The 247,750-nt window shown below is 48.0% G+C and overlaps 5 protein-coding genes across 5 annotated transcripts; 2 read left to right on the top strand and 3 right to left on the bottom strand.

The window, feature by feature from the left end:
* Window positions 1–6,033: 6,033 nt before the first annotated feature.
* LOC149331677 (uncharacterized) lies at window positions 6,034–7,896 on the bottom strand. Its single transcript, XM_089556810.1, has 2 exons — window positions 6,580–7,896; window positions 6,034–6,485 (listed from the first exon to the last, which is right to left on the bottom strand). The coding sequence occupies exons 1-2, from the start codon at window positions 7,738–7,740 to the stop codon at window positions 6,411–6,413; spliced, it is 1,236 nt and encodes a 411-aa protein (XP_089412936.1). The 5' UTR covers window positions 7,741–7,896; the 3' UTR covers window positions 6,034–6,410.
* A 55,145-nt stretch (window positions 7,897–63,041) lies between these two features.
* On the bottom strand, window positions 63,042–154,128 carry Rat1 (5'-3' exoribonuclease 2 Rat1). The gene is made up of 33 exons (XM_089556809.1): window positions 154,004–154,128; window positions 151,347–151,428; window positions 150,853–150,980; window positions 149,540–149,651; window positions 147,756–147,929; window positions 146,668–146,830; window positions 146,538–146,588; window positions 146,035–146,142; window positions 145,878–145,927; window positions 143,981–144,106; window positions 141,956–142,035; window positions 140,387–140,444; window positions 139,099–139,156; window positions 137,809–137,858; window positions 137,668–137,715; window positions 136,129–136,185; window positions 133,968–134,117; window positions 132,257–132,345; window positions 132,084–132,168; window positions 131,940–131,990; window positions 131,243–131,350; window positions 130,679–130,768; window positions 125,545–125,617; window positions 123,810–123,893; window positions 123,609–123,712; window positions 122,313–122,392; window positions 121,660–121,716; window positions 119,305–119,373; window positions 118,055–118,183; window positions 109,361–109,446; window positions 65,587–65,644; window positions 64,459–64,597; window positions 63,042–63,302 (listed from the first exon to the last, which is right to left on the bottom strand). Exons 2-33 carry the CDS (start codon window positions 151,419–151,421, stop codon window positions 63,132–63,134), a joined length of 2,961 nt encoding a protein of 986 aa, XP_089412935.1. The 5' UTR covers window positions 151,422–151,428; window positions 154,004–154,128; the 3' UTR covers window positions 63,042–63,131.
* Window positions 154,129–154,375: 247 nt separating this feature from the next.
* LOC149331675 (general transcription factor 3C polypeptide 1) lies at window positions 154,376–160,448 on the top strand. The gene has a single exon (XM_089556808.1). The coding sequence runs from the start codon at window positions 154,497–154,499 to the stop codon at window positions 160,290–160,292; it is 5,796 nt and encodes a 1,931-aa protein (XP_089412934.1). The 5' UTR covers window positions 154,376–154,496; the 3' UTR covers window positions 160,293–160,448.
* Window positions 160,449–168,127: 7,679 nt separating this feature from the next.
* On the top strand, window positions 168,128–184,906 carry LOC149331674 (dehydrogenase/reductase SDR family member 7-like). The gene is made up of 7 exons (XM_089555547.1): window positions 168,128–168,356; window positions 178,701–178,850; window positions 179,940–180,112; window positions 181,429–181,555; window positions 182,478–182,524; window positions 183,223–183,512; window positions 184,681–184,906. The coding sequence occupies exons 1-7, from the start codon at window positions 168,233–168,235 to the stop codon at window positions 184,736–184,738; spliced, it is 969 nt and encodes a 322-aa protein (XP_089411673.1). The 5' UTR covers window positions 168,128–168,232; the 3' UTR covers window positions 184,739–184,906.
* Window positions 184,907–186,357: 1,451 nt separating this feature from the next.
* On the bottom strand, window positions 186,358–235,812 carry LOC149331673 (uncharacterized). The gene is made up of 14 exons (XM_089557397.1): window positions 235,470–235,812; window positions 225,247–225,505; window positions 223,817–224,056; window positions 221,603–221,710; window positions 220,328–220,526; window positions 219,083–219,216; window positions 217,125–217,288; window positions 216,031–216,167; window positions 213,879–214,210; window positions 201,458–206,906; window positions 199,663–199,853; window positions 198,123–198,181; window positions 192,106–192,220; window positions 186,358–190,594 (listed from the first exon to the last, which is right to left on the bottom strand). The coding sequence occupies exons 1-14, from the start codon at window positions 235,677–235,679 to the stop codon at window positions 188,760–188,762; spliced, it is 9,432 nt and encodes a 3,143-aa protein (XP_089413523.1). The 5' UTR covers window positions 235,680–235,812; the 3' UTR covers window positions 186,358–188,759.
* Between the last annotated feature and the right edge of the window lie 11,938 nt (window positions 235,813–247,750).

Genomic DNA, 247,750 nt, shown 5'->3' with positions numbered 1-247,750 from the left:
GGTCAGCGTCTGGAGATGATCTTGGCTCTCGTACAAGCGATGACGAAGACGACGATGGCGGCGTCGGGTCCTCCTCAGGCGTGATGGCAGTCTCGTCAATGACGAGGTTGACTGAAGAGGCCGAGGACGTCAAGCTGCTGTCGTCACCGTCGACCTCAGCTATGTCGGCGTCCCTGCTCAAAACCGCAACGCTGGCCGCGGGCTCTAGCGCGGGCTCCGAGGGTGGCACGTTCTCAGCCTCAGATTTTTCCAGGGACACAGTAGGCTCGGCCCCTGTCTCATCAGGGACGCTCGGAGAGACTGAGGCTGACGCAGCAGGAACCTTTACTGTCTGCTCGCTTGGTGCAGCACTGGACGCATCAACAGCAGACTCCGGCTCTTCCACGCAGCGACGCTGAGACGCAGTGGAAGCACCCGTAACGGCGGCGGTGTTGGATCCGCCGGTCTCCTGGATGGCTTCAACCGCTCCCTGAGCGGCCTGCGGGGGCGCAGGGCGGGCCGCAGCCTCCGAGTACGAGGGCTTGATAGCGCACGCCACAGTAGCGTGCGGATCACCACAACGACGACATGGCAGCACGCAACCCTGGCCTTGGTGCCCAAAGACCCCACAGCGGGCGCAGAAAGGAGCCGTGCACTGTGCCCTGAAGTGCGCAGTGGACCCGCAACGCCGGCAAACGCGCTGCATGCCCTTGTAGTCGCACGTCACGCGGTGGCCCGCGACCTTGATGTAGTTGGGTACGGGTGACTGGTTTCATTTCAATCCGCACGTAGCGGGTCCCGGTGGTGACAGTGGGACGCGATCCCATGACGCCGCGACTAATGTGCAGCACCTTGCCAAAAGGGGAGAGAGCCTTGGCAAGGGCGTCACTGGGTACACGTGCGGGCAGAAAAAGAACAGTCACCTGGGTCACCTGCGGGCTCAGGGGAACGATGGCGACGCGTTCCTTGCCGATGGTGAGGCAGGAAGCTTCAACGATTTTAGCCATGGCGGCTTCACTTTTCACAGTGACTTGGTAGTTGCGTCCACCGAAGTGCTGGACGCAGTACACTTCCTCCAATCCAACTGCGGAGGCTGTCGCATCGACGACATCCTCCGGACTAGCCCCCTCAGGGACGACAACATCAAAGGCCAGAGCCTTTGTAGGTGGCTGGCTCACCATAATGAGGCGCCCGCCAGCCGAAGGACACCTTAACAAAACACGTCGAAAGGTCACACACCGGCCACCGACGCAAGCCGGCGGCCTGAACACACACCGAAGCGTCCACCAGCCAGAGAAGCTTAGAACTGGTACAGCGAGCTCAACGGGCGGCAGTGGCCAGCGGAGCCCTCAGTACCGCCTGCTTTTCTACAGCGTTAGATCGGTACAAACAGCTTCGATACTGTAGAATAGCCACAAGACATGCCAACGCTGTCTCACCGCCATGTTCTTATGGAGAACACATCCAGGCGCGCCGAGGCTTTTCGTGATTGTTGCCGTTGAAGTCTTTTATATTTTGAGAGTTTTTGTATCATGAAGTGAGCGTCAACAGTGCACTCTAGATCCGTAATTCCCTTAAACTAATTTTTCCCGAGCCCCGCTAGGAAAGGAGAAAACCTTGCAGTCCATCATGACGCGTGTTTGGTAAAAATTGGTAAATTGGTTTTTGAGGAAAGGAAATGGTGCAGTAACTGTCTCGCATATCTCGGCGGACAACCGAACCACGCCATATGGGAAGGGATAAAGAAGGGAGTGAAAGAGGAAAGGGGTGCCGTACTGGAGGGCCCGGAAAAAATTGGAGGACGCTTAAGCTTCGCCTTTAAGAGCAGAACGCTTGATTGGTCGAAATTGATCCGGAGACCTCCACTACGGCACCTCTTTCTCTCTTTCTTCTTTCTGTCCCACTTTCCTCAGTTTCCTACTGCGTGGTTCAGGTGTCCACCGAGATATGTGAGACAGATACTGCGCCATTTCCTTCCCTCAAAAACTAATTTACCAGTCTGACCCTCCTCAATGCACCTTTCCCTTTCCCTCTCGCTTTCCTCTTTTCCCTCACGGCGCGCTAGAGGTGTCCACGACGAAGTGAGACAGTTACCGCGCCTTTCCTAGAAATCTACTTCGCTCACACGTCAGGGGCCAAGCACGCGTCATGATGGACTGCTAGGTTTTCTCCTTTCCTAGTGGCGCTCGGGAAGAATTAGTTTAAAAGAATTACGGATCTAGAGTGCACTGTTCACATTCACTTCATGATAGAAAAACTCTCAAGATGGACAAGACCCCGATTGCAGCAATCATGAAAAGCCTCGGCGCGCCTGGGTATGTTGTCCATAAGAACATGGCGGTAAAAGAGCGTTGGCATGTCTTGTGGCTACTTGTACAGTGTAGTATTGTCATGCATGTGACTTGGCGTGGCTGTCGGTGTGTTTGATGCTCGGCGCATAATGGCTGTCAACGCAATAGGTTAAGTGATTCTATCTACAGCTCTACCCCCCGCCCCACCCCTCCCTAGATAACAGACAGAGAGAGAGAGAGAGAAAACTTTATTTACAGAGGAATTCGGGGCACGCCCCAGGGTCCCCGCACGACCCCACTGCACTCAAGTGTTCATGTTCCGAAGGTCCATAACACTGGCAGCACGGCCGGTGGCGATGGTCTGCACGGCTGGGTCCTCCGAGCGCAGCAGGGTCTCCCAGTCCTCCCACGTCTTGAGGTTCTCTAGGTCCCGCGGGGGAGGGTCCGCCGGGCAGAGGGAAAGGATGTGGAGGGAAGAAGCGAAGGGTTCTGGGCATAGGGCGCAAGCAGGAGTGGGGAAGGAGGGATGATAGTGGGTTAGGGTAAGAGGCGAGGGGAGAGTATGTGTTTGTAATCTGCGCCAGAGTGTTGCGTGTCTGTTATCTAGGGAGGGGTGAGGCGGGGGGTAGAGCTGGCGAGAGGCTCTGTATGCCTGGGTCAGCTCACTGAATGAGTGCATGCGATCCTTCGTGAATCCCCGATCCGAGGCCACCTGAGCCCGGTTTAAAGAACCTCGGGCTAAAAGGTTGGCGGCCTCGTTTCCGGGATTCCCGGAGTGCGCGGGCACCCATATCAGCTCCACTTGGCGGGGCGGGGGGGCATCAGGCGAGTCCAGTATGCGAAAAGCAGGGACATGAACTCGGCCTCGAGCAAAATTTAGAATCGCAGTTTTAGAATCGCTTAAAATGTACCGGGCTTCCGTGCGGGTTATAGCAAGTGCAATGGCGGCTTCCTCTGCAGCCTCTGGGGACGTGTGTGGAGGGAGAGGTAGTGTGAGGAGGGCGGATAAAGAGGAGTCCACCATGCACAGCTGCTGTCGCTTCATCACCCGTGCAGGCAGCGTCCACCCACACAGCGTCCGGCTGGGGGCCGTACGCTCGATGGAGTGCCTTCGCACGGGCTCTGCGGCGCTGCTCATTGTGGGACGGGTGCATATTCCTCGGGAGCAGCCTGAGGAGGAGCTCTCGGTGAAGGGATCGTGGGATGGCGAGGAGGGTTGGGTCGTTGGCCGGTATTTTGATTCCGAGGGTGTCCAGGATATACCGACCTGTGGAGGTGTGTGTGAGCCTGATGTATTGGGCCTGTCGGTGGGCCTCCACCAGTTCCCCGATCGTATTGTGGAGGCCCAGGCCTAGTAATCTGTCTGTGGGTGTGTTGAGGGGAAGGTAAAGTGCTACCTTGAATGCCTTGCGAATCAAAGCATCCAAAGCGTTTATGTCATGTTTGGATGGGTGTAAGCATGGGGTAGTGTACAGCACACGGCTGAGGACAAAGGCATGAATGAGGCGACATAGGTCGCGCTCCTTCATGCCTCTATGACGTCCAGAAACCCTGCGGATGAGGTGCGATATCGCGCCTACAACCTGCTTGAGTTTCTTGAGGGTGGTGGTGTTTTTGCCATCGTTCTGGATGTGCAGGCCCAATACACGGAGGGTTCCAACCTCAGGTACCGGGTCACCATTCAGTTCAATGGCAATGGGGGAGCGGGGGCAGCGGTGGTTCTTAGGCCGGATGATGAAGAGTTCGGACTTATCTGGGGAGCAAGACAGTCCGATGGTCGGTGCGTAATTTTGGGTGAGGGTGGCTGCTTCCTGTAAGGTGTTCTCTATGTCTCCGTCACTGCCGTGAGTGGTCCACAGGGTGATATCATCGGCATAGAGAGTGTGCTTCAGGTGGGGAATAGTGGCCAATTTTCGGGCGAGGGGTCTGAGGGTTATGTTAAAGAGAAAGGGGGAAAGGACGGACCCTTGAGGGGTGCCGATACTCTGAAGAGTGTAGGAGGGGGAAGACAGAGGGCCGAAGTGTATCTCAGCTGCGCGGTCAGTGAGGAATGCTTGAATGTAGGCATACGTGCGCACACCCACATTCAAAGGGGATAAAGCAGTCATGATCGCCTGATGTTCAATGCGATCAAAAGCTTTGGAGAGATCCAAAGCTAAGACTGCCTTGGTGTGACCCGGAAGAAGCGGGTCGAAAATGTCGTGTGAGAGTTGCAGCATAGCGTCCTGTGCGAATAGATGGGGGCGAAATCCTACCATGCTATGCGGGTAAAGATTGTTGTCCGCCATGTGACTTGTGAGTCTCGCTAACACAACATGCTCTAGGAACTTCCCAAGGCATGAGGTTAGCGAAATAGGGCGAAGGTTTTGAAGGGTAAGTGGTTTGTTGGGTTTAGGTATGAATATTACCTTCGCGTGGCGCCAGGACTGCGGGAGGTTACCCTCCCTCCAGCACTGGTTGAAGTATTTCGTAATGTGGGTGATCGATTGGTCATCCAGATTCCGGAGCATGGAGTTTGTGATTTGGTCTGCACCAGGTGCGGAGTTGGCGCGGAGAGTCAGGAGGGCCGCTCTGACTTCCGTCTCCGTGATGTCGGTGTCGAGTGTTGGATTTGCTTGTCCTGTGTAGTGCGGTAGAGGTATGGGGCCGCCTGGAGATGTGTACATGGTTTGAAGTGTGTCTAGAAGGGTGTCGGGATCGTCAATGTGTTCATGTGTGAGGCGTGTCACGTGGTGCTGTGTTGCTGATTTTGTGAGCGTGGGGTCAATGAGGTGTCGGAGGAGTCGCCATGCGCGTTTGCTGGACAGGTTTCCGGCGATGCCGTCACATATCTGTCCCCAGTTGGATCGGCAGAGCTCCTCAGAGTGCTGTTGGATTTGTGTCTGCAGCGCGGCCAGCCGCTTCTTAAGCGTTCTGTTGTGTTTGTTGCCTTTCCAGCGTTCTAGGATGCTGTGATAAGCCTCCCAGAGGTGGGCTAGGCGTGTGTCAAGGGTAGGTGTTTCGGTTGTAGTTTCAATGTCTCGCGTGTTGTGGTGAACGTCATGCTTGAGTGACTGCACCCATTCGTCGATGTCTGCGATGGGAGTGTCTGGGAGGGCGGTGCGTACAGCGCGAAAGGCATCCCAGTTAATGAGTTTGTGTGTTGTATTTGCGTGACGGGGTGCTTTGTACGGGACAGTGATTTGTATAATGTAATGATCACTGCCCAGTGTATGTTGTGTTCTGTTCCAGGTAACGCCGCGGATACAGCGGCTCAGCGTCAGGTCCGGACTGGTGTCCATGCTGACACTGTTGCCGATCCTCGTAGGCGTCTGAAACGTGTTGTGCACAGTGAGTTGGAGGTTCTGCAGGAGCAGCCAGAGCCTGCGACCTCGATGTGTCGTGGTTGTGTATCCCCAGTCAGTATGCTGACTGTTGAAGTCCCCACCGATGAGTAGGGGATGTTTCCCTGCTAGATGGTGTAGCTTTCGCAGAAGTGATTCTAGCGGGGCCATCGGCAGGGACGGGGGGTGGTATATGTTTGCTATAAATATAGAAGGAAGTGAATGTGTGTGATGTATAAGTTCTGTGATCACGCAGGGCGTCTCAGACGTGATGTGATGAGTTTTGTAGGTGAGGCTGCGGTGGATGAGTGTGGAGGCCCTGGGTGTGTTAGTGGTATCCGAGTGTGTAGATGTGTAGGAGGGGAGGGTTGCCCGGTGTGCAGTCTCCTGTAGAAGTAGTATGAGGGGCGTGGGTGTGATGGTGGGAAGGAGAAGTTACAGAGGCGCGCGCTTTGCCCGGAAGCCGCGGCAGTTCCAAGTTAAAATGGGTAGATAATTAGTGTTCCCCCCGCCATATTGGATGGTAGGGGGATTGAGGATGGAAGTAAGACGGGTGTCAATTGGTATGTGTGGCTCAGGATAGGTGGTTTGTGCTTGCGGATGAAGGATGGGGGAGTGGAGGGGGTTTGAAGTTGGGTGAAGCGATGGTTAAGATTATGTTCCAAGAGCTCCATCATCTTGGTAAGCATAGCGTCCATGCGCTGCTCAAGTTTTTCGGTGAGGGTGGCGGCAAGGTGATTGAATCTGGCCTCGAGGCGTGCGTCTAGCTCTTTTAGTTTGTGGTCAAATTTGGCTTCGAGTGCTGCTAATTTAGCGTCTATTTCTGAGGGTACGGGAGGGGGTGTGGCGTCTGTGGTGCGTTGTTTCTTTGCGGGAGGGGTGCTCGATGTGTCTGGGGATGATGGGGTCGAGTTAATGACAGCGGGTGCGGGTTTAGGGGGCATGGAGGGGGCGGGGGTGCTTAGGAGGGAGGAAAGGCGGCTTACCTCTTCACGCAAGGCCTTGAGCTCCTGGTCTCTCGGATCTGCCTGGGAGGACTGGGGTGGTGGGGGATGACGGGTAGCCTTGCCAGAAACGCGGTCTGCCCAGGTGAGACGCGTGGCGTTCTTGCTGCCATTCTGCCGGCTTGTAGAAGGCGACCGGGAAGTCGTCGAGCTGCGTCTGCTGGCTGTGCCTGGTTGATCGCAGCGGGAAAGCCGCGATGTATCCGGAGGAGAGAGAGCGTTCTTCGGGGACGCTAGTTTGCGGCCCCGTCCCTTGCAGTTCCCGGTGCCGGTCATATGAGGGCCGCCGCAGAGAATGCAGCTGGGGGTGCATGAGGGCACATCTTCCTTTGGGTGGGACTGCCCGCAGCGGGGGCACTTATGAGAACTTGGATGGACGCACACATCCGCCCGGTGACCTGGGACGCGGCAGTTCGTGCAGGCGTCTATATGCCCCCGGTACGGTGTGCATCTGTGGAGGGCTCCTCCATAAAGAACTGCGCGTGGGACAGGTCCAGCCCGAAAAGTTATTAAGATGGAACGCGTGGAGCCCATTCGGCGGGCGTCCACGATGAGGGCGTCTGGGTTGCCGGTGAGCAGGTCTTGCAGGAGCTCTGACGGGGTCTCATTCCAATAAGCATTGGAGATGACTCCGCGTACTGCTCCGTCCGGCGGGGCTATGTAAGGTGCTACGGCGAATTCCTTGCCTTGGTGTGTGATGGTGTTCACCCGAACCAGAGCGAGCGCGTCATCCTTTAGGGGCGTGCTTACGGTGCAGGTGTTGTTGACCGGGTGTACCCTGATTTGGGTACGCGCTGGCTCCTTAAGCTGGGACGCCGCTTGGAGGATGGCCTCTCGTAGTTGTCGGGGTGCAAGCAGGTCCAGCTGCAGCCCGGCTCGTGATCTAAAAACGATCTTGTAATCTGCAGCAGGAAGCGGTGGCTGCTGCCGCGAACGCTGCGCAGCTGTGCGCGTTGCTTGCAGGTGCACTGACTTTTCAAGGCATGGAGACTTGGGGGTACCGGTAGCAGAGGCTGCGCCCTCCTGGCGTCGGGTTGTTGAAAGGACGTCCTTGGAGCGGGCAGGCACACTAAGAATGTGCGTCCAGTCCCTTGGGTCGTAGTCGTTGGGGTTAAGAACCTCTCCCTGCACCTGCACCTCCATGATGGCGTTGGTGGCGGAAGCGTCCGTCGGAGTAGGCCTAGCTCCCAGCGGAGCGAGGCCTCGCTCAGGCAGAGAGGTCACAGAGAAGAAAGGGCCGTGGGTGCCCGAAAAATGGCGTAGGCGGGCCAAAAATTGATGGCGTGCAGCGCTCACATTCGCAGACCCGTGGGTGGTGAAATTTTGGCTGATGATGCTGGCGATTGGCGAATTCCGCTGTCTTTGTAGATAACAGACACGCAACACTCTGGCGCAGACTACAGACACACTCTCTTGGGGATGGGGGTTACGTTGAGGTTAGAGCGGAGGTTAGCAGAAAGGGGGACCCCCTCGGTAGGCTCTGTAATTGGGGTCAGGCTCAACTGGGACAATAAAGTACGACCAGCCTCTGAGCTGGATAGACGGGATAGTTGTGCCATAAAGGTAGCTTCTTTTAGCTCGCTCCTCAAAGGTGTTGTGTACACCTAGTTTGAGGAGTCGGTCGTTGGATGTGCTGGTGGGAAGACGTCGAGCCGTTCTCGTGCAACTACGTAGGAGCGCATTAACCCGGTCTCTCTCCTTCTGTTTGAGGGGTAAGTATGGAAGGGCATATGTTGTGCGGCTTATGATGTAAGCCTGGGTGAGGCGAGTCGTGTTTCGCTCGCGTAGGCCAGCCCTGCGGTTCGCTATGCGGCGAATCAGTCGAGTGGTGTGTTGAGCGTGTGTTTGAAGTGTCTTTATGACTTCTCCGTGCGCACCGTGGGAGTGGAGAACCAGTCCTAGCACGCGGATTTTGTGTACTAGTGGGATGGGATGGGTACCTAGGGCGAGGGAGATGGGTGCATTGACTGAATCGTGTTGCTTGGGCCGGTAGAGGAAAAGCTCCGATTTTGAAGGGGAGCAGGTCAGGCCACGCTCCCGTACATATGCGTCGATGGTGGTTAGTGCCAATTGTAGGTGTTCTATTTCGGCATCGCTGCAATGGTTTGCCCAGACAGTGATGTCGTCGGCGTAGAGGCTGAAATGGATGTCGGGAATTTGAGCTAGCTGTTGTGGTAGGTGAAGAAGTGCTATGTTGAATAAAATAGGGGAGAGGACGGCTCCCTGGGGCGTACCTCGTGCTCCCAGCGTGATCCCTGGTAGGCTGTGGTCGCCGAAGGTAAGCGTGGCTGTGCGGTGGCTGAGGAAGTCTCGGATGTAGTTGTACATCCTGGCGCCGACTCCCAGGGTCGTAAGGTTTTCTAGGATAGCTGAGTGTGTAACGTCATCAAATGCCTTAGTGATATCCACCCCTAGGATAGCTTTAGTGTCGGAGGTCTGTGAGTCGAGAATGTGATGTTTTAGCTGCAAGAAGACGTCCTGTGTGGAAAGCCCTGGTCGAAATCCAAACATGCTAGTGGGCATGAGATTGTTGCTTTCTAGGTATTGGCAAAGCCTGCGCTGGAGTACATGCTCCATGAGTTTGCCAAAAGAAGATGTGAGGGAGATGGGTCTGAGGTTAGAAGTAAGCAGAGGTTTGCCAGGTTTGGGTATGAAAATGACTCTCGCCTCTTTCCATTGTGGTGGGAGGGTGCCCAGTCGCCAGCACTCGTTAAAGTATTCTGTAAGTGCAGCAATGGATTGTGCGTCGAGATTCCTGAGAGCCTTGTTATGTACCCCGTCTGGGCCGGGGGCTGAGGACGTTTTAAGCGTCTGGAGTTCAGCCTGGACCTCTGCTTCTGTAATGGGTTGGTCAAGCTGGTCGTTAGGGGGGCCTGCATAATCAGGGTGGTGTGCAGGAGGGTATGTGGGGAAGTATTGATTTCGAAGGTCTTGGAGGAGGTCTGTTGGAGGTATATCTGAAGTATGTATGAGTTTGGTGAGGGCGTGTCTCTGGGCAGTCTTAGAGTGAGTGGAGTCTATTAAAGGGTCAGTCTACTCACCGAGATGAGTGTATAAATAATGGCATATTCTGGTAGTTGGCACCCTATAACATCAATAACGAGGGGTCTGCGCCCGGTTTAGGCAGGAATTTATATTTTATTTCGGCGTTAAAAGTCGCGTAAAAAAGCATGGTGGCGACCCCAAACGTTCATTTTGTTCAAGACAGTGGTAGTCTTTTTTGTAGAAGCATAAGTGAATATACTACGCACCATTTGTATGCCCCAATGTCAGAGAAACGCACGTTTTGTTCTAGTAAACTGTAGAAGGCGTACCGCTCTCTTTTTTTGTAAATCACATGAATATTTATAGTTACACGTACGCAAAACGCAGGCACATTCCCACTTTTAGTTCAGTGTATGCTAGCAGAGACGCAAAAATAAACTCAGCCTATAGTGGCGCCATCTGGTCGTCAGGACGGGAACCATTGCTGTAAACAAACCGACTCTCCACTTAAGCCTAGGAGCGGCAGAATCGTCGCTCTAATAATTAAAATAAAGCAAATTTATCTCTTATATGTTTTCTTATAGGCGAGATGAGACGAAGCGAAAGACAGGCGCCCCATTTATGGCCAGTGAACGCACTGAAAAAGGTAGCAACAACGAGAATTCAGTCCGAAGCGAGAGGTCCGGCTTCGACGGGCGCCGCCATGTTTGTCGCCGCGCGGCGGAAATCCAGATGGTTGCCAGATGAGACTACCATCTCATACAGATGTGTTCCCACATTAATAAATTCTATTTTAAAATGTTCTACCGCACTCCTTGGCACCACAGCTGGCTAAACGGTAATTTGAGTAAAGAGCTATCGGTTGCCGCAAAGAAAATATGGTCGATAAAATTCAGTAGACTGACCCTTTAAGTGCCGAAAAAGGTTCCAGGTCTGAGGCACACTCATATTGCCATCAAGCTTGTTGCAGATAGATTCCCAGTTCTGACGTGAAAGATTCGCTGCGTGTGTTTCTATCTCTTTGTTAAGGCGGGCGAGGCGACGCTTAAGTGTCCAGTTCCATCGCTGCCTTTTCCAGCGGCGCTCTAGGCCTGTTTTAGCCTCCCATAAATGTAGGAGGCGGGAGTCAATTGTGTCGCTTGGGCAGTCTTCGGGTAGAGTACAAGTTACGGATCGGACATCGCTTTTTAGCTGCTCGGTCCATGCGGTGATGTCCGTGATGGGAACGAAAGTGCGTGCTGTTCTACATGAGCGGAAAGAGTCCCACTTTGTAAGAGTGGAGCCTCTGGGAGGCCTGCGATGCACCCTGAGCGAGACAGGGAACGCAGAGTAGCAAGGGCTCGGGCCCTTCACAAACAGTATAGCGAGGACCATGAGGTGGTCTACGTGGACGCAGCGGAGTATACGACAGGCTCCCGTATGGCCCTGGCGGTAGCCGACAATAATGCAAAGCTTCTAACCTCCAGCTCAATCATTACCAATTCGACCACAGAGGCAGAAGAGGCAGCCATCGCGCTTGCTCTCATTTGTACATCTGTCACAAAAATTATCTCCGATTCCAAATCTGCAATTTTAAATTATGCGAAGGGCTACATATCCAGCACCGCTGCTCGTTTACTACGTTTCTGGCAGCCCCGGCGCCTCATCACCCTCATCTGGACGCCAGCACATGCTGGCCTCCCTGGCAACGAGGAGGCTCATTCCCTAGCCCGAGGTCTCACATTCCGGGCAGGAGTCGAGCCCCCTCTACGAGCCTCGGAGCGCCTGCTCTCCTTCCGTGATATTCTCTCGTACTACCGAGACAAACGAAGGGAATACGCACTCCCAGCTCCATCCCTCACCATAGCGCAGGCTGCACATTGGCGACAACTACAAACCCGAACTGCTCCATACCCAATACTGCTGCATGCCCGATACCCAGACCAATTCCCGTCATCATGCAAACTTTGCGGCAAACCAGGAGACTTCTTACACACCCTCCTCACATGCCCCACCTTCCCTCATCCCCCATCACCAACCGCGGCGGAGTCTTACTGGGAGTCTCTTCTGGCCAGCTCGTCCGCTCAAGACCAGCGCCGGATCATCTCCAGCGCTCACAGAAGGATTGCGCTCCAGGGGCTATCCTTCGCGTTGTAAGGGTGCCTCCTCCTCACATTGAGGAGGCATCCAAGTGCCATGTAGGGGGCTTCGCCCCCACGATTTACATCATTGGCAATAAAAGTTTCCACCACCACCACCACACTCTCTTCCCTCACCCCTTACCCTAGCCCACTATCATCCCTCCTTCCCCACTCCAGCATGCGCCCTATGCCCAGAACCCTTCGCCTCTTCCCTCCACATCCTTTCCCTCTGCCCGGCGGACCCTCCCCCGCGGGACCTGGAGAACCTCAAGACCTGGGAGGACTGGGAGACCCTGCTGCGCTCGGAGGACCCGGCCGTGCAGACCATCGCAACCGGCCGGGCTGCCAGTGTTATGGACCTTAGGAACATAAACACTTGAGTGCAGTGGGGTCGTGCGGGGACCCTGGGGCGTGCCCCGAATTCCTTGTACAATAAAGTTTTTTTTTCTCTCTCTCTCTCTCTCTATCTACACTTAGCCTCTACGCAATACCGTAAACGAACACCGATGTCTTCCCTGTGCATTTATGCCTTCACTACGGCGTGGCACCGGGCCTCCATTGAGCGGCCGTGGCACCGGCGTCCATCCAAAGCGAGACAATCAGTCCTTTCCTCGTTAAAAATTGGCAGTGGCTTAGCTCTGGTTAAGCCTGGATATACAAGCGAAAAGCTTCAGTTACGCTTGATTTGACGTCATGGCTGTCGCAGTTCGCGCACAATGCACTGGGACCATCACGATAACAGTGTAGGCAAGCGCTTTATATAGCCTTCCTTCCGCATGCGTAGTAACTGTGTTAAACACGCGGCTGCAACGAAAGGTCAAACGGTGGCGAGGAGGCGAGCGCGCAGTAGTAGCGGCGGTGAGGAGGCGGCGCACATGCGCAGTAGCGCGCGGCTGCGCCGAAAGGTCAGGCGTCGGAGTCGACGGCGGCGACGGCTGCGGTCACCTGGACCACGCGTGACGTCACTAGGTTTCACGCATGCGCAGAACTCGCCATTCGGTTTCACGTCATACGCGAAGCTCGGCTCCAACCCTTGTAGTGAAGCTTTTAGCTTCAAAATTTGTTATTAGATTTATGTTGTTATGATCATCAGGTCTTCCGGCCGCGTGTGGCTGGAATCGGCGTATGGCATAAACACAAGGCGGAAAGCCGTAGTCTCTGGCTTGAAGCTCAGACTTGAATTGGAGCAGACAAGCTTCACCTAAAGAGTGATGTGATAGCGTAATGGGCATTAATTCCCATATATCCAGGAGGTCATCCTCTACATTCATAGGTCTCTGGGAGTCCTGATACGCCTCCTGGCGTATTGGAGCAACCGTTAAGCGATGCGCCTCTGCTGTGCGATGGTAGACGCTCCCATAGGTGGGCCTTGTCCGCCCAGGCTGCTCTTCCCGAGCGATCAATAGTTTCCTTTCTTCTTTCACTTCCTCCTTTATCCCTTCCCTTACGGCGCGGTTCAGGTGTCCGCCGAGATGCGTGAGAAAGTTATTGCGCCATTTCCTGCCCTCAGAAACCAGTTTTCATTTTACTGCCACCTGCCACGGTGGGCAGTTCGTGATGACGCCGCAAGCATTGTCCTTACACATATTGGTACACGGGGCACGCCACAAAGCGCAGTGTTGTCCCCACTACTCTTTAGTCTGGAAATGCTTCATCTCCCTGCCCAACTGGCTGGAGTTGATGGTGTACGGCATGCACTGTATGCCGACGACACCATCGTTTGGGCAACAGAGGGCAACATTGGTCAACTGGAAGACCGCCTGCAAACAGCAGCTGGCATAGTGGATCGCTGTGCTGTGTACTGTTGTCTCCAGTGTTCTCAAAAATCAGAATTCGTGCGTCTCCGCCCCTCGCCAATACTTCTCTCTCTGGCTAGTGGACTCATACGCGAAGCCACTGAGATCAGAGTCCTCGGACTCCTTATTCACCAAAATCGTCGCTCTGACGCAACCCTGGCCAAGCTTCGCAAGGTTGGCGACCAAGTGGGCCGTATGGTCCCCCCCCCCCCCCCCCCCCCTGTCTCCAACAAGCGTGGGGGCCTTAGAAGTAAGAATGCGATGCGACTTGCCCATGCTTTTGTAAGTGTAGAATTCTTTATTCGACTCCAAACCTGCACTTGCGCAAGCATGATGAACTCTGCAATAGACTGCAAGCGCGTATGGCTCAAGTTCACTTGCCTCAAACCCGCCTGACGCCAGTTCACGTGACTCAAATGCACGTGGACAACACTGTATTTAGGTAGCAAGTGAGCGTAGTAGCTATTGGCTACAACGTAGAGTGGACCAGCACTGTATGCATCGAAAGACGTTCCTCAGGCTGCTCCCGCTGCAACAGGAAAAAAATTACAGGATTGCACTTACATATGTTTAAGAGCGCAAATGCGAAAGGCTTTCCCTTTGCTCTCCTTCTCCCTGCATTTATTTAATTATTATTTACATATTTAATTTTTACTTTTATATTTTACTTTTGTTGTTTTTATTTTTGTAATTTTCATTCGCTCTTATTTTTGTTTCTGTTTATTTTTTATTTATTCGCTTCACTTACAAGTTGCTTATCAAATGTTGCTTAATCAACTTTTGCACATCATTTTAATTGCCATACAACTTATGATTGACAGTTCCTGCGGCCAACTTCCGTTTACAACTTCCACACATACCACTCATGAGCCAATAAAGGCGTACGCCTTAAACACTGTAGGAGACAAGCTCCGCCTCAGGAGCAAGACACGACAGCGTGAATGGGTCATGGCCCGTATATGCCGAATTGGTCAATCACTTATTTGCATTCACAGATCCCTGGGAGTCCTCTTACCCTTCCAGGCGCAGTGGATCAGCGGTTAAGCGATGCGCCACTGCTCTGCGATGACAGGTGCTAACAACAGTGGGCCTTGCGCGGCCCAGGTTGCTCTTGCCGTGTAACCTCATACCCAACAGTTCTGAACCATAGCATTTCTGTGGGGGAATCCTATTATGAACGCAATTTTTTTTCATATAATGTAAGATTTCACTATAACAATCAATATATCCGCAGATCACACGACGGCAGTCTTGGCTTTTTGTTTTCTATTAACATTTTTGCTATCGTCAAAAGCGTTCCCGACCGGTTTTCTTTGGGAGTCAACTGTTTTATGCGATCAATGGAAACGCCGTAGTACAAAGATTTTGCGACATATCAGAAGAATGGACCATTACCTTCAATATTTCCGTAAGTATCTTATAATTTTCCAATTTTCAATATTTTTTTAGAAATTGTCGGACATGCTCACGCTTGATGATTAATTTACTTGCCGCCTGCTACGATTGGTTGCTTCTCTAGTGATTTTTCGCTAACGGCCAATGACGACGACGTCGGCTTTTGTGCAGCACGAGTTCCTTAACATTGTCGCGTTAAAAAAGAACGGCACAACTAGAGCAAAAATACGGTCTCTGCATATAAGCAAAAACAAGACTGCTATTGTGTAACATGCGGACTAGGTGGGCTTGCTCGCAAGCTTTGCCTGCGCGGTAAGACAGCCAGCGATACTACTCGTGACGAAACGTGCATGGTATGTGCAGATAGCTAGTTCAAGTGCGTGATTTTTTTACAGAAAAGGGAGAAATTTAAACATGCCACAGACGGAATCTGTATATGTGCATCTATACAAATTTTTTTACACAGTCTATAGGCTGTCTATAGACTTCTGTCAATAAATTCTATAGACTCTCCATAGACAAATCCTAGAGAACAGTCTATAGGCAATGCAAATGCAATAGTGAGTCTGTAGACAATCTTTAGATTTCTGGCCATACACTTCTACTAAACTGTTGTCTACAGACTATGAATAGACAAAAATAAATATCTATAGGAAGGCAATAGAGTCTATAAGCAGTCTATAGACTATCTATAGACCATTTTTATAAGGTGAGCATTGAGTATGACCTTTTTAATATAAAAAAGTTCCTTCTGTAAAAGCTGAACTTTTTTCAATGCTGATGTGAATGCACATCACCTTACAGAATTTATACATTTCCAGAAAAAGACTGCAGCGGTCATGCGGCGAGTAAGCTGCTAGCTAAAGAAAAGAAATTAAGTTCTGTAGTTTATACATCGCTGTAGTTAGTGGTTATCCACGGCTCGTCGGAGACGTCGAGAACAGGAGTGCGCGACAGTTTTTTGTCTCGTTGTACATGACAGTAGAGCAACACTGGAAAATCGCTGTCGTCCCTTACGTCGAAGAAAAAGAAAGCAAAGAAGGCACAAGGAAGGAAGGAAGGAAGGAAAGGGGTAAAAAAAGAAAAGAAAGTAGGAAATAAAAAATGCGCGAAAGGTAGACAGCAATAATCATAGAGAGAAAGTAGGGAAGAAAGGAAAATGGGAAATACAGAAAAAGAAAACAGGTAGGAAACAGGGAAAAAAACTACGAAAGAAAGGAAAACAAACAGGAAATTAAAGAATGAATTGAGAAAAGAAAACGTAAGAAAGGAAAAGAAAAGTCATCTTAGCACAGGAGCATATGATTGAAGATATCCTATACGTCTCCGGTATACCTACGGGGTGCACGCCCTTTTTCATCCACCCATACACGTGCTGAATGGCATTCATATGAGGGGCCACAGTACTCCATACGTGAGCTCCAAGCCAGTGCAGGGCATGCAGCTAACGCGTTCCGACAACGTGACTTTTGTTGATGCAGAAAATGCAACCGCCCTCCCTCTCGTTCTTCTCTGCATGCTGGATGAAGTCTTCAGCGTTCGAACGGCACACAAACCGAATTTTCAATCTGCAGTCAAGGGTTCGGCGGAATACCTCCCGGTAAGGGCGCATGCCAGAAAGAAGCGAAATTGAAGTTAACTGAACAAGTAAAAAGATGAAGTTCCATATAATAAGCTACTGCAGGCTACTTGGTTCATTCTTATTAAAGGTAAAATTCTACAGCGCTCAAAAAGGACGAAAGCACAGATAGGCAGTGGACAGTACGGGCGCTGGGCATCTGACAGGACGGGACAGTACAACACCCGTTCTCTCTATTGTATGTGTTCGTATTTCTTCAACGCTGTAGAAGAATACCCCACCGTGGTTATGTGCCATCGTTTCTGAGGCAACAACAACAACTTGATCAAAAATGGTTTGGGATTAAGTTTAGGGGGGTTTAGCGTCCCAAAGCAACTCAGGCTATGAGAGACGTCGTAGCGAAGGGCTCCGGAAATTTCGACTACCTGGGGTTCTTCAACGCGTACTGATATCGCACAGTACACGAGCCTCCAGAATTTCGCCCCCATCGAAATTCGACCACCGCGGCCGGGATGAAAAAGACTATTCGGAAAGGGTTGCGAAACGTAATTTCCGTCTTTTGGCTTGTTAAGTGACTGTTATTTCCCTTATACTGAATTGTAAAGTATGATCACAGACTGGCCCAGTACCGTATTTTCCGGTGTATAAGACGCGGCTTTTTTTCGAAAATCTTGCTGGTGCGTCCTATACAAGGGTGCGTCTTATATGCGAATTTTTCATCTTTTTTGCGAGTTCATCGATTACTCCGGTTCATGCTCAAGCTTTTTTCACCTAAAAAATATCACTACCAATAACGCGGTTGTAACACGGTTAATACTTCAATACCAGGACCGCCGTGCGCGACATTCTAGGTGATCTTTATCATGAAACGGCGGGATGACGACTTCCGGGATCACAAACGCGCGGCTGTTTCGGAGGCCCCAAGCAAAAGTAATGAGAAGCGCCAAAAGATGGTGACAATCGCGCTTCTCGCCATTGTGAAGACAAGCCGGCGTTCTTTTTTAGTCACCCTTTGCAACTTTTTTTGCTCCGTGTACGTAGTGCATGTTTCAGCCGAGTTGCTTCCAGAAATGGGTGAACCTTTTGATAGCGCATCTGAAGATGAAGACTTCGAAGGTTTCAAGTAGAAATAAAATGTTGTTATGGACATATGGGGAGCTGTATCATTTTTTCTTTCTTTTTTGCTAAAACGTGGACGGGTATGGCGTGAGTGTTGCCTTTTTCGATCACTTAGCGTTGCTGAAGAATTGCTCACAGGTACGGTGCATTTCGCGATAGTCGCGCAAGCGTGTTTAATTAAGCCTCACTAGCCTAAATGGGTAAACTGGGGTGCGTCTTATACACGGGTGCGTCTTATATACGAACTTTTTCAGTGACAGCTTGCATATATGGCAGGTGCGTCTTATACAAGGGTGCGTCTTATACACCGGAAAATACGGTATATAGCTTGCGCACATGGTTTCAAACGTGGAAAAATTGCATTTGGCTAGCCGGTCTGCTGTACAGACCTGAGCTTGCTGCCTCCAATCCGATTTATTCTATTTGTGTTTGTACACACAAGGCATTCCAGCTGTATCATGCCCCACGATTTTAAAAGGCATAGACATACGCGGGTTGATGACATCCTAGTCAAAATCAAGAGGAATAAATGGGCTTGGGGCAGGGCATGTGATTCGAAGGCAAGATAACCGGTGGTCCTTAAGGGTAACGAAGTGGATTCCAAGAGAAGGCAAGCGTAGCAGGGGGCGGCAGAAAGTTAGGTAAGCGGATGAGATTAAGAAGTTTGGCAGGGATACGGTGGCCACAACTCTCAAAGGACAGGGTTAATTGGAGAGACACGGGAGAGGCCTTTGCCCTGCAGTGGGCGTAGTCACGCTGATAATGATGATGATGATGATGAGACTTTTAGGAAAATAGAAAGGAGAGATTTTTTTCAACATATTGCTTTCTAGTATGCCTACTTAGGTAATCATCATTATAACCACCGGTAACCTCTAGCAAATTACAGCCAATGCCGGACAAACGTATTTCCAACTGATCTACAACCAGCCTTTTCTAAAGCCGGCCACTGTATCCCAGAAAATGTGTTCATCTCGCACCCTCCTATCTGACCCTCTTCCGCTCCCGGCTAGGTGCTTTTCCACCTGCAGTCCATTCTGATGTCGCAACAGACCAATGATCATAGGTTCTTTCTTTAACATGCATCGCATAAGGAAGTCCCTTAATCTCTAGGTTTCCACTAAAAGATATCATTAGCTGAAAAAAAACAAACTACACACGCACTTTGGCATTGGGTATATTCAAGTGCTATGCTAGGGATTCGCGATGCTCGAAACAACTCCTATATGGGACTATGTGAGTTGCTCCTATAATTCTATGGGAGTATCTGGTTCATACGTAATGCTCGATGAAGGCTATGAGTATAGCGGTCAGCTGGTCCTAAGCGATATGATTCGACAACTCAAGAATAGCGGTCGACAATTTTCAATAAACGACTTCTCGACAACTGCAGCTAATGGCAGGACGCAATGCTATGACGAGGCTTCACATGAAACTCCTTGTGATGCTATCGCACCTATGAAAACAGTAACCAGCTTCTCTTGCAGGTTGTTGACACTGCTCTATAGTGATGAAATCACTTTTCTACCTGAAATCCGTTAAAAAATCAAGTCCAGGTTGTGATACTGTACAATGCCATCAGTGCTTTCTTTAGTGGCTTTTTACCCGGCACATATATTGTGTCGGATGCAATAAAATTTGGCTGTAAGTGCCGCCTTGCCTTTTGTTTTCACACTGTCCTTGTTTTTTTTTTATTGACTTAACAGCGCTTAAGTGCTGAGCTAGTAAAGTAACTTACTCAATTTCTCACTTAATCACTCTCACTCATTCATTCTCTCAATCACTCACTCACCCTTCAATCTCTCTCTCACGCTCTCTCATTCACTAACTGATTCACTCTCACTAACTCAATCACTCTTTCATTTATCTACTGTCTCAATTGCCCTGTCATACATTCACTCACTCGCTCGCTCTCTCATTCACTGAGTCATTCAATTTCAGTCACCCACTCTCTCAAACACTCACTCACTCATTCGCTCGCTCGCTCGCTCGCTCACTCACTCACTCACTCACTCACTCACTCACTCACTCACTCACTCACTCACTCACTCACTCACTCACCCATTCGCTCGCTCGCTCACTCACTCCCTCACTCACTCACTCACTCACTCACTCACTCACTCACTCACCCATTCGCTCGCTCGCTCACTCACTCACTCACTCACTCACTCACTCACTCACTCACTCACTCACTTTCACTCTCACTCGCGTTGGTGCTCCACATTATAAACATCTGGAAAGAGCGCGTACACTTCCCGCGTGTTCGCCACCTAATCGCTGCGTGCGTATACTTCCCCGCTGATGGCAAACACCGCAGCCCGCAATTAAAAGTGGGAGCCTCGCGACGCGGACACGCGACACCTCTTCTTTGAATGCCACCGACAGGGGACGCGAATAGCTTCGGGATCGCGATATCCCGTTACCCGAGGACTTCAGAAGCCACTCGTGGTGGGCGCCCCAAGCTTCTGCTCCCACCGAATTGATATCGCCCTCTCTTCATCGGCTGACGCGTGCCGCTTTTCAAGCGCTCACTCCCTCGCTTCCCTCCTCATATAGTGCTACCCGCGTCTGGTTCCTTTGTATACGCCGGACGGAGTAGTATTGACTGTCTCACAGGGGACTGGAGGCTTCTTGTTCTCAACACCCGAAAGACGCGGGTTCGATCCCGGCCGCGACAGCGGAATTTCGATGAAGGGGAAATTCTAGAGGCCCGTGTGCTGTGCGATGTCAGTGAACGTTAAAGAACCCCAGGTGGTCGAAATTTCCGGAGCCCTTCACTACGGCGTCCTCCATAGCCCGAGTCGCTTTGGGACGTTAAACCGCAGTAAACCAGTAAACCTGTTCCCAACATATACACTATATAGCTCTGAATACTGCTTGAGGTAGAGCATAGCTAGGTTGCTTCATGAGTTCCATTGTGTCTGGAAATTGAGGAGTAAATATTGGGCGGTATGTTTTTTTTTTACCTCAAATTAGGGCGAATATCGGGTCACTCATAACAGTAAAAAGGTCCGTAATTCAGATTTCTGGGTGATATTTTGTAATAGAAAACAATTTACTATGAGGGCTCGTTGTTGTGCGGGACATACATTGTTTTGTAAGGAATATAGAAATAGCAGGATGCACTACAAACCTTCTATAAAAGCATATTTATTTGTCTTTATAATTTATTCTATTTATTACGCCGCGCACATTATAATCTACTGCGCAGCACTTCTGCATCCGTGCAACACCTATCTGCCCTTGTTTGCACACTGCAATAACATTATTTCAACGTCAATGCGATCATTTTAAACGCTGAAAAGCCCTGAAGCACGAAGTGGTTATCGTGCGTAGCGCTGGATACAATGACGCCAACAAGACGTCTGGTCAGTATCCGCGCTTCTGCCTTTCGCTTTTGAAACGTACTGTTCTAACTTGGCCTCAAATTAAGCACCGACATAAATAAAAAAGCTTTAAAAGAATTTTAAAGTGATCGCTTGATTGAAAACACCGCTCTCGATGCCCACACAAGATGTCTGCTACTTTTCTTGCGGTGTCTTAAGCTTTGTTCACACGGAAACTGTTTCCTAGAATATTTATTTTCGGGTAGAAATAGGGTTTAACCTAATTTTTATGAATTTTTCTGGAGGTACAAAAATCTAGTAGAATCGGGTTTTACGAGACAACGAAGGGCCCTAAGTATGGCCTGCGGATAATTTACTGTGCATTACAGTGTTTTTGTGATGGGCGCATTGCAAACACCTAACGCTTGGCGTCTCGCAAGCGAAAATGAATACCCAACAATGTTGGACAAAAGCATTTTTTAGCGGTAAACCGTTTATGAACGCAATATTTTTCATATACTGGAAGATTTCACTATAACAATCAATGCAACCTCAGATCACCATAGGGCAGTAATGTATTTTTCTTCTATTAACGTTCTTGCTTCCGTCAAAAACGTTCCCTATTGGTTTTCTATGGCAGTCTTAACTGCTCGATGAGATCGACGGGAACAGTTTAAAAGCAGAATTTCGCTACATATCACAAGAATGGACCATTGCCTTGAATATTTCCATAACAGTCTCTTAAAGTTTTTTAATTTCCAAAATTTTTGTCCCACAATGTTGAATATGGTTTTAGGTCGTACAACTGCTTGTTATTGCTCTGAACCGTCTTTCCTTACGTTTTCCCTTGCTTCAAGTGACAATATTTGCTTTATCCGCTTTTGCTTGACTCGACCGCCATTGCTAGTACTTTTCTGTCATTTTCACGGGATAAGTGATCAGTTATTGTGGCGGTTTACGCAGGACTTGATATAACTGAGCATGTATGTGACAGAAGCCAACAGCCACAGAAACCAAGGGGCACAGGGGATTTTTTTTAAGTTATTTATTTTGTGGTGTTGATCAATTTAGAATATTACTGAATATGTTATCGTTTAAAGATAACTGATTAGAAAAGCAGAAGAAAAAACAACCACCTGCCGCCGGTGGGATCCGAACCCACGACCTCCGAATATGTTGTTATTTCTATCGTGCAAAAAAAAACTTGCGATCGCGATCTTTCCTTCTTGCCTTCTTTCATCATAATTTTTTATCACTGGTGACAGCTTTTAGCACTCGTTTTTAGTTTCATGTATGTCATACATGTATTGCAAGTAAAGGCATTATTATTTTCATTATTAAGAAAATACGTCGTTTATCAAGAGAGCGCAGCCTCATGACTAAACGGCACTAACAGCGTGTACGGGTAGCTAGTAAGAGTAGACAACAATTACCTAAACTCCGCTCAGAAATGGACCATTTAGATGCTTTTTGGTTGTCATCGCTTCCTGCGATGGGGCGTCGCAAAGCATGGGGTAGGTTTCGTCAATTCGAAAGCCTACGTAAATTCCAACGTTTCGATGCTAATTTACATGGAAGGAACCACACCTTAAGAGCGAACACAGCAGCGGCTTGTACTTTAATGTCACTCCAATGTCGCTGTCCTTTTAATTGTGCGACTGCTGCCGCTCACTGCATAAAGGGCTTGCTAATTCTCTGCGTGCAATGATATTATTCGACGTTGACTGCATAGCGCGAGCCTGGCTTTATTAAAACTTGGGCTCACGAACCAAAACTAGGTCACCGCTGCTTGGATTAATGAACCGCCTAGCGGCTGTGAACTTCACGGTCTAGGCTCGATAGGGATGAGCGCTTATTATTTCCAATCGACAGAAAATATGTCCCTGATAGCAACCCTGATAGCAAAGACTCTGGCTGCGAACAGCATCCGAAAAAGCTTTAGACATACGCATATATCTACTCTTTCCAGCCACTCACCCCCAAACACATACAAGCTAGAACGCCAGACGCACAGCCTAAACTCCATCTCCGCGCGACTTCGGTCACCGATACACCCAATGCTCCCCACCGTCCCCATTTCCTCTCCCCTCCCGAGATCGACAATCAACGACCGTATGCACGGCTGACGTCGCCCGCCACCAGCGTCAGCTAGGGAGAGCCGTGGAAAGGAGAGCCATTGCAGCCGCCGCCGACTGTCACCAACACGCGCACCGCGGAGTCGGGATATGGGGAGAGAGCTCCATTTCCCCCGCGTGGCTCCGAACACCTCACGCGTGAAACGGGAGGCAATGGGGAGAGCGTAACCGGACACCGACCGTCGGGATAGAGAGCCCGAGACTTCTCGCATTCGTGCGCGTTTGTGTGCCTTCTGTCTGCGCCTTTTCCCCCAATATCCCTATTCCCTCTTTTTCCCTCTATCACGCTCTCCGCCAATCGGCCTTTGGTGCCTTTCTTCCCTACTCGTCAGATGGGATCCCGTCCCTTCGTTTGTTTCCCCCTGCGCCACCGACACGCGATGTGTCCGATGCACGCCCGGTAGCATCATCGTCTTCCCGCCTGTCTGGAGTGCTCCGTTCTCACCTTTCGCGCCCTCAGAGATGGCCGTCATGGCCAGAGGCTCAAGCCCAAGATTGGTGCGTGGAGGCCACTTGGTCTCTTGTTGACTCAAGTCTCAAGCTAGAACCACGGACCTTGCACGAAACTCCTGCTTTATATGAGCCGCGTCCTTTTGTTCTTACACTTCGACTATCCTTTCGGTCAACTGGTTACGTAACTCAAGCCTGTGTATTTGGTTTTAGCTTACTGACTCACCACGGCGGCGAGTGACTTTGATGCTCGGTTGCTTAACACGAGTTCGCGGGACGTATTTCGACGAGGGTGAAATTAGGCCAATTTGTTCGCTTAAAAACATTAGTCCAATACTCAGACGACCCTCCCCCCCCCCCCCCCCCCCCTCTGGAAACTACAATAGAAAACGGACATTTTATAAGCCAGAAAAGAATAAAAACTAAATGCACACTTCTTGTACGTTTTCCACCTAAAAGAAAAAAAGACCTCACTGCAGCGCATTCAAGCACACGTGCATTACAGCACATGCGCATTCTGTCTCGCAGTGTGGACACGTTGATCATGCGCTCTCCGCGGTGCGCATTGCTCTTGACGCCGCGGCGCATTGAAAGCAGTGTCTCCCGGCCGCTTCCCAAGCGGCGTCGGCGTCAACCGCCTCCTGGCCTCCCGCATTCCCTCTAAAGCCTCCGAGGAGGAGGAGGAAAGCCACGCGCACATTCCAGGCGCCCGTACAAGCGTGCGGTCGATTTTTCCCGTTTTCCCGTAGTTTCTCCCCAAAAATGAACGCGGCGTCGACGGGAGCGCAATTTCGGTTCCCACTCAAACCACTCTGCAGCGTGGGTCTCTCTTTTCACAGAGTCGCGTACAGCTCGAGATTTTATCCGAGGAATGTTTTAGTTTTTGGCGTGTGTGTTGTTATACGCTTTTCCTGCGTGTTCGGCGCAGCAAGATAAAATAAAGATAAACGATTACGTTATTGCGTTACTAGCTAAGGAAGTTTGATGCAGTACAACGCAAACTGTGCTGACGTCTAACAAAATTAACTGGCAGCCAATGGAAGAAATTTTGTCGTGCCGCAGATCCAGCTAAGATAGTGATGATTATCGCTTTTTAACCCCATTATGTTCTCTTTCTGCGGTTAAAAAGCTGCATTTTTCTGCCTTAATATGCTCAGATAGGCTCTTTCTCTAACCCATTAACTAAACTGAATACAACAGGCGTGTGTTGAATGAGAGATTTACGACAATGACACCGATCATAGCATATATATGTTAGGTCAGTAAGAAATGGGCATGTCAGGGACATAATTCTTGTCATCGTAGATTAAAACAGGACGGATAGAAATGTTATAGACCAGAAATCACTGTTTGTAACTGTTCACTGTTCAAGGACCATATCCCCCCCCCCCCACACACACACACACACACATGCAAGACAGAATCGAACGTAACCAATCTCGCACACGTTTCCTTTCTCGGTTGTAGTCTGCGGAGTTCACTGCATCTATTTACATCGAATGCACCCCACTGATCAACGGGCGTGTCGTGTTTGTACTTTGCTGAAATTAACTCGCACTAGTTTACTCAACATTTTTTTTTTTTTGCTCTCCAGCAGCAGAAGCAACACGAGGAGCAACGCTGCCAAACTCCGGACCAAGGCGGCTTCTTCTTTTCTCTTTCATAACGAAGCCCACGAGTCCCTCTTCAAGAGGAGGCGAGCTCCTCATCCGCTGTTCAACGCCACGACGGGACTTGAACCACTCCAAGCGCGCAGGGTCCGAGTCGGTGCTTGGCTCTCCACGGCCCTTAATTGGATATCCGAGACGAGATCGGATGGCAGAAGACCTCTTGCACACACAGCGCGCACACAGACAAGGCTGGGCGAGACAGACGAAAGGACGCTGGATACGCTAAGCACAACAACCATGAGAGGAGCACACAGGAGGACCATCCGGTCTGCTGCTACTGCCCATGGCTAAGAAAGAAATGAAACAGCCTACGCAACAATGGAAGGACAACATCATGGTCCACAACGAGGATGACGAGAGGGGGGTGAAAGCAATGGTCCAAGAACAACAAAGCCCCTGCATTCGCCCAGCGACAAACATCTCGAGAACAGTCCTGGAACGACCGAGCGAAATCAATCGTCCTTCTTTCTGTCTTTCTCCTTCAATATAGCTGATATCCCTGTTTGTCTGAGACACACGCCATCGTAATCACACGCTTGCTCTATTCAACGCAACGTAGAAAGAGAGAGAGAAAGAAGGAAGGAAAAGAGAAGGGAAAAAAAGTGAAAATACGCGGCTGAAAAGATGTCCGAGAGGAAAACCAACGCGGTGATTTCAAACGCAGCTGTTTCGTTTCTCGTTTTGGTGGTGGGTGGGATTGCGTCGCGCGCCGGACTGTCGGGATTCCGTGGACGGGGATCACGCTTTGTTTATGCGTATACACAATACTAAGGCGGGTATACACAGAGTATTATGAGGCGTGAACGTAAGGAAGAAAAGAAAAATGGCGGAGAAATGATTTTGTTTCGGACCCGCTTCTGTGTTTTTCCGCATCGATGAGTGGCTCGGACGATGATGACGTCGGGGCGGCGTCCGTCTGGAAAAAGAATTGGCTTGGTTGCTCGCTTTCTTTGATGTTCCATTATAATGAAGCCGAGCACAGAAACCGAGCTGTAATGAATGTAGACGTCAAAAATACTCTTGCACTGTTTTTCTCTTTTTTTTAACGCTCCAGTTCCCGCTTTTTGTTTGTTCCGACCCTTCATATACCATTAGCTTTTCGCGTCGTGTGCTATTTTTGGCCGATGCAAGATGTTTGCACTCGATGGGCATCGAACGTCCTATGGACGTCCTAAAGACATCCTGAACTTCCGCGGGACGTCCATGCGAGTTTGAATGCCGAATGAGCATAAATGTTCCTTTAAATTCTGGCTGATTTTTTTTAATTACGCGCAGCTGTTGTTCAAAGTCTGTTCATTGCTAAAGCTTCTTTCAAGGTTGTGCAGGAGTATGTTGGCCACCGTCGAAGAAATAAAACCACGCCAAACAGTTAAAGGGATCAAATATTAAATTAGAACGCAGTGTTTCTCTCTTCGCGAATTATTTTACGCTAGTCTGAACCACACATACTCATCGTTTGATATTATATGCAAAAGTAACAGGTCATCCACCGCGGTGGCTCAGTAGATACTGCGTTCGGCTGCTGCGCCCAAGGTCGAGGGGTCGAGTTCCGGTCACGGAGGCCGCGTTCAGACGGAGGTGAATTGCGAAGACGCCTATGTGCTCTTCGATGCAAGCGCATTTCGAAGAATCGCACGTGGTTGAAATTAAACCGCAGGTTTCCATTGCGGCGTCCCTCATAGTTCATGTACGCCGCTTTGGCGCATACGTGGTTACAGCAGACTTCTGATAGGGCCGAAAAAAGATGCCATAGCAGCGTTGTAGGCTACTGCATTCGAACACTTACGGTCGGAATGCAGTGCCTAAGTAAACAGCGTGTTGGAATCTATGGAAGTAAAATGATAACCTTTGCAGTGCTTAAGCGCACTTGCATGCTTTCTCTGTGCTGTTGTTTGTGCTCACTGATTAAAGAAGTGAAGCACTTAAGTTAGAAATTCGTTTACCGTACAGCTGCATTCGATATACAAAGAGATTTGAACGCCTCACCGTGGTTAAAGGCTCCAGTATGGGACGAAACACGAAGGCGAAGGGAGGATGCGCCACTCACAACTTAACTATACCAACTACAACCAACTAGCTCAAAAGCAAACCCTTTTAATCTATACCTGCATGCCTCCCTGCATTCCTATAGCTCCGCAGGGTACACCTCTCACTTTTTGTACGAAGCGTACAAAAGTATATAAGTCCAATTAAACTGCAGGAACGGCCATATCTGCCTTGACTGCTTCAAGCAATGACGTTTTTCAGCGATTAAATTAAAACTAGTCTAGAAGTTTTGCAGCACAGTTTTATTAAACCGCTACTTAATTTCTCAGACCTCGAGATCAGCCTTCACATTACGCCTGTCTATTGAAACAAAACTCACAGGGACACCTAAATCCATCATGGGTCGGGAATGCGACTGCATTAGCAGTTGTTGATGGTTTCATCGGAAGTGACGTCATTTCCGGCCAGGTGACGTTCCTTCCCTCCAGCCAATGCGAATGCTCCGTCTGGTGGCGTCACCCCCTCCAGGCAATGGCCAAATTTTCTGACCAAAGACGCATTTTGGAACCATGGGTCTCCTTATGACGGAATTCGTACGCATTTTATGTTGACTATAACAAAGACAAGTAACTCTGAAGTGATTTATCGTTGACCAACATTGGTGTTCTACTAAAGACTCACAAATGAATACAGATAGGAAGATGGCATTTGCTGAAGCAGAATATATGAAAAAATCGAAGAATACCATATATATATTTTTTTTAATTTCCGAAATGCGTCATTTCGGTTTCCTTCCGCAAGAAAGCACTCCGTCCTCCCGCTTGGGCCTCATTGTGATATTTGCGACGCACTCGATGCAAGAATGCGTCGGGGCAGCGCAACTGTGTCGCGACAAAACGCTGATAAAACCACACGCTGCAGGCCTGGTCACGGCAAATTTTAAAGAAAAAAAAATAAGAAAAAGTTATATCACGATGAAAGCATACGCGCGTCGCAATGAAAGAAAGCTACTCAGAAATGGAGAATGCTTTCTTCAGACCACCTTCTCCTATAGCATACTTCGCATACCTTAAGAATGTGTCTCCCCAATGCCCGGGCAGCGGCTACGCTCCTGTGGTGTCATATACGCTCTTTACCAATGGAGTGGAGTTACACCAGATGGACCTACGCCACTGGTTGAACATGCGAATCGTGCATGGATTGTCGCTTTTACATACCATTGAAATGTCTTTGCTCCAATAAGGCCACGATGATTGAAAGACCACAGTTATGATTTTCTATCTCAACAAGCCTATCTATCAGTGGGTTTGAGTACACAGAATAACCCTTAAATAAGTGGCATTTTACGTTCCAACGAACCACACACGTACGCTCCGTGCAACCTTCGCAAAGCTGGTAAAAATGTGTTTTGATCAGAGAGCAGCCAAAATTAAAACGCCGGAGTCACCCCTGAAAACATACCATCAGAAAGCATGCAGAAATCTGGCTTAAATACCTAGCAACTGCAACTGTTGCTGGCACAAAGTATACTGCAGCTTCGTCGTATGTGCTTCTTCAGTGGTGGTGTTCCGTGCAGGAGGGGTCGCGGAAGTTAAAGACCAGGTACAATTAAGACTCTAGCGGATGGCATTCTCTGGAATAACCTGCTAATACACAAATAAATACGAAACGATAAATAAATAATATCAGCCATTGTATATGAATCAATCAGCAAGAGAAGCCTGAAAGTGGCATAAGGCAAGAATAAAAACAGGCTTACAAGACCATTATATTATATTAATGAATCGGCAAGAGAAGCCTGAAGGTTATAGCAATGGAAAGGGGTATAAGGCAAGAGCAATAAAAAGGTTTAGAAGAATCAAGCCGGATGTTACCTATCATTGTATAACGTCGTTATCTATATTTTATTCATAGTTTTATGTATTATATACGCAATGAGCTTTATCTATTGTAATATTGTAAATTAAATATATATAATGACTTACAATGTAGACTAAATACCGCTGCCTCGATTCCTTTTACGCGACAAATGTCTCACAGGACGATGCGAATATCTCGTGTTCTGCCACTCCAGATGTCTGAAGAGAGTTTTTCTTAACCCACGTCGCATATTCTCCTCGCGACGGCCGATATGTACCACACATATAGCGAAATGTGGGGGCGTATGCGCTATGCCCAGCAACGCCACCACAGAGAGGCCAGACACGTGGGGTCCTTTCTTTTGCGGGGTGGAAAGCAAACCGTAACCGACAAAAGAAGACGGCGAAAGGGAAATAACATAAAATTGGCAATAAAAATGCCAGCCTCTCCCGCACCGGTGGTCGCGAGCTGGAAACCGCTGTGTATTAAATCCACAATGGGCTCCTGTGCACGGGGGCGGACCGGGTATGAGGTGTGGGGGGAAGGCAACCCCTGTGACTTCCAAGAAGCGTCTCGGGGATGCCCCCGTTTATTGAGCTGTCTGGGTCCAGGTCGACGTTTGAACCTGTCAGCGCGCATTATGACCCCGGCTCGCAGAATTGGGCTCGCATGGTTTCACCTCCAAGCGCGCATACAGGGTCCATGTACCGTGTAACTTGTACAAAGGGTCTCAACGTATTTACACCCGGGGGAGCAGATTTCGTCTTTCTTTTTTCCTGTTTCGTTCGGGATGGTTTGGAGTAATGCTTCCTATGCGCGTTGGTGCGTGGATCAGCCGGTTTAATTCGAGATGAACTTCTACAACTTGAAGTTCGTCCAAATTCGAAGTTTCGTTGTTGGCAAAAACCTTACCGACAATATTCGAAAGAGGCATATTCGCCGCTTCAATGCTATAGACTTCAAAAATTTTTTACAAAAATTCCTTGCAAAACATTTAGGAGCCTTTATAGACTTTCTAGACTTTTGTCCATAAATTCTGTAGACATTCTATAGACAAACCCTAAAGACTACTCTATAGCCAATACAAACCCTATAGTCATAGATTTTATAGATCTATAGATTTATGACCATACACTTTTCGTAGAATTTTGTCTATAGACAGGCACTTTGAACAGACAAAAGGAAATATCTATAGGAAGGCAATAGAGTCGATAAGAAGTCTTTAGGCAGTTTATACACCATTATGCATAGTCCGATCAGTCATTGTCGCCAGTAGGTTCATTAGCAATATTCAATGAAAAAATTAAAATGGAGAAACAAAACGCCACGGCTATAGTAAGTGTCAGCGACACACAGACTTTGTGTACCGCCTAACTTGCACAATGAGTCTATGTATTTACAGCACACGGAGCTTATTTCTTCGATCTTTGTTGTTTTGGCAACAATGGTTTCAGTTTTGAAGCAGCGCCTCCTATGCGTATTGGTTCCTCGATGTCCTGCTTTATTTTGAGAAAAACTTGGAGTCCCTAACTCTCACCGTTGCAAAGAAGCTGTCTCCACTGCTGCGGTAGTATTCATTGCTCAATCAGTCATTATAATATGTATTCTCAGTGGAAATAATAAACGAACCAGTTGCACAAGAAAAATGTGGAAAGAATCTCAAGACACTACTTGTAAACATGGCTAAATGCAATATTACAAATGACCAAGTGAGATATTTCATGCATGCTTATGCGTTCAGAGTACTGCAGCAAATATCTATAATGCTTATTTGCTCAATAGAAAGGCACCGGCGTGCAGCTTTATCACTTTGTTTCTGACGAGTGATGCTATCAGATTTATCCGGAATGCTAGTAGACGCGTGCAGCATGTCCTTTCTGTTCTAGATTGTCGTAGGTGATTCCAGTGCCATACCACGAAAGATTCTGTCACCTTTAAATTGAGTGCGGCCGTGAGAGGTGCAGATTGTGATCTTCGACGCCACCGATTGCAGTTATTGTTATCGCTGCCGCCGAGTTGCCAAATTTTTCGGGAGGGGGCAATGCAATTTACTAAAGAATTTCCTTTGGAAGCCTTTCACGGTCTTTCTGCTTGCTGAACTGCCATCACCATCGCGTGACAATGCAGAGTGTTAAAATAGAGTAGCCACCTGCGTGAGTAGAGCTTGTAGGCAATTAATGCTTTCTAAGCTTATTTCGAAATGCGCATAATCGTTCTACTTGATAGTGACTTTCCAGGAACCTGCGACCTCACTGGACACTTCAGTCACGCATCACGTACGCAATTCGTGATGCGTGACATGGGCTCTTAGCCGAAACTTGTTTATGGCCGCGAATAATATTTTGAGCGTAATTATTAAAAGTAGCTTAAAAGACTACATTCCGCAAAAGACTGCATACCACAAAAAACTAAATTAAACTACTACATTCCACAAAATATTTTAAATTGCGTTCTGCAGAAATCCCGCTTGGCGCGCCACTGGGCTTGTGCAAAATTGGGCTGCAGATTCGGAAAAAGGTAGAAAGCACTAGTTAAAATAGAATTTAAGCATCTGTAGGAATGATTTTGTTAACAAGATCGGCACTCAGACGATATCTTCCTCTATCCACACTCACATACACGGGGTGTTTCACCTAAGACTTTGCACAATACTTAAATATAGGCTTTTTGAGTTAGAAGAGCAATTTTTTCGGCATAGCATTGTCAGCGGTGAAGTACATCAGAATACAGCTAAGGCGTGCTAACTAGCAGATGAGCTAACCAATATTGAATAGTTATCTTTCTAACTATTACAATTAGGTTGCTTAATTACTGAGAGGAATATAGCACCCCTTAAGTATTATTCCTAACAGTCTTTAGAATTTCTAAAACGCGGTTACCCTCGATGCTGTGACCCAACAAATTTTGGATATTTCGACGAGTTGCGTGCACTGGAGAGGTTTCTTTGCCTGCAGGCTTCTCGAAAGCGCATTTATTTTGGCGCGATGCTGGCACAATTTGTTGCGCCAGAGCGCCGAGATTAACCGTGTTTTCGAAATTCTAAAAATTGATATGGATATTACTTGCGGCGGGCTACAAGCATCTCAATAATTAAGGAGCCTAACAGTAATAGTTCAAAAGTTGACTATTCAATATTAGTTAACCAGTCTGCTAGTCAGCACGCCTTACTGTATTCTGATGGAATTCACCGCTGACACTGCTATGCCGAAAAAATCGCTCTTCTAATTCAAAAAGCCAATTTTTAAAAAAATTGTGGAAAGTCTTAGGTGATACACCCTGTATATACAAGAACAAAATGAAAAAGGAGCACATGCGAAGCATCTTTGTGAAAAGTAGCGGCCGTTGTAATGCCCGCGCTGAGCTCTCTAGGCTTTCCGCAATATGTACTCGAGAGCTTATAGCGACCTGCCCGTCAACGCGACCTGTCACAGACGCTGAGCTGATATGACGCCCGCCAACGCCGCGATCCGACGGCTCCCGTCGAGTGGATGCAGGTGGCGAGCGGCGGGATGCCGTGTCTCCCCCTCCCCTCACCCCCTCCCTCTCTTGCTCCCACCTTCACCGTAGACAGGAGGATTTCTTCGCCCACGTAGTACATAGGAACGGCTGGAATGCGCTCGTTTCGAGAGAGCTCCGCCACTATGGCTTCTCGGCCCGTATAGACACGTGACGCTAAGTAAACCCGCGTCAACTGGAGCACTCAAGAAAGTGAGCGCTCCACAATGCATCTACCTAGCGATGTGCGACGTATGGTTCGACACCCGGGCTGCTTCAAGATGTAGACGGAGCACCAACGCCCCGGCGCAAATCGGATAACTGCACTCGAATACGCACAGAACGGCCGAAGGCCGGCTGCGCTGGAAACGCGTCGTGCGAAGCGTATGCATTCAAAAGCGTAGAGTGGTTTTTACTTTGACAGTTAAATGGGACTCGAGAATTTGAATATTTTCTTCGGGAACCGATTCATACATCTCGTTACATGGAGGATACGTTGAACCTCGTTATAACGAAGCTGAAGAGGCCCGGCGATTCCTTCCTTATAGCCGTAGCTTCGTTATAGCCCGTTCTGACCGAGCTTCCAAGAGGCATCATCATTGCTTCGTTGTATCCGTTATTTTTATATAAATCATTTCGCTATAACGAGGTTCGACTGTGTATTTAAAGTATTACAACAAAGAAAAGTATCTAAAACAAATGTTATAGCTGGGAGCGCTGCCGAGCACAGAGATCTTTGCCATAGGGCGGTGAGTTTTTGCTCACCGTACATATGTATGTTGGGTCGGCTATAGGTCGTTGTTTTTTCATTGTGGACAAAATCAAAGGCTCAGTTGTGATGGTGGTCATCATTCGCGTGGGACTGGCATAGATTTGGTTCTGTCAAGGGTGTCACGTTGGCCCAGGTGTAAGCGTACCTCAAAGACCTAAGGCGTATATCGCCGCGTGTTTATTACGCAAACCAATTCTATTGTGTCTTTCAACGGTTATTTACAGAAGAGAACAGAAGCCCAACTATGTAAAGCATCTGCCAAGCGGCGGCTGAATTTCGATTAAGGCGAAATTTCAGAGGCTCGTGTACTGTGCGGTGTCAGTGCACGTTAAAAGAACCTAAGGTGGTCGAAATTTCCAGAGCCCTTCACTACGGCGTCCCTCAGAGCCTGAGTTGCTTTGGGGGACGTTAAACCCCAATAAACCAAACCAAAAGTAACCAGGAAGTATGGTTTGCTAAACAGCACAGCCCTTACAGGTACCTCAAGACGAAATGATTTGACCAAGGGTTCTCCTAATTTTACAGCATTTAGAGCTTCAGGGGTGCCAAAGTGTTACATTATACGAGTGAAAAGCAAATCATGCATCCTGGTTACTTCTGGCAAAGACAGTACATAAACAATAAAATGTTGGAGAATTAGCATTGTTAAGCAAGAAATATTGTGCGAAAGCACAGTTTTTTGCAGGTGCACACCACCGCCACGTGCCTGCAAGCGCGATTGAGGTGTCCACTGACCAAGGGAGCCAGTTTTGCCCGTCTTCAACTTTTTCATCGTCAATGCCAATTTACGCAATGTACGCCGGCGGCCTATGCTCCAGCGTTTCTGCAGCAATATTGTCAACGTCAGGCGTATTGCTCTCGTTCAATGTCTCTGCCACGACTTCGTCCAAGCCACCGCATGCAGTGCACACATCTCTGTCACTACCGCCACATAACTCACAGCGCGAATCTTAGTTTGATAGTAGCATTAGCTGATGACGACGACGACGTGCAATGAACATCGCCAGAGTGTGTGGGAGTTTAACACGAGGCGTGTTCGGCTGCGGCGATAGCGCAGTGGCCAGCGGGAGCCGAAGCTGACAGCTCTGTGATTAACCTCTGGCTGGAAACTACACTTGTCGTGGTGATAGTCGGACTCGCGTGCTATGACGTGTGCTAGTGATAGCCGGTGGTCACTCACAAACATGCCAGCTATTAGCTAAAGTTCCTTTACACGCGTTCTGGAGGCTTTCGTCTCCGGCACTACGGTCTGCAGCAAAAGTTTACGGGAGGCGCCGTGCGTTTGGGAACCAATTTATTTCAGTGCTGCCCCGCGACCGTTTTACCTGGCAGTTCCAAGAGCGGATGAAGCATGCGCGTCCCGTCATATCTGAAGGCATTTCAGGTGACTGACTAGCCTCACTTCGCCGAAACAATTATTTTTTTTTTTGCTCCATACCTGCATACTGCAAACATTTGGCGTCAAGTGTACAGTGTGTACAAATTTCCCTACAAGTGCATGCACGTTCTACGCAACGGAGCATACTTGAGGCACCATGGAGTGCTTTGCTTCCAGGACATGTAACCCTAGCGCACCATCGCGCAGTCTCTGGAAACCAAAAGCAAAGAGTCAGCTTTTTTAGTCCTAAGCGTAAGTTAATAGGTGGGCGTAAGAGAGGCTCAAGCCCACACGGATACACACGTAGCAACCGCACGTGTTCCGGCATTTAACGTTGCTGTATATCCCCGCACAGAGACCTCGGGTGCTTTCTACAGCTGCGCACAATGCGTCCATTGTGCCAGCACCGTACGCAGTGAACCATACACCTTGAGAGGGGGGGGGGGGGGGGGGGGGGGGTTCTCTGTCGCTGCTGAAGTTCACGCTGGCAGGTCACGTGAAAAGCAAAAGGATAGAAAGGAAGGAGCCGATGCACTGCGCCGCGGAACGCAGACTCGTCCGCGCGCGCGAACACACTGGCCGATCGGACACACTGTGCTCCAACTCCTCGCCTCTTGGAAGGAACTCCTCGGGAAGTGGAAAGAGGCGACTGTCCACCCCGGTGGCAGGCTGTGTGCATTGTGGAGGAGTCGAGCCTGCCAAGAGAAGAACAAGGGGAGGCATGATGACGGTGGAGGCTCTATGCCACGGTGTGACAAAAGAACATACTACAGCTCTATTTGGCCTGAGAAGAACAGGGATGAAAGAAGGGGAGTCGTCAGAAGTTGAAGAACAGCTGCCTTTAAAAGAAACACGCAGATTAAGACATGAGGAAGACAGGCAGTTAAGACTTTTTATGTTTTAATATGTGGCTAGTGGTTACAATCGGATCCCGCGATTCTCCCTGCCCTCCATTTCCCCGTTTGCAGAAAAAAAAATATCTCGTTCTTGTTGCCGGCATGAAATGACGTCATTGTACAGCAGTTGACCACGTAACCCATTGGACCCATATTACTGTCTTCGTTACAGCTAAGTGAACATGAGACTGAACCTTCGAATACATTCTTTTTTTACACTCTGTCTCCCTAATCCCTATTACTCAGACAGCTGACCCTGGAACTCGGGTTGCATTATCTGAACGAGGCTTCAACTTTTGGTTTACAATGGTAACTAGTTAAGAGCCCCCGCCGCGGTGGCTCACTGGTTACGGCGCTCGGCTGCTGGCCCGAAAGACGCGGGTTCGATCCCGGCCGCGGCGGCCGAATTTCGATGGAGGCGAATGTCTAGAGGCCCGTGTACTGTGCGATGTCAGTTCACGTTAAAGAACCCCAGGTGGTCGAAATTTCCGGAGCCCTTCCCTACGGCGTCCCTCATTGCCTGAGTCGCTTTGGGACGTTAAACTCCCTTAAAACCATATCATAAAAAACTAGTTAAGAGACTTTTTGTCGCATTTCGTGACGCCTTCAGCTACCGTAGTGCGACGTCGTAAGAGAAAAAAAAAAACTTCGAAAAGTCGAGTATTCTTTTCTGCCTTTGTAGAGCAAACAAAGACAAAGTTGTTATGAATATGTGCCAATAAACAAAGACTTGCCTGGCTTTTACGAAGGCAGACGCCATGACTAGCAAACATTTTACTTCAATTGTTATTTTATTAATAGTAACAATAGCCACCAATAATAAACAATATTAACTTAAGAAGGTCCGTTTCTCACTAGCATCTCTATGCTAGCCGAGAATTCAGTGGTATAGAAGCAGAAAATTCAGTGCGTAGCATAAAAGCGTGTACGCGTCATGGACCAAAAATAATGCGGTTGCATAAAAAAGTAAGAAAATTCAGCGCGTTGCATGGACCATAAATACTGCGGTTGCACAAAAAAAAGTATCTACTGCGCTGTTCCACTACTGAGTTAGGTCGTATTCGGTCAATAGTGGATAAAGATTGCGTGTCTCTGTGTAGTTGCAGGTTTCTCTGTTAGTTGAAATACCTCGGAAAAAAAATCTTCCGCGTGATTTCGCATCCCACGGAATTTTTCCATGACTACACCATAATCTCACATAGGTGTACAATAACGAGAAAGAGGCATTTCTCATTCTGAATTTCTTTCGCACATCCTCCAGAACTCAACTCAAGAAGAAAAAAAAACAGAAATGGTTTGGTTTATGGGGTTTAACGTCCCAAAGCGACTGAGGCTATGAGAGACGCCGTAGTGGAGGGCTCCGGAAATTTCGACCACCTGGGGTTCTTTAACGTGCACTGACATCGCACAGTACACGCGCCTCTAGAATTTCTCCTCCAAAGAAATTCAACCGCTGCGGCCGGGATCGAACCCGCGTCTTTCGGGTCAGCAGCCGAGCACCATAACCACTGAGCCACCGCAGCGGCCTTGAAGTGATTTATCCTTTACCAACATTGGTGCTTTATCCTTTACCAACATTGGTGCTCTACTAAAGGCTCACAAACGAATACAGATAGGAAGCAGAAATAAATGACAAAATTGAAGAATACTATATGTTGTTTTTCTTAATATTCTAAATGCGTCATTTCGGTTTAATAAAATAAATAAAAATAAAAAAAATAAACCCAGAAAGCAAGCTTCGGTAAACAGCGACCCTCGGGAATGAGAACTGCTTTTAGATTCTTGGAAAATAATGCGGAAGGCAACAGTGGCGCAAAACAAACACGGGACAGGGTGAATGTTTCTTTTCAAAGCCACTGCTCATGTAAGAATATTTAACTTGACCTTTCAAAATAAGGAGACTGAAACTGCATATTAAAATTTACTCAATCACCAAACAGCAAGTTCAGAGCGAATAGAGCGATGAAGCAGAGAGATATGAGTGCCTGACCTTCTGCGCCCTTCCCAGCGCCCTCTGTGCGCAGAGCTCGCGGTTATTGCGATACAATCGCTACCCTCGTTCCCCCACCACTAGCGTTGGCTCGCGACCCGTCATTCTTGGCTTGAGGCAGCAAAACAAAGGCCCACTTGAGCCGCCATCCAAGGCGTAAAAAAAGTAGGAAAGGGAGAAGGAGAACAGGAAGTGAGGGTGTTTCCACGAGGTAATAAATATAAAAAAGTGCAAAAAGAGCTGTCCGCACTATGAAAAGAACAAAACACACAAATACAGAGGCGGCGTGACTGACAGGCCTAATATTTTCATAAGTCGACGGGGCCCAACTCCGGATGGAAAACCCGCGCTAGCTAGGCGACCGTTATGAATTTTGCTAGTTTGTTTTCGTTTTTACAGTTTTCTTTTTAAATTTATGTGTTTGTTCGTAGGTAGGGGGCGCTGCCAAGCTAAAAAAAGTCTTAAGGGTTTTAACGTAGCTAAACGGAGTAGACGTGCGAAAGCATGTGTTTAGTGTAGTTGGCTCATGGTTTTGCGTTACTGGATATTCGGCACGTCTGGCGACGATACCAGATTCAGGTTAAGCTCTGATCGAATTAAGGTGATGTGATTTCACGTCACAGGTGGAAGTTGATGAAGACGACGATGTACAATGCACAGCTTTTTGGCTTTCCTCTCTGAACTCTAGCTTATCCGCCGTCGTGGTAGTGCCATGTCACCAAGGCAACGACAAAAACAACAACAGTGCGTTGCAGTTTCACAGGAGGCGCGATCGGCTGCGGCGAACAGCGCAGTGCCCTCATGCAGTGACCAGCGAAGCAGATTTGTTCGCGCCGCCGCAGGTTCGAATACCTGTCGCGTCAATTCTTATTTTATTTCTGCATGGGATGTTGCCATGCATGGTTTCACCAAGGTTTTCTTCAAGGTCAAGCTTCACACAAACTCGGTGATCCTGTTAGGCCTCATTAAGTAGTGCTTTCGAATCAAAAGCACGTGCAGCCACTTTTCGTTCAACTCTTGCCGAGTTGAACATCTCCTAGCGGCCAATCCTCTTTCGACATGGCAACAAAAAAATTGTGCAATATATTTGGTAACGGAATTGCAGGCGTGGCGGCCACATAGCGCCACAATTGGCCCCGTATTATGGAAAGCTTTTCCTTGGCTACCTTTAGAATATGTGCTCTCATGAAATGAGTATTGTAAATGTCGCGTCAGTTCCCGAAACTTGAGGAGCTTTCAAATAGGCTGGTGTCACCAAGGTTTACGGTTATGGTCCGAAACGGCAAGCGGATTCGCATGGATGGCAACGTGCAACGTAGTAGAAGATATCTCAATTATGCGTTTTTGCACCTAAACTATCATAACCTAAACGTGTGAAAAAAAGAAAAAAATGTGGCATAGTCTAGACTCCGGGTCTTAGGGCTCTATAAATTTTCCTATCCGCCAATGTTTCTTCATTCGCGGAATTTTTCCTTTTCAGAAAATTTTTGGGTTGAAGTTTGGGTAAAATGGAATTTTTATGGAGTCGTATAGAAAACTTTAAGAACCGAAATCCATATTTTCCGAATTGACGTAGTTTTAAACCTGCTGCAGGGGAAAAAGGGCTTAATAAAATTTTTAGTCGAACTGGGGGAATTTTTGGTTACGTCATGGAACATGTGCGCTAAGTCGTCTTGAAACTATGAGCTATGGAAAAGAAACTGATAGGGGTAACCTTTACGGACGGGAAGAGAGCAGAGGGAGGTTAGGAAACAAATGAGAGTTAATGATGTCCTGTAGTAGGATGCAACTTAAAAAAAAAAAAAAACTAGCTGGTAACACTTGGCCACTGTCCGCGGAGTCCTGTATAACTCCGCTGGCCAATCACAACAGTAAATGGAATCTGATTACATTAAACAACCAGGTGTCAAATTTCTAAAGCTTATAATTTTGATTGCGAAAATACCATTGGCCTCATAGCCTCGAAAATGCGGCTGTGAAGCGTCTGAAGTTAGTCACGTGATGCGGGAAACTGCGGGAAATAAGCAATACTTTGAATGAGGGTGACCTTTGACAACCTGGATGAACAAAATAAACATTTCCGCGACTAGGTTTCGAACCCGCCCCAGTTGTCACAAGAGAAGGCTAATTGGAGATTAGTGGAAAAGCTGTTTGTACTGCAGTGGCGTAGTTGGGCTCATAATGATACTGTGTACAGACACCTTATCAGCCCATTAACTCTTAACTTGCGTTAACACTTTAGTAGCACGCAGTCAGCTGTCGCTGCTCAAGTACCAGGGATACGCACTACATGTGTTTTCCTTCAAACAGCTTTTCTATGCGCGCATGATCCATTTAATGACTTCCTAAAATTAGAGTAGCGATTCCGGGCCCTTCTTGAATGTTCATATTCATACTGTCCGAACATGTGCATACAGTATTTAGGCGTATGAAATCTGTGGAGACCAAGTTGAATTGAAATCGTATCCAAGATGTCCAGTTATGACTACAGTTAGAGCATTTCTTTTCATTTTTTTAGTGCCTGCATATTTTAGCACAACCTGCATAAGACACAACGAGGTCCAGGTCTTTATTTCCTTTCAAAATGCGGAAGCAAAAAATGCCATGACATTTCAGCTGTGGTTGTTAGAGTAAGCATGCGGGCATTACAAATTATCAGCCGCATTTTCTAAAACAAACAAAAACAAGTCAATCCAAGCCAACGGATCAATACCGCGCCAGAAATTTGCCCGTCAAAGTAATTGTTACCACGACACCGATGACGTCAGAAGCTATGTTACAATGCGAAGACAATAAACATTCTTTTTTAGCGAAATGAATGCGCGCTAATAAAGCGAGGGCCGACTCTGAACTCCAGTTTCTTTATAAGCATATTGACGAGTTATAAAATCCTTCTTATGTGGTTTTTTTCTGCTCTGAGATCTCAAGCCTTTGACCGCGAGCGCCGTAATGGTTTGCAGCGCATACCGCGGGCACAATGCTGTGAAGTAATTGCCGGTCTGCTGTTTAGTTGTTGATTCTGTGGTTAACTTATCACTTCTCCTTTAGGTTCATAATTAAAGACGTCTTCCTTCTCTGCCACGAGCACACTGGTACACGGGAGAGCTATGCGAATGTGAGTTCACACGTGTATACACATACCTCGTAGCAGCTTGCCTGTCAAGAGCACCCTTCATAATCGAGAAGCTCTTTACGTAGTTCATTAGAGCCTACGAGCTGCACTTGTTGACACGTCAAGGACTAAAGGACTGACGCAACCCTGCGTCAAGGTTAAAGTCTGTTCGGACAGAATCTATAGTCTCACTGTGCTCGTATATAACAATAACACCGACGTGGGAGAAATAAGTTCACACGCCCTTACATCCCCGGGCCTTCCATACAAACGCGTCCAGTGATGCGAGGTGGGAACTCTATTATCGCGTTCGCGTAGTGCATCTGGACCTGTCAAATTTCACGCTCAGCGAAAGTTGTAAAAGACGTGTGCACGGAGCGATGTCCTCCCGCGATCCCCGCCACGCAATGACGTTCGCGTTATGAAACTCGCAGCTCGAAGAACCGCGTCGACGTCACCGCGCGGATGTATGAAGCCGCAATGTGTTTCCGCGCGAACGCGCGCGTTTTGAAACCCCACCGTCGGTTCTTGCGGACGGGGAAAAAAAAAAAAGAAAGAAAGCTTCCTGCTGTCCTTCGGCGAAACCCTGCAAACGCTCCAGACCCGAAGTTCGCACGGCGTCCGCGATTTTTATCGTTTATTTTGTCAGCGTCATTCCCTTCTTTACGACCTGCTCATTTACCACACATGACGCTTCTTTTAATGTGATATCATTAGAATGAGCGTCATCGGGCAGGAAACGCGTCGTCGGGAGCTAAATTCGCTGATTGGCTGAAGGAAAGAGACGTCACCAGACTAGAGCATTCCCATTGGCTGGAAAGAAGTGACGTCACAAGACTAGAGCATTCCCATTGGCTGGGGGAAGTTGTGTCACCAGACTAAAACATTCCCATTGTCTGGAGGGGAGTGACGTCACCAGGCCAGAGCATTTCCATTGGCTACACTGGAAGAGCATATTGAAAGAGCATCATGACTACCATGTTTCGACTGCATGCACAAAATGGGCCAAGGAAACTTGGTTTGCAAACATTTCGCCCCAGGGAAAGTCGAGCGCCAGGCCGGAGAAAAGGTGATGCTCAATGGAATGTCGGCGGGTGCCCGAAGGCACTGAGGTTCGAAGCCCACAACTCCTGCATAAAGCGCGAATACCTGTGCAGTTGGGCTCATGGCTGAAGCGTTACGCCAGTGTTAGAGTGAATAGGATCGCGGTGTGCGATTCTGTATTTAACAAGCGATGAATATTTACAGCTATACATGGAAGAATATCAGCGTCTTCATTGTTCAGGGTACTAAGAAAACTTCCTGATGCCTTCACGCGAAGTGATCGCCTTGTTACGCGCAGTGAAGAGACCTCCCATAGCGGTGGCATGAAAAATTCGTAACGATGTTGCGGGTCTGAATACCACGCAGTCATAAATGAACGGCGTATCCGAGCGCCAGTATAAATTGCGCAACGCCTGCGTAGACGTGACTCCGCAAATATCCCCCGGCATAACTCTGAGCTGTACGAAATCCAAAAAAAAAAAAAAGGCATGCGGGCGCGCACTTAGTGTGGTGTGCGTTCTAACAGCTTCCTCACTGCTAGAAACAGATATGTTTCGTCGCACCAAACAAAGACAAGAAGATGGGGAGCGAGCCGTCGAAAGACAATCATTTTACTAAAAACACTTATACCGATGTCACACGGCATTACTCAAAGGCTTATCCAGCAAAGGCACCTCTTATCACTAAAGGAGCGGAAGCTCAGAGGAGTATGCAGAAACGCCTGTATACGGTGCAGCCCAGAGGTGAAACAGTCGTTGAGGCTTAGCACCCGCTGCTGTGCATGAGATGGCTGAAGTGAGAGGTTTAAAATTAAAGTGGGGTATTCTTACTGAAAACTGCGCAAAACAACGAAGACAGAGAACGAGAAGGCACGACACGGGCGCAGTTGGGGTATTCTATTCATTCATTGAGCTTAGACATTTTTTTTTATTCTTATTCCTTCCTTAGAAGAACTGCAACAGGCTACTCTCATCAGTAGCAGCAGGTTCTGTGTATTGCCTTGGCCACCAGGGGCACTCGGTGTTGCTGAAACAGTTTCACTGTCTTCAAATGTGAGCATTAAATATAAACCCTCGGCCAAAAATCAAAACCAGACAAACCTTCCATAAATTAATTAAAAAGTTTTCAAGCATTGTTAGCTGCATACATTTTTTTTATTTGCATTTACTTTTTGATGCTGGACGGCACTGTGATCTCAGGTTCTCAAAGACCGCGCCTTCGGGCTCCAGAGGTATCGGATGGGCGCCTTTGCCTGCAAAGCCCGTATCAACAGAGGCGCAACATTTGTGCCGTGTAGCTGCATTCCTTAAGCCTTTGAACACGAGGACATGATTCTCAGAGGCCTTTGCGGTGCCCGAGTGACAGGGGTATTATACGAGACACAACGTGCAGCTTGTAGCTGTGTTCGTGCTGTAGCCTAACCATACTTTGACGTTTTTTTTTACTTTATTATCTGAGTCGACAGATAGACACTTAGAAAGAAAGAAAAAGAAACGATGGGATCGCAAACAGGCACAAAGACAATTGCTTGGACAGAACATCGGACAAACCAAAGCGTGAGTGCCGCAGCGAGCAGAGATCATGACCGAATTAGAAGGACAACTAGGGAAAGTGAGACGGAAAAGTAAAGGACCTGAATAACCATATACAAAAAAAGGAGAAAAATATATTACATAACGTTAAAGAACACAATACTAACAAGCTATAGAACACACACACCAACAAAAGACATATTCAATAAAAGAAATACAGGGAGAATTCGTTTTGATAACGCTTTGCTGACCAACAAGAAACGCGCAAGGAAGAGCTGAGAAAAAAATACAAAAAAGAAGGCACTTCAGCGTGTGAACCAAAACACGATATGCGCCCAACAGCGACTACATCCAGACCAACGGGGACGGTTAAAAAAAAAGTAGGAGAAAAAGAAGAAAAAAATACGAGAAGAGAGAGTATTAACAAGCTATGAGCCCAACGCAGTCAAAAACACACAAGCACAATACAAGCAGGTAAAAGGAACACAGGGAAAGCATTTTGATAACGCTTAGCTGACCATCCCGAATAGGGGACGCCGGGGATCTGCCACAGCCGTGTTCGGTGTTCGGGAGTTCTCCCCTCCGCATCCCGACTTTCCGGACTCGGATGAATGCACTATTGTCGGTGTTCGCGCATGCGTGCTTGGTTCGGCGTGTACTGTCCACGTACACATAAAGTCTCCGTAATGCGGCGACAACGGCCCATTATGCGTTCACTCGTGTGAGACGGAGAGAGAGAGTGTCGGTGTGTGTATACCCCAGAGCGGCGAGCCATGAAAGCGTGTAATGTGGGTATAGTAATATGCGCCTGTACTACACTCTTGGAATGTACTGTATAGGTGCCGGCTAACAATGCGTTATGACGATGGGAACGTCGATATGCGGATGTGAAAGCAACCGGACATGGTTTCTTCCATGCCTTGCGGTCTTACTTACGAAGGCGTGAACTTTCTTTTCTTTTTTTTTTTTTTCACGCGAGCATGGACTCGCTGTAGTGGCTATGAATATCGCGTGGAAAAGTGAGAACCGAAGCTTGGAGCCGCCAGTTCATTTACTGGCTCATTCGTTTAATATTTCTTCAATTTTATAGCTGTGCTGAGGCCTAACATTAGGACTATATAGTTGTACGTAGGGAGAGTACATCACGTATTTCAAGTAAAAGAAACTAGGTAACAGGTAACTTTTGAAAATTGAAAACATAATAGGTAAACGCAGATAGTAATTAGGTAGACAACTACCATAAACATCCCATAAACTACAATCAACCATAGACCAAACGTTTAGACACAGGATTAGATATAAAAAAAAAACTATGAGCCCAGTAGTTTTAGCACGCAGATAAACCTGACCAAGAATTTCAGCCTATAGCTACGAGCCTAACAAGAGCAGCTGCCAAGCCTTCTCTTTTAGTCCGTATCGCCACATAAAATGTCTTCCCTCACGGACAATACATTTACTTGGCATACTATATATTTTTTCCAATCAATAACATTCATGCGAAGAAAAAAATAAATTCGGATGAATTAAGACCACGTGTATGGTCACATCGCCTATTAACGCTTGCACTGAATCAAGTCCTTCGAGCTTTAAGCCGACACGGGGGCCTTCACCCATTTTCCGCCCCTCTTCCTTCACTTAAAAGAGCGATCGTTAGAGCGAGCCCTGAAGACGCGTAAGCAAGCCACGAAGCGGTTGCCAACGGTTGTTCCAATTAAGCGACGCTCTCGGAAATCCGTTTAGCCCGTCGCTTACCGAACAGCTTTCCGCCAGCACGCCGTAAACTGCCCAGCTAAAAGAACCCGAAGAAAACCTCGCGTCAAGATAACGATGCCCGGAGGGCAGCTATAGGTAATGATTTGCTCCTGCATCTACCACTTAACTCCAACCACAAAAGCTGACAGACATAAACGCATGAACGTCACAACGACGAGGCTGTGAAAGCTCAAAAATGCGGCCAGGACAGGATGTTCGCGCTTCTACCAGCGATCAAACTCACCTGCCGAGAGCACGCGAGAAAGAGTCAGACTCAGGGGGCGCCATAATCGCCGCCCCGTGGCGCTCGCAGCGCGGTGGGCCTCCGAGATCCCGCTGTGCAGTTAGCAGTTCCCCGAGGCTGCATCGGGAAGGGAATAAAAGCGCCCCAAGGAGTCCTTTGTCTGGACGCTAACGGAAGAAAAAAATATAACAAAGCGCTGATGCGATTGAGATCAAGAAGAGGGGAATAGGTGGAAGGGAGGCATAAAAAGCCCTTAAAGTCGCACGCCTTTATAAACCTATTGCGACTGGGCTTAATACTTGCCTCAGCACATTTACCCTCTAACCGCTCGAGGCGCAGCGCCGCGGGATTTCCGTCAACTAAAAGTCGCTGGGTGAAAATTGCGCCTAAATGAGAACCGATGAGGATAAGGGTTGTGTATTGGTGCGTGAGGGCTAGGGGTTCAAGTCTTGACACGAAACTCTAATACATGCGCACTCAGACGAACATCGACACAAAGTATGTCTGCCAATGCGAGCACGAAATGATTGATGAACTTGCGTAGCCGCGATGTGATGGCTTGACGCCCGTTTTCGCCCGAACCGTTAACGGCAGTGACTACGGCGCCGAAGCAGTGGGTCTCAGTCAGGTTCCAGAAAAGAGGGTCTCAGTGAGCACAGGCGCTCCCAAACCTTGCACCACTGTGAACCGAAGTATGCGAGCTAAAAATAAAAAAAAGAAGAAAGGGGGGGGGGGGGGGGGGGGGTGGTCAGCCTCATGAAAGCATTCAGTAACTCTTCGTTCACTTCTAGTCGGCTACAACGATCTTTGCAGTAAATATTCATTAAGTGATAGTGGCAATGTTAACGAGGAAGTAATCAAATTAAACAATGAATAAGTACTGCATTCGCGTATCCCCACAAATTTTTGCTACTTGCGAGAAAACGGGACGCGAGGCATATCGCGAAAAGAAAGTAAAGGTGTTCCCCTTGCTAGACATAGTAGGAAAACGAAATTCAAACATGCTGCGGTCAGCGTGTGGGAAACGCTTATTTCCAAAGCTGAGCTGTGCAAATCAATCAAAACATGAAAAAAAGATAAGCATGCATGGCAAAGAGGAAATGTTTATGGGAGAATGGCATCAAGGTAACGATGCTCGGAGGGCAGCACGTAGGAAATAGTTCTAGTAGCCACCGCTTCACTCTATAGCCACAAAAGCTGAAAGACAGAACGTCCCACCAAAGTCCATGTACGTCCCAACGCACGAACCTGCCGACGAAAAAGCTGCGGAAGCTCAAAATAGACAGCATACTGTGCGCTTACCCTGGCATCATGCAGGATGTGGAGGTCCTCGGAAAGGTGCGTTATAGAGACCACCACAGGACGGTGAGGGCTCGAATTAGCCTAGACTTGAAGAGGGAACGGAAGAAACTAATGAGGCGGATTCAACGACTTAGCAATTAGATAGAGTGTACATCAATTCAGGATCTCGCTGCAGAACAGGTATTCGGCTTTAACTGAGGAAGACCCAGTTAAAGGGGCCCAGAAACACTATCTTAGTTGACTATTTTGCCTGTTGATCGCATACAGTAAGTTACAATGGTGCTATTAGTGTAGGTAATACCACGTATATTCCGTTTTTTAATATTTTAATGTCCTCCCAAAAACAAATTCATGGCTCTGATGGTGTCCCCACACAGTGGAGGGTTTCAGCAGCGGATATGACATCACCTGGCGCGAGCTTGATGATCGTACAAACAGTAAATATACTGCAAATTGCGTGAATAAAAAGAGACACATTTTGTCACCAGTCTGCGTTTTCTATTATATCAACAAAAACAACTTGTTTGTCTTAGATAAAAGCCCTGCAAAGCAAGTAAAATAAAAATACACCACCGGGGGCTCTGGCATGGAAATGACGCTGCCAGTCTCAGCAAGAACGAATTGCAGAGAGCAGGCAACCGTGGAGTGCAAACTTCCGCGACGTGCTCTTGCGCCAGGTGCCGTCATAGGGAGAGCGAAATAGGAGTGGGAAGCCCCGCCAAAATCGAGTTGAGGGCAGCGTTTTTTTTGCTTGTATTTTGAAATTTCTTCACTGAATAACTCCCGTTTCCGTGCATCGATTCCTGTAATTCTTTTTAAGTCAGCATCTGTGTGACATAAAGAATCCACCTTAAGTATAGCCGGTATCCCCCCAAGCAGTGTTTCGCAGCCCCTTTAATGTTCAAGTAATGGACAATAGTTAAGTAATTGTAAAATTAAACAGTGTGAGACAGACTGACAAAGTGGCCATCGTGTGTGTAGGTACAAGATTAATAGTGTTTCTTGGCTCAGAGGAATCAGCACTAGGTTGATCTACCGGCACTGCTTTTGATTAAACATGCAGCTTTCTTCTTGTGTAGGTCATTATGTTTCGGCTTGCGCTCCTACAACTGCTTCAGCTTCTATCTCTGCGCGTTTCCATAAGTATACCAGGCCCACGTTTTGTCCCAATACCAGCACTTACGCTTTAACTGCCTGAAACTTCCTCGTTTTTCTATAGCTGTTTTACCGAGACGCATCAGTGTGACGCCAGCTGTCAAAGATAGAAACGAGAAGAGGAAGTATCGAAGAACGTTAAAAAACAATAAAAGAAGCCGGATGCTGAGCCGACCCCGCGCTCCTACTCCGTTGCTCCCACAGCCGAACGCCGAACGGGTAAGACCTTAAACCCAGGTTTCGCAAAACGAGATCAGAGCGAGCGCTTGAGTCGAGGCAGCGCTAATGGGCTCAGGGCGGAATGGGTTGAGGCGATCAGACACGCTCCCCAGCTCTCCTTCTCCAGCAGTGGATTACACGCAAATCCCATGAAAGTTCCCAGACGTGGAGCGGCTCCAAGCGAGGCGTACGTGTACGCTGCTGTGTTCTCCAAATGTCTTTCGCGGGCACCAACATCACGTCATCACCGGCATTAAACTTCGTTTTGTTAAAGGAAAAAGAAACGGGTTTTATTCGTCTGTCGAAGCCGTATATGATGGTCCGAAGTGTGGTATTGTCATTTCAGAATTCTTTCTAACGTTTCCAGAAAACTGCGCTAGAACGTCGGTGAAAGTATGGAAAACTGTCCAGCAAGCAACGGAGGCAGCGAAGACCTTAGAAAAATAGGAAAGACCATACATGACTGATGTTTTACAATGCGAAAAATAGTGAGGCAGGAGATGTAGGGAACATACTACGTGGTGATGGTGGCCTTGGTTCTGCGATTCATCACCGCCGGATGAATCACCGCCGATTCATCACCGCCGGATGCCGGATGTGGCATTTTATAGTGCCCGCTATGAGAATTAAGCCTTACATGTGATAACAAAAACAGTTTCTCCACAGCTTCCAAACCTTTCGGTGAGGTGGCGTCTCGATACGCGATTTCTGTTCATAGCGTATACCTTGCACTTCACGCATGCTCCCATCGGTGAATTACAAGCAGGACACAATATCGTTATATTCGTCACTTTTTTTCCTGCATGTGGGCGAAAAGTGAGGGAATTTTTTTTTTTCGTCCCCTCACCACAGACCTTCACGTTCAGTAACCTTGAATAAACAGAAAAGGTGGTGGTGGTATATGAGGTTTCACATCCCAAAGAGATACACGAGTCTATGAAGACGCCATAGTGGAGGGCACCGGATTGATATAGACTGCCTGGTGTTCTTTGATGTGCGCTGACATTGCACAGCACACGGACGTTTTTGCATTTCGCCTCATTTGAACGCGGCTGCCGCGGCCGCGATTTGATCCCGCGACTGTGTTATCAGCAGCCGAACATCGAAGCTACTGCGCCACTATGGCGGGTAACAGGTAAGGTGGCATGGGCATGAACATCAGCAGCGTCATTGAAGACGGCAGGAAAAAAAGCCGTAAAAGAGTTTGCTGACTGATTTATCGATGGAGTGCTAAAGCATTCATCATTATTATCATCAGCCTGACTAAGCCCACAGCAGGGCTAAGTCCTTTCCCATGTCTCTCCAATTAACCCTGTCCATGTGGCCAGCATATCTCCGCAAACTTCTTAATCTCATTGCTCTGCCAATATGATCTCACTAATCCACTAATATCACCGCTCCACCACTGCTAAAACATTGGTGGAGCGCTATGAGGTATGTCGTAATGAAAGGCACCAGGGACACATCTAGTAGATGTAATAAAAATTCGCAATGATAAGTACTGCTCGCTCATCTTCCTTCATCAGTAGCACACGCAATGTAGTCTGCAACCATGAACTAAAACAAAGCTCCCGGTAGTTCGCCTTCCCCAACTTCCCTCGCTTTTCTCGACATGGATAGTAAGACTTCAGGCGGCACGATGCTAAGAGCGCCTAGATCCCGACCCGCTTGGCCATGTAGATTTGGATAATGCCCTTATTTCCAGCTGGCTAAACAATGAAATTTTCTGTTGCGAAATATTACGACACCAAAACCCCCCAATACTGAAGTATACTATGGTTGTGTTTTGATAACGTACTCACGTGTGGGACTCAAATGTGGAAACTAGCAAATAGATTTGAAATTAAATTCAAGACGACGCGGACAGCTGTGGAAAGGAAAATTAGAGAGGTGTTGCTAATACACCGGAAGAGGTCAGAGTTCGCCAGGGAGCAAACACGAGTTGATAACATCCTATATAGCTGAGCTGAAGAAGCGGAAAGGGCATGAACATGTAATTCGAGGAGATGATAAGTTGATAACTTATAGTACGTAAGTGCAACGGATTGGATTCCATGAGGTGGTAAACGTATCCGGGGACGACAGAGGGTCAAGGGGGATGATGTGAAGTTTGCGAGTATATGATCGCCCTGGTTGGCGCAGGAGAGGGTTAAATGAAGATCGCTGGGAGGGTCCTCCGTCCAGCAGTAAGACGTATATACGTAGTATACGTAGTTGGGTGCATGATGATGATGATGATGACGACGACAACAACGACACCAACAGTGACGGCGTCTAGACCGAGAAAATGACCCAAAAGAAGCTTATTGCTTATTGGGGTTTTACGTCCCAAAGCGACTCAGGCTATGAGGGACGCCGTAGTGGAGGGCTCCGGAAATTTCGACCACCTGGGGTTCTTTAACGTGCACTGACATCGCACAGTACACGGGCCTCTAGAATTTCACCTCCATAGAAATTCAGCCGCCGCAGCCAGGATCGAACTCGCGTCTTTCGGGTCAGCAGCCGAGCACCGTAACCACTGAGCCACGGCAGCGGGGAATAATGTAGAATTCCTACCGAACCAAGTGCCAATTTCAACGAGCAATCGTGCGGCACACCGAAGCGCCAGCTCTGGGCTGCGGTGTCCAAAAGAAGCGTAGCCCTAGAGGCCCGTGTACTGTGCGATGTCAGTGCACGTTGAAGAACCCCAGGTGGTCGACATTTCCGGAGCCCTCCGCTACGGCGTCCCTCATAGCCTGAGTCGCTTTGGGACGTTAAACTCTAATAAACCAAACCAAAAGAAGCGTAGCTTCATAAAGCCATCGCGTTCCCAAGTAGTACGTCGCCGAAGACGGTCGTTCTTTCTCCATCGAGCCGCGGTCTGAGCCTCGTTTAGGTCTTCGTCCGACAGCATAGAGGCGCGGCGCCCGCAAAAGGGACGCAATCATCGAGCGACGGCGCGCGCTCACAAAAGCGCCGATATACACGGCGTATTGCCCAAGTCACGGATGAGCGTGCCGCTCAAAGCAGCCGCCGCAGCCGGCATCGCCTCGGGCACTGCACAGGCGGCCGTTGGGCGGGGGAAAGAAAGGCTCCGTGCCTTCGTCCCGAAAACGTGATTTGGGGAAAGCTTCGATCCCTCAACGGCGGCGCCACTCTATCTCCCCCTCTCTTTCCTCCTCCCAACTGAAGTGCGTGGCGGCGCACTGTCGTGTTGCCGCCGTGTCTTTCAGGAAGCGCCGTCAGGGGTCGCCTTTATTAATTTGTCGCTCCGCTCGCCCTCCTGTTCCGACTGTTTCCCTTCCCAGTTATGCGGTATTTGAAGACGTCACGTTTCTATGTATTATCGTGTTTCTCTGCGCAGGAATAGGTATTGCAGAAAAGTCGACTGCATCAGATATTACGGTTTCAGTTAGAATTCTAGATTTTAACCGCTATATTTTAAAAACAAGCGTTGTTGCTCTGTTGAAGTACTACGGATTTTAATCGCTAGATTTCATGAACAAAAGTCAGTGTTTTGTTGAAGTACTGGTAAACACTGACATCGAGTTACAAAGAGAGGTGACAATTGGAGGCTATAGAGGGAATAAGCTCGCGTCAGACTTGCGGACAAGTAACAGGCAAACTTACGACTACCCAGAGAAGTTGCTTGTGGCCTATGCATGCGCTCGCAACCTGAGAAAGCGTACAGCATTCATGTAGCGCTTTCAGCACAGGTGAAAACATGTCCTCGTCGTGATTAGATGAAATAAGGCAAAACAAATAAGCCACCAACCGCATGTCAGTCGTCACTGCTTTGTGGCTTATCGTATATGTTCGCCAGGCACATGCACTATGTACGGTCAAGGCATCTGCGCAAGAAAATGCAATGGTTTCCGCTGGGCAGGCATAATAGTCTCGAACAGCGCAATGTACTAGTATAAAGTATACTAGGACCAGTCGAGTGATAAGCCACTCGATTAATAAGAATGCTTTACAGCGATTAGTTTTTAAAGAACGAGGCAAGTATTCAGGCTTAAAATTTTAAGCGCAATTGCTTTGTGTTGAAAGAACTAGGGTTCCCCTTTCCAGTAGAACACTGAGCACAGCTAATGCCTTCATTCTACGGCGACACGGCCTCGAAATGTTGCCACAAAACGAGCAGTCCTTCATTACTGACTAAAGGCTTGAAGTTTCGTAAAAGCGTGTACGCTCATCACCTCGACGTTCGCAGCAGAAGTTCAGCAAAATTAAGTCACCGGAAATGCAGCGAATGTCTCACGAGTTCAAAGCGATGCAGCAGAGATAACTCAAAGCTGCCCTTCAACTATAGTCCTGTCTACAATATATCGTGGTCTCCAGCATCGAATGAAACAAAGACATAGAAAACTATGTCGAATCAAAAAGGCACGACGCCTAATCAGATCAGCCAACCGCATTTTCTGCACTCCTTTTGAACCAGCCCCACACCACAGTTACGCGCTACGCAATTCCAACGATAAGCTCTACCAACCAAGCACCTTCACAATTTACCGGTCGGCTCTGCTGCATCCTCATTTGAGTGCTCTATTAACCGCGCTTTATGTTTGCTTCCCAACCACTCCCCTTCATTCCCCTTTATTCCCTCTCTCCTTCCTTCTTCCCACACGACAGGTTCCGTTATCGCCCGAGGCAGCGGTTGCGCAGTTTTCAAATCGTCCCCCCCCCCCCGGCCTTCTCCCCTTTGTGCCGTTGACTCACCGTCCTTGTCGGAGCGCTCCCCTTTAGGGAGACGCGGGGCGCCGTCCCCAACCGGGCGGTGATTTTTCCCTTCATGGGGTCACGTTCTTCAGCATCCTACGCTGCCGTTCGCCGCGCTGATGGCACGTACCACGCTTGGCTGTTCGACGCCAACAGTCGGTCGCATATTATCGCGAAAAAGCGACACGCAGTACGGAACAAGCGAATCCCTGCACCCGTCGCAGTGGCTCCGCGAATATACAGGGTGTCTCACTTAAGACTTTCCACAATTTTTAACAACAGGCTTTTTGAGCTAGCGCTTTTTTCTGCATAGCACTGACAGCGGTGTAGTACATATGAATACATCTAAGAAGTGCGAACTAGCAGGCTAGTTAACTAATATTTAATAGTTAACTTTTTAACTATTGCTGTTATGCTCCCTAATTATTGAGAGGCTTGCAGACCACTGTAAGCAATATCCATATCAGTTTTTTGAATTTCAACAATACTGTTACCCTCACCACTGCGGTCAAAAAAATTATAGCTATTTCGACGAGTTATACGTGCACTAGAGAGGTTGCTTTGCCTGCAAGCTTCTCGAAAGCTGGTATTTTAGCGCGATGTAGCCAAACTTTCTTGGGCTACAGGGCCAAGGGCAACCGAGTTTTCGAAATTATAAAAACGGATATGGATAATACTTACGGTGGTCGACACGCCTCTCAATAATTAAGGAGCGTAACTATAATAGTTCAAAAGTTAACTATTCAATGTAAGTTAACCAGCCTGCTAGTTAGCAAATCTTCTCTGCATTCTGATGTAATACAATGCTATGCCGAAAAAATCGCTCTCCTAATTCAAAAAGCCTATTTTTTAAAATTGTGTAAGTTTTAGGTGAGAATTCCTGTTAATGAACGCGAGGTAAAGGGTTCGACCCTGTCGAGGCGGCAGATTCGATTGAGATGGGATGCAAAACTGCTCGCCCACTGAGGTTTGGTGCGTTGGTATTGCTGCGTGACATTAAAATGGTCACAACCTTTATCAACCTAACCTCACTAACCTAACTTATAACACTAATCAAATTGGCCCCCTCCAAAGGTTCACAGTCCCACTATCACTCAACAGAAATCTAGAAACTCTTATTCACCGCTTACAATCGGGAACAGCCTACACGAATCCGTTTCTACATAGAACTGGGCGGGCGGATAACCCATAACGTGCATGTGATCACGAGGATGAGGATGTACCTTATCTCTAATTGGATTGCTCAGAGCATGATAGCTTTAGGATGCGACTAAAGAGGGACTTCACCGTCAACCTTGATAAAAGGTCTTTCACTCCACGAAGGGTATTACGTCCATGGACGACGCATAAGCTACAGAAACGGGCCATCATAGCTCTGAAATCTTTCAACGAGGACAGCGGCATCCTCGGGAGGTACCAGGTATTGCTTGTGTAAATTCTGCAATTGCTCGCCTCAGCTCGTGCTCTTCAGTGTTCGGGCAGTCTTTTTCATGTGTTTCTATCATGCATCTGATGTACCTGATATCATTATTGTTGTTGCTTATTGTTTATCTTTCATTTCTTGATTTGCTGTTTTTATACCGTTTACTCTGATAAAACAATGTCACTGCTTATAGGTTTCGTTTATGGGGTTTAACGTCCCGAAGCAACCCAGGCTATGAAAGACGCTGCAGTGAAGGGCTCCGGAAATTTCGACCACCTGGGGTTCTTTAACGTGCACTGACATCGTACAGTGCACGGGCCTCTAGAATTTCGCCTCCATCGAAATTCAACCGCCGGGGCCGGGATCGAAGCCGCGTCTTTCGGGTCAGCAGCCGAGCGCCGTAACCACTGAGCCACCGCGGCGGGGCTGTCACTGCTTATAGTAGATGATTAGTTTGTCATTAGGTAATATCATTACTTATAGTATATATTTTATATTTTATGTTAGCATTCCTGGCATATCCATTTTATTATTTGCATTGTGAGTTGTGTGTGTTGTAGCTTTGCACTGCTGAGCGTTATGTCGCCAGTTACAGTGCTTTTCTTCGTTTACGTGAAAAGGGGTAGCTGGCGCCAGATTCAGGAACCAACATTTCCTTTTATGCCCACATCAATAAAAAGAAGGGTACACGCTGTCGGGAATCTTTATAGTGTTTGCTTGTTCATTCTTCACAGCTGCCGACATGCCGCTTTATCGCTCTATTTGCGACGCAAGACGCCGCTATATTTGTCTCGATTCACCGCATCCAGGCGGAACCGATTCTACGTTGTTCCAGAGCGTTGTAGTAACTTTCCAACCTTTATATTCAAAGTTCGCCATCAACTTAGCATTGAGCACGGCCGAGAGCGGCGGGCGTTCGGTTCGACGACCGCCGAGCACGCTTGTTGCTACGCCGCCGCCGACTCATTCAGTTGTTTGCGGGCGCAAGACAGCTCAAATAAAGACTTTTGTTTAGAAGCCATTTTCTCTGCTTTGCTGCTCTCCGGATTGCAGTCACCACTACGTGTCAATATTTGTACCAATGACCTCGTAAAAAAAAAAAAAAAAACCCTCCAATGTGGCACGTATCCGCACCTCATTCTTTTCGACGTACAATGAAACTTGCATTAGAAATGAAAAGTACTTCAAGAAGTGTAGTTGACTGATGGAAAAGGTTGAAAAGCTCAGTACTTTTTTCAAACTTTTTTCCTTTCCGTCAAAATGCCCCGTGTCGAACTCTACACTCACGCTTGTAAGAAACACTGACCATCAAACGAAGCCAACCAGCGAAAGACAGATATTCCCGGAGCCCTCCACTACGGTGTCCCTCACAACCCACGTGTTACTTCGGCCATTAACGTCCGAAGTAACACGTGGCTTGTGAGGAACACCGTTGTGGAGGGATCCGGGAATAATTTAGACCACCTGGGGTTCCTAATATACGCTGACTTCGCAGTGCACAAATGCCTTTTTGCACTTTAACTTCATAGAAATGAGGCCATCGCTGCAGGGATTCAATCCCGCGACTTTTGGATCGGCAGCCGGTGTCCAAGGCCACTGAGCCACCTAGGCGGATAAGACTGAAATCTGGTGCAGGTCAAGCAACTCAGCCTGCATAGCTTTAGAGTGCAGAAATCCGACAAATGGGCAATTAAGGATGTACCTGACTGATGAGGAGCAACTGACCTAGGTGCGGTGCCTGAACAATAGCCACTAATCAAAAATTGACGAGCCAAGCATGACAGAAAGCGATCGCATTGTTCTTAGGAATATAGGGGTGTCAGTAAAAATGTTTCATCTCGTGAGACTGGATATTCCTTTTTCCCGTAGACAAAGTTAATCGATGGCAGCAATGCTTAACCCACTGTCTCGTATAAGCAAACCTCCACTACGTATTCTGCACGATTAGGCACCCTCAGCGCGCTATGCATTCAGGACGAGACTACGCAAAGCAGTACGGCTGGCCCCCGCGCTGGCCAGTTTGCTTTTCGCAATGGGGCTGGAGCAGAATTCGCCACGCGCGTCGTATTCTACTCAGGGCAGAGGAGGGAACAGAGCAGGTGTAATCCCACGGGCTTAGCCGACTGCATAAGTAAAGCATACATACAGGTTACCCCGCCTCCGCCCCAAAAGCTTTTCCCGCTGGATTTGCCATGCCTCCGAGACTCGAGGCGTTTTCCTCTGCGATGACGTGTAATCGGGGAACTTATACAAATGACCGCGTCACGGCTGATCCCTATAATGCCCGCCCCAATGTGTTGCCGTATTACTGGCCAGGTTTCCGCATCTAATTCCTTGCGCGTGTGCACGGGCATAAATATTGGCCGTAAAGAAGTCCAACTTTCTTTTTTTCGTCGGATTCTTCGGCTTTATACATTATTTCATCGTATGGCTCAAAAGTTGTCCGTGCGCTGATGCTGCACTTGCAAATTGTTTGGTGTTTAAAGTCCCGAAGGGTTGTATATAGGCTATCAGGGCGTCGTAGTGAAGGGCTCCGTATTAATTTAGATCAATTGGATTTAAGTCGTGCGCTGTGCCGCCGCGTTGGCTCAGTGCATGGTTATGGTGCTCGGCTGCGCGGACCCGATAGACGCGGGTTCGATCTCAGCCACGGCGGTCGCATTTCGATGGGGGCGAAATGATAGAGGCCCGTGTGCTGTGCGATGTCAGTGCACGTTAAAGAACCCCAGGTGGTCTAAATTACCCGGAACCCTCCCCTACAGCGTCGCTCATAGCCCGAGTCGCTTGGGGACGTTAAACCCAATCAACCAACCAACTATATCGTGCGCTGTCATTGTACAGCACATGCGCGTTTTTGCATTCCGGTTCTAACGAAATGCGGCGGCATTGAACCCACGACCTCCGGATCAGCAAACGAACGCCAAAACCATGCAATGAGCCTACTCGGCGGGTCAAGTTGTAAACAAACGCGATATACACGTTGATATACATATACAGCAATGTTAACCACCTAAGAAGGTAATCAAAGATTGGCTTCAGTAAACGAGTGAGGAAGGCACAAAAGTTAATAGGTCTAATTTTTACCAACCAAAGCAACCACACGCTGACACCTCGAAGGGTAAGGGTCAGCTTATGCGTACGCAGTGAGCTATCCTGAATGAAGCATATAGAGAAAAGAGAAGGAAGGGACTTCGGTGCAGTATTAAAGCGCAACAGTTTTTTAAGCATGAAATGCTTTTAGCCCCCGTTGTCGGCAGTGTGGTGACGTCACGCCGAGACCGAGATCCACTCATCCGGGCACTGAAATCCACTCATCCGGGCATTGAAATCGACTCATCCGGGCATTGAAATCGACTCATCCGGGCATTGAAATCCACTCATCCGGGCACTGAATTCCAGTCATCCGGGCACTGAATTCCAGTCATCCGGGCACTGAAATCCACTCATCCGGGCACTGAATTCCAGTCATCCGGGCTCTGAAACGAGAACATCCGGGCACCGTACGAGACTTAACGAGAATTAACGAGACTCTGTAAGCCCTCCTACGCGACCGGCATGCAAGCGCCGGTTGGTCTCCAAACGAGACAAAAAATAACTGCTGCCAGTGCCTTCTCAATGTTTATCAAGATATCAGTGGAGCTGTGGGTTTGATAATGCACGGAATTATAATTTCCGATTTCTAATAACGCGTGCAAAAAGCACATAAATGCCACGTTACACTTCGTCGTCATTCGTGATCCGGGGGAGAAGCGCTGCGTTCAAAGGGCAAGGCATCGCGCCGAACGGGTGGTGGCGTTCCTCCCTTCCTTTACGGTGCGGTTCGGGTGTCCACCGAGATGGCAGAGAATTACTGCGCCATTTCCTTTCCTCAAAAAACCTTGCGTTCAAATGGCAAGGCATCGCGCTGAACGGGTGGTGGCGTTCCTCCCTTCCTGTACGGTGCGGTTCGGGTGTCCACCGAGATGACATTAGGCCCGTAAACATTTCATGCTTACTGTACTCTCGTTTACGGGAGAGGCAGAGATTTTTTAAGCATGAAATGCTTTTAGCTCCCGTTGTCGGCAGTGTGGTGACGTCACGCCGAGACCGAGAGCCATCATCCGGGCACTGAAATCCACTCATCCGGGCACTGAATTCCAGTCATCCGGGCACTGAAATCCACTCATCCGGGCACTGAATTCCAGTCATCCGGGCACTGAAACCCACTCATCCGGGCACTGAATTCCAGTGATCCGGGCACTGAAATCCACTCATCCGGGCACTGAATTCCAGTCATCCGGGCTCTGAAACGAGAACATCCGGGCACCGTACGAGACTTAACGAGATTTAAAGAGACTCTCTAAGCCCTCCTACGCGACCGGCATGCAAGCGCCGGTTGGTCTCCAAATGAGACAAAAAATAACTGCTGCCAGTGCCTTCTCAATGTTTATCAAGACATCAGTGGAGCTGTGGGTTTGATAATGCACGGAATTATAATTTCCGATTTCTAATAACGCGTGCAAAAAGCACATAAATGCCACGTTACACTTCGTTGTCATACGTGATCCGGGGGAGAAGCGCTGCGTTCAAAGGGCAAGGCATCGCGCCGAACGGGTGGTGGCGTTCCTCCCTTCCTTTACGGTGCGGTTCGGGTGTCCACCGAGATGGCAGAGAATTACTGCGCCATTTCCTTTCCTCAAAAAACCTTGCGTTCAAATGGCAAGGCATCGCGCTGAACGGGTGGTGGCGTTCCTCCCTTCCTGTACGGTGCGGTTCGGGTGTCCACCGAGATGACATTAGGCCCGTAAACATTTCATGCTTACTCCACTCTCGGTTACGGGAGGCGCAGAGATTTTTACATGAAGTTACGACTTTGCCTGAATGAAGGCTCGGGTAATGCAGAGAGGGGCGTGCTGAGGGTGCAGACCAGAACTGCGTTGGGAGGGAAGGCTCGAAGGTGATGGGAGGCGAGAGCTCGGAAATGCAGCCTCACGCATTGGTTCATGGCGAGCTTACGTCCCAAAACAACTGAGGCTATGAGGGACGCCATAGTGGAGGGCAAGATCATTCTTCATAGGATCACACGCGCACGCACAAAAAAAAAAATTGCACACGCACACGCTACGCGTTGGGTGCGGCTGCTGGAAAGAGTCATGGCCACCAATAGCACAGAGGTGACCCTGCATTATATTCAGGCTACCTTCATATTTGCCTTCCAAGCTCACTTGGATAACTTGAATAACTCATCCTCCCACTCGGGTGCAGTGCACGCTTATAACGGCATGAGACGGTCATAATAGTTGCACATGTGGGCTACACAGTGGAGAAGCAAAGTGGCTCCACAAAAAAAAAATATAGCTGTTTCAACCCGGCCGAATGTAGAAAGACGAAGGAAAGCTGTTAAGGTAAGCACTAGCCACGCTCTTTTATATAGCTTACGGCGCGTCGCGCGATATTCTTATACCCTCCCACGCAGGCTGCTGGCGCGCCCCTACTAGAGTGTACTAGAATAGGTACCCCTACTCTCGACACCAGTCGCCATCTATCGGTGGTGGTGGAAAACATTTATTTACACATGCACTACTGGAGGTATTGCATGAGCTGACCCAGAGGGGGCTAGCCCTTACAAGTACTAGGTGGAGGTCCCTAGTTCGGGACCCCAGTGGCGTCGGCCGCCGCCCGGGCTCGCGCGACCAAGGCCCGTTGGGCCTGCAGGTCAGAGCAGCCGAGCAGGGTCGCCTCCCAGTCCTCCCGGGTTGGGTTGGGGTGAGGGGGGATAGCAGGGTTGGAGGGGCAGGCCCACACCATGTGGTAAATGTCCGAAGACTTCTCCGCACAGTGCGGACAGCTGCCCGAGAAAGAAGGGTCGAAGTGTTTGAGAGCTGCCGGGCACAGCAAAGTATTGGTATACAGGCGAAGCAGAAGCCGCTCCTCCGCCTTTGAGAGACCTTTACACGGGCGGGGATAAAGACCGTGGCCAGATTGATATAGTAAAACAATGTCTTTAAAGGAGTAAGCGGGAGTGAATTCGAGGTCCTGATCGTCGGGGTCGGAGGGGAATGTCCGGTGAGAGAGCGCGCGGGCGGCGGCGTCAGCTGCCTCATTTCCCTCAAGGCCCATGTGAGCAGGAGCCCAAACGATACGCCGGTGCGCGGGGTCCCCGGTGTAGACGCTGTTTTGGAGAATGCGGTAGGCTAGGTATGGTACCCAGCCCTGCTCGACGTTCCGACATGCCCCTCGCGAGTCGGAAATATATCGGCGCGCGCGGACCGATGGACTGCGGGTCGCGCCGGCGCCGCGCATAGAATGCGTGTTTACATGTTCGCTTCTGTCGTTGTAGTGCTTCATCATAACGTATGAGGGTGCGTGCTGTGCGTCACTACTGACATTTTTCCTCTACCAGACAGTACTGCGGCTATCTTGTGCGCAGTTACTCGTTAACGTGACATCTCCGAGTTTTTTCCCGTTCATTTGGATGTGAATAAGTGCGGCGAGGCACTGCGCGTCTGTCTCGTTGTTTGTGCCCACCATGATGATATTGATGATTAGCGCTCGTGTCCTGTCTTCACCTTTTTTGTCTCCTTTTTCGCGCTACGTTTTTCAATGATGATATTCTGCTGGCTCAGGATTCTAAACGCTGGCACCGCAGCGGCGACGTTGCTCCACCGAGCCGCTGGTGCGGCGGCGCTGCTCAGGGAAATTCTGGAATAGTATTGCAAACAGCAAGGATTTTTCCCGCGGAGTAGTCGGCCAGGTAGCGTATACGGACTGGAAACCGGCACTTCTAAGCAGATTTCTGCGCTGGCGTGTCGTTTGTTGCCGTCTTTTACGTGCGCTAGCATATATGATAAGTTTAGGCGCAGGAATGTGGATTTATTGATTTGATTCAGTGGTGTAGTAACTGGATAGGCGAGCTGCAGACTGAAGGTTGTCCCGACGAAGCGCGTGTTTTTGATCACCTCCTTGCGCTGAGCTTGCTCTAGTTCCCATTGAACACATTTCATGCCCAGGATTGTAAGCACGACCGCTACCGATTTCAGTTGCTCTTTCCGCACGCATGTCATAGGGATCAAGAGGGGGTAAAGGGTTTACCGTAGTGTCTTTCTGCTTTTGCTATCTACCTTAATCATAGGAAAATATGCGCGATTTTAATACATTCATTCACACTTAGACAAACGCCTACGCAACGCTGTCACATGCGGCGAGAGCTACCGAATAAAATGAACGCGACTCCGGACCTCACAATTCGTGAAAGCTGGATTCGCTGATAATAGAGAGTTTTAGTATAGCGTTAGCGCGATAGCGGACCTAAGGGAAATTACGTTAGCGTGCCGCAAGCAACTTATCCCCACAGACAGTTTTAGTATAGCGTTCTGAAAACGTTAAACGCCACCTGCTTAACATGGATGCGAACGGTCCTTCTAAAATGGTCGACACTGCCGCTACCTTGCCAAAATATAATATTACCGAGTTTTTTAAACAATTTATTACTGTAGTGCTTATTTTCGTCTGCAAAATGACCCCGAAATTTAAATAAAATGAAAAAACAAACGTAAAGCAGTGGCGCCATCTAGTCAAGGCTATGTTAACTACAAGCCGTTCGAGCAAGAATATTTGTCATCACTTGACGTGTAATGTCAAAAAAATATTTGAAGTTTAATATAAACTCTCTTTGCATAATTTAAGTCCATAAAACATCACGAAAAACCTCCAAATATATTTTTGTCTCGTTCCAGACGTTTTTGCTAGGTGTCTGCTGCGTTTCGGGCCGTTGCAGACGGTAGCAGTGCAGCTGGAGGTGCTATTAGGCTTGCGCGCTCCAGAATCGAGAGCGTATCTTAAAAACTGGGCTGAATTGCAGCATAAACTTTATCGTCGAAGCAAGGTAAGTCATAGCGAAAAGCAAAAACACCAGTAGTTGCCGGTAAACATGCCGACCGGAATCGCAAGAGCTGCTGAATCGGCTAAAGCGGGCGGCTGTCGCTTGATAGGACGCCGCCATGTTTCCACGCTAAGGGCGCAAATGCCGCAACGCTAAATTCTGAAAATTGCGTGCGTACGCTAACGCTATTTCCCCGTTAGCGTTCTGCGCATGCGCACTCTGGACCCGCTATTCCGCTATGCACGCAATTACGCAAAGCCCGCTATACTAAAACTCTCTAATATCTATTCAAGCTTTGATAATTTGAGCAAAAGTACGTTTTTATGCACCAGGTTGCATAAACCATGTCAAATTGTTTTTTGTTGGCGCTGGCTTACAGCGGTAATTTGTTGATAAACTGGCGCACCACGCATGCGACAAGAAAGTCCTGTTTGCGGGTGGTACTTTATGGCCGAAGGATTAAGAGTGCATTGGAATTGGAACTGCATGCTAGCCGCACACCTAATACTTGATATTGAACAAAAAGTATTTTTTGTTTTGCAGTGGAGCACCAAGACGGTAGCGACATAAGCACGAGCGCGTTCTAAGCGTCAGCACAATTCACGTGAATGTCAAACTAAATGTCATTAAAACGCATCAATGTGCTCCCTTTGATAACGTGAATACTTCCTGCAACACAGCCACGCTGCGGAAGTATGCTCGGCAATGTTTTTTTAGCGCCTGAAGCGCGGCTATATGCAGGCGCGGCCGCGGAGCTGCCGCAGCCCCGCAGTCCCCAAAGAAACGCCCGCACCGCGGCGCACCAGTCGGCGGAAAATGGCCGCGCCCAGGAGCGGCTCTGGATTCTGGTCTATAGTCGGCTCCGCATACGCAGCTGGAGCGAGGTGCAGCGAGTCACGTGATTCCATAGTTGCGAGACGAGCGAGCGCCGTCGGCTAAACGCACGCAGCCGTGGCGAGTCACGTGGCATGACGTCAGAGACGAGCCTCCGCTCCTCCTGGTTTGAAGGTCAAATTTCGGAGCCACATGACCTTCAGCTTTGCACGGGAGAAGTAGAGCTTTCGCTCCAAAACCAGACGTGAAAGAACCAGAATGCGTTAAAAGCAACCTCTTCACACTCCGGGAAATGACGACAAACAGACTGGGGGGGTTTAAGTCCACTATTAAAACGAGCATGCCGTGACGTTTTATTGATGTACACCGACGTGATCGAATGAGCATGATGCTGTGGTCACCACCACTACCAGGTCGGGTTGCGGTGGTGTCTCTGCTGCTGCTGTTGGTGCCCACCCCGCTGGCGCGGCGGAGGCATCTGCTGGTACGGGTGGTGGCGCTGGCCACCGTAGCCCTGCTGCTGCTGCTGCTGCTCACGGGGCGGCGGGGGCAGCGAGCGCGGAATGTGCGGCGACGACTGCACGCGGACAAAAAACGCACTCGGTCGTGATTCATGGGCAGTGAAACGCATGAAATGATAGCAAGCACAAAAACCCCCCCGATGAAACTACCAGAAGACAGAGCTTTACAAGAATAAAACAGTCCAGTGATTAGACACAGCTCATTTCATTGCTTTTACCCCAAAAAGTAACACGACCCATGCTACAAAAAAAAGTCAAGCAGAACTACTGAATAAAAAATTGTAGCCTCCTTCTCGTCGTCGAGGGCAAGTGAAACCATGAAATGGGACACCTCCTCTCCACTGAAAACAATGGCTTCCAGACTGGGATGCATTCCTTCGCTGATCTGAATATTTGAACAGGAGTGGTGGGGGCCTGGCACTCTTAAAGAATTTTCTTCAGTCTATACTGTCCACAGACTTTTGTCTAAGTCTATACACTTTCTACAGACAAATCCTATAGACCAGTCTATAGGCAATGCAAACTCTACACAGAGTCTATGGACACTAGACAGCTTTATGGCCATAGACTTTTAGTAGACTTTCAATAGACTATGAATAGACAAAACTAATATCTATAGGAAGGCAACAAAGTCTGTAAGAAGTCTATAGAAAGTTTATAGATAATTTTTATAAATGCAGTCGTACCACTACGTTAGTATACGAACACAAAGAATGACGGGTCTACAGCACAGACAGCAGATACTCTAAACACTTCCTTTATAAAAGCGCCAAGTCTGTTCGTTGTATACCCCAAAGCTAGGGCGCACATAAACACAACCTTGATATCTGTGCCAATTCCACGTCGGACGGCACAGCGGAGAAGGAATAGCAGTAACATCGCTGCTGCCGGTAATCCAAACACTCGCTGTCACCGAGAATCTTCAAAACTTCGCTCGTCAGTGACGATAGCGCGTGCCAACTGTACACCGATCCGACGGAAAGTTTCGGGAGAGTTCGCTTCGTGTTCGGAGTCATGTTCGCTCACAAGTTCGCCGCGATCCCCGGAGTTTGCCGCGGACGGGAGCCAAACGCTTTTCATGGTTTAAAAAATTAACAAAAATGAAAAGCGGTTATCAACACGAAATTCTCCCGTGGTAGCCTTAAAAGCGGCAGTCATCGATTCTGGCGACGGGGAGCCAACAGGGAGCGAACGCCTTGCAGGTGCTCTCACCTGTCCCCAGCCAGTGCCGGGGCCGACCCGACCGGGCCCGCCGCCATAACCTCTCTGTTGAGGCGACCAGTCACCACGTCCACCGCCGCCGCCTTGGTAGCCGTCAGAATGCTGGCGCTGGAAGCCTTCTCCGCTACGGCTGCTGCGCGGAACGCAAAGAGGGGCGAGTTGAGGGCCACGGGGAAGAATATGTGTGTTAGAGGTTTTACTGTTTGAAAAAAAAAAGAAAGAGAAGCCAGAATGTCGATGTTCGGGACTGCTCATCATGATGGAAGCACGTCATCTATAAAGTTCCCAGTCATTCTGATCCTATCGACCAGCAACGCGCGCTGGTTGCCACTGCTGCCGCCGTGAGCACACTCTGCGCCGCGAGCACATCTTCACCCATATCCACTGTTTGTAATAAGGGAGTAATTACTCATTGGCATCCACCCGAGCGCAGCCATACGGCTATAAAGGAAAGCTATACAGCTTTCTCAGAAACTTCGTAGTTAAAGAAAAATTCGTCCTGGTCCGGGGCTCGAACCCGGAACCACCGCTTCGCCGGAGCAGTCGCTCTACCAATTGAGCAAACCGGGACGGCAAGCTTATGGTAGGGCGAGAGCGAATTGGTCAATAACTCGAAGTGGGAACTGTGTTGGCCAATCCACTGTTTGGTTTAGAAGACTTCCTCAGCTTGCCGTTATGCCCGTTCTCATCCATCCACGTATCGACGACGCAGTTTCCATTAGCTGCGACGGCATAATGCCCGCTCCAGAATTCGCAGCTGTCTGCTAGCAGAGAGCTCGTGCTCGGGGCGGGCGCGTGCGAGATGCGGTGTAAGTATGCACAGCTGAATTCTCGACTCAACTATAAGACGCCACAGCGTGGACATTTGGCAAACGTCACATTTGGGTGCACATTTGGCAAACGTCAGAGACTTGAAATGCCTCTGCAGCGTCCTCTTGTACTGCATTCGAGAAACTGCCATTTAGCACCGCGAAAACTCGAGCAGGTAAGACCGAAGCGAATTTTGTCGTTTGTCTGAGAAGGATCCCCCCCCCCCCCAAAAAAAAAAAAAAACGCTGGAAAACAAGTGCGCCCAGCAAAAAAAGAAAAGGGGGGGGGGGGGGGGGGCTGAGCACTTACCTCCACAGGTGCCTGCCGCCAGGCGAAGAGTCCTGCCGGTAGCCGCCCCGACCACCACCTGAACGGCGAGAAAAGAGAGCAAAGAGAGAAAGGAGACACGTCAGCTTGATGACAATAAGTGCGATTCTTGCAACCTCGTGAAATATTTACACAGAGAAGAAGAGCATGCGTAACATTTAGAAGCCATCGACACGCGCACAGCATTTGGTCAAACGCTTAGATCCCAGGTGCCTTTGCCTCTAACAGTGATGGGAATGGCCAAAACCATTTTGTAGCAGGCCTTGTAGCAGGAAAATATTCGCTTTGTAGCAAGCGTCACTTGTTTTGTAGCAAGAGCCGGCATTTCCGAAAAAAAAAGCTTAGAAGACAAATTTATAGTTTATTTGTAACAGCATACATCAATGCAATGCAATACAGAAACACACAAAGTGTATATTGACTAGCACTGGTAATCATTACCATGGTAATTGTACCGCAAGACAAAGAAACATTGTCTTCACCAGCAACAAAGAACTGAGACCGAAGTACTCAAAATATTAAAATAAATTATGAGTGTAAACAGGAGCAGCCACTGAACTAAACCTGCTTTCGAGAAAAAAAGGAACTGACCATCTTGGATTGCAGTAAGCATGTATGACAACCCTTCGCACAAGAATCAAGAGAAATGAAAGGGAATTAGGCATGTGCTTTAAAAATACTGATATCAGATGGACAGGCCTATGTTCCTTTCTTTGAGCCCTTATTAAAGGCAGCCAGATGAGAGACACTATCATTCATTTTTTCCCTAGCTTGGCTCAATATTGCCTGGCCACTCGCAATGTCACTGAAGTTCTTCAGCTTCATGCCCCGCTCAATCAGCAATTCAGCATTTCTGAACATGTGCTGCGCTTCATCTACCTTCTGTTTCGCTTGTGCTTTAGACAAGCTGGCACTTGCTAGGCACTGGATCCGCACCTGCACGTGGCCTTTTCGACTTCTCTTGTTCGCAGGCAATGCGCTCTGCATACCGTTTCGATGCGCCTCGAACGGCCCTAATGACATTTGGACAAATTGAAAGCTGGCATGGGTCACTGTTGTACCTTCTGGCAAATGACATAATCTGGCGAATACCATTCACGCTTGCCAGACAAAGGTTCGACCTCTCATTCAAAACCCTTGTATTCTGGCTGAAGCCTCGCTCAACATCAGCGTTCCCATGCGGAAGCGAAAGAAGGGCCTTGACAAGCTTAGTTAAAAGCGGATATTTTCTCTCACCTTGAGCGCCCTTGATGATAAATATATTATGCCAGTATTTGTCAAGTGGCCCATCAGTGCCCACATTCAGCGCTTCAGAGCTTAAGAGTGTCACCTCATCAAGGAGAGATGAAACTTGGCTAGGTTGTATCACTTGAGGCGCACATTTTGCAAGATATCTGAACGATTCTGCTGAAGACTCCTGGGAGTGGGTGTTTGGGTGCAAGCACCTGAGGTGCTGAAGTGTCAAATTCTGAAGAGGAAGCCTTGTCAGAAGGTACTTTGAGCACGCTATGTAAAATGACCTAGCTCCTAGTCGAAATTCAGCTTTCTCTGAAGCAGACCAAGATTTCATAGCTTCCTCAGTATCTGCCCCAACTACTATGCTTTCCTTCCAATTCTGCGAACTTTCGACATCAATGGAAGCGAGCTCATGTCCCTGTTTCAACATGAACACCTGAGGCCTCAGAAATCTGCCCAAAATTTTCTTCAACATCATCACCATTTCATCATAAAGAACATGCAGCAAAGGTTCACTCTTTTGAAACAGCGTCAGAAATCCCACAACTAGGTCACCTGCATTCTTCACAAACAGAGCCTTTGCGTAGAAACTTTTGTCATTCAGGTTTCTGTTTAGTCTCGCCCTCATGCTACCTGCAGCACGCACTGGTTTCTGGGAGTCTAGGATGCTCTTTAGGGCAGAAAACTGCTCGACTAGTCTTTCCACGGCTGGTACAAGAGACAACCAGCGACAGTTGACATGACGCAAAAACACAGTTTCAGGCAATCCAAGAGCCTCTTGTTTTTCTTGGAGCTGGGCACTTTGCACCGAAGATGTCTTGAAAAAGTAATACACGTCACTGACTACAGTTTCAACTTCACTACCAAATGAATCAAGAGCACATGAAAACGCGTTGTGCACCTTGTGCAGCGAGCACTCTCCGATTTCCATTAAGGGGCCGTTTTCCTGGGTCAATTTTTTCTTTAAACACTTCATTACATTTGGACCATCACTGAAAAATGAAAAAAACCCTGCTCGAGGAATATTTTCAGTGGCTTCATTTACACATTTCAAAAGGATATCAGCCGTTGCCCTCCCCAAACGAAACGACTGCAGGTGCTCGACCACTACTCCTTTTTCAGCACCAGAAAAGTAGCGCACGAGAACATCAAACTGCTGGCACCGCTGTTCTGGCAGTGGTGTTTCATCTACACTGATACTGTAAAACACACCAGGACGATTCAGTTCCTCATGCACAAGTCCCTTGAAATAAGGCCCAAGCCCATCTGACACAACGTAAGACACTTTTTTCCTACTACAGGAGAAGTCTTTAGCCACCTTTGAGTCGGGAAACATCAAGCGATGAAGGGGTGTAGCCGTATCCGCCCATGAGTATGGGAGACCTTTTATCGTCAATGCCAAAACAAAAAGTGCTTCGCTAGCTGTGACACGGTCTGCATGGGTCATCGTGCCTGTCGATGAAAAATCCAACGATGCTTGAACAGCAGCTGGCCTCTTCAGCCTCCCGTCAGGGCCCCGAAGCTTGCTGGTCAGCTCCAAGTGCTTTTTACTCTGTGAATGCCGTTTCACTGCTGTGACACCATGCTGTGAGCAGTTGATTGTCTGGTTACAAATAATGCAATAAGCATTTTCTTCCCTTTTTCCTGGTCTGCACCACACCTCGAAGCAATCTCCATTGCAGTCGACATCTTTCAATATGCCAGAGTTAAATTTGCTGTTGCGTCCTGCAAACGATAAATAATAATGTTAGTTTGATGAAATAAAAAGCTGTTATGCAAGCAATATGATCCTGTAAATTAGAGAATAATTGTAGAGTGCTTAAACATATTCTAAAAAAAAAATAAAGACCCAGGAAACACTACGGTTCTTTTCCCACAACAGTCATGGTTAACAATTATACACTTCATTCAAACGTGGCAGTACAAGTTATAGAAACACGTTCCTCGATACAGAACTGAATATTAAAAATTAACTTTAACAAAATTTCAATGGAGGCAAAATTCCAGAGGGCCGTGCGATGTCAGTGCACGTTAAAGATACCTAGGTGGTCGAAATTTCCAGAGCCCTTCACTGCAGCGTCCTTAGGTTGTAGCTGTTGCACTAATAGCTGCAAAAGTAGCTTTTTCAGGGCTTTCAGAGCACCTGAGCTGCACATACCGGCAATCTTTCCTGCACTAATTTGATGAATAAACGTTAATTTGGATAAACGTTAATTTGAACACGTAAAAACAAAAGAGCAGTTTGTTATAAATCCAGAATAAGCAAAGTGCCAAAAATTTGCAGCTCACTAATTGCAAAGTATTGAAGGCTTCTGTCTAGATGTTTGGCAGAGCAAGCTCCATTCTAAAAACCGGACACGTGTAATTATAAAAGCAGTACCACTTTCGCCGACAAAGAGCGCACCTGCTTTGAGCGCGCGATCGCGCTATCATGCAGTCCTCGACCGCCGAGGAAGGGTGGAGGCTTTCTCCCACGTATCCCTTACCCGCCCGTTAATTGCTGCCCTGAAAAACGACCTTGTTTCCCCTTACTTTTTGAAAGCTTCCGCCGTAAATTCGCGAAGCCTGCCAAGCTTCGACAACAGACAGGGCCGTCAGCGCAGCGCCAAAATCGTACGAACGTAGCGGGCGCGCCAGAAGACGCTTGTTGCTTCATCGTATAGCCGGAAGGCTGCAAAATACCGCGTTCCGTGGAACTTTTTTTCATTTTCGCCTCGGAAGTTTTTTTTAATTACGGCAGCAACACGAGCACGAAGGCCAGAAGGCCCACCAACTCCGTGAGAAATGTACGGCGTCATATACGTCCGCGGTATACACTTTATTTCAGAAGCCGCTACATAAAACTCCTTAGCATGAGTTCAGTGCTCATATCCATATAACACTTTCAGCTCAAGCTGCAAAGGCACCGCTTTAAGGACGTCTTTCAATCAGCCAAGTGATGTCAGGAAAACGCATTCCGTAGGCTCCGCAGCCGGACAATCCGAAACTACCAAGCGACCTCGCATGCCGAGTGAATAAAGGAGCGCGTGAATGGCCCGGTCGCCGGCGAGTTTTATGCATTTCGTGCCGCAAGGTTGTTATGGGCAGCCCGGACGTCACTGTAGCTTTATTTCAACCACGGAATTCGTAGAACTGCGGATGGCAATATGAAATTACTGAGCGACGTTACACGGCTGCCCAGCACGCCACGTGCTCCAGGGCTTTCGAAGCTGATACTAGCGTAAGACGAACGCCACAAAACTACAAGTACTCTTTCATAAAAAGTAAACAAACCGGGAATTAACAGCACCCTCTCTTGCAGGCTCAAACTACCGCGGTTCTGCAACGTGCATCCACCGCCATTCGCTCAATTTGCTACTGTTAAGTCATGTTCAGTTTCTAAATTTGAACCCCGCCATACTGACTCATCAGCTCTTATGTCCAGAAAGACTCATTTGAATAAACTAAAAGGCGCAAAAAACGAGAAAAAGCTTACCTTTCAGTTTCGAGAGCGCCATCGTGACGCCGCCACGACGCCGCTGAAACCGCTGAAACCACGCAGTCGAGGCGAACGAGCGGCGGGAAAGTGCAAGAGCGCGCACCGACGCGCCAAGGCCTAGCCACGGCCCACTCCACCAACTACTCGCCTCCGGTGCCGGCCCACCGGAAACGCTCGGAGCTCGGACGCGGTGGAAAGCGTGACGCGTTCACGACACCCTCACTCAGTCACACTCTCCCATCAGAGACGAAGTAGACGGAGCACCATGCGGAGCACTCTAGACGAAGACTGAGAACTGGATCGTATTGGATTTTACCGGCTACTCTCAGACTTCAATGGCGGACAACAGTCGCAAGCATAGTTCCCTCACAGGGCAGTACCTGACGTTGGCGACGGCTCGTTTTGGCGCAGCTTTGGCGCAATTTTGCAAAAAGGCCCCTTTTTGGAGCAGCATGTAGCAGCTTTATCGAAATGGCGCAGATTGGCGCAATTGGCGCAGCATTCCCATCACTGCTCTAAGCCGTGCACGCAGCGGGGCTCACGTTGCGTCCGCGGAAGTCTTACAAGTTTCGGAGGTGACGATGACGTGAGCTCTTCTAATCTACGCGACACCCGGTAAGCTGGCGATGCCCAACGAACCCATATGAGCACGGCCAATTAGGAAGTGCCTTGGTCTTCATACTTTTTTACAAAACAATGAATTGTGATGGTTTGGTTTATGGGGGTTTAACGTCCCAAAGCGACTTATTATGGGTTTTAACACACCGAAGTGACACACATGGTACGAGCGACGCGGTACTGGAGGGCTCCGTATTAATTCAGATCACCCGGGGATACAAAATAAAAAACTACGTATGCACCTTTCATAAGCTGTCATCATCATCATTAGCCTGGCTACGCCCACTGCAGGGCAAAGGCCTCTCCCATGTCTCCCCGATTAACCCGGTCCTTTGCCAGCGTTTAATACTGCCGACAGCACGCGAAAGCGAAACGGCAGCCGAAGCAGGCAGAAGCCGACTGCAGAGACCGGCCATTCAAATTAAGAGCCTTCTGTTCATTCGAAAAGGCGGGTGGACACGACGTTGTTTCAGACAGACTCCGAAAATGCGGGCAGACGCGGGAAAACAAGAATACCCACGTTTCAGGGAGACAAAAAAAAAAAAGAAAGGTCCCCTGCGCTTCGTTTTCACGGCACAGCCGTAGGAAGCCGCAGATGTACTACGCGCCATGCGCAAGCACGAACCAAATCACATGAAGCGGCCGCAGACAGCCCGGCAAACATTGCGAAATCCGGGCGAAAAGCCTCAGAAACCGCCGTCGCCGCCGAGGCAAGGCTGAATTCCGGGCGTGCCCACCACGAGAGCTGGCTGGCTCATGGTGAGGCAGCGCCTTACATAGGACACTCCGGCAAAAAACAAATTAAGACAACGAAAAGACAACGAAAAGACAACGAAAAAGTGCGCCCGCGCGATGCGACGCAGTGGCTCACATCCCGCGACGCAGTGCGATGCCGATGCGGTTGCCCCAATACCGGGCGGCGACGCGGTGTGTGGGGTACACGTATAGAGTAGTATATGTGGGGGTGGAAGAGAGCCCGCTCAACTCCCGGCGAGAAAGCGCGCCTTCGAGAGGTCCGCAAACACGGCCGCGAGCTCTCTGCGAAGCAAGCCTCACCGCTGCCGCGGCCACGTACAGACGCAGTCGCGCGCACACACACAGGACCGGCGCGGCCTGAGCCGTCTGCGTGTCGAAGACTCTCGGAGACCGCGGCAGCGGAGGGAGGGGGGGGGGGGGGGGAGCAGGCAGACGGTGCTGACAGCTAGGGCGGCCCGTGCACCGACGGGAGAAGAACGAATGCCTCGGAAATGAACCATGCCACACACGGCTGCTTGGACCTCCCGTTGGCTCAGACCCACACAGTGTCAAGAATTTGACAAGCAAAAAAAAAAAAAAAAAGCGGTGACTAAATGGAAAGGAAGAAACAATGCACACTTCTTCTTTCCTAATTCAACTGGCTATCACGCGAAATTCAATTTGAAACCGATTTGAGCAAGTTATGTTTTCAATTTCATTACTACAACATCACTTTGAGCATTACGGACAACAACAGTGCCTCAGGCGTAATTCAGGAGGCCCGAGTACTGTGCGATGTCAGTGCACGTTAAAGAACCCCAGGAGGTCGAAATTTCCGGAGCCCTTCACTACGGCGTCCCTCATAGCCTCAGTCGCTTTGGGACGTTAAGCCCCAATAAACCAAACCAGTGCCGCAGCAGCAGCAGCGCCCGTCTTGCGATTTTTTTTTAACATTCCGGACCCAGAGAGACAACAGGCCGAAAAAGAGACCGACAATGGAGGGCCTCTCATGTGCACGAGCCTCTCCATATCAAACACCAAGCTCGCATGTTTTTAATAACATCAAATGTCTTCACACGCGATACACCTCTTTACACCGAGCCCCAAGACCGGCACGGTATGCACAAGTAAGCTAAAAAGGACGAGACTTGACCCGACCGCCTACGAAGCACCCCGATTTAGCGTGGGTTACGAACCACTGCTGAACTTTCCCTAACAGCAGAGCATTTTGTAAAAATGTCCGCTTACAGACTGGCACTGAAAAAAAGAAGACACAAAGAAAACTTGTTTGGCTATCCCCGGACATAAATGAATCCACCGGATGTCAACAACAGTCCGCTTGACGGGCGACCAACCGGGTATATATGTTTGCCTCTATGTTTATTTTCCGCTTCGGTTCACTGGTTCACCAGAAGTAAGCTTCGCCCTAGTTTTCTTCGCCTAATTTAAGCGGAGACGACCTAATCGCAGCACAACGGCCCATTCCTTCTCTCTCGTCTTCAAACATACTCGCCCGACACGTTCAACTAAAAGGTATCATTTCACTTTTATAATTTCTTTTTCGTGCGATGCGCCGCGCAGTTTCCGGTGACGTTGCCAGCAGCGAGACATACTCGGTACTCCGCACGAACGCTTTGGTCGGAAAAAAAAATCCTCAGCGAATAATAGCAATCGGATCGGTCGAAGGCCCGCCCGCAGGAAAAAAAAAATACAAAGAACCGCGACCAGATGTGCGCCAGCAAACCAACCAGCCAGGCGAGGGAGTACACTGTGTGGTGTTACAAGAACCACGACCGATGAAAAGCGCCAAAAAAAAATTCAAGAAATCTGTAAACAAAGCCGCCACAAGCTGAAACCTGCGTTAGGAAGCGTGCGTGCGGGAGACAGACAGAAAGGGAACTATACACTCCGTAGCAGCATCAGCAGTGGCAGCAGCCAAAGCAGAGGTGGGGACGTGAAGTGGGGATTCCAACCGCCCGTCCAAAGAGGAGAGAACCCAGAAAAGCGGCAACAGCCGCAGCCACGTACGGCTCCCGGGGTTTGTCAGCCGCTGGCCGTCCGGCGTTCCGGCCCCGAGGTTGGTTCGAAAACACTCGAGAAAACAAAAGGAGCTCGAGTGGAAGGCGCCAAGGACGGGTGCGGAGTGGAGAAGAAAGGGAAGAGACGTAGGGAAGAAAGGTGGTTGTGCCGAGCCTCTTCCCTACAACACTGTCCCTGCCTCTCTCCCCCGACTCTCCATCCCTCCTCTTCCTTTCGTCGGGAGCAGCATCCGCAGACAATGCTAATACCGTCGCCAAAGGAGAGGAGAGGAGCGCCGCGCGCGGAGCAGTGGCGAGAAATCGAATGAGGGATACGATGGGAAAAGATGGGGATGAAGGGAGCAGGTTTCGAGGCACAGCGGTGGCGGCGGTGACCGCCAGCACAGGAGGATTCAATCGGACGGCGTTCGTTGTTCGCGGCGCTGTTGGAGGAGAAAGCCGAACGGCGCTGCTAGTAGCAGCTTCTGTTCCACCCTTCTTTCCCTATACACGCAACCCACTATAGGGATACGCATAGGTCGGGCGGGGGCACTAGGGGTGACACCTTCGAGTGGCCTCCCCGAACCCACAACAGAGGGCGCTGCCGGCGAACCGCGAGTTCCGGGTTTCGGGGAAGGGTAGTGGGGGACAGGCGAAAAGTCTGCTGGTGTATATGAAATGAGGCATCGACCACAATGGTATAATAGGTCACAAAAGAGAGAGGGCAAACCCAGAGCACAGGAACCGGAGAGTATTAAAGTACAGAGACACTGGGCCTCTCAGCGGCAGGACGCTCAACCTTTGCTCTTTACCCCCCCGACAAAAAAAAAAAAAACCTTTAAGAGATGTCTTCCTGCACACAAAGAAAAAAAATTAAATGGAATAGAAAATTCCACTGTGCCTTCCTGTGCAGAGCTGCTTAGCATAATGCTTGTCAAGATTGGACGATTCAAATTCGGCGTGAAGAGTGCGGTGAAGACAGGGGAGGGATAGTGGGGTGAGGAAAGGGGGAAAATGGGCGAGCTGTACAGTACTGGTGGGGAGGCGAGTGCGGGCGGCAATGGGCCGAAATGAGAACAGCTGCGCCAGGCATGACAAAAACAAAACAACAAAAAAAGACACTGTAGTGCATCGTATACCAGCGTGAGCCCTGGCCCAATATGGCGACGAAATCGGAGAAGCACATCGCGGCATACTTTCATTACACAATGACACAAGCTGACGTAACGGCTAGACGCCGGCACAGATTAAATGAGAGCTGTGCTAATTTGCTGCACCTGAAGGCTGAGAGAGAGAGAGAAAGATAAAAGAAAAAAAAATAAGCCCAGAAGAAATTTCGCCTCTATCGAAATTCAACCGCCGCGGCCGGGATCGAACCCGCGTCTTTTGGGTCAGCATCCGAGCGCTGTAAGCACTGAGCCACTGCGGCGGCTTAAGATGATTCCAGGCTTGCATCATTCGCGCCCGAACCAGGAATAAGTAACTTAGCACGAGACAAAATTTGCCACAATATGAAATGTCCGTGCGCAATTTCGCCGCAAAGAAGCCAGCGGTTGAGACGGATGGATTCTTGAAAAGCCGTTACGATTAACCTACACGTCACGGTATGCGTACACCGACTGGAAACAAGTGGACAGGGCCGGAGACACTGGGGATCGTGACGTCATGTTTCCCTAGACAACCATCCACCGCGCATGTCCATTTGTTCCTCACGCGCGCCTGGACGACCATTGTCAGTGGACGGGGGGTTTAACGCGGCGGTTTCGGGTTACTATAACTACGACGACGCTGTTTAACCAGCCGCGAAAGTCAGCTCTTATCACTCTTAAACACATATACGCCTATAAGGGAGTAAATAAGGCAGTAAATTGTCCTCAAGTGCTCTAGAGGGCCGCTTACTCTCTTTTTACACCTTTCTGTTCGGAGTGTAGAGATATGCCTTAAAATCATAGGAGAAAAGTTACGTGCAGACAAGCTGGCACAGCCGCCGTTGAGAACACAGCGGAGAAGGCATGCAGCAACAGCGGCGCGTTCTATTTGTCTTCCTGTTCCACCAGAGACATTGAGGGAGAGGAGGGGGAATGATAGAGAGAGAGGGACGAGGATGGGGAGGAGGGGTCTCCGGCGCAGGATATCGAGTGGTCCTCGTCGCCGGGCCGCAAACCCGCCTACTTGAGGAACAATAACGGGTCGGGACCCACGCGGCGACGACGGGCGCGAAGCAAAATTGCGTCCCCGAACCGCCCGGCATCCCTCGAGTGCGAGAAAGAAGACGAAACCATGCAGAAAAAAAAAAAGCGCAGAAAAGAGAGAGAGAGAAAGAAATCGGGCGTGGGTCAAAGACGATCGAGTACCACGTACCGACCCGGAGCCGAATTAGAATAGGTCCTTATAGCATACCCCAACTATACTATACACTGACTGAACTGTGCAGCCTGAAGGGGCCACACACACACGAGAGCCCACACGGTCTGTCCAGACCCCGTGTACAGCACATACGCGCGCATACGTACGCGCGACCTTTCTTTAGCTATACTGGGACAGCGTCTCGCGCCCTCTACAGGCAACGGCTGCTGTATCGCCATGACGGCCAGTGCCAGCGGCGCGCCGTTCAACCAGAACAAAACCCGCGAAGAAAGGGGGGGGGGGGGGGTGTTAGAAAGAGGTGGGCATGCCCTGCGAATTATTATACCGAGCTCGAGTACCGTTTTGAAGTGTTTTTTTTGTTAATATGTATCGTTCTTTTTTTTTTTTTTTTTGACAGCCGCCCGCATTTTAACGCGCAAACGCGAACAGCTGCGCCGATGGTAACGGCTTTTCAACCGATCCACAGAAGAGTGTCGCGTCTATAGAGGAGAGGTAAGGAGGACAGGTCAGAGGAAGGAGTCGAGACGCTTCATTGTTAAATGCTAACGACTACAGGCTCCTAACGAGCACTCTACAAACTCCTGCGCGTATATGTAAGGTGTTGACCCGATGAGGGCAAATGTGGTCGTCGCGTTTTTGCTTATACAGGGCTATAGAAAGCGAACACGCGGACATATATGCCAAGTGAAACGAGATCGTGAATTCAAGCAGAGAAAAACACTACACTTAATGCGAATGAAATACGAAAAGGAAACATGTTTAACTAGGAGGAACAGATCCAGGAGCTACCCATCCCATAGCCGCTTTCGAATGACCTATTTCTTTCGCCTCCATCTAAAATGTGCCGTGTAACTCAGCTGCAATCAATCAATCAATCAATCAATCAATCAATCAATCAATCAATCAATCGATCAATCACAGCCATTCAGAAACAAACAGGACGGAAAAGAACGGATCTACTACACGCAGAGAACAATGCCGATGAGCATGGATATTAATCAGAGAGGCAAACAAAGTGAGCACAATCGCCTCGGAAGATGAAAACACCGGTATACGGCTGGACGTTACACAGTGGAGAAATTGACAAAGTAAGGATTTACCACATGCGCCAGCACGTAGTAGCGAGGAAGTCACATATACAGGCGTTCGATGGAATGCGAACGGAGCAATAAGCAACTTCAGCGTGCAACACACTGATTTTTCCTGATACGAGAAGCTGCGCCCCCTGTGAAGGACAGGGACAGATCTATGGACGACTTTCGGTGGGGGCGATCCCTTTTGGACCAAATTTCTAACTTTTTTTTTTTCGCCGAAATAAAGGGGCTCATCAGCATGGTTTTCCCTATGTAAAACTCATATAGTTAATGACCACACCCCTCGCCCCGCCCCCGTTAAAACACAACATGGATCCAACTGGCGAACGACCGTCACATCAACTTTCTGCTCCGTTCTCACTGCCCAGATGCCGCGAGAATGGGCGGCATCAGGCGCATTCGCGGAATGTACAAGCCGCCATGCTTGTGTCGCCAATTCCCACAAGTTCTCGACGGCAGCACTCAGCGAAGCGCGGAGGCCACGAGATCGCGTGTTCCCTTTAACAGTGGACCGTACTGTACAACTCTTCAAAACCTTATGTCAAACAGAATTAGACACGCTGCCTCCGAGAAAACCCTGCCCCCGGTACACGGGGGCCCAACCGAATGACCAACGCATAGACTTCGCGCACCGCATCAAAACGTCATCAGCGTCCCCTCTACTCCCGAGATGGCGCCACCTGCGAATTCAGTCAGTGGACTTTGGGGAAGAAGGCTAGCTACTGGGGGCAATTGGGGGGGGGGGGGGGGGGTTAGAGATCTCGCTATATGCGTGGACGCATATACGCGGCAGGAGTCCCATACCAGCAAGACACCACAGACACACGCACGCCAAAGTTACAAACACCTACGCACACACAGACTGGAAGCGCAAGAGAGGCGAGCGCGCTTGAAAGGTCCATGGAGATAGAAACGTCTCCCGCGCCGGCTCAAGGGGAGACACCTGCGCGCCCGCGTTTCTCGAATTCCTCCCATTTCTGAGCGATTCGGCCCGGGAACGATGGAAGAGCACACGCAAAAGGAGAGCAAACACGGCTTAGCGCTAAAAGGGGGATCGGAAGAGGAGCGGGAAAGAAAGGAAAGAAATAAAAAGGGGGGGGGGATAAAGTAAGGACTACGCCAAAGGAAGGCGAACGCTACCAGTAACACAGCACACACACACACATATACGACTCCAGCAGAAGCCTCTTCGGGTGCACGTGGCAGCAAAGAGTTCCACAGGGAGAGAACAGAGAAGGGGAGTTCGGTGGTCGCTTGCGAGATGAAGCCCAAGCCAGAGGCCGAGCCAAAGCCAAAGAAAAAGCCAAGCCACAGTAGATACCCCCTCAATAAACGGAAAGTATGAAGAGGAGAAAAAGAAGACGCAACACAAAAATGAAGGCGGTGGTGTAGGTTTAAGCAGTCCAGAAAAGGGAACTCACGCAGAGTGGCCAGGAGGCAACTTTGCAAAACCCCTCAGCTACCCTCTTCCCCGTTCTTTCCGCAAGCATCCGCCATCGCTTCCACCCCCGCCGAGAAATGCCACCGCTGGTCAGAGCTCTCTTTTGCCGCCCCCTCCAGCTACCCACCCTACAAAAAAAAAAAAAAAAGCCCCTGCTCCACTACCCCCGGGCTCAACCAAGTAACAAAGCGAGACAAAGACGCATCATCTTAAGCAGAGCAAATAACCGACGCCCCCTCCGCATTCTTCGCCGCCTTTAAGCCTCCTCCTAAGCGCGCGTTCGTGTGCGCGGACGACCTCCCTCCCCTTTGAAGCCAAGCTCCTTCTTAGCTGCCCCGTCTTTAAGACGCCATTATATTCGGCTCGTTTCCTTTACACAGAGGGCGTGACGCATCGCGCCAACAACACGGTCGTCACGCGTCGCGTCACGCTGCTCGAAAGCCGTATACGTGTGCGTCTGTGCGCGAACGGCTTCCGAGGCTCGCCCGCGACGTTGACCGCAGCTGTCAAACCCGAACTGCTCGCGGCGTTGATGCGTCGGACTCCCACTACGTTCCCGCTTCTGACCGGACACGCTCGCGTCTCAACATTGCACCAGTTTAGGTGGAGGCGGAAGAAGAATTTCCCGGCTCCCGCTGCAGGTTTTATACCGGGAACGTTATCAAAGGAAGACGTCAAAGAGAAGAGGCTCGATATGCGCGCACATACCTATATCCGCGGCCACCACCAGGGGGGAGAGACAGCGCAGAAAGGGAGAGGGGGGGGGGGTGTAATCGGATTGGGGGAGTCGCCGCCGCAGAATGCGGTCACACTTGCGGCGGCTGCCGCGACGCAGTTTTCTCACCTCGCTTTTGCTTTTTCCGCCCGAGTGAGACGTCAAGCACGCATGCACAGCTGAGACAGCCCATGCTAACCGCGGGCGGTATGGTCCACCCCCCTCCTCAAAACCCTCCGTTCATTCCTTGCAGTGAGTACAAAAATGCTTTACCTGCTGAGAACAGGTGGGCGTTTTCTTTCCTGTCTATGTCGCTCCTTTTCTGGGCACGCGGTTTGAAGGGGGAAAAGTCATCGTTTGTGCGCACAACATCCTCGGGATGAAATATGCACCAGTCCGTTGGCGCACACGGCAGATCAGAAGCGATCGGGCGAGATTTGACTCCGATAAGATCCGAGATTAATCTCGATACTTCCTTCACGTACACTCCCCTCACGTCAGAGGGCAGTACGTGTGCCGGCACTTTCTCCGTCGGGTGTTATCAGGTACGCCAGGCTGGCAAACAGCACGGGTTAGCCACGCCAGTCATGAACAGAATAACACGGACCACGCTTCGGCTGTCAGAGCGTTCTGACACGTCATACCTGGCGAAAATTAGTGGGCGCCTAATGCTAACGAAAACACGTTTCGCGCTTGCGCATAAAGACCGCCAACCTCAACCATTTCCGTCAGGCAGCACTAGGGATGACTTGGAACGCCGAAGCGTGACCCGCATTACTCTGTTTCCGACTGCACCTAAGTATACAAGCAGCGCGATGGAAACAAAGGCTGTGTTCGTGTTACCGCAATGGCAGCCACCGGGGTGACGAAACGCGCACAGCCCAGCACGTTTTAAAGCATTGGTCAAGACTTTTCAGGCACCATGGCTTGCTTACCAGATATATGCACTGGGGCACTTTCGGCTACCATGAAGCTCTATCAGCCTTTTCCTCTGAGGGCCTTTAAGAGTGCCGTAAATGCTTCAATACAGGGCTCAAAACAAACCGTATACGGCCTGAAGACTTTTTTACTGAAGCGGTACGCACCGCAAGTATTTTACAACGCAGCTATTAGTAGATCCTTCCCCCTGCATGCGTCGGCGTGGTAGAGCTAGGGTCCCTAGAAATACTTGCTAGTCTGCCGTCCGCGCGGAGCTCCCCACGGAACCAGTTGGCTGCGCCTCGGATGAATGCGCAGGGGGCGCTGCACGCATTCGGAACGCTGTGCCTGCAGCGGCCGCCGTGCTGTGCCTGCCGTGGCTATGGAAGTATTGCGCGCTGCTTCTTGGTGGCGAGCACGGAATGCTGTTTTTTTTTTTTTTTGCAGTACTGGTGTTTGGTGGCAAACTTGAGCCAAGACGGGCTTTAAAGCCTATTTAGCATGGTTCGGTAGTCGTCAGGATTAATGACGAATATGCCGCACTGCGTTCGGTTGCTGTTAATGCACTCGGATTTTGGAATCTTGCGAACCGAACACCATCGGGAAACTGCACCAGAAGGGGTCACTTCATTAGTTTTGTTGCCTAAGGAGCAGCCATACAGCTAGAATATGTTGGCTATTCTCGACAGCCTAATAAAGTAGCGATCAAGGATGCAGAAACTGCATTGGTCTCTTGTGCTCCACGTATACATCTGACGTACTTCAGCTCCTGTGTGATAGGAAAAAGCCACGAGAGGTTAATTTATTATATCTCGGGCTACATAGCTAGAAAAGCACTGAAAAAAAGCCAGTGTGTAGACTGTGTCAGCCTTGACGACTGAAAAAGCAGCGTCTACCGCAAATGATCAAGCTGCAGCTTTCACTGCAAACTTTCATAATGGTGCCTTGCTGTATCCCTCTGGCCCCTTGAAGAAAATGTATTAACGTCCTTGAAGACAGCTTCATCGCGCTTATTTTAGCCTTAATAAGTTGCACGATAAGAGCATTAATTGTTGACTTCGCTGATTTTTTAACATATGTACAGAGGGCGAAACGCTTGTCTAGAACATGTTCTTGGTGTGTTTCCGGTTGAACACACGATATCTAGTGATAACATTTGGTTAAAAATGGTCTGGATGTAAGCATGGGCAGTCAAACTCTTTTCATCGTCATTTTTTGCCTTCCTCATCGCAGCGGCTTTGGGAGCTGCGGAACACACAGCTGGGTCGTTTTAGACATATGTTTTGCCTTTTGTACGTTTTCTGCCTCTAGCCAGCGTGAAACATGGATGCGAAATGGCTAATGACATAATCAAATTCTGCATTCTGGTTCACCTGCGCTTCACGAAGTCAATCAATGTTCAAAGGGCTACCAAGAAGGAGCAGCTGAATCCTTTAAAGATGAGATGATGAAAGTAGGCAGTGCAAACAAAAATGTGATCAGCCTGACACTGAGTGCAAAATTGACGGAAATAAATATGTTTAACAAAGGTTTTTATTTGGTGTCATAGTAATTCTTAGGTATATTTTCCCTGACAGTACGTCTGATCTACATTACATGCGCTAATAATGCTATTTTACCAAGCACGGAATTCAAAGAAACTTCTTAGAATGCATGCTTGTGTTCATTACTTAGGTAACTCGGTTGCCTGTGCACTAAGGAATGCATGCCGCAGTTCGCCTAAAGCACGTTGCGATTTACAGGGCTTGGGTTTTCATCTTGCATGCTTTAATTGTGGCTGCATCTAGAAGTTTCCAGTGTTCAGTCTGTGTTCTAACTTCCGTCTGTGTTCTAAGTCCGTACAAGTTGAGATCAGACTACCGCGCTGTCAACAGCGCTCTGTTGCAAACACACAGTCGTGCGGTTTACAATCCCAGGGTAATGTCTTGGTGCAAGGTATTTTTATTTATTAAGTTCCTCAGAAGACGGTGTGACGATACGGCACGGTAGCAGTATTCAGAGAGGAGAATAGGGTATAAAAATGAGCGGGTTTGTTTCGCCTTCGATCAGGAGTATGCGCACGAAATTCGTTCGCAAAAAAAAAAAAAAATGGTTGCGTCGCTGCATCGTTAACTGAAGTGTGCATTGAAATACCACTACTAATCTAAAATTAAAGAAAAAAAAGAGTGTTAATCGTATGCGCAAAGTATCTGATAACGCGCAGCCAATTCGTGTCGCGAGGCGAAACGCGCGCGTCTACTGCAGACGCCGTGGCCGGCACGGCACACCGGTTGCTCGCAGCGCCACAGCGCCAATCATCCAGCAGCAGCCCCCGCCGCAGCCGGCGGACGCCAGACTAGCAAGTCTTTCTAGGGACCCTAGTAGAGCGGCCGGTCACGTGGTGACGCAGTGACTAGTTTCATGGCGGCGGTCATGACGTCACCCGAGCAAACGCTCCGCGTGAACCGGCGCCGAGACGCCAACGCAAACGGAGCCGCCCGGCACAGGGCCCCGGCAGCCGACCACGTGACCTCCACGCCGTGACGTCACCAGAAGCACGCCTCTTAAACCATTCGACCAGGAGCAATCACAAATTCCAAAAGCGCACAACAGCTCCGCTGCATAGACGTGTTCCGGTTTCCGCGTTTCAGTTTTCATTTCATTCGACGCCGACGATACACGCCTGCCTTTCTAAACTGCAGATTAGAAGACGACGACGTCCCATCTAAGCACCCTACCGCGGCTGCAGTTCTTTCCCGGCGGGAACCCCCGACCCCATCCCGAGAAGTCTCCACCCTTCACCATCGAAGAACAAAACATGCATGGCCGCAGACCGATTCTGTTAACAGGAGAGAGTTAACAAGCGCAAGCGCAAAACGAGCCCGTAGTACGCGACGTATAGTTCAGTCCTCTCGTTCTGGCCACGCCATACAGGGCGCGCCTGCAGGGGAAAGCCACGGAGACGCAGGTGTTCACGCCTGTCGACACACGCCTACGCGAGCCAGCGTCTATACGCGCAAGCAGCGGCGACGTAGTAGTACACCTCACCGCGCCGCCGCTCATTCCGTGTGTGTTCACAGCGAGCTGGCTGTCGACGTCCACGCGGCCGTCTCGCGCTGTCCCCCGCCGAGACGGGCAAATAGTGGCCGAGACAAAAGCGACGGGACGGCGGCCCCTCCGGAGTCCGCGATGAAACGACGCGCGGTGGGTCGATCGAAATGCGCTCGCCGGCTGCAGTCGCTCCTCGGTTCCATGAAGAGGGGAAAGACGGAGTCAGGTCCAGGCGCGATGGACGGAGCAAGCCTACGCTCCTCGGCGCTGTCGACCCCGCCTTTATTTGCGACCGACGATTAAAGAAAAAAAAAACAAACAAAAGATCGTAGAGCAAGGAAAGCCGGTCTACACTTCGCTGCAGCCTCCAAGCCGCCCTACCAAACACAGCAAACGCTCGGTACAGTTAAAGCACTACACCCTGCTTATGCGGATGAAAGTTCTGCCGTCGCCCCGTCTGTCGCTGTGTCTCGTCAACTAAGCGCTAGAAAGAATGTCCCTCCACGCAGATAGATATAGCAGGAGTCTGTCTACAGCTCCCACCTTACCAGTACAGGCCAGTTTCTTTTTTTCGCCCGTTCGCTAGTTTCTTCATTCGTTCATCAGTTGGCGGATGTTATAAGCAGGAGTGACATTACTGGATGGCATGCGGACAATTAGGATGCTGCACGTAGCAATAACGCAGCTACTGTCGCAGGTCCACTCCCCATTCATTCATCACTCACCCTGCCACGACCACAAAATGTGTTGAATCGCATGAAAACAATTATCCGAAAGCCGCAACAACGACAACGAACGCCCTTTCACTTGTGAACCAAGTACAGAACAAAAAAGTCCTTCAATCCGAAAATGAGAAAGTACAGAATATGTGCGCACACTTCTGTTCCTATATGCATCACACTCTGTAAACACGAATACGCCAATATGAGAGTAAAAAGGCAGTAACGGAGTGAGCTACAAGACAGCTTACCCCTCTTTACTCCTTTCTGTTTGGAGTGAATACTTGTACTACACCGACGCTTTGCGTTCGAACATTTATCTTGGGCTACGAGAGAATAGCGCAAGACAAAATCATCACCAGCTATTTAAAGAAGGCATTTTTTTTTCTCCCCACATTCCATTCGGCTCTCGGACTAATCTGCACTGTGCTCAGCTCGTAAGACGGCTCGGGGTCACATATACGTCTGCCAGGACCCGAACCGGCATAGATCTAGCGCTCCGGCAACCGCACAACGTTTAAATTCCCCCACCGGGACAATCCTGCGACTGGCGTACACCACGCTTTCATAAACGAACGGTAACCCCGACCGAAGAAACGGTCCTTTAAAAAAAAAAGAAATTAAATGCGGAAACAGCAGAAGAACAAAAAAAATGAAGGCAGAAATAAGGAAGTAAAGTGAGAGGGGGTTGGTTCGGTTTTATGGGGGTTTAGCGTCCCAAAGAGGCTCAGGTTATGGGGTACGCCGTAGTGAAAGGTCCCGGTAATTTCGACCCCCTGGGGTTCTTTGACGTGCACTGACATCGCACCGTAGACGGGCCTCTAGAATTGTGCCTCCATCGAAATTCGACCGCCGGGGCCGGGATCGAACCCGCAGTACCACAACCACCGAGGCACCTATAGAGAGAGAGTGAGGAAGTAATGAAACAAGGAAATACCACAAGAAAGCGAAAATCCCGATAAGACACAACAACAACAACAACAAAAAGAATCAACAGAGAACGGCCCTCGTGACCGGGCAGCGGTCAGCGAAGGGGGTCGGGAGCAAGCGAAGCGAAAGGGTTTCTTCCCCAAGCAGGCGCCAAGAGGAAGAGGCTGGCTGCCACGCCAGCGCGGCTTGCGTTGCGTGCAGTCAGGGCCACGCGACGTCCATTTGTCATCCATTTGTCACCGCTAGGCGTACGTGCGCACTGACCGACGTACTTCCACCGACGACGCTACTATACACCCACCATCCCCTTTCGTGCTGCACGGATTCCACGATGGGCTCGTTCATCTACAAACCAAAACAGGGGGGACTTACGGGCGGACCTCCACGGCTATTACTGCTAGTACGCAACATTACGCACGACGCATTACGCAAAGGAAGATGAAGGCCACCTACAGACGGCCGTTGAGACAACGCGGAGGACCCTGCACAATTCGGCAGTAGACCGGATGCGTCGTGACACAGCGTCCCGGCGTATGCAATGTTTTTGTACATTTTTTTTTTCGGGGAGGGGGGGGGGGGGGGGGGGCGTTGACTGTTTTCGCCGCCACATCGTTAAGGCATATGTGCATGCAGCAATACTGGGTCGGGTGGAAATATTAGCTACGTGGTGGGTTTTAGTTGCTTTTTTTTTTCACACGCAGCACGTTTTCACACGAACAAGCGTTTATTAAAGAACTACGTGATATATCCCGCAGACATCCCTGACGCTGTCGAGCTGCGTAAGAATTTTTGCAGAAGGAAGGATTTTGTTAAGCCAACCAGGCTAAACACATGCTTTCGCACGTGCACTCGGCTTAACCACGTTAAATCCCTATACCACTTTTCTGCCCAACAAGACCATTTTGCTGTACATTTTTACTCCGTCATTAAAGGGCGCAAGGTTTCCGGAGCCATTTGCCTGCGTGCGCCAGCGCAAGTGAAGTTAATTTGCATAAAACTTTTCCTATACGAAACGCCCACACTTAACGTTCTAAGCAAAAAATAAATAAATAAAATAAATAAAGATAGGCTCTCGACTACCGCGGTCTGAAACTTTTCTCGAGGTTTCCCCATTCTTGGGCCCAGTCTCTGCAAGACAACGACATCGACCACGGAGACCTAACTGCCGAGAATATAGCAAGCTACAGGGGCACTATATAGTTGCCAAAAGAAACGAAAATGACCAGCTTACACAGAACCATATTGACACGAACGAAGGGACGTGTGTGTATTATATAAAGAAAACACTCGCGTATACATCAACAGAAAGGGGTGTGACAACGAAGCCACACTGGAGAGCGGTGCGGAAGAAGCCCACCGGTCACACTCAACGTTCCGACCGTCTGCACGTGCAGGGGACGTTTGACCGATAGGCGCCAGGGGGAGCCACGCCTTCGTCGGAACCCTTTGTCACGAAATGTATACATAAACATGCGCCCAGTCACAAAAAAGGAAAGAAAGTGGCGGCTATACAGACAACCCGTTACTGTCTACTGCTGCTGGATAGGAACATTACCGCCAAGCGAAATACAAAAAAAAAAAGTTAGAGATCACTGTGGCACCGGCATTGGAGAAATGCGTAAGCATGACACCACACTTTATGACGTCACACCAAGACGTCCTTGTAACACTTCCCCATTTTTCACGCCAACTGAGACTCGTGACCGGATGTCGTGACCCTCAAACCGGAAGTCGATCACTTATCGATCAGTAATCGATCACTCATCGATAACACAACTGCCTTACTTAATCAAGTTCAATCAATTGCCTATATGAGTTTTAAAATTTCGCGCCACGCATCGTTTTCAAATTTGGCGCCACACGTTGGCTCCGCCCACACTTCCGGTCACGTGGTGTCACACTTCCGGCATTTTGAAATTTGGCGCCACTTTTGCTCTGGTCCCGCCCTTTTTTGGATATTTCTGGCTCTAACTAACCAACCAACTCAACCCCCTAATTTCCCGTACGAGATATTTTGATGCTCTATCCGATGGTACCATTCTTTTTCGCATAAACCACATAGTCGTTCGGACAAGGTCGTAATGACACAAAACCGCAAACATAGCCATACAATGCGTACGCATTAAAAAAAAAAAAGAAAGAAGACATCCTTATCTAAACCACAACCATAGTCGTGGCAAGCAGTGCTTTCATTTATCTGCCATATTCAATTGCACAAAACCTGATGTGGCCCGGAAGAGCCGGCCATTTTTGCAGGGGGTGTAACAGGGGGTGGCACTGATACCGTGCTTTGATTTGAGCCACTGGAAGCTTTGCCGTAATACCGCATTGCCCCCATCCACGACTCCAAATTTGGAAGGTGTATACGGCAGCCGCTGGCCAGTGTATCCAGCACAACAATCATACCAAGTTTATGTGCACCCCTCCCCCCCCCCACCCCACCCACACACACACATGCAATTAATTTAGGTGACAATTTAAAACATACTTAGCTGGCACAGCTCCAACCGAAGACATCTCGCGAACACTTACAAGAAACAGGAGACAAGAATTTTTGAACATTGTTTGAGCACCAACTTGTGCACTTATGCAGGCTATAGAAGACAGCCCAGAGTAATGCCCAGGGTAGTAGCGTACAGAGCAGTACTATAGCCCAGAGTAGTAACATCACAAGGTTATTAAAGTGTCCCGGTAACACCCGAAACGTCTCACATGCAAAAAGGAAATATATAGAACTAAAAAGATTGCATACAAGACAGCTCTAGAACTGGCTGCATAAAAAAATAATAAAAAAAAACTGAAACGGTACAACGGTGTCATCGACAGGCCACCGTCACACCGTCGAGAGAAGCACGGCCGCGGGCAGACGCACGAAACCACACCATGAATAGTGACGGCAAACAGATCCACATGCTTTCGACGACGTGAAAACCGCGCACACCTGCATCTTCTATAGGCGGCCCCAAAAAAAGGCCACTTGTAAGCGGGACAACGACACACACACAGAGAGAGGAGATGCGCGCGCATATGGAGACGACACATGCGCCATCTGGAGACAAGAAAGGCGGCGGAGAGACGCGCGAACACGCAGAATGCAAATATTACTGGCCGCAAAACGCACTGAAAACGAAACTATTGAACTGAATAGAAATCGAAGCGCGATAGCGTCGAAAAAAAAAAAAACAGCTCACGCCTCACAGAGAGAAGGCTACACGCACACCGTGACACCGCACGGCCGTGAGTGTTTGCTAACGCACGCAGAGGGACGCACAGGCGCAAACGAGGAACAGAGTGGCGCGGTGGTGGAAGGGGAGTGTCAACCAGCGCCCCCCTTTCTCGCCGCGCTGCAAGACTGATGGATGAGAATTTAATAGGGCTGCGGAGGCCAGCGCGAGGTTAAAAGCGAATGAAAAAGGAGCGGCAGGATACGCGACTCAACAACGCGGGGGTTGGAGATCGCGGGGTTTGCGGTTTTAAGCCGCTGGACAATTTGCGGGGTGGATACACACACTTCGCGTGATGCGCGCACGCGGCACACACACCGAGCGATATAGGTCCGATGCACTTGTATACAGTGTGCAAGCGGGGAGTTGTGGGGGGAAAGACACTGTAAAACGGTGGACACAACACACACGCACACACCCAGTGGCGCTTCCACTCGAAGAGGGACGAACGCGCGCCCAACTCGCCAGCTTGGCGCGGCGTTATATATAGAAGACGGCCACGTGGCGGAGACACGTGCCGCGGGACCCGTCGGCGCCATATGGACAGGGGGCGCTGCTGTAGGGAACAGTTGCCCATGGCCGCGGTACAGACGGGGAGGCTTGAATAAGGCGCGACTACACGGGGTGTAATTTTTTTCTCACTACTCGGCGGAATCCAAAGGTGTGAGTCCGCACCGCACCCTTTCTACGAGGAGCGCGTCACTTTTCGGTGCGCGCTAAACATCCCGCTAATTCGAACCCGCTTAATTCGAACTTCCCGTTCATCCGAAACCGACGCTTTGGTCTCGTCAAGGGTATTCGAAAGAGCGCCCCTTAATTCGAACTTCGCGTTATTCGAATAATTCTTCGGCTCCGTTCGAGTTCGAATTATCTAAAGTATAACTGAGTCTAGCGTGTCCACCAAGTCCCTGGGCGCCACCGTATCAAACAGTGAGGGAAACTGGTTCCGCTCATCCACCTTGTACAGACATGTCCTTTTGCCAGCACACTTAACGACCGTTCCCAGATGATGAAGGAAAACAGGAAGCTCCTCCAGGAAGCGCGTAACCGAAGCTATACGAACACTCTCCGCCGCGCATCGCGTATAGGAGCATCGACGGGTCACATCGCGTGAGTGGCTCCATTAAGCGGGTGTGACCGAAGTGTGCTTACTCAGTGCGCCTCATTGCGCATGCGCATTGTGTACACAAACTGTAAATTGTACGGTTTAAAGTTCCTAAGCGACATATATAGTGGTTATGAGGGACGCTGCAGTGGACGGCTCCGGATTTATTTCGACCATTTGGGGGCGTACATCGCACACTAAACAAGCACCTTTTTATATATCGCCCCCATACATAGAACTGCAGCCGCCGTGGCAGGGATTCGATCCCATGACCTCGGGACCAGCAGCCGAACGCCGAAGCCGTTGAGGCACCACGGTGGGTCCCGTGTGCGCACTATGTGTTTTTGTATACTCCCCGATGACCGTTCGCGGTATACGGAATAAGCAGAGTGCATGCGATTAACTTCACCTGCATGAATGAGACAGTAGCGCATTGTATCAGCTCTCTGGTGTATCGCACTCATGTAAACGGGAAAAATGCGCCAGGAGAGCGCCTCACGGTCAATGCGCCAGGAGAGTGCATGATCGAGACGGCCAAGTCGACTTCAGTGGTATAGATGGAAACAGGATATATGTGTAAAGCCAAGTGGATTACGAAACCTTGGCTGTCATCTGCCTTCACCACAATGCCCTGAATGCTGGATAACAAAGCAAACTGCGCACAAAATGGCAGCGGCGTGCACTGGACGGGCACTTGAGGTGGTATACGTAAACAGTGGCACATCGACTAAACGAGATACAGCTATTCTGTTGAGGCTATAGCTGACCGTAGCTGGTTGGCTGTAGAATAGCTCTGAATTTATGAAAGCGCAGGCGAAGACAAGGGACAACAGAACTTGTCCTGACCAGTTGTGTCGCCTCTAGTCTTTACCATGCGCTTCCATACGTTCTAAACGAGATGTACGCTACAGGAAATACGCTGCGCGCTATTGTCCCACTCATGCAAACGTGGCTTATGATGAGTGTAGCTATAGTCTGACACAACTTAAGTCTGCAGTGAAGCTCCGCCCATGTTAAGCCTCCGCGCACAGAATTCCTCCGCGACAAAAAGTAGTCCGCTGCGTAAACGTTTCTTGCTACCTAAACTAGAAGCCTGTCACAAGAAAAAAAATATGAGCTCTAGAATTTTGATACGCGGATTGTTTGATACAGTTGAACATTAAAAAGCCGATTTCGTTTAAAGTTGCGATTGGCCAGTGTGAATAATACAGGACGCCGCGGACCGCGGCCCAGTGTTAGTAACTGCCTTTTTCTTTTTTTAAAGTTGCATCCCACTAAACACTACGCGCGGTTGCGGTGATGGTCAGATCCTGCATGCATGCCAACGAGGTTTTAAAGGGCATCCATGCACATCGCATCCGGTCAGACAGGCTAATAGCCACACTGCACGAACTAAACCGCTCTCTCAAGAATAAAGGAACACACTGTTCAAGTCCGTCCCTCAAAAAATATTTCTTCAGAGACAACCCACCGAAACTCTAAAGACAGCGCATGAACTGTATATTGAAAATTTTTCTGACAGCTGATTTCAACGGGTCCCCGATAGAAAGCCAATCATCAAAACTTCAACCCGTGCACAGCACACAAATAACGACACTACGCAATTTTATGTGCACGTATAGTCTGGAGGACGGTACCGACGCCGTATACATATAAGTATGCCCGGCAGAATCGCTTCGCGCCGACAGAGAGCACTCAAGCCACTCTCAATTATGAGAACTGCGCCATCAACTTTCGTCTACGCGCGTACGTACACTCGGTGAGAGCAGCGCTAGCTTTCCATCGGCACCGTTCATCAAAACCCGCGGCCGCCTCTGTGGACGTTCCCTGTAATTACACCTCCCAGAAGAGAGCACGGGGACGAGATAGGAGGCCCTACAGGCCACTCTCGGAAGTCCCGCGAAGCGGGCATCATCTGCCACAGCGCCGTTCATCCACTCTCCCCCTCACAGTATATACGGTCAGCCGCGTTCCAAACACGCTAATCGGGAAGCCCCTTAAAGCTTGCAGGCCCCCGGACGACCATATACAACTCTCTCCGGGGCAACCCGTCGCCTTCCCGGGCGGGTCAGTCGGTGCCTAAGACAGCAAGCAGCCTATATGTATATACGCTCCCGAAAACAAAAGGTGCCGCACGCCTTTTCCACAAAGCTAAGTGCGTGCCACGCGAGCAAACACGCCACACAAGAGCTCAGGCCACCCCCAGTGCGTCCATCGGCTTCCCCGTGGAAGGGCCGGGCGAACAGGCAATATCCTGCGGGCCTTCTAGCTGACGCGCTCCACTGGGCGTGAAGGGGGCTCGGAGTGCGCTGCAGGGAAACACGCAGGCGTTGCAGGCATAGCGCGTGCCGGGCCCGAGACCTTATACACACGTAGGGACAGCAGACCGGGATGCAAGCAGAGTGACCACTGGTCAGTCCGCGCTGTTGTGTGTATTCCGGCGTTCCGGATTTCGACGGCGGGGTGCCGCGCGGTCCTATTGCGACGATTCACTCTCCAAACAACGACATAGAACGCGCGCGGCAGAACGCGATCACACGCGGGGAGCGATAATGAAAGGGGGAAGAAAGACGCGCGTATTAGTACGCGATTATTCGTCGTACTTAGCCAGTGTGCACGCAAGTGCGAGGGAACGAGGGAAGGACACTAACACGATCCGCTAAGGAACACTCCTCTTTCATTAAAAACGTTTTAGCACTACAGGACTGTACACTTGCGCGGATGTATAACATACCGGAGCGCGGCTTCGACCGCTTATCTGTTTTTTTCAGCCAGCGTCCGCTGCGGCGGACGCGGTTGTTGCTGCGACGCGCGTCTTTTCTTTTCTTTATGAAATTTCCGGAGCCCTTCACTACGGCGTCCCTCATAGCCTGAGTCGCTTTGGGGCGTAAAACCCCAATAAGTAAATAAAAAAATTCAGGGGGCACTTTGGCTCTCTAAAGTGCTGCAAGGCGAAAGCGTTTCCTGGCGCAATGTTTGTTTTTATTTACTTTTTATTTTTCATATTTTGTTATTTATTTATTTTTGCTCCTTTTCTTAATTTTATTGTTTTTTATTTTTATTTTCGCAACTTATTTATATTTTGTTTTTATTTTTGTTTTCTTATTTTTATTTTTTATTTTCCTTTTCTTGACTTTAATCCTGTTATTTTATTTATGAAGCCCATGCATTCACTAGATGCGCCTTAATTCATGCTGGAACCTTGAGCCTTTTAAGCTTCATGCGCAGTAGAACGCCTCCGCTGCGCTGGAAACTCGCCAACAGGCTACAGAACGCGAAAAGGTTTTCTTGACAAGACAAGACAGCACGCACCTCTGGACATCCAACGAAACACATGACTGGATTAGTTGGTGTCGAGCTAAGCAAGCGAACGCAATGGAGCAGCCGTGAATATTTTGTTTTTAAATGGGGTTTAACGTCCCAAGGCGAATCAGGCTATGAGGGACGTCGTAGTGAAGGGCTCCGGATAATTTCGGCCACCCGGGGTTCTTTAGCGTGCACTGACATCGCACACTACGCGGGCCACTAGCATTTCGCCTCCATCGAAATACGACCGCCGCAGCCGGGATCGAACCCGCAACTTTCAGGTCAACAGCCGAGCACCATATACCAGCGAGCACCGTGGCAGCTTCAGCCGTGAAATTTAATTCACACTACACTCAAGAGTATGCACATACGTAAATTCGGCGCTGCTATGTCTGCTGGAGCACAAAATACGGCAGTTCGTCCACCCAGCGAATCACGGGATCGCCTTTTCACTCCCCCGCTGTGGGAGAGGACACTGAATATAGCTCCTTTTTTTTTTCAGCTCTGCGTTAACATACTCGCAATAACCGACAGACACTAGATGGGCTTGGTTTCACGAAAAGCACCTATTGCGACAGTATATGTAGATCCCCTAGCGATCCACAGTCACGGGTTTATTCTAAACAAATAAATAAAATGTAAAAAGGCATGATCTAAGTGCGTATGTCTAATGCGGACTATAAAAACCAAGATATCCAAGATATGAATACAGACTCTGTCATTTCCAGAGCGTTAGCTCTACTGCTCGCATTACCCAAGGTCGCGTTAGTATGAAACACAAGGCACATAAAGTGGGACCAGTGGGTGGTACCATTGGTACGCAGACTGTGGACCACCTGATTGGCCTAGAATGTTCGTAGTGGTATCAAACGATTCAGCGTCTTACGGAGCACAAGATTACTAGTCCAGTCAAAGCGTAGCGCAACACATGGATTCGCACCGACAACCTTTGGTTCCCGAAACCGTGGCTTCTGAAACTTCAAACGTCCATAACGACCGAACCAATTGACACAGGACATTCGAAGCGGTGTCAAACGATTTGCCTTCTTGCACTGCATACGTTGGCATTAAAAAAGTAGATATCCGGATATAACGAAGAATTCGTACCGGATATAGCGAAGATGGCTAATGACGCAATGTTCGTTCGATATTGATAACGCTCGACACTCATACGCTGCCTCAGCGTTGTGCTCTTTTTTATATCGAGTAGTGACAGCGCAGTCACTGGTAATAATATAGTTTCATTCAAAAACAAAAACGCCACCAGTGCAAAAAACTACCCGTTCCGCCATTTATGCGCAAAGCCACGAACGTAAGCGGAGAAGGCAATACGTTTCGGAAAAACTGGGATCACTGCGGCGACCCGCATTGTGGCAATGCGAAAGCAAAACCTCCACACACTATATAGACGTCCGTGGCTGTTCTGACGTCCACGTACTATACCGACGTCCGAGGCTATTTTGACGTCTAAGCGTATTTTTCGCATTTAATTAATTATCTAATTACATCTCATCAACCGAAATTTTCCCAACGCAACATTTTATCACACTGTCGCAATCACACTTCCACACATTTATCTTCAGAGAAGGACGTAATCGCGCGGACAAAATTTGCGGACACCTTTTGCTGACGCGACACAGCCATGCAATCGCATTAATATTAAGAGAAATTATTACGCGGACAAAACCTCGATAAACGGGAAAAAACTAACGTCAGTTCCGAGTACCTGTACGAGGATTTTCAGAAGCAGTAAAAATTGTTCCAGAAATGTCCGCGCAGAACCGATCTAAGAATTTCGTCTAATAACTGACAAAGGAGCCACTCCACTGAATTTCATAAAGACGGCCATAAAATCACTAAAATTAAAAACCGCCGCGGAGCTATATAGTGGCCGATGTATGTGTGCAGAACTATCTAATAAGGTGAGGCTTCTGCGAATGTTTGGCTTATCTTCCTACCGACTGCAACAACACGAATACAAAACCCTGACGTTTACATAACGGCGATTGAGAGGTGCATAGACAGCGACAGCACTTAGCATCGACACAATTTTACCGGAAAAAAAGGGCTCCCGATTTTTTGCTTGGAAGCCTGTACTGCACTTTCCGACATTCTTGTGAACATATGCACTTATCTGTAGCCGATACTCTAATGACAAAGTTACCAAAAAGCAGTAAAGCAGAACTGATGCTTTCAGCACCAACACACCAACGGGTATTTCGGATTACCTTGTGGTCACAAATCTGCTAAGCACCGAATTCTTCGCAGCATTAGCCAACCGCTGCAGACGCCAAACAATAACTTTCATGGGGTATACCCAGAAAAAAACGGGAGCTTTTTTCCAGAACACGCACCTTATAACGAGACGTAATCACACCGGACAGGCAGTTTATAAGAAGAACTGGAACAGCACTTCTCGCGCCACGAAAGGCAAACTTTCAACGCTCACTTATCCGGACGAAAACACACGCACAGCTAACCGAAGCACCAGAACCGTTCTTAGGACAGAAAGCGGCTTGAAGCCGACGCAAAGAGGCAAAGCTATGCTTTTTGCTGTTCGTAGACGCATTTCTAACTAAACGCGAGGACGACATGCATAAGCAAGTATAACTAGTCCTGGTCAAGTCGATTCCAAGAGCGCGCGAGCAAGACGTCGACCGCCGCTGTGTTCGCGAACGTGTACACAGCGGTCGAACCCGCGACATTTAATTACGGCACCCCGCGCCTCAGGACCCCTATAACCGCAACCAGATTAACGCCACCAGCCACCTCCTCCCGCTGTTGTTTAAGCGCTCCGAAAACATCCAGCGTTTTCCGCATACACTGCAGCGGCAAGATGATTGAACAATCATCTAGAGTTCGCAATATAGCTTTGAAACCCCGCGGACCGCAAAAAAGAAACTGCGACGGGGGCGCCCGTTCGCCTTCAAATAGCACCCCCTCCACCGAAGGCTCGAAAAAAAAAAAAAGCAACACTAAAAGGAACAGACGTCAAAATAACGGAGAGAGGCTGCGCCCCGACTTCAAAAGGAACGAGAGAGGAGTTCGACAACCTCCTCCCTCTCACGCAAGGCAGGAAAACGAGAGAGAGAGAGAGAGAGAGAGCGGCAAGGAGAGCGAGAATAAAATACCCAAAGGAGGCGTGTCCCCCCACGCCGGGCGAATCGACCAATGGGAAGGCGTCGCCGCCATCCGGCCGTTCAACGTCCTCCTCTCCACTCGGGAACCGAACGCTCCAATGAGAGAGCGGGGCGCCCGGCCAATCACAGAGCGCGTAGAGCCTCATAACGGTTTGCTCTTTTTTTTTTTTTTTTTTTACTATCCTTTCGTCGCGCGCACCAGAACCTCCCGACTCTTTCGAGCTTCCTCAAGGGCCCTCCAAGCGGCCTCGACGCAGCTGAGGGGAATGGGAGAGGAGGACGAAGAAACGGTCGGAGGGAGAGGGTACTAGCGAAAAAAAGAAAGAAAGAAAAGGATAAAGAAGACTGCGGAGGAAAGGCGGCAGCCAAAATAAAAAAGAAGAGGAGCCGCGATAAAGCTGGGGCAGAAAGGAAAAATAAAAGCAGCGCGTAAAGGTGATTAATTTTCGCCGATCGAGGACCTTTCTTACAGAGAGACAAACTCGACAGCACGCGAAGACGATGCGCAACGTCACAAGAAAACTACGAAAGTACTAGTTAAAAACGAAAAGAAAAGGATCAGGCGAAAAACCTTCAACGGCCGGCAAAGTTCACGCTGTACAAATCAAGGAAATTGGACTCCTTCGCGTTACCTGAAACATAAAAGGAAGGAGTTTAGAATGTCTTTTCTTATCGGGGTTCAGTAATCATTCAAGAACGACCGAGCCGAATAGTCAGTTTCCATTTTGACGGGGGCAGACAGAAGGTTTCAGCCGGTAAGCGGACAGTATGGCATGAGCTCAGTTCAGTGACGTTCAATTACTTGGATGAGGGAGGGAGGGGGGGCAAAGGCAAAAAAACAACAAGGCACAGGAGCACACCTTCATGTTCGAAATTGCGCACAAAACTGCCATTCGGCGGCACAAAAGCGTGGGGCAGGATTACTATAACGAAGGTGACGGCCAAAGAGCGTCTACTTCGCAGTAACGAAATTGAGCTAGCGCCAACTTCGCTATAACGCGTTCACGCTGCACAGCTGAAGGCAATCCCCCCTCGAGACAGCCATTGTTAAAATGCACATGCTTCGATGTGCACGTCGTTAAAGTTCAAGGTAGACGACGCACGCCCAGTTGCGGTTGCGGTCAAGGGAGGGACACCTGACAAACGAGTGACTGACTGAGTGTTGATTGATCGACTGGATTGAAAAGGCATTCGCAGGCACACGAAATAGTGTACAGGTATATCACACACGCCAGCTGCGACTAAACTAAACATCGTGCATTTTCACTGGTCGCGACTGCATGGTGCTGCAACAATCGCATAAGGAGGGGGCGACCGTTTTTATCTGCAGGCCCGCCACTTTCCTCGTTTCACGATCCGGCGCGCTGCAGCTTATTTAAAAAGCAAAAAAAAAAAAATCTTGCGCGCTACAATGAGGTTCAGTCGAAGCTCGCATGATGCACACCAATTTTTTGCTTCTCGCACTGTTATACACACATACAGCTTGAGGGAACATCACAGCTCGAGTCAACGTCGTATAATTTCGCCACTGAGAGCTATTCTTGCAATATTCTTGCAAAGTATAGCGGGGCACCTTTGTTATCATCATCATCATCAGCCTGACTACGCCCACAGCAGAAGGACAAAGGTCTCTCCCCTATCTCTCCAAATAACCCTGCCCTGAACTGCGACGTAACCTCGAAAGTGTATACACACACAAGTATATATCTCAAAAGGCAACACATGTAGTATACCCGCATTCAACCAATGACGACTACAGAAGTACGACTAAAAAGAACATTCTTATCTTTCCTATATTTCCTCTCAACGCATAATCCTCATAACAAGAGTTTAAACTTCAGCAAACAAGTCAGTGCAAACACACTGTTTCCTTTCATAATCGAGCTTCCTGCACACACTACAGCATAATAATGACGTCTGCGTTCCTGTCCCGTCACAACTTCCACCCTTAACCGACGAAAACACTCGTAGCGAGAGCCACGCCGCCTTGCAGCTCGCCATTCGCGCGTTACACACGGGCCGCTTTAAACTTTCCGAACCGCGACTCAAACAAATGTCACAGACCGCTGTGTAGCCCCTGTACACGCGATGTGCCCCAATAACGGCGCGCGACCATCTCTCTCCGCATAGTCGCTGTTGTCCGATGACCGTGGCGCCCTCTCTCGCGGGGTGTCGGCATCGCGCTGCGGCCACAAAAGCACGGGATTGCGCAGAAGCGAAAGGCTTGGTTTGGTTTGGTTTATGGGGTTTAACGTCCCAAAGCGACTGAGGCTATGAGAGACGCCGCAGTGGAGGGCTCCGGAAATTTCGACCACCTGGGGTTCTTTGACGTGCACTGACATCGCACAGTACACGGGCCTCTAGAATTTCTCCTCCAAAGAAATTCTAGCCGCCGCGGCCGGGATTGAACCCGCGTCTTTTGGGTCAGCAGCCGAGCGCCATAACCGCTGAGCCACCGCGGCGGAAGGCCGTCGGCTGTAGCGAGTGTTCTAAAAGTCAGCACCTCAGCTCTCTGTGAAACGGAAGCGCCCGTTCGTCTCGATCGCTTGCCGAGGCCGCGGCTCTAACCATTCGGCCAGAAGAATGAAGCGCCAACTATACGGGAGTGGATTGGAATTGGAGCGCCTTGTGGAGTGCTGCGACCACAACCCTCGCGTCATTTGTTCGACCAAGCAGAGAAGACCGCACAGACAATCATGCGGATAGGCTAACCTGGAATGCCAGGTCGAACCGCGAGGAGGAACAACGTCATCAACTTCTCTCCTGGGGATGTATTTACAGTACTAAAGTATATACAGGGTGCTTCACCTAAGACTTTGCACAATTTTCAAAAATAGGCTTTTTGAACTAAAAGAGCGCTTTTTTCGACATAGCATTGTCAGCGGTGTAGTACGTCATAATACAGCAGAGACATGGTAACTAGCAGGCTGATTGACTAATACTGAATACCCAACTTTTTAACTATTACTACTGGGCTCCTTAATTACTGAGAGGTGTGTAGCTCACCGTAAGTAATATTCATGTTAGTTTTTAGAATTCAGAAAACGTGGTTACCCTCGGCGCAGTGGCCCAAGACACTTTGGCTATTCCGACGAGTTACGTGCACTGGAGAGGTCGCTTTGCCTTCAAGCTTCTCGAAAGCGCATATATTTTGACGCGACGTAGCAAGGATTTGTTGGGCCACAGCGCCGAGGGTAACCGCGTTTTCGAAATTCTACAAACTGATAGGGATACTACTTACGGTGGTCTACAAACCTCTCAGGGAGCCTAACACCAATAGTTAAAAAGTTGCCTATACAATATTACTTAACCAGCCTGCTAGTCAGCGCGCCTTAGCTGTATTCTGACGTACTTCACCGCTGACAGTGCTATGCTGAAAAAATCGCTCATCTAACTGAAAAAGCCTATTTTAAAAAAATTGTGTAAATTCTTGGGTGAAACACCACGCATAGCGAGAAAGCTCAAAATCGAGGAGCATAGGACAAGGAGAAGACCTGCGTGCAATGCTCGTGGGCGCACGGGAGCTGGCGCTAGGAATGAGAAGAGGAAAAACACGGTAGCTCGGCGACTTGGCCGAGAAACCGCAGTATACTGCAACAGCTGCTTCTTAGACAGTTAACGGACGACAACGCCGGAAGTTTCAGCGGCCACTTATAAGCCGGTACTCCGTCCCCGCGCAAACTCCCACTTACAAGAGCGCTGTGTAGGCCCCTATAAAAATGGCCCACAGGTTTTCCATACACTTCTCATATAAACTCCGTTGCATTCCTAAAGATATTTCCTTTTGTATGTTCACAGCTATAGAGACAAAAGTCTACTAGAAGGGCACAGCCATAAATCTATGGAGTAGTTCATAGGCTTTGTCCACAGACTTTAAGACAAAAGTCTATGGACACTACTGATTTTCCAAAGGAATTCTCGTACGGTTGTACTCCCCCAACCAAAGTAAACAAACATCTGACACACCATGCGCAGCACACGTGGCCACCCTCGGGGCACGACTTCAGGGCAGGAGACTAGTCAGTGCACGACGACCTGCACGGCGCAGTCGGCAAGAACACAAGGCCTGGAGAGGGAACTTTCCAGATCCTTCGATCGCGCACTACGAACCGCGGCATCCGACGTCACAGGGATCCAGCGAAGACAGTCGCGAGGACTCGCGCACAAAAACTCAACCACCACAAGCCCAAGAGCAGGGAGGAAGGGGGGGCAAGCACTGGGTACCACAACCACGGGGACACGTCTTGGAGGTTGCTGGGTACCTTTCCGAAGACACGCGGCAACAAGTTCCGCGCCTGATGGCGGCCGAACGAGTGAAGACGGAGCCCGCGAACGAGACCGGCGTCGACGACGACGTCGTTTTTATAAGCGCAGCGCGATTCGACGGAAGAACGGCCGGTCCCTCCGCGAGGGGAGGAAAAATCGGGAGGGCTTCGAGGCGCACTCCATCCGCAAGAACCCGAACACATAACGACCTCCACAAAGAAACAAGAGGGCAGCGGCGGCGGCGTAAGAGAGCACCGCGCGAAGAGCGCCATACGAGAGCCAGAGGGCCATCGTAAAAAAAAAAGTAAATAAAAGTGGTCGAACAGAGACAAGAGGACCGAAGGACGGAAGGAGCCACACCACTACTCCACCATCGCCACCACACCCGTAAGAGGAGGGCCTCGACGAAACGAACAGCTCTCGTCACGGCCGACTCAGTCATCGCCACCATCATCATCATCATCGCCGGCAAGCGACGACGAGTCCGCGACTCGAGTGATTTTCAAGCGCCGGCGCAAAGAGAAGAGAAAGGGGAGGGGGGGAGAGGGACTCCGCCGCCCCCCGTACCACCACTCGGTCACAATGTGGACAGGTTTCAACGGCGACGAACGGCGGCGACAAGGACCTCCGCGTGTGCGTGAGTGTGTGCGCGCAAGCTTTACGCGTTTCTTTCTATATATCTTTTGCACTCTCCCGTCTAGCCTTTGTTGCCTTTTGACGTCTTTTTCCGGCCGTTTTTCCTCTTCCACGAAACACCAGCCCGAACTTGCTCTTCTAGCCAGAGGAGTACAGTATAGTGGTGCTCGACGAAAGGGGCGAGACCGAGGCTCACGAACCGTAGGAGCGACGCCGACGACGAGAGGGCCCTGCAAGAGAGCCGGCCGAGAGAACACAAGAGAGTTCGCGCGCGCGGATCAGAGACTACTCGCTCCCCGGCAAAACCCGGCTGCGCCGCTCCACGGAGACGCACGGAGCCAGGCCAGCCTCGGCGGAGGACCTCGCCCGCCACACAGCGCAGCCTCGGGAGAACTGTTCGTCTGGAGTGTCATTCTGGTACTCCCCCCCTCCCCCCCTTCCTACGCCACCGTCGCACGGAAGAGAAGCGCACCAAAAAAGAAAGAGAGAAAAGTGGAGAGAGGCTAAAAAGCTGGAGGGTCCGTGGAGGACCCCAGAGCTCGAGTGCGAAGACCACGAGGAGGGTCGACGAACGACAGAAGAGGGGGATAAAAGTTGCTTGAGGAGAAAGGAGGTTGCTCTTGGGCATAGTGAGCGCAGGGGCAATACATGGGTGCTCGCAACTCGAGTGTCTCAAGACTCGAATACGTCTCGATTTAAAAAAAAAGAAAGGCGCCCTCGGTGTGCAAGGCAGAGCAAGATCTTGTATAGGTTCACGGGTTTTATACACAAAGGATGAATAATAACAGGAAATACAGGAAAGATCAGGAGGGGGGGGGGGCATAAACCGGTAGCTTACCACGGCCACTGATCAAACCCACTGATCCAATCCGCGGCAAGCATGATACGTGGTGATGCTGTCCAATGCCTAAATAGTTACAGTCCCCAGTAACTTTATGGAAAGGGAAAATGAAACATATTACTGACACCATCTATGGGGGGTGAATTAGTGACAATGAAAGTGCTGCATTACACTCAATGAGAGAGCTCACACTGAAGCTCGCTTTGGTCACATGACCAGATGTGGCACACCCTCGAGTGTGCGGCTTAAATTGGAAAGGTCCTATAGGATCAGTAAGGCAGAAAGAAAGAAGGAGAAAAAAGAGACAGAAAAATGACAAAACAAAACAGGAGCAAAGCAGCCAAAACTTAAAGGAAGCAAAAAACAAAACAAAGATAAAAAACTGGAGGGGTCACTTAAGCTCAGCAGTGAGGGTATGATGAGATAATGTTAATAGGTCCTTTCAGTGGCCTGGGGTACTTTGCGTATCACTTCACAGAGGTGCATACTGTTCTTTCTTTCATCCATTCCACCCAAGTACTCCTGCTCTGTCGCCTAGCTTCCGCCTACGTGCCCATTTATGTGGAATTGGTCATTTCTACTTCATAGATAGCAGGAACTCCTCACACCACTCTGGGGCAGTGGTGCAGCAGTTAAGCAATGCCCCGGCAGGTGGCAGTTTCAAACACAGCCACCGGTGGGGCTTGCGAGAACCAGGCTGCTCCTCCCAAGCAACCTCTGACGACCAATCATTAATTTAACTACCACTTGCCACGATGGGCCGTTTGCTTACAACCCAGTGGGCAGGTTGCAGTGACACCACAAGGTCGCACGATCTAGGCGGGAGGTGGGCTATCCGCTCTGGGGATTTTTTGCTCATGATGACAATGGCACCGGGTTTTCTGCTGAACCAGGCCTTTAACGCTACTGCGTTAAAAAATGCACAACAGACACAAAGATGGAAAAAACAACGAAAGAAGCAACAGGAAAACAGAAAGGGTAGAAGGTAAAAAGAATTAAAGGTATCGTGTCTCCCGCATGTTAGGTTCTTCGCACCAATAAACGTAAACTGTTGTGAAGAGCTCAAACCACACAGTTGCTGCACGACGAGAAAGCAGCCTTTCCACACGCTTCTTCTCTAAGACACCTCTATGCTTCAGGCGCTACTAATGCAGATGAAAGAAAGGGGGCTGAGGCTGACAGGGCCGAAACCTTAAGTAACACGTGGTCAACCCGTAGAGCGATGGGCCCACTTCTCCTTCCAACTTCACTGCAACCCGTTCCTGAGGCTTTCAGATGTCATTTTTTTATTTCCATCGAAAACGAATATTTTTTTTTTTTCTGCCTAAACTGCATATTCAGAAGTCAAGAGAGATAATTTGTCAGCTTTCCAGTGTGAAATATTGGTGGTTAATTTTTCACAGGGATGTGCAAAATTTTGGACAAAGTGTCATAACTCATGAAACCAGCAACATCAAAATGCCAGGTCTCGTTAGGTAAATGCCTATAGGATTGCGCAATCAATCTGCGTTTTGAAGAAGTATGTTACAATTAAAATCGCAACAAAAAAATTGATGTTACTACAGGCGGCAAAATCTGTCTGCAAAAGGATGGTGGATGAAGTGCTACCCTGCCCACTTTTACACAAAAGGTAATTTACTCCGCTGCTTATTAGGCATAAGAAACCATCATATTGGTGTCATGAAGGATGACAAATTCACCTGAAACAACGAAATCACAGCTAGATGGAGTGCACTCTCAGAAAAAGCTGTGAATTTGCTTTCAACGCAGAGCACCTTAAAGGACCAACACAAATGAATATCTAAAGGTACATCACAAAGTGCCTTAAGAGTTTGGTTGTACCAGTGAATGCCCGCGGTTTGCGCCCACTGACCGCACAGTGCGTTGAATTGAGAATTTCAGCGCAGTCGAACCCATGATCAGGTTTCACGAGGTTGCAACTACACAGGCGAGGATGTATCATGGAAACCGCATGTGCAGTAGGTTTCAGAGACAGGTGCAAGAGCAAGCACACTTGTTGCTGCACAGGCGTAGTTTGCTTTCCCAAGCACCGCAACGGGGTGGTGCATTGTGCTACAGCAGCACCCTTGCACGGATGTGCACACAACAACATCGCTGGCCTACATCGCCAACAACGTAGGCCAACAACGTGGCCTACATCGCTGCTTCAAAGTACCAGCCTCTTCGTAGGGCACAGTTCCAAGTTCCACCATCGCCCAGCGTGTTTTGTTAGTTACTTATGTTCAGCCGACCAGGGTGTATGCAACAGAGGCTATCATGCACCAAACACCACTATAAAAGCTTTTAACCCAAATTACATATGGAGCACACAATGAGAGCAAGATATACAGTATCTCAATGCTGAGCACAGTTGGTGGAATTGGAAATGGGGCACCCGAAGAAGATGACATGATCAGTGCCTGGGCCAAACCCGCATGCACAATACTGATATCTCAGGCATCGTAGCCTGCTGGAGCATGTTGTGCTTGTATTCTACTTTAAAGGTGTGGACGCAGGGGGCACAAAGGTCACGTTGTCAGACCAAGAACAAAATGAATAATCATAGATGAAACAACGAAGGATGTTAGCCCACATGATGTCGTTTTACAAAGCTCACAACCTGCTCCACTTCACATGTGGTATGTGCTGCATGGTGCTTTGCCATGCTTCACAATAAAATCCCCATTATTACGACTAGGCAGGCCAAGAAGCTGAAGCTTGCACTAACTCAGACTTACCATCCCCGAAAGTGTGAAAAAAGCCTGCTGCAAACAATTTTTGCAACCATGGAAAACGTAAGCTCCAACAACTGCAGCAATAACTTATTTCTGTACTCACTTAGCTTCATGACACATTCCAGGCGTAAATGAGATTACAGTCGAGACCACCCATGACGGCCACGATAATAACAAACGCTTGCTTATTACGAATGAGGATGATGCTACTGTTGGATTATCTATCAGGGCTATGGTAATGCGTCTCAGATAAAACAAACAACCGTGGCCACATCACATGGTTACAGTGAACGGGGTTGTGCCACAAAGTCGCTCCCCAACAGAGGAAAAATACGTGGTTCCTGCAAGGGCAGAGACCAAACAGTGTACCTCAGTTACTGTGACCTACCCGCTTTAACTGAAAGAACATGGTACCCTCCCTCCCCCCCACCAGAAAAACAATAACAAAGATGGCATTAAAAATGCACTTAACTACGACCCAATCATGCACCGAGAAGATACAAGGTCAATTGGTCTGTGTTATGTGCTGCATGGGCAGAGCATTGAAAGTGGAAGCAGAAGCGACAACGGTGCGAGAAAGGGAAGCATTGAAAGCTTAACTACAGCACCCAGTTGGTGATCAACCAATAGCAGTGGTTTGAAATATTTGAATTCCAGGCACATGGCATGACGCGTTGGCCCAGCTTGTCACGTGGTGCAGATCGAGTTCTCAGCTGGCTCTCCACAGTTCTGCGCAGCTGTAGAGGTTTGGTTGGTTTGGTTTATGGGGTTTAACGTCCCAAAGCGACTAAGGCTATGAGAGACGCCGTAGTGGAGGGCTCCGGAAATTTCGACCACCTGGGGTTCTTTAACGTGCACTGACATCGCACAGTACACGGGCCTCGAATTTCTCCTCCAAAGAAATTCAGCCGCCGCGGCCGGGATCGAACCCGCGTCTTCCGGGTCAGCAGCCGAGCACCATAACCACTGAGCCACCGCGGCGGCCGCAGCTGTAGAGAGAGCTACAACCGACAGTAGATTCCGTGAGCATGTGCAACGCGCTAACTCAGTCACTGCAGCCCTCACAACTATGTCTAGGACTGTAGAAGAGGAGGTCGACTCTACCACCAGCCTCCATGAACGCTCCAAATGCGACTGCTGATATTGAATCACTAAAGCAGCTAATTGGTAGTGAAGATGTCGGCAAGATGCAGATGGGCCCGCCGGAGAACTTGGAAAGCACCGTGACGGAGTCAGCTTTGAAGAAACAGATTTGCACAACAAATTTTTTAAAGACATATATGCCACTTTTGCCTGCCTTTGTATTTCTGGCTGTAACAGGGGAAGTACACTTACTACTAACTTTGGATGCAACGAATACAATCCGTACGACTACGGCGTTAGTTATAAGTGGGCTCAAATGTATTTGGAGTTATCAGCATCTTTTAGCATCCTGCAGATCAGTTACTGGCTTCAAGGGTTCCACAGAGCGCACAGCAATCTTAAGGCTGTCCTTACGTATACTAACGTCCATGCTAACTAGCTGAGAAATGAATCCAAACAAGGAAGAATGCTTTGTCCTCACTTTCAGCTTAAAGGGATATACTAAAGACAATTTCAACCACCAAATACTCTACTTAAGGAGCTGAGGTTTAGTCACCAGTTCTTTACTGCTGTTCGTGACTGGTTATAAGCACTTTTTTAATAATAATAAAAAAAAGCTCCTTTAATAAAACTGCATGCATGTATTTAAGCACTCCATAAAACTGTATGGATGTATTTACGCACTCCATGAAGGGGGTCACAGTATTCATTACGGTACCCATTACGGTAAAAAACTCTGTTCAGCCAACCATATAAGGTGCCAGCTAAGTCAATATCCCAAAAGTCATGTGTACAAAATTTACACATTAAGTCGTGCAGAGAGGTTAACACGAGGGCCAATGAGCTAACCACGTGTTCTCTCTTTTTGTACAGGAAAGCTGCTGTCAGGTGCCCTCTCTTCACCGGCAGATGTCATCACTCTATGCACTGACTGTCAATATCTAGCCATGTGTGCTCAGTGACCAGCCTTAGGCACGTGTCTGAAGATTTTACAGTAAGTCTTAGGCATTAGCAAAAGGCAGACAGACCAGCACAGCAATAGATTTCACCGAACTTAGCACGATGTGCAGCAGAACTTAAGCAGTTGGCAATTTTTTTCCCGTGTTTTATTAAAACAAATACTAGTCTCCAGAGCACGAGTGAAAAACTAGACAAAGTCAATCCCAGATATATAAAATTGTTGCTTATATCGAACACAGAAGATTCCCCTTAAAAATCGCATGCAAAAGTACAGCATTACTGAATGAGTCTATCGAACTCCCATAAACAAAACATTTGATATACAGAATGGCACACCATGCCCCTGTGAGTGGCACTTCGCCTAATGGCGATCCCACAATCATTTATTACTAGAGGCCGGATTTTTAGGCACTAAAAAGCGCGTTTTAGGCGCCATAAATAGGTGGCTAAAATTGCAGTTTAGGCACCTAACGGAGAAAAATAAACTATAAACTATAAACTTTATCAAAAGTGCACACAGTTCCGAACTTCAGCACGCAATATCTGCCGTAAAATAAAACAAAAGCACATGATTTGGGACCTTGAGCAGGGCGTGAACATTAGAAGCCGTTTTTTTTTAAGGCTGTCGCGCAACTTTTCGTACAATACACATGCTTCAGCAGAGCAAAAGGGGCGGTTACCAACTCTTTTAAAACACTTTGGTATGCCTCGAAACAAATAATTCCCTTGTCGTGTACAAAAGTAGAAACAATGAACGCCTTAACAGGAGGCCACGTATTTAGAAATTGATAGAAACATTGTCAATTCAAAGCATCTGACAAATGAGTTCAGTCTTTGCTCACACAGGAATTGAGCTTATTTATTGCAGGCATACACGATGCTTCAACATTAATAAATACGTTGTCATTTGTGTAAACAGTGTTTTATAGTTTGTGGCTTCACATGTCTGGAGCCACGCGACTATCAAATGGTGCTTGCCATTAGAAGGGTCTGGAAACCATAAATACGAGATGCTAGAAAATGTTACACACAGTGCTGCTTGATGCGGATTATGCCGAAAAGAATCATTGTTCTGCACGGGCCTACGTACATCCACGAGGATCCATGGTAAAATAAACATCATCCATCTAGAAATCACTGTTAAACCTATGGAAGCAGTAGCAGACAAGCGCCATCTCCAGGTTGATGGACTCAAATTTATGTTTATGCCTCTTATCAGTAAGAACAAGCTTGTGTGCTGAAAAGGAACGCTCAACATCAACGTTACAGGAGCGTGCTTGCACTTAGGAACATTTGATGGCTTTACACTGTTCGGTATCATAGAATGTTCACCGGTAAATACTCCTGAAATTTGCTTGAGGACTCAGAACCCCTCGTTTTTCTTCAAGACGGACTGCAACTTTGCGCGGATTTTCTCGGCAACTTCTCCATGATGAAGAGCAGCGATTCGTTGCTGCACATTCTCAATTTGTCCAATGTTGGTAGTGAGCATTATACGCCCCCATTCCATTTTTTTTATAGTGCTCGTAAGAAAAGTGAAGTTAGCGAAAAAGATGCCACGATAAAATGGCAGAAAATAGGAAAAAGGTTGCTTCGATATTTTCGGCTGACGTGGTTGATATTGTGTACGCAGCCGGCGTAGGTGCAGTGTTCACCACAGCCAACTGACGAGGTCATGTAATGTTGCCATGTGTGTGTTCTACTCAAAACCGAAATGGATTCGAAAGCAAACAGAATCTGAATGCAAAACCACAGCGTATTTCAGGCCCCTTTTCTGTAAAATAGGGCATTTTTATGCACCGACGTCAGAAATAGGCATTTATAGGCACTGACATCCAAAATAGGCATTTATAGGCACTATAAAAAGAGTATTAAACATATAGTCAACACCTAATTCATGCTCATATGTAAAAATGGCGTGCCTACGAAGCGTTGAAAAAAATAGGCATTTGCCTAAAATCCGGTCTCTATTTTTTACACATAGAGCAGTGTTGGGTGTGGCCTTAGGCAGCTACTGGCTGCAGTTCCCATGTGAAGACTTCGTAAAACTGTGTGACGTGTGACTGGCGGTAGTGGTTGGTCTGGTGACGTCCTTTTCCACGCGACACTACTGCCATGCGGGGAAGCCAGTGTTCAGTACAACGCTGACCATGCGGTGAAGCTAACCTAGCTAACCGAAGACTACCTACGGCTCTCACCAGACTTGCTTCGCTCGTCCTGCTGCCGAATGCGCTGCAAGAACACACTGTACCTTCATCCTAATGAAACATTATTGTGCTTATAGTGCTCTAGTAACCCGATTAGGCCTCTCATGCTAGGCAGTAGTTAATTACAAAGTACTGTCTGCAGCAGCTTCGATGCAAAGCAGGCTAGGCCTAGCAACACCCAGTGAGCAGCACGCTGCCAGCGTGCCAGCGGGCAGCATGTCTCTGCAGAAAGTGTGCCCCTAGCGTTGGTACCACACTCTTACTTCGATGTTGCAGCTAACCTCGTTCTTTGCCGCGTTTTATATATCGAATTATCGATATATCAAAGTATTTCCGATCCCCCTCGACTTTGATATGTCCAGTGATCATCAACTGCAGTACCGTTTTGAACACTTCTGTTCACAGCACACCTGGAATTTACCAAAACATAGGCGAGGCCTTTTTTAAAATCCCCTGCAAAGGCTCGTCTTCCCGACCAAAGTTGCAGTGGTATAAGTCTGCCACTACCCCAGTAGCTTCAACCAGTGAGATAACAGCACAAGCGAGATGCACAACCATTAAGTACACAACTAGAGCTGCGCGTCAACTTACCCGCACATCCTGCCAACTCGGAAAAGGGCTTCGGGAGTAGGCTGCTTGCCTCACTCCACGTATGCCTCCAACGCCAGGTTTGCCTCGCCATACCTACCTGAGACACTAGAGCCTTCGGTCTTGAATACTCAATAAAGGCCACTGCCTGGCTGAAATTAATGCCTCTTTAATCAGCAGTGAATTTAGAACTGCGAGCAAATTTTGAAGTGGCCGTGATTGCTGGAGAACCGTCGTATTTGAGTTTAAGAAAGCGGGCAGCAGCTGCAAGTTTGACAAGAAGAAGACATAAGAAGGACCCTGCAGCAGGAGGAACGAAAAGAGAGAGAGAGAGAGAGAGAGAGAGGAAAACATGAAGCAACTCACCGCGCCCCCATGACTGCCTGTCGTTCCGGTCATGGTACGAAGGCGGCACTTGACTGTACTGGCCCATAGCTCCCCCGACTGCATGCCTGCGGAACAATGTGAATTACTCAGATTAAGCTAGGCACGCACCAAAAAACACTGTAACAGCAAAAAAACTGACTGACGATTAAGCTTCTCGGTAATGAGATTTTTGGCAACAGCTGCAGCGGTACTTGCATCGTAGTCGACCGCAGACGGAACAAGTACAGTGAAAGCTCGTTAATTCGACCCCCGTTAATTCGGAAAATCGGATAATTCGACGCGCGCGCGAGGTCCCTACAATTATACATAGGAGTCTATGGGGCGAAACTCTCGTTAATTCGAACAAATTTTGCCGTGCGTCGGTTAATTCGACTTCACTCCGCAGCCCGCCAAGCCGGTTTGCCGAGAGCAAAAAGAAAAAAAAAACTGCCATGAGCGGCGCTACTGTACGGCTGATAGGCCATCCGTATGGTCATATTATCATCCATCCATCCATCCGAGGAAGCGAGTTAGCGGCGGCCGAAGCGGCAGGCGTCTTTTTTTTTGTGCTTTGTTGTGTCGCAGCAGTCGCTACGATCGCGGTTATTTACGGCGCCTTTTTTGGTAAATGCGCGCTTTGTCAGCGTGTTTACTGCGCTGCTTGTTGTTGCTGTTTTGTTGCGACTGAGAGAAGGGTGAAAGGAAATTGCAAGGGATTGCCTACTGGCTCAGCCGAGCCACCACCGCTGCCATGTGCAGATAGAGGAGAGTTAAAAGATCAGAGGAAAGATAAAGAGAAAAGATAAGACGCGCGTCCCAGCAACAACGCCGTCCCCGCGAACGCTGGCTGAAAAAACAGATAAGCGGGGAGCCGCGCTCCCTTCACCTCCTCCCCACCTCCTCCCCGCGCTGCTTTCGGGTGGGTAGCATAGAGAAAGATATTGGTAAAGAGCGGACACTCGGCGAAATCTGGCCCCAGGAAATGACGCGCAATCCTCCTCCTCCACTAGATAATCTTCCAACTACAGGATGGCGCCACCAGTCTCTAAACGCGCGCGCGCGCGCGGGCGGGTAGCCGGCGCGGCGGCTCAGACCCATCCGAGTGGCAGACAACGGAGCGTCGTGGGGGCTGTTTTGTGCGCGTGAAAGCGTGCGGCGTATTTGTTCGTGCGGGCAGACCGCAATTTTTTTCGTCTCTCTTGCCCTTCGACGCAGAACTCCTCCTGTTTATGACGGCGGCAAGGTGAGAAATGTTTATTTGTGGAAGTACGCTGTATTGCATGCAATTTAGGCGGCCGCGCCGGCCGCCGTTGCCTGTCTGCAGTTCGTGAAGCGGCGCGCTCGCTCTGTGGCCAGCCGGCTGTTGTTCACGGCATTCTTGCAGTTTGTGACAACGTCAAGGAAGGAATGTTTTGTTTTTGCAAAAGTACGCTACATTTCAAGCACTTCATGCAAAATTACGCTGCATTTCGAGCACTCTAGCTTAGTACGCCGGCGCAGTTGTGAAGGGCGCGCGCACGCTGTGTCATGCTACGCCGTGGCGGGAGCGGCGGGAGGAATGATGCTGCATGATGCAGCCTCGCCGGTCGGTGCGTAGAAACAACAAAAAAAAAACCTGCCCACGGCCCGTGGCCCGACGCGCTGTGCCTAGCGGTTAGTTTTGCTTGGTTTCGCGCTTTCTCGGGACGTCACATTATTGTATGGCCCCCGACAATATGTAACTTCTTATGGGTGACATTTGTCAGTGTAAGGTTAAAATGTACTTTTTTGAAAGTGGGCGAACGGCGAAGACGACCGTTCCCGCGCAGCAAGTACGGGACCGTAGTTTTCAAGACTGGTGGAAAAAAAAGATGACGCACGAAAAGCTCAAACCTTACTCTTGTAGTACGTATGTATGTATGTAGTACGTGTGAAAGAGTCCGTTATCTGCGCTCGTGGAAACGCACATTTCGCCCGTGCATTGACAACACAGGGATGCGCTTTTGAAAACCGGCAAAAAAAGGCAACGCGTCGGGCTTTCTAAACTCTAAAGAGCTTGAAAACCAAGAACTGTTGCGCCGATAGTTTAATTTTCTATGCTTCTTAAAACATACGTTGCACCCGTGTATTTCTCAGTGCTCCTAACACATTGTGTACTTCTGGTTCGTAGTCCGTGTTGTGGCCGTCTTTGTACGAAATATTCTCGAACAAACCGCGTACTCTGCTGTCCACCTAGGTTTTAGAAGGTAGACAATAACGTCGGGGAATGTAGAAATGCTTGCAAAAAGCTGATTGGTATCTGCCGTGTAGTACGGTATGTGTATTGTACTTTGCGCAACGACGTTCAGCACGCGAGTTTCGCAAAAACATGTTTACTCCGCTCGTAATTTCGTTCCCTCGCCGCTTTCGCACCTTTTCACTGTTTACAGAGTTACAATATAAGGTGACTGAGAATGACCATACTTGCGAATTTTTCAGGTGATGCCACCCGTCGGCAACACCTGCTGTGTGCCGTGGTGCCGCAACAGGATCACCTTGAGCAGGAGGCCAGGAACCATCTTCCGCATATCCCATGGCTTTGTTTATGTTGCACAAAATAAATGTTCTCATTTCACTCAAAACCTGGTGTCTTTTGTGGAGTGCTAATATTTGGCAAAGGCTGTGATGCAGCTGCGTTCATGGCTGGTCAAAAGCACTCGAAATCTATTTAATTATACGCTGCCAACGGCGCAGCGGGGCGCGGCGTATGCTAATATTCAAACCGCGCGCCCCTGAAACCGGAACCGGAAGTCGTCCCTGGCAGCGAGGCGCAGCGCATGCAGCCATTCAAACTGCGCGCGTTGAAACCGAAACCGGATGTTATGAGACTCCAACCGCTTGGTGCGCTGCAGTCAAATGGGCCGCTGGGCCCTATGGGAGTGTCCGCTCTTTACCAATATCTTTCTCTATGTGGGTAGCGCGCAGGGCCTGCGCGCCTCGCCTTTGTGTCCTGTCAGCTGACCGAGGATGAAATAATTAAAGTGACAGGCGCTGACAACGACGACGATTTACGATTGTGAGCAGTTGTCCCAAATGCCGAAGTGCACGGTGAAAGAAGCCGCAGAAGCCTTGTCTGTGCGGGAGGACTTCTGTGAACAAATCCCTGACGGCGCGTGTGCCGCGGAGCACCTGGCAGCTGTTAGAGCTATCGTAGTCGCTCAAATTCGCTCGAAAAAGCAGACGGTGATTACAGATTTCCTTGCCAAATAAAGGTATACGTCCTGTTGCGGCAAACATTGTTTTTTGTTGTTCATTCGATAATTCGACATTCGGATAATTCGACAATTTTTCGCGGTCCCATCAGTGTCGAATTAACGAGCTTTTACTGTAGCACTAAAATTGCGAAAACACTTTGGCAACTAAAATGTTGAGAGGCGGAAGCCGAGGACACTATGCAGTGACGGCTTCCGGTGGATGAGACATCACACCGTTCCCGTGGCTATATCGATACCCAAATCATACATATTTTGGAGATCTTAAGTGTTAATTACGCTTAATTACACATTTTGCCATCTAATTTGACACAAATCCAACGTTTTTCCGACCACCCTGTGACAATTTTCACTATGCCATGACGACTTCCGGTGGATGTGGCGTCGCACCGTTCCATGGCTAGGTCAATGTACGCACTATTCTGATGCAATTTTGTCATTTTTTGCCTATAATTAATTAACTAATTACTCTACAGTCATCAAACTTGGCTTCTAGGTTCATTTTTTCCTCCTCAATCTGAAGAAACCATTGGTTTCATTCTATCTTTTTTAGTTCCCGGGTTAAACGCGTTTGGCATGCTTTGTTAATGGATGGACGACAGCATGAGCCATTAAAGGCTTTCGCCTTAAAAACTGTCGCCTTGCTTCTTCTAAACTGTCTGTAACGAGTTAGTGGACCGAGCAATGCCGAGAGGCGGACCGGCTCGGCGGTCGCCGTCAACGGCTAGGCTCGAAGAAACGGACGATGATGCACGCGCTCCACTGCGCAACGAACAACTGCTCCTAGAGCTGTGTCCTTTTTATTGCCTTGCTGCCTCGCAAGTTCTAAACCGTCGGCACCGGGTGGCGCCACAACACAACATGAAAACGAAACTGTAACAGTCCTCCCCCATTAGTTTGTTCAAGAAGAGAACATTATGGAGAGTAGCGCTGCACTGGCTTGCGGCTTCTCGTGCTTCTTCGCAACTGAGGCGTGCTGCACGCTGACTTGGGAGAGTTCTTAGCAGTCTCTTCTGTACCACCAGTCACGTTCACAGTTGTCTCTTCTGTGCCACTAGTAGCACTCACGGTGAGGTCAGAGTCCACAGAAACAGCCAAGCTGGTGTCACACTCTGTTGATGGGTGGCTGGAAACGCCCTGTGTTCCAGTAGGTTCAGGCCTCCATAGTTCAGGGGTAGGCTCAACGATTTCTTCGACTTGAGGACGTAGGTGGTCGCCGTGCCTATGCCAGAGAGTACCGTCACTGAGACAGACTGTAGCTGCTGACTGACCTGTAGTGCTCGTGACACGTGCGGGTACCCACGGTGGTCCTCGACGAAAGTTCTTTGCGAGTACGTTGTCTCCCACATTCGGCAATGGAGAAGAACGACACCCTTTATCGGCCTGTAGTTTCTGCTTCAACTGTCTCAGCAGCACTGAAGTGTGTAGATTTGGGCGAAGAACATCCAAAGGTGTCTTGAACATCCTTCCCATGAGCATTTCACACGGTGCTCTGCCTGTGACTTCATGTGGCGTGGTTCTGTAGTGAAATAAAAACCGCGAACTCTGGGTTTGGAAAGATCCAGATCCACTCTTCTTGATCTTGTTCTTGACAGTCTGTACGACGCGCTCTGCCGCACCATTCGAAGCTGGATGGTAGGGAGGCACAAGCATGCGACGTATTCCATTACGTGTCAAGAATTCCAAGTACTGTTCACTTGCAAAGGCAGGCCCATTGTCGGAAACTATGAGATCCGGCAGTCCATGCTGCGCAAATGTTGTTCGCAAAGCATTGATAACAGCATCCGCTGATGTTGACGTCACTGGAAAAACTTCAACCCACTTTGAATAGGCGTCAACAATGACCAGGAATGTATGACCCATGAATGGGCCCCCAAAGTCAACGTGAAGTCTTGACCAGGGCCTCTGTGGAAACGGCCATGGCGTGTGCTGAATGCGTTGCGGTGCACGTAGGTAAGCTTGGCAGGTTTCACAGCTCTTTACACTCTTAGTGATGTCTCCATCAATTCCCGGCCACCAGATGTGGCTTCTGGCAATTGTCTTGCTTTTCTCAATGCCAGGATGCCCTGCATGAAGTATCATTAGGATTTTGGCTTGCAAAGATTTTGGGATAACAACTCGGGAACCCCACAGCAAGCAACCTTCGTGGAGGCTGAGTTCGCTGCTCCTTGCTGTGAATGGATTTCCTTCTGGTCCTGATGGAAGTTTTTCACCTCGCAGGACAGCAAGAGCTACGTGGCTCAGGAATGGATCCTTTTTTGTAGCTTGTGCCACAATGGCAGGTGACAACAGTCCTGGGTATGCTTGTTCAAGCATGAACATTTCAGCAGGTGCAGGTAGATCCACGTTGTTTGCAGGCAACGGCAACCTACTGAGAGCATCCGCATGACCTAAGTCCAGACCAGGCTTGTACACAAGCTTGTACTTGTATGCAGAAAGTTTCAATGCCCATCTGACTAGTCGTGGTGATGCTTGCACTGGAATGGGTTTGTCATCATTCAGTAATCCTAGTAGAGGCTTGTGATCCGTATAAGCAGTGAAATGATTGCCCCACAAGTACTGGTGGAACTTTTCCACACCAAATACAAAGGCTAATGCCTCTTTGTCGAGTTGGCTGTAGTTTTGCTCTGCACGAGACAAACATCTGGAGGCAAAAGCAATGGGCAGTTCTCGACCATCAGATTCTCTGTGTGCCAAAACTGCGCCGATCCCATACGGTGAGGCATCGCAGCTGAGACACAGTGGCTTCCCTGGGTCGAAATGTACTAGGACTGGGGCGGATGTTATTAACTGCTTCACTACATTGAATGCATTTTCTTGCTCTTTTCCCCACACCCATTTCTTCTCGTTCATGAGAAGTAAATGCAAAGGGCGGAGGCGTCCGGAAAGGTTTGGTAGAAAACGCCTGTAGAAGTTCACAAGTCCCAAAAAACTTTGAAGCTCCTTGACGCCCCGGGGTGCAGGTGCATGAAGGATGGCAGATACCTTGCTCAAACTTGGAGACAGGCCTTGTTTGCTTATGATGTGCCCGAGGTATTCAACTTGTCGGACGAAAAAATGACACTTGTCGAACTTCAACTTAAGTCCAACATCACGAAGTCTAGATAGGACAGCACTGAGGTTGCGAAGATGCTCCGAGTCATTCGAGCCAGTGACAAGGATGTCATCGAAATATACTGCAACATGTGGCAGCCCTCGGAAAAGGTTCTCCATCTCCCTTTGGAACAAGGCTGGTGCTGATGACACGCCAAAAGGAAGACGTGTATACTGGAATAATCCCATGTGTGTGGAGATTGTGACATACTTTCTAGATTCTTTGTCAAGAACTATTTGCTGGTAGGCGTCCCTCAAATCCAGCTTCGTGAACTTCTCACCTCCTGACAGCATGGCCCACAGGTCCTCAATTCTTGGAATTGGATACTTTTCCATCACAGCCACTGGATTAATGGTAATCTTGAAATCTCCGCAAATCCTGACACGTCCATCCTTCTTGGCCACTGGAACAATTGGTGCAGCCCAAGCTGAAGAAGTGACTGGCTCCAGGATGCCTTCCCTCTGTAGGCGCTGAAGCTCTTGTGACACCCCATCCTTCAGGGCAAAGGGCAGTGGCCGTGGCTTGAAAAACTTTGGTACAGCATCTTGTGGAACATGGATTGTGGCTTCTGGACCCTTGAAAGTTCCCAGGCTCTGTTCAAACACCTCAGGAAACGCTTGAAGAAGGTCCTCAACATCAGAAACAGCATGAACGTCTGCTTCCACGCGAGCAATCTCAATGCCCAGAGCTCGAATCCAGTTCCGGCCCAGAAGTGTAGGTGAACGTTCCCCAGTCAGGAATAAAGGTAGCACTGCTTTTCTGTCACGAAACTGCACTGTGACATCCGCTCTACCTTGAACTTGTGTGAGCTCACCCGAGTAGCTTCGCAGGAGTACATCAGACGGCATGACAGGTACTGACGGTAGCAGCTCCTGAAGACGATTTTTTTCCATGACAGAAACGCTCGCACCGGTGTCCAGCTCCATACAGAGCGGTTTACCGCAAACGCTGACTGTTACGGTGAAGGGTGGTGACGGCGCGACGGTGTCGACTGGCCACATGTCAAACACGTCGGCAGAAACGTCGTTGTCAACAGTGTTGACTGGATGAGTTCCACACGAAGTTTTGCGAGCCGGAGGCGCGGACGCATTTGCATTTGGCTTTGTGAATTTTCCCTTCCGTGACAAAGCGTGCTTTTTCTTCGAGTTGCACACTCGAGCAATGTGTCCCTGCTTCCTGCAGTAATTGCACGAACTACTGATGTGCTTGCACACGGACGCGAGGTGTTCATCCCCACAGCGGTAGCATGTGACACGCCCCTTTGATGCCGCGACTTGATAAGTGGAAAGCGCGCTTCGGCTTGAGCTCGCTATCTCGCCGGCATCTTTCTTCGCAGCTTCCATGGCAAGTGCAGTTTGTACAGCGTCTTCATACGTAAGGTCTGCTTTCTCGAGCAGCCTCGTCTGCACGGTTGTGTCGTTGATGCCGCACACGATGCGGTCCCTCAACATGTTGCTAAGCTCAGTTCCGAAGTTGCAATGTTCAGAGAGGCTTTTGAGCGACGCCACAAAGTTACTGACTGACTCGCCCTCCGCGCGAACACGCGTGTTGAACCTGAAACGCTGCGCTACAGCAGATGGCTTGGGGCAGTAATGGTCACCAAGAACAGAAAGAATTTCTTGCAAGGTTTTGTCTTGCGGTTGGGCGGGCTTCACGAGATCCCGCAAGAGAGCATACGTTTTCTGTCCACAACAACTAAAGAAGACTGACTTCTGTTTTGCTTCTGCGATGTCATTCGCGATGAAAAAAGCTTTAAGGCGATCAACGTAGCAAGGCCACGCATCTCCCCCTCCTCCGTCGAACGCTTCGAGGTTGCCGAACATTGGCATGACGGAATTCTTGCGCGTTGAACTCGTCAGAACAACGAAGAACTCACGTGCGCAGAAGGGGCGTAGGAAAGACGAACTTGAACTTGAATTTTTCTCCTCGTCGCCACTTGTAACGAGTTAGTGGACCGAGCAATGCCGAGAGGCGGACCGGCTCGGCGGTCGCCGTCAACGGCTAGGCTCGAAGAAACGGACGATGATGCACGCGCTCCACTGCGCAACGAACAACTGCTCCTAGAGCTGTGTCCTTTTTATTGCCTTGCTGCCTCGCAAGTTCTAAACCGTCGGCACCGGGTGGCGCCACAACACAACATGAAAACGAAACTGTAACACTGTCGCCTTAAAACGAAGGCTGCTCTGAGTTTTGGCCTAAGCAGCACGTGCAGCGATGCGCTCGTTCTGACCCTCTCTTCGCGCGACCAAACGACGGTGCCTGCTATTACCAGAACTTTTCGGAACGGTTTGATTGATGGGAAAGTGCCGAGGTTACGAAGACATTTCAGTGGAGAAAATATAAATAAAATAAAAACGAAATCTGACTCACCCAACCATGCGGTGTCCAGCGTCGCCCAGCGAGGCTATTGACCGCCGCGGGGCCATGCCGATCTGTGGCCGCCAATTACGGCTCTCCTCTTGGGATAGGTCCCCCGGTTTTAGCACTCGGGGTGGATCGCTGTTTGAAGCAAAGAGAAACCACACACGACTGTAGCCTCTGCCATGCCACCAGCAAAAACTGATGCGGCACTCGAAAGGTGTGCCAGAACAGTGCGGTCATTACTTGCGCCTCGTTGGTTTTACGTTTTCGTGGTGGCGAGAAACGCCTGGCCCTATGTGGAGACACCGAGGTCAAAACATCATTGACAGAGAATCACGTTAGTGCAGCATTAAATTTGTTCTAGATACTACCACCCGCACAATTTTTACTTCGGTTTTAGACGGGCCTCAAGAACTCTTGAATCAAAACTTATTATGTCCATCTTTCTTTTCTTTCCAGAGACAACACAAAATGAACAAGGAAGAGGGGAAGCCTCAGGGTGCTTGCCAACATTTCGACAAGAAGACCTCTCTTCGTGAAGACAAGTCTGAGGCTTTGGTTTGGTTTGGTTTATTGGGGTTTAACGTCCCAAAGCGACTCAGGCTATGAGGAACGCCGTAGTGAAGGGCTCCGGAAATCTCGACCACCTGGGGTTCTTTAACGTGCACTCACATCGCACAGTACATGGGCCACTAAAACTTCGCCTCCATCGAAATTTGACCGCCACGGCCGGGGTCGAATCCGCAAGTCTGAGGCTTCTCCCTCCCTTGTTCACTTTTTGTTGCCGAGTAACCCATTAACTACTTGCCCTCTCTCTACAATTTCTTTCCAGAGGTTTCCTTCAACTTTCAGCACTGCACTGATGATTCCGTGTTCCGAGGACTAACACCAATGACACACGACTTCTGAGCCTGCATTTTTCTTTTTTTCCAGTACGCTCATGATCATGCTCTCCTCACCATGATGCAACATACTATTGCATTGTGGTAGTGGTTTTGCCACTAATCATCAAAAGTTGGAAGAAACAGGAGAAGAAGGCAGGCAAGGAACAACCCGTGTTATGGTCTCTTTACTGTGTTGTGGTCCCTTTAGTGAGTTAGGGTCCCTCATTCATTTTAGGGTCACTATGTCGTTTTAGGGTCCCTCTGTCACATTAGGGTCCCTCTGTCACATTAGGGTCCCTCTGTCCCTTTATCATGTCACAACTCCTCCGACTTCCCAAACAAACTAAGACGCACAAGCATGAGGATGGTACTCACTTAGCTCCGGGAAGGCGCTTGGCAGGGAAGACAAAGTCGTCACTGTACTTGGGATCCCTGAAGCGGACGCTGATAGAGGCGAAAAACAAGGGACAAGATTGCAATGAAAAAAGTGAGATGCCACACGTGACAATTAGAAATTCACACTGCACTAGCACCATTTAAGACTTCATGCTATGATTCTAACTTCCTCTTATCATTTGGTCAGCACACATCAAGAGTTGACAAATATTAAACACAAAATATAGGTCCCTCATCAAGAAGACAAAGCATATTATGTTTCACCTAGCTAAGGCAGGTGGCAAATTAAAAAACTGTGGACAAATGAAGCTGGGATTTGTTTCTCACTACAACTACCAACTGGTGATGACACACTAAAGCAAGAGTCCAACCACGGGCCGAAAGGTTGACTTCATTCTTCCTTTCGAAAGACACCGTTGAACGTTTTTCCTAAAGCAGCTCAAGCTAACAGTGTTGCAACAGATTGGCCTAACTGTCAGAAAATGCTACACATCCACATTCAACATGAAAAGAGATCTTTTAAGCATCATTAGAGAAAGAACCCCACTACTCTTCAGTGTTTGAGGGCTTGCCTCCCTTTGGAAGGAATAGGCTGGTTAAATTTCTGAAAATATAATTTAATTCTTTCGCTACCGCACCATAGGCAATCGATCGCATATGATCGATTCAAATCGCCCGCGTAAAATAGCTCATTTTGGAGCGTCGTGGATGTGCTCCGCCATCTAGTTGTCTAGCTCAACAACTGCTCTTTCGATTGCAGCCTTGGTTTTAGTGTTTTGACATGAGGGGGCGCCGTGAAAAAAAAAAGTTTGAACGGCCGCAGCAGCGTCAGCCGGAGAAAATGGCGTCCGCATCGCCGCGCGCTCCTCGAAAGCGAAAGCTGACACCGAGCACGTCGGCCGGTTTTGGTTTCGTTTTTTGCGATGAAAGCAGCGGTTATTAGTCGGGCAACAATGTACAAATGTCCGATTTCGGTTTCGACAGCGAGACTTCGCCTCGGGCGCCTGGAACGTCAGCGCGTACTTGCATGTAAGTTCTGTTTTCGTTCGCTGTGTGTTTTCTGCGGTGGATACGGTTTGTAATTGATGACAGTGGTATATTTTTGTGCTTCAGGGTCTTTACAATGTATGGCGAAGACAGTTTTCCAAATGCTCAAGGTCGCGTCGCGTTTTCAACCAAGACGACAGTTAGGTGTCCCTATCGACACATCGCTGCGGAGCGGCACTCGGAGATTCGCTCGAGCTCTCAACTTTTTTTTTGATGCTCTTCACGGCGGAAATGATGAAAACCATGTGCCGAAACACTAATAAGTATGCATGGATGAAGATTTTGAACAAGCACACATACGCTCGACGTGACGGCTCATGGGAAGATGTGAATCCGTTGGAGATGCTGAAGTTCATTGGAATCATCATATACATTGGAATTGTTGACCTGCCGCGACTATATCTCTATTGAAATAACGGAATAATCTATTCTGGCCCTCTGCCATCAAAAATAATTTCCCAAAATTGGTTTTTCGCTTTTTTGTTTGTTTTTTGCACGTAACGGACGCGGATGTTTCAGCGGCGGCAGCATCTATTGGCAAGACTTGGAAAGTGTCCTGGCTTTTGAGCCACATCGATAAAACTTATTTCATCGATCCTGATGTTTTAGAGATTGTCTAAAATGCCAAATTTTAATTGATGGCTTTCAGGGAGCAGCTCATTCAAGAAATCTTCGGATATGGTGAGGGAAAAGAAGTCCACACCCCCAATCCTCCAATAGAATCCATTCAACACGTACCAAAGAAATGAAAAAAAAGAAGAAACTTCAAGCTCGGCTATCAGAGAACAAGGAAGGAACAAAGATAAAACCTTATGTGAAGCACCTGTCAGTCTACCTCTGCTTCACATCTTCACCCCTGATTACTCTTCACAGCGGCACCACAGTCATGACCCCTGACTTGACTGGCCATGGAAAGTGCAGTAATTTTTTCTCATGGCTGAAACTGTGAATAATTACAGCTATAAACATGTGCAACAGTTTGTATATTCCAATTTTCCTCTAATCAAGTTCTGGCTTAGTGCAGCCCGTAATTTTTATTTTTGCTATATACTTTTTTTGTGTTTTTGGCTAATTTCACAAATAAATGTTAATTCACTCTTGCACACGCAACTCTTCTGTTTGTTTCATTCAGAAGTGTAACTAATAAGCTACAATTTCATGCACTGCAATATGTGCTGGGTGTATTAGTTCTTGTGAAAAACTTTTTTCTTTCAGTACACTCCAAATCGTCCATTTTTCCGCGGTAGCGAAAGAGTTAAGCAATGAACCAGTAGCAGGCATACCTACCAGACAACCATGTTTCCAGGGATGTCTTCCAGGCCTCGGATGACAGAACGCACATCGCTGAAAGTGAAAAAAATAAATAAAAAAGTAATGCCTCTACTCACAACTGGACCTGTGTTCAGCAGAGCATCTCTAAATAAGCATGACGTAGACTTGAGGGCCAAAAAGAATAGTGCAAACAACACTTCATGTGTTCTTGACACCTCTGTTTCTACCGATCACGTTCAAATATGAAAAATACATCGGTGGCAACTACAGCTCACAAGCACTTTGCGTAAGACCACTGAAGCTCTACAATGGCCACAAGCTTTGCTGTGCACAAAAGACTAGCTCCGCTCGGAATTCGACAATGCTACAAAAACCCAAAGTAGGCTGACTTCTAAACACCAGCTTATCAGTACCACTGCAAATTGGGCACTAATTAACCTTGCGTCGAAGACAAAAACCTCATTCATTCCTATGCACAGAAACACCAAAAGTAAAAAAAAAAAACAGCAAACACAAACTGCTAGCCGGAGAATATAGCATTTGTTCCATGTTTCGGTCACAACAAGACAGAGAGAGTAAATATCAGGAAGTTACAAGCAAAGCCGCTGCGCTAATTCAACAATTCCACCGCTTTCTGAACAAGAAACGAGGAGGAGCCGTCCACTTACTCTCCCGGTCCCACTGCATTGTGACTCAGCAGAATTTTGCCACCAACTCCACCAAAGTACTTGGGCTCCAGGTCAAACTCCTGAAAAGGACAGCGTCACTTTCACGTCACTGCAACCAGTAAGTTATACATAAAAAACATGTGAAGTGCTCATGCAGAAAAAAAAAAAAGAAATGTGCAATGAGCACGCAGAATTGAGAACTTGAACACATCTTTTCCTCAGCTAAATCGAACCTGATGTCACAGCAATACGAGCCTATCTTAATGTAGATCTTCCCTTCATCACTGCCTGTCATGCACACCTGATAAATGTTATCCCAGTTACCATTGCTAGTACTGGTTGCAAATAGGGTGCAGGAACTTCTCACGCAAGTGGTAAATAGCAAACCAGGAGTACGCCTACGCAAGCCCTAGCTAACATTGCACGAAATTCTTATGCTGCAGTTCTAAAAAGTTTTGAGCATAAGCTTTGTGTCCGTAGCTAAAACTGCAGAACAGGAAAAAGCTTTTCAGCGTCATATCGACACTTTCCTGTAGGCTGTGTCCTGTGACAACTACTTTTATCTGTAACATCAGGTGACTCTGATGTACGCTTCATTACAGTTTACTCGAAAGATGGCTATACAAATTCAACACAAAGTAACGATTATGAGAAAAGAAACTGCGGCCATTACACTTCTGTAAGAAACTACAACCATGTGCTCCAATTGGCTGTCAGCCCGAAGCCCCAATAAAAGCAAACAACGTCCCGCATTATACTCCAGGTAGAATGTGCTAATAAGCAGAGAAGATTGCAACGAGCAAGAAAGATGCGCACATAATAAACTGTATTTATGTTTTTTTCTTAAGCACATTTCTAAATGTACTATTTACAAGCTGGTGAATGCTACTGCCAGGCTATGTAAAAAAATTAATTGGAAAAATGGTTTAAAAGTTCGCGAATGTACAGAACTTATAAAGAGGAATAGTGGAAGAGAGAAAGGCCTGGACCAAGGCAAACATGCTGGCAGTATCCCTAAACAACAAGATCCTATTTCAGCAATGATTGAACACCCATTTGAAAGATGTGAAACCCGAACACTTTTCAATTCGTTGTTTTCTAGCGAGTTGTTTCAAAACCACCGAAGGAGTAATACCCCAGACAGAACGGGAAAGTCAGATGACAGGCTCACTCTGTTATAGTCCTTACAGGCTTCGTACAGCGCTTTTCAATTCGTCATTTTTTAGCGAGTTGTTTCAAAACCATAGAAGAAATAATACCCCAGACAAAACGGGAAAGTCAAGACGACAGACTCACCCTATTGTAGTCCTTACAGGCTTCGTACAGGCCAAGGAGGTAGCTGTAGCCACGGTGTCCCTTGCGGACGTAGATGACGTCGTCCCCTCGTGAGTTTCGTTTCACTGCGCAGCAAAAAAGCAGCAGCGCAGTTGAGCCGCGTGAGATCACAACACGCAAGAAAGACAGCTAGCGTCCTCAGAACAGGGGTCCACAACTCACTCTCGGCCTCTGAGAGCAGAGGGTAGACTGTCTGCACTGTCTCGAGCAGCCGCTTCTCGTCCACGAATGGCAGCAGGGCCACACCTGTTGGGAGAAACCAATTCAGTGCAGGGAGTCAAGTCTGAGAAAAGTGCTTCTACAGATCCATCTTAATCTCTCTTCCCTGAAGTCTGATTACTACAAGCTTCCCAGTTTGAAGGATAAACCAGGCACTAGCAGCAACTGACCACGCAGTCAAAGCATTCTGCATTCGACAATACTGTATTCTTTGGTTTATTGGGGTTTAATGTCCCAAAGCGACTCAGGCTATGAGGGATGCCGTAGTGAAGGGCTCCGGAAATTACGACCTCCTGGGGTTCTTTAATGTGCACTGACATCGCACAGTACACGGGCCTCTAGAATTTCGCCTCCATCGAACTTCAGCCGCCGCGGCCGGGCCGAACCCGCGTCTTTCGGGCCAGCAGCCGAGTGCCATAACCACTGAGCCACCGCGGCAGGGCGATGATATTGTATTCCCAATCTGTTGAAACCAATCCCCAGAACTTCCTGCTGTCAAGGTTTATTGCAGGGGCTTATTATTTTTATTTCCTTTTGGTTGCCCCAACCTATCGAATGCCAAGGTTTATTAACTTCACGGGAAGCAGCATCTAAACACCAAACACTTATCACAAATAGGGCAGTCCAGATATGTACCAGAGAAACTTTCGAAATGGCGGGGATATCTCAGATTCGGATGGATTGGATCAGATAAAAGTTTGACACTGGAATACAGTTCAACCTCGATTTAACGAAGTCGGTAAAATCGGCAGTTTCCTTTATAATACTGAAATTTTCCAACATCTAAGAAACAGCCAGAAACGCGCTGCAGATAACTCGCAGAGAAAGCCTTTATTGCAATTTAAATGCTCCTACCCTTTCTTCCCCAGCAGCAACGGCGTTAAGCGCATCTTGCTTATGTTGCAAGCTCGCGAGACGCTTCAGAACGTCTAACGCGCCAACCACCTCAAGGGTGATGGGAACGACAAACTTCTATTGAGTTTTGGTTTCACTATCATCATCATCCTCTTGCAAGTGCTCCGAGCACACCGCAGACATGACAGCGCGTCCCGCCGCAGTCACCACTCCAACGTTGTGGTCGCTGGTGGTGGCCTCGCAGAGAGCCACGCAGTCTAGAACTGACAACAGGATGTCTCTCCCTTCCTCTGGCAATGGCTGGCTGGCTCTGGTCGTGACTTTAACAGAGCACTTAATTTCAGCCGCACACATATAAAACAAGCTCAGCAACTACACCAAGACTCGGAACAAGGGCCCTGGGCAAGGGCCCTGTTTACCGAGCACCACTTAATTCTCGTAACATCTAACTTCTTCCGTAATGCCTCTCCGTAACACCTAACATTGTCCGTAACATTTAACTTCTTCCGTAATGCCTTTACTACCAAATTAGGCACAGACACCGTTGTGGGGCACCACTGATCCCCAGAGAAAGCCACATGATCAGTAACTACACCAAGACTAGGAACAAGGGCCCTGTTTACCGAGCACCGCTTAATTCTCGTAACATCTAACTTCTTCCGTAATGCCTCTCCGTAACACCTAACATCGTCCGTAACATTTAACTTCTTCCATAATGCCTTTACTACCAAATTAGGCACAGACACCGTTGTGGGGCACCACAGATCCCCAGAGAAAGCCACATGAACGAAAGCAAGGGTCAGGGAAGGACGAAGGACCTCACCTTGCCAAGCATACTTTTTGCCATTCAGGTCAACCTTAAAGTCGGTCGGGTAGAAGTCGATGATGGGCGAGTCCTGAGGGAGCAAGGCACACAAAATTTTGTCACTGCTGCTCGCGCATGGGGTGGGAGAGGGAGGGGGGGGAAGAAGACCAACAGCACATCAAACACTAAACACCGATTCAGCCCCCACCTACCCCAGTCTTCGCCCCTCCAAACTAAAACAAAAACGAATAAATATGCCCCCTTCCTCCATCGCTTATGTAGTTCAGTCTATGACCAGAAGTGGCGCTGGGTTGAGGTTTCATGAGAGCACACCAAAGCAAGTGGCCGGCATTGTCATTTCCAACCCTCTTCTAAGCAGGGTGTTTACTGCTTAAATGTGTGTCTACCTCTCGGTAAATACGAAGACGGATTTATGGTCAACTGTTGGAAAGAGCTTCGGGGAGGGGGAAGAGAAGTCCCATTTGCATAATTTATTTCTTGAACCTTCTTCACTGAAAAAATAACAGGACCCCCCCTTGAATTCATCCCTGACATTTTGATTTGATCCCTGGGGGCTTAATGTCCCACCTGGGGTTCTTTAACGCACACTGACATTCCACAGTACACGGGCCTTTAGCAATTCGTCTCCGTCAAAATGTGACCACTGTGGCTGAGATCGACACCATGTCTTTCAGGTCAGCAGCCAAGTGTCTTAACCTCTGAACCACCAGGGGGAGCAACGGTGGCCATCCTAAATGGACACATTGCAATGTGGTTTCAGCATGCCTGAAAAGATTTTTCAGGATATGCATCTGGTTCTTGCTAGAGGAAATAATGCGCCAACAGCAAGCTACGGTATTCTGTTCTGTAAAATGCATTTATCTGTCAAATGCAACCAATACAGGAGCTCACTCGCAAAGCTCAGTAACTGAATTACTAATTTAACTGAACTAGAGAGCCAAACATTACAGCAACTGATCTAAAAGCTGCCATACACACCTAGGGGGTTGTAGATGAATACTATTATGCCGCTGATTTCAAGCTCAGCAGAAAAAAAAAGGTGAAAAATACAGTGGAACCTCGATTATACGACGTTCAGGGGACCGCGCGAAACCGTCGTATAATCCGGGTGTCGTATAATCGAAAATCAAGCGTGATATTTTTTAACGTCTGAACTTCATCATCTTTTTTTTTTTTTTTCGGAACACAAATGCAGCACATTTTGCCGGCAGAGGGCTAGTCTTCAACAAACAAGATAAAATGGCCGTTGGCTGCCGTGAGCAGCGGGGCAGCCGCTCCCGCGGTTTTCTTGATAGGTGGAAAGATTAAGGCGCACCGGTTATCGACTGGGTAAAGTGTGCCTACCGTATTTACTCGATTCTAAGCACCCCCTTTTTTTTCACGATCGCGATGCCCAAAGTGAGAGGGGGTGCTTAGATTCGAAAAATCTAAACTGACCCCCCCCCCCCCCCCCCCCCCCCCCCGGGCCCCTCTTTTCGCGGCGAAATCTCGATGAAACGGGCGCGAGAAAAAACATTTTATTTAGGAAACATTCAAAAGAAAAATAGCTGCAGACAGTTCTGTGCCCCCATCTGTCTTGTGTCGGAACGGAACGCAGCAACACAAAAAGCGCCGTGGACGCCGCTGTCCTCGCTTCGGCGAGCGCGGCCTCGCCCGCTTATCTGTTTTTTTCATCAGCGTCCGCTCCTGCCGACGCATCTGTTGCTGCACGCGCGTCTTATCTTTTCTCTTTATCTTTCCTCTGATCTTTTAACTCTCCTCTATCTGCACTTGGCAGCAGTGGTGGCTTGGCTCGAGCCAGTAGGCGGGCCCGTGCACTTTCCTTTTCATCCTTCTCTCAGTCGCAACAACAACGCGCAGGCCGCGCCTCCTCGGGACTCCGACTGCACAGGCTCGACGAAAAAGAGAGCAAGTGCACTTGGCGGCCTCGGCAACGCTCTCTTCCGCGCAAAAACGGGGGTGCTTAGATTCGCATGCGAAGTTTTTTTTTTTTTTTTCAAAAATTTTTTTCCGAAAATAGGGGGGGGGGGGGGGTGCTTAGAATCGCGAAAATACGGTACATCCCGGCCTGCGCTTGCTGACGACCTTTTTTGACGGACGGTACGAGCCAGCCGTCGTACGAAGCGGGGTCCTTCTAAAATTTGCGTCGTATAACCGAGGTTTTTAATGCATTGTCTCTATGGGGGTTTTGCCGGGACCGCACAAATTCGTCGTAAAATGCGGGTCGTCGCATGACCGGGGGACGTATAATCGAGGTTCCACTGTAAATTTGACTGAAAAAAATATTTGTTCAAGTGCACTTGGTAAGCCAAGAGCTCTGTGCGCATTATGCTTACTTTGATGTGCTTTCACGAAACTCTGCCAAAACCACTTAAATGCGACCATAGCAATGCGTGCAATGCATTCAGCTTTGCACTTCCATCACCACAGTGCACAGAAACAGACACCATAGCCGGATACAGCTTAAAAGCAAAGCGTGAAATGCCCCTCACCGAAGACCCTCCAGCCAATCGCTTCAACAAATTGTCATGACGTTGCAGTCAATCAGTGGCTAATCCCCTGGCACACTAGCATGATAAGGAGATTAATAATGAATCTACAGCAACATCATGAAAATCAATTGATGCCATTGGTTGTTTGTATCTACCTAAAGTCAAGCGGAAGATTTCAGCAAATCCTGGCAGTTAAAAAAAGAAAAAGGTATACAAGCTTTAGTCACAAGAAGAGAACAACCGATGACATCAAGTTCAGCCAAAGCCTCACACTTTTGTACCAACATAGTTCATGCTGGTCATACATACATACATACATACATACATACATACATACATGCATGCATGTATGTATGATGCGTGTGTGTATGTATGATGCGTGTGTGTGTGTATGATGCGTGTGTGTGTGTGCGCGTGTGTGTGTGTATTGTGGGGACGCCTTCGTCCCCTGCGTTCGCTTTCCCTCAACGCACTAGTTCCCTGTAGTTAGCTCCCACGAAACGCGCTCTTCTCAGTTTTGGTTACTTTAACTAACAGGGGAGGGCGCTCGCGTCGCAGCGACACCAGCGCCACGGATGGCGTTTTGCTGCGCGCTTGAGGGGAGCGACGGGGTCTCTTCTCCTTGGGTCCGGGATCGCAAGCGGACGTTTCCGCGCGCAGCTCCGCTCTTCGTCGACGGCGCCTCTGGGTCGGAACTTGCTCCCGCCGAGCCCGTCCCGTTCGGCATCGGAGCTTATCCCTTTGCCCTAGCGTGGGCGAACGTTCGCTCGTAGCCGTGCTGGTGAGTCGGACATCCTCGATTCCTCAGTGTATTTTGTTGCTAGCTGGCGTTATTGTTGTTATAGCAATAAATGCCTTGTTTGTGTCAGCCAGTGTGTCGTTCCTTTGTCCCCGCAGAGCACGGCCCGCCGTGGTCGGCATGCGCTCGGTAGCGTACGCGACCACGGGGTGGGGTCCGCGCGGTTTTGAACTATGTCAGCCGCGGTTAAACGGGGAGAACAGATTTATCTCCCCTATTTTTAAACCCCATAGAGAGAGAGAGAGAGAGTGTGTGTGTGTGTGTGCGTGCATGTGTATGTATGATGCATGCATCATACATACATACACAATTGTCACTATGTTCATAGTTATAGTTGTCACTATTTTCATATTTTTTTCATAGTTGTCACTATGCATGCATGCATAAAACTATTAACTATGAACATAGTGACAACTATGAAAATAGTGACAACTATAAAAAACTATGCATGCATGCATGCATGCATAGTGACAGCTATAAAAGGGTAAAATTATAAACCTCCGCTGCAGAGAAGGCTGGTTATCCTACGCTCTCTCTTTGTTTGGTTATCCTACGCTCATCCCCTTCCTTTGTTTGCTTAATTGCTTAGTGAGGGCCTCGGTTCTGGCAGCCTTGATGCCATAGGAAGCATAAGAGGGTTCTCACGCAGCTTCCACCCTCTCCGTTCGATGACGTTCTATGTCACACCTGCGGTAACTCAGGACGTTCTACGTCCGCCGCTTATGAACGTGGGTGGCGCTGATGAACACTCTCAAGGTTAGGTTACTTGTAAACATAAATACCCCTGAAAGCAGAAGGATTGACAGCCGTCGCCGTAGCTCAGAGGTAGAGCACCGGACGCGTAATTCGGAGGTCGTGGGTTCGGATCCCACCGGCGGCATGTGGTTGTTTTTTCTTCTGCTTTTCTATCAATTAGCTTTAAGCGATAAAATATTCAGTAATGTTCTAAATTGATCAACCCCACAAAATAAATAAATAAATTTAAAAAAAAAAATCCCCTGTGCCCCTTGGTTTCTGTGGCTGTTGGCTTTTGTCGCTCTCTCTTTGTAGTCAGCTAGAGATAACCAGATAACCTCGGTCGCTTCGCCTATATATTTTCTATCACACCCTGCAGTAACCGACCCATGGCAGGTTAAAATATGTTGTGAGAACCTAAACCTTCACAGAAACTTATGGCGCTTGACAAACAAGCTGCGGGCCTTCCAAGAAAAGACAACACACATGCGAGCTCCTAGCTTTTGATGGAACAAACATCTTTCGCCAAGCATGCCAGACTTGTCGAGAGCATGAAAGCAATGCATAATGGAGTAGCATGTGATATCTTATCCCCGCTACTGGGCTTTCAGTGAGAATGACAGCATGTACAAATAACATGAATCTATCAGTTGATTTCGTATTTTTGCACGCCACCTCCGTTTCTTTGGAGCCCTCGACTTAATAGTTGGCTTTAGCAGATTGAGATTATGTTATAATTGCGATAATCTTTTTTTGAACATTTCGGTGAGGTTTCAATTCCCCCCCCTCGTGTTATGTTCATTGCCGCGTTATATACATGTAAATACAGTAATACTAGTAAAAGCCCAGTCTTCAGTGAAAGTAGCCTCTCTATCATTACAATAAAGTAATCTCTTGAGACAGGCCAAGATCAATTTGTCCTCAATGTTCCTTCAAGATCTCGTCGTTCTTGATGGTGACCTATAAAGATGGGTGCAGCATTCGTTTATGACGAAATAATCAAAGATGAGCTTTTCCTTCCCAGTGATACCTGCGGCCTGCCACAAGAACACTCTTCAACCACTCAGGAAACACGCACAGAAGCTCAAACAAGGAAGCTACCCACCGGGTCATCCATGAGATCAGCCCACGGCGTGGGCAAGTGCTGCTTGCTGGCTGCAGGGAACACACTCATCAGCTGCTCCATGGGCTTGAACTGTTAGCGGAAAACAAACAAAGAAACGACAGAGAAAACGTTCTCCACCTGAAAAGTTCCAGCTCTCAAGATGCTAGTTTCTGCTGGGTTGTTTCTCCAAAAATTACAGAAGGCAGCTTTTTGGAGCAAATCAGCAAGTTACTTTTTGCCCGTTTTGCACAATGTTTTTTTCTCTCTGTTTTTCCATGTTATTTTGTATTCTCACTACATAATTAACTTGTCATTTGTTTCACTTCTTTGTGCATTGTGCTCCATTTCCTTTTTTAGTCAGCCCCCAGCTTACGTAACCTTAGCCGGCATCAATATCTGCACACTTTCTTGCCCCCAGCTTATGTAACCTTAAAAGCTGCAATAAACAAAATGAAAATAAAATGAAAAACATTCCAAATAAACTGTTCTAGTCTCACAGGGAAGCACTTTCGAACACTGTTGCATTAACTGGAGATGCTCCCGCAATGAATGCGAGGCTCTTACGGGTTGAGTTCCTCGTTCGAACTCAATCTTGAGGTCGCCGACGTTGATGAAATCCGATGCGAACGGCGCATAGTGGTAGGGGAAGAACCACTTCCAGGATGCACAGCCCTGCAGAGAAAGGCAAACCGGACATAAAGAAAGAAAAAAAAAAAGCCTCATGAAGCGGGCAGTAACTCATCCAACTGAAGAACCTGACTGACATCACACAGTGCAGTAACATCACATAGTTTACAGGTCGCTAGCATTTCACCTCCATCAAAATGCGACCGCCGCAGCCGGAATCGGACTCGCGTCTGCTGGGTCAGCAGCTGAACACCATAACCACTGAGCCACCGTGGCGCCTCCTTCAATTTGGGACTATGTAGTTAGACTGTAATTGTTTATAGTAGACTATTACATTATGCAGTCAGTCATCATTAACTCAATGCATTTCAGCCAGAACGGGATGGAAGCCAAGACGCATGGAGTTCTTCAGCCCTTTTTTTGAGAAGCGTTGGACTCCCCTGAGGCTAAAAAAAACTGAAAAGCCCTAAACTAGAAGAACGGTGGCTCTGAAGAGGAGCACATTACTTAAAGAGCTGTCAAGTAGGCATTAGTGCCAGTCCCAAAGTTCGCTAGAGTTTCCGGCACACAACAAAACTGCCACCCCACTTTCCGGGTTTTTCTCCCAAGACAGGTCCTGAAAAAATAAACTTACCTGGTAGTAGTAGCGAAGAACCCAGCAGAGTCCTTCAACGTAAGCAGCGGCCTGCGTTCACAACCAAAAGTCATCTCACCAGTCAAAACAGGGCTGAGACACATAAACCAAGCAGACCACAAAATAAGGCATAACCACACTCACCACGTCATGCCGAAACGCGATATTGTCGGGACTGATGTCAAATTTCGACACATAGTACCGCTCCCGCCAGCCGTCCTCCCAGAGACTGCGAAGAGGCAAGCCAGGGTCAGCGTGGTGGTTACAACACCTGCACTTCACGAAGAACCACAGCCCAAGAAGAGACACACGCTTACCGCACTTCATCATGTGGTTCTTCCTCTTCATCCGAGCTGTCCCCCTCGTGCTTTCGCTTCTCACCACGAACATCACTGTCGCTGTGAGCCTGCATAATCATTATCATCATCACCATCCATGCACTGCAGGCCACACTATAAGTGCATTATTGCACTATGTCGACGAGTGACAGGAAATGCACGATCAGCATTGAAGTAACAAGTCCTCTCAGAGTTTTAGGTTCGACCGCCACTACTAAATGTCCAAGAAATGCCACAATTACTGGCAAGAAAACTTTCACTGCGATGTCTCGCCAATTACAACCCTCACAATTTTAACTTCCGGTTTATTCAAACTGACACTTTGATGTCGCCAACATCAATCGCGTTAGGAACTCTGCCCGATCCTTAAATTCAAAATTCTTAATCCCTTCCAAGTTTGAATTACTATTGAGAGTTGACTGTGTATCGATAACAATCACTGGAAAAAGGACAAAAAGGGGAGGCGCAAACCCAGCCATGAGCCAACCTTTAGTTGTGTATGTTTTTCAAGCCACAAACACTTTACTCACAGCAAACGTTTTCATTACAACTCTTCATTATGAGCAAGAGTGGCCTTTTACATCAGTCCACAAGAGCACATCAGAGGGGAGTTTTTGAAGTGTATAATGCCGACAGCAGTGCTCGGACTAACTGCGTTCTTCCAGTTTTCTGTCAGTCTGTGCCATGGTGTATTGAGAGTACTATACATATAATGAACTCAGCGCTGGATGCAAAATGATGTACAGTAAAACCTCGTTAATTCGAACTCAGTTTATTCGAAATCCCGCGTAATTCGAAGGTTTTCGGCGGTCCCAACAGTTTCCATGCTAAATTTGCCGGATAATTTGAACAGCCAGCGCGCCCCTCTTCGGATAATACGTAGGTTTAAACCATGGCCTCCGTGATTCGCGAAAAGAAAAATGCGTTGCCAGTCTCTGAGGCCAGTATAGTTGAGTTGCCGGAGTGGCAGCCAGGCGGCACTGTAAATCAATTTTCGGTTTCCGGTGGTTTGTTGTGCCTCAGCGATCTGCACAGTCGACTATTAGTCTCGGAGGCTAGCTTTAGTTGACAAAGCACAAACCAGGTGCTGCTAGGCCACAATTTTTCTGGCTCCGTTTCCGTTGTTTGTCTAGCTCGTGGCAGGCGCTGCTCGTAGTGTTTTGATTGTTCGGTGCCGCAATCAAACGTGTTCTGTGTTCAGGCGCGTTTATACTCCGATGTAGCGCGCGCTCGCGCGGCACGGCTATGACCGCGGACGTGTCCGGCGGCTTCGGCGCACTCTGAACCCCCCCTCTCGTCCAGTAGCCACAAGTAGCAGTCGCGTCGGAGCGCCTGGCGTAGCGTCGCCAATCTGACGTATCCGACCACAACCGACTCTCGCCCGCGCGCCGAGAATGTCAGAGTATGTACGCACCTCTAACTACCGCGCCAAGCAGTCGTGCATCAATGACTACTTCAAGTGACCGTTTTTCAGGCAAAATAAAAATGCAGTGTTGATGCAGCCATGTTTCGTATGTTTATTTCTCATTTTTCGCCGATTTTTGATAATTCAAAAACCCAGTTAATTTGATGATTTTTCGCGGTCCGACGGACTTCGAATTAACGAGGTTCTACTGTATACAGTAGGTTTTCAGCACCATCAGAAGTGCCTGCAGCTGTGTTGGTCCCAGAGAATCGGAGTGTGACTCACGGGTCTGAGCATGGATTCCAGGCGGCCATTGGCATGGGCACCACCACCACCCCCGTCACTGAGGTTTCTGCGGTGCTCCATCCCTTCACGGCGCATGTCGTAGGCCTCCTGCTTCGCATTCTGCACTGGACCCACGCGCTGCCCGACAGCCTGCCAACAAAGAGAGAAATGTTTCATTAAGGCTTCATAATAAGGGAGTAATTACTCATTGACGTCCACCCGAGCGCAGCACTACGGCCACAAAGTGGCCGTAGTGCTGCGCTCGGGTGGACGTCAATGAGTAATTACTCCCTTATTACAAATCTACTCCATCTTGGGGGATTCCCCTAAATATTTGGTCAAACACTGTTCCCACTTCGAGTTATAGATCAATTAGCTCTCGCCCTACCATAAGCTTGCCGTCCCGGTTAGCTCAATTGGTAGAGCGACTGCTCCGGTGTAGCGGTGGTCCCGGGTTCGAACCCCGGACCAGGACGAATTTTTCTTTAACTACGAAGTTTCTGTGAAAGCTGTATAGCTTTCCTTTGTGGCCGTATGGCTGCGCTCGGGTGGATGTCAATGAGTAATTACTCCCTTATTACAAATCTACTCCACCTTGGGGGATTCCCCTAAATATTTGGTCAGGCTTCATAATGTCATAGCTATACTCATCATCAGCCTAACTACAACCACTGCAGCACAAAGACCTCTGCCAATGATCTAAAATCAGTCCTTTCTAGTTCCAGCTGGGGCCCCTTATCGCCACAAACCTCATACCATTCGCTCCTTCCTATGTCTGCCTTCACTTGGGGTCCTCTCCACTATCTTCAGCAACCACTGGTTATCTCGTCTTCACATTACGTGCCCTCCCCTTGCTTATTTCTTATCCTGACTTCACCCAGGATACCATCAACATGCAATGTTCTTAAACCTACTCTCCTCTCCTCCCATCTTCTAAAAGGAGGTTTCAGGTCGCAAGAAAATGGTCCCCCAAATTTTCAAAGAAATTTTTGTATCTGCCCACATGCCTCATATTCTACGCTGTCCATAACACATACAAGCCGAAAAATAAGAAATTTGAAAAATTTATATGTATTTTTTTTTATATAAAACGGTTATTTCAATTCAGAACTCAGAAGCACTGCGGCCGGGATCGAACCCGCGTCTTTCGGGTCAGCAGTTGAGCGCCGTAACCACTGAGCCACCGCGGGGGGGCAACACTGACTTTTGAACCGCCCTACAAAAACTGTAGGATACATCCCAGGCAAATTCATAATGTGTTTGTTATGTGTGGCAAAGCTTCAAATATTTGACATCGACTTTATAATCCCATTTCTCATCCCGCGAAGTGATTTTTTATGACGATGTGCAAAAATGATTTGTTTGTCGAGCAGAATTTCAATGTAGTCAATGGGGTCAAATCTGGAATCACTCCCGTTAACTTTCATAATTAGAACAAATCAAGTAGCTCATAGCAGGTAGCAATAAAGATACCCCATTTCTTTCAAATGGGGTACTGAGATGAGATGAGGGAAAGCAATCTGCTGTCTATTTTTTCTTATTTTGTTCTAATAATTTTGTAGACCACTCTATTTTCTTTTTGCAAAAAGTGAGAAGACAGTCATGTCAATGTGTGCAGTAAGGCATCTGCTCCTTTTATAAACGGCTACTGGGAACAAGAAGTAACTAAAAGCTTCTTTAGATATGAACGCACTTTTGTGAACACACGGACATTAAGAATGCACTCACAGTACCAGCAAAATCATTACTGCTATGAGGGCTCCAGGACGGCACTCATTTCACAACATGACAAGATCAAGAGATAAATTCGAGCCAGTCTTTGTTCCGATATCAGCATAGTTTGCTACACACATATGCCCACTAAATATGCAAAAAACTTAAATTCACTGCTGTTTTCCCGTGCATCCTACATTAGTAAAATGCAGCACAATTATGGTTGTGCGAATTACAAAGTGTATCACTAAATCTCAAGGAGTACACCTTGGATGCAAAAAAATGAACACTTCCACAGAGTTGCCATCCCTAAACTCTTGACGGTGGGTGTACACCTGATGTAGATGGAACTTAAGAGTCATTGTAGCAAGAACACCTTTCAAGTATCAAGCACCTCACCTGCCCAATTTTCAGCATGTCAACAAACTGTAAAAACTGCAGTGCTTACGACTGGGGCAAACTGTCCACCAGGTGTCCATGCGGGCCTCGCCTCCGATTCAGCTTCCTGAAAGAAAAAAGAAAAATGCCACAAATGAACCCAGCAGTGTGTACAGTGTTATCTTCTCAGTCACTAGAACTAATGATGAACACTGTGCCTATCACACACACACACACACAAAAAAAAATAAAAAGGCTACACATTCTCCTGCGGAAACAAGACTGGTCACAATTAGCTTGAAATACGCTTGAAACAATTCTAACACGAGGAAATATCCTAGCACTTTTAATGCTGGCAAAATTACCGTAGTTACACTGCAGCATCAAGTGCTAACTTGACCTATAAAAATACACAGATGGCAAAGAGCCACAGTTCCCCATGCTAAGCTTCACACAGCTTTCTTTTTGTGGCCGCAAGGCCTGCATTCATCATCACCAGCCTGACTCCACCCACTGCAGGGCAAAGGCCTCTCCCATGTCTCTCCAATTAACCCTGTCGTTTGTCAACTGCGGCCAGCATATCCCCACAAATTTCTGAATCACATCCCCCCATCTAACTTTCTGTCGCCCCCTGCTACGCATGCCTTCTCTTGGAATTCGCTCCATTACCCTTAAAGGTGCACTGAAGAGGATTCTGAACTTCTTTTTGCCACGAGAACTCAATCTACACGTTCCTAGCATTCTTAGAAGCTGTGACTTATTGCCCTATGTGGCCGATTTAAATCGAATTAACGTCCGGCTCCCGCCTTTACTTTTTGAATTCTCCCCGTACGGTGGGCGGAGTCAACCAACGCGTGAAGTGCCTTTCAGCCAGCTCCATGGAGGCTTTGCTTTCGCTTTATTTTGTTTTTTAGGTTTGCATGAATAAATAGTTTCATTCGCATATAATATAGCCGCAAAATAAGCCCTATTTGCTACTACGTATTACTCCGCCGATGGCAGAGCGGCAAGCTGCCACGGGACTGGCTGAAAGGCAGTCCACGCGTTAGTGGACTCCGCCTACCGTACGGGGGAGAATTTTTAAAAAAAGGCGGGAGCCGGACGTTAATTCGATTTAATTAGGGAAATCGGCTACATAGGGCAATAAATCGAGGTTTCTAAGAAAGCTCGGAACGTGTAGATCGAGTTCCCGCGGCAAAAAGACAAGTTCAGATTCCTCTTCAGTGCACCTTTAAGGACCAGCGGTTGTCTTGCCTTCTCATTACATGCCCTGTCCAAGCCCATTTCTTCCTCTTGATTTTGACTAGGATGTCATTAACACGCATTTGTCCCCTCACCCACTGTGCCCGCTTCCAGTCTCTTTAACGTTACACCTATCATTTTTCTTTCCATAGCTCGCTGCGTTGTCCTTAACTTAAGCTGAACCCTCTTTGTTAGCCTGTAATCATGCTTACACATTTTCAGTAATGCAAAGCAAGCCACCCTAGTGCAGCAAAAGCCAAGCATGCAAGGAAAGGGCTGCGACACTTAGGCCTATGGCCTTCCAACCCTACACCACCACCTCCCGAGAAGAAGCAAGCCAACGCCTCTGAAGCAGTGCGACACCAACCATTTTCATCCTCCTCTTCTTTTCCTTCATCCTCCGCTTGAAGTTGAGCTGCATGTTGAAACAACGCAACGGTCAGACAGGCCGACTCTGGAGCTCATTACAACCAACATGAGAGTATCCAGAGAGCAAAAAGACGCTTGCCTCATTCTGCTGGCGACGCTTGAAGATTTCATCTTCAGCTTCCCCAAGCTCTGCACAGAGATATTTAACAAGCATTCGTTAGGCAGCGCGAAAATTGAGAGGCAGTTAAAAGATCCTCTAGGCTAGCTGGCCAGCTTTTAAGCAGACTTACAGTTTCTCACATCAGGAACTTCAGCGTGGGACGTAATTAACACAGTAAAGGGACTTTTAAGCTCGAACAACACATTACTGCATCAGTAACAGTAAGATCACAAGCAAGACATAGTAGATGCCCTCAAGATTTCACTTCCACATGGCAACAAAAGTACACACCGATCAACAAACAACTGGAAGACAAACTACTGAATGGATGAACCTGTGCCCATGAAACCAGAAAGAAACCTGACTGCACCTAAAGGGACGAGCACAGTCAGCAACCACCTAACTTCAGTTGGTTGGTTGAATGGTTGATTGGGGTTTAACGTCCCAAAGCGACTGAGGCTATGAGAGACGCCGTAGTGAAGGGCTCCGGAAATTTCAACCACCTGGGGTTCTTTAACGTGCACTGACATCGCACAGCACACGGGCCTCTAGAATTTCTCCTCCAAAGAAATTCAGCCGCCGCGGCCCGGGATCGAACCCGCGTCTTTTGGGTCAGCAGCCGAGCGCTGTAACCACTGAGCCACCGCGGCGGTTCAGTGGTCCAACTCGGAGCTGGACTGTAGTATCTAGGTGTCACCTCACATTCCAGCTGACTATGCAGCTACCAAAGCACTTGTGCAAACTCTTCCTAGCACTGCTGTGAACAAACACTGATGTGCGCCATGTATGGCAAAGTGATGACATCACTCCTACCTGTAAAGAGAAGCCTGACATGGAACGAACACAGCACACAAAGCAGTATGCCGGTTATGATGAAATCACAAGAGGGGTAAATAAACTTAATGCAAGAAAAAATATAAAAAGCAGAACTCTGTACTATTCTTTTTTTTTCTTTTTTATTATCATTTCTTCAGCACAGTACATAACATCACTGTCTGGATCCTTAGCCAAAGGCTAGTTATGGATCCATACTACTGGCTGCCTCTGTGAAGTTTGTCTTGTTGTGCTGTGCTGTGCAGATGCACAATATGCACGAGTGCATGTAAATTATGCTTAGTTACATACGTTTAGCTGCGAGTACACAACAGCTAGAATTTGGGGAACAGAGTTGCGTGTCTGCACCATGTTTTTCTTATCAGCTATCTTTGTGTATGATTAGGAAGCATTTGTTCTGCCTAGGGGACAAGATATCAACACCATCAGGCTTACCTGACATAATCAGCTGGACCCGGTTCAAAGCGACGAAGCCGTTCTCTGTCAGGTAGCCCTGGAAAAATCCACAGTCTGAATGCCGGCACAAGACATTTACGGCCAAAGTTTGTCCAAACGAGCTTAACTATTTATTCAGCTTTCAATAGTCAGTGATGCACAAAACCACATCTCTGTTGCAAAACCTTAGAATAGCAAGATTGTTGCTTTGTGATGCCTTAATTCGTATCGCTATGACAAAGCCTCAGAGCAACACACTAATTATGTGCACAACTGGAAGATTGATTCAAAGCGGCAGCTAAGAAACACGAGGCTTCAAGCAAAGTTGATAATGTGGCACTACAGCCCCCGCAATTTTATGACCAAGCCCTGTAACCATTTATGCAGTAAAGAAACTTATTTACTATATCACTTATTTACTATAACTTATAGTAAACTAAAAGTATTATAACTTATAGTAAACTTATTTACTATATCTTATTTATTATATCAAGAAACTTATTTACAATGCGCTTTTTAACTCTCAGATTTACTACTGCTGCTTAGTATGGGCAAATACCTCTATAACAAACATTAACAAGCTTCTACTACTACAAAAGAAAGCTGTCCGTGCTATAGAGAATACACCTAGGTTTGAGCACACACTACCTCTTTTTCGAAAGCACAGGATCATAACAGCGGAAAATATTTACGTACACAAACTGCTGTGTGCCTATAAAAAAGCAGCACAAGGTATGTGAAAAATTGTTTTAAATTTAGCAAACCTCAAAACAGTGACAAAAACCTACTCTTTCAGGTACCAACCACCATGGTTTGTTCCTTTTTCACGGACTGGCTTTGGGGTTGAAAGGATAAAGTGTTCATTACCTTCTCTTCTGAACGATATTGACTTTAAGCACATAGATATTATGACAATGACGCATAAACACATAGCGAACCTGTTTGTGTAACGGTTATACTGCCTTCAGTTTTTTGTTTGTTTGTTTTTTTTTTGCAATGCAATGTTTCTTGCTCGCCTTATGTTGAAAAATTCCTTTTTGCAAGTTCTAACGCATGTTCTTGCTTTCGCCATGCCACTGCTGCTGATGTCAAGGTGGCTGAGGCTTTGGCAAGCTGCGGAGACAGCAGCTTTTACTTCAGCCACCTCTTTTCGCTCACTTGTATCGAGTGGTGAAAATAAACGTGGTTATTATTATTATTATTATAAATGAATCAATCTACAGGACAGAAAGAAATCAGCGCAAATTAATAAAACACAAATTAAAGCAAATCAAAGCTATGTCCGTACCCCAGTTCTGTACACAGCCTTCTTGTACAAGTTGACCAGTCTGTCAATCGCACCTTCCCTGCAATAGAAGGACAAATATTGTATTGTTCTGTTTCAAAATCACATGCAACAAAAAGCACCGCAAATGACATCCACAAAAGCATATGAATCCAGTTCTGCAATATGCGACAGACTACAAAAAAAGAAACGTTGTTCACTTGAGATGAATACTTCAAAATTTCGAATGACAAACAACCGGATCTAATCGAATATCGAATACTTTACTATTCGACCCAATATACAAAGTTATTCAATACTTGCACATGCCTAATAATTTCTCTACATTCCAATTCGATTTGTTTCGAAAATTTCATTACTCGCACACCCCCACTTAATATGGTTGGATTGGGGTTTAACGTCCCAAAGCGACTAAGGCTATGAGGGACGCCGTAGTGGAGGGCTCCGGAAATCTCGACCACCTAGGGTTCTTTAACGTGCACTGACATCGCACAGTACACGGGCCTCTAGAATTTCGCCTCCATCGACATTCAGCCACCGCGGCTGGGATCAAACCCGCGTCTTTGGGGTCAGCAGCCGAGCGCCTTAACCACTGAGCCACTGTGGCAAATATGGAACAATTTGGGGCACAGAGCAGAAGCTATGCAAATTGCTTCACCAAAAAGCATGAATTCTCTGTCTTTTTTCAACTTTTATCGCTTTTATTCTTTTGAGAACCCCCCCCCCCCCCCAGTTGGCCACTTCAAGGGAACCAAACACCTTTTCACTTAATCCCCTTAAAGGGGCTGCGAAACACTGCTTGGTGGGGATACCGGCTATCCTTCAGGTGGGTTCTTTATGTCCCACAGATGTTGACTTAAAAAGAATTACAGGAATTGATGCACAGGAACGGGAGTTATTCAGTGGAGAAATTTCAAAATACAAGCAAACAAAACACTGCCCTCAACTCGATTTTGGCGGGGCTACCCACTCCTATTTCGCTCTCCCAGTGACGGCACCTGGCGCAACCAATCAAAACAGCCCGCCAGAGCACGTCGCGGAAGTTTGCACTCCATGGCTGCCTGCTCCCTGTAACTCGTTCTTGCTGAGACGGGCAGCGTCGTTTCCATGCCAGAGCGCCCCTGGTGGTGTATATTTATTTTACTTGCTTTGCAGGGCTTTTATCTAAGACAAACAAGTTGTTTTTGTTGATCTAATATAAAACGCAGACAGGTGCAAAATGTGTCTATTTATTCACACAATTTTGTGCAGTATATTTACTGTTTGTCCGATAATCAAGCTCGCGCCAGGTGATGTCATATCCGCTGCTAAAAACCCGCCACTGTGTGGCGACACCATCAGAGCCATGAAGTTCTTTTTGGGAGTACATTAAAATATTAAAAAAAAAGGAATGTATGCGGTATTACCGACGCTAATAGCACCATTATAACTCACTGTATGCAATCAACAGGCAAAACAGTTAACTAAGATTGTGTTTCTGGGCCCCTTTAAGTCTCAATAACCAGAGTTCCCCTCAAGCTAGATGGTATGGATTATAAACCGCAAAAGGCACACGAAAAGGCAGAAACTGACCTGATTTCCAGGGACGGCAGGTGAGGGAGAAAGTCATTCCCCACAAAGAAGCACATAAACACCCAGTCGTCGATGGCCCTCTGCAAAACATGGTTTGGGGAAATGTGCACACAATGCATTATGGCTACACGATGGTTGCACTTAAAATGAAAGACACCGAAATATTTGCAGGGCACAAAGCTGTTTCTTGGTGCACTGTAACATGCAGGTTGACTAAACACTCCCAAACAGAACAGGAGGAATATTTACAAGCCCAGGAATACTGTTCCAAACCTATGAAAAAATTGTTTCCACATAAAAAATACAAATTTTTAGCTTTTTACATACTCCAGAAAAGAATAAACCAATGTCGCTCACTCTCACTCAGCTTTCAAATTCGTTCACTCGGCTCATTCTGAAGAAAGAAAACAACTAGAGGTGCGCGAATATTCGAAATTTGATTTTTGAGCAATTGATATTCGACAATTTCCGAATATTCGAAAATCCCAGACTCGTCAGCGATCGCAGACCGCGACGACTTTTAAATTCGACCGTGGCAAAACTGCAGTATCTGGGGCAAACTATCCGATGATCGAGTTAAAAGTTCCCGGAAAACAACACAAAGGTTCTGTTCCCTTCTTTCTTTCTGGTTCATTGCTTGGACCATAAGGCTTTACCATATGTTCGCATTTTGGGCAGCTTTTTTTTTTTGGAAGAGTGTCGCAGTTCCAGTCCCTTGAACTCTGAAGAAATGAGGTTCTACTAGCCATCATGTTATTTTTTTGTTGCCATCATCATTATCATCAGCCTGACTACGCCCACTGCAGGGCAAAGGTCTCTCTCCAATTAACCCTGTCCTTTGCCAGCTGCGGCCACCGTATTCCCGCAAATTTCTTAATCTCATCCACCCACCTAACTTTCTGCTGCCCCATTCTGCGCTTGCCTTCTCTTCGAATCCATTCAGTTACCCTTAAGGACCAGCGGTTATCTTCTCTTCATATTTCATGCCCTGAACAAACTCATTTCTTACTCTAGATTTCGACTACGATGTCATTAACCGGCATTTGTCCCCTCACCCACTCCGCCCGCTTCAGATCTCTTAACGTTACACCTATCATTTTTCTTTGCATAGCTCAGCTCAGTTGCCAGTCTCGTCATTTTTTTTTTTATTTCAGTTTGCATAATCACATTACAGGTTGGATACTGCTATGCTGTCTAACCAAGAAGCATACATTCATGTGTCCGTCATGTTTTTTATATACAATGCTGAGGCAGTCTAGTTTTGTTTATTTCAGTTGCAAAGGCCATACATCATTTTGGAAAAAAAAAAATAAGGGAAACAACATTTGCTTGTTTATCATTCTCTGAAACATATTTTTTTTTTTTTTTGTACTGAACAGAGATTCGATAATCGAAGCCACTTTATTCTTCATATTCGTATTCGATTCGTATTAAAAAATTTCAATATTCACACACCCATGAATATAAGTTGGTTTTGGTTTATGGGGTTTAACGTCCCAAAGCGACTCAGGCTACGAGAGACGCCCTAGTGGAGGGCTCCGGAAATTTCGACCACCTGAGGTTCTTTAACGTGCACTGACATCGCACAGCACATGGGCCTCCATCGAAATTCGACCACCATGGCAGGGGATCGAACCCGCGTCTTTCGGGCCAGCAGCCGAGCCCCATAACCACTCAGCCGCCGCGGCGGCTTTGAAAATAACACATCCCCATTTTATTACCAACAGGATATGAAATGCCTGATATTCTGGGCAGGTTTAGCTTATCACTATATGGCACAACAGAAGGAGGCATGGACACATCATGTCTGACCTCGTCGGTAGGCTTCCATCACATCTGCCGTCCTTTTCCTTGATGGCTGCTTTCAATTCTACAAATGGCTGCTTCAAAGCTACCAGTCATGAAATTTTCAGTGCTAGTACTACAATGGGTCCACGAACTGAGACTAGGAGGCTCTCCACTACTCAAAGGTGAGAGAACGGCATCTCATGCTAGAAAACAAACATATACGAAAAGTGACATTACCTCAATGTTGAAATCAAAGGGAAGGTTGTCCATGCGAAGCTCACGCTCGAGGTACTCGTGCAAAATGTTCAGGCGAAGAAAAATGAACTCTGTTTCAGCTCCTATGGGCTTCTCAAGCTCGTCAAACTAGAAAGAAGAAAGAGCGACACAACTGTTCAATGTCTTCCCCGAATTCAAATACTAGATGCATGAGAATGAATAAGGAAAGGTGATGAAAAAGGTCTTTGGCTGAGAATTTTTGTTCAATGCAAACAAAACAGGTTGCAGGAAATCAGTATCTTGACATGCAGGTTTGGTTTGGTTTATGGGGTTTAACGTCCCAAAGCGACTGAGGCTATGAGAGACGCCGTAGTGGAGTACTCCGGAAATTTCGACCACCTGGGGTTCTTTAACGTGCACTGACATCGCACAGTACACGGGCCTCTAGAATTTCTCCTCCAAAGAAATTCTAGCCGCCGCGGCCGGGATCGAACCCGTGTCTTTTGGGTCAGCAGCCGAGCACCATAACCACTGAGCCACCGCGGCGGCAAAAAGATTTCAGACATAAAGTCCATTACTACAGATACACAGGGTGACGTTTTAATTGGTTACAGATTTCTATTTTAAAAACTACGAGAGAGACATCAGTGCAGTTTGTTAGGGTGTACCGTACAGCAAGGCTGACATTGTGTACATGATAGAGCTCAACAAGTTGATAATTAACTTAAATCAACTACTCAGTTTTTTTTAGGGCACAAGAAAATTGAGGACCGTAAACATTGAAAGCCAGCACAGTTCTTAAATTCTGTAAATCAGTTCACACTCAATGTCAAAAACACACATTTAAAAGCTCGTTGAATAGGCTTTCATGCATTGCATATATTTATAAAATGGTGCATGGCATCATCCGCGGAATCAAGGTAACCTGCCGTATGTCATAAGACACACAAACGGCGTCCATATCAGATGAATAAAAACTGAACTTAAAGGGACACTGAGGAGAAATTGAAGTTGGCTTGTATAGACAGAATACGAGCTCCTGATTACAAAAACGCCACTCATACTGACAACAAAGCTCTTGTAACATAGAAAAGAGCAAGAACCAAAATACAGGTATCGCCGCCACAGGCCAAACTCGCAAGTACAAGCGTGATGGCGTCATAGGACAAAGCAGTGTTGCTAGAACCAATGGTTCTAGCAACTCTAGGACCCGAGAAGCCACAAATCTCTGAGGCGCAGCCAATGCATGCGCAAATGTCCTTGACGTCGCCAGATGGCGCCACGTGCCCGGCAGCTACGCGCGCTCCTGAAGCATCGGGACCAATCAGCGCCTGTTTTCCGGCGGTAGGCGGGCTCCCGGTATTCCGCTAGCGGTAACAAGGTACACGGTGTGCTAAAGGTGTCTATTTGCGAGAACTTCGTTGACGACTTCGTGAACGAGATCCATCGTAACGCTGGCAAAACGCCAGTGCAAGCGTAATCGAAGCGACTGTAGCGACGGCCGGAATAGCCGATAGATGCCTTCAACGTGCGGCCAGCGGTAGCTTTCTTTTCGGCTGCTGCTAGGCCGCACTGCTGGCCGCCAGAAATCACGGAGTCTGCGGTACGTCATGCGCACGTCATGTTTCACGTCACTTAGTCCTGTGTCGTCATAGGAGAATCCCAAGTTTGAATCAGAGCGGCGGGAAAAACTTTTTCAACTTCGAATCCAAATTTCTTAGAAATAAATGCATCTTTCGCTGCCGGCCAAGTGGCAACAAAGCCATGACATGCCGAACTATCGGATTTTACTATAAAAAAAATATTAATAGTGCTCTCCTCAGTGTCCCTTTAAATAAAGCCGGAAACCCTGTGCACAAATACCCATTTATTTACCTCATAATTAACCTCTGTTAGCAACCACCACAGTAATACCAACCTCTCCTGCTTTTTCCTTGGCCAGACCCTGGCAGTCCTTCATTTCGTGTCCTTAAAAGACAGAAACAAACGATAAGAGACCTTGAGAGGACTATTCCGCAAAGATAAGCAGACACTGACCCCCAAATTTCAGGTGAGAAAGTTTTGGGTTGGCTTACCAAGTTGTCCACAGAGTTCACAAGGCCTGGGCTGATTGGGTTTGAACTCTTCTCGGATGATGGTGAAGTTTGGTTCATGGGTGGCTAGCCCCAACATGATTAGGTCAGCTAAGAATGCAAAAGAAAAAAATAGAATGAAGCTCACAAGGTTAGTACTGTGCTCAGGTTCTGGGTTTCGATATCAACAATTTTTTTTTGCAAAATTTATTTAGCAATGCAGCCATCTTTTAACGCAGAGAAAAAACGTTGGTAGTGCTTGCGAGGAATAACTGGTCTGTCTAGTGTAACATCTTGCTTATTTTGCTATTTCCCTTTAACATCCCTTTACAGTGAACACATTTTTCAGTAAAAATAGGCAAGCTTCCATGGGCACTGAAATGGCGCGACATGCGGCCTCATGTGCAAATGGGCGTCCAAGCCATCTAACACGTGACCTTATGTGAAAATGAGCAAATGGGTGTCCAAGCGGGTGACACGCGAGTTTATGCATAAGACAAACTTACCGTCAGCTCCGCAGAGGCAATGATGGGTGTTGGGATCATGCTTTGGATTGGCTGCAAAAGAAGAAAGGATTGTCAAAGCCACCCAAGCACACATATCATTCACTGCACTGCTAGTGTACAACACATGTACCTCTTTGCCTTCGAATGAAGTCCATGATCTTGTGCTCCCCCTCGCCAGGTACGTTGGCATCCGAGAGAATCACTTCAATGTTCTTCCAGCCAGGGTCGTTGTTCAGCCGGTCATGAATGTAGTAATGGAGGCACTTGGCCAAGCGGTCCATAAACGGTGTGCCCTGTTGCAATGGTCAAAGTAAAAAGAGGAAAGGTTAAGTTTTAAGTTGGAGACGGGCTCAATCACCTTGCTGATGAAGGCGAGTGCAATCGCAAAATGCTGACCATTCACCACTAAGTAAAAAAACGGGACTCAGGCTATGAGGGATGCCAGAGTGAAGGTCTCCGGAAATTTCGACCACCTGGGGTTCTTTAACATGCACTGACATCGCACAGTACATGGGCCCCTAGAATTTCGCCGCCATCAAAATTCAAGAGTTCAGCCTCCCACAAGGCTCATCCAGGGTATAAAACTTCATGGCAATGGGAACAACATGGCTGCATCAAAAGTGCGTGCGGACACAATGACAACTATAGGGATGCCCAAGTCGCCTTAATAATGAAACACAATAGCATTTGATTTCACATGTGCCGCAGCTTTTGTTGAAACTTCCGTGTTTGTTTACGTCAGTTTCCCTGGAACTGTCGGTCCATCATCCACTACGTTCAGACTGCTAGCTGCAGTACTAGGCATCCGCCGTGCTCCAATAGTGCCGAAATTTGCATACATCACATATATCGCAACTCCCAGGTGGTGTCACGTCACGAGGTCACATGACCTCGCTTGATCAATCAGTGATTTAATTGCCACCCGTCATGGTGGGCAGGTTGCAATAGCGTCCCAAGGTCACGTGACCTCGCTCGACCAATCGGAGTGGACCATCAGGGCAGGTGGTTATGATGTCACAAGGTCACGTGACCCCTCTCAACCAATCAGCAAATTTTTTTGACACTGGACATGGGCAGTATTTTGGTGTGACTACAATTCTAAAGCTATCGCACTAAAAATGAATGTTTTTACTCAAATAACACGTCACAAGGTGGCACTGGCTGTGAGGAACACTAAGCTCGTGCGCACAGTGGGCTACAGCCGCAGTGACTGCTCACCGGTGTGATGCAGTTGCTGTCGAAGTGTTCACTCTTGTCCTTTTCAGGTGGCAGCGGCACACCGCGATCCCGTAGATCCGCGCGAATGCGGCTCATCTCTTCCACCTTCTCCGCCGACTCCTTGGAGGCGCGGAAACGCCGAGAGCGTTGCTGGTTCATCTTGGCTCGAGGAGCCTGCGCAGTGGGACCCCAAATGAGACGAGGCAGTGCAGCTACCCAGTAAGCACTGGAACTCTCCTGCACATCCGATGGATGTCCACAGGATGTCCAAGGTTGTTTCACTGCCCGTTGGGCAGCAGGACAAGCTGCACTGTGACAGGACAGGAGCACTGTGATGTGACAAGGGCCTATACTTAGCTGTCTGGACAGATGCGACTCGTAAGTGAAGTCATCCCAACTGTCTGAGCCAATGGGGTTATTTTATATTTTGTGACGTGCGAAAGACCCCGTCATGGACGGCTTGCACACAGGGCAAAGTGCAATTTGTCCTGCATGCAAGCGCACTTTTAACTGAAGTCCGTGCCTTCTGTGCTTCCAAAAATACGGAGGAACACGAAGTTGGTCAGCTTTCTAACAGGGTTGCACCACTACACCCACTATATAAGCGCAAAGAAAATAAGTACAGCAAAAAGGATAAAAGATAACTGACAATGACTGCGGATTTTAATTGCCCGTCCCTCTGAAACTGAAAACTTTTGCCACTGTGGACAAATCCTGCTCACCGTGGAGAACAGTGCTGCATGACCAGTGATGAGCACGGCTCCTCCTAAATTATGATGCACCAGTGTACAGTCAAATCTCGTTATAGCGAGCATGTAAAAAATTGCAAAATTGTTCGACAAAGCCAAAATTTCTAATACACAATTTAACCATAACTAAAGCAGGAGAAGTGAAATTTAGGCAGTGAAAGCATGGCAACTAGGAGATACCTTTTTCCGAAGTTTTAGTGACATATTTAAGCCGCTAGTCACTTTAAAAAGATGCCTAGTTGCTTCAAAAAGATGGCAAAATATGTTATCTGTATCCATACTGATGAACTAACCTCTAGTGGTACAGCCCAACAAAAAGATGCTCCGCAATATGCTGGTCTTTATCAATGCAGTATTCAAGGTATTCCACATGACAGAGCTGTACTATGCTTAGGTTTTCAAAACAAACCACGAAAGAAACTGCAATCTGAAACAATTAGTACTTTCAGGCTTACCACATTATGCATGTGGCTACTAGCAGCCGTAACTAAAGCTAGGTGTGGCCCGTGTGTTGTACAGTTTCAGTTAGCATTAATTTGTCATCACATTGCTACCCCGACTTTCCCAGGTATGGACTGATAAACTAAATAAACTGAACAGCCTCACATTCATTTTGAGCTAGCTGTGCAGCCTGACACCTCCATGTCGGCCGCAAAAACAGGACTGACGTTTGGGTTATTGACGGCAACCCCCCCCCCCCCCCCCCCCCTACGACACATTTAAGGAAGGATTGTCACAACACAGTGGGGACAGAACACAGGCTTGGCATGTGTAGTTCAATATAAGCACACATGCTGCAGTCGTAGGAAACACAGCAACAAACAAAAATAAGGCAGCACTTTTCGCCAAACTGAGATACCGTGCCGAATTCTCCAAGATCGTCACCTAAAAACCCTATGATCATTACTTCGCCATATATGTTTGCCATGGTCTGAGAGAGCCAAAGTGGCTTTCAGTGCCAAAGGTAGCAAGCGGTGTCCTTTCAACAAGATTAATGGGCGCTAATCAATTTAGTAACTAAACATAATGTCTTACCACTCCATCAATAGCCATGTAGAGCAGGCGCCTGGGACGAACCACGCTGAAGATGCGGTCTATGTACTCGAAGATGGCGACCATCATTTCATCTTCATTCTTGGGAGCCGGTCTGTACAAGAGTGTGAAGAATTAACTCTCCTAAGCACACACACTATAAACAGACACAGTACCACAGTAACACGACACAGTGCCAAGAGTAACAATAAATAAGAACCGAATGTGACCGAGAGGTTTCGTATTGTGAGACTAGGTCCTTGCAACACATGACTTTCCAGAAGCAAGAGCTCTGTGACTGAAGAACCAGCACCTCCCCTAAAGCACTAATTTAGCTAAGCAAGCCTCAAGATGATTGGATCATTCAACGCTTGCACTTCATTCAGCTTAAGAAGCCTCTAAAGGGGCTCTGAAAGGGGCTCTAATAAAGTTGTGGTACACCTAGGATGTTAAAAGTACGCCGCTCCACGAACATTGTCCAGCAAGAATTTTTGTAATGTGCTTCATAGAAGCTGAGCTATCTGTAGTGCAAATTTGATTTTCAGTATCGTCGTGCCTTTTCCCTCTCCTCTCAGCTCTTTTTGCACGCTGGAAAGTTGGCAACTCCGGGGGCGGAGCTTCCTGACCTGCTGGAGCTACGCCGCATATTGACCATGGCCATGGTAGCTGCCTGTCGTCTGAAAGAATCTAACCAATAGCCACCTCTAAACTTGTATACGCAGGTACAAGCGATGGAGGAAGGTGCAAGCAAGAAAAAGTCACCGGCAAAGGCTCGCCAACTTTTGCGCGTGATTGTGAGTTCTCTGCTACGTATAGAAGTGTATTATTTGGCTCAGGTTTTCATGACAACACAATGCAGTGATTCAGCGAGTTGATGTGCTCTCCATGGAAGGTGTGCTTCAGAGCCCCTTTAGTGCAATGTATGGCTTTGTGATAAACCATAACCAGTACATAGGCTTGCTGCGCACCGGTACTGAGTGTAGGTATCACAGCTGCACAGGCAGGCAGAGGAGATCCAGGATCTCATGCTGAGCTGCAATTTATACTCTTTTCTAACAATGTCAAGAATCACTTCAAAGTGCAACCGACCACCCACATTTTTTTTCTTGTAGCTACAAGAAAGCGTGCACAGTAAAAATGCCAACAAACTTCTCTCAAACATACGAAACAAAGCACTACCCTTCACACAAATGCACTACTGCCTGCTATGTTATTCATGCACACTTGTTGCATTTAAAATGCTCGGCCAAGCACTATGTCAGCTGCGCCAAGGCTGGAAAGGTCCAGGAAAAACACTAACAAAAATGCAAACTTACTTGTTTTCTGGATGACAACAGGGGTGAATGATGCCATTCATGTCCAAGTACAGGTTATCGAACTCCACATCATTCGGATTTGGTTGTGTCGTGTCCACGGGGATCTTGACACCATCAACGACCTGAGGCTGAAGTTATTAAGAAAAAAAAAAACAAGGTAAATTTTCCACAAAATTATTGAAACTTGCTAAGCTGCTTTTCAACATTCTATTTCATGTCCTCATCAAATGCATACAGCAATGAAACATTTTTGCAACAAGGTGCTATCCAGTATTACCTGCCTTTAATTTTTCACTGCTGTTCCAGTTTTCTATAGTGAAATAAGATGGCACTCCTTTACTGAAGGCTCTTCAAGAGGACCTGCAACTTTGATGCTGAAGGGTTGCTTATTTAAATGTCACACATAATGCACTATAACAAAGCTAACCAATACTTATATATTAAAAAAAAATGAAGCATGGTTTTACAAAGCCCATTAGTAATGAAAAACTTACCTTTTCTTCAACGCAGTGGGCAACAATAGATGGATATTTCCTACTTAACCACCTGAAGAAGGCTGGAACTCCCATCTTTTATATAACTGAAAAAGATCATTGGGGAACAGGGATAGCATTCAGTCTAAAGAGGCGACTCGGAACACTCAAGCCCTAAGATAATTCTTCTGAAGGTGATTGGCAAAGCAAAAGCCTTTTCTTTTTCTGCCTAAGAGCTAAAAAGAAGGTGCTAATCAAAGATGAAAATTTTACAGCTTGAACTGCATGGACATGAATACAGTTTACGTGAGATCACAAAAACAATTTAACAAAGGCAAGCCAACAAGAACTTCAATAGTGAGAAGCTGAGAGCCACTACAACCTTGTTGACATCATGAAAACAATTTAACAAAAGGATAACAAGGACTTAAAAGTGAGAAGCTGAGAGGTACTACAACCTTTACTAGGAGTTCTGCTTAAGAACTGCTAAGGTACTGACATTTTGTAATGAGCTTAAGGGACTACAGACACCATATTTTTGCTTGCGTGTTTTCTCCCTTCAAATGATGCGTTAACATTTCAATACATGAATTACCGCATGATATTCACCTACGACTGCTAAATAATCTATAATTTAAGTCCTCCTTGTCACTGTTTCAGTTTCATCAACCAAACGATGGCTGTGAAGTGTAGTTCACACTTAGGTCATGTTGGGTGCGAAAAAAAAAATGGCAATATAACTGCTGATACATTGTCTGTGGTCATTCAAGCTCTTGAAGCAGGCTGATTTAAGTGTTATAGTGAATTAAAACCATGTACCAGCATTTATACTGCAGGTTTTTCTGCGCCTCACATGACCTAAGTGTGAACTACACGTCACAGCCATTGTTCGGTAGATGAAACCAAAACAGCATAAGAGAAAAAATTTAATTATAGATTATTTAGAGACTGTAGGCGAACACCATGCAGTGATCCATGTATTCTAATGTCTAATGCACGATTTGAAAGAAATAAACATGCAACTAAAATTTTGTGTCTATAGCCCTTCAAGCGTGCACAGCCCTATAACGGAAGTCTCCAACTCAAGCAACTTTTCTTTTTATAACAACTTGATCTCACTGCCATTTAGTTATGTCTTGATCATGTACTGTTCATTATCCAAAAACTGCCACCATCAAATGCTCTTTCCATATTACCCGTGCCCCATGTGCCCTAGCTGATACTGATTCTAGACAAGAAAAATACGCTTTCAAGCCTGGCACCCAATTATGGAACGATCACGTTCACAAAATTGTCAAAAAGCCCCGCTCCTATTGGTTGGCACGGACTGGCGGACGTACCGACCAATTGTAGCAAGGCTAACTGATCCGTTTTTGATAGGTTTGTGATCTGATTACTCCGTAATTGGGTCCCTGGACATAATAGCAGATTAGCACATATCATCTTCATGGTCTTATCGTGAAAATTTTAAGCAAGGTTTAGAACTATGGGGATCATGTTGCATACTTATCAAGGTTTGTTTTTGGTGACAAGTTCAACATAGATCCACAACACAGATCTACAAGACATAGATCTACAAGATGATTCAACTTTTACAGACAATCATGAAACACAACTAATCAATATGGCACACATCGCAAACTGAGCCAAAGCTATTCCACTGTTATTCATTCTCTTCATTCAGATGAAGATGACTTTAAGTATGGGAATTTGGTGCTATGTTATTATTATTATTACCCAAGTTTACCTTCCATTTCAGTGCCTAAGACATGCTATGATGCACACACATGCCACAGTAACTGACACCAAACTCTTGCTGTTTCAGTTCAAACTTTGGTGAGCTACTGTTTTGATTCATGCATGTTACATTCCTGTAAATCCGCAAAGAAGCCAGCAAAATACACTCGGGGAGATGAAACATGCTGACACTGCATACATAGGCTGATACCAAGCCAACAAACACAAACAAGCCAACAGCGGGACTCAAAATTAGTTAAAAGAACACGAAACTGGCGCCGTGTCGCGGCCTGGACTAGCGTAAAATGTGCCTGTGACGTCACTGCGTAGTTCTGTTTGTAAACTCTTGTGGCCCGTATACGAATCTTGAAAAACACTTCAACACGTAGGCTTCCCGCTCTGCGGTGGCAACTGCAGGCAACGCGGGTGTACAATGAACTGCAGTCGCCACCGCAAAAACACGAACAGCGGCTAGCGTGACAAACTATGCAATCACACTTTAGGTCCGACAAAGCGAGACGAAAGCGATAAGAGGTGCAGTTAGCAGCAACCCTACAACTGAATGAAAAACGCACATCTGTGACTGCTAGACGAGGACACATGTAGATAACAATGCCTGACAAAACTTAAAAACAGGTAAATAGTTGACACTGGTCCAACTCGGTATGCGACGGCGTCAGTAGGCAAAGCTACAACGATTTGCATGGGTTAAAGAGGTCTCGCCTACACATTAACTACTGCGGTGACTACTCCAAATACTACCAAGTACGTTATACAATGAAGAAATAGTAACCATGCAGCTAAAAGTAAACAGTAACAGCAAGGAGCCTTGCGAAACGCACACCGCGCATTTTGGAGACGCTAAGCGATTCAGTGCACAAAGGAACGCGAAAATATTCAAAAAACCAGAGTAGTCGCGGTCGTATACTCTTAGCGCTTACCTTGCTTCTTCGGGAGCTCCAATCCTGCCGGTGTTTTTCTCGCAGATACGATCCAAATTCACACCACTGGCATAACCGCTTCCACCATTACCACCAGCGCTTCGGAGCCCGCTGGCTACCCAAGATCGATTCCAATCCAGGCTGAAGCCAAGTAATAATAGCAATGCCATGTTACCCTTGCACTTGTTTGAATTATTTTAGCCTTTGCTGCCACCGTTTCTTGCACCTTACTGAAATAATTTTATGTTCGTATTAAAACTTAAGTTTTCTAAATATGCATTCGGCTTGAACGATGCCTTCGAAGTAGTACGATCCGCAGACTACACTACAATCCGATGAAATCCGATTCATGCCGATCCGTGAAAGCTGTGAGGGATGGCGGCGTGCCCGCAGTGGTCTGCGTGCGCGTTGCCCTTGTACAGTGTTTTGCTGATGTTGTGCTGCGCGTTTGGCATTTTTGGCCGGTAGTTTAGCTTGAGAGAAAAAGATAGCGATGGCCACCGAAAACGACTTCTACTCGTGCTGTCTCGACGAGATAGCGTTGGAAGGCCTCGATGGCATCACGCTACAAGCGCTGTGGGTGCGGCTGCAGCGGCGGCCGAATTTCCCACTCTCCCTGGACGACAACTCGAAAGCCTTCATTTGGCGGAACCTCATTCCAGAGCCTCGGCTTCGCTTCTACATCCTCGAGGAGCCTCGCATGGACCTCGTTGTCTACGACCGGTACCAGTATGTCGATGCTAGCACGGGCTATGTTGTCGAACCGTCCGTGCTTCCTCCTGACACGTACCCCATCAAAATGGTGAACAAAAACGGGCTTCGCGGTTCGTGCGCGACGTTCGACACGCGCAAGGACGTGAGTAACAATATCCGACAGAGATGCCCGAAACTGGACGAAGTTGTGGCCACGTGGGGGAACAGGCTTGTCATTGTAGCCGACCAGTTAACGCGCGAGCGAGCGATCCTCGGCTCCTACAACTCGAGCAAGGACATGGACTTGACCGACATGAAGTACTGCATCGTGGAGCGCATCGGCCGCTCTCGCCACCTCGGCGAGACGACCCAGGGCAAGCAGGACCTGCGCGTGTTCAACACGACCCACGCGACCATGTTCATCGTGCGCAAGCAGTTGGTGCAGCGGAACCTCATTACGAAGCAAGATTTCGTCCTCAAGTGCGAGAACAGCGGAGCCAGGAGCGGCTTTCTTCTCCACCTGCCGCGTTTCTATGTCGAGGTGAAGACCAAGAGCCAAGTTCTCACCAGGGAGCTTTGTGCCTTGTTGGAGAGCAAGCCAAACAAGCGTGAAGTGTCCACCAAGCTTTTCAGCGAGATGGGTCTGCCCCCCGCGGTGGCCAAGAAGCTTGTCACTTCCTGGGCGTGCAAATATGTGACGCGGTATACTATGCTGTACAAGGAGTACTATCCAGACTCTCCCCAAAACGAGTGGTTCACAGTGAACAATCAGTTGCGCAGTGTTCGTGTAATTCAGCTGAACACCCCTTGTGATGACGACGACGACGACGCAGAAGAGGACACCGAAGGGAACCTGGCCGACAAAAGCACCGGCCTCTTCTTCCATCCCAAGAAGTATATGTATGACCGGCCGCGTTTGGACCAGGCTTTCATGGAGGTATACAACTCTGGTACCACTGGGATGACAGCGCGTGAACTGACTGCAGCTTTGATAGCAACCCGTCTGGAAATCCGGAATCTTCTGAAAGGGTTGCTAACTCAAAAGCTTGTGGTACCATACAAGGAAGATGTTGGTAAACAGCGTGTGATCAGGTACTTTTGCCCGGAGTTTGCCACGAAATCTGATGTGCACAAGAGGTTTGCAGCTGAGAAGAAGCGAATGTTGGAGCAGCCAAGGGCAGAGGCTCCAGCTGCGAAGAGGCAAAAGAAAACCGCTACACCGGCCAGTCCGACAAATTCAGCAGGTCAGGGCGAAGCAGCCGAACAAGCTACGAAAGCCGAACCAGTGGAATTGAAAGAGTCAGTAGATTCTGGAGACAAAGATGAGACGAAAGGAGCAGCTGTGACTGAAAAATCGAAGAAGAAGAAGCCGAAAAAGGCCCAAGACGTTGCAACTTCTTCAACTCCAGCCGCTTTATCACCTGATGAGAGTGTGGCCACTTCTAGTCTTGAGCAACCAACTGTCAGTGTTGAGACATACTCAGACTGTTGGTTCCGCAAGGTGAACCCATCCTCGCAAATTATCTTCCCATCCTGTTCAGACTTCACAAGCCGGAAACCTCTGCAGCGCATACTTCCCTCCTACAAGATGCTCGTGAGAGCAAATAGGATCCTTGAATTTGTCGCATCCGAGAAGCTGGTCTCAGACCAAACAAAGCTGCTAAAGGCAATGCAAAAAGCGGAAGTAGCCGAAGGCTCGACAACAAAGCTGGACAAAGTTTCCCTCGAGCGGCTGCTTTACAAGCTGTGTAAGGGTGGGTACCTAAAGTCGTTCCGGATCGTCATGAGGTTGGAAGACAGGGTTAAGGAGCTGAAGCTGATTAGCCTCCCAACCATCACCATGGAAGATGACATTGTCAAGATGACCGTGGAACAAGCAAAGTTCAAATATTTTTCCACCCCAAGGGAACCCAAGAAGCCAGAGAGCAATAGCAGCAGTAGCAGCCCAGTGACTGAAAATGATTGCTCAAAAATGGTCTACGACCCATCTATGGGGCGCTACTACGGAGCGCAGCCGAAGTTCCGCAAGATGCATCTCTGCTACATCTTCATGCACTACCTGCTGTACACTTACGACGGTGTTCCACAGAAGCCGCCACCTGATGACCCTACAGCTCCTGTGCGGTACCAGAAGGAGATCAGTTGGAAGATGTTCATTCCTCCTTTGACCAAGAGTCCGACCACACCTGAAGGATGGGTTTTATTTGGGGACCTGCTGCTCTCCCTTCCACTTTCTCTCTTTGTCAAGATTGCGAGTTCAATCAGGCACAAAATTGAAGGACTTGAAGAATACTTGAACGACAAGGTCAAATCCCACTACCTCATTAGGCACTTGCCTGTGAAACTGAGGAACGCACTACTGTTTGCCAGGAGGTACATCTACTCAATCCACGAGACGGTTAAGAGGTTGTCATTTGTGGGGATGCTCACTTTCGGGCCACAGCGGTTGAAGGAGAAAGACCAGGTTTTCCTGTATCTCCACCGGAACTTGCGTATCAAGGACACAACCGCCTCTCGTCCTGGCTATCATCAGATTTCAACAGACATTGACTATCCAATGAGGCATTATTTTCTCGAAACGGAGCAAGACGTCAACCAGTTCTGGCTGGAAGTAGAAAACATTTGCTTGTGTACTCCGCTCGGAACAGCACAGTCTCTGCACGGGCAAGTTATTGAGCTGCAGAACCTTTACAAGAAGCCAGACATGATCGAAGCTTGCAGGAACAGAGAGTTTGGAGAAGAACAAGATGACGCCATTGTGCCTGGAGATCAACTTGGTGCAGCTGGCTTTGATTCAGCACTGTTTGCACATCTCAAAAGAAACTGGACCCATCCGTCTCTGGTTCCTGGAAAGCCACGCATGTCAGTCGCACAAAGTGAGAAGGGAACGCCGAAAAATGCAAAGCCGCTTCAGAAGATTCTCGGCTATTTGGACAGGGCTTCCAAGGGCACCGGAAGCGGGGTTCTGCCAAAGCAGAGCCGAAGAGCACAAACAATTTCTCGCATGTCTGTGTATTACCCGAGAGATCCAAACAGTGCACCTCTGGCTGTGCCTGTTGTGAAAGGGGCTGCCAAAGCAACACGTGAGCAACAGCCCAAGAATAAGGCTGTGCCACGCAAAGATTGTGAGAGCATCATGAGAGTCATCAAGCCTAGAAAGCGTTCTGCGGTTCGCAGGCCGTACTACGACGACAAGGACAAGGCTGCGTTGAAGCAGATGAAGACCATGAGGGTGTCGTGGTCATCTCAAGAAGACATTGTTCTTCTCATGTGCAAAGTTTGCTCTTGGTTCTTGGACCGGCATCTAGACAAGATGGTGGTGCCATTCACTGTCATCAGAGATGTCCTAAACGAGCGCTTTCCTTCGCTGAGCAAAGACAAGACCTCACGAGCATGCCAGAGGCGGCTTCGCTTTATGCTACTCAATCCAGCCACAAAGGCAAATGCCTCAGTCTTCCTGTGTGAAGCACTGCAGGACCAGAAGCTTGTGGAAATGTTCCACGGGCCCAAACCAGTAAAATCTGATGAAAAGCAGTGGGAATCGATGTTCAGAACTGTCCTGGATCACTTGATGACAAAGTTCAGCAAGAGTTCAGAAGAGCGGCATCAAGCTATCACCCTTCCTGACACCCTTGAGGAGCTGAAGGACCGCTATGAAATCATCGTTAGTGGTCGGGTGGACCCAGAGACCTGGTCTTATTCAGAGCCCCACAACATAGTCGACATCCACTTCATCTCAGTGGCAATGGTTATCCTGGCATCACTTGCAGCCGATGACGGCAAGACTAGCTGGGCGCTGATACTGTACAAAATTTACGAGCAGTACCCTGACAAGCTCGTTCGTTCTGTGACCGCTCGACTGAGGCACAATGGTGTCATCTCCAGAAAGCTCCCCAGTGCAAAGAAGCTGTTCATTTCTCTCAACCTGCCTATGCTACCATTTTGGTTGTCCCAAAAGTTTAAGTTTGAAATGACGCGGCGCTTCTCTCCAGCGCACGTGACAGCAATGGGAAAGCTTCTGCTAGAGCTCTTGGCCGGGCACCGGAGTGGTGAGGCACGTACATTCGAAAACAGCATCGAGCCGGCATATACTCCACTGCTGATCTCCCTCCAACTCATGAACAAGCTCACGTTCAACATGGAAGTGCCGCAGGCGATTGTTGATTTTGACAGCAGCATCACTGACATTGCGCAGCCGCGAAAAGTGTCAGCTGACAGCTCTCTTGCAGATAAAGCCACGCTCAGTGACAGGGCGAAGAGTCTCAACTTTGACACGGCAGGTTGTAACGCCAAGACATCTCGCTCGTTCCTGTACATGTTAAGGCAGGACATGACAAAGGCGCTCCAGTATGACTACATGCGTCCGCAAGACTACGCTGTCATCAAGTCATGCAAGCTCGACTATTCACTCATCGACGAGGATCTTGTTCCAGGCTGGACTGTTGAAGAGCCCACAGACAAGTCATACACTCTGAAGGTCCGTCATCCACTGTATGACAAGATTGTCCACCAGCAGCGTACCTGTCACAGCGTAGACATCTGCGACGCCTCCTGGACAGCCGAAGAGCTTGCCAACTTGTACAGGCTGGAGGGGCGAACTCCGGAAGATGCTCAGGTTGGGACTGAAATCTACTACTTTATTCTCAAAAAGGAACAGCTCGGAGCTCCCTACTCTGATCTGAGCAACACTTTTCATTTGGTCATGGACAGTGCGACTCTCGACTTCCACCTTAATTTCCTGGTCAGCAAAGAAACGATACTGCAGGTTGGGGTCACCTGCATCCGCTATGTCGCAATCCAGCACTGCAAGCCGTGGGTCGTCCGCTCTTTCAAGATCCCAAAAGATATGCGGGCCTACACTTCAGCCCTTGGTGAACAGGAGCACATGCTGAGAGCCAAGGCGAGAAAGGTGGCTGCACAAGACATACCTGATGTAGCAGGTGGCTCAGCTGAGAGTGAAGCAGAGAAGACTGCTCAAGTCGGTGAGGATGCTGCTGGCCGTACTGCAGAAAGCACTTCATGCCCTGGACCCTCAACATCTCATGCTGAAAGTGCTGACAAACAGGATGCCAGTGCTTCTAGTGTTGGCACGGACACTGCAAGCAGAGCTGGTGGGAGAGCTCCCATCACACGGAGAACAAGAGACAGCAACAGCTGCTGCTTGAAACGCACTTACTATGAGGCAATGACTAAAAATATCAACATTGAGAGTTTTGAGAAGATCATGTACATACCGAGGTTATGGCGGAAGCCTGATGGAACGCTGAACCGCCCAGTTTTCTTACAGTTCTTGTCAACGGTTTTGACTTACGTCTTGGACCATCCTGGAGTGACTGAGGACCACTTTCGGAATGGCTTTTCTCGCCAGATTGAGCCGTGCGTGCAGACGCTAGATGTGTTGAAGATTCTTGAACAAATGGGTTGCATCAGGCGATTCTTCATGAGAAAGGACATGACGGCCAAGTGTGGCCTCTTTTCCAAGCGGCCTCAACTGGTTATCAGTGATGAATATTGTCTCGGCGACGTTATTTGCTACGAGGGTACCGTAGAGGCCCTTGTCAACTTTGCAGCTTTTGCAGCGTATTTTGTGAAGTAGGTTGCATACTGAAGTGTACGTTAAGCCCGTACCATTGTATTTGTGCATTTTCCCAAAAAGCTACCTGTGATTTTTGTACAGAAAAAATGTATAGTGGTACGGAAAAGAATCACGTATTGTAATATACAGGCACCCAATAAATTGTGCTTTCTATAAGACTGGATCTGATATGCATCTCACAGCTGGCAATGCACATTTAGTGCGTTGGTGCACTTTATATTCGGTTGCATTTTTTGCTTAAGCTCTGCTTGAAGTCTAAGCGTGCACTTAAGCCTGTAGATCAAGTATGGTAGGGTGGTAAAACGGCTTCCAGAAACTTTAGAGTTTTCCACTTTAAGTTGTGTGGACGCCTGCAAATGTGCCTACAGTTATGCAGTGTCGAAAAGAAAACACATTCTTGTTACATGCCTTTATGCTCTGGCTGTTGGCAGTCATGTATTCAGCTAATCATATCTGACTACATTGATCTGGAGGTAAAAGTTGCACAGCCTCAGTTCTTGTTGTTCTTTTGGCCTGTAGGGAAATGTTTAAGTTGCTTCATTGCTGTTATGTACACTGTTTGGATTAACGCAACTTTGCGACCCAGAGTGTGCATCAGAATGCTTAAACAGACTGAGAACTAATCAAGTTTTTAGGTTGTGGTGAAAAATAAAACGTTCCGCCTCATACTGACAGAATGAGAGCTGCAGTAGCGATAAAATATTACATTTTTAATTTGGCTTTGCAAATTGCATTAAACAAGCTGAAGGGACATTCTGTGGTGAAACCTTGGTATCAGTGTATCCCAACACGTGACCATGTCTTGATAAAATATGGCCTACTTGTCAAGTGCATAATAGTTTTCTTTCAGAAGTGTTCATCTTATTATGGTTTATGCTCTCATCAGCCCATCTTTCATTGAGATGGTATGCTTCCTTCACATCACTGATGTATTTTTTTAGGTTATTGGTACTAGACGGTGCCACAGTATTCTGGATTTCTTAGTTGAGGCAGCCACTATCCGCTAAATCTGTCACCAGTAAGACAGGCGTCTTTGTGCATAAAAATGCAAGTAGACGCCGCTCTGCACTAGAACTGCTCAGTCATTGTGTGGAGGTTAGGGCCATATTAGTTTCTGGTTCCTCACTTTTGCCATGTGTGCAATCAGTATCACACTTGCTGATCATGGTTGCCAGCATCAGGATACTTAAAAACCAAGTGCACCCACTGATCAAAAAATTGTCAGTAGAAATCCTCTATACAATTTCTAATGAAACCATTGCAGGGTTCGGCACTTTGAATGCTAAGCTGTTCAATGCACAGGAAAAAATTTGAGTCCTTAAAATTCGGTTGTCGCTGTCTGTCGCTGTCTTTAAAACTCGTTACACAAAAATTTACCTTGCCTAGCAGAAAATGCAGCATTACAGGAGTCATCATCATTAGTATGACTTACAAAAGCTGCTTTTTCAATGAAACTAGCCTCTTTGACTTTGAAACCCGGTAATCAATGGATACAGGCCTAGTTCAATTTGCCCATGATATCCCTTTAAGGGAGTAATTACTTATTACCACCCACTCTAGCATCACATCATCCACTTACTTCATTATCATCCACATGAACTAAGCAGCATTACTTTGTACAGCTGTATGTATCGTTATCATCAGCCTAAGCCCACTGCAGGGCAAAGGCCATAGTCGAAACGAGCCACACGGCATGGCCCAGAAGCAAACCACCCTGGGCTCTAAACTTTTTGACAAAGGCTCTACTTCTCCATTTCATCTGTATGAGTAAGATGACAGTTGCTAATTTTCTTAGGAACAACGAGCTCTCGGCTTGACCAATGTAAATTCTCACAATGGTGTATAGGCACCAAGTTTAAATTGCATCTTTTCTTTTTTGTAATGATGCGTCGGAAAGTACTATACTTTCGTGATATTCGCTTACGACTGCTAAATAATTTGTAATGAATTTTTCCTCTTACCTGTTTTAGTTGCGGTTTCAAAGACGAATGATTGCTAGAACGTCAGAGGCCTGTATAGGTCACGTGAAGCATGAGAAAAAAATGCGATTGAATCAATGCTTCGTCATTTTAATTCACTACAATGCTAAAGCCAGCCTGCCCAAAGAGCTGGAACACAATGAGCGAAGAAGCCATTATATCGCAGTCTTTCTCTTGCTGCACGTGACCTTTGATGTCATAGCCATCACTTGGCTGTTGAAAACAAAACAGATGAGAAGAAATTCAATTGTAAATTATTTAATGGTTGGAGGTGAATACTGTGTGCGGATTCATGGATACTAATTTCTTTCTCATTATTATGAAGAAGAAAACATGCAAAGAAAAATAAGGTTTCTATACTCCTTTAAAAAAATCTGGCTACGCAATACAAATGCACACTTGCACCACCTTTCGCATGGTCACTCTGCACACCGCTGTGTGTTTCCTTAAATAGCGTCATGGTGCATTTTTGGTAAAGTGATATATATATATATATATATATATATATAACAAGCCATTTTATGGGCACATGCTGTCATACAGCACCTATTTGCATAAGCCAGCCAGAGCAGCACTAAAGCCAAAAATTATCGATAAAACATATATATATATATATATATATATATAATTTTTGGCTTTAGTGCTGCTCTGGCTGGCTTATGCAAATAGGTGCTGTATGACAGCATGTGCCCATAAAATGGCTTGTTCAGCGCTTTGAATTAATGAAAAAGAAAAATGGTTGCTTATTTTCTATAGAAAGTTGGAGTAATGCTTTTACAGTGCAGGGAACTGGCCCCATTTGAGAATGTTGCACTTGACACCAGATGGTTCCAGCTAAAATCAGGCTTTGTGGTCCTTTAACTTGTGGGAATGCTCTTGCTACATTATATATGAACCTCTCTGGTTCCAAATATGTAGTGGTTAATAAGGTCTGGTAAATCTCACTGTTGGCATTCTCGTGAACCAAAGCCTGCTAAAAAATAAACGCTGCTCTGAGCTTTCCCGAGCCAGCCTGGGTATCTTCAGCGCCGTGTTTCTGGCACACCGTTGTCGATGCCTGCAGCCCACATTCTCTCATCACCCCACGTATGTACCTATGAGCGCGATTCAGGCGTCCACTGACCCACGGAGGCAGTTATGCGCTCTTCCTTTCCTTAAAATGAACGCCGACGGCCTATGGCTTCAGCGCCGTGTTTCTGACACAATTAACGTTGTCTATGCCAACGTATGCAGCGCACATCTGGCTCAGTGGTTAAGGCGCTCGTCTGAGCCGGAGTACCCGGGTTCGAACCCGACCGCGGCGGCCGCGTTTCGATGGAGGCGGAACGCAAGAGGCGCCCGTGTGCTGTGCGATGTCAGCGCACGTTAAAGATCCCCAGGTGATCGAAATTATTCCGGAGGCCTCCCCCCTACGGCACCTTTTTCTCTCTTTCTTCTTTCCTCCCACCTTCCTCCCTTACCTACAGCGCGGTTCACGTGTTCACCGAGATATGTGAGACAGATACTGCGCATTTCCTTTCCTCAAAAACCAATTTACCAATTTTACCGCCACGTAGCTTAAAACACGATTGAGGTGTCCACTGTTCCAAGGGGGGCAGTTACGCGCCTTCCTTCTGCTTTCCAAGCTCCCGATCCATTGGTTTCGCAGGCGACTAAGGTGTCCACTGCTGGTTACGACGGAGACGCCGCAAAACGCAGAAACGGGCGCCAAAGAGCTGCGCTCTAAAATCGCGTCATGCCAACCATATGCCGCAGAATGTTCCGGATGGTTTCATACGATTCAGCTTTTCGTGCCGCATAAACTTACTTGTTAAGTTGGGGCTTAGCTCACGGCAGGGATTCGAACCGGCAACCTATAATCGGGGGATTCGTATCATTCGCGGTTTGTTAATGCGTCATCTCCTTCTTCAAAAAACCAATTGTCGGTTTGTCCGAGCAAGGCGTCGGCCGAGCCGAACGGGCGATGGTGTTCCGTGGACAACCTGGCAGCGCTGCAAGACGCTGCCGCGTTTCACTCTTAAAGGCGAAGCTTAAGCGCCCTCGAATTTTTTTCTTGTAGAAAACTTGGCCCTCTCTCCCTCGATACTCGTAGAAAAGCAGACCTGGGCAATGAAGAATGGATGAAGCTGTAGCCGATTCGTTTATCCACAGGCGCCTTGTTGCCTTTTTCAGAAACCTGCCTTAGTGTGTAGCAGTGAATTTTCATTTACTGCGGCCATTTTGCAAGCGTTCAAATTCACAACGCTGCACTCTCATTCATGACATGCCACCTCTTATGGCGCACAATTTTTTTTTACTCAAAGTCACATGCGGAGACTTTTGGAAAAACAGAGCAAATAGAGGTGTAACATTGCAAGGAGGCATTTATACAAAGAAGCGCGCACAGCTAACTATAGTGTCGGCGAAAAATTGCACCCAGCCTTCTTGGGCAGAGCGAAAGGGTGAAAACTTTTAAGGCGAAAGCCTTTAATGCCTCATCGTTGTCGACAGAAGGCTGCAGCAGATGCTTGTCAGAAGAGGTGTGACGCTTTTGACGGGTGTCCACGGAGATGAGACAGTTACTGCGTACTTTCCTTTCCTCAAATACAATTTTCATTTTCTTCATTACGGCTCCTCTTTATCTATCTTCTTTCACTCCCACCTCCCTTCCTCTACGGTGCGGTTCAGGTGTCCACCGAGATGACAGAGAATTACTGCGCCATTTCCTTTAAAGAGCGTGGCGTTCAAAGGGCAAGACATCGCGCCGAACGGGTTTGCTGTAGAGACGTGCCCTCCACGTGCGGTCTCTTCCAACAAACATGCCACACGAAGACCATAATGGCAACATGTGTATACTACGTGGACGCCTCCGGTCCTCACCACGAGGGATGGTACACGGTCGCGGTGGTTCACAACAGCAACACAGTTAACGGCCTTATCTTCAGAGCCAGCAGTGCAACACAAGCAGAAGAGGTCACGATTGCTCTCGCGGCCTCACATTCCGATTCAAAATACATAATCACCGACTCGTGAGGGGCCTGTCGGAACGTCGAACAAGGCTGCAGTCCCTTCCTAGCCTATCGAATCTACCGAAATTGCATACGGGATACGGACCCCGCACACCGTTACCTTATATGGGCCCCTGCTCATCAGGGGTTGGCAGGAAACGAGGCAGCAGACGCAGTCGCCCGCGCGCTCTCTCACCGATCTGTTTCCTCCTCCCCACCCGATCAGGAACCCGATTTTAATCCGGTCTATACACTGAAAGATATTACAACCTACTATCAATAGTCATCGCCTTTGCCCTAGCCCATGTAAAGGTCTCAAGAAGGCGGATGAGCGGCTCCTTCTCCGTCTTCTCACCAATACATTGCTGTTCCCGGCAGCACTAAAATATTTTGACCCCTCCTTCAGCGGCAGCTGCCCGCACTGAAGTGCAGTGTCTTCTGATACCTATCACATGGTGTGGGCCTGCCCCTCCAATCCCGCTATTCCCCCCATCCCCAACCTAACCCGCGAGGACTAGGAGGCGACCCTGCTCGGCTGCCACGACTTACAGGCCCAACAAGCCTTAGTCGGGCGCGCCCAGGTGGCGGCCACCGCCACTGGGACTCCAACTGAGAAACCTCCACCTACTGCTTGTAAGGATCGGTCCCTTACGGGCTGATCCAAACATACCTCCTGTCGCTTCCGAATAAATGTTTTCACCACCACCACCATCACCACTCCCTGGCGGCGCTACAACACATTGTCGCGTTCCACTCCTAAATTAGTATTCAGTCATTGGTCATTGAATTAGCCATTGATTAGTAATTTGTAATTACTTAGTAATTAGTACTTAATTATGTGTGACGTCATCCAGTGGTGACGTCATAAGTGCCACAGAGACAGTCAAAGTGGTGCGGAAAACGCTTTTGCCTCTACGCACTTTAGAGTCAAAGTGCCCTCTGCATTGTTTTAATTAGCATAGATTAATTCGCAGGAGCCTGGTCGTCGGGGCCCCTAGTCCAGGGCTCCGCTGGCGGCTGCTGACTTGAGGCTTGCTAGTCCAGGCTGTCGCTGGTCAGGGCCTCCTCCCACTGCTCGTACATGCGTCGGGTGTGGCTCCATAAACGTTTTGTCCGGTTTGTTCCGGCATTCCAAAGGCGTATGGTAGAGCATGAGGCAATCTGGCCCTCACATCCAAACACATCACCGATTACTACAAAGAATGGACCCTGCGCTACCCGGCCACTTGTAAGGGACTGAATCGCGCTGACGAGCGCCTCCTCATCAAAATTCTCACTAACACTGTACTGTGCCCGGTGGTACTTAAACATTTCAACGCATCCTTTGATGGCACGTGCCAGTTCTGTGGGGAGGTGGCTGACACCTTCCACATGGTTTGGGCGTGTCAATCAAACCCATCTATATCCCCCAACCCCACCAGAGAGGACTGGGAGGCGGCCCTGCTCTGCTGTCAAGACCTAAACACCCAAAAGGCATTCGTTCACCGGACGCGGGCGGCGTTGCTTGCCAATGGGGCCCCGGAATAGGGGCTCCACCTAGTATCGTTAGGGGAAAGGGCCAATAGGGCCTACCCCAATCACCTCTCTTTAAAAATTTAATGCACGATAAATGTTTTTCACCACCACCACTCCCACCAAGGACTTGAGTATTGTGTGGGTCTGATCTTGTGTAAAATGTGATGACTTGATTATGTGTCGGTTTCTTCTCCAGTCAATGGCGTCCGAGGAGGACAGTCAGTTGTTTGTGCGGTGGTGAGAGATGTCTTCTTTCTAGCCTAAGGTGTTATAGCCTGTCACCATACGGTCCTAGGAGGGGGTAAGGGGGTATAGGGGGGTAGGGATGGGGATCTGCCCGGTTGTGAGAGCTCGGGCTTGATCATTCGCTAGTTCGTTTCCTGCTAGGCCTTCGTGTCCAGATGTCCATGTTAATTCTGTGTGAATGTGTGCGCTTACTTAATAGTGTGCTCGCCCTTCCGTGAGGTTTTCCAGTCCCTGCAAGTTTGTTTGTAGTCAGTCATTAATTGCGGTGACTTCCCCTCTTGGTCTTGATGTTGATAGCTATGGTCAGTGATTCCGCTTCCGCAGGATCTTTTTGGCATAGACTGAAGCCTTGATGATTGGCCTCTTCTGGTTGTCGACCGCAGCAATCGTGGATCTGCCTTTCTCGGCATAGGCCCCGATGTCCACGTATACCTCTTCCGGTTCTTTTGATAGTTTTGTTTGTCAGTGCTTTGACTCTGACTGCTACCCTTCCGCAGCTCCTAGTGCATGTGCCTAGGTATTGGGTTAACATGGATCTTCTCTCTTGGAGGTGACGGAATTAGGGACTTGGTCTCACTAGGACTGGGTATCCCTACCCGCTCGTGTTGTGGTTACGCTTTTTTTTTTAAATCACTCTTTACCAAATAGTCCGTCATCGTACGCTCCTCCTGCTCCAAAGTATAGGCATTTCCCGGAGCTAAGTTATTAAAGATAGCGGACTTAGGTGCCCCCTGCTGCCTTTTGTAATTGGTATCTACGAGATAATACACCAGTCGCACACTGAGTAAATTTTTTTCGCTTCTCACAGATGGCGCAACAACTTGTAAACGCCTTAATACTGGTTCTGAAGTTTTGCAACACGAGGTTCGCGCGGGAAGTTACGCAGCTGGTGCAGTATGAAAGTTCACGAGGAGAAAAAACAGCTGGCCGATGCGCGCCAGAGAAAAACGGGTGGAAAGCAATAACTGTTAACAGTCGGCGCGTGCGGACGCCAGAGCGGATAATGGCCTCCAGATAAATGCGGTCGCGTTCCCCGATCAGAGGATCCTAGCGACGCGGCGGGGGGAGTGGGGGAAGATAAGATATCCGACAACGCCTATGGTATAGAGCTACAGCAGCGATAAGGTCCAGCCTTCCACCCACTCCGCGAGGTTTTGCGGCGTCTGAAACGCTCGCGTGCACAGTCGTGGTTGCCGAGGGATTCACTGCAGCCATGCTGTGTTGCGTGGCTGTGGGTGTTGTGGGTATCGTCCTAGCGGCTCTCGCCTACTGGTTCCGCTACCACACCGATGCCTGCTGGAGCCTCATCTTCGCCGAGCACTTCGGCACCTCGCCGGGTAAGGAGCCGTGCTCCGTTGTCTTCCATTTACTGATATCCTCTGCGCATAGATAGCGCCATTGTACGGTATACACGTGCATGAAAGGGGTCATTTTCGAGTTCTCGAAGACCTATTGTGTTTGTAATAATTACTGCACTTAGTAGGTGGTTTGTGGGGTTTAACGTCCCAAAGCGACTCAGGCTATGATGGACGCCGTAGTGAAGGGCTCCGGAAATTTGGACCACCTGGGGTTCTTTCACGTCCACTCACATCGCACAGTACATGGGCCTCTGGAATTCCGTCCCCATTAAAATTCGACCGGCGCGGCCGGGATCGAACCCGCGTCTTCTGGGTCAGCAGCCGAGCACCATAACCACTGAGCCACCGCAGCGGCTACTGCACTTAGTGGTAAGACCACTACTTTACCGCGAGTGCAGCTCTTGCCGACATAATTCAGTTTATTGATATCATAGCTCGGCTTATAGATAGTGTCGTTTATACATTACAGGTGCCTGAAAGCGATCATTGTATAGTTTTCCTAGACCTTTTACATGTGTAATAATTACCGTATATACCCGAAATTAGCACGACCGTGATTGCGGTGCAATGGTAGCTCTTGCAGGCATAAACCCCTTTACTGATATTCTCGGCGTCATCTATTGTAGGTGCTCGAAAAGAATTATATCGGTGTACTCCTAGAACAGCTATGTTTGTAATAATTACCATTTTCATCCAAACGTGACACGAGCACGATTGTAGCGAAAGGAGTACGTTTAGCCAACACGAAAATTGAAGAGAAAATAGGATTCAATTATTCACCTATATGATCCTATTATAACGCAAGAATGACTTTTCAGTTTTATTAAGGGTAAAGAGAACACGTATTGCATCCAATTAGTACATATGTTACCATGATTACATCGTTCTGAGCGGATTAGGGACGTCGTTTTGCCTAGCGCCTCTGGATTTCTCAGACTGCTCATTGAGTGGCTTACCACCCGCGCTGTAAACGTGTGGGCGTGTGGAGTGAATACGATTAACCGTTTGTATCTCAGCGTCCGGTCCAAAATGACGACAGAACCGTGTCAGAAGTCTACAAAATGTTTTGACGTAACGACAGATTTTTCTGTGGTTTTCTTGTATTGTATTTTTCAGTTGCACTTTTCAGTCGTGACTACACAAAACTATGTTGTTGCTAATAAAAAATTTTCTTTCGTTTCTAGAAGCTCATAGGAAAAAAACTGCAGAAAATCTGTTGTGACGACAGAAAATTTTCTGTTGTCTTCTTCGACTGGGTACGAATAATTACTGGTGACACAAAACAAATGGGGTTGTGAAATAACATGCTAAGATATTTCTTCTACGCCAGCGGTGACACGGCAGTGATATATGATGCAATTTCAGCTTCACTTTTTTCTTCTATAGGATTAGTAAGCTGCTCATATACTTAACGGCTATATCTGTGAGCACTGGGAAACAAAAGACTTAATAGGTTTCCACGCGACAGTGCAACACCGCGGGCTCGGAAGCACGCCATTGTGGAAATCTGCGGATAAATTTCGACCACCTGGGAATTTTTTTTAACTTGCGCAGAAATTTGCGTGAACAACATCCTGTTATGTTTAGGAAGGCAGCGCTTGAAAATAAATTTCTTTGAGTTCAGGGCTCATTTTTAGATATTTAATAGCGCAGTGTGTATTCTAGGCACCCGGAATTAGGCTGCATATGTCTTTTTCAATCGGTGAGTGAAGGTGGCTATGATATTAGGCGTTTTAACAATGTCCCGTTCTGTGAACTTTTGGCTGCGCGTGTTCACGTGCATTTTCGCACTTCACTCGTTTCGTGAATGAGGCCGTTGCGGTCGGAGGGTCGAACCCACGACCTCGCGGTCGGATCGAACGCTATATGTCCTATGAGCCACCGCCCTCAGCGAGTAGGGGACACGTTGCATGAAAATACAGTTTACTTTTTAACTTCATGTTTACATTTCTGGCGTGTGCATTGTATTCTCTGTATTGTGTGTTCTACTTGTGTTTCTTTGTCCACTAGCTCGCCAGTTACAGTGTGGTTTAGACCGTTACACGAAAAGTAGTAGCCGCGGGGCCGTTGTCAGGTAACAACTTTTCCTTCATGTTCATGCATGGGAATAAAAAAAAATTGCGGCTGTTCCCAGCCTATGGTATTGTCCAACGAAGAAAGTCCTTAGGTGTAGCCTGAAGTGTTATTCGGAAGTGTTATTCGGAAAGTAAGGAGCCAACTCTTCCTTATAGCTTATAAACTAAACTAAATGTCCCATTCCCAGCCCGTAGGTCCAACGGGCGGAATTGATGAGCAGTTTCGTTATCTAATGAGAGATGTATCTCATGAGATACGTAGCTTTACAGCTGTGATTTAATTTGACGCAATAAAACACATTAGTACTGGTGCGTGATCTACCGGGGTTTATTCGTTGGCCATCATACAAAGGGTGGGCACATTAACGGCTAGACATTGCGCATAATTTACAGCGATGGTCAGTCGTTTACACAGATGGCTTTGCTTCTTCGATGGCGCATTTGAGGAATCAGTGCTATATAATTGCTAGGGTTTATCGAAAAATATGCATAATTTTACTCTGCGGAATCAAGCGATGGCTACTTATTTAAAACCGATAGTCACATAGAACGGGAGACGTAATACATAGTCTGGTAAAAATCAGAAGTAAAGCGAACGTACAAAAAAAGTTACAATCAGGCTCAAAGCAGTAAAAGTTCACCTAACTCTTGAATAGATTAACTGATAGTTGTTCGCACCAACAGTGCGATTGTTTTCCCTCTCGGCTTGCTTGTTTTTCCTCGCACGCTGTTTTTGGCTCGCCGCTCGTGTCTGTAGCTGTCTAGACTGATAACAGCTTGCTGGCAAGGCCCTTTGTCGCTGTAAAACTACATGTCCGTTATCCATGCGCGCACGCTCGCGCACTCAGTTGGAGAAGCTATACACAGTGTACAGAGCTGGGGCTGTGTGCGGTATGCGGGTGTTTTTTTTTAGGAGGTCCAAAATTTTTAAAGAAAGGTAAATTCCTTTAGATTTATTTTAACCCTGGGGCTATACTGAGGGCTACGGCGGACACCAGGTAAGAGGCAAACTACTTTAATTAGTTCGCTGATTAACTGAATACGTTAATTAACTTTTATCATTTTTATTTTAGGGGATATGTTGTATTAGCAGAATTGGAGATCGTCTTCCAAACAGTCCAGCCAAGAAAAAAGATTTTCATGAAAAAAATTTTTGCGCGCGTAACGACGAGAGAAAAAGTCACCCTGGTAGGCAGCTTCACACTGTAACACAGCGTCTGTGAGCGCCTGTGACGTAGCTCGCTCCGCCCTGCACTTTGTGTCAATGCGTTTTTGTTCCAGCGCGGCATTCCGTGAGGCCGCGGAGCGTAGCGAGATAAGCAGCGATAACGCAGGCCGCCAGTCCGGGACGCGTGACGCAAAGCACAGGGCGGAGTGAACTACGTCAGAGGCGCTCCCGCCGCTGCGTTACGGTGTGAAGATGCCTACCAGGGTGAATTTTTCGCGCCTCGTAGCGTGCGTGAAAAATTTTTAATTGAAATTGTTTTTTCTCGGTTGGACTCTTTAGAGGACGATCTCCAATTCTGCGAATACAACATATTCTCTAAAACAAAAATTAGAAAAGTTAATTAACATATTTAGTTATTCAGCGAACTAATTAAAGCGGTTTTCCTCTTGCTTGGCGCCCGCCGTAGCCTCCAGTATAGCCCCAGTGCTAAAATAAATCTAAAGCAATTTACCTTTTTTAAAAAATTTTGGACCTTCTAATAGAAAACACCCGGTATACAAGCACATCTTATGCTGGTGCTCGGCGAGCACTTTTTGATTGACTTCGCACATGAAGAGCTTGTTTAGTACGAGCAGTAATTGCACTCTTGCTTGAAATCGCACCGAAACACTCCCATATGGAAGTTACGAGGCGTCCAGTTTTAAGACAAGTGTGAAACGGGCGCAATTTTTGGTGACAACGTAACCTACTTAACAGTTAATATCGTAAGGGGCATAAAGGTGGAGAGTGTGAATTCGTTTCAACCCCAGAAGATAAGGATATGTTTGGAAATGAAACAGCAAACTTGGTGGTCTTTGCGAGTGCTGACCGTGTACCAGTAAAGCTATCCAAGTGAAATCAATACTACTCAAGGAGAGAAGAGCAGTCTATTCAAAGTGCTGCTATGCACTGCCTCAGTCAGAAGCAGACAGGCTGTTTGTTTGCTTCTCAGTGGTATCGCGGTGTTTATAGTGGAACTTATAGTGGAACTTATAGTGGAGTCGTATAGTGCAGTATAGTGGAGCACTTATGCGACCGCTCGAGCTCTAAACCTCTTTAAGGTAAGGAGAAGCCTTCGTCTTCGCCTTCAAAGACGTTTTGATCTTTAGGGAAGCTGTAAGGACTCTGCTGTACCAGCATGATGCAAACCATGCAGCCTAGGTACTTTTGGTAAAGGCAGTGCTTCTCAACTGCACGTTCTTCCCACCCAAATCCCTCACCAGGATTCAAAGGTCACTATACTGTGACAACCATGTACGAGAACTTTAAATGTACTGAATCAGCTTGAGGCAACGGAAGTAATTTTTTTATTGATTGACAACAATGAGGCAACTAGCCCACCGAAATCTTTAAAAACTGCATGTTAATTTGTGCGTGTTCTTGCGTTTCGCTTTGTTCCTGTTTTCTGCGCAGTTTTTATTAATCTATAATGTAAACATACCACTCACACGCCATAAAATGTACGGCTGTATTGAGCTGAGCTACCGTCCTCCTCATATTTTGAGGGAATGCAGGGAATCAGAAAGTTGAAACATGGCTGAGCGCAAAAGACGAACACAGAGAAAGGAAACGACAAACACGGAGCGCTTGAACTTCTTGTGGACGGGAGACTACATTGCCCTGGAATGCTTTCATGCAACTTTTTATGCTTCACAGCATGAAAGGTGATGAACTGCTCTGCACTGTAAACAGAATGGCTCTGTGTTCGTCTTTTGCGCTGAACCAAGTTTCAAATATGTCCTACCAACTAGCCCAGCACGAAGTTTTGTTAAAATCAGAAAGTTGGCTACCAAAATTCGGAAGAGCAACTCCCTGCCGCCTTGAAATTTGTGCAGCTGTCTTCACCGACAATTTTAGCAGAGTAACCGATTTGAGACAAACATGAAAAACGACTACTGAAACAACACCAAGTCTAAAAACTGCATGACAAAGATCTTGAACATAGGACCTCCCATAACACCTTAGTTATCGAATAAAGTTGTTGTTATTCTTGTGTGCCCGAAAAGTATCTTATACCCAGGGAGTTGTTGGCCGCACAGGGAAGAATTGAGAGCGTAAGTTTAGCGAGGAGTTTCTGGAAGAACATGAAAGAAAATAATCTTTTTTTTTTCGTCTTCATCAGTACGGGACTTGCGAGCCACCTGACTTGCGACTAGAAAAGCTACCGCGTTCTTATCTGTTCTCGCGAGTGGAAAGGCAACTATCGGAGACCTTGTGCTCCAGACATTTAGACAACGAGAACAGTGGTTCTTATCTGCAGTCGTAGCCTCAACAACTTAAGAACCACAACTGAAGTGCTCCATTGCGCGGCTGACAAGGTGCTCGAGCTGAGCCAACTGGGCACTACATGAAAGACGCTGTCCTGAAGTGTTCTAAACCTGATGCCTAAAATATATAGGCCTGCCAGACCTTCATTCCTCCTCTTTGAGTAACTAGTTGACTAACTATTCAAAAGAGCGTATACACCTCGTTGGCTTAGTGGTCGGGTGCGGAGTCAAGGTACGCAGGGTCGAATTCGTGCCATAGTGGTCCCCATTCGATAGAGGCAACACACAAAAGCGCTCATGTGCTGTGCTGCTTGATATTAGGGCACGTTAAAGAACTCCGGGTGGTGAGAAATCAGTACGGGAGCCTTCTACTACGGTGTCCCTCACAGCCTAAGGGGAGCGTCGGGATGTAAAAGAAATGTGAAAGATACCATACCGTACCGTGTCGTTCCGCGCCGTGCCGTGCCGTATTGTACCGTGACATAAATGCCGTAGCGAGTTGAAAAATTCACCCTTAATGAAGAAAATAACAGCACGAAGCAACGGCTAATACAGCTGCTTTAGCTTAACTCTCGCAAATATTACCCCTTGGTTTAATTCAGTTCCCTAAAAGTTTACTTTAAAACAACAACGCCATAGGAAGCATAAGAGGGTTCTCACGCAGCTTCCAGCCTCTCCGTTCGATGACGTTCTACGTCACACCTGCGGTAACCCAGGACGTTCTACGTCCGTCGCTTATGAGCGTGGGTGGCGCTGATGAACACTCTCAAGATTAGGTTACTAGTAAACATAAATACCCCCGAAAGCAGAAGATTTGACAGCCGTCGCCGTAGCTCAGAGGTAGAGCACCGGACGCGTAATTCGGAGGTCGTGGGTTCGGATCCCACCGGCGGCGTGTGGTTGTTTTTTCTTCTGCTTTTCTAATCAATTAGCTTTAAGCGATGACATATTCAGTAATATTCTAAATTGATCAACACCACAAAATAAATAAAAAAAAAAAATCCCCTGTCCCCCTTGGTTTCTGTGGCTGTTGGCTCCTTTCATATTTATAACGAGCCCCTCATTCCCCTTCCCTTGTTTACGTATAGAACAGGGACAACAAACGTTTTGTCTCAGCTTAACGTCATCCACGAGTCTATGCGAGCAAACACGAGTTCATCCCACAAGTGGCTGACCAGCTAAAGTCGGATACAACTTAAGAATGAAGTGGCGAATGCCTCTCAAAGGAGACGATCCAGCCAATGACGTCGATTGATTATCATGGCATCGTGGTTAATCGCTTTGGACCTGCTAGCGTGACATCGTAGGGGGTGGCGGCAAAAGAAAGGGGATTAACCGCGGCTTATTCGGATTAGCCAGAGTAATTACTGCGACATGAGAATCGGTCGACGCCATTGGTTGGATAGCCTCATTTGAGGGGCATCTTCCGGTTCTGTCTTGAGTTGTATCCGACTACAGACATATAAAAAAATAAATATTCGAAAATAGTACAGCAAGAAACGCCTGCAGCCTGCTTTCTGAGAGGTGATATCTCGAGCAAACTGAATAACTGAGAGAGAGAGATTGAGAGAATAAAAAACGAGGGTATAGTTAAAATACAACGAAATAAAATATATGGCAGCTGATTCAGGACTTGAAAGTAGTAGTGCATCCGAAATATATCGGTCTTCAGGCCATGCTCACTGACATGCGCATGCAATCTGAGTATGCAATTTTAGCCCAGCTAGAATGCAGGCTTAAATTTACTCGAACTGCGCATGCAAGGTAATGGTGATTAATTTTAGAGCAATGGTTATAAACTTAAGCCTTGAGAAAGAGAATAATATAATTTTAAAATTCCTTTTTCTGGTTAAGTTTAGCTCATGTTTTTACCTGGAAAATGAAACGTAGATGATATCTGTGTTCTTTAAATGCACAGCAAGTTAGACCTTGTTGCCGCATTAAAAAGACGAAAAATATCTTTGTTAAAACATTTTTGCATCTTAATAAGTGTTTCATGCAATAATAATTGTTCCATGAATAAGTTTCATGCAACAACTAGTCGCTCTTATAAAAGCATCTGAAAAATAACCGCGCTCTGTTAAATTGAACATTGACAACATAGAAACTTTCACAATTCACCATTAAAATAGGTTAGCTATATTCCGTGACTGAGGGCGGTGAAAGTCATTATCATCCACTCTGTGATAAAGCGTCATAAAGACAGACAAATAAAAAAAACGTAGATAAGCAAACAAAAACGTGTAGGAGTGCAAAACAACTGAATTGTTCAAATTCACACACACTGCGTGTTGTACTAAGGTTGAACTGATAATCTCCGGCAGCAATAGCAGCGGGCAGGCGCTAAACTAAGTTACGAATAATGGAAACTGACAATACATGGCACACTTTCTGTTCTTGTTTGTAATGAATTTCTGCTACATATGGCGCTTGCTCACCGTGGCAGCCTAAAGAAATATATAATTAAAAACAACTTTCTTAGTGCTGTTGCAAAGAACGATTCTTTTAATTATCTCGGCAACGGAGAACACGCATATCCGACTGTCCCGGTGAGTAGCCACGCATTGTATTTGACACTGCGGCGCTAATACTTTTATCATGGCCGCCAAAACAGACGAGCGCGCGAAGAACATGCCCTGCTAGCTAATCACTGTGAGTCACCTGACGGCATGCTTCAGGTGGCCAGAGTTATCACTTCGAACAATAGGTGCATCACTGACTAATACACTGAAATCTTTGACAATACGCATACCAGGAACTTTGGTCGACCCGTCATCGTGTCTTAGTGGCGGTACGGTAGTACTTCTGCTGGGGCCGAGGTTGCGGGATCGAACCTCGTCCGCGACCTCCAGGCTTCGGCCTAGTGTGGCGGCCGTGATAGTAGTATACTCTTACAAGCATTTTATTTCAGAGCACAAATCAATAACTGTTTAAAATGTGCTTCGCATGCCACACCAGGCTGAGCTGATCCTCTTTACAACGTGAAGATAGCCAGAACCATGACATGTAAATGCAAGCTAACATTATGAAGTTTCAGTTGTCATCTTCAGAATGACAACCATGACCACGATATTCCACATGTAACTTTGTACGCCATTATGAAGGAGAACAAGCAGACGACGCCGTTCGTTAGAACGCCTTGCTTTATTCTGCTCCTTCCTTGTCGTCCTCTTCTCTTGCTCCCGCATCCCGTCCGTTATCTTCTGTGTCACGGCATCACACTTGCAATATTACTTGTGTCCTCTCCAGACCAGAAGTAAAATTTGGTTTGCCAGCATTAAAAAGACACCAATGACAACTACATCTAGACAGTGTTCTCAGTAAAAACTGATTCTGTGGATCTTTTTGGCAATGTTGACGTTGGTACGGCAACAAAAGCGCGGTCGACGCAGAGAAAAAAATTGATTTAAAAATCTTCCTGCCAGTCAATTTAAACTCGACATCCTTTGCCGGAAAGGAAGGGCTGCCACCGTTTCGAAATTAATGACGCTGTAGCATAGCCTCTGGGATCCGCGTCTAAGATCGGTATAGACGCACGCATCTTAGTTGACAAATAAGCCGGTGATGGCGACACCTGCATTGCAGTTCTCAGTCTTTTCTGCCAGTGGTTTCTGTGTGATCTATTAGCATTTTTCCTCAGTGTCCACTTATCAGTAAATATTCATCATGTCTGGGCGGTTCTATGAATAAAGAGACCAATAAAAAATTGCAGCTGCGCGCACAACATTTCTATCCCTATGTCCCGTCTCCATGCTCTGCACTGTGGGTCTCGAGGCGTTGAGAAACATGCAACTGCGTGCGGGAAATCCACATGCGGGAATATGAATATAGGAATCAAGACTGGAAATATCGCACGGTTGAAGTACAAAAAACTCGGGAGTAGTTTGGCCACTGGGAGTAGGAAGTCGGCTTCTCGCAGCGTGCAGAGATTCTTCAACGTCATTCCGCAATTTTTCGAGTATGTGCCTTCACCTTCACAATCATCTTCTTTTCAAGCGGCCGTCAGCGCGACCCACATTACATGGACATCCCGCCACGCCAGACACAGCACGTAAAGCACGTCGTCCTGTCTTCCTTTCACATGATTGTTTTATGTTGCGCTAACGTTTACCGAAGAATATGCACCGACTCGCCCAGCAACAAGTTTTACTTGAGCGCCATGGTTGACGGGCTTTCTGTCTGCACCAGCTGTCTAAAGAGTTATTCTGAAACATTTCACCCCTGAGACGCCGAGCACAAGGGCAGGGGAACACTGGTACCCATACACGAAAGCCGGTAGGCACCGCACGGCACTGAGTATCGAACGTCACATTTCTCGCGTACAAGGCAGAAGATACTCAAGGTACTAGGCCTGCCTTTACTGAGGTAAAAAAAAAAAACTGCCTCATTTTTAGAGCCGGTGCCTTATCTTAGAATCTTACCGCAAAGCCTTGTGAGCAGTGGCATAGCCAGAAATATTTTTCTGAGGGTGTCATACGCCACCAGCAAAAAAGAAAGAGCTTAGTGGCGCCATCTGGTTTTTAAAACGGAAACCATCGTTATCAACAAACCGACGCTCTTAATTTCGTTTTTACAGCTTAATATATCGACGTGGTGGGTAAATAGCATGGGCCAAAAAAGGCTGAAAGGAGGGGGAGGTGGATACAGCGCTGGGAAAATTTCGGGAGGTGTTCTGAAAACCCCCCCCCCCCCCCCCTCCCCTGGCCACGCCCATGCTTGTGTGGTTAATGTGAACATAAAGAACAAGCTGCCTTTTGCTCCGATCACTTTTCAGCCACCCTGAGAAAGCAAGTGGCATGGATCACTGGAGCCGGCAGCGGTCTCGGTCGTGCTATGGCGCTGGAGTTCGCCTCGCACGGCGTCAAGGTTGCCCTCTCGGACATCGATGAGAAGGCCATTGAAGACGTCAAGTACACTCTCATCGGTAAGGGGCCCCGAAATTCCCGCAGTGACAGCAATGTACTGCTGCAGAAAAATTGAAGTCTTAGGTCTGGGTACAGTGTCAAACCACAGCCTCTGAGATAAAGTACAAAGCGTCTGCAAGACCACTGCTTCCGAGATAACATCGGAGGTACTACACGGAGCCAGAGCCCTTAAGGGACTAGACTTCCGCAGTGCTTGGCAGGGTCAGCACGACAGCGTTGTGTATAGTCCGATACAATTCAAGTACGAAGCGCGGCATGCGTCTCTTGAATTGTGCCCTCCAACCAACTGCGTAGACCTGTCGTCATCACGATACGGTCAACTGTCCTGCACCTGCCAGGCACCTGCGTTACTACACTATGTTGTGACTGCGATGTCATGGATCGACGCCACCCCTTACAGGAATTTCTTTAGTCTATAGACTGTCTAGAAACTTTGTTTATAAAGCCTATATAAAGCTTTAGCTAAGCTATACTTTGAAAACCTCCTACGGGGGCCACTTGCCGCTTTGTTCTTGAGTTTTATCCGATTAAAGCTCCCAGCATGTTGAACGCACGGGAGACTACTACTTCCAGAAACGCCCGCTGAGTTTCGGCTGGTAGCGTACTCCTTCCAGTCCTATTAAAAGCAAACAATGCTTAACGCACGTTTTGAAACCTGCGGTCAGTGAGAGCTGCGCGTGGTTTTCATAAGATTATAGCGTTGGTAGTTAAGTGCTAGCAATTTCGATACTATTTAATTGTAACCTTCAAGGTGGTATGCCACGAGTGAAGTGCAGACGTTCGTACACCTTGCCTTTTTGTGTATAATGCAGTACATGTACATTTAGTTCTGCTCCTCGCTTGTATGTGTCTTATATCTTGAACAAAGTTTGAAGTATAGCTGTAGTTGGGCGCTACTTATTTTTTAGCACGCCATTGCATTGAGCGCTTTGGTTTTGCATTGCTGCTAACTTATCCTGTCACGATATATCAGTCACAACATACGCTTAGCAGCCTGCGTGTGTGGCCTATTGTCAAAGCTGTCAGCTGAAAACATATTACTAAAGGTATACTCAGCCGTGAGAACTAACCGGTCAATATGTTATCAGCGCAGGAACTTCTGAGCGAAAAAGATATCTTGGTGCTTCCCATGGACGTAACAAATTTCGACGAGCACGCCAAGCACTTTAAGAAGGTGTTGGACAGGTTCGGCCGCCTCGACATCCTCGTCAACTGCGCCGGTCGCTCCCAGGCAGCCAAATTCGAAGACATCAAAATGGAGGTGACCATCTCCGACTGTTTTTCCTCACTTTAATCCGGTTCACAGCCTACGTAGCGTGTGTGTGTACCACTCATGAAGCATGTGCCTTCATTCATGGTGATAGCCTTGGGGGTGGCAAGCATGGTGAACAATTCAGTGACAATTCAACCCTCTTTATGCACACTCACTGCACAAGCAGGGTGCATGCTGGTCCCCTGGGGTGTGTTACAAGACTCGGTGCTTATGCAGAATGAATGCTGATCCATTGAGGTGAGCCCATTCAGCCCATAAACGCCATGAACGCTTATCCGTCTTCAGGTGCACTGAATATATAAGCGTAGTGAATGCCCAACTCATGTGATGAGCGCAGACCATAAGAAAAGTGCATACTGATCCTCAGTGGTGAACATGCATTGAGCATGAGATCATTGCATTTTAGTCCCCAGTGCTGAAAGCGCACTATAATATATGCTTGTCCCTTGTCGTGAACGCATTCTGTATATGAACGCAGCTAACGGTGATTACCGTTTAAGCACAATCAGAGCATAAAAAGAGTGAATGCCGATTACATGTGATCAATGGAGGATAAAAACAGAGATCCACTTTTAGGAGCTCACTTAGTGCCTAGAACCATTGCTTCTAGATCACCTGTGGTGAGAATGCACCTCTCGACTTGAGGCTGTAAATTATAAGACTCAATCGCTTTTCTTGAAGTTTATCGCTGTCTATTTGTTTCTAGCAGTTTCTTGATTAGTATCTGCTTGTAGCTACGGGATGGGTCGCCTTTGTTTTCCTGAACTTTGAGAGCCTCAGTGGAGCACATCGATTGGCAGCCGGCGTGAAAACGTTGCTTGTCTTAATTCCAAGGTTGACCGTTACGCAGGCTTAAGATCTTACATTGGGCCATCCTTTCACCATCAGCCTGACTACGCCAAGTGCAGGGCTTAGCATTGTCTCTACAATCAACCCTGTCCTTTGCCAGCTGCGGTCACCATATCCCCGTAAACTTATAAATCTCATTCGTCCACCTAACTTTCTGCCTCCCCCTGCTACGCTTGCCTTCTCTTGGAATCCACTCCGCTACTATTAAGGACCAGTGGTTATCCTGCCCTCGCATTACATGCCCTGCTCAAGCTCATTATAACGAAATAATGGATATAACGAAGGAATGATGATTTCCCTTGGAAGCTCGGTCAATACGGGCTATAACGAAGTAATCGCCGGGCCCCTTAAACTTCGTTATAATGAGGGTCAACTCTATATGGAACAATGTTTTTGCATGTTAAAGAACTTTTTTTTTCCGTGCAATAACTGTGGTTGCTGGGCGATGCGTGCAGGTCCACAAGGCCATGTTCGACCTGAACGTGTTCAGCCACGTCCACTTGACGCAGACCGTGCTTCCGCACTGGCTCGAGAGGAGGAGTGGTCACGTGGTTGTGCTCAGCAGCGTTGCTCCCAAGATAGGTGAGTGAAGGAACTTTATCCTTGACGTACCTGTACGTTTGTGACCTACGTGTACGTTTTTACCTGCCGTACCTATTAGTAAGTTTAAAACATCTCAACAACTCAGTGTTCTACGCGATGCTGAAGCTAGGTAGGTTTGGGTAAATTGTCAGATGTCGATTCTCGAAGTTGCGCTGTACGGTTTCTCTGACTATTTTTCCCTTTTATTTTTCTGTAGAAGTCATGTATATGGGCCAGTCTCTCCACATAGCCCGCAATCGAAAACAGATCTGCTGTTTGAAACACGTGAACTGACATGAAGTATCGAATGATTTCTGTTGGTTTTGTGCTAACTCATGCAAAAAATTTGGACGCACTATCGACTTCAAAAGTTTGCGGAATGACGGGTCCAGGAAAGTTCTGAATAGTCGCGCACCTTGACCAAGTAGCATTGTTTTGAATATTCCGGCCTACCCGTGCATGTGTGGCTTATACACTAGATCGGTCGATTCTGCTTACCTAGTATGCGCCGCATTTCGCACGCTTCATTTACCTGGCATCGAGAAAACATTTGCGGCGACAGTACGTACGTAGACAATTCCAGTGTTGCAGTCTTTCCACTGTTTACTGTATTCTGGGCTGACGCACATGAAGCCATACCCATATATGTGAGTTGTCAACGTGCTGCTTGTTACTCCAGTTTTACTCCGGTGTTGGAAATAAAATACATCTACGTATGATGTACTGCAATCCGTAGATGACGATGGATGAGTCGAGATTACAAACGATAGAGAAACCGGCGGTGCAGATGTGCTCATTGCTAAAGACTCGTATAGTAGGGGATTCAATTCGTGTCCCGTATTATATCAATTTATTTGTCTCTTCAGTCGTTCAGTTTTTGTCTACAACTGATCAGCACTGCCCTGAATCCTTTATCCTGCAGCCTTGCCTGATTCAGCCACCTACAACGGGACGAAAGCAGCTCTGCACGTAAGTTGTTTCATGTTTGGTTTCTGTGACTGTAATCGCATTTTGAAGGAAATGATTCGGACATTTTGTTTTCCGTAAAAAGCCAGGGTTAGTACATACCACTTCTAGGTAAGAACGCAAAGCTGTCAGATGCTAAAAATATTAGCGTAGAAGGCTGTGAAAGGAAACATAGAAAGAAGACACGTGAGGGCTTGTAATGCGGAGCCAGATTATCATTACACGGCAGTTTGCAGTCACATCCGGATATGTGTTAAATGAGGTGCCTTGTCTCGGGATATCCGCAACGGGGGCTCAAGAGGATGTCAATAAAATGAGGAAGGTTAAGGCCTGCCACAGCACCTCTCATAGGCCATTTTTATGACGCATTAGGCTTCTTAGGTTATGTATGCTCTCCTTACGCCCTTTCTTGAATAGTCTTGCTTGCGAAGGGCAGCATAGAATGGCTCAGAATAATTTCAGCACTGTTCCACTGCCCACCTTGCCGGCAACCAAGCTCAGTTTTTCCTCTACAGTTTTCTAATTACATTTAGCGGTTACTTTCAAGAATTGTTTATAAAGATAAAGTCGTTAGCACCAGTAATCTTCCATTTCCTAACCAGTTCTTGTATGATGACATGTAGGCATGCTGGAAGCATGTAGCCATAGGCCTTCCTTTGTGCCAACCAATTATCAAACTTCGCTGCCTTTCGCACCCTCAGGGCTACTTCGAGGGCCTCTGGTCGGAGGTGTTCGACAAGGGCATCAACATCACCATGGTCTGCCCGGGTCCCGTGGCCACACCCATCCGCCAGAAGTGCTTCACCGACACACTGGGCAAGACCGAGAGCTTCAAGCCCGCGTCTGGCAAGAGCAACAAGATGGCGCCCGCCCGTGCCGCTCAGCTCATCGTGCTCGCCGTGGCCAACAAGCTCGAAGAGATCTGGTTCGGCCCGCAGCCATTCGTCATCTACTGCTACCTGGCCCAGTACTTCCCGACCTTCTTCAGAAGGTACGCACAAGCTGTCGGGAGTGCCACTGATTGCTCGTTACAAAGTTTCATTAGAATTTATCGATATGAAAAGTGTGCCTCATTCCAAGCCTACAGTAAGCAACTCCCCCCCCCCCCCCCCCCCCGCCTTCCCCCGTTGACAAATAACCCCGCTTCTGCTACAGAGACGACGTTAGCTCACGTCATGCTAACTTGCCCCGGAGTTCGGGCGCCACACAACTGATTGCCTAGGCATTCAGAGTTACCAGCCCAGCCGACCACCAGACACTCGAATCTGGACCCATGGACCCCAATACTGGGCCTTGTTGGCATTTATAGCCGGCATCGGCCTGCAAATATACCTATAACCCTCTTTTGCGGAAGGGCATATCTGCGCATTAAAAAAAAAAAATCGCTGAAGCCAGCGATACTAGAAAGGGATCAAGGGATCATTCACGAGTGGACGTGCGGGGGCTGACATTTGGCCAGGAGTGTGGAAGTGGGTAGGTTGTAGAGATTACAGGAGGATACCGGGACTGTTTTTGGCAGGACCCGGATGGCCCTAGGATAATACAAATATAGCAAGAAGTGGCAAAGAGTCAAGAAGTTCGATGGGATACGAAAATTTGGTGGCATTGATGCCACATCTGGCACTCGACAAGGTTGATTCGAGATAGCAGGAAAAACCTTTGTCTTGCGAGCTGGTGATGATGATGGGGGCTTCATGTGGGAAGAGGTCATATCTTTAATCTGTGGTTACTTCAGTAGCAGTAAAAGTAACGTTTATATATGAAGGGTGCTTAAGGAACTGACCAATGCCGCTTATAGAATATAAAACCAGGCTGTCAAAAAAAAAAAAATAGACGACTTTGTTTTAGTGGAATTATAAAACGTACGGGGCTCCTCGGGAAGGGCAATACTGGCACCGTGCCTTTAATCGCTCTTTTTTTTTTTTCATAGCCGCAACGAATATGCAAAAAATTAAATTTTCCGTTTGCAGAGCTACCTCACACGTGTAAACGAGTTGGTGGCAAGGCCCTATGCTACATTATTGCTTTGTCCTTCGTGTCCATGAAAGCATATATCCCACGGACTTAATTTTTCACTGTTTGTTTTGAAGTGTTTCTTGGACCACTTTGAGGATCATCTTACATTCTCCAGTAAAGGCAGTGTTTTTTTCTCTTTACAGGCACGTCGTCCCTTCAATCTTCCAGAAGGACCACATCGCTAAGCTCCGTGACGGCTAGCTGCGGAGCTCGCTTGTGCACTGCCTTCCAAAACATTCCTTTCGTGTGAGCATGAGCGGATGGTTTAAAAAACCGGGCTCCAGAGCACATTGATTTAGTTCCCTGCACGGGCCTGAAAAATTACCACTGTAAATAAAGATGGTCGACTACTGCATGACAACAACTGCTTTTCATGGTTACGTTTTTTTTGTGGCTAAGGGTGACGGTGACAAACAACGAACCACATATTGTGGTTGTTATGAATGGCCTTACAAATTTTTGTAGTCTATAGATTGCCCATAGACTTCTGTCTTTAAAGTCTATAGACTCTCTATTAACCCTAGAGAACAGTCTACAGGCAATACAAATACTATACAGTCTATAGACAGTCTATACTATACAGTCTATGGACAGTCTATAGACTGTCCATACACTTCTTATGGCCATACACTTTTAGTAGACTTTTGCCTATAGACAGTCTGTAGACTATGAATAGACAAAAAGAAATATCTATAGGAAGGCAATAGACTCTATAAGATATCTGTGGACTGTCTATAGACCATTTTTATAAGGGCTCGGCGCGCGATCGAGACCGCAAATCAGCCGTATACACTTGCTTTTTGAATTTGCTGGGGCGTGTTAAAAATTGGCGCGTACTCAACCAGATGGACCTATCTGTGCAGCATATTATTTGTTTCGTCATAAGAAAATAGGTAAAACGCGAACACGTGAAAACAGACAAGGCTGTCGCTCTTCGCTTGTATGTCTTGCAGAGTTAATAATGATGTGAAGCAAATTCAAGATTAAATTGGTTTCGGTTCGCTTGAAATGTGAAAGCAAGACGACGACGTCGAGTGGTTGGCGTGATGGTTTTAACAGCCAGCATAGTATTCGAAATTGCTGTTTGCATCCTATGGTCTCTTCTGCATGCTTTTACTGTTTCGATGAGTGCGGTTAAATCAGTGTTGCGATGAAGCAGGTGGCAAGATGGAAAGAGGGAAACTCTTCGCCATTTATAGGGGAGAGGAGAGATAGGAGGGGAGGAGCCACTTGGCAGAAGCCTCACCGTGAAGAAAAGGCGGCGTCCGGCGCTATATTGTTGCGTACACCACCTGCCACGTTTGGCAACTAGCAAAGTGGGGAGAGGGAGACCTACTTTTCGCTTGCAGGAGAGGGAAGGAGTCACCTGACAGAAGCCAACCACGAAGAAAAGGTGGCGTACGGCGTTGCAGTGTTGCGTACTCTACCTGAAACCTGCCATTCACCTGCCACCAGCCAATGTCGGGAGAGAGGACCTGTAGGGGAAAAAAAGTAGGGGGAGGCTGGAAAGTTGCTACCACAGGAAGAACGCAGAGGGTGGTTACCGTGACCAAGGAATGTTCTGACGCGGGAAGAGGATCGCACAACCTGATGGTGGTAGCCATTGGAACAACCCGGCGGGTGGCTACGATGGAAGGTGGAGGGCCAATCAGTCAATGCCAATCAGCTTTCGCTGATTAATGCGCTAGGACGACAACCTTAGTTGCAAGCAAGGAGAACATCTAATGCTAACGAGTTGTCATCGCGTAATGATAATTAAGCGCCCCCGTAACCTTTTCCGTCACCGTTCACGAGAATGACAAGACGCACGAAGATGCAAGAGAAGTCTACAGATGTATTTGCCACAAGCATGACAACGAGTACAACAAGCATGGCCGGTCTGTTACAATGCGTGCGCATGAAACTGTGTTCTGAAGCCTAGAAGTCCGAGAAAAGTTGAAATGTATTAAAGTATTTCACCTATACTAACAGTATTACATGGCAGTCGTACAACACTTACAACACTTTCTTTGGGTTAGAGCATAGTTATAAAACGAGCAACCGTAGAATAAATGACTTCACATTTGTTTTGCTTTGCAAAACAACTAGCGCCGAGAAACTTTTTAAACCTGAACAGCGCGTTATAACACTGTAACGGTACATCATACACAGCGTACAATCCTAGTAGAAAACATTTTCTCACTACTGTTATTTTACCTGCAGCTTAGCGCCAGAGGCTTAGAAGAAATTATGGTGTGCCTGAACAAGAAATAAAAATAACAGAGACATGCTGTCTCTCACGGGCAACACCTACAGAGCGTGCGTCTTCATGTGCGGATAAGTGAGCTGTATAGTTCCGTAAAAACTGCGAATGGAAAGCACAGCACACATTTTAAAGGTATAACTGTGTAAATTACATAAATATTCTGCGGGAACACCGAGGTTGACGGAAACAGGGGTGTGTGGCGGGCATGGGGAGTTGGGGTGGAGGGGCAGGCCAGAGAGTTAACAGCACTGACTTCATCAAGCCAAGATTAAAAACCAGCGAGGATTAAACAGCATTAGAAACAGACACTCCGGAGATGAAAGACTAACAGGGGTGCTTTTCTTTTCTTAACTACGTGCTGTCCGCTGCAGAATGGTTATATGTACTGCGCTGTACTGCTGGAGGAAATCACTCTCCTATCCGAGGTATGGCATTGGTTATCTGCTGTAGCAGTCGCCTACGCCATCGTGTTCACAGGATGTGCGCTTAGAGAACGCAACAGGTTACTTCGTGAAGACTGTTCGTGCCGCTTATTCCGGAGCCTTCGTACTTGCGTTCTATGAAATCAGAGAGCGGTAAGGTCAGGTAACGACACAAGAAACGCATGGGCAGCTGAAGGCAATTGATGACCAAAAATAATGGAAAAACTGCGAGAGAACGCCGCATACTTCCTAAATTATGCCACTTACCCCGCAAAGATGGCAGAACTGTCAGTGACGAAGGCTTTGTTGGTTCTTATTCTAGACAACAAGGCAAACTAAACATTTACTTTTCGAGCTTTGTCGTTGTTCGAGAAAACTGGGCGTTGCCGTTTATGACAAGAAAAAAATGACCGGAATATAGATGGCACAACATCAAAATATTGCTTTCACTGGGAATGGCAAGTAGAAGAGGGCAGAGTCTATCACTTCACCCACCGAATGCCAAAACGAGGGAAAATGAGTCTCTGTTTTACCGCCGACCCTATCCCTGTCACCGGACTGAATTCTAGGCTTCCTGGACTGTTAGAGCAAGCTGAGTCTTCTCCTTGCTTATCGCGGACAGGAAAAGCGGGCAAAAATCACCCTGCTATTGAAAGTAAATTAAGAAAACACAAACGTTGTCAAGTCTGTGGGAAGAAAACTATAACTGTATGTGAGCACCACGAATGAGGATGAAAAGGCGCTCGTGTTGCCCTGTTTCGCAAGTGTTTCTGCACGCTCCATGTTCTTTGAACAGTGCTAACTTCTTAGAAGTTGCATACCTGGTTCCTAAAGGTAAACCGAAATAACTTTGTTCTGCCTTTCCTCGTTCTATGATGTGATGTATTCTTTCATGCTGTCTTTCTTGTTAGGCATTTGGAACGATTAAGTCGGTCATAAGTTTAATACGAAACTTCCGCCGCTTTCAAGTGTAGCCAACGGTCTTCAGTTGCCGTATTGTAAGCGACGTTCTTTACACACACTACAAGATTGCTATATAAAAATTAGCTGTTTACTGTTCGTGTGGTCATAATCATGCACTAGCTCGGCACGAAACTCCCATGGTCTGCGCGTCCCGCGGCTGAACGCTCGTAGTAGACGCACGCGACACATGCTACAGCCAGCAAGGCAATTGCCAGGACGTTAATGCTTGCAAGGTTACATTGAGCATACTAGCCACAGATATGCTTCACTGATGTTTACTTGGCAAATGATCTTGTCTTCTGTCATTCATACTCACTTTTTGCCGATTTATCACTTGATACGTGCTCCCGTTCTATATGTGCTGTGACTCTCCGTAGCTGGAAAGGACAGTTATTGCATTGCTCATTTAAAATAACAGCAAGCGCAAGAACAAGGTATTACAATTATAACCAGGAGAAATGTGGCCACGCATTGCGCAGCTTGCAATACCTCCGAATTGTTTAAAAGGTGTCACAGATGGCGTGATTATACGAAGTGTCACAGCTTCTGCAGAGAGGAGCTAAGCTGCGGGAAAGAACAGTGCCACCGTCCTCTACTCGCGGTCAGTTCTGGCGACAATGAAGGTGACCTGCCACTTCTTGTTGTCCCTTATCTTGTTGGTGGGTAACCAGAAGACATTCTTCTCTCGGCCGTGGCGGATCTCGAACTCGAGCACCCCGTCGTCGTCGTCGACCGCGCCGCCATCGCTCATGCTGCCGCCGTCACCGCTACTCGCCGCCGGGCTCGCTACTTCTTCCGGCGAAGAAGAAGGGGAGCCTTCGGAGACGTTGTCGGGCCTAAGCTGGATGCAGTTGACCACGATGTCTCTCCGGGCAGCTTCCAGGAACTCGCTCATGCGCACGGTGCGAGTGATGGCCTCGATCTGGTCGGCGACTGCGGTCGGCGGCGAAGGCTTGAGTCGCATGGTGACCACATCTTGCGGGAGCACGTTCTTCCGTAGGCTCCGGCTCACTCTCTCGAGGAGGACCTCCTTGACCCTCTGGTCGTCCGGCAGGATGCCGTCGCCCTCGTGACCCGAGTCCGTCTCGCTCGAGTCGCCCTCGCGTAGCCGAACCTCCCGGGCCAGGGCCTCCGTGGACGCTTCCGCCGTCGTGGCGGAAGCACGCTCTACCGAAGCGGCGCCGCTTCGTTGGCGAGCCTTGATCCAGTCCTTGAATCTCACGGCTTGCTGTTCGCCCATTGAATCGCGTACTTTCGAGCGGTGTTGCTGTTCTTGTTCTTTAGCGAGAACGTCCGTACGGGCAGAATCGTGCGGCACCCAGAACGGCAAGAGCGCCGAGCTTTTCTTTGGCGTTGCCGCCGTCGCTTCCCTTGCCTTAGAGAACGGTCGCCTCGGAGTGACAGGTTCCGTAGGTCTGGTTGCGTAATGGGAGTCATATGACTCGGATGATGAAACTTCCGCTGTCTTTTGAGCTGCGTGGGAGGTAGTTCTCCGCTCTTGAACACTAGCTTGCTGACTCTTAGTCGCAGTCGAAGTCTCAAGTTCCCTGGACTCCTGCACCCTGGCCACACTCAGCCGCCCTTCTCGCTTCTTGAGGTAAGGAAAGACAGGCTTGTCGTCATCGGCAGTCGTCTGAGCCGCTTCCTGGGCTTTCGAGTAAGCCTTATCCATGGGGGCAAGTTTTTTGTCCTTCGTTGAGGCACGTGTCGCTGGCGCTACCCTAACCGCACTAGGTGCCGCGGGTTTCCGTGCATCGTGGTCGCTTCGTCTTCCAGCGTCCCTCGTAAGGGAGGTCGAACGGTATTTTTTTCTCGCTGACGCCCCTTCCTGTTCCGACAGAGCACCGTCTGTGGCAGCGGCTCTCTCTAAAGATTCCTCCTCGGAGATTCTGCGTAGGTTCTGCACGGATCCGTGCAGCCGTGACGTCACCTCTGCTGTAGCCCTGGATGACAGCTCCTCTCTCCTCTTCCTGACTCGCTCCTCTTCTTCTCTCTGCTTTCGAATCCTCTCCGCCCTGAGCCTGGACGCCTGGTTGCTCAACACCTCGGTCGTGCTGGTGGACGCTTCTTTCCTTGCCCTGACAGTCTTTTTGGGCGACCTGTCCGGCTCGGTGAGGTTGACCTTCTGGGCAGGCCTCTGAGGGAACACCCTCGACCGGACGTGGCCGTAGCCCGCGCGGGCGGCAGGCAGCGGCGGAGCACCCCTGACCACGGTGAACATGCTCGTCAGCGGACTGGGCAAGATCGCTGGCAAAAGGTTCTTGCGACCGACGGGTTGCGACGGTTGAACGTGCCGGGTCTTCTGGGAGGCAGCGGTTGTCCCTGTCGCAGTTCCAGCCTCTTCTTCGGATGCCATTGCCGCCTTGCTGAGCCTGGCAACGGTCTCGGACTCGCCTTGTTCGCTGACTTCCGCCTCGCCGGCTTCTGCTAGAAAGACAAGAGAATACTTTAGTTTCTAATTTTTTTTTCATGAAATTCGATTCGTAGCCATTGTTATTGCGATAATAAAGATTATCAGTTTTACTTGGACAATTATCGTGATGTCAGTTTAACAGGAGCGAGATAAGATACGGAAACTAACTACGAGACATTTTGTCCGACGGTACCCTTCTTTGGAGTTTTCTTGACATAAAAATGTCCCTTTCTTCTTAACCATCCCAAGCGCAAAGCTCACTGACGAGAGCAGGTATGCTACCTTGTGTCATTGCTTTTAATTTCGCCAATGAGCCGCCCCAGTGGCAAAACCCAGTATTAGAGAGTTTTAGCATAGCGTTGACGTATACCGGCTTACCGTATGCCTGCTGGGCATGTGAAGTTGCAAGTGTGCGTCCCACCTTGCTTCACATTTTTCCACTGCGCGTGCGCAGCAAGCATAGGTTAATCAGGTACGCGTCAAAGCTAGAACGTCTCCACTATGTTAAAACTTTTCATTATTATGCACGCCGTACTAGCCCGCATGAAATAATTTCGAATCCCTGAACTTCTCTAACGCCTACCACAACCGCGGTACGCAGGCGTTCTTGCACGTGCACCAACCACATTGCGACAGCCGCTGCCGGCATCCAACGTGCGAAGTCATGCTTAGTAGCCGTGCGCCACAGCCACTGACCTACAGCGGTGGGTGCGTACAGTCTTGGTCAAAAGTCTCCAGGCCACGTGCTTTGTTTTGAGCTGCACAGCGGATTACTTACGGCGCCTCTAAAGGACAAAAAGCTTTGAATGAAAGGTGAGGACAGTTGTGAACCTTACCTTATTAATATTTAGAGCTTAAAAGGAGACTCGGGACAAATTTATTCATTATTGTTCTGAGTACAAATTGATTCCTTGGATCTTTCTGGATATGTTGACGTACGTTCAGAAGCAGAAGGCGAATTTATAAAAGAGAAAATCGGGTTTGAAAATCGTCCCGCCAGCTGATTCAAACTAGTGACGTTCTTGCCGAAAAAGGACGGGTTGCCACCGTTTCGAATTGAATGATGCTGAAGCGTAGCCTCTGAGATTCGCAAAGCCCAAAATTGATGTCGAAGCACGCATTTTAGCTGCAAAATCGGCCGCTGGTGGCGGTAGCTGTATTTTGTTTTTCGGTCTCTTCTATACAGCTTATAAAAGCCCTGTTTTCGATGGGATTGACTCTGTATGATTAGAACTACGTTTTCTATCAGGCCACCTTCTATTTGCCGTCAGTGTCCCTGAGCGCTACACTACAGGGATGAAATGAAAACTATGCGGATTGAAAACTTTTGGAGAAGGGTGCATGTTGAACAACCAACGTTCAAGAGCGCTGTGCTTAGCGAGTTCTAGGAAACTGAAACTGGAAGAAGAACATGCAGTGGTCGCGCAGGAGCGGCAAGGCGCGAATGAGAGTGATTGCGTCAATGACTGTCAATGATGAACAGAGGGGGGGGATGTTGTAGGCGCTCTTCGCCAGATGGCGCTACCTGTTCCGGCACCGTAGTCGTCCGCAGGCCGGCTGCGTCCGTACGCCCGGCTGACGCATTCCAGCGGGCCATCCGAGACGGCTCCGGACTCGTACTCGTCGTCCTCGTCTTCCCGCTGCGCATTCGGGTGTAACCGGTGTTTGCACGTCTAATCTGGCTATCCGTGTACAGGTGCACTTTTTAATCAGCACGAAAAACCGTACACACAAACATCTGAGATGGGTTTCAGACTTCTGCAGCCTTGGCTTTCGTCTTTAACCCAGATCACAGGCACCGTCACTGGTGTGAAAACGGTTCAAGGCCAATGTATTCTGCAACACATGAAAGTAATGCATTCAGCAAGTTATAGTTCACTGCCACCACCTTTGAGTTTAATACTCTTGCTCAAGGGACTACAGATCTAAACTCCTGGGCGTTTCACTTACCCAGGGAGGCTGTAAGAACCATCGTTTATGTTAAGACCGTCCGCAGTTATGCCCATGTTTGTTCGGAACGGAACTCTAGTTTTTAGCCAAGGAACACGGTACTCAGTGAAAAAATTGGTAAATTGGTTTATGAGGAAAGGAAATGGCGCAGTATCTGTCTCACACATGTCGGCGGACACCTGAACCGCGCCGTAAGGGAAGGAAGGTGGCAGTGAAAGAAGAAAGAGAGAAAGAGGTGCCATAGTGGAGGTATGTCTCAGGAATAATTTCCACCACCTGGGGATCTTTAACGTGTGCTGACATCGCACGGCACAAGAGCGCCTTTTGCTTTTCGCTTCCCCCGAAACGTGGCCGCCGCGGTGGGGTTCGAACCCGGGTACTTCAGCTCAGTAGACGAGCGCCTTAACCACTGCGCGGTGGAATTAGGGGCGCCAAGTGTGGCGCCTCGAATTTAAGTGCGATAGGTAGGCAGACCTCGTGCGGCTACAAAGGGAGTGGGGGAAGGGGGGGTCGTTCTTTTCGCATTTATTGTCTCGCATGCAGTTAACTGTACACTACTAAAAAATCCAGGTTTAGTACGCGCTGAGCTGTGTTCGTAGAAAAATTTTTAGTATCCGGCGTCCTCGAAGGAAAACATGACGAACTAGACTAACCTCACCGTGGGGATAATGGGGCCTGTATGGCAGTCGCCTTCTTTGTTCACTGCACAGGCTAGCCACAAAACTTTTCGGAACACAAAAATCACAACAAAGTTAATTTACTTCGCAGACTAAGGCCGCTCAGCCACGATTTAAATGGTGTGATTTGCACTTCCCTACATTACCCGAGCAATTCACCCCTCAATATCTGGCCACGCACCTAGAAAAAGAAGAAATTCAGCCTCTTCGTGAGTTCGGTGTTCCGGAAATTTTTTCGGACATTCATTCTTCTGGCAGCTAACGTAGCCATCGAAGCATGGAATATTCCGACACGGACGTATCAACGGCATGGAAGTACTGTTTTATCGGGTGGTTACTTGTTTTTTATTCACGTATGCTGCACGCAACAGTTAACAGCCAACAGTTACATCAGGAATGTACTATTTTCTCATACGCCTTCTTCCACTTCGTGTCGTGGATTGGGCGCTATAGGACACACATACGGCGAGCGTGTCATGATGAATGGCTGAACCCACGCCCTTCACGTAACTTGGCGCGCTTCCGAGCGCAGCTATGCCTACGTCGCACGCGGAAACATCACGAGCGATCCATCCCGAACAAATGCCCTCCGACACCAAGTCAGCATTACAACACATTATAGGTCGCGCATGCATCGTCCTCACTTATGTAACCGGCGCATTTCCTCGCATAACGAGGAAATGCTTACGCTAAACGCACGCGCGCCCACTTCCGGTTGCCCTTGATTCACAAAGTGTGCGCGATCCTAGCAGGAAGCATGTCGCTTACGACATTTACGTATAAGGGCTTTTTGACCGCGCGCACCCAGGGTTTCCATCTGGACATCTGTAATACAGTAAAGCGCGTGTCAGCTGAAACCGCTTCCGACTGACATAAAGACAAAAGGCGAGGCATTCAGACCCGGAACACAAGGAAACGAGGAGGAGAAGGTGTGGAAGGGGGAAACGGTGGGTAAGTACAAAGAGTGCCAAGGCGTCGCTAACACGGGCGGCCGTTCGCAACGGCGCCTCGAAGACAAACACACACATGCTCACGCACGGCACCGACGATGCAGATCGTTTCGAGGAAACCTCAACTTTGACCCGTGACCCGTCCCCTTCCCAGCGACGCCTCCTTGCGAGGTCATCGAGGCCTCGCAATTTGCCGAACACGCGCCGAAGACTACGACGACGAGGAGAAGGCCTCTGCAACCGCCGCGCATGCCCACAACCGAGACGGACGTTCCGCAAACATCGTGCCTCCTTAACGGTACTTGTCTCGGAGGCCTTAGTATGTCGCCTATACAGCAGGATCTCCCGCAGTGTTGCGGCCGGAGGTATTTTTTTTTTTTTTTGTGAAGACACTCGGCTGCCCAACACTACGGTGGTTGCAGATGCAAGCAGGCTTGAAGGCTCGCCATGAAGCCTCGGGCAAAGGACGTTTGGAAATCGGTAGGGTTTTGCAAGAAAGCGCGCCTCTTTCACTTGTAAATCTTTCATGCCTCTGTACGAGGGTTACGCTGTCCGTCTGAAGCGAGAACTATCACCCCTGGACGCCCGCAGGCCTTCGTCCTGACTGTAGATGACACCTGCAAGACAATCTGTGTGTAAATATCTAAGTATTTGCCGACGAACGACGAAGAGAGAATGTGGGTCTTTCACCTTATTAAAATCGCCCGTTTAAGCTTCCATTTGAGTCAGTGTTTGGATTACGGAGTATAGCCTCACAGCCTTTCCCGCATCATTAGCAATGCCCATTCTACATATGTGCTTGGCGCCACAAAGATGAGGGTGCTGATTGGGTGGAAAATTTGGAGCTGACTGAATGTTACGTGTCCTTTAAGTGGAGTAAGACTTTCCGACGGGATAGCTGGTACATGACCTTTTCGAAATTGTAGAATAAAGAGCCCGTAGTAGAAGATATGTGCTGAAGTAAGATTTTCTTCGCCTAACTCCTGTCGTCTCTCCTTATTCGTCTCTCCTTATTTTTACTTGCTTTGTTTTGTCGCGATGTACGATGTACCCTTGTACCACTCCTGCCTTGGCCACCAAATGGAGGCTGGCAGTATTGAATAAAATAAATAAAATAAAAATTCCTGTGAACGTCTAGTTGGTTGGTTTATTTATGGGGTTTAACGTCCCAAAGCGACTACGGCTATGAGAGACGCCGTAGTGGAGGGCTCCGGAAATTTCGACCACCTGGAGTTCTTTAACGTGCACTGACATCGCACAGTACACGGGCCTCTAGAACTTCTCCTCCAAAGAAATTCAACCGCCGCGGCCGGGATCGAATCCGCGTCTTTCGGGTCAGCAGCCGAGCACCATAACCACTGAGCCACTGCGGCGGGTTGTGAACGTCTAGTATTTAGCTCACAGCATTTCTCTAAGTAGACAGATGGACTCTTAACAGGTTGCCTGGCTTTGCCAAATGTTTACATGAAAGCACTGTAGGCTATTAGCGTGATCGTTCTTTAGTGTGTACACAACACGATGACAACCCGTGATGACACAATGCAAACCATGCGAAGATCTTGGTGCGCATGCCTTCATAGATGCTCTAAAGAGTAGAACTTACTGGGTCAGCTTCGAGTGCAGGACACAAAGGCAAAACTGCACACGTGAGGTACGACAAGTTAAGGCTATCCGATGAACAATCCACGCGAGACGTGTGACATACTAAGCATGCTATGCATGCTGCCTCGAACAACAGCCTTAAAGATGTCTGAAATGTGCTGGCATGCGGCGAGTTGCGACCCTGCGGTTGACAAGGTCATGCGCCACATTGGCACTTCCTTCTTTCTTTGCAAACACATCGGCATACCCGAGGCCAGAATCCTTGGTACAAGTCGCGTGACGTGGGAGGAACGAATATAACAAAATTAAAAAGAAATAGCGACAAAACAGCGTTCCGAGTTCGGCAAAACCTGTTATCTGCGCAAGGATTTTCGTGAGAACACATGTGCACAGATAGATACGTCGCGTTGAAGATTCAGCATCGTCGGTATGTCGATGACACTTTACGAAGGCATACCCCGGCCTCCCCTCCGTCCAGAAGCAGGTAACAAGAAGCGCTTGGCGTTTAAAAAAACTTGATACCGCCTTTCGCATTACTACGTCGCGCGTTAAGTGGGCATCTGCCGCTAGCGTAGTAGCCTCACGGAGTTTTACCGAAGACCACTGGCCCATATAACGAAACCTCGCATACTGTAAAAGAATAATTTTTGTTCAGCTCAGTTGTTCGTGAATTGAGCTAAAGTCACATTTGAAGAGCATTTCGCGAGCATTAAATTCCGCGAGGCAGAGCGGCAGGCCTCTTAGTTTTTTTATTTCCGCGGAGGTCAAGAAACTCACTGACAGTGCAGAGGAAGGTGCGTGGTATTTTTTTATGTCTCCAATTTCGAGGAACACAACGTAGCAGGAACTCAGCGGTAAATAAAAAAATAGGTCGTTATTTTTAAAGAATCATCCATGAGAAGTCAAGTGAGATGATTCTGGAAACCGTGGTGCATTCTCTTAGGGAACAGAAACAGCTCGTGCTGAGTACCCATGACACGTTTTTTTTTTTGTTCTCAACTTTCACTTCGTAATAGGAGACCACGATCTGATACTAGAACAACACTTTTGCGCAATAAGCCGACATTTCGCCGAAGTTATTCGCGGTACCTATATTACTCGCGAGCTGCGAGCGATTCACGAAAAGAGCGAAAATTAGGAGCTCGCGAAAATTCAGTTAAGCTTTTTACAATGTATATAGACCCCTAATTTGGAATGCACTGTAGGTATAATTTTATGGCTATATACCGAGTGGTAAAAGCAACGAAACCATCGCATTGCACCACCAGTTACTCCCCCGCTTCTAACCCTGCCGACGGTCTTGAAAAAGCAGTACGCTGAATCTTAACGAAGTCTAACACTTTCGACATTGGGTTCACAGTTCCATGGCCTGAAACGCCACTCGACTGCTGCAGCAGCTTATGTCAATAGGCTCCAAACGCCCGTTCACAAAATATCTACACGCCGATGGGTACGTGCTTCCTATATCCCCCTCACCCCTCCATCTCTCTTTCCCACCTTTCTGCACCATTACTTCCCTTCCCTCTCCATGCAGGGCAGTTAACCATACATGGATATACGTGTGACAAATCTCCTCGTCTTTGCGTTTGTATGCAAACGGTGCAACTCTATTATAAGGCGTTGCCTTCAAACACTATAGTGGGCAATGCAGATGGTCACTTGCGGTACGTCACACCGGTCGCAATTCCAGTCCGAGGAGACCAATTTTTATTGCGAAAGCAATACTACTTGCACTTTCATGCCTTTGCCGTGCCGCGGCGGTGACCCCCATCGTGCCGCGGCGGTGACCACCAAAGCAATACTACTTGCACTTTCACACCTTTGCCGTGCCGCGGCGGTGACCACCATTGACCTTCATTTGACCTTGATTGCATTAGATTGGATTGGATTGGATTGGACTGGACTGGACTGGATTGGATTGGATTAGATTAGATTAGATTTCATTAGATTAGAGTAGATTACATGGGATTGGATTGGATTGCAGTGAATTCGAGTGGATTGAATCGCATTGGATTGGATTGCATTGTAATGGATTGGATGGGATGGGATGGGATTGGATTGGTTTGGATTGGATTGTATAACCGATGCATCACCACAAGTCTAACCACAAGCACCACCACCAGCTACACTACCAGCTGTACCGTGGCGTAGGTACGGATATTGCTTTCGCATTTACCGGGCTTAACCAAGCTAAGCCACAGCGAATTTTTTTTGCTCATATTTTAGGTCACTAAGCCATGGCCTAAATGTATCGGCGGTTTACCTTCTATGGTCCACCGACTATAGCCGAATGCACGAAATTCAATTCCAGAAATTATATATTTCTCCATATACCTTACAACGGTGAGGAGTACAATACTCACTTTCCTGTATTTGGCTGGCACCTTTCCATCGTTCGACCTCGAGAGGTCTCTGAGCTGACCTGTGAAAGAAAAGGAAGAAAAGAGAATGACATTCGGCTTGAATGCTATGCAGGCAATGTGACGCTACTTAAGCTATGTTAATGTTAACCCATGTAAAATGAAAGAGTCATGGTTTCGCGTTCGCCGTAGTCATTAATTAAGCAAGCCATTGACGTAACCAGTAGAACTGACAGGTCGCACTTTAAGGTAAAACTTTAGGAGCTATCGTATTGTTCAAATTTCTAAAAACTCTACGGTCTCAGGCGACTCCACAGCGATATTTCTAATCAAATTGAGGTATAGCAATGCAAAGAGTATGCTTTGCCGTAGCAAAAGGATAGGAGCTGTGATGCGCAAGGTGTTCGCTGAAAGATATGTACAGTCTTTGCCAAAAGTAACCAGGCTGCACGATTGCTTCTTAGTCGTGTATTTTATTTACTTAGTTATTCACGTTACCCCCCCCCCCCCCCCCAAGGCCCTCCAGAGAAGGATAAAAGGGGGGGGGTAATATGCTATTACGCCAGCCCTCATGCTTGTGGGGACGCCTTCGTCCTCTGCGTTCGCTTTCCCGCATTGCACACCCCACTGTTGTTAGCTCCCCCCGAAAAGCACTCCTCTCGGTTCGGTTACTTTATGGTGTTACTTTTAACTAACAGGGGAGGGCGCTCGCGTCGCAGTGACACCAGCGCCACGGATGGCGTTTTGCTGCGCGCGCGCGAGGGATAGCTGGCTCTCTTCTCCTGGGGGCCGGGAAGGCGAGTGGACGTTTCGCACGCGGCTCCGCTCTTCGTCGACGGGTGCCTCTTGGACGGAACTTGCTACCGCCGAGCCCGTCCCGTTCGGCCTCGGAGCTTTCCCTTTGCCCTAGCGTGGGCGAACGTCCGCTCGTAACCGTGCTGGTGAGTCGGACATCCTCGATTCCTCAGTGTATTTTGTTGCTAGCTGGCGTTATTGTTGTTGTTATAGTTGTTATAGCAATAAATGCCTTGTTTGTGTCAGCCAGTGTGTCGTTCCTTTGTTCCCGTAGAGCAAGGCCCGCCGTGGTCGGCGAGCGCTCGGTAGCGTACGCGACCACGGGGTGGGGTCCGCGCGGTTTTGAACTGGGTCAGCCGCGCTTAACCGGGGAGAACGTGTTTATCTCCCCAATTTTAGAACCACATAAGCTCTAAATCGCTGTATGGTTAGGAGAACCACTGTCCTAACCTTCAAAGAACTTTTTGAACTTTAGGGAAGCCGTGAGGGCTCTGTTATACGAATGAGAAGCAAACCATGCAGCCTGGTTACTTTTGGCAACGACTGTACCGGCATAAGCAGTTTGCTCTGAATCCCTTTCACATTACAGCAGGGTACGGAAGCCGGTATAGTAAGGTTCCTACAGCTATATAACTCTCTCTTCACGCTAACTATCGCTGAGAATACGATTTCTGAGCTTTCTGAGCATGGCCCCAAATCAACCAAGGTAATTTTTCAGTCACGCAAGATTAGTCGCTTGCCCCCTTACCGTAAAGGTAGCGCTCGTAGTTTCGGAAGGTGTAGGGCCCCGAGAAGTCCCGCATACCCGGGGCCAGGACGAGTTCTCGAAAGCGGTCCACGAGTCGTTTAACCAGTACATTCTCGTGCGTCCGGCCGCTGCGGATCTGGTGTCGCTTTAACTCCTGCAGCTCACTGAAGAGCTGCCGTTCCACACGGTACCTGAAAAATTCCCACAGTAAAGCAGCTCTGACAACGGAAGCTCTTCTAAGGCCAAAAGCCTTTAATGGCTCATACTGTCGTCCGTTAACAAAGCGTGTCACATGCGTTTACCTCGGGAACTAAAAAATATAGAAGAAAACCAATGGTTGCTTCAGATAGAGGAGAAAAATAATGAACCTAGAAGCCAAGTTTGATAACTGTAGATTAATTAGTTAATTAATTATAGGCAACAATGTCGAAATTGCGTCGAAGTAATGCAGACGTCGATATAGCCACGGGACATGTGTGACGTCACGTCCACCGGAAGTCGTCACGCCATAATGAAAATTGTCACAGAATGGTCGGAAAAACGTCGGATTTGTGTCAAATTAGGCGGAAAAATGTAATCAAGCATAGATCCCCGAAAGATGTATAATTTGGGAGTCGATATAGCCACGGGAACGGTGTGACGTCCCATCCACCGAAGTCGTCACGGCATAGTGTCCTCGGCTTTCGCCTCTCAACAATTTAGTTGCCAAGCTCTTTTATTACATCACTTGCGAAACTTCTGATATGTTTCACCCTTAAATGAAGAAAATAACTGCACTCTGGTTAGGTCTAAATTTGTAGTTTTGCGAATACAGTTAGTCCTACAGAATACAGTTAGAAGAGCGGTTTGAAAAGCAGGACGACATACATGTTTGTTCAGAGTGCCTTCAGATTGGCTAAAGGAGTCAGATATGCAAGTCCTTTGCTGGCACATTATACTGTCACTAGTTACGACAATACAGTGGACACGGCAATCCTCAGGCTATCTACACGAAAGCTTCAGGATAAAGCAGGGCACAAATTCAAAAACAAATGATTAAAGGGGCCATGACGCCATTTTTCACACTCAAGTTGCTCATTGCATTTTGTTCGCTATGTATCTCGGAACAACTGGGCAACACGTATGCGATCATTTGGTGCAGGGAGTAATTTGTAATTTAATTATTAAAAGTTCTCCTGAATCATGCCGCAGTCAGGCAGCACTGGCGTGCTCGCGATCCGTGACGACCTAAACCGACGGTCACGTGCTTTCTCGCGACTGAACGACTGAAATGCGTCCTGCACGTAGTGACCGTAGAGGAGTAGTTGTTCGTTGTTCCGGCTAGGGGTGTAGATGGGCTAGGGGGAGGATGTCACGAGAGGGGGGGGGGGGGGGGCAAAGGCCTGTGTCCTTCCCTTTTCTATCCGATTTCGGAGACTTCACCACAAAATGTCACAGCAGCACTCGAGTAGGCATGCCCTCTGCTCGCAGCAGACGACGGCGTTGTCATTTTATGACGTCATATGGCCGTCGCTGCCAGGTGGTGGGGCTTAGAGCCGATAATTTCAAATTGTAATTTCTAGTTTAAATGAGCACGTAGAGCCATATTTCTTCTTAAGTACACATAACAACGCCATGGCTAGTACCTGCAAGGTAAAACCACGATTTGTTGGTAGACCATGTCATACGAACTGTACTGTTTTTGTTCAGACTCTTACTAGGCCCTATAACCATTTACTAAACACTGTTTACCACCAGCTTAAGAGACTACTACTTTTCTGTACCAATGAAGAACCAGCCATTGTACGCAACTCACTTTCGAAGGCTTTCTTGGACGGTCATGGTAAGGTCCTCGGAAACCTTCTTGCTCTCCGAGAGAGGTCGCAGTTCAGGCCGCCCCCGGCGCCTTCGGTGGCCTTCACCGCCATCGCCTCTGCCGTTGGCTTTTACCTTGGCCTTCATACGTGGACCTTCACTGGCTTCGGCCTCTGGACGTCGCTCTTCAGACACAGCTCTTCTTCCGCTTGTGCCGTCTTCAGCCGCACTTCCATCGGTATCATCCCGACCAGGCGACGCTTCCTCGTCCTCCCCCTCTCTCATCTTACGCCTGGAGTGCAGAAGCCTCCGTCGTTGCAACTCCAACTCCTGAGCTGCAGAGTCCGACAGCACGCCCTGGCGGTCAACCCCGTCGTCTTCCTCTGCAGAAGACCCTCCCGTTGCATGCTTCTCTACATCGCTGAAGCCAGAGTCCTTCAGTGTGGTCGCTGTGTAGTCGGAGCTGCGTACGCTCGATTCTGGAGATCGGTCGTGGTCGGATTGTGTTAGACTGTGGCGCTTGATGCCGACTGGCTGCAGGGACACACTCTTCTTGTCTCTCTCTTCCGGGATGCCGCTTGGGCTGCCCCGTTTGCTGTCAGCATCCTCTTGTCCTGCTGTCGCAGTGTCTGGAGGGGTGCTGGCCGTCTTTATGATAGACGGTAGCTTCTGAAGTTGCAGGGTGTCCTCCAGTTTCAGTTTGTCCACTTTTGTGCCGGCTTCTACAGGGGACGTGAGACCACTTGTCGGTGTCATCCACTGGGTAGCCCTAGTTGGCTGCTTAATGTCTGGAAAAAGGAGCTCTCTTGATCTGACGTCGTCGAGACTGCCGTAGCCCATGGCATCCCATGATCTGGTTTTCCGCAGTGGTCCCGGTTTCCGAAGACGAACCACTTCTCTCAGCGTCCTCTTTCCAACTGCTATTAGGTCCGTAGTCGAAATGGGGCTGTTGGCGGCATCTCTAGTCGCTGCTGATGTCTCAAGCGCAAAGCTATCCAGCGGACTGGTGCAGCTGTCGCTCAAAGCAAGCTCGGCTTCCTTGCCTTCAGTAGAGGTTCCCCTGGTTTTTGCCAGAGATGCCAATGGACTTGTACCGCTGTCGGCAATCGTCGGCTCCGCCTGGACACCGGCGGAATCACTTTCCGTAATGGTCCGCATGTCGCCGATGGGACTTGTGCCCGTTTCTGCGAACGCTGGAATCGCAGCGATGTCGGTCATCGGCGTCTTGGTGGCCTCTTCTATCGACGAGGACCTCACGGCTATGTCTACTTCTGTAGAACCGCTGCTGCTACGAGACAAACGGGAGTACTCGAAGGCAACTGGGCTGCAGGACGCATCGGCGACTTCCACATTGCTGACCTTTGGCTCCTCTGGTGAAGTGCCGAGACATACATCGGCTGTGGCAGGCTTTTCAGCAGAGGTTATGGGTTCAGCTTTACCAATATCCTGAACGGACTGCTCAATAGGACTGCTGTAGGCGTCTTTGGTGTAAGCCTTATGAGGGCTACTTGCCTGCTCAACGCCCGGTGTCAAAGGGAATGGACTGATTCCGGTGTGCATTGTCGGAAGGGTCTCTGGTGGGCTTGTAGCCTTGTCAGACATTTTGTCAGAGATATGTATTGGGCTCACTGCAGTATTGACGACGTCTCGTTCCTCAGCGGGTATGTTTGATTCGAGCGGACTACAGGCAACGTCCCGTGTCTCGCTCCTCAAATCGACAACAATCGGACTGCACTCGCTATCCCTTGTCGGCTGCTGGTCCATGGGGGACGTCGCGGTATCCGTTTTCTCAATGGGTTCGGCGCGATCAGGAGTCTTTCCAGACATCAGTGGCGTGCACGATGCGTCTGCAGTCATGTCCTCAGCTGAGCCCGTCCATGTCTCTTTGTCGTGAACTTCAACTATCATAGGACTGACCTGTTCGTCTTGTCGGATCAGGGCAAAGAAAGGACTAGAAGCGCTGTCTATTTGGTCAGCTGTCACATCCACGGGACTGCTCTGAGCGTCTACTGTTGTCGTAACGTCGGCTGGACTGGAAGCTGCGTCTGTTTTCTCAGTTCGTTCTAAAGCAGGGCTGCATACGGCGTCTATCATCTCTGGCGATTCTTCAGCTAATTCGAGGATGGGACTGCACGAAGCATCCGCTCTCTCTCGATCCTTTCCAAAGTCTGTGCTAATCGGACTGCACGTTGCGTCCTCTACGGGCTGGTCAATGGACTCCGCAGGGCTACATGACGCATCTACCTTTTGCACAGCAGGACTGCAAGCTACGCTCTCAGTCTCCTCTGCAACGGTGCTGCAAGCGGCTTCTGCTGTGTACTCCTCTTCTTCCGGGCTTACGCCTTTTTCCTCAAGTTCAACCGATGAATGTCTGGTACTGCAAGCGGCGTCTACCCAGCCAATATCGTCAGACCCACAAGCTCGTTCGACTTTTTCTGGCTCCAGGACAGGGCTGCATGCCGAGTCTCGTGTAGACGGCGGCCTTCCTTTAGGACTTGTGCTGGTTGATGCAAACTGCTTAACATGAGCGAACAGGTCACTGACTGCCTCAGCAACCAGTGGTGGAATACTTGAGGTATCTAAGCGTGACTCCTGGTCTTCGTCTTTTGTCGTCTCCTTCTCGGCAGTTTTCGAAGCCTCTTTGACAGATGTGTCTTCTGTCCGAGTTTCCTCTGGTGAAGCGTGCTTTGAGCTTGAAGATGGTTGCTTCTCGGGCCCCGAAGCACGTTTGTCTCCAGGCGAGGAGCGCTGAACACGACTGTACAGGTCTACAATCGCTTCGGCGACTGTGCTAGAAAGTCTTCCCTTCTCTAGGTCCTCGTCTTCTCTTGCTAAATCACTTTTCTGTCCGCTTTCAGATCGGATAACTTCGGCAGACGCTACCGGTACATCACCCTCAACGGTGGTTTCAGATGTGCGTTCTATAACTTCCTCTTTTCTAGCTTTTTCGACAGTTTCTTCAAAACTCACCTGCTCTTCGAAGCGGTGCATTCTAGAGGCTTCTTTTGTGACACTCACTGTTTCGAGGGACGATCTCAAGCTCTCTTGCTCATCCTTCGCCGAAGCACCGCTTTGTACAGAATCGCTACTTTCACGTCTCTCCCGTCTTCCACGGTCGCCGGGGGGCCGTCCACTTTCCGCCTTCTTAGGATGGCCGTCGTCTTCATGATCTTGATCGGGCATTGTCTCCTTGGCCGGCTGTTTTCGACCTTCTTTCTTTCTTGATGTTACTTTAATTTTATCATCAACCTGTCTCGAGGTTTCGTCAGCCACTTTTGTTTCCAAAACTTCGACGACACTGAGCTCCGTAGCGCGCTTTTCAATGACCTCCTCTTCGCATATTTCTGTAGAGACCATTTCTTCGTCGGAACCGCTACTGTCCTTGCGACCGCGGTCTCCACCTGGCTTGTCTGCTGTAGGTGGTTCACTCTCACGACGTTTAATTTTATCACTGCTCTTTCCTTTATCGGACGTCGAGCCTACTACTGTTTTGATTTTCTTTGACTCCTCTTTCTTTGTTCCCAGCTTCCTCTCCGACACAGTTCGTTTGGTTGAAGACCTGTCATCCGATTCAGCATGCTCACTCCTGCTCTCTGTAACAGATTCACTGGACGATACCTCATGCACGAATTTCTCCTCGACTTTCGAATAGCGTTTTTCACTTTCGTCAGTCACAACGCGATCACTTATGTCTTCTGCGGCGTCCTTCGAATTTCGGTCTGCGGCGTCGCGGGCTTTTGTATCCTGTTCTTTGCCTTTCACATCTCTGTCACTAGGCGTTCCTTTCCGAGTGCCTTTTTGCTTTTTCTGTTCCCGAGGTTGGCTGACTGCTGTGTCCTTCGCTTTAGTTTCCCTTGAGCCTTTGCGTTCAGCTGTGTCTTTAGATTTGTGTGCCTCTTCTGCCTGCTGTGTACTGGTGCTTTTCTTTGGCTTCCCTGGTGGGTCTTGTACTACAGCCTCTCCTGAGGCGCCCTCTTCCCGTCTGGTAACTAGCCTGTCGCTCCTTTGCTCGAGAGCGCTGTCAGACATGCTGGTCTCGCTAAAAAACTCCGCCATTGTCGCATGACTCTCGATTTCTTCGTACTCACGATGCATTTTAGTTATCGTAGCGCTTTCAAGTCGCTCGTCTACTGTTGCGTGTTTTTCTTTACCAGGGCCAGTGCTTGCAGCAGCTGATGGCCCTGCTGTGGCCTTGGACTCGGACGTTCTCGTTGGCTTCGCTCTCTGCTTGTCCTCATCACTTGCAGCGCTGTCTGAGTCTTCTGCCGATGATGAAGGCTCTTCAGTCTTTGCAGGCTTTCGTTGGTCGGGTACCCTGGTCGGCTTACCGCTGGCTTTCTTAGCGGAAATGGCGTCCTTAGTTGGACGTGCTTTGGTGTCACGTTTCTCCAGGACTTCTCGGTCCTTCTGCTTTGTTTTTCTAGTTTTCGCTACGTCGCTTGCAGAACTTCGTTCTTGCTCGGATGCGCTTTGATCCACAGTCTCCGCATCCTTAGAAGGCTTACCAGCACGTCGTGCAGACTTTTCCGGTTTCTCTTTCTTTGCACCATAATCGTCGGCCTCTCGCTGTTTTCGCTGGCTTCCGGACGTTTCCCGTGACAGACTGCGAGGAGTAGCCTTTGTCCTGACTCCCTTTCCTTTTGGTTTAGCCTTTGCGGACTCACTTTCCGAGCTGCTGCGTCCCGATGAAGAACTTCTTTCCTTCGGACTTCGCCTAGCCTGCTTCACGGTCTGCTTGACTTTGTCCTGAAACCGTGCAGCCTTTTCCTTTTTCACCTTTTCTTCCACCTTTGTGGTGTCGGTTTTTCGTTCCAAACGCATGGTTGTCTCTTCCACTGCTGCTGTTTCGCTGGTCTCTTTTACAGTATGTTCTCGCGAACCGCCCTGAGCTTGAACTTTGCTGCGACGAGCTGAAAGAAGAGCTAGGAACCGTTCGGCGGCTCTGATGACGGCTGGTGATTTCATCACCTGCCGTGATGCCCCTTCGGGTACTTGTCCCAGTGTCCGAGCGGCCGCGGACTCCTTGGCTAGAAGCCTGGCCCTAGTGTCTTCCTCGGAAGAAGCTCGACCCGTTTCGCTGCTCTTTCGCTCGCTGAACGTGACAGATGTGAACCCTTCGGGCGTCGTCTCGACGTTGTCCCTCACTTCGCCGCTTACCCTGACCTCGTCGCCTTCGCCGCCGGAGGGCCGACGCGTTATCCTTTTTATGATGTGGCCCTCCATGCCTTCTCTCTTCTTGACAATGACCTCTTCGACGACGCGATGCGTCGTGGTGGAATCGAGCTCGACTTGCTTCTTTCTAGACTCCTTGTGCGCAGCCTGGTCCTCCTGGGGGCCGCCCTTCCGCTGAGAGGCTTCTCGCTTCTCGGCGCGTCGGTCCTCGCCCGACGAGGAGTATTCCTCCGTCTCCTCGCTCCCTTCCGCCATGTCGCCGCCTTTTCCTTTGGAACCTGCATGTATAGTGGAGGATTCGAAATGAACACGTTTAAAAAACGCAGCGATGTTGTCGCAGTCAAATGTAAAGTGCAAAAAAAAAAAAACCGGCTCTTTGAAGACGACGTCCCGCTAAGCGATGTAATTTTCGTTTTGTCATTGCAGCATACCTGCTTACTGGGTCAGGGGCATGCACACCTTGCTGGCGCTAGTTTGCAGCCCAGATAATACACAAAACATCTGCCGATGCCAAAACCAGTACGGGTCCAAAATGGCCACAGTTAAGCTACAACGCGTCCTCGCTGCGCAAGGCTGTTTCGAATTTTTAAAACTGCCTTAATAAGGAACTAAACGCATAACACGCCTTAACTTCGACAGTTGAATCAAGCGTTATAAAATTTGAGGGACGCTTAACTTTCATTATGCGGTGACAGTGTGTTGGCATTAGGTCTTCTCTTTGCTTTTAATTGCTGGATGGGACTGCTGAAGCACGAAGTAGGAGTCATGCTGAGTCATTACGGGTCATTATCTTCTCCACCCTATTCCCTACAAGTAGAAAAGGGGCGTTTTCCCCTCTAGAGTTTGCCACCTGCAAGGTGGCAGATGGTGGCAGGGGGCTCTTGCACCTGCTATGCGGCAAGTGAACACAACATTACGCCGCCGTACGCTGGTCTCTTTTTCTCTAATGCTAATGCAATAATGCTTACGTTTATGCATAATTTTAAAGAACGAAAAGAAACTGCGGCTCAAAAGACATCTGAAAGCAGCCTCTAGGTGCGCAGACAGGCAGACAGAAAGGGCACGGCACCGTTGGGCGGGCACCAAGATTGTTCGAATCAGGTGCCAGGTCTAGTCTTGTTTCCTATCGACGTGCACGAGAAGTAAATGACATCGTGCAGTTCCGCATGATTGATAGAGTCGTCACCGTGGTGGCTCAGTGGTTATGGCGTTCTGATACTGACCCCAAAGACGCGGGTTCGGTCCCGGCCGCGGTGGTCGAATTTCGTACAGGCCCTTGTACTGTGCGATGTCAGTGCACGTTAAAGAACCCCAGGTGGTCGATTGGATTGGATTGGAAAACGTTTATTGTCAGCACTGAGCCCTAGTGGGTATTATACTAGGTGGCTTCGAGCCCATGGCTCTTGGCGACCTTGTGAGCCCACTCAGTGGCCCGGACTTGCGTCAACGGGTCTGAGCTGGCCAGTATAGCCTCCCACCGCTCTAGAGAAGGGACTGGTAGTAGGTCCGCCGGTGGCGGCGCCTTTTTGCAGCTCCATAAAATGTGGTCATATCCGGCTATCTCGCCGCATTGTTTGCAAGTAGCGTTGTATTGTGTTGGATACATGTGTGCTAGTCTCGACGGGCTAAAGAAGGCTCGCGTCTGGAGCCGACGCCACGTTACCTCCTGGCTTTTGTCGAGCTTTTTGTCTGGTGGCGGATAGATCCTCCTTTCCAGTTTAAACTGATTGGTGTATTCGTGAAATGATATGAATGCATCTCTCGTGAAATTTGGGGACTCGACCCGGCTCACTGCTCGGCTGACATAACCTCGAGCTATACTGTGAGCCAACTCGTTTCCCCTGTTCCCCGAGTGTGCCGGCACCCATATTAGTTCCACCTCTCTTTGGTCCCAGTCTTTATGTCTTAATATTCGTTCTGCCTCCTGGGAGATCATACCCCGCGCAAAATTGTTGATAGCCACCTTGGAGTCGCTAATTATGGTGACTGCTTTGGTGCTGGCCATTGCCATGGCGATAGCCGCCTCCTCCGCTGTCCCTGAGTTTTTTGTTTTGACCGAACCGGCCGTTAATGTTTCACCCGAGTCGTTCACGGCCACGACCACAAAGGAGTCGCCTCCTTCGTATTCCGCCGCGTCTACATAGGTTGTGTGTTCCGAGCCTTCGAGCTTGGCTTCAAGGGCCTTTGCTCTGGCTCTCCTCCTGCCTTCGTGAAAAGCAGGGTGCATGTTTTTTGGAAGTGGTTTAATAGTGAGTAATTTTCTAACTTTGGTCTGTAATTTTGCCTGCGCGTTTCTTTCCGGAATTTTATCATGTAATCCTAGGTTGCTCAGGATCTTTCTCCCCGGGGGTGAGGTCGCAAGCCTCCTTAATTGCGCAAATATATGTGCCTCGCATAGTTCCGTGGTGGTGTTGTAGATCCCCAGTTTAAGAAGTCTTTCCGTAGGAGTGCAGTGGGGCAGCCCCAATGCTGCTTTATATGCCTGCCTTATGATCCCATCTATTTTGTTCTGTTCGGCCAGCCCTAGCTTGAGGTAGGGAACGGCGTAAACTATTCTGCTTATCACGAAAGCCTGAACCATTCGGCAGAGATCTTTCTCTTTGACTCCCCGTCTTTTGTTAGCTATTCGCCTTATGAGCCTGGTTGTCATGTTAATTGTGGACTTAAGCCTGTTTATTGTCTCTGTGTTCTTTCTATTGTCCTGTATTATAAGTCCTAGGACCCTGATTTTGTCAACTCTGGCTACCGGAGTCTCATTTACCAGTACGTGAATGTCTCCTGCGTTGGTATCGCGTTTGCTAGCCCCCCGGATCACCAGAAGTTCGGATTTGCTTGGCGAGCATTTTAGTCCTGCCCATTCTGCGTATTCCTGGACAATATCGATCGCGTGTTGGAGATTTTGTTCTATTTCCCCATCGTTTCCTGTATGCGTCCATATTGTTATGTCATCCGCATATAGCGTATGGTTTATACCTTCGACAGTCTTCAATAGCGGCGGTAGGTTCTTCAACGCCAGGTTGAATAAGAAAGGAGAGAGCACTGAGCCCTGCGGAGTTCCCCTATCTCCCAGCTTAATAGTTTCTGACTGGATATCTCCTAGATTTATTTCTGCGGTTCTGCCGGTTAGAAAGTCCCTTACGTAATCGTAGGTCCGCTTTCCAGGTGTAATCTCCGCCAGATTAGTTAGTATGACCTCGTGTTTGACGTTATCGAAGGCTTTATGTAGGTCTAGGCCCAGTATAGTTTTGGCGCCCCCTTTGTTGGGCGGGTCTATGATGTCTGCTTTGAGCTGGAGCATGACGTCCTGCGTGGACAACTTGCTCCTGAAGCCTAGCATCGTTTCAGGAAATACCTCCCTTTCCTCTGCGTATTCCTGGAGTCTGTTTAATATAACATGTTCCATCAGCTTCCCCAGGCAGGACGTTAGCGATATCGGCCTGAGGTTGCCCACTTCAAGTTTCTTCCCGGGTTTTGGAATAAAGATTACTTTGGCATGTTTCCATTGTGAAGGTAGACTACCTCGTTTCCATATCTCATTTAGGTAATCTGTGACTGCCGTGACCGAGACTAGATCTAGGTTCCTTAGCATTTTGTTGGTTACCCCATCTGCCCCCGCTGCCGACGTGGTTCTTAGTTGACTCATTGCTCTCCATACCTCCGCTATCGAGATGTCCTCATCTAGCTGTGTGTTCTCTGCTCCTTGGTAAGCTGGAGATGAACCCCCTTTGTCTGTGTTAAGGTACCTGCTCTTCAGTTCCTCTATTAGGTCCGCGGCTGTTCCCTGGTATTTGTGAATCAATCGTTTAAGCTGCCCTTGTGCCGCCGACTTTGTTTGTCCTGGGTCTAGTAAGTGGCGAAGAAGATGCCACGTGTTCTTGCACCCTAGCTTTCCATTCATTTCATCGCAAATTTGTCCCCAGTGTTGACGCTGAAGCTCGTTTGTGTAGTCTTCTATCTGTTTTTCGAGTGTCGATATTCTCTTCTTTAGCCTTCTATTGTGTTTCTGTTTTTTCCACCTCTTCAAGAGGCTCTCGTGGGCTTCCCACATGTGGGCTAGCCTCGAGTCTGTGATGTCATGTTCGGTGGTTGGGGTCTGTCTAGTGTGACTGTTTACGTCTTTTTTGAGTGTCTCAACCCATTGATTTAGATCCGATATCTCCCTCGGAGCGGTTCTGTCCCGGACTTTTCGGAGGGTGTCCCAGTCTGTCAGCTTCGTTTCGCGCAGCTTCCCCTTCATCGGCCTGGTTTGTGTTTCAATCTCTATGATGTAGTGATCGCTACCCAAGGTGTGGCCTGTGTTTGACCATCGTTCACCCTCGAGGTCTTTGCCTAGCGTCAAGTCTGGGGACGTGTCTACGCTGACACTATTGCCTATCCTCGTGGGGTCTTGCGGGTTGTTTAGTAGCGTGAGCCTTAAGTTTTGGATTTCTGTCCATAGTTTGTTTCCCTTAGGGGAGGCCGTTCGATATCCCCATGCCGGATGCGGGGCGTTGAAGTCCCCCGTGATTACTAATCCCTTCTTATAAGATAGTCTAATGGCTTTACGTAATAGGTCCGCCAGCCCTGTGCCCCGGTTTTTCGGTGAGTTGTATATATTCAGAACAAAGAGACTGTTGTCCCCCTTTCTGTTTGGGATTATTTCTAACATCACGTAGTCCTCGCTTGTGTTTTCGAGTGCGTGTTGTGTTGCCGTTAGATTTCTATGCACTAGCGTGGCCGTGAACGACTTGGGTTTGTGCTCTTTTTGCACTTCTAGCGGGGTGTACGCGGCGTAGCCATTTAATTTGACCATGCCGCTTGCCTCCTGCAGCGTGATTACGTCCGGTGTGGTTATGTTTTTTTGAATGTGTGCCTGCAGGTTCCATCTTTTGGACTGGAAGCCTCTGCAGTTCCACTGCCAGATTCTAATTTGTTGGCTAGGGGCCATGATGTCCTATAGAGGCTGCTGCTGCGGTTGCAGCGAGGGGAGGGTGTTGCCGGCAACAGGGGGAAGCCTGGCTTCTATGTTTGCTAGTTGTTCCAGAATTTGCTGGAAGCAACCCATGGTTCGTTCCCTGAACGTGACGAATTCCGCCGTCAGATTGTCAGCACGTTCGGCTATTTTGTCTACCCTAGCGGTAAGGGCATCAATTCTAGCGTCTTGAGCGTCAACCCGCTTCAATAGTGTGTTCATGTCCGGCCTAACGTTCATGTGGGTTTTAGCCGATGCGTCCTCGTTAGGACTTTCTGCCGCCTTTTTGGGAGTACTGTCGTCTGTGTTTTCCTCTCTGGGTAGAGGTCTTTTCAAGGGGACTCTGGTGTCTGTATCCATTGCGTTTTGAATGTCTCCCCCTTCATATGTGTCACGCGGGGGCGCCTGACTCGCGTTTTGTGATTGTTGCAAAGGAGGTTTTTCGACCACCTTCGGCTGTTTTGTGTTAGCGTGAATGAGTTTCCTCAGCTCCGCCATTTCCTTCTTTAAGGTGTCTAGCTCTCTGTCCCTCTTAGCGAGCTGCTCTACCAGTTCCTTCTCCCGAGCGGTTTCCCAAGAAGAGGCCTTATCTGGCCAGCTCACCTTTTTGCCCGCGTCTCTGTCCTTGCTTGAGCCTCTTCCTCTGCTCGAGCTGCTCTCTCTGTCAGGACCCGAGCTGGCGCCTCCGGTCCCCGGTAATGGTGGGAAGGAGCTCGATCTGCTTCTCCCCCGGTGGCCTTGGCGGGTGCCGCTGTGGTCCCTGGTCTTCGGTCTCGGTTGGTGTCCGGAGTCAAGTTGCCCCAGGTCGTTCTTGGCTTTAAAAGGTGCTTTCTTTGCCAGCCGATACTTGCAATTCCGGCTGCCGGTGTTGTGTGGCCCCCCGCATACGATGCATTCGGGCTTGCATGTCGGCAGTTCTCCCTCCGGTGGGTCTGGATGGTCTTCGCCGCATCTGCGGCAACGCTTTACCCATGGCTTATAGCACACATCCGTCCTGTGTCCCGTCTTCCTGCAGTTGTAGCAGGTCTCTACCCGCTCTCGGTACGGGTAGACGATGAACACTGATCCCCAGTAGAAGACTTGTCTGGGAAGCTTTTTCTCTCCAAAGGTGATGAGAATAGATCTGGACTTGCCAATTCTTCTGGCGTTGAGTACTTCGATGTCCGGGTTGCGTTTGATGAATCCTTGACGGACTTCTTCCGGTGTTCCGATATCATAGGCGTTGTATACCACGCCCTTAATTGCGTCGTCGGGAGCCGCGACGTAGGGTGCCATGGCGAGGGTCTTCTCCCCGATAACTATCGTCTTTATCCTCGCGTAGGTGCTCGCGCGTTGACGATTCGGTGTGCTGATCGTGTACGTGTTGTTCACGGAGTTGATTCTTGAAGTGTCTTCGTCCAGGACATCTCCGTATGGTAGTTGCGCGGCCGCGCAGGTGGCCTGAAGTAGGTGACGTGGCACGTAATCGTTCAAGTTCCAGCCTCTGGGCCTGAAGATTATTTTATAGTCGCTCTCCGGGAGCTTCGGCATTGGTGCCCTTTTTCGGATGTTCGGGTCTTGCCTCTTTTTCTGAGTGGCAGTCGATTTCTTCACCCCGGCGCCGTGATCGCCAGCGTTCCCGCCGAAATTCGCGGCGGCGTTCGTGCCAGCGTTTCCGCTGGCGTTTCCAGGCTTCCCGCCTTTTTTCGTCATGCGGTCGTGCATGCTGAGAACGGTCTCCCACTCACCGTTCTCAAATTCCGAGGGTGCCAGTTCATCTCCGTCGACGGCGTTGATCATCGTGGTGGTCACGGGGCCGCCCCAGGGGCCGGCTCCCGTCGATGCACGGGTAGCTACGCTAGGTCTGGGCGAAATTTCCGGAGCCCTTCATTACGGCGTCCCTCAAAGTCTGAGTCGCTTTGGGACGTTAAACCCCCTTAAACTTTAAACCAAACTCGATTGATAGATTTCAAAGCGACCGGTAAGAAGAAATATGTCAGGGAGGTGTACACAACAGCGACAGTGGTCTGTAGACAACAGTGGTCTGTAGACAGTCTACAGACTGTCTATAGACTCTATTGTCTTCCTATAGATATTTATTTTTGTCTATTCATAGTCTACGGACTTTCTATAGATAAGAGTCTGCTAAAAGTGTATGGCCATCAATCTATAGATTGTCTATAGATAGTTTATAGCGTTTGTATTGCCTATAGACTGTTCTCTAGGATTTGTCTATAGAGAGTCTACAGAATCCATAGGCAATCTAGCTTAGACAATCTAAAGACTGTCTAAAAATTTTTTTTTAAGAGTATAGACTCACCGCCACCCCGTTTCCGCCTTGGCTGGTGCACCCTGGCTCCTCCGGAAGTCCTCACGTACACGTTAGTGATGATGGCTTGCTTGAGTGTGCGGCCCCCTTCGATGAATGTACCCTGTTTCGTGACGGCCTCTACGTCTCCCGGGAGCCGCTCGGCGTTAGCCGCTCCGTACTCCCGTGATTCAAAGTAGCCGGAATCAGTCTGTACGGACGACTCTAGCGTCTGCACGTGCTTGACATCGAGCAGTTGCAGTTCTCCCTGGGCTACTCCCTCAGCTGGCGGCGCTTCGGAATCGCAGAGCTGCTCCGTCTTGTGCAGCTTGTTGATGCTGAAGCTGCGCGAATCATCGACCAGCATAGTTGATAAGTGTCAGATCTCTATTAACAGGATGCATTTACTTGGTTAACTCAGCATAGACCCCTAACTTTTGTGTGCGCGTTTTCTTCTTTGTAGTGAGGCGTAAGGCATTACTATACACAGATTAACACGTGGTATCTTCCTACGAACGCTAAATAATTTGTAATCGAATTTCTTTCTCATGCAGCTTGTTGATGGTGAAGCTGCGCGAATCACCCACCAGCATAGTTGATAAGTGTCAGATCTCTATTAACAGGATGCATTTATTTGGTTATCAGCAGAGTATAGACCCCTAAATTTTGTGTGCGAGTTTTCTTCTTTGTAATGAGGCGTAAGGCATTACTATACACGGATTAACACTTGGTATTTTTCTACGAACGCTAAAAAATTTATAATCGAATTTCTTTCTCGTGCTGTTTCGATTTCGGTTTCGACAGCAAGAAAATGACTGCGAAGGAAAAGTGTGGTTACAGGTCACGTGAGGCATGAAAAACTGAAATGTAATTGGTGCTTCTACATTCGTTGTCATTCCTGCTCTTGAGGAAGGCTGGCTTTAGCACTGCAGTGAATTAAAACGATGAACTAGCGATTATGTCGCAGTTTTTAATGCCTCACGTCACCTATAATCTCTCTTTGACGTCAATTTCATCGTTGAGCTGTTGAAACCGAAACAGCACGAGAAAGAAATTCGATTATAAATTATTTAGCGGTCATAGGCGAATACCACATGATGATTCATGCGTAGTAGTGCCTTACGCATAATTAAGGGAAGAAAACATGCCACTAAATTTAGGTGTCTGTACTCCTTTATCAAACTGAAAAGCTTAGTCTCTCAATCATGAAAGAAACTGGTTGTCCTTTGTGGGGACGCCTTCGTCCCCTGCGTTCACTTTCCCGCACTGCACCCCACTGTTGTTAGCTGCCCCCGAAAAGCACTCCCTTTAGTTTGGTTACTCTAGCTAACAGGGGAGGGCGCTCGCGTCGCAGCGACAGCAGCGCCACGGATGGCGTGTTTGGCCGCTCGCGCGCGGGGGAAGGCTAGGTCTCTTCTGCTCGGCATCGGGAAGCGTGTTGGACGTTCACGCGCAAAGCTCCGCTCTTGGCCGCGGGCGTCCTCGTGTGGAAACGTCTTCCCCTCAGCTCGTTCCGTCGGGCCTCGGAGTTTATCCCTTTGCCCTACCGTGGGCGGACGTTCGCTCGTAGCCGTGCTGGTGAGTCGGACATCCTAGATTCCTCAGTGTATTTTGTTTCTAGCTGGCGTTATTGTTGCTATAGCAATAAATGCCTTGTTTGTGTCAGCCATTGTGTCGTTCCTTTGTTCCCGCAGAGCAAGGCCCGCCGTGGTCGGCGTGCGCTCAGTAGCGTACGCGGCCACGGGGTGGGGTCAGCGCGGTTTTGAACTGAGTCAGCCGCGCTTAAACGGGGAATACGTGTTTATCTCCCCCATTTAAACCCCACACCTTTAGAACATTAGATTCCGCGGATACAATTATGCAATAATTACGGCGAGAAAAAAATGAGGCAGGTCCTTGCGCATGCATTTCGAAAAGTCCATAGTCTCGTCAAACTAGGCCCAAATGCTAGAATTTTTTCTACTATAAAAAGATATTTCTTCTCAATTTTTTACATTGCTTCCAAAAATTACGAATCGAAGCGCCCTAGAATGTGTAGATACTCAGTTTCGGCTCTACTCAATAGCAGTGGCTGTCGACTTGTGAGCATCTTTGCAAGTTTTCATTTATGGTTCGTCTTAATTCTTGTGTTGTGCGGCATTCACTGCATTTCTGGGAGTCGTACCTGTGTTCCAGCCACCGATCGATGTCGTGTCGGTCGGTCATCTTGCAGAAGGGCAGGGCTCCGTGCAGGCGCAGGTACTTGGCGCAGCCTCGGTTGCCACGCTGAAGGGATGCATCCAGTGGAGTCAACAGCTGACCCTGCATCAAAAGTAATGGAGAGAGAAAGGACACGAACACGCTGGGTTAAAATGTCCGTTTAATCGTTTCAAACTTGCTCGAAATGGTTGGATGCATTACATTCTCAGGTACCCGCTCCGCATAGAAGGCTGCCATCAGCTAACAAAGACAGTTATTACTGGACCAGTCGTTGGGTGCTTTCGCAAGTATACTTTGGGAGTTTATTACAGGAACAAAACGACACATTTACGTTTAAGCTTATAACGTAATTGTGGCTCAGTTTCTGCGCCTTCTGTGAGCCGGCAGTCTACTTTTGGTACCAAGGACAAGGACCGAAGGCAACCAAGGACAGCGGTAAATTTGAGGTTCCAGTAAGTAGTTGTTTCACGAACATGGACGCCTTAAATACTTCAATAGATTTAGTTAAGTGTTTTCTCACTCGCTACCGCGGGCTGATTAAACTTGACTTGCAAGCATCATAAGGCCTTACCAAAGTAACTGTGAACATTTTATCATGTGACACGATGTGCTACTTTTTTGCCTGGAAACCCAGGCTGACAAGCAATGCATGATGAACTGCTTGACTGGTGGTGTACTATCAGCAACGAATGAAACGTGTACATCAAAAAGGAGGTGGCAACACAAAAACACACCATCATATTAACTGCTGGAGTGGAAATGCAAGTAAAGTTCATTAAAGTTTCTGAAGAAGAGTCTTCGCGATTAAAACTTCGAACTCAAAATAGCCTGAGCTAGTATTGAGCTTCCCCTGGCTACGAGCTTCTTATTTGGCTGACCGGTGCTCAATTGTCTTGAACGCTTTTCATTTCTTGCTGACAGTACAGCTCCTCCAGCTTGCTGGAAGGTATAGTAGTTGTTTTGCACCTGAACTTCTAAGTGAGGAAGGTTCCTTCTATACCGACACTACAGCATGTTCTTTAACACGAAGCCGTGATGACACATAAAGAGGGCGGGCACCTTGGAGTTCCTCATGACGGGGTTGACCTCGGCCCCCCGGTCCATGAGCACCTTGCACATCTCGACGCTGTTGGCCATGGCCGCAACGTGGAGGGCGCACCGGCCGTTGTTGTTGGGGGAGCTGACCGCCGAGGGCTGCAGCTCGAGCAGCCACTGGACCAGGTCTGCGCGAGCAGGAAGCGTGTTTATTTGTTTATTGTCGTACCACTGAGTCACTCGGGGAGTGTCGCGCGTTTTGATGCAAGTAATCATGGTAGCTTAAACCACAACTTTACAAAAAGAATACATACAGGAAGTCATATGGCCGGTATAGAACTTTTCAGGACCCTGGGTAAAGCCGGTTTTCTGGGCTTTGGGGGGAACGGGGGTGAGCTCAATCCACAACTATTTCATGCGCTACGAGCAAAGTCCAGTACTCAATATGACAGCGCCCATCGGCCTCTTTTTGAAAAGGTCTATAATATAGCATGACTTAGTAGCGTCACTTCAATGCTAAAAAAATGTGTCTTGTTATTTTAATGGATTGTTTTAGCCTTTTTCATGCATTTTATTTGACTACATTGTGTTTTTATTTTCTCGTATAGACTGATTTGCACGGATTGACTTTATCCAGCTTACGTAACTTTTGCGTGTTTGCTTTAACGCACTGCATTCTGTGAAGCCACACTGATCCAGGGTGCAATAAATAAATAAATAAATAAATAAATAAAAATTTCAACTAAATAAATAGGCGATTCTATTTCGAAGGTGCCGCTCGTTCAAAGTCACTTCCTCACTATCCCTAGAGCAGGTCACTCAGGGAGGCATGCGATCGGAGTAAAATAAAAGTTGAAAAGAAAGAGTTGAAAAATATTTGCTATTCTATGCCGGCCCTGGCTTCTTATGAACTCAGCACCCTATTTTCGGATATTCAGAAAGATGCGAAGTTATGTGAGCTCAAAGTTAAGCTTAAACGCATCACTTGTGCGCATATCTCTTCTTCTAATACCACTAAACCCGTCAAGGTATGGTGCTGTACGTAGGTTTTAACGTCCAGAAGCTGCACGTGAGCTACGACAGAGGCCAGAGTGGAGGGTGTACTTGGGTTCAGCAGCTGAACGCCATAGCCACAGAGACCCCCGTGGTGGGCCTAAACTTGCCAAAATCGCGCTAATAAATTGAAATATCTGGTATTCTAAAGTGGTCGTGATAAACTTTTGTTTGTTTGCGTAATATAACGCGGGCTGAGCTAAAGAACCGAACCGAGGTGACGAGGAACCAGAATGGCAGTAGTGCCGACATTTTGAGCACGGTACCTGCCTTGTCAAAAAGAAGGAACTCGCTTGAGAGGGTAGGCTTGCCGGTTCCTAGTATTCGGACGGCAGTAGCCACACAGCGGAAATGGACCACAAAAACATGGAGCACTAATCGTCAATATCAATAGTAGAAAAGTAACAAATACCAACCTGCCTAAGTTTCTGCCCTTCTACGTCTATTTTTCCCAAAACACAGCTAAATGAAGTGCGTGGGGTCGCGACTGACTTCAGTGCATCTTAAATCATTGAACAGTTTATTAGTTACCAGGAAGCTTTGTGTTGAATAGAACAATCACATTCCAATGTCGGATTCAGTTTTATAAGTTCATGTTTATGGGGCTTAATGTCCCAAAGCGACTCAGGCTATGATGGGTGCCGTAGTGAAGTTCTCTGCAAATTTCGACCACCTGGGGTCCTTTAACGTGCTCTGAAATCGCACAGTACTCGGTCCTCTAGAATTTCGCCTCCATCAAAATTCGACCACCGCTGCTGGGATCGAACCCGTGTCTTTCGGGTCAGGAGCCGAGAACCATAACCACTGAGCCACCGCGGTGGGTACTTTTATTAGTTCAAACAATTAGGGAGCGCCAATTTTAATTTTTCAAGACGCGACCATTGAATTAAACCCTCCCTTCTTGAACAGTATGAAGGACTCGACTGTACCTTTCCGGCCGGACTGGACGGCTTCGTGGAGGGGCAGGTCCCCACGCTGGTTCCTCATGTACAGGTTGGCACCGTGTTGCCACAGAATCTTTAGCGTCTCCAGCTGGCCTTTGGCCGCTCCGCAGTGCGCAGGGCTGCAAGTTGGAAGAGCACGACGTAATGCAAGTCGTCAGTAACGGTTCGGCACTTTAGCAAGCTCGCATGAAAAAAGTAAACACATACGTCTACATACAATTTGCCCGCTAGGTGATTTCATAGAATGCTTTAAGTTCATTGTTTCCAGCGCAACGGCACAAGGCCAAAGAAGGAAAAGAAAAAGAAGAGAAGAAAGATTAACTCCTCTTTCTAAGAAGAAAAAAGATAAGAAAGATGAACTCATATTTCTTTTTATCTTTTTTGACCTCGTGCCATTGCACTGGAAAACTATGAACTTAAATCTACAATATCAATAAGCCCAACAGCTAACTCTACTGACGCACATTTCTTAGAATGCTTTCTGGGACCGAATAAGAGGAAAAAAACCACGAGTAGTAATCCTACGACAGCGTGAAAAAAGCAGTAAGTGTGCCCTGCAGGACGTACGAAACTACAACCACCCCACGTTAAATACAAAAGTAATACATTACCTTATCGCAGCTGGCGACAGCCAGCAGTTCCCGTCACCATTCGTAAAAACCGAAGATAAATGGGTTTTGTCCTTTATGCATAGTCTCGCAAGCTATCACTGAGAGCCAGATTATACACTCTAAACACGAAAGGAGTAAAGTGGGAGTAAGGTGGCCTCTAGCGCTTCTCCCTTTTATAATAGGGAGCGTGCTAGAAGGCAACTTACTCCTTTTTTACAACCATATAGGCGTATTCTTGTTTATAGTGCACGCTGATGGCGTGAGCTATTGTTCCGGCGTAAGGGTATCGGAAGCAGTAGACAACTTCTTAAATGTTGTGGGATGAGCACGGTAGGGTAGATAGACGCCATCCATTTTGACCTTTGGTACTAGAGCTTCTCTCAAAAACAGGCATCTGAGCGTGTTAGAACAGTACTTAGCCTTTCAAGACACGGCATTCTGACCAACCGCAGCAGCACGGATGACCGCTACAGCTGTGACATTTGTCCCCTTTAGGTGTTAACAGAGCAACGCCGCGTGTTCTGCGATGCTCTTGCGAGGTGGTCCAGCTGCGAATCCTGCTGATGACCGTCGCCCGCGCAGGCTCGCAGAAAGGATTAGAATGACTTTAACAACGTACGTCCTTCCCTTGTGGTCCTGCCGGTTGGGCGCTGCGCCGTACTTGAGCAGCAGCTGGGTGCAGTCGGCGTGACCCAGCGTGACGGCGTAGAAGAGCGCCGAGCAGCCGTTGCTGTCCACCGCGTCCACGTCGGCCCCGCACAGGGACACCAGCGTCTCCAGGCAGTCCACGTGGCCCCGGCTCGCGGCGCAGTGCAGCGCTACGCAGCGTTGTCGATGTTTCGCTCAATTCAGCTAACTTTATCTGAGCACACTTCGGAAGAGGTGAACTGAAAACTGGTGTAGTATTGCTGGCGGGGGCTGGCTCTTTCCTGAACAATGTTCGTCGCTCCTTTAAATGCGTAATTAGGCAGGTAAAGTTAGCAGTTGGAGATAGGAAAAAGAATATCACTTGAAACTTGTAGAGCATTACAAGCAAGCAACCACCAAAACGACGTTGCTTTTTGCTCACGGCGCGATGAAAAAATGAACTTCGCCGCCCCTCTCCGAACCCTCTCTCTCTCTCACTCACACTCTCACACACACACACTCTCTCTCTCTCTCACACACACACACACTCTCTCACACACACGCACACACACACACACACGCGCGCACGCACGCACACACGCACGCACGCACACGCACACACACACGCGCGCGCACACACGCACACACACAGCAGGAACTGACAACGGCTACCGCATAAGCTGTTTTAAGGAGTGGAAATGAGCGCGTGCGGGCTTCTAGCACACGCTGAATAACATGATATACATCGCATGACTACCAGCGAAATGATTAACCTATGTAATTTTACCTGCATGCTTATGCGGAGAAGTGTTCGCAAACAGCGCAATGGAAGTGCTGCTACCAGAGCGGACACACAGTGACCGCAGCTACTCGGTTCCGACTTGATTGCACCGCATTTTCTTTCCACGAGTTCTTGTTCCTCAGTTATATGGGTGTAAAAATAAAATGATATATCGTCTATTTCGCTGAACACTCTACAACGACTCAACGGAATAATTAAGAGTTGATGAATGCTGATACACTTCAGACCGTTATAACGCTAGCGAAGATCTTATCTGAAGACATTGCTGAGAAAAGACAAATATCACTACATGGCCTCCGACAAAATGCATGTCACAAAACTGAATTCCCGGTGTCGCTACATCGAACTGTAAGTTTCTTGTGCAGATCAAGTTGATACTCACCTCGTACGCGCAGGTCATATCAAGGGGCAGGCTCGAAAGGGTGAGTGAAATCACGGTGTGGTAAGCCTTACAGGGACACTGACCTGTGAGGCCGTCCTTGTCGGTGGCCCCGACGTCGGCTCCGGCGTTGACCAGAGCCAAGATAGCGTCGCTGCTTCCGGACGGGCAGTACGTCTTGCTTGGTCGCGTCTCTGCATTGATAATGAGGGAACGTGAACTGTGGCAAACAATCCGGTATTCTCCAAGTAAATGTCCGAAATGAACAACGCCTGATGGTGCATGTCTTACTTTATCAAATTTAAATGCATCCTCGGCGGTGATAACTATCACTAGCTGTTGCACACAAGTGCGTAACTTTGCATCGCACTGTGAATTTATTATAACTGCCAAACGGTGATAGAAAAGGTCAAGACAACTGACTGAAATAATAATGCTTTTCTTTTCAGTTTCAAAAAGCTGTCGTCGCTGAGTGAGAGTGACCTTAGCAGCTGCCCTATTCAACTCTGCGAACATCCTGTGCAGGAGCAGTTTTGACTAAATTATCCATAACTACGCCAAACGCTGGATTGACTATTTGATTACGCAATAAATGAGGCATGAAGCTATATCGGTAAGTTTATCGACCATCACTGATTATTTAAAACTTGTCCATTTCTTATAACTTGCCTATCGCGTGCTATAACTCGATGCATCTGTCACTACAGAAGTCCTGTACCGTGCTCAATACGCTAGCAAAAACGCACAGCCTACAGCAAGGAATATGTTCATATCAAATGAAACGCAGCTACAGAGACGTTATGGACTGTGATAAAGTTATTTATTTATTTATTTATTTATTAGTACCTCACAGACCCCGAAGAGCATTGGGTGAGGGGGGCAAATCGAAAAAAAGGTATATACAGATGGGAAAAACCGTAATATCGGTACAGGAACGCGGTACAAGTCAAATACAAGAAAGGAATACGAAATTTATACAAAACGGAGTTAAAACAACATCAGACACGAAAATAGAGAAAAAAAAGCGAAACACGAACATGAGAAAAAAAAAGCAACCAGGGGCAACAGAAGTGGTAAATGGGAAAACAACGTTAAGAACAAATGAAACTGTCGTACATTTCGAACATCACTATGGCAATAAATGTATACATAGATGTTTTTTAAACTCACCAGGATCAATGAAAGAGATTATGTTGTCAGGAAGATCATTCCAGAGTTTTATTGCTCTAGGTAATGCAGAGGAATTAAACGACAGGGTCTTCCCGTATATCCGGTTGAAGCTGAGTTGATCGTGTAAGCGTTGTGAAGAGCGGAAAGGTGATTCCAGAGGTAACAACGAAGGACGGGTGTGAACATATTTATGGAACAAACACAGAAGTGAAATGGAGCGACGAATTTCAAGTATCTGTATAAAGAAACAATCACTTTATTTAAATAATAAAAACACGACGAGCCGCCATAATTAGTTTCCTACAGCTCTGTCATTCGCAGCATTGGCCCTCGGCGCCGGGTTTTAGATTAATTTTAAGCATAAGTTAGTAGAATGTGTGTAAAATAGCGTAGACGGAGAAAAGACAGACAGAAAGGAAAACAACACAGACGAGCGCTGCGTCTAGGATAAATTAGGAACATTGCCAACTGAGTTTCGGCAGATATTTACATGTGCTTTCTTTTTTAAACGATTTATTCGAAGGCTGTTCGTATAAGATGAACGCTATATCTGGCCTTATTAACGAACTTTAGGTAAGCCGTGATATCTTGGTGTCATTTATTAGCGTGCTGAATTCAAAATCAACAATTTCCTACTGTATCCCAAATGTCACATGCGGCAATTATGCCATGTGCCCACTCTGACGTATTCGCACTTTTTTTTTCAGTAAATGGATGTACTATCAGCCTCAGATAAAACGCAACTGCCATCTATAAAAGGAACAAGGTCCTTCGGGTATTGAAGTTTGGTAAACTGAACAACTAGCGTCATTCACACTTTTACACAAAGCATCGTAAGTGCGTATATTCATAAATAGGCGGCAGCATTGATGTCGCGATGCGCACTAGAAGAAAAAGGCGACGGCATATTCGCGTTTGAATTCGGTCCAGCAGTAGTACTGAGCACAAGCCAATACAAAGAGAACAGCTTCTCGAACCAAATTCTCTCCTTGCCATTGCTTTATTCTAGTAAGTAGCATTGCACAAAAAGAAGCGAGAATGTCACGTCTGTGTATGAGTTCAAGATCACGCAGCCTACGACAAAAGCAGCCTAGCGTGCGTGGCGCCCGCAACTTCCAGCAGTCGCTCACCGACGCTGGCGGCCCAGAGGAGTGGCGGCCTTCCGTCCTGGTCCCTGACGCTGACGTCCACGCCCAGTTCGATGAGCCTACGCAGGGCGGCCAGGCCGACGCGCACGTCGTTGCCCATCTCGCTGTTGGGGCCGCACATCTGGGCCGCGTAGTGGATTGGATACGCCCCGTGGATGTCCGCCGTCGAAGGGTTGGCGCCCGCCGACACCAGGATGTCCATGCACTCCAGCTCACCGCACACTGCGCAAACGCCGGACACAGAGCAGGTGAGCAGATGAGCTTTAGCGAGCTGTGTCCAAAAGCTTAGTGCCCCAATACATGCAGATGAGCTTTAGCGAGCTGTGTCCAAAACCTTAGAGCCCGAATACATTCATCGAAGTGTTTGCTCCGTTTCTAATGCAGTGAAAAAAAAAAAAAAGTCGAAGCCTTCAGGGTGAAGTCCATTTTTGCGGAATTCGTTGTGTAGGAGCAAATGATCATATAATTGTAACTTACATTCGATATCTGCAGTTCGAATTCAATCCCGGAAACACCATATAAAGCAACGCTTATGGATTCTAACACACCTCAGCAAAAATATCTTTGCGAATCAGTTGACCGAGAGCAACTCCAACCCCTGTTAAATGATGAAACATGCTCTAAACTTATCCAGCGTCACAAACGCAGTCAGGGAAGCCACAGATGTACTATCGGAGACAAAAGTCTCCAGGACGCGGAAAAAGCGATCTAGGTACATAGTTGTGTCACGCCTCCCAACGAACATTTGCTTTCAGTGCACCACACTAAGGCACGTGAGTTCGACTATCACTTCATTAAGTTTGGCTTTAATCCACTGCCTAACAACGGAACTATTGGCTTTTATTCCCGGTTATGCGTCCTGGAGAGTTTTGTCACCAATAGTACGCAGGGCAAGCGTCTGCATCCACTTAATTATAAGCTCACTGAAGCCGGACAGTACTGCGATCAAACTGCTATGCAGAACGGCGGCATGCTTTCTGCAACTAGTACATATGATGCATCTGCCGTTAAGCTGCTTTCCTTTCCTCTATCCTCGATGCACTGGCTGTTGCGTTCCTTTATGCCTTTCCCATACACAAGTTTCCTGACTCCTACCAACCATTCTACTGTTGCTTTAAATACGAAGTGATTTCAAGGACCACGTTAATTGGAGAGCTATGGGAGAGGTCTTTGCTCTCCAGTGGATGTATTCTGGCTTATAACGATGGTGAGTGTAGACATGCCAAATGTCTTCAAAAGGACATAATAGCCAGGAAGTAGAAGGTAATGCTTCTATAGCAGATTCAAGCAGCGTGAACTAGATGAGAAGAAGCAGGCGAAACTCAGCTATGAGAAGACTCTCATGATAGAATAAAGCTGCTAACTGTCTCGCTTGAGTGGCAGGGGGCCACAGCAACTGCACTTTCCCTCACCGGTGGCCCAGTGGACACAGGAGTGCTTCTCGTTGTCCACGCAGTTGACGTCGGCGCCTCGCTCGACCAAGAAGCGGACCATGGTGCGGTTTCCCGAGATGACGGCGAAGTGTAGTGTCGTGTATCCCTCCTCGTCCTGCACCGACGTCAGGCCCGGCTCGTACAGCAGCAGCAGCTCGGCACAGCCCACCGTCAGGTTCTCGGCGCAGTAGTGCAGTGCCGTCTTGCCCGAACGGTCTCGGGCAGCAGTCAGAGAGGGCTGCAGCAGGTTTACGTGAGTGAACTGATAGCCCCGTGAGCACAAGGAAGTGTTCTGATAACTCTGGAAAACAAACTCAAAGAGATAAATAACTATCATTTTCGTTACTTCTTCGAAGACAAAGGCATGACAGTCGCGATCATTAGGATGTGCAACACATGGGCTAGTCTAGGGCAATGCTTACTGAGTACCGGCTCGAAGGAGATATGTCAATGCTCTTGCATCTACTACAACAGACTGGCCCGTGAAGTACCGTTTTTGCCAAAAGTAACCGGGAAACGGTGGTTTGTTTCTTAGCCGCGTAGCCAAGCACTTACGGCAGCCCTTAAGCTCTGAATATGTGTAGAGTAAGGTGAACCCTTGTCCGCACGTTTTGACGCCTTTCGGTCTTTAGGGGTGCCGTAAAGGCTCCGCTATACGGTTCAGAAGCAAAAACCTGCAGCTCGGTTACTTTTGGCGAAGCGGGTACGTTTCCATATCTCGAACAGAAGGGGAGGTCGGTGAGTGCCTTTGCCGCGATCCGACAACAAAGTCAACGAGACCGCCATTTTAGGGTTCATCTTCAATCACGGCGCGCGACTTGAAGGGACACAAAAAACGAGACCACAAGACGAAAACGAGCGCTTTTTCGTCCAGTGTACTTGTTCCAGTGTCTCGTCTAGCCTTGTGCCGTGAGTGAGGATGAACTACCAACGGAACCAAGATTATACACTTCATCACTTATGGGACACATAAGTTAAACGACTGAGGGTATTTAGAAAACTTCAGAAACAGAAGCTTACATTCTTTAGGTGAATTAAGGGAACAGGAGAAGCTAAGCGGTGCGATGAATAGGGCACCAAACGACTGCACAGAACGAACAGTGAAGCTCATGTGTCTTCATACCACCGCGCGTGGCTGATTTGCTATTTTCTTGTAACTTAAAAGTAGGAGGATATTGACCGCATTTTGCATCGATGCAATTTTTACGCTCAGTTTGCTCGGACTTAATACCAATACAGTCCGGTTGCGAATGTACTGAAATTCAGAAAGACGTCAGATAGCCCCCAGAAAGCTAATAGTAGAAGTAGTAGTTTGAATAAATTATCATGCTGATGCTTTCGTTGAACCTCAAGTCCTGCATAAATAGGGCCTCTTTCACGTTTGCATTCATCGACAAGAACAACACACACTCGATGCGTAAGTCATATTACCGAACTTATTTGTCGACCACGGGAGGCTACCCATATTTAAGTGCCTGAACTTCTTAAACCATTGCGTGTGGGCATGTACTGTTTTCGATTTTTCATGCTTCTTGCTGTTTTCTAGAGGATGAAGGCGGCGAAGAAAAAAGTATGCAAGTTCGTGCTTAGGCCGCATATACTAGTACAATGTAATCCGTGCATTGTAAGTCGCTTGTAGGCACACGCCTCGCCACACTTTTCTGATATTGAATGCTTCCGGTCTGGCCTCGTGACGGGGAAGGTACAATCAGAATGAGTGTTAAGTATTTCTGTGGTTCGGAGAAATCGTCTACGAAGCCATGAATTGGAAGTTAGTGCAAGGGTGTAATCAAACAAAGGGTGTACGAAGCACACGTACAACACCTCGCCATGTGGATGCCGAAATTACTCGTTTACTGAATTATCTCTGGCATATTCCAAAATGGTCGCCCTCGATACAAACATTGAGGAAGGACACCTCCGCGCAGAGGAATTTGAAGTACTCAACTTACACTTTTCTTTCTAGGATGTCCGTCCCCCTTTGTGAGCGCGAGGTTGTCGGGAAGACTGAAGTAGAGTGACTGAAATCCGGAATTTCCAGAGTTCGGCGACATGTTCGGGGATTAGAAGCAGCGAACGATGTCTCAGTGAAAGCTGTAAACTCTCAATGGTGAACTCAGACCCATATATGCTTTATGTTCGAGAAGGCATGTCCTCAGTGAGAAGCTGTGACTTCAAAACCCCATGTGGCGTAGTGAGATTTGAGCAGCTGTGAACTTCCTGGACAGATCTTCAACTGCTTGTCCAGGTTGGTGATGAGTATGTTCACCACAGTACTCCTGCGTTGAAAGATCCGCCGGTTCAAGCACTGCACAGTAGACCACTAAGCACTGGCCGAAACGTACCACACCGAAACTTCAACTACCTTGCCACTCCTTATAAGAACACAGCACCACTCATTGTTTTATGACAAAGTCCAATGAAGCCTACGCCACCTTGCAGAACGGAAAGATACTTGTTGCCACGATCGACCTCCTTTTTGCAGGAGGAGGAATCATCACACTGGCCTAAAATTTCAAACACTGGCCTCGCTCAAGAAAAAGTAGCTATAGACCCACAGCACACACATCCTTGTCGGACCAGCAGGAAAGCAGTTCTTCGTCGGGGCACACACCGAAACAATATTCGCTGCAGCAATCTTCGATGAAGTGTCTCATCTGGCCTTTTCAACTATGGAGACGAGGCGAGTTTCCCTGGAGGCGCCACACAAGCCTATCAACGGCTTGCAGGTTGTTTATCGCACGAATGAGTTAATCCCAGTAGTCCACACGTTCCGTAAGAAGCTCCTCTACGAACTCTTCACGAATTAGAAGACGCGGAAAGTGCTCGACAGGCGAGCCACTCCGGAAATGTCTGGCCGTCGGCGACAAAGACCAAGCTGGCGGCTGCGCTGTATCTTTCTCACAAACGTTCGCCTATTGCCCGAAATATCATAATGCGAGGCTGTCGACAAGAGCTGAGGGTGAAGGGTTAGAGTTCCAGCGGTAGGGGGCAGGAGAGAGAGCTTGTAGGAGGAGGAGAGGTTATGCTAATCATCGCGGGGGTCCTTTTAATTTATTACGCCCGCGAAGGCGTCCGCCTCACTCCAGTTACGCATGCGTTTATAACTTCCGGGGTGCACGTTCCAGCCACCGTCATTAGCGCGCTTCCTCACCGGTGGGCTACTACTCATAAACGACCCGCTCATCAGCTAGCGTCCGGCATTTTCAATGAAAGCCGCTGTCAGCCAGCGCCCAGGAAAAGAGAGGTGCGCAATACGGATGATAGGTGAGCAGCTTGTTCCACGCCCACGCCTGGGACGACGTCTGATCACGACGAGCTCGCTGGAGAGAGGGAAAAAGAGGGAAAGAAAGGTTCAGTTGTGACGGGACGCATTCGTCGGATCCACCCGCTGCTTTCTTGCCGGAGGGACGTCTACATGAATGTCCTGTGGTGCTGTTACGGTAAAATCGACACATACATAGCCAAGTGTGTTTGATACTTCTTTCCCAGTGTTTTGAAATTTAAGTTCGGCTTCGCTATGACATTGGTCCATTCAGCTGGCATAGAGATTATTACAAGCTGTGGGGTTCGACCTCCAAAGTTCTTCCTTTTTCGGCCTTGATGAGCATGTTTTTAAGGAATAAACACCTTTTTCTTTCTGTCTACATGGTTAGAATTGGGTGGGAGGGAGGTTGTCTTCATCGTTCGTGCGGCAAGAGCTGATATGGTTGTCGATCAGGGGACGGCACATTCATAAATCCTCTACATTCGGAACGGGGCAGATCACGTTCCGAAGCGGTCAGCAGTTAGTCTTACTATCTCCGTAAATGAGAGGTCAGTATGTTCTAACAAATAAATTAGACAGGACCTTGTTATCCGAAAATCCACAATAGAAGCAATTTACAAATTGCACTTGCAGCTTATGGTTCTATTATTGCTGCTCTTAGAGTAACTTTAAAGCATTTTTATAGTACTTCTTCTATTCCACTGAACCCTCTTGGGTTTGCCAACCAGTCTGCTTCACCTGCACGCCGTATATGCGTGACAAACATGCGCATACCCAGCAATTCTGGACAAAAGCTCTTTTCAACAGGAAAGAGTTGATGAACGCAATTTTTTATATATTGTAAGATTTCACTGTAACAATCAACATACCAGCAGATTTCCCCTCGCAGTCCTGCATTTTTTTGCTGCAAAAATTTTTGCTATCCTCAGAAAAGTTCTGCACTTGGTTTTTATTGTAGTGCTAAATACTCGATGCGAGTGATAGAAAAACTAAAGAAAAAAGATCTTGCTACGTGTCGGAAGAATTGACCATTGCCTTGAATATTTCCATAACAGTACTTTACAATATTGCAATATTTAATTTTTTTTCTAAGAAATTTGGACGCGTTAAAATTAGGGGTGTGCGAATATCAAATTTTTCGAATACGAATCGAATACGAATACTTGGTTCCGAATATCGAATCGAATATCGAATAATCAAGGACAGACGCATTTAACCACTACAAAACATTTATTTAAGCACCCAAGAACATCACAGTTCAACTATCAGTGATGAAATGAGCACAAAAGGTGTGTGTGGCTGCACAAAAAGTATCAAAGTCTCGAACACTGTTTTTAGAAGAGTGGAAATGTCATAGAAGATGGCTGGTACACGGCATTGATTAAGGTTAGCTTGCCATAAGCACAAAAGCGCGGTGCTGGGATGAACATAAAAGGTTGTCGTGAATGAAAACCGGCTGCTCCACGTGGTAAGGCAGAAGTAGTTCCCCTCTAGCTGAAACGACCTCTCCAGCCACAGAAAATGCCCTCTCAATTGGCACTGAACTGGCTCGTATTGCGAGGTATTTCGTGCACAGCTCTGGCTATACCAGCTTCGCAGGTATAGCCACAAAGAAGCTCACCAGTGCAGTCAGCTACTGCATGGCCCAACGTTACGCATTGCTCTGGACGCCGCCATGTTGTTATGTCTCTGTCGATAGGACTTGCGGACCGAAATGAACGCCGGTGCTCGCAATAGAATATTCGGCTGGATACGATTATTCGCGTCGTGTCGAATATTCGAAACAACACGAATACTTGGACTTCGAATCGAATACGAATACTAAAAATATAATATTTGAATTATATTCGAAAATTTCGAATATTCGCACACCCCTAGTTAAAATACGTCCTTCACTGATGTGATTGTGGGGCACATGCCTTCGATAAACCGCGCTTACAAAGAAAAGCTTTTGCACTCAGCATAGTTCATTGCAATAGTGAAATGTATATGCTTTATTGATTGTTGTAGCCGCGGTGAGTGAGGCGGAGGCAGAACGACAAAGCAACATGTTTATTCGGCGTGCTGAGCCGTACAGAAGAAGACTAACACCGAGCGATCTCCTCGCCAGCCTTTTTAACAAGAGAACAACGCCCCCTCAGCCCTGCATCATCACACGTCACAGTCGAGCACGCGACACTACATTCCAGTCGCTTGCAGTGCGGCCACATGACACTCCATTGATAATGTTCTTGAATCAAAATAACCTGGAACTTAAGAACATTGAATTTGCCTAGCATGTACCGCGTCCACTATACTGAATCCATTCGCTTGTAGCCTCTCAAAGAAAACATCTAAGTTTAAAGACATTTAAGAGCAAAGAGTACGTCTTCTTCAATCGCCCTTGCATATAGCATGATAAAAACCTGGTATTATACTCCCTGTCGCAGCGTAAGTTATGTATACTGCGCTTCTGTGCGAGCGTGTGTGTTTGAGTGCTTGCGTGCGTGGGTGCGTGTGTGTTCGCGCACTGCATGTTGCTTGAAGGAACCGTCTAAAATTCACAAGGAGCGAATTTGTTTACCGCGAAGCCCAGCACATTATGAACCTCGTCGCTTTGAATATCAATTAACGCATGCCAGCGGAGGCCGCTGAATACTGAACATTTTCCCTAATCTGATCGATGCCACCCCTCGCGTACGCGTAGCATGTGGTGACGTGAGCGTTCTCGTTTTCCGACTCTACCCTTTGCCGCCGCTAAAAGTAAATAAACGAATCTGGGAAGCATAAGTAATCCTTGTGCAAGCTACATTGTTTCCGACGACGCCCAGGCCATTTATGTTGCAGTTTCAAAACGGAATACGCCCATTTATAGACACACTCATATGTAACCGAAGTCAAAACGTCTATTACATGCCATTATCTCGTTCAGTACACTTACGTGCGTAGAATACGAACTCCGTTAGGTTCGCGGAGGCAAAATTAATGGCTAATTTAGATGAGATAATGAGTTTAAATTCATATTGAATTGTACTAGAGGATAAAAAATATGGTCAAGCATTTTGGCTCTTCGAGCGGGCACGAGCTCAGATTAACTCTTCTGCAAAATTAACATCGCGAGAACTGAAGAGCTCTTGAGGCGTCAGCGGTAGAACCGAAGACATAATTACGTAGTTATTAGAATTCATACTTTCGTTTTTGCGCCTTTCGTGCGTTGCAAATGACTACCACAGGCTGTTTAACACGCGCTAAGAATTGAGTTCACAAAGGCACCTTTACAATTCTGTCATGTTTATGCATGCCTTCTATGGCTAGGGGTCGAACCAACTTTTTTGTGCTGAATAACTGAAATTATACCACTAACATAATTAATGCTGAGTAATATTTAAATATATACTTAATTTCGATGGTTTATTCTTTGTTCAATAACACTTTCAATACGTATGAATTGTATCAGTAGAAGTAGGTAATTACTACTGAGTGCCACAGCTCGAACTGAGAGTCTCTAGCAGGCTTTTAGCGCATAGCCCTACCGCCAGAGTTCGCACATGAGTGCGCCAGTGGCCGGAACAATGCGCAGTCGCCTCTTGGCACAGCGGTTTCGTAGTTCACTTGCGTGGGCTCCAGTGATAAAGAGCAATGCTTTCACGCTTACATACCAACTCAAGTAGCATTAACCACTCCTTCGTAGTCAACAGCGATATACGCGTTTCTGGCCACGGGAGCATAGGCGTTTCTGGTCACGGAGAACGCTTGCGACAGACAGGACGCATGTATACCGCATGCATTCATGTTTAAATTGCGGAATCAAAGTCTTTAACATGTTACATACAGATGCGCCCAAACTGCATTTTGGAATATCTTACAGGTTGGATCAGTCATTGCATGCGGCCTATATTGGCGAGAGTGTAAGGGCATCCGACTACAGACACGGTGTTCGACTGGCCGCCTTTGCCGCCCACGAGATCGAAAATGTCGCCGCTGGCACGCCGGAAACGCAGGTGGATGGTGTAACGTACGAGACAATCTCATTACGCATGCAGTGTGCGGCGGCGAAGCTCGCCCATAATAGGCGGAGGGACTTCATAAAGAGAGCGAGGAAGAACAGATGACGAAAGAAAGACGAGGACGAAAAGAAATACATGTAGACATTTTCTCCAGGCCCGTATTTCTCGCTACGTATGCCTGATCCCTGTGGCACCGCCTTGATTGCGACACCTCGCTGAGGACGGGAGCAGAAACGATAGAAGGAATAAGTGAAAAACGTTACGCTGTGAGCAGAATACGATAAGCACTCAGCGCAGGGTAGGTAGGAGGGCGTGGCATGATGGCAAAAGTGGGAGTCGGGAAAGCGCTGTACGGGAGAATGCATAGAGTGTACGGCTCTATTCTACCACGGGGCCTCGGTTACCGGAGCAGGCACACGGAGTCAGCTAAACTCGGGGGAAAAAATTCACGGTGAACACAAGGAACAAGGTATGCTTAATTACCAGACGCTTTAAAAAACAAATACTGAGGACAAATAAAAGTTGGCCTTTATCGACTGAGTACAGCGTTCTGATCACGAAAAATCCAGTCTTTTTAAAAACGGAGCTGGTATAAGCTAGACAAGACCAAGAAACGAAATACAGGTGGCGCCATCACCGGCCGATTTCGCAAGTAAAATGCGTGCATCGACACCGTTTTTCGACACGAATCCCGGAGGCTTCGCTACACCGCCATTTACCTCAAAACGGTGGTAACCGGCCATTCCCGCTAAGGACGGAACGAGTTTCAGTTGACTTGTGGGAAGATTTTTGAATACAACTTTTTCGCCGATAGATTTTTTCTTTTGCTGCAAGATAAATGTCACCATAGCCAGAAAAATCCATAGGATAAATGTTTAGTGAGAAAAATGATTGGATGAAGTTGTATTATGGGCTCCTCAACAATATCAATCGTATTACCTTTTTTCATAAACATCGAACATCGACAGCACGTAGGCGTTTTCCCACTATTCCCTTCCGAGTAAGGTGCCTTCATGACGAAATCTGACATTGAACCTTAGACCTAATGCTCAAGCGGAGACCGTCGGAAATCCCATGAGAAACTGGGCAGGGTGTTGTTTTTTAGCGTCTGTGCGGAAAACGATTTTTTACTATATCCGCGAATGATGTTTCGAAAATCTAAAGGTGACCATGAATTTCCCCTAATGAGCTGGAAACTCGGTGTTTAATTGCAGTAATCGTTAGAAATAAATTCATACGTAATTGCTAGTGGTGCTTCCTTTGATCGCGCCCATATGCGGTTTCAGTCCACAATATCAAAGAGTACCTGGTTTATGCAAATGTAAGCATAGTAGCCACGTGTCATGAAACGAGCTCAAAGAGCAATGATCCTTCCCCGAAGAAACCTGCTGTTTCCAGCGGTAGGAGTCGTTCTAGGTGAGACTTTGGCGCTACCATTTGCTGGGAAACACATCACAAGCGCACGAGTAAACTACTGTCTAGAAGTGTGACTTGCACTGTAGTGTAATCATAACTCTTGATAATGTCTGCCTGTTTCATACAGGTTACAGACATAGATGTGATCGAGCGCAATTACCAGAAACATTAATAAATGCCTAATATGTTTCTTTAGGAATTCATACTGACATGACCCCTGAAGGTCACTCCCGTGAACAGTGCCCTATCTTCGTTCCATCTGTTTCTTATTATTCCCCCTTAGTGGCACGAGTCGAATATTCGAGTCTTTTTGGAGGCGATTAGCGACCGCCAATACAGCACTATGCCAAACTTATTAGATGGTGCAAACTGTGCCTATCCCTCTTTAGCCTTCTGATTTACCCCAACGTTGTGGGATCAAATCCCAGAAGAAGAAATGAATTCATGAATGCTGTCTTGCAACCATGCATTCCAGACAGTGGTGCTGGGTTATCGAGACAGTGATAATCTATCGCTAAGCCCTTAGAAATCCGTACCGCCTTTGCCAAAGGAAACGAGGCTGCCATGGCCACGAAAAAAAAATGGGCTGACGGTGCAGCGACGAAGCTATACGGTCACCACCATCCTTTGCCGGTTTGTAGAGTAACTTGCGTGGCATGCACCTGCACCATTGACGTCCTATTATGGAAAATAACAAGTTTGAGCAATAATGCAAGAAGCAATTAGCGCAGTCTGGTTATTTTGGCAAATACGATACGACTGCTTCAGAAGTTCCCAGGTCTTCTGGTTAGGTTCCGGGCCTTGCAGTATGACATCGGCCGCGCTCATAATGTGTGGTGAGTGAGGAAAGCATACGTCCTCACTCTTTGATAAAGATCTGTGAGTGCATCAGACTGCCGCTACCCGCTCCAGTAGTGAATCATGTGGCCAGACAGCTCATCAAGAAAGCGCCTGATGTATGCCACAGTGAATAAAGCCGCCGCCGTGGTGTCTCAGTAGTTATGGTGCTCGGCTACCCACCCTAAAGACGCCTGTTCAACCCCGGTAGCAGCAGTCGCATTTCAATGGAGGTGAAATGCTAGAGACCCATGGCCTGTGCGATGTCGGTTTACGTTAATTAAAGAACAGCAGGTGGTCGAAATTGTGCGGAGCCCTCCACTGCGGCGTCCCTCACAGCCTGAGTCGCTTTAAGGCGTTGAACCCCAGAAACCACTCAATAAATAAATCATGGCATGCCTTAGTTTTCCTGCATCCAAAGGGACGCTACAGCCAGGCACAGCTAACTAGGAGGGAGCACTCGAGGCACCTCGCATGTATGAACGACTATAGTGACTGGAGTGAGCTAATGACCTCGGCTATCGTGATAGCCGTGCACACTGTAGCTTAGGCGGCGGTCGATCATGGACATTTCCACAGTGTGACCAGCTCTGAGAATGCGGTTCGTATTTAGCTAATGCAATCTTTAACCTAATTTTCAGTGCCAGCATAATTTTAAATTGTACAGGCAACTGAAGCAGAGCCCGTGCACTTACCTTCCTCTGGAGCAGCGCCTTGACCTCCAGCTCGTTGTTCAGCTGGCAGGAGGACATGAGTGCCGTGAGGCCCAACGAGGCCGGCCTGACATGCTGCTGGGGCGGCTGCTGGAGGTGCTGCTGCTGCAGCGGTTGTCTCCCGCCGGCTCCCCCGCCCCCTAGGGTCATGGCGGCGTGGTCCTGGATCAGAGGGTTCTCGGTGCTGGCCATGGGCCGACCCGAGGAACACTCCCCACCGCCTGCTCACATCGCGCGCCACCAGGGTTGCTAGGGGAACTCCGGTTCAGTCACGTGCCACGCACTGAAGACCGGTCACTTACTTGGCCACGGAGGACACAACTGCCCATATACCTGCAAGGAGGAAGCATGAGAATGATGCGATGTTACTAACAAGAGCTGACAGTGCTTAAAGGAAGATTTGGGCTGGCAGAGTATGTTTTGTACAATCGTGTTTATAGCTACAGCCGGTTTAGGCGTGAACACTGCAATGGCGTTTCGCACAGGCACTTGTCAAAAAGAATCCAAGCCAAAAATGGCGTCCACCAGCTGCGAAAATAAATTTCCGAATATCTCAGCTGATGCCCCAATGTTTCATAGAATCATCACCATCACCATCATAATTTATTAACCCTTAAGGGTCCAGTGGGGACATTACATAAGGCGGGGGGATACAAGTGTCCGACGGTCATACATAAGAAAAGGCAAAAAAAGGAGAGAGAAAAATAGAATAAAAACTAGAAAGAAATCTAGACAAAGCAAAACAGTAAACAAATTATAAATTCAATCAAAGACAACGTGAAAAACAAGCAAAATAGTAAATACATTAATATATTCAATCAAAAACAATGTGAAAAAAGTGTGAATGAATGTTGAATGAAAGTTGGTTCATGCTTCCATAGCAGGGCCGCAGACCTGTACCATAGACAGTGGACAGGGCTGTCATTACCTTTCAAGCATATACATCGCTGACAGCGGACAAAAAGTACGCCATAAATTCCCCGGAACCTTCGTGATATAACCCGAACAGCTACGTACATGCAGCGCCAGCAAATGAAAATGGCATTGTTAGCAAAGTGAAGGCGGCACTTTTGCGAAGTCAGTGCCCAAAAGATGAAAAGATGAAAGATGGCATGATAAAGCGAATGTAGCAATATTGTTTTCCGGTCAATGAGAATGCGCAATATATAGTCATATGTTCAAAGCAGGCTTGGACTACGTGAAGCAGTACGGGTTATACAGTCTGACAGATATACTGGCAGATATGGATGTAGTCTGGCAGACGTACGTTTCGCCGCGAACGGTCACATTACAGGTATTATGTGTGGCCGCTGCAGCAGCGACTTAGAGTTATTGTTAGCTGCGCTCTATCACTGCTTATTAATTGCTGCTGGCAAAACTACGAAAGTAGAAACAACGATTCGAAACGGTCATTGTGGGTTTCAGGCTACCCTATCCCTCCTATGCGGCGACTACTAAGAAATGCACATCTGCTCAGGACAGACAAAATCTGATAACTCGTGGTTGCTTAAAAAAATCTTACGACCGTCCATAGGCGTTGCTCGCAGCTTTCAGTGAGTGAAAGGAAGAAAAATCTGCAGTGTTTTAATTACAATCCACACTTTCGAATGTTTTCGTGTAACGCATACTGACCTGCAAACAGAGAACAGGGGTTCACAAGCGTTAATCATCATCATTAGCCTGACTAAGCCCACTGCAGGCCAAAGGCCTTTCCTATGTCTCTCCAATTTTGCTTATCCTTTGCCAGCTGTGACCACCGTATCCCCGCAAACTTCTTAGTCTCACCCGCCCACCTAACTTTCTGCCGCCCCCTGCTACTCTTGCCTTCCCTTTGAATCCACTCTGTTACCATTAATAATAAGCGTTAATAGTCCTGGGTAAATTTTCGCTGTCCTGCTAGTGTATGATGTGCCCTTATTCGGCTGGTTTCTCACGCGGAAAAGAGGTGTACTTGAGGACACCCAAACTCGAAGCCACCATGTCGACACATCTGGCGCTACGTCTCGCTTGTTTTAAGCTTTTGCGTATTTCAGGATCTACACTATAGCTCTCTAGCCCTTTTCCTACACGGACTCGAAGTTGTTTTCCATCACGACGATCACCACCATCATCATCAGCCAAATACTCCGCATGACAAAATGACTCTGTGTGGTGCATGCCCGATGTCCATGTACGTGCGTTTTTTGAAGGATGCGCGCTCAAGTATTTCATACTAGGTCCTAATAAAGCCGGACAGATCTGAGTGATTGCTAGAATCGGCGCCATTCACTGTTTGTCCGGACTTGGACTTCTTTTTGACTTGCAGCCTTGGACCTATAAGGACCACGCCACCACTCACTCCTGACCTTCCTACACGAAAATACATGCGAAAAGCGCATGCATTTTGGGGCGGTGTGGCCCAGAATTGTTGGGGCAAAGCGCTCACAGTAAACACGTTTTCGAAATTCTAAGAACTAATATGGATATTACTTACGGTGGGTTGCACGCCTCTCAGTAATTGGTTGGTTGGTTTATAGGGTTTAACGTCCCAAAGCGACTAAGGCTATGAAAGACGCCGTAGTGGAGGGCTCCGGAAATTTCCACCACCTGGGGTTCTTTAACGTGCACTGACATCGCACAGTACACGGGCCTCTAGAATTTCTCCTCCAAAGAAATTCAACCGCCGCGGCCGGGATCGAACCCGCGTCTTTCGGGTCAGCAGCCGAGCACCATAACCACTGAGCCACCGCGGCGGCTCTCAGTAATTAAGGTACGCAACAGTAATAGTTAAAAGGTAACTATTCATTATTTGTTAGCCAGCATACTGGTCAGTACATCTTAGTTGTATTCAGATGTACTACACCGTTTACAATGCTATGCCTAGAAAAGTGCTCTTCTAACTCAAAAAAGCCAATACTTAATAATTGTGGAAAGTCTTAGGTGAAACACCCTGTATACATAAATGCCATTTTTATAAGCGATGTTATGGGAAAAGAAATCTGCCAACACTGGTACTAGGCCACTAACACCGGATTTCTTCAAGCTACATACGCTCTAGAAATGGGAAAGAAACCCGTGTTGAACACTGTGCTAACTGTACTACGTCGCGTTGACTACAGCTCATCGCACTCGCCACGTCGTCCAAAGCCCGGTGATTTTTCGCAGAAGCGCACGGCGACGTTTGAGCGTCCTTGGACCGAGACTCCACCGCAACGGGGGCACACTGCGTGGGTGTGAAATTGTGAAAGGACAGTCTGACAAGCACGTCGCAGTATCGCGTCACAGCCCGTCACGCTATAAGCGGCGCGTCCTTTGCGTGGCGCGACTGTTTCGCGCAGGCAGGGAGTCAATGGCGCAGCGATGCGGAAACAGGATTCGTTCTTTCGCACACGCTCGTTCCAAGCACTGTACGGGCTCCGCGCATTAAGGAAAATGGCTGCGCGGTATTACGGCAGAGCTAGCGAGCGTGGTCTCTTTCTTTTCAACTCCGCTCGCACCGTAGTGAGTTACCGGAGCCCGCGCGCAGTCAGCGCGCATGCGCAAATCGCCTTGACGGCGCCAGATGGCGCCAGGTATCCGGCAGCTGCGCGCGCGCCTGCAGCATAGGGACCAATCAGCGTGCGCTCACCGGCGGTGGGCGGGCTCCTGGTATTCCGGAAACGGTAACATGGCACATGGTATGCTAAAGGTGCCTACTAATTAGTCACTGTAGTGCGAGCGGAGGTGAAAAGAAAGATACCACGCTCACTAGCTCTGTCGTAATTCTGCGCAGCCAGTTTCAACTAATGCCCCGAGCCTATGCTTAGATGTGTATGCTAAAGATGTATGCTAAAGGTGTTTAATATTAGGCTCCCTGTCGCGAGGATTTGATTCCTACAATTTGGTTTTCCGAACGAAGTGGACAGTGTAATATCCATACTATAGTTGCGAATGTTTTACGAGGTTGCGGTCAATTAGCGTTTCGTTCACATTTCATGTGGTAAAATAAAGAATGAAGTATCAAGCACGCGCACTTGACGTTCCCAAAACAAAGGATCTTGTTACCTAACAAGAAGTTTGATTTTTCAACAGCCTTAGAGTATTTAATATACTTTCTTTGAAGAGTACAATTTCAGGTGGATTTCAGGGAGTCTAGTTTGTTTCAGCAATACCGTCCACCAAGAGACAGCAGGGTTAATGCAGCAACTTAACTCTAGTTGAGCAAAAGTTTGAGCTACAGTTGGTGAATATCAGTGGTGAAAAACAGCGCAAACTAGATGGAACCCACAAGAGGAGGATGGCATCACACGCGCTGACTCCGCCTTTAATTCATGAACAACGCTTAAAAGTGAAATCCGAGCGCCAAAAACTTAACAAACGAGTCAAATAAAAAATTCTCAGCTATGCGGGCTCTAACACTGGACTTGACTACTGAAGGAACGCAGTTATTGCTCTGAGATAATGTTTACCTCAGAAATCTCTCCATATTTTTACGGCAGTTCCTTTAGTAACGTGTCGGGACAATCTACTTCCAACTTTATTACTTTTTCCTCCTCATCTTGTTTCTAATTCAAGCTTATCTGCACAATACTGATAACCTACATCCTCCTGCCCACGGTTCACTACAATTTGACTGCACGTGGCTGCAGCATCCAGGACACGTATAGAGGGTACGCATTTAATGACATCGGGGTTTCTGATGGTCACCCATGTGATATTGGCCAGGCCAACAGACGAAAGGACGAAAACGTTCGGGCAGGGGAAGGGGAAAATGTACACCCATAATGCATCACTGTATTGAAACTCTCATGTATTACGCATGCGTATTACAGACGACGTCACAGCAAATACGATTGCAGCGACGAAACCGAAGCAATCGTCGGTTGTAGTTTGCTTCGTAACCAATGCAGTAGCCAGGATTAGGGTCGCGAGCTGTTTTGAGGTGGCGGGTCAGACATTCTGCAACATGACGCCGTTAGCTCAGTTTTTTGAATAAATTGTGCAAATCTAAGTGTAGTTAATGGAAGGCCGCTAAATTATAGCAAGGAATTACATATTGGATAACCAATAAATAATTTGAACCAAGGCCGATTGTGAGACATTTGTGAAACATTTTCTGGACACTCGAGTCGAGAAATATAGCAACGCATTCCTGCCTTGCTGACAGCTAAATTGTTGCTGCGCGTAAATTACTCAACTTGGGCAATCAAATGCGCAAGCAATCGTTTTAACTTAAATATGCCGAAACTTAAAAAATTCGAAGCAAATATATTTCGATATTAAATGTTTATTTCCCTTCACAACTCGAAATCTTCCCTATTGTTGGTGGAAATATTTTTCTCAACACCGACTTTTGAATCGTACTACAATATAATATAGTATGCTAATCGAATTCGCTAACAGTTACGTGTGATAAGCTTCAAACATTTAACATCGACTTCAAAATCTCATTTCTCAACATGCGCGGCGGTTTCCTTATGACAATGCGCAAAAATTATTTGTTTTTCTTGCAGAATCACAATGTTGTCGATGAGGTCGAGCTTCAAAAATTGCTTCCAAAGAAAACTGGCGGATCTTTCTGAACGCAAGAACTGAACGCACAAAACACAACCTTTGCACAGGTAATGTTTAGACCCTCTTGAACATACGCTAGTTGGCGCAAGGTTTTACACAATAAACTTCTAGCGTTACTACGCACAAAAGCGGATTCCCACACGTCGGACCCTAGGGATATATGGGTTAAGAACGCCATCATACGGGAAGCAAGCCGTTACGAAAAAAAAACAACAACAGACAAGTTGAAGAAAACCTTGCTTTTCGTCATGGAAAATTTCTTGCGCACTTGGCTCTCCTGAATTATTGGGACGGGAAATCATCAAGACGGTGTTTAAGTTGCTTCGAGCCCACAATTTGGAACGAACGCAATAATTTGCGAAACGGTAAATGGCCGTTTGACCATGGCACCCTTGTCTGCCCAATACGATCACGCGAAGCGTGAGAGCTTCGGATCGCCCACGCGTAGCCGTTATCGCAAACTGGAAACATCTCATGGGACCTTGGGTCACTATGTTGATCCAAGTCTTACAACTGCCCGCGGATTTACGAAGCCAGAGATGAGTGCTAAGGTTTTCTCTCCTCTGTGTCAGAGAGTTCAAAGTTCGACGAAATCCGCCAACGCCGCAATGTATACACGACGCCGTATACAACTCCACCCCGGGCTACGTGTCAAACCAGATGCAGCGGCAATCTCTGCCGCTGCAATTTCGCCCACGAAATGAGCGTTTCGGGGCATAAACAGGGTCAGGTAAAGCTCTTTATGCAGGAGGCAAGAGAATCGTAGCGGTGTGAATCTGGCCCAAATCCCCGCAAATTAGCGGGGCTAGACCGGAAAATCGCGTGAGATTTTCCGGTCGTATATCGCTTCATCGTGCCTGCGTGTGTACTGAGCGTGGTAAACAACAACGACAACAAAAACAAACTCTGCGCCAGTCACGATGCGCCGCTTAGAGGCGTGCCCACCTTTCGCAGCTGTTGCATAACGTTGGCCGTAACAGCCAGGAATGTTTTGACACATCTCTACAAGCAGGAGAAGTAAAAACGTTAAAGTGGTTGCTTAAGGAATTCTCAAGTGCTGCGAATGCGAAAGCATCCTTTGACCTAAAGATCTTTACACTAAAGGCCATTATCACAAAGGCCTTTGACCTAAATGCCTTTACCAGCTTGGAATTTGGCCTGAGGGCCTTGAGCCTTAAGGTCTTTAGCATAAGCCTTTATCCTAAACGCCTTTGGCATAAATTTCTTTATCCTGAAGGCGTTTACCTTCAAGGCCTTCACCCTAAGGGCTTTTACCACAAAGGCCTTCACCCTAAGGGCTTTTACCAGCAAAAGGCCTTCAGCCGCCGCGGTGCCTCACTGGTTATGGCGTTCGGCTGCTGCCCCGAAAGAGCGGGTTCGATCCCGTCCGCGGCGGTCGAATGCTGACGGAGGCGAAATTCTGGAGGCCCGTGTACAGCGCACGTCAAAGGATCCCAGGTGGCCGAAATTTCCGGAGCCCTTCACTACGGCGTCCCTCATAGCCTGATTCACTTTGAGATGTTAAACCCCATAAACCATAAACCACAAAAGCTTTCAACCTAAAGGCCTTTATAATTGTCATTCTGATTACTGACCCCACCCCAAACCATCATAGCCATCGCCAAATATTCGCCCGCCATTTCCCACATCACGGCACTAACTTCAGAGGCCTCACCACACACCGGAATTTTCCAGGTGAGGAGGCCAATAGTTCCTTGGCACTAAAACAACGCTATTACGCATTCCTCCGTTATACGCTGGGGACGATTTGTGCCCGAATGCGCTTGCCATAGAGCGATTCCCGTGAGTGACCGCATGGGGGAACCCATACCAGCAATGAGCTATCCTGGAATCGCGGGCGAGACGAAAGCGACGAGGAACACAGTTTCATTTCTCTTTTTATATCCTTTTTCTTAGTGTCGGAGGTCGCGTATAGCGCGGGTCTCTCTGGTCAAGGATTTCTCGCGCCTGAGTGCGCTCGCGTAGCTGCAAGTGCTTCTGCGTCTAGCCGGTGTAAACACTCTCGAAGTGGAAGCTGCTGCCGCACACCTTCCCTTTAAAGCGCTGATCCGTCTTCTTACGGAATTCTGCTGTTTCTTTTCATTTTTTTTTGTATTAACTTCGCGCTAACGGTTTTGCGAGCTTCTTGCTTAGTTTCCAATGTCGCCGGCGTTATTCCTGAGGCTTTGTCGAGAACCCGCGCGTCCATAGCAGATGAACAATAAATATAAGAGAAAGAATCGCAGGTGAAAACGAGAGAAAGAAAGAAGGAAGGAAGGAAGGAAAGAAAGAAAGAAAGAAAGAGAAAGAAAGAAAAAAGGAAGAAAGAAAGAAAGAAAGAAAGAAAGAAAGAAAGAAAGAAAGAAAGAAAGAAAGAAAGAAAGAAAGAAAGAAAGAAAGAAAGAAAGAAAGAAAGAAAGAAAGTAAGAAAGAAAGAAGGAAAGGAAGATAGAGATAATGAATGAAGGAAAGAAAGGAAGAAAGAAAGAGAGAAAGAAAGAAGTAGAAAGCGAAACAGGTGCGGCACGCGGCCTTGCCACGGGGTGAACGTTAGCGGCGACCTCCTTCGGGAAGAGTGCCCCATTAGTTAATCTTTTCCTGTATTCGCAATATTTGTGCCGCATGTTTCCTCTCGTTTCGCTTTCCTCGTACTCCACACTTGCCCTCGCGACATGCGTTCGTTATATGCGGTAATCGCTATAGAGGTCTGCTAGAAGTGTTTGAGTTCAGACTCCTGAATTGTAGATCGTCGCTCTGATTTTTTTTTTTCGTTTTTTTTTCCTTCACCCGTCCTATGCCGGCTTGGCCCATACAGTCAGACTGCGAGGGCAGTATGCCTGTTAGTCAGGCTAGTTTGAGTGGTTTCCTTGGTTACCCTCGGAGTAGACTTCATGGCTATGCAGTACGACATACGCGACGAATCATGTGTGAGTGCACCCACCTACTTACCTACCCTCTCACCCATTGCCCCCCCCCCCCACACACACACATATACACACGACTCGACTCGTGTGTCGCACACCGCATAGCCATGAAATCTACCCCATTGTTTCCAAGGAACCGCTGTTTCCAAGGAAATGCAAGCGCATTTCCTTTCCTTCCGCGACGTGCGCGCCGATGGAAGTTGATGAAGACGACGACGTGCAATGCACATCGCGGACTGCGTTGCAATTTAACACAAGGCCTGACCAGCTGCGACATTTGCATAGTTCTCTCGTGCTGTGGCCAGCGAAACTGATCTGTTCGCACCGCGTCGGGTTCGAAATCCAGTCACTGCAATATTTATTCTATTTTTAGATGGGTGTTAGATATGCTAGGTTTGGTCAAGGTCACCCTCAAGGTCACCCACTTATTGGCTACGGCTGGCGCGACGCTCCTCCGAAGTAATCCGAGCTTGCCCGAGTTACTGCGAGGCTTCACACAAGATTATTGGTGTGTTAAGTAGCTAAGGAGTGTTTTCGCACTAAAAAAAATTGAGATGAAGAAAAATGCACAGCTGGAAACTTTCAATTTGGGTATGTGCCATGCCACGAAGGCAACAACCAACTTTCAATCTGGGTATGTGCCATGCCACTAAGGCAACAACAACAACAACAACAATTCAATTTTCATAGCACTCGCGTTGGATTTCTGTTAAACAACGAACTCTCGCGCACCTCTGGACGTCCCTTAATGCTAATGGTAACGAATAAAGTCGTTGATGTTACAAAGCAGTTTCTAAGCCATGAGTGAAACAGTGGAAAAACTTTTCTACTCTGTTCGGCCTGATCAGCTCGATTCGAGACACTGCAGCACATTATACTGTGCCATTGCTATTATTAAGAACCCATTGTTACGGCTCGCTCATCGAGAAACGGGCTGATCCAGGGCGGGGCTGTCCTCCCGAAATAACGTACTGCGCGGTGCTGGTTGTTCGCCTGTTAGCGTATACATAGGCTTGCGCCGTCCGCCCACTCTTACGACGTGGACCGCGTAAAGGAATCGCCAAGTGACCGACGGCATCGCCTCGAATGCGACTCACGTCCGAAGCGTTGCGTCCGTCCGCACACTGACTATACGCTCGGCTTCCTCCCTCGAGCTCGAAAGGTCAGAGTATCAAGAGGCGGTGTTAACTACAGAGACACATTGGAGGACGTGTGACTTGCATAACGCGAGAAGCTGTAACGGTCGTGGCACATACTTGGTTCGTTCCGGTAGTATTAGTTCATCAGCAAATTTTGCTCAGTGTCCAAGCCGACCTTCAGGGAGCTATTTAGGCGAGTCCATATCGTGTCGTTATATATGTGACGCGATAACCGGGAAAGAAGGAACACCTTCATTTTTGTGGTCTGGTTCCAGCTCCTCAAGGACGCGTATATGTTAATAGGAAGTCGCCAACGTGATGGCTTTTTATAGGCCTGCCTTCAGAGTGGCTATATCGCTAATGAGTTGGAGCCGTACACGTATACGACTGAGGCAGTGAGTGGTTCAGAGCTTTTGCACGACGTCGCTGAAGGGGTGACAGAAATGGTGAATAAATAACCGATAGATGATTTAAAAACGCCATATTATTCCGCGAAGCCACCACGATGGCTGTACCGTATTCCCTTCCCTTTCCTGGAGTCAAAAGAAGGCTGTTGAAGTAGTCGTAAGAGAAAAAATTGAATCATGGGAAGTGTGAGGAAAGTATTCACGGGATATTGGGATTAAAGTTCATAGTGAGCTCTCTTACAGACTGGACGTCAGGTGGCTACACAGCACAGCCTGGGAGCGACCTCCTCGGCCATGCCCGTCGCCCGGAGTTGTACCTCCGGGTCCGAGCTGAACAATGCAGTTTTTCACTGCTTCACGTTGGACAGTCGCAAATGCTTCCGGGGTTTGTCCGCGGACCATTCAAAAAGAAAGTGAGTGAGAATGTCTTTGGGTGCCGTGCACTTAATGCATTCCAGTCTGAATTCGTCCGGGGCGAATTTGGAATAAATGTTGTAAAGTGAAAGGTGAAACTACCCTCATTCCAAAAAAAAAAAAAAAGGACGCCCTCAACCTGTCCCGTTTCGACAGCCCGATCACAGATGGCGCGACAGTTTCGAAAGCACCCCTTCCTCGGCCCTCTCTGCTTGAGTTCACTGCAAAGCTCTTGGATCCTACCAGTTGCTGACGCCCCCTGTTATTAATTATAAAGCGACCTCATAACGGTTTACAGTCTTGAATTAACAACGAAAAAAAAATATTGGAGTTCTCTGGTCGGGAGCTTCATCTGTGTAAACAATGCCCTGGCTAGAAAAAAATAATGATCAAAAGCATCGAGGGAAGTGTTCAGCGTGACAAGGACGGGCTTCAGCCTTGGGGCAGAAGCGTATCTGGGTCGATGTAGCGAAGGGGCAACTGCACACCACACGCAGTGGAGGAAGGGGATCAAATAACAGTGTGTAACCTACCAGCGGCCGGTGATCTTTGGTGACCTTACCCATTTAGCGAGTCTTTTTCATCTTTCTTTCTTTGAATTAATGGAGCTGAGGAGCCGATGCTGCAGTACGTGCTTTGGTCATTAGCTCAGTGCCCGCTCTGCTGATGACAGGTACTCACGCTGGCCGAGCATTCGGCTTGCGGCGTGGCCAGAGCTCTCGAAAGCGAGATCAAACACGGCCGATCTGATCGTGGAGCACACAAGCGTGGGTGCTCCTGGAGCAGCATTATGTGTTTTGTTTGTAGAAGCAAAGGCCGCTAGTATGTGCCGCTGACGTACTGCAGAGCACACCAGTGAAGTGCCTTAGACAACTGCGTACTCGCCTGGACATTCAGGCGGACACTGTATACGAGGTCTGTTAGAAAAGTATCCGACTTTATTTTTTTTTTGCGAACACCTGATGGATATGAGACAAGCGCGCTTGCATCAGGCGACCTTGAACCTTCATGCGCATGCATGAATTTTTTCCAGCCTGCCGATAGCGTCAGTCACTGGGAAGCAGCGTTTGAGTGAGGCAGTGTGCAGTGCTCTCGTCGGTTTTTTATTGCAAGGAAAATGGCGGAGTGAAAGGAGCAGCGCTACTGCAACAAATTTTGCCATAACTTGGCGACAGCCGAGTGGAAACCATTCGAAATATTCAGACGGCTTTCGGTGAAGATGCTATGAGCAGCACACAGTTTAAGCAGTGTTACAATTGTTTTAAAGATGTCCGCACATCGGTGGAGAACGAGCCACGCTCCAATCGGCCATCAACATGCCAAAATGACCAGGTCATTGCCGAACTGAACGCTATGGTGATGCGGGACTGTCGCGTGACTATCCGAGAAATTGAGGAAGAGGTGTACATGAGCAATTTCTCCGCACATTCCATTATCACCGAAGATTTGGCCATGGAGAGAGTTGCGGCGAAATTCGTGCCGAAGCTGCTCACGGTGGAGCAAGAGCAGCTTCGTGTTGAAGTCTCACAGGACATGCTGGATTCCGCAAACAGTGACCCCGACTTCATCAACATCATAATCACTAGTGACGAGTCTTGGGTGTACAGGTACGACCCGGAAACCAGATCCCAGTCGCCAGAGTGGAAGCATTCCACGTCACCAAGACTTAAGAAGGCCCGCCAATTGCGCAGCAATGTGAAAGTGATGCTGACTGCTCTCTTTGAAACCCTCTGTGTGGCAGACCACGCGTACGCACTCTACAGGGTCAAACAATGACAAAAGAGTACTACAGGGATGTCCTCCGTTGCCTACGTGATGCTGTGCGGCGCAAGAACCCGGAGCTGAGG

Source organism: Amblyomma mixtum, chromosome 8 (genome assembly GCF_055824585.1).
Source record: "Amblyomma mixtum isolate Tamu chromosome 8, ASM5582458v1, whole genome shotgun sequence".
Taxonomy (NCBI): Eukaryota; Metazoa; Arthropoda; class Arachnida; order Ixodida; family Ixodidae; genus Amblyomma; species Amblyomma mixtum.
This window is presented reverse-complemented; position numbering and strand designations above follow the sequence as displayed.

Excerpts from the sequence above, each read along its gene's own strand:
- LOC149331677 (XM_089556810.1), bottom strand. The coding sequence starts at position 7,740 with ATGGAGGTGCAGGTGCAGGGAGAGGTTCTTAACCCCAACGACTACGAC. Across the intron at positions 6,486-6,579 it reads TCAAGGCCTTGCGTGAAGAG|ACACATCGAGCACCCCTCCC; the intron begins GTAAGCCGCCTT and ends CATCATCCCCAG.
- Rat1 (XM_089556809.1), bottom strand. The coding sequence starts at position 151,421 with ATGGGAGTTCCAGCCTTCTTCAGGTGGTTAAGTAGGAAATATCCATCT. Across the intron at positions 132,346-133,967 it reads TGGAATCCATGCTCAGACCC|GCTCACAGCGACAGTGATGT; the intron begins GTGAGTCACACT and ends ATGATTATGCAG. Across the intron at positions 63,303-64,458 it reads CCGGCACTGGCTGGGGACAG|TCGTCGCCGCACATTCCGCG; the intron begins GTGAGAGCACCT and ends GTCCGCGTGCAG.
- LOC149331675 (XM_089556808.1), top strand. The coding sequence starts at position 154,497 with ATGGCCACCGAAAACGACTTCTACTCGTGCTGTCTCGACGAGATAGCG.
- LOC149331674 (XM_089555547.1), top strand. The coding sequence starts at position 168,233 with ATGCTGTGTTGCGTGGCTGTGGGTGTTGTGGGTATCGTCCTAGCGGCT. Across the intron at positions 181,556-182,477 it reads CAGCGTTGCTCCCAAGATAG|CCTTGCCTGATTCAGCCACC; the intron begins GTGAGTGAAGGA and ends TTTATCCTGCAG. Across the intron at positions 183,513-184,680 it reads TTCCCGACCTTCTTCAGAAG|GCACGTCGTCCCTTCAATCT; the intron begins GTACGCACAAGC and ends TTCTCTTTACAG.
- LOC149331673 (XM_089557397.1), bottom strand. The coding sequence starts at position 235,679 with ATGGCCAGCACCGAGAACCCTCTGATCCAGGACCACGCCGCCATGACC. Across the intron at positions 206,907-213,878 it reads AAGGCGGAAACGGGGTGGCG|GTTCCAAAGGAAAAGGCGGC; the intron begins GTGAGTCTATAC and ends CTATACATGCAG. Across the intron at positions 190,595-192,105 it reads CGACTACGGTGCCGGAACAG|CAGAAGCCGGCGAGGCGGAA; the intron begins GTAGCGCCATCT and ends TTGTCTTTCTAG.